The sequence below is a fragment of the Cupressus sempervirens genome, chromosome 6 (genome assembly GCF_028749045.1).
Source record: "Cupressus sempervirens isolate cs-2001-9-10 chromosome 6, ASM2874904v1, whole genome shotgun sequence".
NCBI classification, from domain to species: Eukaryota; Viridiplantae; Streptophyta; class Pinopsida; order Cupressales; family Cupressaceae; genus Cupressus; species Cupressus sempervirens.
Genome location: NC_143123.1, coordinates 581,094,960 through 581,383,317, shown reverse-complemented (window position 1 = coordinate 581,383,317; position 288,358 = coordinate 581,094,960). Strand labels below are relative to the sequence as shown.

Here is a 288,358-nt window from a genome sequence, read left to right as displayed (position 1 = left end):
CATGTTGTTATGTATAAACTTGACTTTATAGTGAAGGGTGAAAGGCATAGCATGCATCTCATGCAACTGAGGTCTACCCAAAAGAAGGTTATAATTGAGAGGTCCAGGCATAACATGAATAGGTGTATTCGAGATGACCAAACCTACTTTGATAGATAAGGTATTGACTCCCAAAGTTCTCTTAGAAACATTATCAAAGCCATGTATAGGAACATTATTAGGTTGAATAGTTGAAAGATAGGTGTTAATTGCCTTGAGCATGTCCATGCTACAAACATTAAGCCCAGATCCATTATCAATCAAGGTCCTATGAATGATACTTTTATTGATAGTAATAACCACCATCATATTAATTTTGAACTTCTTTAGAAGGTAAATCATTTTGAGTAAATAAAATGTCAGTAGCACACAAGGTAGTATGCATGCATTGTAAGAAGTTATTGATATTCTCTTAATTAGGAGGTGGAGTGGGCACAGTTACTAGAGCTTTTTGCAAGGCATAATAGTAGGTCAGTGAATTTTGAAGAAGCTCCCATTAATAATACTTGGAAGGGGTATTTTTCAATTGTTCTATCAAATCATACTCTTTACTAGGAAGACAGGGTGGAGGAGGAAGACTGGGTTGAGAAGGTGGCAATGAAGTAGAAACCACCGGATTAGGTTGAAAGTTACTCCTTGTACAATATGTGTGAGCTATAGATAGTCAACAAAGGTTCTAGATAAACCATGTTAGTCATCTCAAAATTACAAACAAATTCATAAGAAGGAAGCAAAGAAGACATACTAGGACAAGATGAAGTAGAATCCTTATTCTCCATAAGATCATCACTAAGAGAGAGAGCATTAAAGGAAAAAAAATCATTCTCCACTAATGTCTCATTACTAGAAGGAATCTTAAATGTGTTAGAGTAAATAATTATTTATTCTATTTACTTAAGATTACTTAAGTAAATGCATTTATTTATTAGTTGTAGTCTAGGAGTTTGTTATAAGTTGTTGACAATATGGGAGTTTTTTCTCTCCTAAGTCATACTTATCCTCTCACCTTGTTCAAGGACTTTCCACCTCATGTGGATGTATGCTTAGTTGTCACACTTATCTCCTAGTGTCTTCTAGCTTGTTCTAGGAGATTCCTTGAGCTCTTTATATTCAGGCTCCCTCATTGTACTACAATCATAACATCTCATTCCATTGTAAATACATATTTTCTTGTGTTTGCATATTTTCTCTCTCATGTCCATTTAGGATTTTTCCTTAGCTCCATGCTCTTCCTTCCTTGGCTTCCCTTTGACAAGTTTTCACATGCAAGTGATCTTGGGCATCTTCAGAGTTGGATTACATCAACTCCAACATGGTATCAAAGCCTTCCTACTGCTGCTTCATTGAAGAATTTTTGAAGCCATGATTTGGAGTCACAAACCCTAGTTTATTTGTGCATTTTTCTTCAAATCAGGGGAACAACAAATTTTCAGAGCATATTGGACCCAAACAGATGCTGCCATTGGATCCAAAAGGCACTTTTCAACTAGGATCCATATAAAAAAAGTGATTTTGGAGATAGGGCTCCGAGAGGCAAAAAAATTCATTACAGGCCCTGCCATATGACTGTACAGACGATTTGCACATCAAAAAATAATTTTAAAAAAAAACCAGTGCCATCGAGTAGCCACCATCATGCCACTGTGGAGCCACCACCGCACCTCCCATAGCAGCCAAAGCCAGCTGTGTTGTCGCGGTAGTACCGTGGCCTGGCCTCCAATGGCGAGCCACCCCGACGCCACCCTCTGCGCCACTCAGCCAAGCACTGCGCCAGATCCTGCCGCTCCAAGATAGCTCCACTCCACCTGTGACCTATCAGCATCACTCCTCTGTCACCCAGCCAACTCAACATTGTCTATAGTTTGATCGCCACTTGGTAGATTGCAGGGGTGACACGTGGCTTGGGTGCCACGTGGACCCACCACATCACCTCTGCCACGTCAAATTTTGCCACGTGGACGTGCCATGTGGCATTTTTTTCTATGATGGACTCTGGGCCATCAATTTTAATGATGTGAATTGTTGACATCATCACTACATCACCACTTGCATTCTCTTAGGTCCTTTTTGACCTACCTTCAATTTTTTGGCCATAACTTGAGCATACGAAGGTATTTTTTCAATCTGAAAGAAGTACTAGAAAGATGGTTTCAAGACAGAGACATTAGTGCAAGTATTTTTAGGTTTTGATGCATTTTTATTGCCCTTTTTTTAGTTGAAGTCCAAAGTTTTGTTTTTGACTCTGACAAGCTTTTCTTTTGCGTCCCATGTCAATTTTTTGAAAACTTTATATTTTTGAAAAACTAGTTCTGTCACCTTTTTAGAAATGTGATCCTTTTCCTTATATTTTGGCCCATGCTCTTTCTATCATTGTTTTGGTATTTTTGGTCCATGGTGGATATCTTGGGTGTTTTAGGTCCAAGGATCATTTTCCTAGCATGGTTTCCTTTGTTTTAGGTTGTACTATGTTTTGTATCAGCTTGCTTTCAGTTTTGATCATTGTAGCTATCATTTTGAAGAAATTTTATGTATCACACTGAGATAAAGTGTCACTCTTGCATTTCGAGGGTCATGAACATTGTTTTGAGTCAGTTGTACATGCACTTTTTCATAAAGCACCATGGGGGGGATAGTTGTTTTCTATTTTAGGAATTCTCCCTTTGCCAAGTGAGTGTCCCTTCCATGACATTAACCCCATGCAACGTCAATTTGATCGTGTCTTTATGGGTGTTTGTACCTCTTTCCCTCTCTCATTGTTCTTTGTTCGTTTGCAGGAGATTTTGGCCCATCTTCTCAGTTCCCTATCATCTCACCCCATCTGCATTAAGGGGGGGTTATGTTGTTGTTCTAATGCATCCATGGTTTGATGGCTCATTAGTGTGAGCTATGTATTTAGTGGTTGATCCTATATACCAGGTGTTTGCAAGGGCAGAGCCGCCAGTGATTGGGGAGGAACGGGTGGCCCAGAACTAGGCAATGCCACGACGGTGTGCTCTGCACCCTTTTTTTTTTTAAAGCGCTTTGTGTCCATACAAAATGGAGGTAAAGCATCTATAATGTCATCTTCCTTCACTAAAATGTCTACATATGGAGAGTGTGTTTTAGAAAAAGACTTATCATCATGTATTAATATGTCATCCATTAATAAATCACCCTCTTGTATCAAAGGTTCTTCATGAGGAGGGGATAAATCAATATCTTTATCCAAGGGTTCATCCCAAAAATTAGATTCATTCACAATGGTTTCATGAGGAAGAGAGTAATAAACATCCAAATCCAAGGTTCATCCCAAATAGGAGGGTTATCATCCCTATCAATAAAGCACATTGTAGGAGTGCCATAATTTACTAAAGTCTGATCCTGAAAGGGGGAAGAAGGTAAATTATATTTTAAAGTAGGCTCATAGAAAGGACATATATTAGGAGAAGAATTAACATCAGTCCTCAACTCATGTCCATAAAGAGAAATATGATGAAGAGATAGATTAAAGTCATCTTCTTGCTCTAATATATTCTTACAAGTTAATTCAAAAGAGGACAAAGCAACATCACACACACTAGGATATATCATTTTAAGTTTATCAATATTAAAAATAATGGAACATGAAGGCAACCATGTACACACCCTAAGGTAAAAGTCAATTAGAGAGGTTGTGGAGAAGAGTAAAATAGGAATAGGATCAATGGAGATCTTATCCAAAGAATTTTCATGCTCACTACCTCATACCTCATTAGGTAATCTATCCTCTTATGTAATAAAATCCTCATCAAAGTATTTAAAACAAGAATCATACATATTGAAATACTAAAAGCATGAAATGATTTTATTTTTTTTGTATTTTTAAAGAAATGTTGCAATTTTTTTGGTATTTTTGAAATATAAATTCAAGAAATCTAATTAGCATGCAATATTTAACATAAAAGACAAATTAAACACCAACAAGATAATATGAAAGGAAATCTAACACCAAAAACAAAATAGAGCATATAATAACACAAAGGAGAGGGTGTAAGCTTGTCAAGTTCACCAAAATGTATATGAAGGTGAATGCACAAGATAATATGAAGATAAATCTAATACAAAAAATATAATAGGGCATCTAATCCCACAAAAGAGAAAGGGTAAGCTTGTCAAGTTCACCAAATGTATAGGATAAAATATGGATGATAAATAGGGTTCAAATAATGCACATGAAAGAGATCCTAAACCCATATTTTACACACACCTATAGATTATTATGATATGGGATGTAAATATAGATAACTAATATTGAAATGAAGAAATAAAAGGTACTTTCCTTCAAAAAAGAATGGGCTGAAAATGTTGTCAAGCGATCTCAAAAACTATTGATTTTCACATTCTTGAACATAAATTGTGAGATTTTCAAAACCTAGAAATATTTTCCTTTTATGAGGGTAGGTCAGCCTTGACCTAGATAGTGGGGCACAATCTTACCCTAGGGCACAATTTTGCCCCAAAAGTTGACCTTGACTTGCACTGCTCTGATGAAATTTTTGTTCACGGATCTCACCAGTTTGATGAAAAGGGTATCTAGATATGTACTTCAACTTGTTGTTCCACACCTATACCTACAAGAAATGGTTTTGTTTGTTGGATGGGGAGTTTGCCTTGGTCAAACTCCAATTTAGAAACAACCTTGAAATGCAATTGAAATTGCAATATGTATAAACAAAGTAAATGGAACTATTCACCTTGTTTATGTAGAAATCCTTGTGAAGGATTCAAATCCTTGAATCCACAAGTAGATATGCTCCAAATAAATGTAGAATTGTGTATAGGATGTCTCAAATAAATGGCATTAGCTCTTCAACACCAATATTGAATAGATCTTTTCATAGGAAGAGGCTTGGATGAATGTGGATGGAAAAATCTTCAACAAGAGGGCTCCATAGAGATTGAATCCTTAAAAAGCTAACAATGGACCTCCTTGATGAATTGTATCTTGAATGCTTGAATGCTTGATAATGGATCATCTGATATAATATCTCTTCAAAGATTCATAGTGAGTGCATGCACAAGATAATGGTTAGATAAAATGAGGGAGGAAGGCTTCCTTATATAGAGATCTAGGGCACAAACTTCTAGAGAAGGCTAACATAGGAGCATTAAATCCCAATTAACCTTAACCCCTAGAAATAAACCTAAATTAAATGTAATATAAGAGTTTACCATTTTAGAGACTGAAACAACTGACCCAAAAGTAGGAAAATAATTCTTTTTGAAACTCAACATTCATCATCCTTGACCTAGGTCATAGTCGAGGTCAATCTTGACCTAAAAATCAAGAATCTCAAGATTTCAGTCTTGAATGCTAGAAAAGTGCAAAAGAAAGTGGAAAAGGGGGCATAACAGGAGAAAAGGACAAATCCAACTCAAAGACCCATGCAAGGCACTTGACATGACCCTAACCACTCACTAGAAGGGATAAAAACTCTTAACGTGGAAGTGCTTCTATTTTAAGATGATACACTAACAATGTATTTTGTAACCTTTAACATGGCTGGCTCCTAATTGAGGTCACTTCATAAGAGTCAAAAATTGGTGACATGTTACTGGTGGTTTTTCCCAAATTGGGTTTCCATGTTAAATCATGCTGTCATACTTGTGCAGATGTCATTTGAGATGTTTTATAGTTAATGTTTTATATGCTATAATTTTGATAATGTTAAGACAGTGGACTACAAGTTTATGTTATTGATTGTTTGCTATAAAGATCAAGCTATTGAATGAGTGGATTTGAAGTATTTGAAGTTGTTAAAAGTTCAATTGGTACATCAGGATCTTGGATAACAAATTCACTCCCTCTTAGTTATTCTAAATAATTCTAACATATCGACCCTAGTTTAAATGCATTTAACTTCAGTGATGGAGACCAATTAGACAAACATTCCATACCATGCAATATCTAATAATCATGGATACATATAAAAGTCAATCCATCAATAATAACATGAATTCAAAAGGATAATAATGAAAAATGATTTATTTAACATCTAGATATCCAAATTGAGTTTCAAAGGAAAGTATCTCTATATTGCTATATGAAATAAGGAACAACACCAAAACAAAGTAGATTGCATAAATCTTGAAATTGCATCAATCATTAAAGTTCAAATTTCTTTATAATATTTCATAAAAAAGGGAAAATATATCCAAAATATCGAATTGTATCATGGATAAATTTTAATATTTGTAACTTGTCTTCTCAATTCTTTCCTGTAGCAACTCAAAAATCAATCTAGAATTGTAGATGCTCAAAAATGGTTTGCATCTACAATTTTATCACTTCTTCATACTAATTTGTCCCATTTTCTCATTCTACTAACTTTGATCTTTTGGCCAAATTGATCATACTTTATCATTGGTATCCCCTTTCATGTCAATTTCAAATCAACTCAAAATCATATCAAATCAACTTGGAATCACCCCAATTCAACTCAGAATCACTCGAAGTTAGTCCTAATCAACTTGAAACATATCAAACATCTCAAATCAATCATCATTTGTCTGACTCCTAGGTATTGTTTTGGCTTTCAGTGCCCTGGAAACCTATCAACCTATCAATCTTATCAATCTGACCTTAGTAATGTCATGGCTCTCAGTGCTAGGTCAAACTATCATTCATGTCATCCAATCTTTGACATTGTTGAGGTTTTCAATGTCAGAGCATGGCATCATCAACCATTTTAATAATATTGACAGTGTCTGTTGATGTTATTATGATCAAACCTTATCAATCAATTTCAATCCTGTAGCATTTACAATGTTGGTTAAATGTTACATATCAACCAATTCATGTCATGTGTCCTTGGCGTGTTATCAATTTCGATCTATCAATCAATTTGACCATGGCTTTGGTCTACCTTTTCATCATCTTATTCCATATCCATCATCATTACATCTTCATCAAAGGATAGGGTCACATTCATTTACTCAATTTGGCCAGTCATTTACTAATTTTCTCTAAAGGATTAAATAACCCATAATTTAATTCTATTATTAATTTTATTAATTAATTTGTTCATCATCTGCAAACCATGGAAATTCTTAATTTCATAAGTTCCATTTTCCATCATTAATTCCATTTTCTACTAATTCTTATTTTGTGGAATAAAAGGATTTTTAATTCAAATATTCCATAAAATATTGCATCATCATGACACTTGGATGTGACACCTTGTAGATTCTTCTTTGACACTTGGATAAGATATGTCATAATCAAATATTCTTATCTCTTATGTATGTCCCTATTTGGCTTATTTGTCATAGATTCTTGGATTTAAGTGGGTTGAGGTGTCTTATGACGCGTCATAGATTCTCTTCCACATTTAGCCAAGTTTGACTTTCATGTGTCATAGAATCTTACAATTGGCATATTTTGTCATACGTGTCATAGATTCTCAAAGGAATCTCTTGCCACATCACATATCTATGGGTGACAAATCCAATGCTCTCACCCTCCATGTCAATTGTAAATTGGACATTCTTTCTCTCATTTTCGGTCCATGAATCTTAATGCTCAAGTCTTGAAAATCCAAATTCTTGAGTCTTTGAGTCCCCACTTCTTTGCATTTACACTTCTTGCTCTTACATTAAAATCACACTTCTAGTATTCTCATGGCATTATCCATATCATAGGCTTTGGCTTCAATCTTGTGTGCACTATAGGCAAATTGGAGCTACAATCATTTGGAGAAGAAAGAAGGACATGGGAGCTACAAACGAAAAGGGGGTTTCTATTGTTTTCTTTATTAGTTTGGCTTTCATGGTAGACTAGTAGGTGCTAACATATGTTGATTGAGTTTTTTGTGATTTTCTCATAGTATGTTATGCATTTAACCCATTTTCTGGTCCTACAAGAATTTAACAAATTTTCTCTCCAAACAATAAAACCTCTCTAGTATGGTATGCAAATAATTTATTTATAAGATCTTATTTTCTTTGAAGTGGAAGTGGGCCATAGCCCTATGTAGAAATTTCATCATCTCACCCATCCATTCATTAAAGCTCTCAGTCTTTCCATCACTATCCTTCAAAGAAAGTATAATATAGTTCTCAATAGAGGAAATGAGCAATAACTCCTACTCAATATTTTTCTTTTCCTACTCCATATATGCTAGATTCCTCGGTATCACTTCCAACACATCATCTATATCCTTAATTTTTGAGAGACATAGGATCCCCCTTTTTTTTAATCTCATATAGCTGACCCAATTCAATTGAGAAGGCTTCCATTTTATTTCTAGCTCTAGCAATATAGCCTTGTTATCTTTGAAGAATGAAAGCATAATATTAAGACATTGGAACCCTTCATATAATTCATTGCACTTTCCTATAATCATTTTGATCCTAAAAGCCAAGATATCCTCAAGATTTTTATATCTATACTCTTTGTGTATATATTCTTCCCCAATTTCTTTAGATTGTTTCTCCTTAACTTCAATGACAGAGGCTAGTGAACAACAATGACTCTAGGTGGTAGAAAGGCTTTTAAGCTATGGAGCTAACTCTATGACCTCCTTGTCTTTGTGTGTAGTTTATTAACTATGGAATTCATATCCATCTCCCTTATCTATAAATATTTAATTATTTCTATCATATGCTTCATTTGAGCTCTATCTCATTTGCAAAAACTAGGGGTTAGTGTTGTCTATTGTTTGGACTACTAAGATTTCCTGTGTCCACTTAGAGATGTCAATAAATTTAGGCTTATTTTCTATGAAAGTGACCTAGGTAGCAAATATATATATTTTTGGATTAAATCATGACCCCTCAATGTTCTGCAATGTTTAAATCTCAACAAAAAATGTTGTATCTTCTTGTTTCCTCGCTTGATCCAACAAGAACAATTCTTTGAGTATTAAGCTAGGCACAATGAGGTTATCACTTTTGTGCATAATCTTCATGGATTCTTCTTCAATATAGGTTATATCATCAAGATGAAACTCATCAATCATCTATTGAACTACAAAAGTATTTTGTGCTTTATGAACACCTTCCAACCTTTTTTTCTCCCTTTCATCAAAATATTTCATCCTGTATTTTATCTAGAAGTCTTTGAAATCTTGTGTCCTTGTAAAGTCTTCCTACTCAATGAACTGATGACAAATAGACTCTCTTTCATCTCTAGTGTCAATAGGCTCATTATTTTCTCTTGTCAATGTATGATAGCCATGAATCTCTTCTTGAAACATTGGTGTAGGATGTGGTTCTTTAAATACATTACCTTCCTTTAAGATTTTCAAAATTTGGGAAACCTCTTTAGAACCTCCTTCTTCATCTAAATCATCATAAGTAACCAATTGAGTGCTACTTTCTTCAAACACACTAATCTTTGGTTCAAAGCCAAAACTTCTTGTCAACAATTCTATCTTCCTTTGGGCTAGTAAGGGTTGAGGTTGCTCAAATTATTTTCATTTTTTCTACTTTAAGTATTCTTGATGTAACTCATCAATGTTATGAATGCATTTGTCAACCCTAATGACCCCTAATTAAATTCCATCACAGAAGTTGGGAAGCCCTACAGTTAACCTTTGTTTCTCAATGTCTAGAAAAATACCCCACTTCTTCATCATCTTCATTAGCTCAAGAATATGATCACAATTCCTTATGACATATTTCTCAAAATTAAACTAATGTTCAAATCTTGCAACAAAAAATGTAATATGTCCCTTAGGATCACATTGTCTTGCATTTTCACTCTAAATCCCAAAACTATTCATAATGTACTTTTTCAATTCCTTTATATTTGAGTACCATATTACAAGTCCATCAAATTTCATAAAATGGGGCATGCAATTCCCATTTCTACTAGGTTATGCAATATCCTTTTCTATCCACATTAATTTCTCAATAAATTCAAGGAAATATTCCCTCTCAAACATAAATTGAGGTATCCTATATTGTTGCTACCTATATCCATATAACCTAATCAATGTAAAATTAGGCTTGCATATCTAGTCCCCAAAGTTGAACTCATACTTTCCATTAAGAAGATATAATTTTGGCCTGAACATGACCTTGAGTTGTTTATGGATCCTAGTAATTGAACCTCCCAACACTATAGTAATCCACATAAAAAATTCATCTCTAAATATCTTGCAATCCTCGTCTCTACCACATTCATTCCATGCCTTGCACCACATCTGAATGGATAATAGGTTATCTTTCTCATTAATGGTAGTAAGTTTCAAAGAATTCATAAATTGGTCAACATTTTGAAATAGTGGTAGGTGACATAATAGAGAATATTTTTTGAAAGACTTGGTGGTCCTCCACCTAGCTAATTGTGTATGGAGGGTTTTCTCAACTTTTGTAGGAAAGTCAAACTCAAGATAGGAATGAGGGTTTTGAATCCTTATGGAAATATACATGTAATCAAAGGGAATCCTTTTTTGAGAATCTTCAAAAAAAATTGAGCCCATCCATAATAAGTATTCTCAACTGGCATCAATCTATTATTATATCATGTATTCATGAAGTGTGTACTTTTAGTGAACCTTAATCTCATTGTCCTCTCATAATCAACTCTAAACTAATTTCTATCTATTTTGGTAAGAGCTCGAGTACTCAAGCTAATACTTTCCTCAATTAAAAACCTATTTAGGACCAATAGAGGTATTCCATCTAATTTCTTAACTATTCTTTTAGCTATTTCATAATGTTCAACTAGGATATTGATAAGCTCAATGCCTACATATAGAGGTGGAACTAGAATTTTACCTAGGTCTAGTTTCCAAACATTGTTTCAAAGTTCTATCTCATCTTTATTTTCATAAAAACACAAAAACAAAAACCTACCATAGACTAGCAACTTTGTATCCATACACCCACTATATTGATAAAAAAAATATGGACATGGTCCTAGTGGCAAATGAATAAGGAAATAATTCTAGGAGTGTCTGTTGGATTATTTTATCTATGCTTTCATCCTTATGCTTCTTGATAGAAACCTCTTTCTTAGCACTAACTTCTTTCTTAACATTAACCTCTTTCTTGGGTGCCATTTGAAAAGGCATATCAAATTTAGGAAGAAAACTCAACTTACAAATTTTTGAAGCTTGAAAATGCAACCTCACAGCTCACTTGCTTCTTCTCCAATTCCTTATCTAGCTTGAAAATGGTTTTTCACAGAGAATAAATTATTACATTTATTCCTATTTTATTCCTCTTTTAATTATCATTTATGATTTTAGACACTTCGCACAAGTAGCTACTTCTCCACTTTTCTTACTCATCACTTTAAACATCCTACAATTAATGCCTTGTACTTTGATATACACAAAATTTCTTACTCCACCTTTTTAAAACGTACATTAATCATTTTAAAATTTTTTCTAAGTGATTCATTAATCCCTTCCAAAATATAAAAAATCACCACTTCAAACTCCCCTCTCAAAGGTACCTCTAAAATAAATAAAAGTTGCTATTTTGTGATCACCTTGTGTCAATATGTGTGATCTCATGAAAATTGCTACTTCATAGGACTTCCATCTTTAGTCATCCAAAATAGTAATAAATTCCTACTTTATAAGGTGTCTTCCTTGTGTAACCTAAAATAACTAAATTTTTTATTTCATATGTACCCCTAATCTCTTTCTCTGAAATGGAAAAAATATACTTACCAAGGTATTTAATAAGTAGAAATTGAAAATTTACGGTGTGATTTGTCATGGAATTTTTTAAGGTCTACCAATGGCCCTTTTAGGAACATGTGCTACCCTAGAGCACAATGAGAACTTAGTTAGCTCTGGGAGAAGTAGACCAATACAACAAAAAATGTTGTCATACCTTAACTCTATCAAAAAATTTGTGTTTCTTGTGAAGGAGAATATGTATTCCAAACATAATGACTCTAATTTCTTTACTTAGTACATATTCAAATGCAAAATCATTTCTATTTAGAAGGAAACCATCATCATCTTTATGAAATCTATGACCCCAACATGCTTCATTGATTCTTAACATCTAACTACCTTATATATTAAATGGAGTTATAAAAGGATATCTTCCTTGTCACATGAAATTTTCAACAAGGTGTGTGTCTCATGTGTGTTAAGTTTCTAAGGATCACTTGTAGATGTAATTGAATTTCTTGTAAGGTATATGTGTTCCAAATGGCTATGACCTCTTTTATTTATGTTTGAAAAATGATAAAAGAGTAGACATGTCCCTTCATGGGACATGTCTATTCATAACAATGTAAATAATATAATTATAATTATAGCTATATATGTATGTATTTGATGCCAAATTTTAGTTGCCCCTTTATCTTTTGATTGAGGTCTTTGGTTTGATTGAGAATGTTTCTAAATGAAGTATGTCCAAGTCTATCTTAGGTAACTTACTTCTCATATTTCCATAGCCATCTACTTTCTTTCATTGTGGCTTTCCTGTTTATCTAGTGTGCAAGTCTAGGAGTTATTTGTTTTTACTCTGTTGTCTCCCTAATGAGAAGTAGTTTGTGTTTCACCTCATTATCAAGTACCTAGTCCTAATATTTCATTTTCCATGGCTTTGGAGATCTTGAGACACTCTTCTCTTTCAAGAAAACCACATCAAGTGTGGATCCAAGGAACATGACCATGGCAGTTGCTAAAAAGTCTCAAATGTGATTCTATCAAAATCAGAGGCTTGTGAGGTTATGGATAGAAGCAAATATGAATTTCATTAAAGATTTGGAGAAAAAGACTAAATGTATCAAGTATTATGATTTTATTGTTGATATACTATACATTGATGGAAATGAAGCCATTAGTCTCTGCTTCTAACGCTACATGAATTTTAGATTAAAGCCTAGCCCAATGACCAAGGGACTATATAATTACTTGCAATGGTTGAGAGGTAATTATAAACTTAAGCATCAAGGCCTCCACAAATAAATTAAGGAAAAAAACTTCTTACTAGATTGTAGATCAAGAAATGTAGTCATAAAGGGTATTTTCCACCTTAAGGTAACAAAGGAGCCATTTTTTTGAAGAGTGTGAAAAGAGTAAAGCAAGGATACCCTAAAGTATGAATATTCCTTAGAAACTCCCATCAGATGCTTTTGGAAATCTCAATAATAAAATTTGACCCTGATATAAAGAGAAAGTAGTGTTAAAAGCTTTCAGCAAAGAGAAGAAGAATGAAGTGTGCACGCTATCAAAGGATTACTGCCCATGTTGTATTTTTGAATAAAGGGAAAGTGACTCATGGAAAAGTTAAGTGTATCTCTCTCTCTTGCATGTCTAAGAGCTATTAAATATTTGTGCATTTTAGATTTTGATGAAAAGTAGGGCACTTTTCAATAAGATAAAACACTCAAGCAAAGTCATATGACACTAGTAAAGAAATCGCTAGCTTCCAAAAATGTTATATTTGATGTGAAAATAATGGAAAGTTTAAATAGTTGTTAATCAAATAATTAAATGCAAATCTTTCCTTTGTGAATGTTGGCCAAACTTAATTTCATTTGGGTGGTGCCAATGTTCAAATTTGTCTACCTATTTCACTAAGATTGTTGGTATTTCCCTTATTCAATTATATTTAAAATGGCTATTTATCAAAATATGTATCCTGTGTAATCATTTGGCAAATGAAAATCAAAGCTTCTAGTTATGAAAAACTTATTGGCCTAGAGAGTGAATTAAAAGAGTTTTATGACACATCCTTCAAATTTTATGATTTGGGTGATCTTCACAGAAGGCTTAATTCTCAACCTCTTCACCCAATCACTCAAAAACTCAAAGATAGTGAACTAGTTGAGGCAGCTAGATTCCCTATGGCTATACATATACCTAAGCTTGTTTGAGAGTGCATAAGATGATATGACCTAGAAACAAAGTGGATTTTGTTTGCTGAGCAGTCTATTATCCTATCTATCGGCAAAGCCTTGATGCATCTGTGTTCGACATCCTAGTCAAGGAATAGTATTGTGACATAGATTTCATCACTTCTACATCCATGTTCAATGAAAAGAAGACTCTATGATGGGAGGATATGTAGAAGATCTAGTTCTAGACTGCCCACTCAAAGAAGAGAAAGATGCCAAAAACTTTGTTTGACACAAATCTGAAGCAAGAAATTGTAGACATCCTCACACTTCCACTTAGGCTAAAGGGAAAAGAAGAGATATTGGAGTTTTTTGAGAATAATTTCTTTCTAGTGCAAGGAATTTGTGCATAAAATATGCACATAGATTGGGCATAGATCATCTGCCATGAACTCTCGGCATGGTTAAATTTAGCCAGAGGCTTTAGGCAATTCTACATGTCTTCTTATTTGATTTATGCTCTAGTGACTCACCATAGGTGGCTTGGCCTCCCTCGTATTTAGGATTATAATGAGAATACTAAAGTCTATGATTTTTACCCACATCTATAACTATAAAGTAGTTATGAGGAGTATGTGGCAGTTAATGATGCCTTCACAATGAGGTTATGCCATGAATTGCAAGGATACATAGAGAGGAAATTCTTGCCAGAGGAAATTTTTGCAATAAGTCAATTTGGATGTTCATACATCCAATTCCTAAGTTTCTCTTATTTATGGATAGGAGCTTATGATAAATTCCCTAAGAAATTACCAAGGTATTTGAGGGATAAAGCAATGCTAGTTGAGCTGTGTCAACAGATCCTATAAGTAAACACTCTCTATTTTAATGTAAAGAAGATTGCCAAACTTTCATTTCCTATAGTGGTTGGCCCATATTCTTGTGCCTCTAGATCAAACGCCCAAGATCTGGTGAAATTTTTTAAAGGCAAGATCAAGTTGCTAGATTATGAAGTGCCCAAGCCTTAGTATGATCCAATTGATTTTGTAAAGGATCATTTGAAATTAGGATATGTCTCAGACATTGAAGATTATTAGTCTAGGTGTCTCAATGAGTATCAAACTTGAGAGAGATTTTGATCACGGCTAATTTTTGATGATGAAGGCTTTATGCACCCCACATCATATGAAAAGATCAAGAATACCCCAATTCTGTCCACCCCATATACTAGCCCAATTATTGATACCATGGAGGTCCTCATGCGAGGGATCATCAAAAGAACTAATAAATGGGTTGAATAGAATTAAGGAAGGAAGAAAAGAATAGGAAGTACTAGTTCCATGGGAGGAGTTTCATCTAGAGCACATCAATTTGTTGCAACAAAAAATACTATAACTACTACTTCAAGTGTTGTAGGTCCTACTCAATCCATTGAACAAAGAGGAGATGAATCTTAGGAGAAGAATGTGGTAATTACTCCTATGTGCGGAAGTGACTCTCTTCCAAACACTAGAAATGTTGGAGAAAAGCATGATGACAAAGATAAAGGGAAGGAGTAAGCAAGATCAATGGCTAAGCCTTCTTCCCCCATTCAAGTCATCAATTTGTATGGTGACACTAATCCTATGGATGGTTAAGAGAAAGATGTATCCTGATAAAAAGATACCTTCACCCTTTTAGTAACTAAGGTACCTACTTTCCCCATTGCCTCCCAGGACAAGACAACTCCTATAATGCCAAGGAAGTTGTTTCACCCCACTTCTTTATAGTCGATTGTCAATATACTATCTATGGAGTCATGACTGAAGGAGACTATTGACAAGAAGAAGAGGAGATATAAGGATGCTACTCCATTAAAGGACTTGGTTGCACAAGTCACCTCTTCTCAGCCATCCAAAAAGTCAAAGAAACAAAAGGCAATTGTGGTGTTGTCTATAGATTCCCCCACTAGTCACATGTTGATCAAAATTGTTGAGCCAGAAAAGGACAGGATATTTTACGAGCTTTCAAAAGATGATTTCCAAATTAGAACATTGGATCTTGGTATATGTATTCATGATTCTATGGTAAGCCGGAAGAGCTTAGAGTAGAGAAAGAAGTATTGAAGGCTTCAAACAAGGAGGTGGTGGAATGCATCAAGTCTACCCTTGGAAGCATGTCCCTAGGTCAATTTGACCCAAAGGAAAAAGAAAAAAAGAACTTTCTGACAAAGTTGCAACATGAAATCCAGTTTGGGCAAGTTGGAAGGGCATGGATAGACCAATTAAAGATTCAAGGTAACCCACTGGTGGAAAATTTGGGAAACTTGGTGTTGGATGCACACAAGCTCAAAGAAGTAACTTTAGACAGTGCAATTAGCCGTTCTACAAGTGGTAATTGATATGAAGACTAATGTGGCAATTACTCATGGGATCCTTAAGATAGGCACAAAGCCATTGTTTTATTGGAAACAATCTTTATAATTTTTCATAGAAAGCTTTGCGAGGTCCACAAATAAGCTAGGAGATGTATGCGAGTTGGTGCAAAAGTCATTGACAAATGCTTTTACAACTTGAAAATATTGCACATAGATTCTTTTATATCCACCAAAGGTAAGCTTGTGGATAATGAGAGAATGAGGTCAAAATTCTTGAAATTTGTTCATAAGGCCATTGACCCTCTCAATTTCCAAGTGTCTAAAATCCAAGAGCTCTCAATAGTAGATGTGGTCATCATTAGAGAAACAGAGAATTTTAAATCCATACTAGCCAAAATGGATGAGTTAACAAACATGCATGAATACGAGATGGTCTGGGCTAACAACATTATCATTCCAAATTCCAAAGAGCTTAACAACATAATAGATACTATGAAAGAATATAAAGCTAAATCAGTTACCCCAAAGAAGACATAATTATTTTTGACATCTGTCATTCTTCACTCTTCTCTTTATTTTTGTAGCCACTCTTGGCATTTTGTTAAATCTCTATAACAGGCAAAAGATTGGAGTTGGTTCTATTAATAGTATTTCTATTCAGAGATTCTCTATAAGGAAATCATCTAATGTAATTGACCATTTTGAGAAGGCCTATATATGTAATCTTTTAAGAAGTTAATAAGATCGACAAAATTTACTTTGGTCAAACCCTTGTAGCTATGACTACTATGTGAGACACTAAGTTATTAGATTTTGTTGTTCATTTAGTTTAAGAAGAATTGGTGGAATGAATGTGTTAGTACTAAATATTGAATGAATGTGAATGAACTTGGTTTTATTCCCTTTATTTGATGAATGATGTTCTTTACCCTATTCAGCATAAATATGTCTTCTATTATTTCCATTGATCCATGTCTTTAGTCATTTCTTTACATTTGGAAGTTGGAAACTAATCATTGGAGTGGTTGCAGAACTGATAGTATGGGTATTATCAAAGCATCAACTAAATTTTGTAATTTGAGAATTACCTATTTCATGGTCTCTTCCTCTCTTCCTTTAGTTTTAGTTATTGCTGCATGTTTCTCAACTTCAAGCATTGTCATTTTAAGTAGAGTGCATTTAGTGAATTCTTCTCCTTCTCTTGCCTAAGTTGTTTAAAGTTTTAAGCAACTTGGTTTTTACCTCTTCTTCTCTTGGGTTAAGAGCATAACACCCCCCACCCAACCATAAACCACATAAAAAAATTCATTGCATTTCTTACACTTATAAGGGAGTTGTATCTTTCAATTCAGGGGTCTTTGAATAGATTACTATATTGACCCGTTCTATTGCTAACTTTGTGTTTTCCATAAGCCATAGGGCAAGTAAAGAGTCAAGGTAAAAACCAATATATTAAGGAAGACAAACTATTAACCAATAATATTATATTAATTTTTCTCATATAAAAATAGATTTATATCTCAAATATATATAAATTACATCTCATATATATATATATATATATATATATATATATATATATATATATATATATATATATATATATATATATATATATATATATATATATATATATATATATATATATATTCATAGGCTTATCCAATTGAAGCTACCAAACTTCAACGCTCCCTCTTAGCTGGGGGGTAAACACACTTGACATATATTACACCATTGGTAATATTAGGCATCACAAATATTAAGGATATCTTTGTTAGAAGATATGCACCATTTTGATATCAAATTGATATCATGAGTATTGGCCTTCAAAATATATGATATTCACCAAATACTCTAAGTAATGGTCTCCAAAATATCAACACTTGATACTCACCATGTACTCAATAAGGTAATGGTCTACATAATATCAACATATGATATTCACCATTTTGATATCATATTTGAGTATTAATCTAAAAACTATCAACATATGATATTCACCAAATACTCTTTGAGTAATGGTCCCAAGAATGAGATGGAAGAAGTTCACCAAGTACTGTGAGTAATGGCCTCCAAAACATCAAGTCGTATGATATTCACCATATACTCTATGTAATGGCCTCTAGAACATCAATTTACATAATATTCACCATATACTCAAAAGGTTTTACAAGGTATGTGCACACACATTATCATAATGATCACTATATCAACATCCACCATCCAAGGTATAATCTATCATGATCTACATAAACATTCTAAGATATCTATCATAATATAAAATTAATTTAATGTAAGATCGTCACCTTTCAATAAATTTTGCAAATATAAGTGACATCATTTGGAAGTTATCACTTCCTAATGATGTTTACAAGGGGTAGTCCCAAATAGCCATAAAGTATATTCAAAAATCATTGTCCTCTTAGCTGCTACTATTTATTGATCAATGGACAATTCATCTCAACATGGTCTACTCCCTCTTAATTAATAAGATTGAGATCACCAAAGATTGACTGAACCATATATTCTATCTCCTCCCTCTCTTTCAAGGTTTCCTCTAATGAAATGCCAAATGTTAGGCTCTCTTTGAATTTGAATCAACCTCTTCCTGCAATAACATTCTTGAAGAGAAAGATCAAGACAAATAACTCATATAGTACATATAGAATTCCAAAATAAAAGGTTGACCACAAAAGTAATAACAACACTATTATTTTTACTACTTTCCATCTAACTTATCATCATCTCCTTATATTAATATATATGTTTCCATGTTCAAATTAAATACTTAACATATATCTACTCATATATTAGTAATTTAGGGAAGTTAAAGAAGAATTAAAATAATACATAGATACAATTTACCTTAATGGGATTGGAACTCAAAACCTATAATGGACCCTTGTATATATTATTTCAATGCTTGTATATATAAATGTGAGTTAGTGGCTCATATTTATAATCACAAAATAATAATAATAAAATGGTTTTAAATGTCTATATTACCTATTTGGTTAAATAATATTCTATTCTTCTTATGTATATCATATTTATTATTTTAACCAACATAAAGAAATTATACTTACCACCCATGTAAACCACAACCAATAATATTTGATGTCCTTTTAAGAACCTTGTAGTTTCTTTAATATATCTTCCAATACTTATAAATACTTATTATTTGTGCCTTTTGTATTGTTCAACATATGATTTTTTGTCTCACATTTTTTATTAAAGTTGTCAATGTTGATCCTTGACTTCTTTTTTGCAAGAATGAAATTAATCTTTTAAATTCTCACTGTTTAATCTTCCTCAATAATCACCATTAGACTTGAAGCAATATATGTTAATTCTCCTACAAAATCTATAATTTACTATAAGTCTATTCTCCTAAACTTGGACTTGCATGTCAGATATATTTAGATGTTGAAGATCAATGATATCCCTATTGCTGGAGTATACCAATTTATCCCTACATTCATGACTCAACATTGTTATCAAATTTATTATTTAGTTAATTCAACACACAATTGACTTTGCAATCTTCCTTGGAAAATTCCTTAGATATCTGCTACCTATCTTCTTCTTGATAATGATTCCATGAAAGTTATTTACCTTAGTTTATTCATATGTTAATGTGAAAGCATAGCCATTTCTCTGACATCACAAGTTGGCTATATATCCTTTGGTTCCATGGATTTGGAAATCCCATTCAACATGAGAAAGATAAATGTGCATATCATGGCCTAGTTGGGTTAAATTTTCTTTTGAAAATTTCTAAATATCCACTTGTTCATAGAAAGAAATCACATCATTCAATGATAATGAATTGAAAGAGAAAGTTGGCAGAGGGCATCCATAGGCACTCAACACATTATTCCAAAGTAGGTTATCTTCTAAGTCCATAGTGAACACAAAAGGTACACTGAGTTTGGTCTTGATCTCCTTAAAGAGAATCTTGGTGTCTTCTTATACTATTCAAACTACTTCAACATAGTTCCAACTCAACCAACAAGCATAGAGGGTGAACATACACCATGGAGTAATGAGTACAAGGGCTTGCTAAGATGTCTAGCCAAATGACTCTCCCCATCAACACATGCTCAAGAACCATCATGGATGCAAGCACAAATATACTGGTAACCTAAAAATTAATAGACATTGCAGAAGTTTAGAATATTTGCAAATTGATAAAAGTCTTAAAATATGAGCTCTCCATAGTCAATAAATTCATTATTGTGGCATGGTCCCTAACTATAGGAAAATGGTGTGAGTGTGATTACATACTCCAATATCTATTTTGATACATATAATTGAAACATCCATATTGTCGTGAGATATCTTCCTATTTTCTCATTCTCCATGGATGTTTAAAAGCTCCAAATCCTCTTGTATAATCTTATCACTTTGTTGAATATTTATATTAATTTATTAATTTATAAATGAATTCTTTATATTGTGTGTTTAATCACTTTCTTACATTTGCTAACTAGGCTCTGGTACCATGTTAAGTTTCTAAGGATCACTTGTAGATGTAATTGCTTGTAAGGTATATGTGTTCCAAATGGTAGTGACCTCTTTTACTTATATTTGAAAAATGAACCAAGAGTAGACATGTCACTTCATAGGACATGTCTATTCATAATAATCTAATTAATATAACTATAATTATAGATATATATGTATGTATGTATCTATTATATTATTTTTTATCATATAATAATAAATTTCTACCTCATATAATAAATATATATAAATCTTATCTCATATATATATATATATATATATATATATATATATATATATATATATATATATATATATTCATAGGCTTATCCAACTGAAGCTACCAAACATCAACAATGTGTTGTGGAGGCTTTTTGGTATTGCATTGGCCATCTTTCTTTGTATACATCAAGGGCGAACCTCTACCCTTGTTATCTTTCTTTGTTTCTTTTCCATAAAAAGTTTGTTCTTCTTTTCTTTTACAAGGTTTATGTTGGCCAAATTTTTCCCTCTTGCCAAATGGAGATATTTAAATTCAAACAATTAAATTTATATATTTGAAAATTCAAATAATGGGGCACGAAATATATCTTTTATAACCTTCAATTATTCCATACTTCCTAAGTACTACACATTTTAATATTTCCACAAGCCCGTGTTTTATCCACCAATAGATCAAGAAGGATTGAGGGTTGTTTCTTTGTCGCTGTCAAAATTTTTAGAGATTTTTGTCATATCGACAAAGTGACATATTGTCATGTAACTCCATGGGTCCCTTTCCTTGGTCAACATAGTCATCAATTGGTTCAACTTCTATGTTGTTAGATTGAGATCATCTAAGGGTTGTCACTTTCTCATTTTCTCAAGATGTGAGGACTTTAAATTATGCAAGAAAGTGAGTGATTGACATGTGGCAGGTGGGTCCTATTTCTTTTGTGGGCTACGGGTGAAGTGGACAAAGTGTTAGATGAGATGGCATGGGGCCATGTTTCCTATTGGTTGTTGTGCTAACAAGATCAATAAATTTTTGGAACCATCAAATGGAGGTAGATCCATGGTTGTCACTTTTCAAAGATGCAAGGTAGTTATTTCATGTAGCAAAGTGAGAGGCTACCATGTGCATAGATGGCCCACAATTCAAAAGATGTTAGTCGTAAATAGTTAGGAGTGAGACGTCAATGATGACACTTAAATATTTTTTTATCATTGGTTAAGTTAGAAAAGGTGGAAAGGGTTATATGATGAAGTGGTCTACACATGAAGAGCTCACTAGCTAGTAGACTAAAATAAGACTATTGATCCACATGGTGTTTTTTGGTTGCTAGACCCATTTGACTATTGATTTTGATATTTTAGCAAGCCAAAAACAAGGAAAAGGGTAGTTTTCTTGTGCAATCTAATCTTCACAATCTACCCCAATCACTCTGAATGAATGTTGGATTATTAACAATGTAGAGACATCCCTTCCACCATCTAATCATCCATTTTGGGGATTTTTACATTGATTGGTGTCATTTTGGTCATTTTAATGATTATGTTACATCTAGGATTGTTCCATGATTAGATTTCTTCTAGATTTGTAGTAATTGTAGAGTGTAGTGGTTGGGTTTGGCTTTTAGGGTAAGGTATCTTAGTTATGCTTGAGCTATAAAGGTAGTTTTTGTAAATTTTGTTAAGGTCAAACCTTCTCTATTGCTTTGGCATTTCTCTGGCATGCTACTATAAATCCCCTTTTCCTTAGGATTTTATGACACTATATCTTATCATTTTCAGCCATTAATGTGTTGTACAAGACCTATTTTCCTCTCATTAGTGTATTGAGGCTATTTTCAATCTCGTATGACTATATCTCTTTGACATATGAATGATATAAGTGAATCTCATTTTCGTTGTTTCATTTATTTTGGTTTTCTGATTTGCATGTGATTTTTTGGTTAAAGAAAGTTTGCATTTGTATATCTTTGGTGTCATGATGGTTTAGAAGTGCATATGTGGCTAGAGATTTGTTTGAAGACTCTATTTTGGTGCACCACCCCCTTAGATTAGAGTAGGTGGATTTTCTTTCATGCATTCCTTCTCTGTTTTCCTCTCTAAGAGTAGTTAGGTGCATCTTAATAGTAAAGGAAGCCAACCTTCTCTGGAGACTCAACCTCATAGTTCAAGTCCCATAGCTTGGATGTTGTTTCCATGTTTCACAAGGTTGTGCTTAGGTAAAAAAATTGGACAAGGGTGCAAGCTTTTGTGACAATAGTTTTTGGCATGCTCAGTGGGACATTCATATCAGAAGTTTTCAAATCTATGTGTCAACAAAGAAGAATTTCAAGATTGATGTTGAGGAAACAATGTTTCTCTTAGTGTTTTAGGCCTTAAGAGGCTCATATCCAAGCACTTGGCAGCTCTACTCCACTTTCACATCTCATTTCAGACCATGATTGTTGAGATTTATGCCCAAAGCTGAAACAAGGGCATCTTCTAGAGGTAAGTTTCAATACCAAGAGATTTCATTTTCCAATCCTAGAAGAAGAAAGACTACAATATCTTCATCACTAGGAGTGAAATAGTAACACATAGACCTATAAGATCTATTTTCACTCCCCCTGTTGTTAGATCTCAACCTTGAATACCATCTACTCATATCAATAGATCACTTGCTTATATGTCTAGAGCTCATGCTTTTGCCACCTTTAATGGTGGAAGTCCTCTCCTATTAGCCCAAAGACATGACATACCAGTATCATCTCTTAAAAGTATACCTCAGTTTACTAGTGAAACTTCTATTTCCCCCTTAGAACATATCCAAGAGGTTGCACATGTGTGCAATATACATGGAATATCTAAAGATGATGTTGCAGTTAGACTTCTAGCCTCATCCTTAAAAGGAAAATCACTACAATGGTATAGAGGATTGCCTCATAATTCTATAGTAGATTGGTATGGGTTAGGAGTAACTGTATGCAAAAATTTTGAGGATAAGAGCAACTATCTTTCACTCTTAGAGCAGTTGACTACTATAAAAAGAGCCCCCCATGAATGTATGGAAGATTTCAATTATAGATTTCAAAAAATATGGGAAAGAATACTTATTACAGTGAAGCTACCCCTAGTAATGCATTCTTGCATTACCTCAGAGTCCTCAACAGTGATATTTCCACTACAATACAAACCATAGGAGGGGATACATTACTTGATGCTTATGTAATAACAATAAGGGTAGAAAACATATTGATATAATGAGGTAAGTTAGCTCCAAGGCTTTCTATGGTCTTCTTCCCTGATGTTCCAAATCACCAACCAACAATAGCCCCTATTCCCACACCTTCCACATCACAACCCCTTTCTCTAACCCCTCAAGCTTCCACATCTTCAAATAGAATGGATGAAATTAAGGAGATGATGCAATCTATAATGTTGAAAATAGATAAGAGATTACAAGGTCAAGAGAAGGAGTTGGAAGATAGCTTCTCTGTGATGCAAAAAGTGAGCAATAAAGTGGTGACTTTAGAAAGACAACAAGCTTAGGGTAATAAGGCTCCTCAACTACAATATCAAACTCCAAACAATGGTAGGCCTCTAAATCATAACCATGGGAATACTTATTTTAATCAGAGTAGGTAGAATAGTCATGCTTCTACTTCAAATGCAAATAAAATTAGGACCATAGTCCCTCAAAAAAATATGCCTCGAGATCAAGATTTTTATCCCTCCTACAATTACTCTGATGCTTATTGTATGTGTCAAAAGGCTAAATCTTATTTAGCTTTAACCACTCAATAGCCTATAGTAGGACAATCATACATGGAGAGGCAATCTAAAGATGTCTCAAATTTGCAACAACAAGGTGATTGCTCCTTCATGAATCACCAGGAGGAGGAACATTGTAACATAAACCAGGATTCCATTGCTCACAATACTAGGAGAAAAAGAAGAGCTATTGAAGAGGCTATCCCTCGTCCTCCCAATTAGGCCTCAATATCAAATGAAATACCTCATATACAAGTAGTGAATGATCAAATCAATGCTCCTCAACAACAAAGACAAAGTAGTAGCAGAGGATATGTGAATAGTCCTCAAGTTATTCCATCTCAACCTCATATACATGCAGCTCCCAAAAATTCTACCAAAGCACCTAATGAATCATTGAGTGTGGTAGAGAAGATGAAGAAGATTAATGCAAATGTTTCCATGTGGGATGTTGTTTCTACTATACCCATGCAAAAGAGGTTGATGCAGTAGGAATTGGAGAGCATTGAACCAAATGATTAGCCATCAAGCATGGAGAGTGCCACAAGTCTAGTACAACCATCAACAAAGGTAGAAACAAGCAAAAAGGTTAGACCTCCTCCATCTTTGATTTCTCTAATTATAGGGGATAAACTAATCCACAATTTTATGATTGATTCAAGGGCTAGTAGTTCAGTGATGCCTAAGTGTGTAGCTGATGTCCTAGAAATGGAATATGAGCCCATTGTTAGGGATGTATTGAAGTTGGATGGTAGTGCTATCAAGACTATAAGAATCCTGAGGAATGTTGAAATGGACTTACATGCATGTGTTGGTTGTACTATAGTCCAAGATATATCAGTTGTTGAAGTCAAACCACATTTTTCCATCTATCTCTCAAGAGATTTTACTACCCAAATAGGTGGTTACATATCTTCTAATTGGTCATATATATTTTTTAGAACAAGATATGGAACCAAAGCTTCAATTAAAGTGGAGCCTCTAGCCCTCAATCATATTGAGCCCTACACTCCTAATCTCATCAATATGAATTGTACCATCTTAGAGATAGATGAAAATGATATAGTAAACGAGCCTGCTACTTCCCTATGATTTTCTCTTAGATGAATGGGCTAATGCATACTAGTTTGATCCTATATCAGAAAGCCTAGAGAGAGGCCTTGGTACATATTGTATATCAGAAAAGGATGCTCTTGTCCCTAACCATAAGAAAACCAAAGAAGATACATGTGGAATAAGTATGTATTTTGATGGATCAAGGAATAAGAATTGATCAGGGGCTGGTGTAATGTTGGTTTCTCCTACATTAGAAAAATACTACTTCTCCTTTAGGCTTTAATTCGGTTGTACCAATAATGCGGCCAAGTATAAATCCTTGATTCAAGGTCTTCTAATTTCTCAAAAAAGAGGATTAAAGCATTAAGTGTATATGGAGATAGTGAGTATGTCATTTGGGCTAACCAATGCAGGTGCCACATTTCATAAGAATGGAGATGGCCTTCAAGAACATGATTAAAAGTTTTGTGTTGGTATACCTTGATGATATCATAGTGTATTCAAAGAATGTAGTAGATCATTTGGGCCATTTCATACTAGTGTTCATAAGATGTAGAGAGTATGGAGTATCCCTAAATCCAAGCAAGTGTGTCTTTGCTACTAATCAAGGAAAATTGTTAGGAAACATTGTATCTAAGGATGGTCTAACCATTGATCCAGAGAGAAAAAAGGCAATACTTTCTCTCTCTTTCCAATCACAAGAAAGGGCTGCAAATTTTCCTTGGTAGGATAAATTTTGTGAGGAGATTCATTCCTAATTTAGCTACCATGGTGAAACCTCTTACAACTATGCTCAAGAAGAACATGGTCTTTTCATGGACCAAGGAAGGGGAAGAAAGTTTTGAAGAGATCAAAGTAGCCATAGCCTCAACTCCTACTCTCATAAATATAAATTTTGATAAGGATTTTATTCTTTATACCTTAGGAGGTGAGTCAAGAATTTTTGCTATCTTGACTCAATCAAATGAAAAGAATGAAGAAAAACCTATTGCTTTCTTCCATGAAGGGCTTAAAGAATATGAGGATAACTATAGCTATGTGGAGAAGCAATCCCTTGTAGTCATAAGATCTCTAAAGAAGTTTAGATAACTTCTCTCACACAACAAGATCCATTTATTGATGCTTCATGCCAGTGTGAAGGATTTCATTTTAAGAAAGGATATTAGTGAGAAAAGAGTAGGTTAGATCACTAAGGTGATGGAGTATGATGTGGATATTTAGATTACCAAGTTGGTAAGAGGGAAAGCATTATGCAAGCAGATGGTCTCATCTCAAGAATTAGATCAAGAAATTGCCTTGGTGTTGACAGAACATCAGGAAGTAGGAAATGAGAATCAAAGGATTTGGATAGATGGCATGATTGCCTTCTTGTCATGTAATGGATATCCTTAGGGATTAGATAGGGCTAAAAGAAGATAGCTCAGATTGTAGTCTATTCCCTATGTCATTATTGATGGTGTTCTTTTCAGGAAGGACTTTAATGGAGCTTTGTTAAGGTGCATTGATAAAGATCAAGATGATAGAATGATTAAGGAGCTTCATGATGGTCCTAATGGTGACCACTTTTCAAAAAGAAGAATTATCATGAAGATAATGAGGGCAAGATATTATTGGCCATCCTTGTTCAATTATTCCCATAGGTATGTTAGAAAATGTGAAAAATGTGCTTTATTTTTAGGCAAGCAAAGGCTTGTAGCCCTCCCACTTCATCCTATTTAGGATGACCAACCTTTTTCACAATGGGGATCAGATTGCATAAGCCCCATCAATCCTCCTTCTAGCTTTGGTCATAAATGGATCCTAGTTACTACAAATTACTTTACTAGGTGGACAGAAGCAATTGCATTAAAGGATGCTACAGAGAATTTAGTTGTTGAGTTCTTAGATGGTATTATTACAAGGTTTGGTGCTCCTTCTACCATCATTTTAGATAATACAAAATCATTTGTTGGAGATCAAATTTTTGCATGGGAAATCGATCATAATATCTACTTGAGCACATCCTCAAATTACTATCCTCAAGGTAATGGATTGTCTGAGTCATCTAACAAGAATTTAATTAGGATTATGAAAATAAGGTTTGATGCTCCTTCTACCATCATTTTAGATAATGCAAAATTATTTGTTGGATATTAGATATGTGCATAGGCAATTGATCATAATATATACTTGAGAACATCCTCAAACTACTATCCTCAGGGCATTGGATTGGTTGAGTCATCTATCAAGAACCTAATTATGATTATAAAAAGGACTATAGAGGGTAACTAGAGGTGTTGGCATTAAAGTTTGAAGACAAAACTAAGGGCTAATAGAATAACACCTAAGAGGAAAATTGGAAATTCACCCTTTATGTTGGTATATGGTAAGGAAGCAAGGCTTCCAATTTCATTAGAATTCCCATCTCTAGAACTGGCTCATCAATTGGAGCTAATGGAAAGTGATGCCATGTGAGTAAGAATGGAATAACTGATGGAACTAGAGGAGAAAAGAGATCAAGGCATACAAACTTTGGAAACACATCAACAATAAGTCAAGAAAAGTTTTGATAGGAAGGCTAAGGTAAAAAAATTTATTGAAGGTGATCTTGTGATAAAGTGGGATGCGGATAGGGAAAAACTAGGAAGGCACTCAAAATTTGATGCACTATGGAGTGGTCCCTATGTGATTATCAGTTGCAAGCAGACTAATGCTTTCCAATTAAGCAGGCCTAATGGTGAAATCTTCCCTATTCCAGTCAATGAAATATTTATTGAACCTTGTTTCTAATTGGATGATGTTTCATGTATATAGTTAGTTAGTTTTCTTACTGTGCTTTCCTATTTTCCAAGAAGTGGATGAGCACATGTTTTGTGGTAGAGAGTTTGGTTCCTATTTTGTAGTTACAGAGAGTAGTTTTAAGTTTTTTACTAGGCATGTTCTCCTACAATTTTAGGGTTTTTACTGGGAAGATTTTCATGATTTCTATGAATCTATTTCACAATAGATGTGTAGGCTACTGGTCCATGCATAGTGGGCTTGAATCCCCCCTGAGTCACTAGAATTGTTGGCTAAATGTTTCCCTCCAGCCAAATGGAGATATTTGAATTTAAAAAGTAAAATTCATATATTTGAAAATTTAACTATTGGTGCACAAAATATATCTTTTATAACCTTGGTTTATTCCTTATTTCCTAAGTACTACACATTTTAATATTTCTGTGGTCCAATTTTTTATCCACTGTCAGATAAAAAAGGATCAAGGGTTGTTACTTTATTGCTATCAAAATTTGTGGAGCTTTTTGTCATAGAGAAAAAGTGAGATATTTCCACATAACTCAATGGGTCCCTCTCCTTGGTCAATGTAGTCATTAGTTGGTTCAACTTCTTTGTCATTAGATTAAGATCATTTCAGGGTTGTTTCTTTCTTACTTTCTCAAGATGCGAGGACTTTAAATTATGTGAGAAAGTGAGTGATTGACATGTGGTAGGTGGGTCCTATTTCTTTTGTGGACTATGAGTGAAGTGGAAAAGTGTTAAATGAGTTGGTGTGGGGCCATGTTTCCTACTAGTTGTTGTGCTGATAGGATCAATGAATTTTTGGAGCCATCAGATGGAGGTAGATCCATGGTAGTTTCTTTATCACTTTGTGGAGATGCAAGGTAGTTATTTCATGTGACAAATCAAGGGGTTGCCATGTGTATAGATGGCCCATAGTTCACAAGAGTTAGCCACAAATAGTTAGGAGTGAGATGTCAGCCATGACAGTTAAATATTTTTTGGTTAGTGGTTAAGTTAGAAAAATAGCAAGGGTTATATGATGAAGCAATCAACACATGAAGACCTAGCCAGATGGTAGAATGAAATAAGACTATTGCTCCATGTGGTGCTTTTTGGTTGCTAGACCCATTTGACTACTGATTTTGATATTTTGGCAAGCTAGAAATAAGGAAAGTGTTAGTTTTCTTATGTGATCGAATCTCCATGATCTACCTCAACCACTCCAAATGAATTTTGGTTTATTAATGATGTAGAGACATCCCTTCCACATTTGATCATCCATATTGGGGAGTTTTGCATTGATCACCATTGTTTCTGTCATTTCCAAGGTCCTTCCATGTAGGGTTTTAATGATTATGTTGCATCTCATATTGTTCCATGAACAAATTTCTTTCGAATTTGAAGTAATTGTTGACTGTAGTGGTTGATTTTTGTTTCCAGGACAAGGCATCTCAGTTATGCCTGAACTATAAAGGTAGATTTTGTAAATTTTGTTAAGGTTGAACCCTCTCAATTTCTTTGTCATTACTCTGGCATGCTACTATAAATCCCCTTTGCCTTAGGACTCTATGAAATTTTGTCTTATTATTTCCATCCATTAATGTGTTGTGCAAGACCTTTTTGCCTCTCATTGGTGTATTGTCTATATCTACAATCTTGCCTGATTGTATCTCTGTGACCTATGAACTAATATACTTTCTTTATCTTAAAACTATCTACTAACTTTATTATGTACTTACTAATCCTACTTAATTAATAATAAACATCATTAATTTAATCCTAAATAACTAACATCGACCCCTAACTTTATTATGCTAACTAACCCCAATTACCTCCTAATCATCTTCTAAACCATAATTATCTCCTAACCTACCCTATATCCTACCTACCCCCTTATCCTATATCCTAAATAGCTAACATCAACTCCTTTTTCAATTTAATACCCATGTATGACTTTATGCAAGACAAATCACCTTTCCACATACTCTTTGTCGTCCAAACTCACATGGGGAACTTAGGAAGGAAGAGGGGAATGGGTGGTGTTGTCTCCAATGTATGGGGATTGGAGCAATACTTATGTTTAAAATATTTATAGGTGGATTTGTGGGTAGGGGTAATTAGAATAGAAGACTTGCATATATATATATATATATAATTATTATTATTTTTTTTTTTTTTTGTTTTTTTTTTTTTAAAACAAGTGTTTATGTTGACTTTATGGGGAATCTCATAGAGAATATTCTCTATTACCATTTTGGAAATTAAAAGGTTCCCATGTATTTGACATCATCCTCTGAATACCCTTTTCCCATTTTTTTTTCAATGCAATTTTTTTTAGAGCTTAGGACAAAGGCTTAATGGGTATTTATTCTAACTTTATAAAGTGATATTAGAGATAATTTAAAGGTGATTAGGAGTATGTTAGTGGGTGATATCATGTTCCCAGTCAATTTTGAATAAATATTGATTATTCTATTTTTCTTATTTAACAATTTTGAGAATGCAACTACAAAACTATATCACTTGAACATAAACTTTGATTTTTTAATAACATAGATATATCTATCTTTGATCTAATTTTGAATTACTTCATAAGAAAACTTATTTACATTATAATCTATCATCTTGTATTGAAAATTTAAATCCATGGTTACCAAAGCTTGAATTGTGAATCAACTAGATTTAAATATATTTGACATCATCTCTTTCCTACTACCCAATTTATACATAAGGATCATAGTTCTTCATATTACAATAACATCTACATCATGAAACTAAAAACTAATAGGTATCAATAGTGATACAAATTTCCTTTTATACAAAAGAAATAAGAAACACTGAAAATTATCATGAGGAGAAGTCTCCAAAAAGATTGAAGGAACACTAACAAGGCTCCAATTTTTGGGATGCTCCATAATAAGGAACTATCCAAGCAATCTAAAATTACAAAAAGAACAACCATGGAGAGCTCACTTCCCATCCTAGGCCTCAAAATGCCATCCACTGAGATAGGAGAACTAGTAACTAATTGGATGACATTCAGAATCCAAACACAAGGACATAACTCAACATACAATTCCCATCCTAGGTATGCACAACAAGTTTCATAATGAACCTCTGATTAGGGAGAAGGTGGATTTTTCTAGGTAGGATAAGTCAATGAGGAACTCAAATCATATGCCTCTTCCAAGACTATCAAATCACATAAACTTACATTTCTTTCTCTCCTTATTTCCCCAAAACAAACCTAGTTTTGCATTGACAAGCCAGGGCCCATAACACCTTGCTTCCTCCCTCTTCTCAACATGAGAAGACACTTTGTACAGACTTGGAGTCCAACCAACCCTTCTCCCATACATGGCCACTTCTTCCCTATTCAAGGGTGAGTAATTACTATTAAGAATAAAGTGTTTCAACCTTGGATAATTCTTATTATTATTATTTTTTTTATAAATGTATATTTTGTGAATAATGTAATTAAGTGTGAGTGTACATGTCTAGTTCACATGTTGGTGTGTCACTCCACTTGTATGTGTCGGCATCTTGAATTGTGTAAGTAGATCATGGCTGAAATGGTTATGATGGATTCCTATGATGTGTAAGAGCTATCTCTAGAAGATTCAATGATGGGTGAAGACATGAAGACATGTGGCAATTGATCATTGAGTACTATACACATACATTCAAATTACAATATAGTTGTTATTTGGAAATTTTTGTAAAAGGGAAAGAACATGATATAAGTGTTTTCAGGGTTGTAGATTGAAAAGTGAGAAAGTGTATTGTTGGTATGGTATGTTGCTACTAGATTGGTATTTTCTATCATTGTTCTCCTGAAAGAACTTGCATTGCAAGTGTGTTGTAACCTTCTATGTTGAAGATAATACATTGTGCAGATTTTGGAAGGGTGGGATTATTTTACCAAAGGGTTTTTCCCCACTGGCATATCTTTGAGTTTATGTGTTTTCTTTCTCTATCTATTTTCTATATCCATGGTTGACTCCAATATTATTGTTTGCATAATATCGAATCTAAAATAGTGAGAATTTAATAGGAATTTGCACAGTACTTTCCTTAAGGGATTAGTGTAGGAAGTTGTTTCCACACCTGAGTTTCCTTACAATTACAACACTCCCTTCATAGTTTTCCCAACAAAAAAAGAGAAGAAAAATGAAACAAAACAATTAAAAACCCACAATATCCATCCCTCACACGATATAAAATACAAACATGCTACAATATGCAATAAATTTATACATACAAGAAATGAACATAAACATAACCATGGCAATGGAGAACCTACCTTCACAAAGGTTATGGCAAGATTGAGTTTTGAGATGAGCTAAATCCTTTACTTCTTGCAATTCTAAGCTTGAATTCTCTAAATGTAGAGAATGGGTGGACAACTCTCAACTCTTCAAAGGAACTCTAAATAGCCTCTAAACTCACCCACCCAAAATAGTAATAACTCCAATCTTGATTCTAAGCCTCCTTTGGTCTATCCACTTGACCCTATCATCAAGACAATACTTTTTCAAGAGTGTAAACTTGGTTATCCTCTGGAGATGATCCATTTTATCACAAAAGGGAAATTGGAATATTTTAGGGGTCATAAATGTTGCTAGGAAGTTCTAGAAAGGTGGAAAAGGTTCCTAACCCATACACATACCACTTGGAAACTTGAATTACATTAAATTCGGCTTCTAGGATCAATTTATGACCTATACAAGTGGCTTGAAATATTTAATCTCCAAAACCCTAAGGATGTAACCTTTCCACTAAACCCTAATTAAGGGAAACTAATCTAGGTTACTAACTAAATTAGTCTTAGGTTAATGAGTTACATTGTTAACCATAATTGACATTTTGGTACACATATCCTTATAACGGGTGTCAAGTGGCATCATAAGATTTTCTTTTACATAACATTCAACATGGAAAAAAATATAGAATGATACACATACATTCAAATTATGATACAAATTAAACACTTGACAATGAGGTTCAAATCACTTTATTGGATTCAACCTGTCTCACAATTTGCACATAAGGTCAATTACTAATTCTCTAATTAATTCCATGGTTAATTATCTTGCACACTCAATTCAAATATCAATAGTTTGATAACATCAAATTCATATATTTAAACCAAATTTGCATAGTCATATTGATCAAAATATTAAATCTTTCATTTAAATAACCTTTATCATTTTTGCACACATATTTAATCATCTCTAATTGCATAATTAAAGTATTGGCATATTCATAATTTTGAATCATTTACTAAAATACACCATCATAATGCATTCCTATACATAAAACAACAAATCACATAATTAAGCATTTTAAAGAAAAGCATCACACACCATAAATAATATAGATAATTTCCAATCATTAAATAATATCTCAAACATATCAACTCATAATGTGTCACAATAAAATGTACCAAATGTGCTATAATGGATTGGGACGAGGCCTCACATTTAGCTCCAGATTCCCGTTAACAATGTCAAAAACAAATTTCAAATATGAACACCCTTTTGTAAATACTTCAAGATTTTTTGGGTCTCAGGTCCTCAACCTATTCGTACACCCCTTTGCTATTTTTTATGCCTAAAACCAAGGGTTTCAATCATTTCCAATCAACATTCACTAGGGTCTAATGAAATACATAACAAAACTTGTCTTGGGAACTTCTCCTTCCACACGTAGTTTTCTCACACATCCCTCCTCCTTTTTCAATTCTCAAATTGAACTATCTAATACATTCAATCCTTCAAAATCCTCTTGTAAGCACTATGATCGCCTAGCCTTGCAATGAAAGCTTGCCTGGTGTATTACTTGGAAAATAGCAAACTAGTTTGTCTAGGCCTCTCTTTTTTTGCATACACTATAAAAGGACTCCACTTCCATTACCCTCAAGGCCATCATGATTCCATGGTGATGGTTCATGGGGGAGCCATTTTTACCCAGAATTGTCAAAAAAAGAACAACTGACTGTCTATGTACAAAAGATTTTGTAACTATGAAAAAATGAGCTCCTATGAACTTTAAATATAAATCAAAACATACTATAAGAGAATGAACTATAAGGATAAAATTAAAACTAAAGTAATTCAATCCATCAAAGAACTTGAGCAATTAAAAATATGAAAATTTTCCAAAACTAAACACTAGTTTGTGCCTTTAAATTTGTAAAATTCACTTATTACCAACTCCAACCCTTGGAATGAGTATCCTTTGTGGTTTTAAAGGGTTCCCAAGAGGTTTTAGATAATTACCATAACTATCACCTCCATTTCCAAGACATGCAACTTTTTCCATAATCTTGTCATGCAACCTTTAAAAGTTGTTGACAACATTTTGCATATCCTAGGAACTTTTGCATCTGACCCTTGGAAACTTCCAAATAGGCCCATTAAGGTCTCTTTAGGATTTCTAGGCATGATTTAGCCTTTAGAGCATCCATTCACATGATTTAGTCAATTTTTTCCCAATTGACAACTTTTTACAACTTTTTCCAGTTTTCCTGAAATGACAAAAATGACCTCCAACTTGTGTAAAAATATGTGAAAAAATCATAGAGTACCAATTAGAGTTAAAAATAACCTTTCCCTAGACTTCTAGGGTATAAGACCCATACCCCTAATCTTGTTTCCTAACAACCTAACCACAAGGTAAGCAAAACCACTTAAAAAACAACTAGAATGGATTGAGCTAGGTCAAATTCATCTAGGAGAAAACACACTTGAACTTCTAAGGTCCAAACATGACCAAATGACTTGGATAAGGTTAGTACAAACTATCCAGTTAGCTTATTACTTTAATAACAAAGGATTGGACATCCTTTCATAGTGATTCCATGGTCCCACAACATTGTATGCTTTACTTAAAATAGTACACTCACTTCATTTAATTTTTCAACCCAGAAGCGTAAAATTGAGAGAATGACTACAATGTCTATGGACTAATTCTCCTTCAATTCATTTCAACTAATGTGAAGGAAATGTTGAAGGAATTCTATACAAGCAATTGAGCAACAACTTAACTTAAAACTTGAAAGTAATGATGCAACAATAAACCTATCTATTTGCATATGTTGCAAGAACAATTCATTAATTCTATCATCAATGGCTATTGGGGAAAAATGATTCTATCTTGCAAGGAAACAAACAAGGAAATGAAATTTATTCTAATGGAACAATTCACTCACCAAGTGGCCCCCCTTGGATGAGTGAATAGAAAAGACAATCAAGATAAGAGGAACAAACTTGAACTTCACATTATATTCATTCATGGTGAAGGAATTACACTTGACTAAAAACTGAATCACACTTGACTACTATGAAAATAAACTTATCTTTTTCTTTCCAAAAACTGCCCTTAAAGCTACAACAAATGTTATTTAAAATGAAACTACAACTACTCCCTAACTCTACAATCACACTATTAATAAGGATCAATTACAAACTCATAAAGTTTGAAACAAAATCACCATTAACCATGAGTAAATCCTCCAAAAATATAGCAAGTTTTGGAAACTACATTCATGTATTTTTCCAACAGAAAGTGTACAATGACTTGCTCCACTCATGATGATTCAGCAATTTGGTTGGCTTTGACTTTAACATTGAGGTGTTAACTCTTGAATATCTTTGAAAAGTACTTAAAAAGAATTTAAAGCACACACCACTTCCATATACATATATTTATTTTATCATCAATATTAGAAAAGGCATAAGTTCAATTTACCACTCTTGAAAATCCTATGGCTGGATGAGGAAAACTACCCTAGGCATAGCATAAATGAGGAAACACTTATCAGCATGCAACATCCCTTCATTATAGCATTTTTTTCCATAGATTCAAGCAATTATAGCATATTTGAACTATCCATACCTCTACTTAATGTCTCACCATATATAGAGAATATACATGAAAACATAAGTTCATTTTCTTAAAACCATAAAGTCATGATTGTTTCTACAAGATAACTGCTTAAAAATAAGATAAAAAGATCTTAAAACAATGGTCTTTTAGAGACCCATCACAAGCCAAAAATAAAAAATGTGGAACTAGGACTACAAGTTAGCTTAGGTGCTCCTACACCATACTCCCCCAAACACAAAAGTTTAATCCATCCTTGGATTGAGGAAGCTGGAGTCTATGCCCAACTTTTTAAAGATTTCTTAATTGACCCAAGTAGCCTCTACATCTTCTTTATCATGCCACTTGACAAGATGTTCCCAATAAGTTGTTGTCCTAGTCTTCTTATAAACCCTTGAGTCAAGTACCTTTTTAGCTACCTTAGATGGTGGAGGAGTTAAGTTTAGGTCTTCTACATCTTGAATGACGTCCTTAAGTATTTGATTAGCATCTAGAATAGGGCCTTTGTACCTAACTAGATCAACCATATTGAAAATTGATGATAACTCAATGTCTTTAGGAAGTTCCACCTTGTATGCATTGTTGCCAAGAAAGGTCCCAAACTTCTCATCTAAAGCTTATGAGAAACTCCCTTCTAAAACCTTTCTTTGTTTAGATGAATCATCACAAGATCTCCAACTTAGAACTACACATATATTTTACTATCATCCACCTTATGCTTGAGTTTCTCATCTGTTTCAATTAGTGTCTTCCTCACTATTTCATGGACTTCCCTCATGGAGTGGGAAAAGTCCTAAACATATCCATTACCTTTGGCACCATCTTTCAACTCCCTTAGTTCAAGAACCCCTCTAGAATGCAACCCATAGACAATCTCAAATGGACTTTTACTAGTTAACCTATTGACTATATCATTGTATGCATATTCATCCTGTCTAATGAGGTGATCCCAAACCTGTCCATATTCCTTTGTAAGGAACCTTAGCAATTTTCCAAGAATCCTATTGATGAACTCAATCTAACTATATATGTCTAAGGATGGAAGATAGATCCAAAAGATAGATTTCCACCTAGCTTTGCCACAAGGTCTTCCAAAAATGGTTCTTGAACTTTGTATGCCTATCTAAAACAATTCTCAAAGGTAAGCCATAGATTTTTACCACCTCCTTGAAGAACAAATGAGAAATTTGACAAGCATCATGGACTATTTTACAAGAAATAACATGTGCCATTTTGCTAAATTTGTCCACTACAACATAAATACTATCAAACTCATATTCAGTCCTTGGTAACCCTACCACAAAGTCCATACTCAAGAACTCCCATGGCCTACTAGGAATTGGAAGGGGATTATAAAGACCTATATTGGAAGATGTGCCTTTTTCTTTTTGACATACCACACAACATTCCACATATTTTTCGATATCCATATTCATTTTAGGCCAAAAATAGAATCTAGTGACTAACTCCTAAGTCTTATTGACTCCAAAAAGACCACTAAGTGCCCTATTGTATATTCTTGAATCAAATTTTCCCTCATTGATCCCCTAGGGACACATAGTTGACTATCCTTAAACAAAAAATCATTTTACAAAGTCTAATTAGAAAATTCACCTTGAAAATTGTTCTTATACTCCTTACATACCTTGTAGATGTCTACAAAATCTTCATCATCAGCATATAGGTCCTTGAAGCTATCAATACAAATTCTTTGTAATTGAACATCTTGTACTATGAGGAGTATCCTTCTTATGGAATCAACTACCTTATTTTGCACTCCTTTCTTATGTTTGATGTTAAAGGTGTAGGCTTATAGGTATTTCACCCACTTCATGTGATTGCTACTGAGCTTGTCTTGGGAATTAAAGAAACTGGGGGCTCAATTATTAGAAAATACCACAGCTACCTTTGGAAGCAAGTAATGACTCCACTTTTTCAAAGCTTGGACTAGAGCATATAACTCTAAGTCATAGGAAGAGTACTTCCTCTTTGCATCATTTATCTTTTCACCATGAAAAGCCACTAGTCTCCCTTGTTGACTTAGGATGTCCCAATAGCCACATTACTATCATCACACTCCATTGTGATGAGCTTTTCAAAACTGGGTATCACAAGAATGGTTTGAGTAGCTATCCTTTTCTTGAGTGTCTCAAAGCCATCATTTGCTTGAGGAGTCCAATGAAATCTTTTCTTCATCCCACCTTTGATGGTTTCTAACATAGCAACATAAATAGCATTGAAATTTTTAATAAACTTCCTATAATATTGGGCCAACCCATGAAAGCTTCTCACCTCTATTTCAACTTTGGGAGTAGGCCAATTTAGGATGAAACCTGCCTTACTTTGATCCATCTTGAGATTCCCTTAAGACAAAACAAACCCAAGGTACATTAGCTCCTACTTCATGAAGTCACACTTCTTCAAATTTATCATTAACTTTTCCTTGTATAATTTATTGAAAATAATTTGCAAATTTTTAATATGCTCCTCTTTAGTTTTACTCAAAATTAATATGTCATCTAAATAGACAACAAGAAATTTACTAATGTAATCCTTCAATATCTTGTTCAAAAGCCTCATAAAAGTAGATGGAGCATTTGATAATACAATTGTCATTACAATTTATTCATACAAACCTTCTATGATCTTGAAGGTTATTTTCCATTCATTTACTTCCCTTATCCTAATTTGGTGATAGAAACTTTTTAGATCTATCTTGATAAAGTACCTTTCTTCTCCTAAATAGTTCATTAGGTCTTTAATCCTAGGTATTAGGAACCCATACCTAATGGTGATCCTATTTATGGCCCTTGAATTAGTACAAATTTTCCAAGTTACCCCCTTTTAAGGTGCTAAAATAGTAGGCACGACACAAGGGCTTATACTTTTCCTAATTAGGACTTGGTCTAAGAGTTCTTGGATTTGCTTGGCAATTTATTCATTTTGTTGAGGGGTCATTTTATAAGCATTTTTTTGGGAAGGCTGACTCCTAGAATAAAGTCAATTTGATGGCTAATAGGTCTCTTGGTAGGTAGAGTAGTAGGTTGTCCATCACTAACAATGTCCTTGTACTCTTTAAGCACTTCTTGAACTTCCTTGGGAAACTCTTCTTCTTTTCTTGTCTTATCAGCAACTTCTTGCTTAGGTTTCAATACTAAGGCAAACCCTACTCCTCCTTCTTCCAAGGTCTTTAAGAACTCTCTCTCACCCATCATGAGAACATTAGGACTTGGAGATTTCACATCTCCTTCTTCTATTACGGATTGAATCTTGAAGGCCACACCATCTTTCTTGAAGGAATATGCATTTTTGGTTCTATCATCCATTGCTTGTCTATCAAACTACCATGGGTGACATGCATCCATATGTTGAAAGTCACATAGCACCTTGTCCTTATACCTTCCTATTGAGAATTAAAACCATGCTTGTTCACTTGCAAGAACATGTTGCCCCTTTTTGAGCCATGTAACCTTATAGGGATTTCTATGTGGAATTCTTTTCATATTTAGTTTGCTAGTTGCCTTCTTTGATATGATAATATCTATGGAACTTGAGTCTATGATGACCTTATCCACTTTTCCCATCATCTTACACTTCACCCTAAATAATGTTATTCTTTGGCTTGGTACTTCCTTTATGGGTTCCTTAATAAATGTTCTTATCATTAGATTTTCCCCTTCTTCTAATTTTAAGTCTACTTTAGGTGGTTTACTAATGTTACTAGACTCTTCTTGCACATAATTGACTCATTTTACACTCCCTTGGGAAGTAGAACCTTTCTCAGGGCACATATATACAAGGTATCCCATCTAGTTACAATTATAACACTTCATGGTTGCAAAGTAGGATCCTCTACCTTGGTTGCTACTCCTTCATCTTGCACCATTGTTAAAGTTTCTTCCCCTACTAAAACTCCCTTTATTTGAGTTCCCTTCTTTTTGTTTAGTCTACTTAGTTTCCCCTTGGTTCTTTAAATCTGAACCCCTACCACCATAACCATTTTGGTTCCTACCATCTCTTCTTTAACCTCTAACTTTAAAGTTGGCATCAAATTTATTCTTGTTCTTTTCTTCCACTTTCAATGCCAATTGGAAACATATATGGATTATTGTATGTTTCCATAGGTTGATTTCTTCTTGTATGTTCCACTTCAACACACCTAGATACCTAGCCACCTTAATAGGCTCATCTTCTTGAGTCCTTGATCCCAAAAATAACTTCTAAAATTCTTCAGTATATGTTGCCACATCCATATCATTTTGTTTCAAACTTTTCTTTTTCGTATGTATTTGAATTCCATAATATTTTTTAGGTATTGTTCCTTTACCTTAGTCACCATGGCTTTCTAATTTGCAATTGGTTTATTTCCCATCTTCTCCCTCTCTTCTTGAGATACTTCCACCAGGTTAGTGTTGATCCTCTTAGCCTATATGTGGACCATGGTTTTCTAATTTGCAATTGGTTTATTTCCCATCTTCTCCCTCTCTTCTTGAGATACTTCCACCAGGTTAGTGTTGATCCTCTTAGCCTATATTTGGCTACCTTGACATTTTGTGTTTCAATGACACCTTCACATTCAAAGTGATTTTTCATCCCTTCAATCCATTCCATCACAATTTTAGGGTCCATCTGCCCACTAAACAAAGGGACTCCCTCTAGGGCCTTTCCACCCAATGCCTTGATGGCTTTTAGGAATGGCTTCTCAGTTAATTAAGGGTCTGGTTCAAGAATGATGTCTTCATCATCAACCTTTCCCTTACCTTTATCACTAGTTTCTCCTTCTTGATATGTCTTCTTGGTTGCCTCAGCAACTTTCGCCAATTTTGTCATAATCTCCTCTAATGCTTCCTCTAGGAGCCTATTCCTCTCCTTTTTCTCCTTCATCTCCTTGGAAAGTTCTAAATTGGTCACCAAATTTGCTTGCCTTACTAACTCTTTAGTCTAGGGTTTCCATTTTTTCACCCTAACCTCAAGAAGATTTCTCTCTTATCCTCCACTCTTCCCTATCCAATTACACCAATATTTTTACAACTTTCTTCCTTCCTAGAGACACTACCACTTATCCTTCAAACTCTCAATTTCATCAAACTTGGTCATTCTATATTCAATATAGAGTGAGAAATTAAAAAGTAGGGTTTTTAGACCTCCCCTATCCTTTTGGACTCAAAATTCATAGGTCTCCTTATCGATTCCTTCAAACTTGACAAAACTACCTTAATGAGACCTAGTAGAATTAGGCCTCCAAACTTGGTTTTGGACTTTAGATCCAAATTTCCCTTAACAAGGTGGAAAAATAACTTCAAATATGAATACCCTTTTGGAAATACTTCAATATTTTGTGGATCTCAGGTCCTTAACTTGTCCATACACCCCTTTTCTATTTTTATGCCTAAAACCAAGTGTTTCAAGCATTTTCAATCAGCATCCACTAGGGTCTAATGAAATACATAACAAAAATTATCTTGGTAACTTATCCTTCCACATGTAGTTCCCTCAAACATCCCTCCTCCTTCTATAACTCTCAAATTAAATTATCTAATACATTCAATCCATCAAAATCCTCTTGAAAGCATTGCGATCACCTAGCCATGCAATGAAAGCTTGCCTAGGGCATCAGTTGGAAAATAGAAAACTAGTTTGTCCAGGCCTCTCCTTTTCTATTTACATTGTAAAAGGATTCCACTTCCATTACCCTCAATTCCATGATGATTTCACAGTGAGGGTTCATGCAAGAGCCATTTTTCCCAGAATTGTAAAATCAAGAACAAAAAACTATCCATGTACAAAAGATTGTCTAACTATGAACAAATGAGCTCCTATGAACTTGAAATATATAAAAAGGTATTTTAAGAGAATTAAATATAAGGATAAAATGAAAACAAAAGTCATTCAATCCATCAAAGCACTTGAGCAATTAAAAACATGAAAATTTGCCAAAACTAAAAACTAATTCACGCCTTTAGCTTCAAAAATTTCACTTATTACCAACTCCAACCCTTGCAATGGGTATTCTTTGTCATTTTAAAGGTCTCACAAGAGGTTTTATATGGTTACCATAACTACCAACTCCATTTCCACAATATACAACTTTTGCCAAAATCTTGTCATGCAACTTTTCAAAGTTACTGACAACTTTTTACATATCCTAGCAACTTTTGCATTTGACTCTTGAAAAATTCCAAATAGGCCTATTAAGGTCTCTTTAGGATGTCTAGGCATTATTTATCCTTTATGTTATTCATTTACATGATTTAGACCAATTTTTCCCAATTGACAACTTTTGGAACAATTTACAACTTTTTCCACTTTGCCTCAAATGATAGAAAATAATCTCCAACTTGTGTAAAAAGATGTGAAAACACCATAGAGGACCAATTAGAGTAAAAACTAACATTTCCCAAGACTTCTAGAGCATAAAATCCATACCCCTAATATTGTTTCCTAACAACCTAACCACAAGGTAAGCAAAACCACTTCAAAACAACTACAATGGATTGAGCCTAGTCAAATCCATCTAAGAGAAAACACATCTAAACTTCTAAGATCCAAACATGACCAAATAACTTGGCTAAGGTTAGTACAAGCCAAAAGTAAAAAAATGTGGAACTATGGCTAGGAGTTAGCCTAGGTGCTCCTGCACCACTTAACAATAGCTAAACTATGTTGTCAACAAATTCTAAACACTACCAACAATACCAATTAGTATTTGAAAGGTTGCATGACGGTTGAGTCAACCCTTTGGAATATATATGTATATTGTCCTTGAACTATGAAGGATCATCATTGTACTCATGATTTCATACTCTACTTATATGAATAAAGTATTAAATTTTTCTATGTAATACTCTAGTCTCTTAATGCAATAACTATTTGTTTACCTTGTATGGTAAACATTTGGTGATAATACCTATCAAACCTGGTATCAAAGATGTGTTCCAAAAGTTAATGCCAAACTTGCTCAATAAAGATAAAAATTAAATTAAATAAAAGGATGATGTATGCACAACACATGAAGCATTAATCCTCACACAATAGGCATAATGAAGGCAAAAAAATTAATAGCTCACCAATGGGCACCAAGGTGGTGTCCTCGAAGGTAAACATGATGCCATAGGAGCATTGACCAAGAGTTCATTCACCTAACTGATCGAGAAGTATCGAGGACTTTCTTGAGGAGAAATGGAAAAGGTTTAATTTTGTTGAAGAGATGAGGAATGAGTTTTTAAACTTGTATATGCCAATGATAGAGAATCTAGATGGAAGAGAAGGAACTAGCACAACTCAAGGTGCCAAAGGAGCATGAGCACAAGGTGAACTCTTCATCCCTATAACATCAAACCAATGGATACAACTTGGTAATCAAAAAACCTTCCTTGTAAAAGAGCCCTTCACAATACATAGTAATGCAATTATCTAGAGTAACATAATTGTCTAGAGTAGCATGGTTATGCATAACAACATGGGTGCACAGAACAATGTTGGTGTGCAGAACAATATATGTGCACAACAAGCATGGAAGTGTGAAACCAAGTAGAACCTAATGATGATAGGGCCCAAGGAGAAACTACCTAAATTTATAGGTGAGGAGATGGTTGACCTAGTTAGACATTGTAAAATGTGTGAAATGATATGGACTACAAATGGCATAATGGACAAAGATGATTAGATTCATCAGTTCTGAGCTACCCTAAGAGGCATAGCAATTGATTGGTTTTTGAACATCAACTAGAGGAAGCTAGCCACATGGTTGGAACTCAAGAAAGAATTTATAATAGAATTCATATTACTTAGGGATGATAATGAGAAAGTAGTGGAAATCAATTTTACAAAGAAAGGGAAGAATGAGATAGTTTCTGGATACCCAAGGAGATTAAAGGAGCTGGTGGGAAAGATGAAAAGCCCACCAACTAATGGGTTAAAGAAACAATGGTTGTCAAAGGGCTACAACCAAAACTATGGAAAGAGATGAAAAATAGTACCTCTAATAATGTACATTGATGCATATAACCATGCAATGGACATAGAGAGAAAACACAAAATTGGGAAAAAATAAGAAAGACAAATCTTTGAATTCAAAAGATTCATCCTTTGGATGTAGTGATGAGGAATTGATTAAAAAGGTTTGGGCATTACAGAAAGATATCATGTGTATAGTGAAAGAACTTAAAAATACAAAAAAGAAACCTGGCCAAAATAGAGAAGTGGAACTATGGTGTATGGACTACAAGGAGGAGGGCCACACAAAGGCCTCTTACCCCAAGAACCATTTTTGTGATATCTACTAGATTGCCAAACATTCCACCAAAGAATGTGTGTTCAATATGAAACTCACCGACAAGTGCTACTAACGCAAGAAGTGTCCACCTCAGGAGCTATGGGGAACAAATACAAATAATGACATGACAACTTTAGGAGGGTATCAAAATAACAACCAACATGGAAGAGGAGGAAATAACAATAACAACAATAATAATGGGAGTTTTAGCCAAATACAATATGATCTAACTAGATAACCAATGATACAATGTCATGTGTGCAACCTTTGGGGCCACTTCACTAGATATTGTACTATGAAGGGAACACCTCAAATATTGTGCAGATGGTGTGGTCCTAGAGAACATGATGACTTGAAATGCCTTAATGGTAGGGTGAACATGTTGACTATAGAAAGATGTGAGGAAGAAACATTAGCAATCACTCATGCACAAGCAGAAAAGGAAACATACCTAGATCCTGAAGATGAAAAGAAAAGGGTGTAATAGGAAAAAATAGAAACATAAAAAGAGATGGTAGCCAAGAAAACATAAATAAAGGACACTATGGGTATCTCAAGGAGGAATTAGGCAAAAAAAAATGTTATATGATAGGTAATGCAAGTTGAGGTTACTATGAAACTAAATGACCTTCTCCTTGCAATGCCTCATTTATGGACAACAATATTAAACATGAAACCATCCCCAAAGATGATGGACGAGTCAAGGAAGAACACCCATAGTAGAAGCAAAGCTTGTATGATAGATCCAATGGTACTTGCTCTAAACATAGGAAGAGATCCTATGGTAGTTGAGATGGGTATCCCCAAAACCATCCTAATGGACACCATTGTAGATGGAGGGATGGGTGTAAATGTATTACTTGAGGAAACGTGGAAGAAGTTGGGACAAACCACTCTATGGTTGCCTACATTTCAACTACTAAGTGTTGACCAACATAGAATCAGACCCCTTGGGACTTTAATGTTGTAGACTATAATAATTAGGACACAACCCTTCCTACTCAAATTTGTGGTCATTCTGCTCAAAAGGAAAGGTTACAATGCCATCCTTAGAAGGGGCTAGCTAATACAAACAAAGGGGAAAATTGACTAGAAAAGGAAAAATCTTTCCATGGAAAGAGGGGATCATAGGTTCATAATTGACTTGCACACCTAGATGGTGGGAGAATATGTGTCATTGTCTAACTCTGAAGGCAAAGAGGGAGATGATGAAGGAAAGAAAAGAATGGAACCTGTTGACACAAAAGTCTATACCCTTGCTTGAGGTATGACCCTCAAGTGACCTTGTGTAACATGGAAGCAACCTCCAAGTGTGGGACTTGCACTCTTAGGTTGAATCTCTGGAGAAGCCCGACTTCCTCACTATCAGCATGCACCCACACTACCACTTTGAGGGAAAAGGGAGAAGGAGAACATGGAAGAAATTGTAGAATTGAAAGGAGGGTGATGCACTAGATAGAAATATGGTTACAACTCTGCCTATGACTACACTAAACATCAATGAAAATCTAAAATAAGCTAGTCTTGACTCTATTGTATCTCCAAGGAACCACATACATGTTTGGAATTGATTGAAGTGTTGAAAGGAAAGAGATTTCACTATGCAACAACTGCTAACAGATTTAACACAACATATGAATCAAGAAAACATAGAGGAAAAATTCACTACAAGAAAAATACATGCACTAGACAACCAAATGACAATAATAGGTAAGAAAATGAGAAGTTTCATTAATGGAAGGAAAGGTTGTAGAGCATAATACTACTGCAAAAAAACAAATAGAGGAGAACCCAAAAAACATATTTACAACTACATTTTAAAGAGATCGAGCATAATTCTAATTTAACATTGAGTTCAAACTCCAACCAGGTGGAGTTGAGTTGCAGATAAGAGTAATAACTAAGAATTAGAAATAAATTTGATCATAGAGTGCAATCTAATGTTGGAAGTGATAGGAAGAAACCAAAACTTGTGCACCCAGCTGCAAGAAATCAAATCACTGAAATCTAATCATTATACACATTAAAGAGGCATGGAGTACATTAGCATTGTCCCAATCAAGGCCCAAGAAGTAGCTAGACATTAGAGAATTGGTCTTGATGGCATGAAATGGTCAAAAAGAATGGGGAGGGATAACAAGACATGTTATCCACCTACAACATGCAAGGTTGACTGCAGGGAATATATTTAATTTTCCCAAAATTGAATTATGCCCATCAACAAAGGTCTCCTCTTTGAAATGGGTGGTCTAGATGCCATAGGAAATCTCCCCAATGAGGTATTAAAATGCAGTCATCAATGTAGATCTTCTTTATTTCTAGAGGACAACTAATTTGAAGTGAAGAGACCCCAAGATGCACTAGATCCAATGACTGTCATGTCATTTCTAGCATTGAGGCCTCACAAAGACTCTGCAACATGAAAAAAAGTCATAATGACAACACATGGCAACATCACTTTCATTGTCTAACAAATTGGACAACAATCTTTTAATCTTTTGATAAATCTTCGCCATCAATATGAGCATGCATGTTAGGTGAACTTAAGTTGGAGATGAGACCCTCTACCACATGGTGCAATTTTGAACCTCAAAACCTCATGAAGACTTTGTGATATGAAGAAATACTGGGATGAAGACACATGGTAGCATCCTATGTGATTTTGTGCATCTAGGTCTCATAGAGGCATTACGGTAGGAGTAAGTTTTAGAAAGGCAATGTGTGGAAGCATCTAGTACTTTTAGAAAGATGGATAGATAGCTCACAAAAAGATGAGAGCCATCAAACCTCACAGCAAAAGTCACCTGACCAAGAACAAAACAAGCTATCATGAAATATTAGTTGCCAACTTTAACACAATATTATCCCCTACAAGGAACCTAGCCCATTGATGTTTTATCTGATTAAATATTAGTGATGGGGTAAATGAGGCAAAAATGTCCAACATTCTTGGTGACTTAGAGGGGATGCTTTCCTGCTAAACATAGATCAATGACCAAAAGCAATCTATAGGGCACAGAGTCAGCAAGGAGAATGACACATTGTCACACCTACAACTTCACTAAATTTTGCAACCAACAAAAAACAAAACAACTCTGGGGAGTTCAAAAAAGCGAACAAAAGTTCTTGTGCACTTCTTGGAAAGCAGAAAAGTCCTACTCTACTATGTACAAATATTTACAATTACAAAAATCAAACAAAATCATTGACTAGCTTGTTTAGGTAGCTTCCCTTCCTCACAAGTTGATTCCTTTTCCCATGCACATGGGCAATTGAAAATGACAACAAGCATAACAAACATGTTTTTGTATGTAATTCCTTCCCAATGTTGAAAATAAAGAAGCTCTCTAGTACTAGGATTCTTTGATCTCAAGAAAGACATACTTGCTCCTCCTTTTGGTCTTCACCCTCATTCTCTAGAATGAGCATGACTAGGGGCAACATATATTATTGTAGAACTAAATGCCTGATAGGGCATCCTCTGGATGACACTTGGTCTAGGAAATTAGCCTTGACCACATTGTTGTGCTCTAAAACACTTGCATCCTTATCGTCAACAAGGGATATCTCTAATGGTGTGGTTGGTGGTGTTTGTGTTTCTTCATGTCATGGTTGCAACAAATGTTCCTCCTCAAGCCCATGTCAATCCTTGCAAACAAGAGGTTGCACCTCCTACACTTGTGCATGCTCTTGTGATGTGGAAGAAAGAGCTAGATGTACCTCCTTTGGTGTCTGTGTTGTAGCAGACAACATGCTCATCAACTTTTGTTATAGTTCTTTCTCACATATTTCCTTTTGTACAACAAACTCCCTTGCAAGAATTGTTTCATATTCTTTTCATTGGGCCTCCAACTACTTTGAAAGCTTTGCCTCAAACTACCTTTGTTGTGTTTCTAGCTACTGCAACAATATTTCTCCCTCTAGAGTATGTGTTGGCTCATGAGTAGCAATTTGTACCTCTTGTACTTGGGGAAACCTAGGAAATGTTTCTTTATCCACCATATCATGGGAGACCTCCTATTGCAACACATGGTCTAGATTTTCTTCTTCTTGTAGTAAGCCCTCAGGTTCCACCATAGGTTCAAATCCAAATTTTGTTCCTCAAGTATAGGAACAACCTCATTCTTCTTTTCCTCATTGACCCCTTGCTGGAACACATGTTTTTCTATTGGTAGCTTCTCTCCTAGTATCTTTGATGTGGGAAAAGCTATATCCACTTCTTCATTAACAATAAAGAAGGGACAATAGTTAATTGTAGTCTCACCATCATCAACATGTGGAGGCATCTGAAGTGTAGGCTAAGGTTCAAGATAGACTGAAGTGGAAATCTAAGGAGGGTTTCTTTGTCTAAAGCTAGAAAATTTCCTATTTGGAGGGTCTTGCACTTCAACTCTCTATATTTGGGAAAGCTTGAGCCTTACCTCCACTTCAAATTTCTTCTTTCTTAATTCTTTCTCTTGTTACAAATGGAGGAGAGCCTCTTGAGCCTCTCTAAAAAAAATTTCCATCTCAAATACCACCTAACAAGCATAAGGTTTAGCTATCCATAACTCCTTGTCACTACACATCACATCAATCCAAGAACTCATGTGGAGCATCACAAAAGAAAATCTCCTGCTATTTGAACACTCATAAGGATTATGAATTTCCTCAAAAGTCCTTCCCAAATTAGAAAACCCAAGGATCAAGCCATCTATTTGGTCATAAATCTCTTCTAACTTGGCCTTGGGATCATTATAAGGTTCAAAGGAAAACTGAGAAAGCTAATCATTTGATATTGTAGGGGAGATCCGACCTAAGGAGCAATCAACACATGGGCTTGATTTTTTCTTCCTCTCTTGTTGCTCCTAAAACTCATGGACTAAAATGCACTTGAAGGGGGAAATCTCAACACATTCATGGCCAAAAATTATATGAAGGTTGGGTTAAAACTAGCCTCTTCATTATATGGGGGAAAATGGGAGGAATTCTATGAGGTGGGCCCATGATAAGGCATCTAAGAAAACAACTACACAAAAATCCTAAGGAAACATAAAAATTGAAAATCATACCAATACTTGGTCTGTTAAAATTGGTAGATGCATAGAGTCACCATGGTGTTGAATGAGTGCCTCCAAAGGCTTATGACACCAAGAAAAGCATCCAATTTCTCAGTGAATGAGTCTTCAAACTGGCTAACCAATAGACTTATGAATTTGAATATGTCCCACTAGGTATGCCAAAAACTATGGTATGATCGGTGGAGGCTCTGAGAACTAATTTGAAGCTTTAAATGTTTGTCCCACCAGGTGTGCCAGAAACTATTGACACAAAATTATGTACCCTTTCTTGAGGTATGACCCTCAAGTGACCTTGTGTAACATGGAAATAACCTCCAACTATGGGACTTGTGCTCTGAAGTTGAATCTCTGAAGAAGGTTGACTTCCTCACTATCATGATGCACCTACACTATCACTTTGAGGGAAAAGGGAGAAGGACATCATGAAATAAATAATAGAAATGAAAGGGGGGTGATGCACTAGATAGAAATATGGTTACAACTCTACCTATGACTACACTACACTTCAATAAAAATATGGAATACACTAGTCTTGACTCTATTCTATCTCCAAGGAACCACATACATGTTTGGAACTAATTGAAGTGTTGAAAGGAAATAGATTTCACTATGCAACAACTACTAATAGATTTAACACAACATATGAATCAAGAAAACATAAAAGAAACATATAGTACAAGGAACATACATGCACTAGATAATAGAATGGCAAGAATAGGTAAGAAAATGAAATGTTTCATTAATCAAAGGAAAGGTTGCAGAGCATAATGTTGTTGTTGCTACTACTACAAAAAAAAAGAACCTAGAAAACATATTTACAACTAACTTTTAAAGAGTTCAAGCATAACTTTGATTTAACATTGAGTTCAAACCCCAACTAGGTGGAGTTGAGTTGTAGACAAGGGTAATAACTAAGAATCAAAAAGAAATCTAATCATGGAGTACAATCTAATGTTGGAAGTGATAGGAAGAGACCAAAACCTATGCACCTAGCCGCAAGAGATCAAATCACTAAAATATGATCATTATATGCATTAAAGAGGCATGGAGTGCATTGGTGTTGCACCAATCAAGGCTTAGGATGTAGCTGGGCATTAAAGAACTGGTCCTAATGGCATGAAATGGCCAAAAAATGTGGAGAGGGATAACAAGACATGTTATCTGCGCACAACATACAAGGTTGACCATGCAAAATAAATCTACTTTTCCCAAAGTTGAACATTGACCATCAATGAAGGTCTCCTCTTTGAAACATATGGTCCAAATGCCACAAGAAGTCTACCCAATGAGATATTCAAATGTAGCCATTGATGTACATCTACTTTATTTCTAGTGAAGGACTAAGATACAGTGAAGAGACCTCAAGATGTGTTAGATCCAAAGACTATCATGCCATTATAGGCTTTGGAGCCACATGGAGACTCCACAATGTGAAGAAAATTATGAATGATGACACATGGAAGCATCTTGTCCTTTCGTTGTTTAAAAAATTAGATGATCTTTTTATCTTCCATTAAATCTTTCATCAATTTGTGGGTGCATGTTGGGCAAACTTATGTCAGAGATGGGACCCTCCACCATGTGGCACAATTTCAAACCTTGAAACCTTGCAAAGACTCCATGGTATGAAGAAATATCAGGATGAAGATACATGATAGCATCTTATGCAATTTTGGGCTTCTACATCCCACAAAGGCATTGCCGTAGGAGGAAGAACTCAAAAGGCGATGTGTGGAAGTTGGGAAGATGGGCAAATAGCTCACAAAAACACAAGAGTCATTAGATCTCATAGCCAAAGTCACCCAACCAAGAATAAAATGAGCTATCATGAAATGTCATCCACCAACTTTAGTGTGATATTATCCCTTGCAAGGAACCTAGCCCATTGAAGGTTTCTTTGATCATATAACAATAATGGGCTAAATGAGGGCAATAATGGCCAAAAAAACCCAACGAATAATTAATCTTGAAACTAGAAGGAGGATCCAACGATGACAACTTAAACTATTTAAATGGCCTAGTTCATTGGAAAATAGAGGACTACGAACTCTTCTCAAGTTGTCACATGTTTGGGGTGGAATAACAAAGTAAGAAAGATGAAACCATTTTTTTTTTATGAAATACATAGATTTCAAGGAAGGAGACACACAGAAAGATGGAACAACTACACACACATCTAGTGAAGAGAAACCTATTACATATGAAGAACCTTCATTGAAGACTATGAATTTAGGAGATGAGACTAACCTAGAAAATATTTTTTTGGGAGATGATTGGAATCCCATACTAAAAATAGTAGCATTCAAAATATTCAAGGAATACAAGGATGTTTTTGCATGGACATAAAAATACCTAAAGGGAGTGCCACCAAAATTATGTGTCCACCAAATCATACTAATACAAGGAGTTGTGCATGTACAACAAAAAGCATATCGATTGAATAAAAACTATGTCACACGGGTCATGGATGAGATTACCTAAATGCTCAATGTAGACATTATCTTTTGAGTACAAACAAGTGAGTGGGTGTCTCCACTCGTAATCTCACTAAAAAGAGATACAACTCAAATAAGAATATGGATGGATTTCCATTTTTTTAACATAGTAACAATTAAGGATTCATTCCTAATACCATTTATTGATAGAAATTTGGAGGAAGTTGTTGAGCACAAAATATACTCATTAATGGATGGATTTTGTAGCTACAAGCAGATATCCATCACTGAGGAAGATAAGATGAAACCAACCTTTGTAGTGGAAGATGGAGTTTACACCTACAACCAGATGTTTTTTGGTCAGTGCAACACCCCAATAATGTTTCAAAGGATCATTTTGCACATCTTTGACAAGATGTTAGTAGGAAACTTCAAAGCTTTCTTGGATGATTGGTCAATTTTTAGCATAGAGTACAATCATCTAACTGCACTCAAGGAGTGTATGGAGAGATGCAAATGGGGAAAACTAGCACTAAACACTAAGAAGTGTAGATTCATGGTATCCTTGGAAAAACTATTGGGACACATCACATGCGAGCAAGGCTTGAAAATGGACCTAGAAAATGTTCAAGTGATACTGGAAATTCCACCTTCGATATGTGTGACCAAAGTAAAATCATTTTTAGGACACATTGGATACTACAAAAGGTTCATTAATAATTTTACCAAAATATCTTACCGTCATAATAAACTAACTTATAAAGGAGAACCCTACAAGTGGGAAACAAAGCAGGATGAAGCCTTCTAGGGGTTGAAAATATGATTAGCCACAACACCTATGTTGGCTTACCCTAACTAGGACAAAGAGTTCCATGTACATGTTGGTGCATCAAATTTCTCCATTAGAGAAATACTAGCACAAATAGGTGATCATGGATTAGACCACTTGGTTTACTTTGCAAGTAGATTCTTTTTGAAAGTAGAAAGGAACTATAACACAAATGAGAGGGAAGCTCTCAAGATGATATATGTTGTACAAAAGTTTAGGTACTACTTACTGGAAACCCTATTCATATTTTACATAGACCCTTAGGATTTTCTCTATTTGGTGAATAAACCAATCATTCACAGATAGATAAGTAGATGGTTACTTCACCTACAAGAATTTACATTTAAGATTATAGTACAACCTAGAAAAAGTCATGTGAGCATAGACCACCTCTCTAGAGTCAAGTCAGAGGAACCACCTAAGGGAGTCAATGATGACTTTTTGGATGCATAGTTGTTTCATATCATCGTACTTCCATCATGGTATGAAAGTATTGTTAGAAATAGATAATATTGAAAAAAGGGGGGGAGGGGGAGGACGTGAATCAGTATTCTACAAACTTTTTCCCACAACTAAATATTGTTAATTACTTTTTAATTTGCATATGAAAGTAAACCAACAATGTTGAATAGTAAATATAATCATGCACATAGATAACTCATAACACCATTAATTGTTAACTAGGGAAACCCTGGTCAAGGGAAAAGCCTAGTGGAGATGATACCCACTAGATGATTCACTAAATAATAGGATCATGTTAAGGATATTGACCCTTTTAGGAGTTTATAAAGTACATATAGTGTCTTGAGTCCCTCTTAGGAGACTAGGTCTTTTTAGAAGCCTCAACCCTATTAGGAGTTGCTTCAACCCTATTAGGAGTTGGTAGAACAAATATAATGTATGTAAGAAGAGCCCACTGCCCTAACATACAATTATACAATTTAATTCTTCACAAGAATAGATATACATACAATACTTGTTGTTTGTTGTACTTCACACTTATTTTGATCATACATCAAAATTCACATCACATAAGGCTTATAATTATTTCAAGATCTTTGTACAATAGTTCACATCACATAGCACTTTCTTTTCTATCACAAATAGCACACTTATCTTCGCAAGATAAGATCTTTACTTATACCTTGCATATTTACAAAACTATGCTCAGTTGGCCTTCATGTGTTCACACACTTGACATAATATAAAATAAATTTTGGATTAATATCTACATAGTTGGATCATCATAAATTAGTAATTATTTTGTAACCAAAATAATTCCTAAGGTCATACAATCCAATTCTTTGCTATGCTCTATTTTGCACTATCAAATACCCTCACTAGTATTTTAACCATATCTCATGCCATATTGTATGTATGTGCTTGTACACTGGTACATTTCATCATGATATTTTGATGAAGCTTCCCTCAATTGTGCATGAGCTAACTCTCAATGAGTCATCTATACACTTAGCATTTGTTTACTATGTTGCTGCAAACTATCTAACACTTGGACAATTTTCTAACTCTAAATGTATAAATGAAATGTTGAATATATGTTGCCATAAATAAAAACCATCAAGACATCTATCTAACCATATTTCCAATAATCTCCCCCTTTGTAATTGATGGCAACATTTGGAAAAAATGGCTTAAGTTCCAAAAAGATGTTATAAATAACAAAACCAAAATAAAAGTAACTACACACAATTGCTTTCAAAACGTAACAATTTTATTCCTGTTTTGATGGATCATTAAAATCTTTATCACTCCTTTACATTGATACATACATAAGCTCCCCCTTACATATACATATACATCTATACAATTTTCCTTCTACATAATACTCCCCCTTTGACATCAATGGCAAAGATATCAAAAATTGTATACAAAAATTTGGGTCTACTATTGATCAAGTTGTTAATCTAGAGAAATAATTTGCATACACAACCTTTAGTCATTGTATCTCTTGCTTTTAATTTTTATCTACTATCTTTGAGATATTTATTAATGCACAAAGTGCATAGGATGCCACTTCAACAGCACTCAAGTTAGTGTAGGAAAAATTGTCATAGGGTGCCTTAGCTGTGAGACATTCCTCAAGTTGCCTATGCAAAATGCTAACTTTTGACAAAAAAATTGTTCTAACACTAGAGAATCTCCTTGCTTCTCTCTCTTTATTAGATTCCAAGTTTCTAATCATATCATGTATCTTCTCCACTTCTACTCATTCTTCAATTCTGGATTCTGGGAGTTTCAAGTTGATAGAAAGTATTTCAAGCTCACTGAACTTACCTTTAATCTGACTCTCAAAGTCTATAAGGTACTTATATGACTTCACACATTGTCCATATAGTCTTTTCCCTTAATAAATATACTTTCTCAATCCTTTGATGTTTCCATCAAGTTCCTTTAGACCATTTCACACATTAGTGCACATTGTGTTAAATTGTGTTGCATCATGTTTTACTTAAGGTTGCACTGAAGCTACTTCTGCTAAAGTTGTGAATTCCTTATTAAAGGTTTTAACCAACTCCATGGCCTTTGGCTACAAGTCTAGAATAGCTAGATTTGTAGTGACTATCATATGCATTCTATCCAAGACTTTAGTTTATGTCTTCTCCAAAGACTTTACTGATTTGTTTTTCTCAAACAATTTACTCAATGTTCTCATCAAGCCTTTCTCATCTTCATCATCTGATGTTACTACTACTTCCATTGATGGACTGGCTATTGATTTTGCTACTATTGTAATTGGAGACTCTGCATGAAAGAGTATAACTACTTTTAGTTATGTGCTTTTCTTCTCTTCCTTAGCTTTCTTCTCTACAAATAACCTCTCTGCTTTTTTCCTCACTTCCTCCTTAGCCATTTTCTTACCATCTTCTTCTTCTCTCTTTTCCAATTCCTCTTCTACTTTCTTCTTCTTTCTTCTTTTCCTCCACTTATTTCATTTTCCTATCAACCTTTTCTCTTTGTATCCTTTCCTTCTTTTTGTTTCCTTTGCATCTTTATTATTTAGTTCTTCCTCATCATTAAAGCTAGAATAAGCAGTAATATTGCCATTAATAGATTGGCCAAATGCTGCAAAAGGATTCTCCTTTTTATCTGCATTTATGTGTGTACTATCCACTTGCATGGAATCAATATCCATAACAATATGAGGTGGTGAGGGTGTCTATTTTGTTTTATCCACTTCTTCCTCTTCCCTGGAAGGTGTATGTACTTGTACATATGCTAGACTCTCAGGTTTAGACTATGCACTCACCTTAGGCACTGTAGTCATATAATTCACAATTGCCTCCGAAGTTTCTTTTCCTAACATCTTCATAGTTGCCTCTCATTAGAAGAATTTATCTTCTTTTGTTCCTCAACAAGGGCTCAATACACTTCAATATTCTATCTGATTCCACCTTAGAGTCAACATCACATAGTTTATTGATCATTGTGATCCTCATATTCACATCTTCCTCTGATATCCTTCTTTTCCTATTTACAAGCCTATTATATAGATCGTCTAGTATTTTATTCTTTATATTCTCAAATCTTTTGTTCCTCAAAATCATGTTTCTTACAATGGCATTTTCTAACTGCCTTCTATCAATATTACTATACAAATCATAATATTTATTCAACTACACAAAATTGTCATCATTAATAATTTGCAGGTTAAGGTTTTCTACCTTTGGCTTCCTTGCTTTCTTCCTAGCTATTGTTATTCCTTCTTGTGCATCCATGACTATTGGTCTATCTTTAGGTTCATCCTCCAATTACTAAGAATCACTTATTTGTGTTTTTCTTCTTCTCTTTCCATGTCAGTTGGTGGTCTCCTTGACCCTTTTCTTAGTTGTTGATGTAGGTTCCTTCTTCAACTTCACCAATCCCTCTAATTTCCTTTGTACAATAGACAACTCAACCTCTAGCTGACTTCTAGGTTGATCACTCCTTGATTTGACTAGTTACACTCGTGCAACTACTACATATGGTGCAATTGGGGCTTGCACACAAGGTTGTGCTACTGTCACACCCTATGAAGTTCCTACAACTACAATGGGATTTTTTGTCAAACTTTAGTTTGTCCATTGGCCTTCATCTCTAGCACAACACCTTTAATTTCATTAAATTATTCCCTTGTCATGCCCGACTCCTTAAGAACAGAATCTATCTCCTTCTCAACCTTTTTCTTGCTTTCTTTTCTATAAAGTTTAGAATGATCTTTGCATATACCCTCTGTGTCTTTCTCAAATTCAAGAATAATCTGTGTATACCTTCTATGAGCTCTATGCTCATCTCATATCCCATATGTTCTATAAATTTAACTCTAGGAATTACTACTTTCATGTAGGTGTTATCAGTTTCCACCATGAAGCATATCTCTTCCTTGTACTTCTCTACCATAGAGGGAGGTATCTTATACCTCTATTTCATCTCATACTAGAAGTTCTTCATTATTCTATCAATGTCATCATCTCTGACATTTTCTCATTTAGACCTATAGCATTGAGTAACCAACTACATTGCGCGCTCATTGCTATCCAACTTATCAATCTAGGTAACTTCCTTGAAGCATAAAGAAATATGTGAGTAAACAAGGACTGAAATCTAAAAACTACATTCTTTATCTTCTTAATCTTTGCAATGTTGTCTAATAGTTGTAATCTGATAATCTCACACAAATTTACCTTTATTTCTTGCATCACCATTACATAAGCTACATGCAAAAATCTAGCTAGTACTGAGTTGACCCTTGATCCATGGTTCAACTTGTACCCTAATATCTTGGTTAACAATTTTACACCTCTATCTTGAATGGAGTCTACCCTCATGTTTCTTCTATCAAACTTCATATTAAGGTTTCTCTCAACCATCTTCCTAACATTATTTACATTAACAGGATTGCATCTTCATTACTCAATCCTATGACCTTGTGAATTAGGTCATTGTCAATAACAATCTTCTCATCTCCTATCCAAAACATATCATCATGTACCCTACTCAAAATGATTTGCATCCAATTGTGATTATTGAACTCTGTATAAAACATATACTTCACTAGATTCAAATTCTCTAGGTGCGCATACTCAGACTTCAAGGATAGGTCACTATTAAACATCTTTCCCAAGTCCTCATGAATCTCTTCATCACCTATTCTCTCAATCTTATAGTGAATATAACTTCTAATATCCTCAACATGTAACACATTTTCTAGAACTTGAAAAAATGTGCCCAACTAATCATCCAACAAATAAATAAATGGATGTTTCTTAATCTCATATCGTGGTCTTTCACTTACATCATACACATTCTAACTTGCTATTTGAACTATAAACACTAAATTACTAGATTCAAGCTTCACAAAATACCTTAAAATCACGATTTAGGGATTTTGCTACTTTCTACTTCTCAAACTTCACATTGCACAACAATTCACGATCAAATTTCTCTTCAATTCTCTTAAGAAACTTTGCAAAAAACAAAGGGTACATACAATCTTGCTTGAAATCCTTAAATCATTTCAAATTGCATTGTGCTTTAAATACATATCTACCGAAGATTCAAAAACTATTTTTGTATACCAATAAGCTTGATTTATCAATTCTTGTTCACTATGAACATATCAAGACTTGTGCAATTAACCATAGCCTTCTCTCTATGTCCTTAACCTCCTATTAACTGCACAACTTCCAACTCTCTCTCTAACATTAGTTCTAGCCAAATAATGCCCTGCCACAACTAAAATTTCTTAATTCACGTAGGATGAGCCACAAACAATTTGTGACTTCAATGTCTTATTAGGTGCATCGAAAAACTATTCCTCCAAAACTGTATAAGAGCTTTCTGAATCTTTAGCTATCACAAATGCTTCTTTGAATTCATCAACATGTTCCTTAATTTCTTCCTTCTAACTATTGTCATTTCCATTAACATTCCTTCTATCATTTATGTTTTTGTTCCTTCTGTTATTCATTCTTTTTTAATGTATCTTATGCCCATTCTACAATATTTTGTTATTTGTCTAAAGTTATTACACAACTAACATATTGGTAGAAATAATATTTCACCAAAATAATTGAGAGGAGGGGTGGGTGAATTAGTTATCCAATAATCAAAATATTTATCCACCTTAAATAATATTAACCATTCAACCAAAGTAAACAAAAACCATACAAAGATGCACATACATAATTACACCAGATATGTTAACTACGGAAACCTTTGATCATAGGGAAAACCCCAAGGAGTGATGCCCACAAGATTATGTGCTAATATAAATATTCTTTGTTAGAGGATGGACCCTGTTAGGAGTCTATTACAACATTTGTACATATGAGTCCCTATTAGGAGACGTTGAATCCTTGTTAGAAGATTCCAACCCTATTAGGAGTTGTAGAAGACAAAAGGACCCACTATCCAAATAGCTTCTAAGGCAAGACCATTGAAATCATTGTCCAATTGATCTCTCAACTATTCCTTGCATAATAATTGTATGTACTAAACATTAAATTATTTACTCTATCCTATCAACTGGACCAATCACTATCTAACCTTGTAGACCAGGTCACAAACCTTAAATCCAAGTATCAAACTTTGGATCACACAATAAAACTTTGGCAACAAAGTTTCCTTCACATTCTCTCTGCCCTACTTATCTTCACATTCTACTCTTTGCAATCTCTTCATGTATCATACACACATCATAATGATAAAGGAAAATTTCCTTTCTTTATACTAAATCCATAAAAAAATCCCTAAGTTGGCTATTACACTTCATCAATTAATTATTATAGGACCTCATTAAGAACATGTTACACTTAGCGATAACATTAATCTTTTGCCTTGTAACTTGAATAACTTTTTATACATGAAATATTATGACGAGAAAGCTTAGCTATGTCATCTCAAAATCTCTTCTTCACATCTTTAACTTCATCTTCACAGAATAACAACTCTGGTAAGAGATATAATAAGTTTACCAAAACATGCCTCTGTAAACTCTATCTGAGAACAATCTTCACTAAAACTTGCATAACTTCTTCTAGACTTATATCTTTTTCTTCTGAGGTTAGCTACATATATTATACACTTATTAGTATCTCCCTTTAACCTTTCTTAGTGAAAATGCTCAACTATATATCCATACCAACTTGATTTTTTTGATGTTCTTCTGTCAGATACCACAGAAAACTACTATATTGACATCAATGACAAACATAGTCATGAATGTAACATATCATCATAATAATGATCTAATCATATTTCTACAATACTCCCCCATAGGAATAACATTAGCATTCATGCTTCCAACAATCTCTGACTTTGGCATTAATGGCAACATAGATGAAAAACATCTAGTTCCAAAAATACCAACTACAAAAGATTGCTAACCTTCTTTTCAAATCCTTTTCATTAATCATTCTTCCATGCTATACTTCTCCCAAACTATTACTTCTCTCAAACTATTTTTCATGTTGTACTTCTCCCCCATTGACATCAATGTCTAAGGTTTTAGCAATCAACAATCTTTGTGACAATTGTCTCTGACCTGCTCAAGTGTCCAAAGATGTTGTTAAAAACAACATCCAATAAGAGCCCTAGATGACTCAATCCATCACAAATACTCTCCCATATAGGAAGCATCAGCTTTCAATCTAGACAAATAATAGTGCTTTGTTACACTAGACTAATGCACTCTTGCATCATCTACTCTAATGTAGGAAGGAGCATAAATCCTAACATAGCTCACAAATACTCAAAAGTCTCTTTGGGAAGAGGCTTAGTGAAAATATCTACAATCTACTCTTTAGTTCTTACATACTCCAATCTAGTTTCCTTTTCTGCAACTTTGTCTCTCAACATGTGATACTTGATAGAAATGTGCTTACTCTTAGAATGCAATACTGGATTCTTAGACATATTCACTATGCTTGTGTTGTCACAATGTATGACAATAGGTTCACTAAATTATAGCCTTATATCATTCAACATCTGCTTCATCCAAACAACTTGATTACAATTGTTTTTTGCTAAAACATATTCTACTTTTGTTGTACTTTGTGAGGTATAGTCCACTTCTTTCTTAACCAAGAAACCAATCTACCTTCAAGAGAGAAGGTTCCACCACTAGTTATCTTTCTGTCATCCATACTACCTACCCAATCAACATTAGTATAAGCATATAAAGTAAAATCATTAGATCTTTCATACCACAATCCAAACTTTGGTGTTCCTTTTAGGTATCTAAATATCCTTTTAACTATTGCATAATGTGCTACTCTAGGGTCAACTTGAAATATCACAACAATTACAACTACATTTTCTATATCTAGCCTTGTGTGAGTTAGATATTGTAATCCTCTGATCATAGATTTGTACTTCTTCTACTCAATAGTAGGTTTCTAATCCTTTGTAGATAAATTGTGTCCAGTTACCATAGGTGCTCCAACAGGTTTACATGTTTCCAAACCAAACCTTTTCAGTAGATCTTTCAAATACTTAATCTTTGAAATAAAGATTCCTTAGTTATCCCACACAATATATAATCCTAGAAAATATTTCATTTCTCCTATCATGCTCATTTCAAATTCCTTCTTCATTTCCTCTATAAACGTCACTTTCATCAGCATTTCCTTCAAACATGATATCATCAAAAAATATTACAAAGATAATTAATCCTGTTGGAAATGATTGAAATGATCATAAGAACAATTGTTGGAATAATATATGGAACTCGTAAAGAATGTCCTCAATCATTGTTTTGTCATTGATGTCAAAATTGCTACTTGCGAGGATGACAATTGCTTTAGTGATCCAAATACTATTAATTAGTTGATTGTCAAGGTGGAGGCAATCAATAAGATGTAACTAGAACACCTAGAGAAAGGTTGAAGTTATGATGTTGTAATGAAGTACAAGGATCAGTCAAGCCATTAATGAAACAGTGTATTGGATGACATACTAAAAGATACAAAGAATGAGCACACCGAAACATATCAAAGATCTAAGGTTTTAGCTAAGTCTTTTGTAAAGCTCAAACTAAGTTTATTAGAGAGAAGGTGCGGAGCAAGCTAGTAAGTGCCAAGAAAGTTCAAGTGCTGAGCAGAACCAAGTGCCGAGCAGGTATAGGTGTCGAGCAACATAGAGGTGTCGAGCACCAGTAACTCAATGATGTCAAGTAACACAGAGGTGCTGAGAACCAGTAACTCAATGATGCCAAGTAACACAGAGGTGTCGAGCACCAGTAACTCAATAATGCCAAGTTGCTGCATTATTTAGAAAATCGAAGATTCGCCAGATCTAAGCCAACAAAGTTGTTATCTAGAAATCTGTAAATTAAAAGGAAGATAAGAATGATGAGCTGGTGGCACAGAACACCATGTAGAATGTTTTCAAGATACAGTTGGTGAAGAAAAGAAGATATGGGGTAGATACATTGTATCCTACCTAATCCATTTTGAAACCATAAAATTAGAGAGGGAGAATTGAGTGGCAAAGGCAAATCAGACTTATATATAAGAAGACATAAGTTAATGGAAAATAGAGTGGAAGAGAGTGGAATAGAGGAGATAGTGAGAGAGAGAGCTGTGGTTAAGCATAAAAGCATGAAATGCTAAAGAATGAGCTAAGGAAAAGATAACACAAGAACTCTGTTTGGATAGACAACCACAAGGATGATTGCATTGGCAGAATGAGTAAGAAGACTCAAGGAGATGAAGCTTGAGAGGGAGACAAGCAAGTCAGAGCTGAAGTGATTGAAGCCAAGCATAAGGATTGAACTGAAAGAGTGATCTAAAATCTGCAAAGTATGTTGTAAGTTATGTCAGATCAAAAGACCATTATCGTTACTTTCTAGCAATTGTAACAATAAGATAAATCCTATGGACTTAGGTTAGTTTAACAACCATTAGATAAATCCTTTAACAGGGTGACATTCCAAGTGGATGTTCTAAAGACCTTTAACCAAGCCCATTCCTAACAGTTTGGTGAAATCCTCTAACAAGGTCACATTTAACAGTGTGTTGTAAGCCTTTAACAGGGAAGGCTCTTAACAGGGCATCACTTTAGAAGAGTGAGAATCAAGTAGCATGTTACTAGTGATTTTTTACAAATTAGATTTCCACGTAAATCATTGTGTCATGTGTTGATCTTGAATGTTTTATCTTTGCATGTTGATTTATAGTAATTTGCTTATATGAATGATTTAAGTTTGAGCAGATGAAAAGGGTATGGATTTATTAAAAAGGTATTAATAGGGCATTTTGGACCTTGAATAACTGATTCACCCCTCCCCCCCCCCCCCCCTCTCAGTTATTCTAAATAATTCTAACAATTGGTATCAGAGCCTGACTGTTGATTCAGTTTAAAGGGACTATTAGCATAAAAGATCAAAATGTCAAAGAGAGAAGTTCCCAAGCTCAAAAAAGACAACTTTGTTGCATGGAAAAGTTTGATGAAGCTACATCTTGGATCCATAGGAGACTATGGCCAAAATTCAATTGTCACTGAACATGTAGATCCAACAGGTGCTCCTACTACCGAAGACATGAAAAATAAGCAAGAACACAACCAGAAAATGCTGGAAATTGCCTCTGCACTCAGCTATGCTAAATTTGATGATATCAAAGGATGTGACACTGCATTCAAAATGTGGAAAGCCCTATCAGACATCTATGGAGGAGATCAGAATGTAGAAAGAGCAAAAAGAGAAAGTCTCAGAGGAAAATTTGATGACATGAAAATGGAAGAAAATGAGAATGTTGCTCAGTATGGTGCAAGAATAAAGGAAGTGGTAAGTACAATAAGATGCTTGAATGGTCAACTAGATGAAGATACTATTAATAGTAAGTTCTTAAGAACCTTTCTTCCTATCTATGTTATTAGAGTATCAGCAATACAAGAGCTAAGATGTATACCAGGAAACAACCTAAGCTTTGAAGGTATAATAGGTAGACTCACTGCATTTGAGTTATCTAACTTTGACAACTACAAACCTGAAAATGGTGAATCTACTTTTAAGGCCAAGCTATCACTAAAAGATGTTGAACAGGTGAAGTCAAGGAAAGGAAGAAAAATGAAGTATGTATCTAGTGACAGTAGCACTGATGAGGAAGATGTGGAACAATTGGAAGCATTTCTCGCTAGAAGATTTCACAGGGGAAAAGGAAAATTCAAAGGTAAGATGCATATCATTTTTTTCAATTGCAATGAAGTAGGTCATATTGCTGCAAGATGTCCACAGAAAAAGGATTCCAAGGAAGGCAACAAATACAAGCATAGAAGAGATGATGACAAGAGAGATTACAAAGAAAAAGGTAAGAAGTGTTATATTGTTGAAGAAAATTTTGATGACAATGATGATGAAGTTGTTTATGTAGCCATGAAGGACCAATCTTATGAAGAAGAAGCCACAGCACTGGTGACATGTATAAACAAGAATGACAGATGGATCATAGATAGTGGATGCCCAAATCACATGACAGGAGACAAAAGTAAGTTTGTTAACTTTACTCAGTATGATGGAAATAGTGTTAGATTTGGTAATGATGCTCCATGTCAAATCAGAGGAAAAGGTTCCATTAAGCTCATAGACCAAATTTCATGGGACAATGCATACTATGTTGAAGGATTAAACTACAATTTACTGAGTGTCTCATAATTAGGTAATATAGGTTGCAAAGTGGAATTTGAAAACAAAACTGCAAAAATCTATGACAATGATGGTAAACTAATAGGAAAAGGAGATCAAACAAAGAGTAATTTTTTTTACTTTGATATGGATGATGCTTCTTGTCTATTTGCAAAATTTGATGATGAATGGTTATGGCATAGAAGATTATGTCATGTCAACTTTGACAATCTGATCAAAATCAGTAAAATGAAGAAAGTCAGAGGTCTATCAAAATTGAAGAAGCCTGATAATGTCATGTGTAAACAATGTCAGCTAGGAAAGATGACAAAGTCAAGTTTCAAAAGCAAAAACTATACATCTAAAGAGATACTTGAGTTAGTTCACACTGACTTATGTGGTCCAATGGAAATACAAAGCTATAGAGGAGATACATACATAATGTTATTTGTTGATGACTATTCCAGGATGATGACTATTATGTTCTTAAAACAAAAATCTAATGCTTTTCAAATGTTTAAGTGGTATGTGGCCAGAGTTGAAAAGGAAACTGGAAAAAGCTTGAAATGTCTAAGATCAGATAGAGGTGGTGAATTTACATCAAATGAATTCGAGATATTCTGTAATGACAATGGAATCAAAAGACAGACATCAGCTCCTAGAACTCCCCCACAGAATGGAATTGCTGAAAGAAGAAACAAATCTGTAATTGACTGTGCCAGAACATTAATGATGGAAAAGAATGTTGCTCTAAAATACTGGAGAGAAGCTGTAAGTGTAGCTGTTCATACATTGAACCGAGTACAAGTCAAGAAAGGTACAAATACAACACCTTTTGAATTATGGTATGGTTACTCACCAAATGTAAAACATTTCAAAGTGTTTGGATGCAAATGTTTTATCCTTAAAGATGTTAGAAATGGAAAATTTGATGCAAAAAGTGATAAAGGTATATTTCTTGGTTACTCCACAAGAAGTAAGGCATATAAGTGTTTGAATATTAACACTAACAAAATTGTGGAAAGTGCAAATGTAAATTTTGATGAGCACACAGAAGTCCAAGCTAAAGAACCTAAGAAAATAGAAGAATACAGAACCTTTGTATATTCTTATGAAGGAATGACTGCTGATGAGGATGACAACAATCAAATTGAAAGTCAACAACAAGTGTCAATTTCAGCCGATTCACAACCAGTGAATGTCGAGTTGCATTCAGAAGTCGAGTTACAGAATGACAAAAATGCACAATCCGATTCTAAAGACAACATACATGATGAAGAACAACCTGACAATGAAGAGCATAGTGATCTTGAATTCGAAAAATCAAACATGGAAACAAGGACAGAGCCAAGATTATCCAAATATGTAAAAAGACATCACCCTGCTGAACAAATAATTGGTGACAAAGATGCAAGACCAATGACAAGGAACAGACTAAGACATGAATCATGTCTGATCAGAAAATCTAAACCCAAGACAGTATATGGTGCATTACAAGATGGCGACTGGTATAAAGCTATGGAAGAAGAAATTAATCAAATAAGAAAAATAAAACCTAGAGTTTGGTTCCCAGACCAACTGACAAGAATGTGATTGGCACCAAATGGGTATTCAGAAATAAACTAGATGAGAATGGTGAGATTACTAGAAATAAAGCCAAATTAGTATGCAAGGGTTATGCTCAAGAAGAAGGAATAGACTATGGAGAAATATTCACTCCTGTTGCAAGAATGGAAGGAGTAAGAACTTTACTTGCATATGCTGCCTACAAAGATTTTAAAGTCTATCAAATGGATGTAAAATCTGCCTTCTTAAATGGTATACTAGAAGAAGTCTACATTGAACAACCAGAAGGATTTTTTGATGAAAACAATAGGGATATGGTGTGTAAGTTACATAAAGCACTCTATGGTTTGAAACAAGCACCTAGAGCATGGTATGAGAGACTTCACAAGTATCTAGTGCAAATTGGATTTGAAAGAACTGATGATAATGATAATAACAACATGTACATCAAAGCTAAAGAAGGTAAAGACATTATTGTATCTAAAATTTTTGTGGATGACATAGTATTTGGTGGTAAGAAAGTACTTTGCAAAGGCTTTGCTGACAAAATGAAACATGAATTTGAAATGTCTATGTTTGGATCAAATTTTTTGTTGGATTGCAAGTTCATCAACTCAAACATGGAATATTTATTACACAATCAAAATACATCAAAGAAATTCTTAAAACATTTGGATTGGAGGAATCCAAACCAGTCAACACACCAATGGCCACAGAAAATAAGCTATCCAAAAATGATGAGTCAGTTGAAGTCAATCAAACAATGTATAGATCCATGATTGGAAAACTACAATATGTTGTAAATAGTAGACCAGACATAGCATTAGTAGTTGGAATAGTGGCTAGGTTCTCTGCTAATCCTAAAGAAAATCATCTCATAGTAGTAAAAAGAATAATGAGATATCTCAAAGGGACTGACGATTTTGGTCTATACTACAAAAAGAATGGAAAATTTGAACTCAATGCATATACAGATGCAGACTGGGGAGGAAACATTAATGACAGAAAAAGCACAAGTGGAGGTGCATTATTTTTAGGCAAAAGGCTGGTTACCTGGACTAGCAAGAAACAAACATGTATATCCCAGTCCACTGCAGAATCAGAATATGTGGCAGCTGCAGTTAATTGTACAAATATTGTATGGCTCACACATCTATTGAATGGAATAAAAGAAGAAGTAACAAAACCGGTGATATTGTATTGTGATAATACAAGTGTTATAAACATATCCAAAAATCCAGTGATGCATGCTAAACCAAGCATATTGCAATCAAGTATCATTATGTCAAAGAATTGGTAGAAGACAAACAAGTGAAGTTGGAATACATTCAGGCAAAGGAAAAAACTACAGATATCTTCACCAAACCATTGCCCAAGGATGCCTATGAATATCTTAGAGGCAAGCTGGGGGTTATACCCCTAAGTCAAGCAGTTTAAGGCAATAAGGAAGCTACCTTGCATCAACGGGAATAAATCATTGAAATATTAACAGGTTGATGCAAAGGATGACAGTAGGAACAGAAACTCCAAATCAGTCACAAGCATGGTGATAGAGGGAGAAAGACAACAAGAAGCCAAAGCTTATATTTTGCATGATAAAGATGCTACATCTTTGGCATTTATGTCAAAGAGGGAGAAATATGCTAGAAACTGATCAATGAAAATAAAGAGGGAGATATATATGAAAGAGGGAGATATATGTGATCAATAGTAAAAATGCAGAAAATGAATACAATCTTGGTGGTAACTAAATTGATTACTTGATCAGTTTGGTTTGCCATCAATGCCAAAGAGGGAGATTGTTGAAAATGATTGAAATGATCATAAGAACAATTGTTGGAATAATATATGGAACTGGTAAAGAATGTCCTCAATTATTGTTTTGTCATTGATGTCAAACTTGCTACTTGCAGGGATGACAATTGCTTTAGTGATCCAAATACTATTAATTAGTTGATTTTCAAGGTGGAGGCAATCAATAATATGTAACTAGAACACCTAGAGAAAGGTTGAAGTTATGATGTTGTAATGAAGTACAAGGATCAGTCAAGCCATTAATGAAACAGTGTATTGGATGACATACTAAAAGATACAAAGAATGAGCACACTGAAACATATCAAAGATCTAAGGTTTTAGCTAAGTCTTTTGTAAAGCTCAAACTAAGTTTATTAGAGAGAAGGTGCCGAGCAAGCTAGTAAGTGCCGAGCAAGTTCAAGTGCCGAGCAGAACCAAGTGTCGAGCAACACAGAGGTGCTGAGCACCAGTAACTCAATGATGCCAAGTAACATAGAGATGCTGAGCACCAGTAACTCAATGATGTCGAGTAACACAGAGGTGCCGAGCACCAGTAACTCAATAATGTCGAGTTGTTGCATTATTTAGAAAATTAAAGATTTGCCAGATCTAAGCAGACAAAGTTGTTATCTAGAAATCTATAAATTAAAAGGAAGATAAGAATGATGAGCTAGTGGCACAGAACACCATGTAGAACGTTTTCAAGATACAGTTGGCGAAGAAAACAAGATATGGGGTAGATACATTGTATCCTACCTAATCCATTTTGAAACCCTAAAATTAGAGAGGGAGAATTGAGCGGCAAAGGCAAATTAGACTTGTATATAAGAAGACATAAGTTAATGGAAAATAGAGTGGAAGAGAGTGGAATAGAGGGGATAGTGTGAGAGAGAGCCATGGTTAAGCATAAAAGCATGAAATGCTAAAGAATGAGCTAAGGAAAAGATAACACAAGAACTCTGTTTGGATAAACGACCACAAGGATGATTGCATTGGCAAAATGAGTAAGAAGACTCAAGGAGACGAAGCTTGAGAGGGAGACAAGCAAGTCAGAGCTGAAGTGATTGAAGCCAAGCATAAGGATTGAACTGAAAGAGTGATCTAAAAATTGTAAAGTATGTTGTAAGTTATGTCAAATCAAAAGACCATTATCATTACTTTCTAGCAATTGTAACAGTAAGATAAATCCTATGGACTTAGGTTGGTTTAACAGCCATTAGATAAATCCTTTAACAGGGTGACATTCCAAGTGGATGTTCTAAAGACCTTTAACCAGGCCCATTCCTAACAGTTTGGTGAAATCCTCTAACAAGGTCACATTTAACAGTGTGTTGTAAGCCTTTAACAGGGCAGGCTCTTAACAGGGCATCACTTCAGAAGAGTGAGAATCAAGTAGCATGTTACTGGTGGTTTTTCCCAAATTGGGTTTCCATGTAAATCATTGTGTCATGTGTTGATCTTGAATGTTTTATCTTTGCATGTTGATTTATAGTAATTTTCTTATATGAATGATTTAAGTTTGAACAGATGAAAAGGGTATGGATTTATTAAAAAGGTATTAATAGGGCATTTTGGACCTTGAATAACTAATTCACCACCCCCCCCCCCCCCCTCTTAGTTATTCTAAAGAATTCTAACAAATCCATCATCAATTTATTTCTAATATAGATTACTATCTTCCATACCTTTATTATATCCAGCCTTAGTCAAATTCTTGTCCAACCTTGCATACCAAGTTCTGGGTGCTTGCGTCAAGCTATACGATGCTTTCTTTAATCTGCATACTATGTCCTTGTCATCTGTGAAAGGACAACCTTCAAGATATTCTATGTATACCTCTTCTTCAAGTTCTCCATTTTGAAATGTTGACTTGACATCCATCTGATATACTTTGAATTTCTTATATGCTGCATATGCTAAGAATAACCTTAATGCTTCTATTCTTGCCACAAGAGCATAGGTTTCATCATAGTCTATTATTTCTTGTTGTGAGTAACCTTTACATACAAATATTTATTTATTTCTTACAACTTCACCTTGTTCATTCATCTTGTTCCTAAATACCCATGTTGTTCCTATCATATTCTTGTCTATTGGTTTGGGGACCAATTCTCATGTCTCATTCTTCACTATCTAATCCAAATCATCTTTCATAGCTTGCTTCCAATAGTCACCTTTACATGCTTCATCTACATTCTTTGGTTCAATTTGAGATATCAAACATAGTTCTTCATTAATTCTACTTCTTGTCATTACACCTTTATCTTTGCTTTTGATGATTTGCTTGGGTGGATGATTCTTTATCATATTCTTACCCAAAGTAGGAGTTGTTATCTCAACTCTTAGCTCTATTGAAGGTTTCGAGCTTTGTTCCTACCTTAGCTCTCCTTCATTCTACAAATCATTTTTAGTCTCAAAGAATACTTCATTATTCCTTGTTTTAGTAACAACATTCTCATCATCTTAATTGTAGTCAACTAATCTTTCTTGTAGCTTGAATTTCTCATCAACTCTCACATTTGCACTTTCCATAATAATCTTAGTTCCTAGATTATAACATATATAAGCCTTACTTTTCAATGAATAACTAAGAAATGTACCTTCATCACTTCTACCATAAAATTTACCAATATCATCATCTCTTTTGATATAACATTTACTACCAAAAATTCTAAAATACTTAACTATGGGTGAGTGACCAAACCATAGTTCATAAGGGGTCTTGTTTGTCTCTTTTCTGACTTGCACTCTATTCATAGTGTAGACTATTGTATTCATAGCTTCTCTCCAAAACATCTTGGATACATCATTCTCAGCTTACATAGCTCTTGTTGCTTCTATTACTGGCCAATTTCTTCTTTCTGCAATTCCATTTTGTTCAAGGGTTCTCAAAGCTGATAACTATATTTTGATTCCATTAGCTTCATAAAAGATGTTAAACTCATTTGAAGTAAATTCTCCTTCTCTATCTGATCTTAAACATTTAATCTTCATACCTAGTTCATTCTCAACTCTATTCTTGAATATCTTGAACTTATCAAATGCCTCATATTTTTCTTTAAGAAATGCAACCCATATCATTCTAGAAAAGTCATCAACTAAAATTATGAAATACCTTTCACCATAGAATCATTTAGTCTTCGTAGGACCACTAAGATTTGTATGTATAATCTCCAATTTTTCTATCATAGTAAACTTCTTGCTAGGAAATGAAGTTTTGTTATGCTTTTCCAATACACACTCCTTGCAAATTGTGTTAGTAGGCTTTACAATCTTATGAAAATATCCAACTACAAACATACTACCAGTCTTCACAATGTTGTCAAAGTTTATATGACAAAATCTCTTATGCCATAACCAATTGGCATCTACCTTTGAAACCAAATATGTCATTTTAGTAGGATTCAATGGAAATATATTACCTCTAGATCAGGTTTTTGTTTCGATTACCTTTCCATCTTTGTCTATGATCATGCATGTCTTCTCTATGAACTATAACCGATAACCTTTATCCACTAATTGTCCAACACTCAAAAGATTGTGCATCAAACCATTAACAAAATATACATCCCCAGTGTTATTCTTACCATCAAGAGTTATAGATCCAATACCTTTAACTTGACATGTTGCATTGTTTCCAACTCAGACAATGCCTTCATCATGACTTTAAAAGTCACAAAAATTGTTCATATCACTAGTCATATGATGTGAACAACCACTGTCAATTATCCAATCAGATTTATTTTCAACTTGTGATACCAAAGCCATTTTCTCTGGACTTTCTTCTTTAATAGCTACAAATCCAATTTCATCATTACTAGCACTTACTTCCTGTTCATATCTTCTTCATTTGCATACAAACACTCTCTATATCTTATAGATTTGAAATTTCCTCTATACTTTATTTCTCTTTTATAACACTTAGATGCATAATGACCAAATTCATAACAAGTCCAACATTTAAAGATTTTTTTACCATCCTTTTTCTCTTCTTACCACAAGGGCTAATCCTCCTTCTATCTTTCTATCCTCATCTAATCTACTACTACTAGCAAAGTCTCCTCTAGCACTTGTGCTCCTCAATAAACTAGGTCAAATATTTAGGGCACTAAAAGTTGTTTCTATTATGGTCAATTCTCCAAACTATCTAAGCTCATTCTCAACTTCTTCAAGTCTCCCAAGTAATGTTTCCTTTGTGAAATACTTGGTACAAGAGATCAACAACTGTATCATTTGAATTGTTGGCTTAAATGGTGGTGTTAAGCTCTTCAATATCTTGAATATCACCTCATCATCTTGCTTGTTCCTCCTTGAGATCTAATACCTATAATAATTTTTGATATCCTACCTACAAATGTTCTTATAGATTCATCTTCCATCATCTGAGCACCTTGAAATGCACAAATCTAGATTTGTAACCTCAATTTCTTAGAATGTTCAACTCCTTCAATACTATTTTTCAAAGCTTTCCAAATCATATGAGAAGTAATAAGTGACTTTACTTGGTTGTACTAAATTTCAAGAAGTGCAAACAATAGTGCTTCTCTAGCTCTCATGTCACACATGAAAAGTTCCCTTTCTTCCTCTATACAAGTTTCCAAATCTTTTTCAGCAATGATTGTCTTTTCTAATTTTGTCAAAATCTAGTATCCTAGACCCATACATAGTAGATGTGTCTTCATCTTTTCCTTCTAGCTGTCATAATTTGCTCCATCAAAGTTCAAAATATCCTTTTTTGAATATGTTCACCATGGATCTCTCAAAGTTGTTAAACTTTATCTTCAAGGACTTGATGCTCTGATACCAATTATTAGAAATAATAGTCCACTAAGATAACTAAGAGATGGGGGTGGTTGAATCAGTTATCCAATAATTAAAATATTTATTCACCTTAAATAATCTTAACCATTCAACCAAAATAAACAACCATACAAAGATGTACATACACAATTACACTAGATATGTTAACTAGGGAAACGCTTGATCAGAGGGAAAACCCTGGTGGGAGTGATGCCCACAAGATAATGTACTAATATAAATAATCCTTGTTAGAGGATGGACCCTATTAGGAGTCTATTACAACATTTAGTACATATGAGTTCCTGTTAGGAGACTTTGAATCCTTGTTAGAAGATTCCAACCCTAGTAGGAGTTATAGAAGATAGAAGGACCCACTGTCCAAACAGCTTATAGGGAAAGTCACCAAACTCACTATCCAACTAATCTCTCAACTATTCCTTGCAAAATAATTATATGTACTAAACTTTAAATTCTTTCCTTTGTCCTACCAACCAAACCAATCATTGTCTAACCTTGTAGACTAGGTCAGAAACCTCAGATCCAAGTATCAAACTTTGGATCACATAACAAAACTTTGGCAATAAATTTTCCTTCACATTCATTCTTCTCTTCTTATCTTTGTATTCCACTCTCTGAAATCTCTTCATATATCATACACACATCATCATGATAAAGGAAAATGTCCTTCCTTTATACTAAATCCATAAAATAATTCCCTGAGTCAGCTATTACACCTTCTCAATTAATTATTATAGGACCTCATTAAGAACATGTTACACTTAGCGATAACATTAATCTTCTACCTTGTAACTTGAATAACTTTTTGTACATGCAATGCTATGACAAGCAAGCTTAGCTATGTCATCTCCAAAATGTCTTCTTTACATCTTTAACTTTGGCTTCATAGATTAACAATTCTGCTAAGAGATATAATAAGTTTACCAGAACACGCCTCTATAAACTCTATCTCAGAGTAGTCTTCACCGAAACTTGCATAACTTCTTCTAGACTTAATATCTTGTGCTTTCAAGGTTATCTACATACACTAGACACTTAGTAGTATCTCTCTTTAACCTCAGTGAAAATTCTCAACTGTCTATTTGTACCAACTTGATCTTTTTGTTGTTCTTCTATCAGATACCACAAAAAACTACCATGTTGACATCAATGACAAACATATTCATGAATGTAACATATCATCATGATAATGATCTAATTATGTTTCTAAAATACTCCCCCATAGGAATATCATTATCATTCATGCTTCCAACACATACATGTGCATTTCTTCTCTAATCAAATCCATTTTGATTCTTAGGTACTTTGCAATTTTTTGCAATGTGTCCAGGGTTATTACACTTGTAACACAAAAAATGGTTCTTCTCTCCATTAGATGTCTCTCCATCATAGGCTCTATTTTGTGCTCTTCCTTTTTCATTACCTACAAGTTTAGTATTCCTAGACATTCTACTATTTTCATTATTACCATCAAACTTATGTTTCTTACAATCTACTGCCTTATGTCCATAACCATGATAATTATAACAATAGAAATTAGTAATGGGTTTAAAAAGCTTACCTGTGCAATCTCTTTTCATGTGTCCAACTTCATTACATATGAAGCATCTATCTCTGAACTCATGTCATACTGCCTTGAGTGGTTCATCTTGCTTAGGTTTATCAACTTGCTCTATTTTCTTAGGTTCATCAAGTTTAGCTAACAAATCAATTAACTCAAGTTCCTTTCATACTTTAGTAGATGTGTTTGATTCTACCTTACTTAGATTAGATTCCTTAGGGGATTCAATAACTGGATCTAGTTCTCTTCTGATTTCAACTTTGTTGGCTAATTTTTCTCCAATCAAATATCCAAGACCTATCTTGTCATAAGGTCTTTGATGAAATATCTATTGATCTATCTTTTCACTACTAGAATAAATTTTCTCTAACTCTTTCTTAGCTTGTGTCAATTCTCCTTTCACAATAATGTTGTACTTCTCTAACTTATCATGTTCAATCTTGATAGTATCAAGTTCAAATGTAACTTGACTTAATTAGGATCTAAGATTTGCATTTTTAGTTTTCAGTTTTGGTTCATTCTTGCTACCATTTCTCCTAAGACTCAACTTAAATTCAATGATTTTTACTTCATGTTTCAAGATCTCATTTTCCTTTCGAAGATATCCTACTTCATCCTTATCACTAGTCTATCAATTTTTTTCTTGCCAGATTTTAAATCATCAATCTTATCTTTTAACTTGTCAATGAAAACTTTTGCATCTTTATATCTATCTTTTAGGTTATCTCTTTCTTCAGTAAGAAGGTCAATCTTCTCAAGAGATTCTTCAAGGTTTTTCTTCAATTGTTCCATTTCTTCATGGATCTTACTTAAGTTGTTAAACTTCTTCAAAGTAAGTGGGCTCTGATAACAATTTTTAGAAATAGATAATACTGGGAGGGGTGAATCAGTATTCTACAAACTTTTTCCCCCAACTGAATATTGTTAATTACTTTATAACTTGCTTATAAAAGTAAACCAACAATGCTAAACAATAAATATAACCATGCACATAGATAACTCATAACAACATTATTTGTTAACTAGGGAAACCCTGGCCAAGGATAAACCCTAGTGGTGATGATACCCACTAGGTGATTCACTAACAATAGGATCTTGTAAAGGATATTGACCCTATTAGGAGTCTATGAAGTACATATAGTGTCTTGAGTCCCTATTAGGAGACTAGACCTTTTTAGAAGCTTCAACCCTATTAAGAGTTGGTAGAACAAATACAATGTATGCAAGAAGAGTCCACTACACTAACATGCAATTATACAATTCAGTTCTTCACAAGAATAGATATACATACAATACTTGTTGGTTGTTGTACTTTTCACTTGTTCTGATCATACATCAAAATTCACATCGCATAAGACTCACAATTACTTCAAGCTCTTTGTATAATAGTTCACATCACATAGAACTTTCTTGTCTATCATAGATAGCACAATTATCTTCGCAAGATAAGATCTTTACTTATACCTCACATATTTACAAAAATATGCTCAGTCGATCTTCATGTGTTCACACACTTGACTTAATATAAAATAACTTATGGATTAATATCCACATAGTTGGCTCATCATAACTTAGTAATTATTTTTTAACAAAAATAATTCCTAAGGTCATACAATCCAATTCTCTGCTATGCTCTATTTTGCACTATCAAATACTTGCACTAGTATTTTAACCATATCTCATGTTGTACTTTCCATATGCACATGCACACTAGTACATGTCATCATGATGTTGTGATGAAGGTTTCCTCAACCACGCATAAGCTAACTCTCAATGAGTCATTCGTACACTCAACATTTGTTCATTGTGCTACTGCAAACTATCTAACACTTAGAAATTTTTCTAACTCTAAATGCATAAATAAAATGTTGAATGTATGTTGCCATAAATGATAACCATCAAGACATCTATCTAACCATATTTCCAATTGTGTGCTAAAATTTTGTCACACTTCTATGAATCATTACATGTAAGAAAACTCAAGAATGAGCCCTCACAAATCGATCCATAGCTCTCTACTCATAGAGTGCAAGGGTTTGCAATGGAGGCCCTCAGTTTGACCTATTTTTGTGCCCATGCAAGTACACCATGAGATGAGAGATTCAAAGAGGAAAAGCAAGAATGCTAGTCTCCATGATCTTCAAATATGCATGAAAATAAGATCTAATCTATGAAATCAAAATCTAATCTATAAATGCAAGATCTAAGCTAAAAGCCCATGATGGGTGCAAGAGAGAAAAAGAGAAGAAAATAGAAGTTCTCCACAAAAAGCTTTTGTATTCTAACTCCTTCAAAAATTGGTCTTCAAACCTGCAGCATAATGATAGCATAATCATGGGTGTCTAACATGAGGAGAGGGCTCTCCCTTATAAAGGAAATTATGGAGGTGAGAGGCTTCTCACAACCAATATGGGATAATAGAGCTTGATCCATGTGAGACAAAATTTCACCAATGAGAAAAGAGGAGTGGTTGAGAAGAAAGTGGTGATCCATGTGAGACAAGATTCCACCAATTAGAAAAGAGGAGTGGTTGAGGAGAAAGTGGAAAGATAAATCCCACTTAGATCACATTTTTAAGTGTAAAGAAATTAAATAAAAAGCATTTATTTTATTTCCTTTTTTCATCAAAAGAGATATTTAAGTGAGATTTTTATTTAATTAAAAGGGAGCAAGTTCTTTTTAATTAAATAGAAGATATTTAATTAAATTAAAAGAGAGGTTTTTCTCTTAATTAATTAAATGTGGATGAATTGTTTAATTAAAAGAGAGGTTTTCTTTTAATTAAATGGGGATTTTATTTTATTTAATTAAAAGAGAATATTTTCTTTTAATTAAATAAGACTTGGAATAAAATGATCAATCTTAGAAATGAAATAAATCAAATTTGATCAAAGAAATTGATTTGAATTGATTTAATAAAATATTACAAACCATTGATTCAGAAAATTTGATAAAATGATAAATGGGGGCCCATAGTCTAGGCGACCATTTTTGGGTGCATACATTTGCCCCTCTTTGACTAATGTGTGATCGATTCGGGAACACATGTAGTCAAAGAAAGAAATTGAAGTGTGAGGTCAATTTGGGATCACAAAACAACCCAGATGTGTGGTCGACTCGGGAACACATCAGGACAAAGAATACAAATAAATTTTAACTTGAAAAAGTCGAGGATAAAATTGATAAAACTGAATCAAGGATTGAAATTGATAATTACTGCCCCCTCGTGATCGAAATCGAAATGAGATAGAGGAGAAACAACAAATTGATAAATTTGGTCAAATCAAACAAAAGATAAGTTTCTTGATGTAAGATGAAAGATATAAGAATCATAGAACCAAGGTAGATCATTAAGCATGAAATATCATGCCCCAAATGTGATTTAGAAGAAAAGAAGATAGAAGTTTGAAAGATATGGAAAGAAATAGAAATAAGAAAAGAAAATGCTCCAAAAATCAATCAACTGTTTAAGATAGAAATTTCGATTGAGATCACAAAAGAAAATAAGGAAATGAAGATCAAAATATGACCACAATTGATTAAATTTCCACAATAAAGATGAAAGGAGAACCCTCTCAAACTCATAATGCAGCCTAAAAATGCAAACTAACATGAAGTCTAATAATGCAAGCTACATGAAATGCAATGGTGTACTTGCAAAAGAGCAACTGTAACATAGGATTTTGTGTTCATCATTCATTAGAGAATGTAAAAGAACTTATTTTCATCATTGGGCCATTATTAACGGACATTGAAAAATCACACAATCATCACTAGTTACAAATGCAACTATGAAGATATGAATGTGATTTATATTGGATTGGAATGTGAAAAGATTCTAACATAAGCATCAAAGACATAAAGATCAAGATGACTTCGATGTTAGCTTACCCAATTTAATGTAGCAAAACCATGCTCGCATCAAGGCATAGATGCCAAGATGACCATAAGAATGGTTGTGCAAAAATAATCAAGGATGATACCTCAAATCTCCTAAGTGTTTCAAGGGGACAACAAGAGACACTCTAGAGTTTCAAGACCACACCCACAAGAAAACAACAAATAAAAACATGTCCCATGCCCCAAGTCCTCTAGCAATGCATCATGGAGAGACTCATTAGACAAGGAGACTCAATAAAAATCAATAATAGTTAGCACACAAAGAAAAAATCATGACATAAGTCAAGCATTAAGTGTTGTGTTTAAAATTTAAGTGTGTTAATTGATACTGAGTTCCGAGGACAAGGATCAAATGCTTGCAGGAAGGTAAGATCACATGATGATACTGGGTAAGACCAAACCAATAAGTGTTGAAAAACACTCGATGTCAATGGGTGTTTAAAAATGCCATTTGTGAGGTGTCCTAAAGACTCACACATCTAAGAAACCAAAGCTAACATAGTTATGCCCCCTAGACAAAGACCAATTCCAAACCAAGGTAACAAGGACAAGGCATGGTGGAGAAAGGCTAAGTGTCGAGGACATGTGCTAAGAAACAGGGGTGCAAAGGCCTCAAGTAGCGCCCGTTTCCAGGTTTTCACCACTTGGATTTTTTATTTTTTATTTTTTAATTTTTTTCAAGACTTTTTATAATTTTTAATTTTTTTTTTGTATTTTTGGAATATATAATTTTTTTGAAGATACATCAAAGTGCCTTTTGCTAGGTTGTCACTAAGATGATCATTTTTTTCAGGACATTTTTCAATTTTTAAAATTTTTACAATATATCATTTTTTTGGATTTTTTAAAATATATCAATTTTTTTTGGATTTTTTAAAATATATCAATTTTTTTTGGATTTTTTCAGGATCAATAAATATGTACAAATATGCCCCCAAACAAAAACAAGGACCAAACTCTCAAGCAGGATCATATCGTGCAGTCCCAATGTTTAGCAAGGTAGAGGACATGATGGAACAACAAGCTAGTGGATATGATGGATAAGAAAGGAGTGTATGAAGCAAGTGAAAGTGATCTTCAAGGACTGACTCCTCAAGAGTACCCAAGCTAGGGAAAATTTGTCATGTAAAGAACATTTGGACAAGAAATGAAAGGCCAGTATAGGATAATTCAAGAAAGCATAATGTAAAAGTGGGAAAGATGCAATCCAAAGAAGTAGACATGTCAAGAGACTTTATAGCATCATATTTTACTCTATTTTATTAGATCAAGACCAAAGGGGTAAATGGGAAAAGGGTAGCAAAAGACTAGAATGAATGGAGGAAAATAGATATGAAGGCTAAACATGAAAGGAATGAAAACAAGATCATCATAAGATATCTCACAAGATAGCAAAATTGTTGTCTATAGGTCAACATTGTCAAGATCAAAGAGAGAAGACAAAATGAATGAAAGATGTAGAAGAACTATGCATGATGCCTATTTGTTAGGTTTTCGTCATGTTACTTATCCAGGACACCACAAGGGATTGGTTTTCACCATAGGATGAATTTATTTCTCTTTACTTTTGCTACCAAGGTGCCTGATTACCAGGTTTTCACCAAGGCACATTTTCAAATTTTTCATTTTTTTTTCTTTCTTTTTTTTTTCAATCTTTTTCAAATTTTTTTTTTTTTTGGAAGAAGTCAAGCTTTTGAGATAATGCTCTTTGAATGTTTAAGCCATGATATACAAAGGAATTCAAATGATATGCTCAAAGATGCTAATAGGGAAAGGAAGATGGGAGACAAAAATGGAGGATATGGCTTTATGCGAAGTGAGTGAGATTGAAAAATGGAAATGAAGGCAAGATCAACGTCAACACACACCTTGAAGGGTGGCGAAAGGATGGAGAAAATGTGAATGAAAGAATATGTGAAGGAATATGGTGAGTGGATAGAAAAGGTTGTAGTTTAGGCACATGGAATGGAAGAATGCTTTTGGAAGAAGATGAAGTGGAATTCTTTGGAAGCTTGAATGTCAAATTTAATTGTTGTTCAACATTAGACTCTCTCAAGAGAGATTTTGGAATCCATATAGCCTTAGGCTTCTTTTCATTTCGTTTTGATGATTTATAGATAATATCTTCAATGATGGATTTTGGAACCCATACTTGTCTTGTAATTTTTTTCTTAGATATCTCTTTTGACTTAATGCCCCCATGTCGATTAGAAGAGACATGGTGGTCTTCTTTTTTATATGGATTCTTGAATTGCTTCTTTTTCTTGTATTGAACATTCAAGTTACTTCCAAAAGACTTGGGACTTGTGGAAGAAGAAGGATGATATGATTGGTTTAGGTGAGTGGGTGGATGAAAAGGATTCAAGGATATGCATCTATGTTGATCTTGAGGAAAGATAGGAGAGGGAGGGACATAAGGACCCAAAATGGATGAAGAACTAGGAGAATTGGGAGGGGAAAGTGAAGGGACATAAGGACCCAAGATGGAAGGAAAATGTGAAGGATTTAGTATTGGTGGGGGAGGTCCAAAGATGGATGCGAAAGATGCAAAAGGATAATCAATAAGTTCATTAACATCTATATGACAATCAAGGACATCAGCATCTTTAGAGTGAGCATCAAGATTTTCAATAGGAACATAAACATCTTTAATAGGAGCAACTTCGTTGATAGGAGAACTTATAGCTTGAGAAGACTTAGGAAGAGTAGAAAGTGGAAGGGAACATGGAGTGGTAGAACAAGAAGATGGAATACTTTGATCTTGACAAGGATCTTTGGATAGCATAAGCATAGAATTGTTCTCTTGATTTTCAATAGGCTCAACATTGGAAGTGGCAACATCATTTTTAATAACCTTAATGGAAGTATCATCTTTGGAAGGAGTAAGTGTACTAAGGTCATTTTTATTGTCAATAAGCTTAGTGCTGCAAGCAGTATCTTGATCTTGCTTAGGAGAAGACTTAAGACATGGTGGAATGAATGAGAAAGGGTGTAAGGGATCAAAAGAACCATGAAATGTATCAGAAACATTGTGAAAAGGATTGGATGACATGGAAGGTTCTTGATCTTGATCTTTTTTTATATTCTTTTCTTTATCATTTTTAGAGTCCTCTTGACATGAAGCCAGTCCTAAGGAGAAGGAAGCATGTTGGAATTGTATGGAAGACTTTGGAGGAGATTGTGAAGGACTAGCTAAAGTGGGCATTATAGTGCATGAAGGCTTAGGCACTTTAGGTTTAGCATTGTCAAAGGTATTTGTAGCCAAGTGAAGGTTAGCTTGAGTTTCTTTAAGAGGTAGCCCTTGAGGATAACTATAGGGAACTGCATGAAAAGCATTAGGATCTTTGTTGGACAAATGATTGGTAGAAGATTTGAGAGTCTCATAATCTTTAGGGAATGTATGGATAGTGGAGGAAGTAGAAGATGGAAGGGGAGCATCAGAAGACAAAGGTTCAACATTAACATGATCTTGCTCAAGAGTGTAATCTTTATTTTCAGCATAAGGGTTCTTAGAAGAGGAAATCTTATCCCATTGATGTTGTATTTCAGCACAAAAAAATGCTTTCTCTTCATCAAAAAATGCAGATTTATTATTTAGGTATTGTTCACAAAATTTATCAATGTTGTTTTCAAGATTTGATTCATGTGAATTACCATCAATATCTATCTGTGACTCATCCCCTTTAAGCACAAGCATAGGAGTAGGATGACTTTTAGGAATCGTAGGAATTTAATAGTCATCATCATCATAATCATTGTCATTACAGGAAATATAGATAGGCATATCACAAGACTTTTCATGTTGTTCATTATCATATGTCTCAATAAGAGGAATAAGACTCTTGGTAGAAGTAGAAGAAGAATGATATTGTGAGGAAGAGGTAGGTGAAGACCTACATGAATAATATTTAGAAGAATCATCATAAGACTTAGAATATGAAGAATGAGAATGATATTTAGAAGAACCATGATAAGACTTAGAAGATGAAGAATTTGAATGATATTTAGAAGAATCATGATAAGACTTAGAAGATGAAGAATGTGAAGGATATTTAGAAGAATCATGATAAGACTTAGAAGATGAAGAATGTGAAGGATATTTAGAAGAATCATGATAAGACTTAGAAGATGGAAAATATTTGGAAGAAGGATATTGTGATTTAATCTTGCACATGATCCTAGCAAAAGTGTCTGATTTATCCATTTTTTTTATCATTTTTGTTGCAATGTTAGCATCCATGCATCTATTGGAGTGACAACACTTTTCAAATTCAAGAAGGAGGTGGATTTCATCTGAGCTCAAATGAGGATCCCTAAAAAGATATCCAAGATCCATGGTTCTAGAAGAAGAAGAATCAAGTATGGAAGAAAAAAAAGAATGAATAGAAGAAGGTAGACTATATGATAATAGGAGGAAAAGAATCAAGAAGACATGAAGAAGAGGAATAATGGAAATGAGAGACTAGAAAGACATGGAAGATGAAGAAGAAAGAAGACCAAGAGTCATTTTGGAAAATTTGATACCATTTGAGATCATTTGAATGTTGAGCAACATGTAATAGAACTTGTAATCAACATGAAAGAAAAGGCACTAGTTGATAGGATAACCCTAAGAAATGTTGGTACCAAACTAGGATAGTAAAAGCTCTCACTTGCCCAAAATAGATGTGATAAGATAGAATTTTGCAATAGGTGTAAACCAACACTGCCACAGAGGTGCTCAAAACTTTGGGTGAATACCCTAGCACATATGGACCAGGAGGATGATTAACCCAAATTTTAATTAATTAAAATTGAATTTTGATGAAAGTGAATGGACAAGAGATTACTAAGACTCTCCAAGTGTAATATCAAAAGATCCAAGTGTATATCTTTCTCAATAAGGACGGTTTCTAACTTACCAACTCCAAATAAGGTCTCTTGTGAAATCAATGATTACTAATTCAAGAGGTCAAAGCACAATAACCCATGGTGTAAAAAGGCTTTTAACAATGAGAAAAGTAGCCTAATCCAAATAGGACCAACCTAGGGAGACTACAAATAATGGGATGACAAAGTTATTCGATCGTAAAGTCTCAACTCAGGAACCCATATTTGTTTTAAAATATCAAGTAAGCACATCAATAGGTTTTCATCATTGAATAGGCACATAAGACAGCAATCAAGGAGTTCAAGCAAGCAGTCTTCAAACAATGAGCAAGGGCTAAAGCAACCTTGCGCATGAGCAATCAAGTGACTTAGTTTATGCTAATCCCTAGGAGAGCTAATCATGTATGTTCTCAAAGAGTTTCACAATCATTGCATACATCCCTAGAAAATAAAAATTGGCCTCTCTAAGGTTTTTAGTAATGGTTTGACTCTGCAACTTTTATGATTCACAAGGGTGACCTCTAATCCCGGCGCACCGAGGTTTTGACACAGTCTAAGAACTTAATCTTCAAGAGCTGCTAGGGAGATCTGACAACCCACAATGAACCATACCCCATGGAGATTTCTTCCACGAGGACATTTATATAGCAATTTTTGCAACCACGGCAGAAGTGGCCATTACCGCTTGAGGTTTCGTTCGCAGTTTTTCCTGTATAGGGATTGTCTGCTATGGTTAACCCTCTCTAAAGGTGACCGACTCACAATAGTGGACCACAAGGGGACTTAGCTTTCAGATCCAAGGTTTTGACACCTTTTCACTTTTAGCCCAATCAAAGCAAGCAGATTAATCTGACACACTAACTAAGATTATCTCAAGATCTATGATATCAACCCCTAGTGATATATCAACCTCTCCAGAGAAAGGATGCCTCAATCACCAAGTTGAAGATCCATCTATCTAAGAGATTCTCAAAGTATCCTCCCCACCCACAAGGAATCCGTCTTTGAGAGGAGTTTCACTACGAACTCACTCCCTCAAGATCCACGAATAGTATTCATGGGGCCTAATTACTATGTGTGTACAGATGTTAATTCCCCAAAAGCAAATCTATCCAAGAATAATCAAAAAGCACAAGGTGGTACACTTAACGCTTTAACTAATGCAAGGTGAGTCCAAAGATGTGGAACACTTAACCCCTCACACAAGCCAAAACGAGTCCACAACTCAAAGATTAGTGAGTTTTAGAAAGAACAAGAGGGTTGCCAAGTGGAGCATTTAACGCTTCTATCCTATAGACCCCTCCCCTTTAATGTGGCACTGATCTTGCAACCACAGGGTGGAATGAGGGGCCGACGGATTCAGTGAGTCCAATAACCCAATATAGCTATCTAAATCTATCACTAATAATCAAGCTTGCTAAATAAAAATTGAAAACTAAAAGCATAAGCAAAACACACAAGCTAGACACATGAGAGGTTCATTTTAAGGTTCTAAATCAAAGTGTTATCAGCCAAAGAAGAATACCTGAAGTCCTCGCAACGCGCTTAGTAGATCTTACCTATTTTTAACAACTTTAGCACTTTTTTCCAATGAAATCATAACTTGCTGCTATGCTATTCCAAAAAAATCAGAAAACACAGAAAAATCCAAAACAGTGAGCAGTTAGCAGAAAAAACCAGAAAAACACGAAAATCCCTGCAAAAAAAATATGAATAACCTAGTCAACATGATTAGACCTTTTTTTTGCTATGATTTTGAACCCAAAAATAGAAATGAAAAGAAGAGACCCCTACAAAAAACTAAAAATCTTTCCAAAAATGTAAGAAATTCAAAAAAATTTCTTCATTTGTGCCCTAGGGACCCAATTTTTCAAAATAGGCTAGATTCATCAAATCGAGTTTTTGATCTTTAATACGGCCTCAAAATTAAAAACACAAAGAAAGAACCCCCCTTAGAATTCAAAAAAAAATTTGAAAATGTAATTTTTTCCAAAAAATATGCTGATTTGCGATCAGAAACGACTTTTTATGAAAAATAAAGAGAAATTTATAACTCACGCAAATCATGTCAAAATGCTCTGAAAATCGAACTGGGACATTTTGGGCACATACCCAACCCACAAAAAAAAATTTGGAACCAAAATCTAAGTGGTTTAAAAGATATGATTGAATCTTTAAACCAACTAGATTTTTGCTTGCAAATCAATCTATATATGGGTTGGCCTTAAAACCAAAGTGAAAATTTTACAAAAGCACTTGATTAGATCCAAAAATGTGTGCTAAAATGTTGTCACACTTCTATGAATCATTACATGTAAGAAAACTCAAGAATGAGCCCTCACAAATCGATCCATAGCTCTCTACTCATAGAGTGCAAGGGTTTGCAATGGAGGCCCTCAGTTTGACCTATTTTTGTGCCCATGCAAGTACACCATGAGATGAGAGATTCAAAGAGGAAAAGAAAGAATGCTAGTCTCCATGATCTTCAAATATGCATGAAAATAAGATCTAATCTATGAAAAAAAAATCTAATCTATAAATGCAAGATCTAAGCTAAAAGCCCATGATGGGTGCAAGAGAGAAAAAGAGAAGAAAATAGAAGTTCTCCACAAAAAGCTTTTGTATTCAAACTCTTTCAAAAATTGGTCTTCAAACCTTCAGCATAACAATAGCATAATCATGGGTGTCTAACATGAAGAGAGGGCTCTCCCTTATAAAAGAAATTATGGAGGTGAGAGGCTTCTCACAACCAATATGGGATAATAGAGCTTGATCCATGTGAGACAAAATTCCACCAATGAGAAAAGAGGAGTGGTTGAGAAGAAAGTGGTGATCCATGTGAGACAAGATTCCACCAATTAGAAAAGAGGAGTGGTTGAGGAGAAAGTGGAAAGATAAATCCCACTTAGATCACATTTTTAAGTGTAAAGAAATTAAATAAAAAGCATTTATTTTATTTCCTTTTTTCATCAAAAGAGATATTTAAGTGAGATTTTTATTTAATTAAAAGGGAGCAAGTTCTTTTTAATTAAATAGAAGATATTTAATTAAATTAAAAGAGAGGTTTTTCTCTTAATTAATTAAATGTAGATGAATTGTTTAATTAAAAGAGAGGTTTTCTTTTAATTAAATGGGGATTTTATTTTATTTAATTAAAAGAGAAGATTTTCTTTTAATTAAATAAGACTTGGAATAAAATGATCAATCTTAGAAATGAAATAAATTGAATTTGATCAAGGAAATTGATTTGAATTGATTTAATAAAATATTACAAACCATTGATTCAGAAAATTTGATAAATTGATAAATGGGGGCCCATAGTCTAGGCGACCATTTTTGGGTGCATACACCAACAAGTATTGGAGAGTATCTTTCAATTGGTTAGTTCCTTGGGGAAATAAAACCAAACAAAAGATGGAAACTCATACTGAGGAGCCAAACATTACAATTGATCAATGAGATACTATACAAGATGAGACCTTACCAAGTCCTCTGACGATGTGTTCTCGAGGAAATACTAAGAGTATTAAAGGAAGCACATGAAGGACCTCTAGGTAGACATATGGAGTTAGACACAACTATACAAAAGATACTTCTTGTAGGATTCTGGTGGCCTACTGTTGTGCACAATGATGCTAGAGAGTAGGTCATTGGATGTGACAAGTGTCATAGAGCCAAAAAACCACTAAAAAGGGATTTTATGCCCCTAAACCCCTCACATGTGCACAAAATGTTTGAACGGTAGGGAATGGACTTTTTTACACCCTTGAAACTAAGGAAATCCCATAGATATTGATACATCATCGTAGCAACCTAGTACCTTACAAAATGGGTGGAGGCACAAGCCCTACTAGAGAACTCTGCACTTAGTACGATGAGATTAATCTATGAACAAATTATTACAAGATATGACATACCAATTTGGATAAAAAGAGATTGTGGAGGGAACTATGTCAACCATGTCATCAGACTACTTATGATGGAATTTAAAATCTACCATTTTCTTTCAAACCCGTACTACCCAAGAGTGAATGGACAAGAAGAATAAACAACCAAAATCTTGGTTTTAGTAATTTATAAATTGTGCTATTTTTAAGGTGAAGATTGGGAAGAGAAGTTTCCATCAGCAATATGGGCTTGTTGTACCTCCTACAAGGTCACCATGAGACACGCTCCATTTTAGTTAATGTATGGTCAGGAGACCATAGTACCAACAAAGTTTATAGTACCAAGCTTATGAATAGAAATTTAAAACAAGTTGGGAGACATGGAGAGTCTTAAGAAAAGGTTATCCAACCTAAATAATCTTGATGGATAGAGACTACAAGAAAAATGGGATATAGAAATTTCACAACTTAGGCACAAGATCTAGCATGCCAAGCATTTGAAACTAAACAAATTCCAACTAGGCCAAGTATTGAAATATAACAAGCATAATGAGATCAAACTTGATAAATTCAAAGTGAAGTGAGTGGGACTATATAAGATCTATGAAGTTGGTGATAATAGAGTGATCAAACTCTGCACATTGGACAAGAAGGAAGTGGTCGACCTAGTAAATGGTTCGAAGTTAAAAATCTAACATCAGAGGAATGAAGAAGGTTGAGAAGATAACAACATCTAAAAAAATGATTCGAGTGGAATTTAAAATGAAAAAATAAAAAATTATATATATATATATATAAGAAAGATAGAATTATATCAAGTTATAGATGAAGAGAATGAGAAAAAGATGGACGAATCAGAAGGGAGTATAAAAGAATCAAATTGTTAAATGATGATATATCAAAACAATATAAAGAGTTAGGTAGAAGGAAAAAAGTATATACCATACAGCCTAGGAAAGACACTATACACGCCTTCCAGTTACCATCCCATATGACTCTTTCAAATATTGTATGGGCTTCCATGACATTGTACAACCAGAACACTATCACTGTATGGACTTGGAGAGGAAGTCACTACATGGTTGTAATGTACGGAAGAATATTACTGTATGACCAACAAAGAGAATAACCACTATATGACCCCAACAAAGAAATTAAGGGAGAAACATTTGATAAAGTAAAAGTAAAAGTAATCAAATTGAATCGATTAAAAGAAAACCATAAGTGAAGTGTTGGATCTGTATTCATGGGAGAGAACCATATGACATTCATTGGAGAACCCCCATAAACACCACCATACATTTGTATGACCAATTGAGGAAGGAGGGTATCAAACCATCATACAAATTCAAAGAAGACCATACAACATCATGGAAGATTCCAAAGGGGCAAGTTAGGAGCAGCGACGAGTGAGATGGAAGCTAGTACATAGTTTTGGCACATAGTCAAGGAAGAGACTACATGGTCCTAAGAATAGCAAAGGTGATTAGATATCATAGGACCATACATAATAGGAGGCCTACACATATATTGAATAAAGCATTGTATAGTTTCGAGAGAAAAGAATGTAGTATCACAATAAAGCACTATATAGAATCAGGAGCACACAGACCATGCACCTCAATAAGCTTAGATAGCCACCTTAACATGGAAAGATAATGTCATACGACCATTCCAACATCATTATATCATTACTACTCTTCCATCATTTAGTGCCAAATAGATGTAGTAAAGCAAGAAGCCACCATACTGATAAAAAGGGATATGTATTTCACAACAGCATCTCAAAAGGGAACACCGTACAAATTGTGCAAGAGAAACTAAAGGGAGCCATAAAAGTGGTAATTTTCATACCTTTCATCCATAAAGAGTTGTATGGAGTTGTGGAGTTCTATTCCAAGGTTGAAACAAAAAAACCTAATTTTTTTGATATTGCAACAAAAAGACAAAAGAGGAGATAGTTATGGAGTCAGATAGGAAGAGAGCTAGCAAGAGAAAGTTGGAAGAGAATTCAACTACCAGTAAGAGGATGAATCAAAATGTGAAGACATTTCTTTTAGAAATCCACATCGCAAGAGGCACAAGCATGAGAAAAAATAAAGGCAAACAACCAACATAGGTATCAACTACAATAGTATAGCTCACACCTCAAAACATACCCTTTGAAGATGTGAATGGGTTAGAGTGCAAGAAATGGTGGTAGGATACACCTGATAATCACGCGATAAAGGATAGCATAAGAAAGGCACAAGTAGAATGGGAAATTCAAATGCCAGTATTTTGCATTCACAAATATGAGGGTTTTCTATGCACTGTGATCGAAAGCTATGATAGGTTTCCCCAAACCAACTCATTTTCCTACCTAAGGAAAGACTTGGTAATTTCCTTCAGAGAAACATACTTCACTAGGGTATTTGGCATATCTTTCCATGCACAAGGAGGTAGGAATATTGATGGAAAATCGAAGAATTTTTGCTAAGAGGAAAGGCATTCCTAATAGAACTTGTGTGTGGTAAACTCTTCGGCACTTCGAAAGGAAGAGGAATGAAAAGGTTTAACATTCAGAAAGAATATTACTGTATGACCAGGAATGAAGAGGAAGAATATTACTGTATGACCAACAAAGAGAATAACCACTATATGACCCCAACAAAGAAATTAAGGGAGAAACATTTGATAAAGTAAAATTAAAAGTAATCAAATTGAATCGATTAAAACAAAACCATAAGTGAAGTGTTGGATCCGTATTCATGGGAGAGAACCATATGACATTCATTGGAGAACCCCCATAAACACCACCATACATTTGTATGACCAATTGAGGAAGGAGGGTATCAAACCATCGTACAAATTTTAAAGAAGACCATACAACATCATGGAAGATTCCAAAGGGGCAAGTCAGGAGCAGCGACGAGTGAGATGGAAGCTAGTACATAGTTTTGGCACATAGTCAAGGAAGAGATTGCAAGGTCCTAAGAATAGCAAAGGTGATTAGATATCATAGGACCATACATAATAGGAGGCCTACACATATATTGAATAAAGCATTGTATAGTTTCAAGAGAAAAGAATGTAGTATCACAATAAAGCACTATATAGAATCAGGAGCACACAGACCATGCACCTCAATAAGCTTAGATAGCCACCTTAACATGGAAAGATAATGTCATATGACCATTCCAATATCATTATATCATTACTACTCTTCCATCATTTAGTGCCAAATAGATGTAGTAAAGCAAGAAGCCACCATACTGAGAAAAAGGGATATGTATTTCACAACAGCATCTCAAAAGGGAACACCGTACAAATTGTGCAAGAGGAACTAAAGGGAGCCATAAAAGTGGCAATTTTCATACCTTTCATCCATAAAGAGTTGTATGGAGTTGTGGAGTTCTATTCCAAGGTTGAAACAAAAAACCCTAATTGTTTTGATATTGCAAGAAAAAGACAAAAGAGGAGATAGTTATGGAGTCAGATAGGAAGAGAGCTAGCAAGAGAAAGTTGGAAGAGAATTCAACTACCAGTAAGAGGATGAATCAAAATGTGAAGACATTTCTTTTAGAAATCCACATCACAAGAGGCACAAGCATGAGAAAAAATAAAGGCAAACAACCAACATAGGTATCAACTACAATAGTATAGCTCACACCTCAAAACATACCCTTTGAAGATGTGAATGGGTTAGAGTGCAAGAAATGGTGGCAGGATACACTTGATAATCACGCGATAAAGGATAGCATAAGAAAGACACAAGTAGAATGGGAAATTCAAATGCCAGTATTTTGCATTCACAAATATGAGGGTTTTCTATGCACTGTGATCGAAAGCTATGATAGGTTTCCCCAAACCAACTCATTTTCCTACCTAAGGAAAGACTTGGTAATTTCCTTCAGAGAAACATACTTCACTAGGGTATTTGGCATATCTTTCCATGCACAAGGAGGTAGGAATATTGATGGAAAATCGAAGAATTTTTGCTAAGAGGAAAGGCATTCCTAATAGAACTTGTGTGTGGTAAACTCTTCGGCACTTCGAAAGGAAGAGGAATGAAAAGGTTTAACATTCAGAAAGAATATTACTGTATGACCAGGAATGAAGAGGAAGAATATTACTGTATGACCAACAAAGAGAATAACCACTATATGACCCCAACAAAGAAATTAAGGGAGAAACATTTGATAAAGTAAAATTAAAAGTAATCAAATTGAATTGATTAAAACAAAACCATAAGTGAAGTGTTGGATCCGTATTCATGGGAGAGAACCATATGACATTCATTGGAGAACCCCCATAAACACCACCATACATTTGTATGACCAATTGAGGAAGGAGGGTATCAAACCATCGTACAAATTTTAAAGAAGACCATACAACATCATGGAAGATTCCAAAGGGGCAAGTCAGGAGCAGCGACAAGTGAGATGGAAGCTAGTACATAGTTTTGGCACATAGTCAAGGAAGAGATTGCAAGGTCCTAAGAATAGCAAAGGTGATTAGATATCATAGGACCATACATAATAGGAGGCCTACACATATATTGAATAAAGCATTGTATAGTTTCAAGAGAAAAGAATGTAGTATCACAATAAAGCACTATATAGAATCAGGAGCACACAGACCATGCACCTCAATAAGCTTAGATAGCCACCTTAACATGGAAAGATAATGTCATATGACCATTCCAATATCATTATATCATTACTACTCTTCCATCATTTAGTGCCAAATAGATGTAGTAAAGCAAGAAGCCACCATACTGAGAAAAAGGGATATGTATTTCACAACAGCATCTCAAAAGGGAACACCGTACAAATTGTGCAAGAGGAACTAAAGGGAGCCATAAAAGTGGCAATTTTCATACCTTTCATCCATAAAGAGTTGTATGGAGTTGTGGAGTTCTATTCCAAGGTTGAAACAAAAAACCCTAATTGTTTTGATATTGCAAGAAAAAGACAAAAGAGGAGATAGTTATGGAGTCATATAGGAAGAGAGCTAGCAAGAGAAAGTTGGAAGAGAATTCAACTACCAGTAAGAGGATGAATCAAAATGTGAAGACATTTCTTTTAGAAATCCACATCACAAGAGGCACAAGCATGAGAAAAAATAAAGGCAAACAACCAACATAGGTATCAACTACAATAGTATAGCTCACACCTCAAAACATACCCTTTGAAGATGTGAATGGGTTAGAGTGCAAGAAATGGTGGCAGGATACACTTGATAATCACGCGATAAAGGATAGCATAAGAAAGACACAAGTAGAATGGGAAATTCAAATGCCAGTATTTTGCATTCACAAATATGAGGGTTTTCTATGCACTGTGATCGAAAGCTATGATAGGTTTCCCCAAACCAACTCATTTTCCTACCTAAGGAAAGACTTGGTAATTTCCTTCAGAGAAACATACTTCACTAGGGTATTTGGCATATCTTTCCATGCACAAGGAGGTAGGAATATTGATGGAAAATCGAAGAATTTTTGCTAAGAGGAAAAGGCATTCCTAATAGAACTTGTGTGTGGTAAACTCTCCCAGCTAGAAAAACAAGCATTGATAGGCACTTCGAAAGGAAGAGAAATGAAAAGGTTTAACATTCAGAAAGAAAAATAATGTTGCCTCATGGACTTGGTTAAGATTAGGCTCACGGGATCGAGCTGGGTGTCTAATATTTCCTTCCCATAGGTAGTAATGATGAATGGGATCATGAATGCAAAGGTGTATGACTAGAAAGAGTTACTGTCAGAATGCATACAACTTGTAAGTTAATGATGCTACAACATAGGACATTTTATATGCCCCATTACACCATTAGATTGTTCCTTGATGCTACGACATAGATTATCCCCCTGTTAGTAATTTTTTTAGCACTCCCTTATGGATTTGTGCAAGGGATTAATTGCCTCTTGTGTACTATAAGTTGAGTGGTTGTATCAGGCATTGATAGATCAGTCTTTTAGTGTAATGACAACCCCACTCTAACAACTAGTATGAGAGCTTGGTCACAAGTTTGAATCCTCAAACCCTCAGGTAACACTAAGGGGGAGATTGTTAAAAATTTGTTCAATGCTCTCCTCAGGATTCATGACAAGGGCTTAACTACCTCTTGTGTACTGTAAGTTGAGTGGTTATATCGAGCATTGATAGATCAATCTTTTGGTGCAACAACAACCCCAGTCTAACACCCCCTTAATAGGTTGGAGGTCAAGCTTGGACCACTCACTCTAGGTGAGCCCCCCATCATGTAGTGGAAACATTTAGACACACTAGGTTGACAGAAGGCCATGGTTAGGAAGAAGTGACCTAGGTAGGAGTTGGATGTAGGCTTAGAACATGGGAATATAGATAGTGATTGATAGGAGATGTCATCTGATGATATGAGTGAACTAGACAAAGAGGAAGAGGACATGGAGGATGATGAAAAGGTCAAAGTCATTACCGTGACATTGCTACTATTCCCATGGCCTACCCTCTTAGAAACATCTCATTTGGCACTTGTAGGTATGCATATTTTGAGTTTTTGACAATTCAAGAAGCCAATAGTGATGACCTCTATCATAGTAGCAGCTCAGCCAGTACCCACAGGGATCCTAATAATTTTAGAGGTAGTGGCTGCATTATAGACATAGTCTCACCCATCACCACCTACAACCTTATCAGATGAGGTGAGGGAGATACCAATGTAGGAGGTACCTAAGAGTTTGAGGGTTCCTTAGGTTCAATTGGAGGTAGTTGGTTTAGATGTTGTGGTCACTACAAATGTTGTGTTATTGGCTACCAGTAAGGTCACTAGTAGGGTGAATATAACATAGGACTTGAATAAGTAGGACTTGAGTGCCTATCTAAGTTAGATTTTTAGCATTAGACCAGTAGCGCCAACATATAGCATACTCTCACCTATGGGAGAACTATCCCAGGAGATGGATCCTATAGCTCCACAAGAGGAGAAGAGTCACCCCATTGGTACAGTTGAGCTACCACCTCCACCTCTAATGGTTTTATCAAGCCAAGAAGGAAAGAACACTAATGGGAGGAATCGATTGGATGCTACATATATTTACTTCATTCTTTCTTTGAGGTGTTTTATGATGCAGTGAATGATTTAAATAGGTTATTTTAATGTAATTAAATAAATGATTAATTACACGATTTAATGCATTTATCGCTTTGGTATATTATTATATGCCATTGCATTTTCTTGTGTTGTTAAATGTGCAAGATTTATATCCCCAACAGTGGCACATGGATTTAGTGATTTGGTTGTTTATACCTAGCAAATGGCATCCTTGTTTATACCTAGCAAATGTCGTAGTTGTTAATTAAACCATCCGTTGATTTAATAAATCCAAATTTATTTGCATTTGTTAAATCAACGGATTTATTTGGATTTATTAAATATTATGATTAATTGGATATTATGTTGTATGATATTTATCTTAATTAATATGATATTTATGTTGTATGATATTTATCTTAATTTATTTGCATTTGTTAAACCATCTGTTGATTTAATAAATCCAAATAAATTTATTTGCATTTGTTAAATCCGTTAATCAATAAATGGCCGAAGCCTTGATCATATTAATTAAGATAAATATCATACAACATAATATCTCCATTCAAATGGGCACTAGTAGGAAAGAACAGAGAAGAAAACCTCCAGTCTTGCTCGAGACTGTGGTCCTTTATTATTACTACATGAAAGGGGCATACCCCAGTAGAATTATTACATATCTGTTATTGTTACAATATAATGGACATAATTCATAATATCACTAGATCTATTGCCTCTTATGTCATATGAAAATCTATTGCCTGAGGACCATACCAACCGATATTGTATGCTCCATCCATCACTGAGTGATAAAATCACAAATTCCTTACTAACTTGATCATTAGAATGGTTAGTAATAACATATTCATTAGCTTCCTGATTAGATAAACAATCAAATGACCTAGGAGGGATAAAAATAGACAGTTTCTTCTTTATCCAACCAAAATTACTCAAAACCATCCCCCTCATTCATTGTTAAAAGCTTTTCCATATACCACTTAATAAATTCATAGAGCATATTGTCAATATAAATCAGCATTGACATATATGGGAAATTAATTCCTTGTATGGCCACGTCAATACATTAAAACCATTATTAAATTCAAAACTAGCTAAATGCTTTCATAGAAAACTGAGAGGTTTCTAATTTTCCTCTTAATACATATAACTCTACCACCAATCAAAAACAAAAATAAGAAACCAGTTATACACTTAAGAAAACCATATGCTGATAACATCCTCCATCGATACCAAAAAGACTAAAGTCAAATTCAGTAGGCAAGAGTTCTAAAAGGCCCGTCAGAGCATGCTGAAATCAAGATCAGTAGCAGGAGAATAGAGTAATACTTGAATAGATAATCTATGAGAAATTACATTAACGAGATCAATCAAAGAATTATGCATACATGCTAAGAGAATTACCAGACTTGATACTCTAGATTCATAAAGATCAATCAATCTACATAAACTAAACAAGGACTACCACATAGCAAACTTACTTGGGAACAGAGTTCCTTGTTGAACCACTCATGATTGTTAAGAAATTTGAATCAAATAATTTAACTACTCTACTATAATACCAAATGATACTCTTAATTTTTCAATACAAATCCAATCATTCATAACTAAGCATCTTCCCATACTACAATCGGAAAGAAATAGGCTACATGAAAACCATTAAACTAGCTATAAAAAGATGCAAAAACCATGTTGCATAACATTAACTCAAGGGTGCCACAAATACTAATAATATCCACTTATACATTAAGATTAGAGTTATATACATATTTTTAGAATCTTCTATACAGCATAAGGCCACTACTCTAACCCTCCTCTTTTTACAATACGAAGAACATACTATAGAGCCATCCTACTAAAACAAAATCCCTAAAGGGTAGGTAGATAACTAATATAAACTATATGAGCTACTGACCATATGATACTAAAAGCTAGAATCCCAATATTATAAAAAGATACCATCAAAATTCCCTATCAAAGAGGCATCAATAGGCCAATATTCGACCAGCAACACAGGACGAAGCAGACAGATGTACCCACCAAAAACCAAAGCTATCTTACTATAAACTAGGCACACCTTATTTCTTCCAAAACACCATAATAATTTCTACAACATCATTGGGGTTTTCTAACCTAAGACAAGGGGGGAATTCAAAGGTGGACTTCTCCCTACTAGACTTCTCAATATTGGGTGTACAAAAGTCCAATGCCTCCAAGTTACCAAATCTAACCCCTGGATGGATGTATGCATTAAACAAACCAAGATAGTTGTCGAGCTAGTCAATTCCATTATCCATCCTAATTTTTCTCCATCTAAGAAGGAATTGAAAACAAGATTCCATTTTTGGCCATGCCTCATTGAAGGCTACCAGGCCCCTTACTACTAGTGTAGGCCACCTCAATATATTTTCCATGATAAGGCTCCCTGGTGGTTGATTCATGTACATTTTAGGAAGGGGCACTCTTAACATCTCGTCCAAGCTCATAACTGCTTCTATCAAGCCATGGCACCAAATGGGATCAAAGATATTCAAACATAGTTTCACTATGTCCCATTTGTTTATCCTAGCTCTCGCCATAAACCCAATGAAGATCCCTATAATGTTGCAATTCGTCCTCCAGGTAAAATTGTATTTGAAGAAACCCTCTCCTATTGCCCTATTGACTGCAATATGCGTCATTCCATCAACTAACCTCAGCACCTTGTTCCATCTTTCTAGTTTAATATTGCCTCAGAAGGGCATGGTGCAAACTTCTGAGGTATGGAAAACACATATGAATGTATCCATTTTACGAAGACAACATACGCAGTGAGAAAGACATAACAAGACCAAAACAAAAGGAACAAAACAAAATCTCATCGAAGACTCTAGAAACACCTTGATACTTTCTCCAATGTCTTAGTGGCTTGATGTCACTTAAATGTAATCATACCAAAGATAGCCCTTCAAAAGGAACCATAACACCAAGAGTAATAAAGAGACCACATTTATACTATTAATGATGACGAACTAGTCTAAAAAATAAACATAACATGCACTACAAAGCCGGGATCAGATTAAAAGATTCCATAGTATATGTTAAGGAAATATATCTAAGGGCTACAAAACTTAAACTTATACTTGCTAGCCTACCATTGATGGTGACTAAATATGCTCAATATGTTAGGCCACTCTTCCCTTTGCTATATTTATTATTGGATAGAAGTATTACCATTTACTATCCATTATTTTAAAAGGACCACACCTTATGAAAAAGAAACTAAAAAAAAATAAAAACTATAATTGGAAGTGTTTATAACATATCTTTGATAACCAAGGAGTTAACACCATTAGCTCCCTCGTTTGCTAAATAATCTACCTTCTGATTACCTTCTCGATAAATGTGACATATCCAAATTTTTGCAAACAAATCTAGGAGCCCAAGAACTTCTTCTAAATTAAAATTAAGGACCCAGTTGGGGGTTGCTCTCCTTATCACATTTAAGACAATTTGTGAGTCACCTTCAATGACAATATTTGATAATCCTAACTTTTGACATAGTTGTAGACCTTTTTCTAGTGCTTTGATTTTTGCCAAGTTATTGGAAGTAGGATGAATAGACATGGCTTTTTTGGCAATCCATTTACCTATATCATCATTAATGATACAACTAATACCTGTTGTTCCTAGGTTGCCCCTAGCTGCCCTATCAAAATTAAGTTTCACCCATCCCTTCGAATGGGGGGACCATTTACATGTTTCCCTTGCCTCCTTACTTTTCTTAAAATAGACAAGTGGAGGATAAATCAAGTTCAGCCATTTCTTCTTCATGTGACCATCCCAAATAGAAAAGGAGCCCTCTTCTTTTCTAGAATTCTTGAGATGGGAGTTAGCTATTTCAACTATGCTAGCTTCTATTTTTAGTATTAATTCTTTTGGATTTAACTATGAATCACAAAAAATTCTTTATTCCTTTCTTTCCAAACTTCCCACACCAGAATAGAAGGACTAATGTTCCAAAGTTTACTATAAATGCCTTTACACAAGTTGGTGGGCCATCCTTTAAGGAGATCCCTAAATGATTTAGGCAATGGTGTAGACCAACCTAACATATATCTAAGCCATTCCCAACATGTTTGGGAAAATGGACAGTTTTATAATAGGTGATCAAAGTCCTCACTTTTTTTCTTACATAAAACACACCTAGAAGGGCCTTCAAAGCCTAATTTACGAAATCTATCTGCTGACAAAATCTTATTTTGGAATGCCAGCCATAAGAAAAATCCTGCCTTTGGAAAACAAGTAGGTTCCCAATAGAGTTTAAGTGGAATTTCCATTTCATCCCATCTTTGTGAGTGTATCAATGCTTTATATCCATTTTTCACACTATATTGGCCATCATTTGAAGCCGCCCAAATAAGCTTATCATTTCTCTCAAGCTACTTAACTTTCCTAACTTGTGTTATCTCTTCATATGTCTTTATTGCAGCAAGGTCCAACTCTATGTCCTCCAAAGTTTTCCATATCCATCTTGAAGATCCTTCCTTCATGATCTTTTTCTTGTAACTACTGACTTTGCTACCCCACAAATTGACTAATTTTTCTTTGAGTTCCACGGGGATGAGACTATTGTCTAATGGAGGATGCCCATCCCAAGAGTCCTCCCAGAATAGGGCCTCATCACCCTTATCGACATCCCAAGTTAGATATTTTCCAATGAGATGATGACACTTAATCATGAAGTTCTAGCTCTCTGACCCTTTAGGAAGGGTCTTCATTCTAAAAATTGATAGAGGATCATCAACATTAAGATACTTATTATACATAATCTTTGCCCACTTACATTCTCTTTCCTCAAAGAGGCACTAAATTAATTTAGCCCCTAATGATTCATTTTGCCATTGTAAATTATTAATACCTAACCCTCCTATATCCTTAGGTTTGCATATGTTTTCCCATTTTATTAGAGTCAATTTTTTGTGTTCCTCACAATCGTTTCAAAGAAAAGTTTTGAGTTTTGCCTCGAATTTATGAAGAAGACATGTGGATAATGGTAAATAGGAAAGAGGGTAAGTTAGGATGCCTGACAAAATAGAACTTATCTTAATGCTCTTACCAGCTTTTGAGAGCCATTTATCTTTCCAACTGCCAATCCTAGCATCCATTTTCTCCAAAGTACTATTCCATACCTTACTGGACTTCACACCTTTCTCTAACTCAATGCCTAGGTACTTGCATGGGAAAAAACCTTTTTTGTATCCCATGATATGGCAGATCTAGTTTTCTATCTTTGGATCCGTATTCAAAAAATAAATCTCAAATTTCAAATCATTAACTTTCTGTCCGGAAGCTTTCATGTATAGCTCTATTATGGATTTTAACGCAAGCGGCTCTTTTACTGAGCTTTTTCCAGGCAGAATTGTATCATCTATGTATTGTTGATGTTTAATATTAGGAATATTCCTTATGATGGTAATGTCTTTAATCTTTTGTATATTGTATGCCTCGGTGAGTGCTCCCCCAAAGGCTTCAGCCATAATTATATAGAGGGAAGGAGAAAGAGGGTCTCCTTGTCTAATACCTCTAGAAGTTTCAAAAAAACCTTCAGGGGTCCCATTAATAAGAACTAAAATTTTAGTAGATGATATACTTTAAAAATAAGGTTAATCCATTGATGAGAAAAATTGAAAGCTTCTAGGGTCTTACAAAGAAATCGCCAATTGACCTTATCGTAGCCATTTTGGATGTCAAGCTTCATGGACATGCATGCCTCTTTATTCTTGTAAGTAGAATGAATTGTTTCTTAGATGGTGAGAATGCCATCAAGAATGGATCTACCTAGAACAAAGCCTGTTTGTTCCTCCAATATAATTTTTGGAAGGATGCTTTTTAATCTATTTGCTAATATCTTGGAAGAAAATTTGTAAATAGTATTATATAGCGTGATAGGTCTAAAATATCCTGGACTCTCAGGCTCAGCCCTTTTGGGGATCAGAGTGAGAAAGGAATAATTGATTTCTGATAACAGAGTTCCACCATTCCTTGATGCTTCAATGGATTTCTAGAGGTTTGGACCAATGATATCCCAACATTTCTAGAAAAAGAAGGCCTGACAACCGTCTAGACCTGGTGATTTATCAGGGTTCATATTAAATACCACTGATCTAACTTCTTCCAATGTAACAGGGTTATTTAGAACTTTATTATCTTTTGTTGTGAAAATTTTGGGGATTACTTTGAGCAGATTAGATTGGGCTTCTCTGTTTGACCCCTCAAAATTGTTTAATATTGTATGGAAATGATCTACAAAAGTTTCTGCAATTTTGTTTGGTTCTTCAATTGAGATACTCATATGGTTTTTAATGTTGGATATTTTACTCTTAGCTCTATTATAGAGGGTAGGGTTGTGGGAAAAAAATTGTTATGATCCCCCTCATCTAGCCATCTCTCTCATGATTTTTGTCTCCAGAAAATTTCCTCTTTGGATAATGTATCCTCTTTTTTGGTGAGTAATTCTTTTTCTAATAAGTAGCTATCATTATTCATATTGTTTTTAATTACTTCTAAATTTAATTCCTTTAATCTTTCTTCAATGTTGATTTTTTCTTTAAAAATGTTATTAAAATGTTCTTTATTCCATTTGAGAATCTTCTCCTTAAGCATCTTCATTTTGGAGACAAAAATAAACATCTTAGATCCTTCAAAATTACCTTGCAACCATCATACTTTAATATTTCCTAAGAAACTAGGATCTAAATACCACATTTTTTCGCATTTAAATGGGTTCCTAGGAGATTTATGGGGCTTAGAGAATTCAATTCTAACTAGGAAATGATCTGACCCAGCAATCGGTAGTATAGAAGATTGGATATTCAAATTATTTACATCCAAATCTCCTTTAATGAAAAACCTATCTAATTTCTTAGCAATATAAGCAAAATCCTTATGTCTGTTATTCCATGTAAAATTCTCATTAATGAGTGAAATATGAATCAAGTTATGAAAGTCACACCATTTTTTAAATTCTTTAGATGATTGTGAGATCTGTTGAACTCCACCTATTTTTTCATCTAATTTTAGGATAGTGAAGTCTCCACCTAGTAAGATCAGACTATTCTTATATTCATTCATAAATGTGTTGATTTCTTCCCAAACTAATTTTTTCTCTCGATTACTTATTGGACCATAAATGTTGACTATAATAAATTTGAGATTGGATTTCAAACTTTGGACTATACCACTAATCTAATTATTATTTATGTTTAAAATATCTAATGCTACTTTCCTAGGATTCCAAATGAATCCTAAACCCCCTTATGCACCTAAAGACTCTTGAAGAGTGGTACTCCAAATGCCTAACTTCTTGCCTAATTTAGTTCCTTCTAGCTTATTTAATTTTGTTTCCTATATTAAAATAATCTCATATTCAAATAATTTTAGGTTTTGTTTTAGTAGTCTTTTCTTGCTAGGGCCATTTAAACCCCTAGCATTCCATGTTGTAATCTTCATGAATCCTTCGGAAGGCACTTCCCATTGTTAAATATCAAATCTATCTTTTGTTGTTCTCTATTCTGATTGTCCACTTCTCTGAGTTCTTTCAAAGATTTCCTTCTTCTTTTAGCTTTCAATTTGCCACACTTAGGTGAGTTTAAACCTTCCTGATTCATCTGAATCCCAAGTTGCTCCATGTTCTTTTGCACATTTTGAGTAGCTGTCAACTTGCTGCTATTCTTTTCTTTCGTATCTTCATTTTCCAATTCCCTTAAAATTTGATTTATTATGCTTGATTGATTATTCATTTATGAATCTTCACATTTTATGTTGTCATTTCCCATAGCCTTCTCCCTTTTCTCTATATATGTTCTATTTTCACTTATTTGAGATTGACTCTTATCTTTATCCTCATTTTCAATGTTCAATAGATCTCTTTTTAAGTCTTCACATGTATACTTGTCTCCTAATTTGAGTACTTTCTGAATTAAAACTTTTCTCTGAGCTTCAGTGCTTTTATCAATATTCTCAAAACTAAACACTTGGATTAGTTCCTCGATTAACAGATCAAGGTTATCTTCTTCGGTCTTTGATATACTCATGTTCTCCATTTCTTTTTCCCATGTAGTGTCCCTATTTAAGAAATCATGAAATTCTTTTGAAAGAGGTTTTTCAACTCCATTCAGTTCATTGTTCTTATCCTTTTGATTGTTGACTGGGGTAAATGGTGAGCTAATTGAAGATGATGGAGTCTACCAAAAGTTGAATAACCTATTGGTTTCCTCTTTGATGAGTGTTACTATTCTGTCCTCTATAGCATGCGAGTGGTATTGATCAAATTTAATATCCTCAACTAGGGTTTTTGATTCCCCTTCACCTCCTACTTTCAATTCAAATAAAAGCAAGTTCTCTAAATCCTCTAAAATGTCCTTTTTAGAACCGATTAATGCCTCTATTTGTTGTACTACTAAGATGTCTCTACCTTTGGCTTCTTTGCATGTTAGGCTTAAATTTTTATCCATAGTATCTTTGCTATTGTTTATTTTTAATCCCTGGTACTTTATACCAATGATGCTAGACTTTTCCTTTCCCATATCTTTTGATTTCGACAGTCCATCAAAGTGTTGCAATTTTGTGCCCCTCACTAATCTCTATGCCTTTGCCTTCTTCTGCAATCATACTCTTTCCTTTATAGCTATTTCATTTTCTCTGTTTCTTTTTAGTAAACCTTTGCTTTCCAATTGACTTGTCTTCTTGTTTAGACCTTGAGTTCTTCTTATGATCAACCTCTACCCCTAAGCTATGATTCAATCTTTCTACTGATACAAACTACATCTTCCCTTTATTGTCTATGTTTTCTATTCATGTAGGTTCTAAGGGAATCTCCATCTTCTGATAAGAATGTGCAGACTTCTTATTATTTGAGATCATTTAACGCATTTTAATTTTCCTGATTTTCATCATCGAAAACTCACTGTTGAAATCTGAAGTAAGTGGCAATGTCTTGAATCTGATCTTCCTATTATCATCTAATCTTATTATTTCTGATATTTACCATCAAAGCCATGCAAATTTAGGTTAAATGTTACTCTGTTTGTAATTACTTTTCTTTGCATAGAAACTAATTGATTAATCTTACTTTTGATAAGCATTTTCACATTGATATAGCACTGAAAAGAGGAGTCTATACCTATTAGATCTCTCATAGAAGATCCTAATTTCCTAAGTATCTCTATTTGAAGCAGCTCTGAGGGAAAAGATTGTATAATAAACCATGTTGGTAACATGAAATCTAACACTTCTTCCCTACAATCCAGGAACCATTCTACAAATTTAACAGTGTTTCCTTTGAAAAAATACTCAGAAACAAAAATAAAGTCTTTTTTAACGTATTCATCCTTACAATAAAAATAAATTATTGTATCTAAAAGTGAGAAATACTTACCTGCTCCTCACAATTTTCCTTTAGCTAGTTAGTGAGAATGAGTAATTCTCTCTTAGGACCAATCCAAAAGGTGAATACTCTGACCTTTTTACATTCATGCCATCTGTCTTCACTTTCCTAGTTGCTGATAATAGTGATATTTTCTTTAGGAATTGGAGGAGTCGGGGTAACGGAAGGTCTACTAGGCTTCGATGGATCATGAAAATTCATAGTCGCAGATCTCCAGTGCGAGGGAATATATGATCTAGGGGAAGTGCCTAAAGATAAGGAAGCCCTAGCCTATTGGGACAATTCAAAGGATAATGGATCTTATCTATAGCCTCATTCATGCAAAACCCTATTTGTTTACAGAATAATTCATTGATGTTTGAACAGGCATACTTAGTGAGATTAAAAACCCTAATCTAGTTGTCCAGGCTAGCAACAGAAAAAAATAATTGATTGTGATCTTAGTAACCCCAACGAACCTAAAGATATGCGAGGAGATTCGAGCTTGGAGCGGCTATACTGAGGTGGGTTGTCCACTGACCTTCTTCTCTCCTCCTATTGGGAGATATTGGATTTGTGAACACTAGGATGTTGTCCTTGATGTTCCTTATCCTCAAATTTCTCTAGAGTGGAGAATTTATTTGGAGTTTTGACCACATAATCTAGCCTCACCGTGTCTTTTTGGGCAGGGAGACACTATGCTCTAATCCTAGATTTCAAATTCATCTTGGGTTTGTTAACCTTCCAAAGCTATGAATTAGGGTTTTTGAATTATTTCTATGATAGATCGACCAACCTGCTTTTTTTGCATTTTTGAGTGAATTTACCATTTTTATTTTTATTTTAATATTTCACATTATTTTCATGGAAATTATTAGGAAATATTGTGATTTAATATTTTAAGGGTATTTTGGGATTTGATCCAATTTATTTATTTATCGACATCTTTTTCATAGTTGAATTCCATTTAATTGGAATTACCTAATTATGTTAGGTTGAGCAGGGGTTTAATCTAGTAAGCTAGTTATTTTCCTAAATTTATATTGCACTTTTAAAGTGAACATATATCCCAAAATGTGAATTATTTCTCACTTCTCACTTTTAAATTGGAAATTGAGAGCAAAAATCCAAGAACCCTCTGAAGCAGGATTGTTGTTTTATTTTTTATGGGAGCTATGGGCATGGGATTGGTGCAGGATTGATCTCATTGGATCCAGCTTGGGGAGACCTTAGTTTGCCAAGACTTTTAGTAGTTTGAGCAGAATGTTTATTTTATCATGAACGCTCCCGTTTTTACCATTTTGTCTGCCAGGTAGAGCTCTTCCATTTTTATGCCTTAGCTCCATTTTTTAGATTTTTTTTGGTACTAGTTTGTTAGGAGGCAAAGAACTAGTTTTCCCCTTCGTTCATGTATGTTGGCTCTACCCAATTGGGTAGGTACGAGCATTTGTTTGCCTTTTGGTTTGGGGCTTGGAGATTTCAGACTGTTATGCTGGTTGTTTTCGCGTACGGATTCCAAATCCAAATTTTATTTGATATATGGGGTTTTTATACCCAATTGTGAAAAGGGTTTTAATTACATTGTTTTTCGTCAACATTGGTTTTTGGGCATTTTTTACTTCGCCTCAATTTACATGTCACCTAGTTTTCTTGGGTGTTTCTTGGCACTGATGATGGGTGTGGACTTGGATTATCTGTGAGGAATCCAATCTGACCCTAGATTTATTCCTCTTATATTGGGATTCATGTCGAATCTGTACTCCTGGCTATGCGCTTGGTTAAGTGATTTTATACTTGGTATTTTAATTGTTTCTCATCATGCCCTTGTTGTTTATGATATTCATGTAGTTGGTGTGCCCACACACGAGCACGTGAGCGTGTACTTGTCAAGCTCTTGCAAGACCCAAAATTTCAATTGGCTTCGATTGAGTTATGTTCATTGGGGTTGGGTTGGGAAACTTCATTGCCTACAGGCACTCATCATGTGATGAGCATGGTTTTGTAGGGTAGACAAGTGGAGGGGCTTCTCACGTGACCCTGGGCCATGTTCCCAACAAGGTAAATGTGAAGAAGTTGCTAATAAGTGATAACTACATGAATTCATGGGTAATAAAACTAAGATAATAAAATGTGAAATACCTGTACAATATATTTGAGGGTATGTGTCTGTATGGTCTATCCAAGGGGAGGTGTTTGTACGGTTCATTTGAAGACACAGTGTGAAGGCCTCCTGAGGAATAGTTTCCACATGATGTTAGCTTGGGCTCCACGATGCCAAGTGATCTACTCTCCATTAGAGTCCCTACATAGTAGACCCATAGAGCGTCTAACCAAGACCTATTCTGTTGCATTGGTGCATGATCATGGTTTCAGTTCTCTGCACTATTTGGCATGAGTGTTAGCCATGGATGATTGTATTGTGTGTGTTTGTGGTCAGATCACTATCTCCATCAACATGGCGAGAGTAGGCCTACAAGTTCCATGTGGTTGGGAGGCGTAGTTACCTATACCACTATTGGGGACTAACGTACAGAGTTGGCCTTTGTCTAGTTTAGTTCTGGAGTTGGATGTTCACATGGTTCTACGTGTTGTTTCGGAGTATGTTTCCCTTGTGATTTTGTTATTTCTGTTTATTGAGATAGTTGATTTATGCACATGTATGTTCACTGTGATGTTGCTTTCCATGATTACATTAGATGCTACAATTAAGATTTTAGAGTTATTTGATCTTCCTTATGCTTTTGAGTGTTTACTCCTTGACCATGGTGATTTTGATACTCCCCACTGTGGAGCTTCTAACTCTATTTTCCTTCTAAATTGGTTGTTTGGTGTTTCTTTGCAAACTTGGATGACATTGGTTTAGTATTGGGCGAAACTTGTAAATTATCACATGGTAATAGTAAAGAGTATTGTGCGATATTGGAAAGTATCACACAATAGTAGCAAAGAGTATTGTGTGATACTAGTAAAGTAGCAAAGAGTATTGTGTGATACTAGTAAAGTATCACACAATAATAGTAAAAAGTATCATGGGATACTAGAAACTATCACACGGTAGTAGTAAGCAACATCGTGCTATACGAGTAAAGTATCGCATGGTAGTAGTAAAGAGTATCATACAATACTAGTGGAAAGTATCACATGGGGTTTGTGAGAAAACCTCCTCAAGCATATAGCAAGTACTTTCTGACTTGGTGGTGTGTTTCAAAAGGTGTTTTGGGTACCCTTTTGGGAGTTGTTGCCTCCTATAGTGAAGATATATATATATATATATATATATATATATATATATATATATATATATATATATATATAAGGCTTATTCAACTTCCAAGATATATGGTCAGGTTTCATTGTATGTTCATTATAAATGGAAATGGACATCGTATGTTTAATCCACATAGTTGGTTAACGAATGTGCTAGTAAGAAGTGACATTTGGAGATCGTTGGTTGATTAGACAATTTGGTTGAGTCTTCTGCTATGATCTTGTGATCAGTTGCATGTTGATGTTGTATGTAGCCATGCTTTATCCCTTAAAAAAATGTTTGGGCTTTTATTTATCTTTGTTCCAAGGATCTCTAGGAAGGGCATTGCACATTCTATTTTTTAGATTCTTCTCTAGGCACATCCCATTTAGTTATTTTGCTTGTTTTTTCATTTTAGTAGATATATTGGTTATTTCAAGTCTAAAGATCGATTTTGTTGCTTCAGATGATTTTTCATTGGTTGTACTAACTCTTATATCAGCCTAATGTCTCTTTTGATCTTTGTTGACATCACTTTGTAGTATTTTTTGCAAACACACTGAGATAAAGTGTCACTATTGCATTTCAAGATCTTGCACATCTTTGTGTTTTGTTGTACTCACACTACATTATAAAGTGCCTTGGAGAGTTTCATGGTGGTCATATTCACCATCTTCCTTTGTCAAGTGAGTGTTCCTTCCACAACATTAGCCTCATGATGTGTCAATGACAAATGTCATTATAGGTGTTTGTACTTCTTTTTTACTCTCGATGTTCATGGTTCTTTTTCTAGGAGATATTGCATTTAGTTTCAGTGTTCATGTCTTACCTCTTAGCATTATAGGGGGTTATGTTGGTTCTATTGCTTTCTTGGTTCAATGGAGTGAGTTATGTATTTAGTATTTGATTGTATGTGCTAGGCAATTGTAGTGGCTGGATACCTATGCATTTCGGTGAGATAGATCATTTACCATATATACATTCTTCCATTCCTATTTTTGGAGGCAATGAAGATACCTTCCATCTTTGATTGATCAGCTCTTCAGACTTAGTCTTCTCTACTGGGTCCTATTCTATACGGTGGAGGTTTTTCAGATCAACAGTTTGGTAGTGTTTGCAGCTTCATGCTTTAGTGGTGTTCTTCATGATCATCTTTTGTTCCTATCTTCTGGAGCATTCCCTAGTTTGGAGGCTTCTTCAGTCCTTCACTAGTTCTTTTCAGCATTATTTCCATCTCTTTTTGGAGTAGGGTTTTTTCCATGTGATTTTCTCTATTTCTCCTCTTCTCAGAGATTTGGTTGTGCTTGGGTACCTCATTGAGCCTTGTTGCTGGGACCCAGATTTAATTTCAGTAGTAGTTTTTAGGTTTTTAGCTACTCCCTAAGTTTATCTTAAGGGGGTGTGTTAGAGTAATAAAGTATTTTCTTATTAGTTAAATCATATTGATTTAATTATTAAGTCACTTATTATCTCTAGTTTAATTAAGTTAAACTTTGTGCATATAATAATTAATTATTTTATTAATTATTATCATGCAACCTAGATTTTACTTGTTAGGGTTTTGATATCCTTTTATAAGGATTGATCTCTTTGTAATTTATTCATTCACTATTGATAATAGCAATCTCTTTTTTGCTCATGAAGAATGTCTCATCGATGGATCTAGGAATTTCAGCCTCCATAGCTTTTGATTCTCTCTTTCTGTGATAGGTGTTTGTATGCAAGTGATTCTTGGGAGCTATGGGGTTGATCTTTCATCAACTTCAACAATAGTCACTACTATTGTGCAAAATAATCCTCAATTAACTATGGTGACTATTGTTTCAGCTAATACATCTTCTTTCAGTCTTCCTCCATGGTTGAGCACTATCACACAAAAGAGAAAGAAGGAAGAAATCCCACATGAAGAGGTTGACAATCAAGTTAGTAAATCAAGGGTTACTGAATTTAAAAATGAAGGTAGTTTCTCGAGTGATGATTGATGAAAATCACATCAAATTTGCTAAGGTCGTTGAACCACTTGTGGAGAAATCTACTGAAGACGTGCAACCTACTAATTATAGAATCACAAGGGTTGAGCTTGGTAAACAGACAAGGTTGGGTTATCAACAAGATGCACATGAGGCAATAAATTTTCTTTCTCGAAAGAATGATGAAATATAGGAAAAGAAAGAGAAACTGAAAGAAGAGAATGCACACTTGTTGAGAATCATTGAAGAGATGAAGAGGTCATCTGTTGCATGTGAATCTATTTTAGTTGAATACACATAGAGGGAGAAGCAGAAGACACATATTGTTGATGAGTGGGGCAACAATAATGAGGGAACTCAAGTGTTTCTCGAAGTGTACCAACAGTTGAAGAAAGAAGGTGAAATCTTTGCTAAACTCAATGACATGTTGAAATCACTTAATTATCAATTTGAATTGATAGATGGTGATTTTGGTGCTTGAAGCAACATGATGGAAGTCAATTTAGACTTCTTGTGAGTATAATGTTATTACATTTGTTAAAATGTATCATGACTGCATGCATGTTATGGAAAGCAAGAAACAAGTTCTCCAAAAGTTTGTTGAAGAGGTAAAGGCAGTGATACTCATAATGTCTACTCGGGAAGATAAGATTAAAGGAGCTTTGAAAGAATTGTCATGTGAACTTATTGATGAAAACAACAAAATAAAGAATCAACAAGAAGTTTTCATTGAGTTTGCAGGGGCCATTAACCTCCAACTTCAGTCAGATGATTTTAAGATCCATGTGTTTGACATGCTTGCAAATTGGAAGTTTTCACTGAAGAATTTGTATAATCAGGTGGAAGATTCAAGCAAGGAAACATCTAGGGCAGCAAGCGCACTCTAAAAGGTCATGATTTTACAACATATTGGTGAACCAGATGCTACAATTGTATGAGAATCCCTATGTAAATTTGGAGAATTCGCTGATATCATGTGAAATCTCCAAATTACATTTTGATGCTTTTAATGAATTTGTTGTAAGTATAGGATAACATGTACCTGTACAAGTAGCTCATGTAGTTTAATTGCAATTGAATTAGGCATGCAATTTTGAATAAACTCAAAGTAGTTGATAGGATAAGGATGAGTGGTTAAGGTTGTTCCACTTTTCCCTCCACTTTTATCTCTTTGGTTTTCCTATATAAAGGAGAGAGTTCATTGTAAATAATCATCTTTTGCTATAGAGGGGAAGGTTGAGCTTGTGACTAGAAGGCTTTGTATTTCTTGATGCAAATTTTTGAAATGAATAAAGAAGCAAGTTTTTCCCAAACTTTGTGTTGAGATACTTGGAATTGATCTTTGTTTCTTACGTTACATTGATTCATTTGTCTTTATTACCTCTCTTTGAAAGCATTTGAGAATTTGGGTGTTGTTTTTGAAAGACTTTGAGCTTTCATTAATGAGATTGATGTAGTTAAATAATGGTGGCAAGTGCTAAGAATTTCAAACTTTGAGGTTAACTTCTTAGTATATTATTTCATACTTGGATAGTTGAATAGAGACTTTGAGCTTTGTTAATTATTCGCTCTTTAGTAACAAAATATTGTTCATAGGAGACTTTGAGTTCTTGCTATCAATCACCCAAGGCCAAATATAACTATTGTTTTTATAAGGTTCTTACGTCAACCCTTAAGTCACCAGCATTACCACAACAATTAATTTCTTTTGTTTAATTGCAAATAGTAGTTGGTAATATAAAATCATTCATGAAGAAAGAGGGAGTGATCCAACGAACCATCATGTTGTTAATTCCAGTTAGGTCTTTGTTGTAGCCACCTACGATAAGAAGGGAGCCTCCCCTATTGCTGAGAGGAGAGATTTATCTCACTACAACATTGCCTAAAAATCTCATTTTGTAAGTTGTGGTCATAGTGGCTTACAAAATATTTAGCCAACAGATAATAAAAAGTAATTGTACATATTATTATTGTTCCCTTCTTTTTATTATTTGGAATTAGAGTTTTGAGTTATTGATAAAGGAGCTTTTGATTTTCAAAAGGAAGCCTTTAGATTATAGAAGCTAATTAATTTTATGGTTAGGGCTTGGTTTAAAGGGGGGTATTATTTAAACATTGAGGATTAAATAATGGTAAATTAACTTATAAAATTTTAAAATCTACTTATTTAACCAATTTATTTTAATGATTTTTTTTATTGAAAGGAAAGTTAACATTTTAAGGTTTATAAAAATACTAAGTGAGGTTAAAATAACGTAGCATTAAAATGATATCATATTGTGGTAATTAAAGTTATAGAGATAGTGAAATACTGTAAACAAATTGTTCTTATGTGTTTTCTAATACGATTAAACTTTTAGGTTATAATATTAAAATTATCTTATCGTATATTTCAATAAGAGAATTGATATTTAAGTAATGCAATTGTAATGTTATAAATTAATTTTAAAAATAGGGCATAATAATGACTTTAATATAAGATTAATAATGTTAATTTTGATGAATACACAAAACAACAAATTAAAGTAAATGATAGTTATGAATATGGTTCCATTTAGGTTTTAGAATTAAAATTAAAAATAGCTAAGGGATTATAACAACGTATTAGTTCAAAAATTCACTTTATAAGTAGAGCATTAAAGTGATCTATTAAAATGTTAGATTTCATTTTATATAATTTTTAAAATTTAAAATAATGTGATTTATGAAATTAATACATAATAAATTTAGGCTTGGAAATTTAAATGATTAGGTACAACTTTGAGGTTATTAGGGAACTATTGAAGGGGGAGTAGACCATATATTTTAATTAATCCTCGCAAAACATTAACAACTTTAATAAAAATATTATTTAATTAGGGCTTCGTTCAACCCTCTTAGTTTGGCATTTACATTCAATTGAATTTTAATCATTCAAACTTAAGAAAACTAAACCCTATCAATTTTCTCGAATCAATTGTGAACATTGAACCTAATCAAGAATGTAATATTAGTTGTAAAATTGGAGTTTAAACTGTCTAATTATGACCTTTAGAAGAAAAACATTTGTTGGTGTGCTTTTGCCCCTTAAATTTTGCACATTATAGTTAGGAAAATGCAAAAATTGTGTGGGTCATGTGTGAAGGTGAAATTGTGTAGAAAAAGGTAGAAATTAGGTCAATATTGTCAAATTAGGCAAGAAACCCACTACAACAAATTAGGAGATTTCATTCTATTTATTGCTAGAAGAAAAGAGTTTCTCTTCAACATCTATATTTGTTCTTCTATTGAGGATTAGTAAAATCTTTGGCAATATACCTAAATTGATAAGGACAGTGAGTTCCTTGGCTTTCAATTTGAACTTTTGCAGTAAAATATTTGCATATAGTAAGCAACTTTGCATCATGGTTTTTCCTTGGGTTTTCATGTAAATCTAGTGTTGATGTGCTTGTGTTATCATTTATCTATATTGTGTTCATAATTAGTTGGATTAATGAGTGATTAATGAGAATTGTGACAAAATTGCTAATGTTGATTCCCTTGATTGCTCTCAAAAACTTAGTTGTCTTCAACGATTGGTATTAGAGAAGGGTTCCTCTAGAGAATTAATTACTACAGGTAGATGCAAATGAACAAAGCGCTAAAGTATCCAAGTTTTATCGAACCAACTATACCTTTTAGTAGAAAAGAATGGAAGTCCCATTTGGACTCTATGCCATATGGCATTCTTGCTGCTATAAAAAGAATGTTATGTTCATCTAAATCAAGTAGTCTTAGAACTCAAGAAGTATCAAAGCACATAAAAACAATGTAAAGGAAAGAAATGCAATTTGTAGTTTGAGCGATTCAGAATTGCTGAAGGTTATGGATTGCAATCTACATTTAACGTTTGGAAAGTTGGAAGAACATAAATTTAATTTTGGAAATAGGGATTTAATATCAAAATGCTTGATTGCTTCTCTTTGAACCCCGATGCCCTTTTTAAAAATCATAGATCATTTATCGTTGAACATGAAATCACTTTAAAAATCATAGATGCTTGATTGCTTCTCTTTGAACCCTGAGGCCCTTTTTAAATACACTTTTGACTTATTCAATTTAAAAATCATAGATCATTTATCGTTGAACATGAAATCACTTATGAACTCGTTGAAGGAGCTTGGGTTTTAATTTCAAGAGGGTTGATTGCTTCTCTTTGTTAATGTTATGGTAATGCTCATTAACCACAACCATAGATAATATGCTCTTATCACCACCCCTAAGCACACCACATATGTTGTACATTGCAAAACACGTTTTCTATTGGCATGAATAGTCTTACATATATATATGAATCAACGTCTCTTAATAGACCTACAATCAACCTTGTAGTTTTGGTGCCAAGAATAGGATCCAATCTCTTAATTACAAGTTACATTCATATAGGTCTTGCCCAATTATAATTCCAGGTTACATGAATCACCCAAATAGTGTTAGATCTAATGAAGGACTAAAATGACAAAGTTCATTATGAACATGGCTAAGATAGGCAAGTCAATTGGCCATTAGGTGTACTATGATGATCCTAGAAGGGATCTGACCTAGCTACACATCAACACCCCCTCTTAGCTAGGGAGGGTTCCTTCAAAATCCAAGTTACATAGTGATAACCATCATGGATACTCCCATGAAAATGCAAGTGAACATAACCACCATGGCTACTCCCAAAGGATGGATCCATCTCGAGTACTTCAATGAATGGAAACACAAGTGCTCATCATAGAAATGTGACGGCGTTTACCATGGGTAGTCCTAGAAGACGAATAAACAAGAGTGTTAAATCATGGAATTTTCACATGACATCCACCATGTGTATTCGCAGAGAGTGGATTAACTACACCTACTCGTTGAGGGTGGAACAAGGGCTTTCACTTCATACTTCACCCAAACAAGAATGCATCTCCACCATGCCTACTCACAAAGGGTGGATCCAGCATAACTTCTAGAGGGTGGAATAAGGGCTTTCATCTCACACGTCTCTAGAGAAAAATACATCTCCACCATGCCTACTTGTGAAGTTTGATCCACCATAGCCACTCGCATAGGGTGGAATGGGAGCTTTCACCTCAGATTTCTCCCAGAGAATAGTGCATCTCCACCATGCCTACTTGCATAGTGTGAATCCACTATACCACTCACAGAGGGTGGAACAAGGACTTTCACGTCAACCTTCTCCCAAAAAGAATACATTATTGAGGGCTTGCACCTCAAGCTTCTGATAGACAAAAAATGCATTATCAAGGGCTTGCACCTCAAAGTTCTCTCACATAGAAGAATGCATTAACAAGGGATTGCACCTTGAACTTCTCCCTCTCGAAGAAGAGCTCATTAACAAGGGATTGCACCTTGAACTTCTCCCTCATGAAGAACTCATTAATAAGGGTTGCACCGCAAACTTCTCCCTCATGGAGAAGAACTCATTAATTAGGGATTGCACCTCAAACTTCTCCCTCGCAAAGAAGAACTCATTAAAAACACATACAAGATCATCTAAAAGTTGAGCCTCCCTATCAATAAGGGCATCATTCTTATAGCTTTGATTAACACAATACTAGGAAATTGGCTCCAATATTTGTCCAACAATGAGCTCTCGCAATCACATTACTGCACGAGCATGTTGGTCCTCTACAACGGACTTGGCATTCTACATCTACCACTTAAGCTCCCTTTGAATTTGATTTATGCAACTGAATAGTCTCCCTTTGTCATTTCATCCTCTTCGAAGAAATTAATCACAATGGCAATCTATATAGGTTCTTTCACTTTAATTAAGTTGTGTCACCAATTCAGTTCCTTTACCGCAATCAACATCCCCATGTTCATTTTTATAGCCTGCATGACTTCGCATGTAATCTCTCATCGTCATAATGCTTCTCAATCTATCTTGGAAGCATTTTCAAAGAGATTAGCAAGGGTTCATAAACTCAAACTTTTATGAAGAGACATATACGAAGCAATGCTACAAGCATATATTGTTCCTAGCGTTATAACATGAATTAATATTAACTACATAAAATTCATGATCAATACTCAATCATAAAATATTCATCTCTTTATTGCCTAAATTTTCTCACAGCCTACCAAAGATCTTTTGCCATCACAAAATTATAGTGCAAGGAGAGAGTGACAAATTTGATCCAACAAACCCTTCGAGGCTCTTCAACTACATATTCTTATAAGAATCTCTCATTTCTTGCAACTCTTAAATTCCATGTTTTGTATCCTAATTGATGATCTTTACTAGGCTCACTCTAATACCAAGTTGATTTTATGGTAGTGCTCATAAACCATAGACAAATCACCATATTTGTTGCCTCACCAACCATAGATGATAAGCTCTTACCGTCACCCTCGAGCACACTACACATTATGTACACCACATAACTCTTTTTCTTCAGCCACAATTTATTTTAGAAGTGTCTCGAAAGGTCTTTTAATTAAACATTACTTTTGATCCTCTTGCCTAGCGACACTTGATTTCAACCACTACTTAACATTATATTGAAGGGTTTTTTTTTTGAAATACAATAATATTGTCTCTTTTATAAACTAAACTATTTCGGTTAACAAGCTTAAGATATTATTTTAATTTAAATTATTTGATTAGCCTCAAAAGGAAAGGGTCACGACAACTTTACATTCTCCTAATGCTTACATCTGGGATGTCCAATCTTTCTGTCCGTGTCTCAGAATGCTTTTAGGTTTATAATTCTTATATACAGTTGCCTCAGTTGATTACATTTATGGTAGGTGAGCAATTAAGCTTAATTTTTTTACCTACCACCTATTTTTCAGAAATTAAAACCTATAAATTATGACAGGCTCGTGAAAATGAAAAAACTAACATCGTATAAGATCAAACTTGGAAGATATTTAACATTGTTAAAATAACAGACTTGCGGTAATTGTCACGATCTGGGACCAATTCCAACATGATCAATCTTGAATTCAATCCCTAATACAAATCTCTCGAGTCAGAATATGTCAGATTTTATTGGTTATAATCAAGAGAGAAAAACAAATAATGGAATGATAAACAATTCCATTCAATAAGAAAACTCGAGGCATTACTAATACATGGATGTGGGCTCTAGTAAATTAAATCATAACATATTTTACAATAGAAGCGTTTCAGCAAGTTCTTAAGCATCCCTGCGACATTTGACACTGGATGCTTAGACAACTACTTATTTTGAATATGAAAATTCAGGTTGAACAATACCAGTTACAAAGAAAGGATCTATGATACAAAATATTCTCATGATGGAAATCAGATATATAGATAAATGAGTATTTTTGTCTAATGATACCTAGAATGTATAATCAGTTATGTTCAGATAGTAGGAGAAAGAGTTCATCATCAGGAATTGCACCCATCTCCATTGCTCTCTGTAATGGAGTTTTGCCTCTTCCATCAACTATCATTGCACTTGCTCCCCTGAGAAAGAAATATTAAGTTAATATTTAGGGAAATATATTTGTATTAGAGCAGATATGCAAATTTTCTCGAGAGGCAAGTACAATAATAAGGGTTTGTCTGACTTGTAAAATAAAAGATTTAGGTACCTTCTAATAAGCAGTTTTGCATATTGATTATTCCCTTTGGAAATACAGTGATGTAGAGGTGTTCTCCCATGATAATCTTGAGCATTGACATCTGCACCGTACTGTAATAATAACTCTAACATAGCCAGATCACCAGTATGGCATACCAGATGTAGTAATGAGCATCCTTTCAATCCACCCTCTAACTCAATGAAATCATCTGTGTGTGTTTCTATGCTAGGTCTTGATGGTACTGAATCTGAGTGCTCCATGCTTTCCCTACAGCTGCTTTCAGATATATCATGATCAACAGAATTCCCTTTACTCCCTGACTTAGCCTGCTCGTAATTTGTAGTGATATTTGCATTGGACATGACAAGAAGACGGTAAGCCATTTGCTTGTCATTTCTATGAACAGCTTCCCACATTCGAAAATCCACTGATGGTAGCTCCAGATCAGAACTTTCCTTCGATACTAATTGCTTCTCAGAATACTACAGAAAAATGAATTTTTGAAAAGTACTCCATCAGCTTTATTGTAAATCTAAAAGTACTTCACACACACACACAAGACCAACCATTAACACACTGAAAGTGCAGAGCATAACATATTTGGTGTAAGGTTAGTGGTAGGGTATTTTAAATTTTCTGTAGGTCTTACTTTTTAATAGATTTCCTTTGTAAGTTAAACTTTGTATCACAATGAGAATTTCTCCTTTAATTTATACCCTGATAAGGGTTTAAGTAAAAACCACAGAGCTGATCCTGAAATAGCATTCCAACTCCCTCCTCCATAAAAGAGTGAACATTATATTTTAGGGCCATCCATATGTTTTTTTTACATAAACACTCTTTAACTGTTACAACAAACTCTGAAGATAGTTTTTTTAACCCCTTCCATTGTTTTATTTTTTAACCCCTTCCATTGTTTTATTCTTAGCATTTATATAATGCATAACATCTATTTTTAGTTATAAGAAATATAATTGACACAAAGCAAAAAAATAGATTCATGCTCTGTTTTTCCAACTAAGACATTGTTATTCAGTTCCCAATTTTCTGGTGAGTTTTGCCAGTCTAAACCCAGGTAATTGAATTCCATTTATAATTTTACAATACCATGTAAATAGAATATTATATGCATATAATCCTAATTAGTTGATAGACTATATTCAGAGAGATGCATCCTTCTATTCACATCCCCTTCCTTGTGTGTTTCCTTGTGTGTGAGTGTGTATTTGTTTATTCACCCATCTCAAATCAACTATACATAAAATCAATCTATATACTTGTATATTTTCCAAACCTCAGTTTCAAGACTAGGAGAAATTTCTGCTTTACAAAAAATCAACTGAGACACTAATTGCAGAACTAGATTGTAATAAATGGCACAAACAGTTATAGCCACAAATTGCAGTCCCCAATTTCTTCATAAACTGTTTGTTTTTATTCAATTTTGAGTTACACTAACAGATCTAGTAGTGATTACGGTGGCACATTAAAGGGACCTTCTATAAGGTTGCTACCCCTAAGATTCCTCAAGGTGGGGAAAACTTGCTAATGCCCAGCCGCTAAATGCTAATGAAAAAAACAGACAAAATTCAAAAGCTAATAATGAACATAGAACCTCAAATATGCATATAAGTTTTTAAAAATGACCAATTTGGATCTTCCATTTAGTGGTACTAAACTAGAGAAGCTGTTGAGCACCGATATCAAGAAACTTAAAAGGTCAATCCAGTTAAAAGTTAAGTCTGACTTCTCTGCATTTGCAAGAACAGCATTCAAATGGTTTACAGGAGGCTATATTAAAACAAAAGGGTTTGGGTACCTCACATGGATTTCTCAATGATTTGCCAAAAACATGGCCCATCTGAAACTAACTCTTTGATAAACTAATACAGGTTCATCAATATTCAATAGAGCAGAAGATGACTACATATCACAATGGAAGATGATATCAGACACAATTCAAATACTACTGGAGTACAATCAATTTAATCCTGCACTGGAGTTCAAATAAAATATTTGAGAAGAAATACACGTACTGCATATCCTCATAATTCAAGATGGACTCCAAAAATGTGAAAATTGGAACATAAAAATTTGGAACCAAGAAGAGTTCTGTGGTTTTGACTTTCATATCAGAATGATATCACAAATGAATCTAAAGAGGACTCGGCAAGACATATTCATCCACATCATCATCAGATTACTCATGAAGAGGACGAGATAACTAAGGAATAGTTCTTTGGAAAGAACAAACTCATGAGAAATAGTAGACTTGTTATGACACAAATCTTGAGGCTAGCAACTCAGATGGTTAAAGTGGCTCCAAGTCTGCTACTTGGCAATGATCAAACTAGTATCGAATTTCAGCAGTAACAAAAACATCACAAACTTTTACCTTGAAAATTCAACAATTAATAACAAAAAAAATCTCATGGTCCTGTTGTACTCTTGAAGCAGCACAACATTGCAGAGTTACCTAATGAAATTCAGGTGAGTATGTGGTGATTAGTATTTCAAGAAAATGTAAACTTGATGTGAAATGGATATTGAGGATTAATAGCACACATCCATGCCCTTGATCAGAACCAGAAGTATGCATAATTTTGTAGATGTGCCCAACAAACTGTAAGTGTATTTGTGTCATGGTGCCAACTATTTCAAGATTGATGACCACACCAAATATCATTCATGAAAATTTATCTAAGAGGACATTTTCTGGTTCAATAACTGTGCATCTCATATTGAATTTGTTCAAGGTTAAGGCTTTAAGTTGTCAGGCTATATACATTCAGAACAAGTAAAACCTGTTGACTGCAAAGAAACTAAGAAACTATTACAGGTTATACAAATTCATCTAAGTTGAGTTACAGTTGTTCTTTCAGTGTCCCAATGACCTGTTTTAATTCTTTGTAAACATTAACATTGTTTCTTTCGTTCTCTCCAGGATTGGTAAAAGTTATCATAAAAATCTCTTTTTCTCTATGGAGTGCAATACAAGATATCAAATAGCGGACATGCTGTGCTATTTCTTAGGAGACTTCCTGAAGATTCAGAATTGCAACAGTCAAAGGCATAGACTTTGGGTATGACAATCAAAGTGTAATTAGATTGATAAGGCATGCAGTTTTCGATGCAAGAACCACACATGTGAGACATTAGCATTCTATAAAAATAAGGTGCACAATGGGGAAGTTGACTTGATATACAATGCTACTTGGCACAAGAAGAAGACATTTTCACTATTTCCTTAAACAAAGATAATTTTAATATGTATATTAAACCACAAGTGATGACCATTAGTGCGGGTAGATGGGGGTCGCAGTGGTAGAGGGAAGGAGCATAGAAATGAAAGGAAATAAATGGCCACAATCTACATTTTGTTAATTCTATAACTTTAAATCATACTGACCTGATTACAGATCGGACTGATCTGTTCTTGCATAAAATCCCTTCTAAGGTCTATATACTTGTCTTCCCTTCTTGATAGGTATCGGCATCTCTCTTAGATAACTTGTTTTTTCATCTAACTAATCTATTTGGTTAGTTTAGGCATTAAACTAATATTGTTCTTTGGAAAGTCACCGGTTTTATTCAGAGGTATAGGATCCAGGGGCAAAGGATTAGACCTAGGATGAACTGGATTAACGAAGGTGATAAGGGGTCGGGATATCTTTTTAACATCATTAAAGCAAAACAGAAAAGGGAGAGAATTAGCGGTATTCTTATTGGGGATAGAATTTCTAATGACCCTGAGGAGATTCAGGGAGCCTTCTCTAGCTTTTACAAAAAGCTATTCTCTTCAGAAAAGTCCTTTGATAGTAGAATTGCGATGAGTGAGTGCTTTAAGAACATTCCTTCCAAGATTTCTGAGGAGGAAAAGGTTAACTTAAGTAAGGATATATCAGTGAAGGAAATTGAAGCTGTTGTTGACTCCCTTCCACATGGGAAGGCACCTGGATTGGATGGGTTCCCTGCCGAATTTTATAAGAAAAACAAAAGCTGGATCTGTAGTGAATTGTTGGAGGGAAGCATACAAGAAAGGGTCATTAGGGGGCAGTACAAACCAAGGAGTTATTAAGTTGTTATCTAAAGAGGGAGATAGTTCTCTAGTCAAGAACTGGAGACCGGTCCCTCTTTTGAACTTGTCATACAAGATTCTGGCTAAAGCTCTAGCCAACAGGATTGCGGGGTTGTTAAACAAATTTATTTCCCAGACTCGGACAGGGTTTATCCAAGGCGGTATATTTTGGAAAATCTAATCACTAGTTGGGAAGCCTTGAATTGGGCTAAGGAGGATGGACAAGATGTTGCTATGGTGCTTTTAGACTTTGAGAAAGCATATGATAGGATTGAGTGGGATTTTGTGATTGGAATGCTGGAAGCTTTTGGCTTCCCCGAAATATATTGCAACTGGGTGAAAGTCCTATTCAAAGAGGCAAGTACTGTTATAGATGTTAACGGTTGCATATTGGAACCAATTGTGCTAGAAAGATCAATCAGACAAGGGTGCCCGATTGCCCCCCTGTTATTTGTTATTGCAGCAGATGCACTCTTCTACATATTGAGGGATAAGGAACTGGGGGCGCCACTCAAAGGTATTTCCTTGCCTAATGGAGAGGAATTGCTAAATGCTCAATTTGTTGATGACACTTCTCTATTCTTAGGATTGTCAGAAGAAAATTTTGAAAATGCTTGTAAAAGGGTAGACTTCTTTTGTATGGCATCTGGATCTAAGATCTCTCCAGCCAAGTCTAAAGTGTTGGGATGGACTGTTGAGCTGCTGGATTGGGTAAGCAGAAAGGGGTGGCAGTGGTCTGGCCCTAACCAGATTGTTAGGTACTTGGGAATTCCTTTTTCAGTTGATCCGAATCTCCAAAAGATGTGGGAATGGGTGCATGGAAAGATTAATAAGAAGCACCTGAAATGGCAATCTCATTCCCTGTCCCTCGCAGGTAGACTGCAAGTTGTTCAGAAAGTTCTAGCATCTCATCATATATATTTTGCCTCAGCTTGGATGTTTTTGAACTCTCACATGGGCTTGTTAGATAAGATTCTTAGAGACTTCCTGTGGTCAGATGGGAAAGGTAATAAGAAAAGGCATTGTGTAAAGTGGGAATGGTGCTGCCAACCTAAGTCACAGGGAGGCCTGGGGTTAAAGGATCTCAAAAGTCAAGGAATGGCATTAGCATCCAAATGGGTGATAAAGGCCCTATGGGGGAATGAACCTTGGAAAGTGTTTGGTTAGAAATAATATTTTGAAATCAGTCATCAGGAAAGGTAAGGATTGGGAGGAGATACCAGTGATTGATATTGTGTTAGAGGAATTCAAGATGAGACTATTTGGGTCAAAAATCTTTCAAACATTTTGGAAGGCTTGGACGCAGGTGAGGAAGTCTATTCAAGGGAGGGATGCAGCAGGGGGGCCTCCTTATTTCCTTGTGATGGACAGATCCATTTGGTGGGGTCTCTCATATAATAATAAACCACTGGCACTTACACAGAGCTGTTCAGCAAAAACTTGGAATTCGAAGGGGATTTCATGGATACAAGATATCTTGGTAGGGGGGAAGTTAGGGGAGTGGGAGGAGTTAAAAGGCAAATATAATATTGCAGAGACTCAGAAGAGAACTTACACGATGATTAAAAAAGCTATCAAATTTAAATGCTCTTGTGACATCATTGATTCTAAAGCTTTTATTGACAAAGTCAAATGGGTGGATGGTACACTGGTGAAGGAGACCACTTCTAAAGGGCTGTATTTGTGTATGAAAAATGATTCTGCTCTCATTGCTAGGGTGATCCAGTGCTGGGGGCAAATTAACCCTTTCTCAGATTGGTCTTTCTTTTTTGAATTTTTTTGGAAAGGTTTAGCTGAACCTAAAAAGATTTGTTTTAGATGGCTGTTGTTGCTTAAGAAGCTAGCAGTGGGTCAAGTCCTGTCATCTTGTGGTTGTGCATCTGTGACTTGTAGTTTGTGCAGTGTAACTGAGTCTTTTGAGATAGTATTACCTGGAGTGAAATTCTTGCTGGTTATGTTAAGAAATTTGATTCTAAGCTTAACTCTTTTTGGTTTCCTTTGTCTACTGAAATCCTGTGGACTATTTGGAAGGACAGGAATAAAGAAATCTTTCAGGAGGAGAGGAGAAGGCTTACTGAGTTTAATTTTAAACTCACATATTTTTACATCATGTCACAGGTGGCAGTGGTGTTGCACATTTTCAGAAGTGACTTCATGATTCTCATGCGTGAAGGTAACTTGCTGATAAATAAAGATAATGTACATGCAGCTAACTATATAGATGAGTATCAAAGTATGTTGGCACCCTCAGAGGCAGCTGTACTGAGCAATGTTAGAGATGAACTTCGTGAAGGTAGCCCAGGCAGACAGGAGGCTTCAGTCCCAGTTATGACCCAGACCAGTGAAGAAGTCCCAGTGATTAACCAGGAGCAAGACTTTCATTTTGCTACATATCTGTATATGTAAATGTAAATGATGAATTTTAAAATTCACAGAAAGCTGCTAATGTAAAATCTCTCCCCCAATTTTGTGAGTGTACATGTAATGGGGGTGTGATAAGATATCTTATACAGACTGCTCTATACTTGGAAAGTTTTTAAACTATCCTAATAGAAAAAAAAGTCACCGGTTTTGAGAAGAGCAGTTCAAGCCGACTTTTGGAAGGGACATGTCCTTTGTAAGGACATGCCCCTTGATCTCTATATTTAATGAGGGTATGGTTGAAGTTTAAGGACACACAAGAATCACAAGTCTGCTTCATTAATCAATACTGTCCTAAGACAACTTGAAGAAGTTAAAAGCATTTCCAGAATTATATTTCTCCATTTATTCAAGACTGTATATTGAAGATCATCTACAGCAAGCATAGAAAAGGTACAATCTAAGTCTGATTCATAACAGAATTTTGCAGAAATTGGTACAAGGTGATATGTTTGTACAGAAAGTTAATGAGTCACGACTTCAATTGTTTTTCAACAACAAATTTGTAAGCATGTAATCATGATATACTGTAACATATATAACGATACTCTTCGGAATACAAAACGTCATCTATGTGCATTACTAAGAATCTAAGATGATTTAATTAATAAAAATGTTTAATGCAGTTGAAGAAATGTAATTAATACACCCACTACATTGTATGACTAAGTAAAATCACGTAGAAGTCTTCCACACATTCCCAAGAAACAATAAAGTACACAAATGCAGGCCAGGTAGAGAAAGAATGGACAGAAACAGAAGTTGAAGAATGAGCCGAGCACCCTAATCATACTTTTCTAGGCCCCTCTGCAGACAAACTTATCAAGCATGTTTGGCATATGACAAGTACATGATTTACAGAATAGGCTGGTGAAAATGGGTTGTTTGTACCTGCCAAACCCATCTCACATAAGACAAATTTGCAGATATCAACAGATTCCCAAGAATATGCATCATTTGAAATTCTGTCGTTTCGAGCTCAATCATTTTGGATCTCTGCTCAGTCCAATTTCTGAGAGTGTAAATAATAAATAATAAATATAGCTCCCTTGCACATCATATAAATCATCCAGGTTAGAGGTTTAATTTTGTTGCATGTAATATACAACTGAGTTGAATAATAGGATGAACAAGTCACAGCAGAAGGTTAACATATAGGTGCAGTTCATAGAGATAAACTTGGTTTTAGTACTTTGATTGTAACTGACTGATAATTATTTTTGAGCCTGTAAGTAGATGCTAGGATTTGGTTGTAAGTATTTGCTGACAGTTGTACTCTATTTGGCAACTGCCAAGTAATTTATATATGCTTCACATAGTCAAGGAAGTTAGTTTGGCCCTGATAGATCAAGATGGTTTTAATTTTGGTGCATGTAACATGCAACTGAGTTGAATAATACGACGAAGAAGTCACAGAGGAAGGTTAATATATAGGTGAAGTTCATAGAGATAAACTTTTTATGTTTTAGTACTTTGTTTGTAACGGACTGATAATTATTTTTCAGCTTGTAAGTAGTTGCTAGGATTTGGTTGTAAGTATTTGCTGACAGTTGTACTCTATTTGGCAACTGCCAAGTACTTTGCATATGCTTCTCAATAGTCAAGGAAGGTAGTTTGACCCTGATAGATCAAGATGCTTCTCAGTCCACATATTGCACAAGGACTAACCTGAATGGGTAAAACAATCAATGATATTGGTTCCCAATCTCTTGGTATGTTCCAGTATATTCTGTTTACTTTGCAGTAGGTAGTGTTCTTATCTGGCAGTACACAAGAAGTTCTACAATATTTTGAGAGCCTCAATAAACTCAACTGGCTTGTAATTCTTGCATGGAGATGTGGCATGAAGAGCACATCCCCACTCTTTGGTAGTTTTCCTAAATTAGGTTGTTTACCGTATGGATTAATTAAGCAACGCACACAGGAAATAGACACGAACACCGAACAGCAAACAGCAGAATTATTATTATTCGCATATACCAACAGTACATTGTGCTTTTATGATATCATGATAATGATAATTACAATGCTTCCCGAAGGGGTTATAAATACTTTCCGACGAACCTTCCCGAAGGTATCCGTCGGCCAGATACATCATGTCCGCTACAAACTATTTACCGTCGGCTACATAACAATAACTTTCCCGAAGGGACCCGTCGGCTGATACACAATTTCCTTTCCGAAGGGACCCGTCGGTCGATACACAATTTCCTTTCCGAAGGTACCCGTCGGCTGATATACAATTTCCTTCCCGAAGGGACCCGTTGGCTGATACACAATTTCCTTCCCGAAGGGACCCGTCGGCCGATACACAATTTCTACCGACGACATAGGTTCACTAGGGGAATCACTTATGTTAGTCCTGTTTTCTTGCATGCATTGGTTTTTCACTTGCTTCTCAATCTAGTTTGACAACTACAATAATAATTTCACCACATAAACATTGAAATACTGAGATAGATTACTATTTTCTCACATAACTTCAGAGGACATAAAGCATAATTCTGGCAACAAATTCAAATAAGTTTTAGAATTAAGATCCTGGGTGGGTTATCTATGCTAATAAAGGATCAAATACACTATTGTAATTTTTCCTCTTCTGTTCACTGCACTGAATCTTTGCAACTTTCTGAATGTATGTGTTCCGGTTGATATTGACTCAAAAAACTTGGATCTTTCAAGCTCTTTAGGCTATTCCTAGCAAGTGTCCCATTTCGCACCTATTTACTTGTTAGATGATAGCTTAATTAAGATGAATCATATTTTTCCTAAGCTAATCTAAAGCTACAACGGTTCAGATTCATTCTTCTGAATTCTTGGTGAGGCAAAAGTCTTAAGACCAGGGGTCAAAGGGTTTTTGAGATTATTGAACTGTGGGCCACATCTTTACTCTCCAAACTATCGATATGAAATCTGGGCAGAGGTCATCAAAGGTGTGTTCTGCTTTGTTTATTTTATAACTCTTTTTAATTCAGTAGCCAACCAGTTTTGTTTTTGTTTTTTTTATGAAAAGGCTAAGATTCCATGTAGCTTTCGAGTTTTTTAAAGTCATTATTATGAGATTATGAAGGATAGTTCCGGGACATTTTCCGATTGTCCAGATGATCTTGATTTTATTAGAAGCAGTATTTCACTGAGGCAGAATTGCCCTTTCTTCCATATATTTGGTATCTACATCAATAACCTAGAGAAAGTTTTAAAGAAACCCATAAGGATAACATATTTGTATACCTTGTTATAACCTCAAACCACCAATTCACTGATGATATGGCTTGTCATCTGCATCTCCTAAGAGATCTGAAGACAGATTATACTGTAAGGACATTTGATCATGAAACTTGGCCAAATTGAGGTCATGAACTAGGTTCCCCTTCTGTTTCTCCCTTTTAAAGGGCAGCTTGTCAAAATCAACTCCTATTCTAACCTATGAACTCATTTTATTACACTATACATCATTGCTCTACTTTGAAATCGACTTTTCCAAAAGTGTGCTAGGAGAATGCTTCATTACCAAAGCTTCCATACTGTCATTGTCAACTCCATCATTACAAATGCAACCAACATTGCAGCCTTTTAAAACAATTATTAATTTTAAAAATCTAGGGACCAAACCTTGGTCATATTACATGGGCAGACCTGGAGGAGAAAATGTTGTGGTTACATATGATCCAATCAATGTGGACCACCATCAATTCATTGTGTGGGCAGAATTTGGGGTGCAGCACATTGATTTGAGTGGATCTCCATATTGAACTGTTGGTCTCCCACTCTCTTTATAGGGAAAACATTTTAGATATAATGACAGCCAAATTTGTGTGCATTCTCTACAGCCTCAGGGTTTTACAGGGGTTCCTAAGGACTACCAGATTACTCAACTCCTTCAAGCCTAGTCCATTGGTTGGCATTGAGTGTCCTTCAGAATCTTAGGTACTGTAAGTACATACCATTATTGTGATAGATCAGTAAAGTTGTGTCCAACTTCACATGCAACTGTTGGAATTCTCCATCTTCTTCTTTCCCTCACTCCAAAAAGGTGCATCCTGTATTCCCCATTTTAAATAGTCAGTTTCTAAGCCTTGTCATCTACATTCTAGGAGATCCAACCCAAAATGTGTGTTACCAGATTCCTTTTATGACTCATGGATCATCAATCATGGATGTTAGGAGAGTTTGATGGGAAACATCCTTTTCAAGAGGCACTCTTTGTACTCCACAAGATCACCCAGCCAAGCGACATTCTCCCACAGTCCCACAGACATCATCAGATCTAGTATTAGCTCTTTCATGATAGTTGATGCTAACATGATCAATCTTCTATCACAAGGTTTGACCAGGGGCAGCCATTGCCTCCACTTATGGTCTCATCAGGCCTATCTTCTTTGAGGACAGGCTTTCCTTTTGCATGGATATCTATCATTTTTGTAATGTATGACATTATTTCTTTTACACATATAGCATCAATCTTCTTTGAGTTCACACCTCATGTGAGTTAGAGTACTTTATTGGTATGCTTCTAGTTTTATCCTTGGAGGTTGATTTCACTCCTGCAAGTTATTATAGTCATTGCTTGTAACTAGTATAATTTATTTTCTTCCCAAGGCTTCTTTGTAATTATTCAGTCTATGACAACATACTGCCTTACACCATTGCATCTATCTATGGATCCTATTTCCGTATTCTATTAACAAAAAGATTAAAGAGGACAAATTCTTGGCCAATGATCTTATAGATCAGATATGCATTTCAAAAAAATGAATAGTTGAACATGCAAGTGTTCAAAAACAAGCATACACATGGACTTTTCAAATGGAAAGCATCAAATTGAACATTATAAATACAATCAGATAATAAAATATATAAGCATTTCAGCACCCATAAATGCTGGGAATTTCAAACAATTTGAATTAGACATTTCACTTTAGACGCCAACATGAAGCATTCCTAACACAAAACTACAATCCAAGAGACCCTCTAGCCTTCCTAAACTGAAAAGTATGTATTTCAATCAATACATGATCACATATAAAACCATATTGACTTTACAAAATGGCAATGGCACAGAAAAATTCACTGAAAAGCTATAAGAGAGAATCTCTTAAGAAGAGGATGCAATACCTTCGCCTGGATAAACTTCTCCTTAACCGAAAGAGCATCCCTAGGCTTTGGTTTGTTGATAGACATGACATCCTCAATTTGTTGGTGGTTATCCAGTCTGCACGAAAGAATCATTTAACATGAACAAAGATTTATCTTCAGTGGATCGAATCCAGGTCCAGCACTTTACTCCTGTTCTCCACCAGAAGAAGGTGATGTTATAAAAGAAAATTACTTGGGATGCTTGGGAAGGATTCTTGCCATCTTCTGCATTTACTCACCTGCTATGGGCATCATTGTTATGCTTTCCACTTTCTAGAAGTTCCTCCCATATTGAATTGGCATACATATTACCAAGGGACTGGAACAAACTGATAACAGAAAGTTCCCAAACCCTTACATCCAGTGTCAAAGATCTAACCTGCACAAGGAAAAAATGAACTTTCAGAAGTTGGTATTGATTCCTCAATCTATCCTGTTCAAAGTGAATATTTCCATTTCTCTGTTCAATGAACATTGAAAACCATAGAAGCATCCCATTGGCTTGGCAAACTGAAAAGAGTAAATGGAGAACTATTAACTGGTTTTAAAACAGGATAAACATGGGGAAAAATTTCGGCAAGTTAAAAAAAGACAATTTTTTTTGTAAAGATTAACCAAAAAACTGTCATTGTTACTTCACAGGTACAAAGAAATGGAATTCAAACTTAAAACATAAAATAATATTGAATGTTTCAAATCATTCTCAAATTCTTGATAAATATCATAAGTGTCAATCAAGTAGTAGTGTACACATTACAAATCAAGTGTTAAAAGAACAATAAATGCTGCTTCCAAGTGATACAGCCCAAAACAATTTTACTTTGTTCTTTCTAAAACCAGAGGGGCCCCTGCATGTGCAGGATAGCACCCTTAGAAGCTACCTAATTAAATCATTTGAGGCCACAGGGATTAGGGTTCGTTATACTTTTTGGAAAACTACTAAAAACCAGTTCATTGAAAAAGCCCCATGCTTTTTGTCTTCTTCCAAAAAAAGTAAGTTTTTGACTAATAAGTCCAATCAATAGAAAAGAAAACAGACAGCTGATTCCACCGACCAAAGTTAACCGTGATTTTTTCCCAATTATTGCTTCTATGATGAAGACTAATTCATAATCACCAATTTATCTTTCTTCCAAGGATCCACACTTCAGAGCTATATGCAACAAAAGTTGTAATATTTCAAACCATTTTCGGTTGTTGAAGTTTGTTTTGTATTAAATAAGTTTGTCCCTCTGACTTGTGTAGGTTTTAAACAGTTAGTTCCAACCTTCTAGTTAGTTTCTTTTATCTTTTATTGTTTTTGTCTTGTTAAATTTTTGGTTATTTCTGTTCCTTTCATCACTCTCAGTATCGTCACTTGTACATTTTAGTCTCATTAATCTCACTAACTTAGTGCTCGTTTGTTGCCACCACTATAATTTATTTCTTTAATTCCAATCTTTAATAAATGTATTGCATTGCTTAGGCCAGAGGCTATAATTTTCAAGATTTAAATGCGCCAATAGCACAATGAACTCTTGCAGTCCTCTTCACTGGAAAGTGCACAGAACACTGCACATTTTAAACTTAGCAGTTCCCCACAATCCACAAGTATTGTGTATAGTTGTCTCTGGAAATGACTGTGTGTTCTTTTATAGCATCAACATTTTGGATCATAATTTGTGATACATCATCAGGATGAAATAGGAGGAGAAATTAGATAGATTGCAAACAAGGGTTGAATAGAAATGAGTTTAGGAGAAAGGAGGGAAAAGAACCAAGTCAAGAAAAAAATAAGATAAATTAAAAACAAAGAAAAATGAAAAACCAGGGACAAAAAAAACTAAAACTGACAAGAAATAAACATGAAAAAGCATGTAAAAAACTATTCATGTGTGTCTATATATAGTATATACATACATACACACCCACACTCACTCACTTTACTTATGCATGTGACTAAATGTATGTAGACAAGTAAAAATAAGAAAAGAATAGCAAAATACAACAAATAAATAAGACAAACTAACTAAACCCACACCTAGATATATTAAAAAGAGCTCCAAATATATGGAGAAGAAAAAACTAAAATAAAACAAATAAATATAGAGAAATTTAAATGAAAACAAGAATATAAAAAAACATAAAGCAAAAGAAACAAGTCACCCAATAGGCAGAAAAGATAACAATGAGAATGAGAACAAAAGATAAAAAATTAAAACCTAAGAATTGAAAATAAAAACAGAACTAAACAAGTCAGAAAATTAACTAAATTAAGAACAAAATAATAAGGAACAAGCCAAAATAGACAATTCAACAACAAGATAAACACTAAACTAGAAAACCAATAAAACAACTACAAACTACAAACATATATATATAAAGAAAAAGAAAAAGCAAACGCATATATATATATATATGAAACAAAACAGGAGAGAAAATGATACCTGAAAGAACCAACACAAAAATAAAGGAACAAAGACAAAAGAAAGATAAATTAAATAAACAATAAAGAAATGAAACTATATAAATGAAATTTGAATGAACATCTAAATTAAATAGATATGTAACAAACTAATAAACACACAAACAGTAATACATAGATGTACCTATAAGTGGACATATATACACATATGAAATAACATACATATATATATATCAAGAAGAGAGAAAAAAGCCTAACATAAACATCAATCGAAAAGGACGAAAAACTTAAAACTAAAAAGTGGAGAACAAGACAACAAGTGCAAGGAGAAACCACCAAATGCCAATGCACCAAACGAGCCAAGAGATAACAAAACAAGGAGAATCAAACTGCATGGAGTGGGATCAACCAAGGAGGGCAGAAAGACTATAAGAAACCCAAGAAGGAAAGAAAGGGGCAGGAGGGTGGGGGAATAAGGAAACAGGACGACAAATCAAGAATGACGGGCCTGATTTCTCAGAAAGGATAATAAGGGTTGCCAAGAATGACTAAGGATCCATCCTTCATTGCGATTAAGGTTGGAGGGGTGGTTAACAGTTTCAATGGCTTCTTTGAGTCTATGCTTGAAGCTCTCTTCTTTAGACAAGATTTGAGTGCTCCAAGAAAATGTGGTGTTTGGTGGCAAAGAAGTGGTCAACAAGGGCTGACTTAAAAGGATTTTGTCACACTTAATGTCAGCACTATGCTCTTTTATCCTAGTTTTGACAGAGGTCAGTTTATCCTATTGTATGGAACAGTACATGAACACTCAATCTTGTAAATCCAGACTCACGAAAGAAATTTCTAGAGTCTTTAGAAGGGGTATGATGCTTCAAGGTAGAGAAGGGTTTGAAGGTGCATTGTAAGCCTTTTTTCACTAAGATCCTAGAGATTTTATGGGAGATGCGATTGATGAAGGGCAAAGTGGCACTAGATGGGCTTGGAATCATAGTAGAAGAGGAGCTTGGTTTCCTTGAAGGCCCTTGAGATTTTTGGCTAGAGTACCCATTCATTTTTAAAACATTGTGTAAATGGGAAAGCTCTCGTCTTAAGTGCTCTTCATCACAGATGCGAAAGGCTCTCATGGGTAGAGTCTCAAGGACACCAAATTTTTGACAGGAGTGGTGGTGAGGAAAGGAATGGAGGTACAAGACAATGTGGGTAGATTTACGAAAGATGTGACAACTACAACTTTTGGATGAGCAAGATATCAAGGGAGCTAGTTGTCGGACTCATTTTCTTTGGAGAGGGAAATATAGGGAGTAATGCTATTGAGGTGTGTATGGAAGTCTTCTAGCTTGTCCCAATTGTGGGGCCAACAAACATTGGTATTGTCTACAAATCATTTCCACCATTTTGGCTTGGGAGGAAAAGAATTGAGAGCGATATCCTCGAAGTGCTCCATATATAAGTTGGCAATTATGGGAGACAACAAGGATTCTGTGGCCACATTGTCAACTTGCTTGTAGATAATGCTTTGGAATGAAAAAAATGTGGATCTAAGGCACAATTCAACAAAGGAAGCAATATCCTCATTAGTTTTCCTCTTAACAATCTCAATGGAACAAAGAAAAAGAAATTTAATGAATAGGGAAACAACATCAAAGCTCGCTAAAGGTCAGAATTATCAGGATTTTTGTTCTTGGTAAATTGAACAAAGTGGAACGAGAGTTTGATGAAAGAGATAGAATTACCCAGCAAAGGAGCAATGCATTTGGCAAGGAAAGAAGCCAATTGGTAAGTAGGGGAGCCAATTGTCATGCATGAGCAACTCTTGGAAGCGAGGTGTATTCTCCATGTTGAAGCACAATTTCAAGATTCCTTTAAGGTGAAGCAGTCACATGACCCCTTGGAGTTTGAATCTCTGAGTTCAATAAAATCTTGACAATTGGCAAGAGTTAAGGAAGTTGCAATGAAGTGAATGAATGCAGCTTGCAATGGATCACCAAAAGCATAGATTCAAGATATGTATAATTGTAGAGATTGAGTTTTCAATTTCGATTTAAGATTAGAGCATAGAAAAAGTAACGAGCATTCCTTCAAAATAATTAATAATTTAAATTATTTTGAGGAATTAATGGACAATGTAACATGGGGACTCACACCCTCCTCGCAAACCTTGAAGTACACGTCCCCGAGACATCCCTGCACCAGGTACTTGAGTACCCAAGTAACCCCACCTCCGCCATTTCCCAACCATGTCACCATTGGGATAGGTACTTGAATTTTTATTTGAATTTCTACTTTTGAATGTTACTATTGGGTATGCAATATGTTACTATGTTAAATGTTCAATGATTCTAGTTCATGTTGCAATTTTGCTATGTTCAAATACTTTAATTTGGTATGTTCTACTGAAATATCATTTCATAACTAGTATTTCATGTTCTATATGTATACCATACTGACATAATGTGTTTGCAAGAAGTTGAGAGTTAGGATTTTTTATGTCAATAGCAAGCCTACTTTAAACAGAAATGTGAGACGTGGTCCATAGAGGAATGCAATATGAAAGAGTAAAAGATTGATCACCAAGAACTGTAGATATGTTAATTTTATTTGAGCCATACAAGCCAAACTAGAACTGTGGACACAACCACTAAAAAGGATTTTCCATAGAAATCAGTGAAGAAAGTGATCTAGAAGAACATGAAGTCTAGCAATGAGAAGCTAAAGAGACAAGACCTCAAGAAAATATCATATAACATACAAAATGAGCACATATATAACAGTCCTAGCTGGTTAAAATTATTAACTATCAACTGACCAACCACTCTCACTGGGAGCTAGCAACCCAATTACAAACATAATTTATTCGGAATATTCGGTTGACTACAACCTAGGTCTAGGAGAGTTGAGCATATAGGATTTTGCCAAGGAATAATATTACTTATTATTAATAATCCCTAGAGCAGGTTATGTACAAGATGATGAAGAAAACAAAGTGTCAAATTTGCATATGCCCTTAGAAGTTCTATGCAACATAATTTCAGTATGGTTAAGCTGCATTCTATAGAAGAATCTTACATATGGTTTTTAAGGGAGAATAATGGAAGATGAAAAAGCTTAAGAGGAAGAGAATGAAGAGATTAAACTGAATAAGTTGGAAGAAGTGAAGAGTTGAGAAAACAAAAATATGATATAGAAAAATCGAGATCCTCCAATACAGTCAAAGAAGTTATTACCTGTGTTCTCAACCAAAAAGGGCTCATGGAAGGAGCTTTGTAGGTATTTGTCTTAGATTTGGGTAGCATGAACATAGGTTGTATGAATATCTAGATATTGAAAAGGATAAACGAGGCAAGAGCTAGTATATCTCAAGCACAAGATGAAGCAAAAGAAGAATAGTTTCATAGAAGTAGAGGCAAGAGAGAACTTGATGTTACTAGTATATCTCAAGCACAAGATGAAGCAAAAGAAGAATAGTTTCATAGAAGTAGAGGCAAGAGAGAACTTGATGTTATACATTGTAATTGAATCCAAAAAGAATGAATGTCAATTGCAGAGAAAAAGTTCTTCCGGGTTAGTGTTTCAAGTTGATTATTGATTGTTTCAATGCTAATAATTGGTATCTATAGAGATGGTGTGGATATTGGATCCAAATCCATACCCTAATCCATATATGGTAGCATGGTTTTAGAAGGGACATGAATCAATGTTGATTAAGGAATTTGCAGTTAATTTCCATATTAAGAACCGTTGTGGTGTAGTGGGTTACGATGCATGAAATGAGAGAATGTGGCAAAGTTCATATTAATTTTGATTAAGAAATCCTTGGATGAAGTTCAAAGGTTAGACATCATTTGCAGGAAATAGCCATTTAGAGTGCAGGACAAAACTCCAGCAGAATGGATCATTTTATGAGACTTATCTGCACTTTCTAGATAGAAGTGTATCTTGTGCGGTCCAAAACACATCAATGCCATCTTGGAAATGATCAATTATTGCAGAAGCGCAATAGGATGCACTTAATGAAATAACCACTACAGTTGTGGTGCATCAAGAAGAGAAATGCAGAAGTTGTAATGTCAACAAAGTGCATGGTAGAGGTGTTTAGAGGTGCATAAACAAGTGCAGGAACACAAGCAAGATAAAAAAACACTAGCAAGAAAATGAGTGAAAGGGATTTTTTGTTGAGTCTAGAAAGAGCTCAGTTTCACCACTAAATAACAACTTACAGTACACCTTAAAAGTTGAGCCTTGCAAAGAGAAGGTTACCAAAGTTGAGCCTTGTAAGTGTCAGCAAAGTGCATGGTAGAGGTGTTTAGAGGTCCATAAACAAGTGCAGGAACACAAGCAAGATAAGAAAGCACTAGCAAGAAAATGAGTGAAGGGATTTTCTGTTGAGTCTAGAAAGAGCTCAGTTTCACCAAAAAATAACAAGTTACAGTACATAAAAGTTGAGCCTTGCAAAGAGAGTTACCAAGGTTGATGTTGACCAACAAAACAATTACAAAATAACTCTAAGAAAGCAGTAGGACATGGAAAGGAGGTTGTATAGAGAACTTGGTAGGAGAGAACAATAAATGGGAAATATAAGTTGCAAAAGTTTGACGTAGGCAACATGGCTGGCCTATTTTGATTGCATAAATTCACAATTGTGAGGACCAAGCATGGGGAGTTCGATGAAAGAGTATTGATGTACATGCAATTTCATCATTTTTAAATATGAATTGTTATTCTTCAATCATTACATCTATCCAAGGTTGACATAATAATGCTTCTTCAACACTTGAAGGTTCTGATTTAATGAGTTCAGATACTAGAGCAACATAGCATGAGTGGTTTCTCGTTCTTTTGCTTTCTCTGAAAATGACATCAGGTTCTACTCGATTTTCTTCAATCATCTTTCTTGCGCAAAGTGGCCTCTTTTTATTGTTAGGGTTTTCAGTATTTTCTGTAATAGCACAAGGTGATTCATTTCCTTCAAAGCTATTCTCCCTCTAATTTTCAGTTATCAGATACTCATCTAATTCACTAGTTGATTCTATGTTTGATTTATCAATATTCTTCAAGAGGTTAAAAGCAATGTCTTCTTCAAATTTTACATCTCTATTGATTTCAATGGTTCTCTGTCCAGGAATATATACCCTGTAACCTTTGGATGATTCACTGTATCCTATAAATATACCTTTCTTTCCGGATGGTTCAAGTTTAGTTCTCTTTTCTTTGGGAATGTGAATATACACAGAACATCCCTGACCCTTCTTGGGCTCCCTCATCAGAACCAATGTGCCAAAATCCTAAAGAGTTGAAGTAGTTTGTTGAAATGATACCAGCTCTTTGGCTTGTTCTTGGATTTTCACTTATAACGCATATCAGATTTCCATGCTTGATTTCAATACTTACAAATACTTGTTGAGAGTTTGATGTTTGTTGCACAAGTGTGGAGATCAGATTGAATTGCTTGAATGTTTGGCGATTTCATGGACAACAACCTCACCACACCTCTTCCAAAAGTCCCTTTATTGCTTGGAAGTCAAATTTTAACTCACCTTTACAGACTTGGGCCCCAATTGTAAGGTGGGAATTACCATGCCTTTGGGCTTCCAGCCCAGTAGAGGTCAGATTTCCAACCTTGGTGAGGCTCTTGCCTTAAGATCAACTTCTAAATTTTACTGAGTGTTGTAAATCCAAAATGGAGCGTCAGTCTTTCACCTTTTTTTCTCTTGATTTCTATCAACATTGAGGTCACATTCCATTGCTTGCTTGCACAAATTTCCTTGAGTTGAACTGGACTTTTACATTGTTTGGGGTTTTTCTCAAAACTCAATCTGATTTCATCATGTATAAATCAGAATTTTGGGGCTTGCTTGGCAAAATGTTCCAGCCACATTGAAACCCCATGTATAAGATCATTTCAATGATTTCACTAGGTTCATGGATCAAGTCTTGACAATTGAAACTTCTAACCCACTACAAGGACTGGACTTGCAACTAGGCATCGACTTGCACCTCAACCTTACAAAAAATTTACTCTCGTGTCAACATCTGAGACTTCATAAGTGTCGCCAAACTAAGACTAAGTCACTAAAAGAAACAAACCACTAAACTACCAAGTGAAAAAGTGGGGGTTGCCATTTGCAATGTGGCATGTGTGTTTTCAACACAACAGACTGCATGTGTGAAAGCTCACAAATCAATTTGGCAATAACTCAGAATGAAAAGCATCAACAAAGCTTTGCGTAATTGCTGTTGTACTTCCTTTATGATTCTGAATTTCTTATACTGTTTACTCTGCAATAATCATATTCAAGTAGAGCGGGGCAGTAAAATGAAGACTTTACGATAACAATGATAAGATTAACCAGAAAACTGAAAAGAGAGAGAGTATAAAAGAAGGCCTTTGAACCAAGAACAGATCCAAGTAACAACAGTTTCTGAAAACATTTAACTCTTGCACATGGCTTTCAATAAATGAAATGAAGGCTTTAAACAATCGCTTTGAGATATACATCAAGAAAGCTTTAGGAGGATGGAGATACATAAATGTCCCAAGAAATTCGAAACATGGCAACAGGGAGAAGTTGGAGAGTAATGAATTTGTTCAGTATCAACAAAGCTACAGCTACAATGACTCATCTGGGATTCTCAAGAATCCAGAAACGGCAGTCACAGATGGGAAATGGATTAAAAAAATGCATAACAAACAAAATGGTTGGATCATAAGGTCATCCTCATTAGCAGACAGAATCCTGCAAATCAAATTGATACTGCTAGGCACACAAGTAATACCCAGTCACACTACTAGTACCATCTATTGGAGAGGAGTATATAATCAACTGAAATAACCAGTAATGTGTTCGCAAAAGACCACAATGTTTATCCATCAGAGAGAATAAACATACGATATATGGCTATCAAGGGCCCACTAGAAGAATGAAATTGAAAATGCATTGGATTCTTTTTTAGGAATGGAGTATATTCTATTGAACAAAATATTTACTAGGAGCAAACAAGGACATTTTCATGGTGGATGTGGCATTTAGGACCTTTGATATGAAAAAACTAATATTAAAAATCTAAGTTGCCGGTTCAGATTCTGGTGCAGATGCGGGTTCAATGTTTGGGTTCGAAATTCACTAAAAAAAATTTTGGGCTAGGTTCAGGTTCGTTTTGGGTTCATCCATACAAGAATTTTTTTTATTTTTGTGTCTACGTAAACATATGCTGCAGCAAATAAATTCATACACCACTATGCTAATAACTTAAAATATGATGTCATTTTAGGTCTGCTGCTGCATAAAAGCCCAAAATGATGTCATTTTTGTTCGAACAAAACAAAAAAGTACATAATTAAACCATTAAAAAGTCAACAAAAAAGTTGTCGTTTCCCAAGTTCGATGTAAAGTTGTTGAAATTCTACTCAGGCTCATTTGACCCAAACAAAATTCGATCTAAATTCCTGCAAAGTCGACCAGGGTTCGAAATTACGAATCTGCAGGGCATTTACCCAGAAAATAATGAATTTGACACAAATGCAAAACCGACTATGAATTTGGGTGGATCGAATTTCGACTTTTCTGGAGCGAATATGGTAACTTAGTAAAAAATGGAATATTTATGTCAAACTCATAACTATTTCCTGACATAAAGGATGGAAGAAATAAAGATTTTTGATTAAAAAAATTGTATTAATAGTGAATTTAGAGTAAATCCAGTAGCCATGCCACTGCAAAGACATATGGAAATAACAGGATCACCAACAGTAAGATCCATGCCACTACAAAATATTCAACTTCTGATCAGTCCAATCAACCTGAAGACAAATGGAATTTTGAGTAAGGAAGACAGATCCATAACATAGCTCCTTAGCAATAGAACCATCAAAGGAACATAATAGAAGATGAAGAAAACAGCTGTTACACTGGTTGCACATAGGTCTGAGTGATGGAGGAAAATGAAAAGAAGTATGGCAAAACTTCTGGCTCAGCAAAGTCTACCCAAAAGCTAAAGCTTTTGTGCGAATGCCTTTATTGTTTACAACTTAGACAGTAAACTCCAACAGCAGATGTACTACAAAGAGAATGATACAAGCTGGCAAAATAACAATATCTCATTAATCATGACATTTTGTGACAAAAATTCATTTTCAACTAAGATACCGATGCGCTCAGGAAAACCTTGGATGCAGATGCGGAAGCTTTTGGATGCTCGGATGCAGTTGGGTCCTGCACTGATGCTGGCAGGAAGCTGTTTCAGCGCCTGTGGATGCGTGCAGAATGTGTCCAAGAGCATGCAGAGAGAATCCAGACAGCATCCGGGTGCACCTGGAGAGCATTCGGACTTTTTGAACGCCCAGTGACTTAAGTGACTTCAAAAAACATGTGTTTCATTAATTGATCAACATTGAACCATGAACTATGTTTTGATTTTGTAATTCAAATTGCATAGGAATCTTGAACTTGAGTAATTGACTAATTAGACTATTACTGTTATTTCAATTTGAACTATCAATGGTGAAGTATCATGCCATAGAATGATTTATTTTTGTATCATATATATTTATATATGGACGCATCCAAAATCCCCAAAAAAAAATCTGCGCACCAGCACCCTGCACCCGCATCAGCATCAGAACCAGCATTGGTAACTTCAATTTTCAAGAATAACCTATTTAAGACTAGAGTCTAAGGACAAACAGCCTCAGATCAATTATGGCTACCTTGCATTACTATTTCCTGAAAACAACCAAACATTTTTAAAGCATCCTTTCCAACCCTGAAAGAGTTTTATAAAGAGTGGGAGCCAGCTTTGATGTTTGGATTGATCAGATATGAATCATCAATTGTTAGAGTTTTACCTTTGAAATATGAACACCAAGGTTTCTGTGAACACCGGAGCATTCAATGCATAGCAAAATGCCTAGATTTAATGAAGCCCAGTCTGGATCATGGCAACCACAGTCTGCGCATACATCATTTCCAGGAACTTTTCTCAGTGCATCAAGGGGCCTCTCTTGCTGTTCAGCTGCCACATGTCCCTGCATACCTCTAACAGTATCCTGAAAGGATGGAACAGAACCCCTCACAGATGCATATTCATTAGCCAGTGATTGCTCCAAATTGGAAGAGCTACTCCATAAATTTGTATCACCAAATTTGCCTTGATGTCCACTAACTCTTGGACTACGAGGAACCCTCTGGCTAAAACCCACCTGAACAGTTCAAAGGTTCAAAAAGAACTAATTACAAATTGGGCATAAGAAGATCTAAGAATCCAACATTAAACCTAGTATTAATTGCTTAATCTATTCTAAGTCATGCTATTATAAAAATTCTATTTAATTCGCAATTGTGGTCAAGTCACCCACTGCAAAGAAATATATATAACTCGTGGGAAAACAGCTTCACCACGTTGACAATAAATTATTATAGATTTAATCGATTAGCCATAGCAATATTATTGCTCTTACCTGTTCTGGCAACTGAGAATTCAGTAGTGAGGCAATTACTGCAGTGATTTTGTCAATCCAGTCCATTCGATCTACGGCATTCTCTGCCTGTAAAAGAGAATTAAAAGAGGAATAGCATCTGTTAGATCAATGGGCTCCATCTCTTGATGTGAAGATATAGATTCAGAAAACTATTAGAATAGTAAAAATTAAATATATTGAAAAACATATATATATGATCGAGTATCACATTATTATAACGTCAGTTTTGAGATATTATATATCTATATATATATATATATAATATTTTTAACTTATAGCAATTCTGTTTATACACTGATTGACCTAAGTATGTTGACCAACTGAATTAGTCGATTGGTTATCAGTGAGTATTGTTTGTTAATCCACGTAACTTTAAAAAGTCATGTTCCCGATGGAAGTGACTCATCAAAGGAGTCACTCCATTGGGGACATGACTCCTCATATATGTATTTGTATACAATCGAATCGTAGTAGATTAACGGTGAACACATCATTATTCAGTCTTCAAGTTATCTGCTGCATTCAAACTAAATTCACTTTCAATTCAATCTTTTTCAATCAAATCGATAGCCATCAATCTTGATTACTGATTATTATTATTATAAACTGTCTTCTGCAAATCAGATATATACTGACAGATAGATATCTGTCACAAACTGTTATAAGGAATTAGTGAAAGGATCAAAGACAAAGATCATCTATACCAGTAAGTCTGATAAAACTTAACAATAAGAACACAGTATCCATCAGTGCTTGGTTATCTAACAAAGTAAGTGCATTCCTGCAGAAACACTAAGATTCAAATGTGGCAGATTTTGCCTCCATCACTTACATACAAAGAAAGATCCAAACAAATTGCTATCTTCCTCATGTAAGTCTGAATACATAACAGAAGTGGACATATTAAGAATTAGTTCAAGCAGGGATTAAATCCAGGATTGTACCTGTAAGGTGTAGTTCTTCGTTGGAGAAATTATTCTAAAACAGAATCGTAAATCTGTCTGCTCTGCATCCACCTTTATGGTAGATGTAAGAAGATTTACCGTATGATGTGTCACACTCTTCTCCTCCTGTGGTATTCCGTGATGAGAAGAAAGAAACCGACCTAACAAACCAGCAACATGCTCAGATGAAGAGGGTGCCCTCTGAATAGACTGCTGATTTGTAGGTCCCTGAGAAACGAATGGCACAATTAACTCACAATATGAAACCTCACCTTAAGCAGACTGCTCACAGTTTTTTAAGTATATTGAGAAACTCTAAGAGCATACAAACAACATTGAAAACCTACTGCTGGCCTGCTCCATTGTTTGCGGTAATAATACAACATTCCACGACTATCAAGGACAAAAAACCTTCTCTTCCAATCACCCCTCAAGTTTGAAGACCGCTTCAACAAGTAACCTTGTTTGATTGTTTGAACCTGAAACATTAAGCAAATGGGATCTCCAGTACGGTCAGATGTTTGAATTTCTCGACCAGATGTTCCAAGGCCAGAAAGCATATATGGTCTAATGGCTTCAATTGATCAAAAGATGTGCCAGAAATGGTCATGCACAAGGTTATAGCCATCCAACATCCTTGGTCCGTTACTAAGAAAGTTATACGACCCCTAAAACAACATGAATAAAGAAATAACATTGGCAAAGGTCCAACACAGATACCTTTCCTTTCATGCTGGATTGCATAACTGCCTCGATCATTTTATGAGAACTCCTGCCAACAGCTTGGATACCATCCCCAGAAGGAGAAGTTTCAACATCACTAAAAGAGCGCTGGTTTTCATGTTCAATCTGCTTCCTAAACTCCTGTATCCTTTCTGCAAGAGCAGATTGCTCATAGTTTGTTCTTTCCCTTGACTGTTGTGCATATGTTAATACCTGGACGGCAATGACAGAGAAGCTATCAGAATATGGTGAAGTGGAGAGAAGTAATCTGTTTGCAGCTATGACTGCAGGAAACTCATATATCTGGCTGTATTTTTTATAAAAATGAAATTGTAATTTAAACATGAGAATATAAATAACTCTTGAACAACATTCCTACACATTTCAGATTTACTTATCATAAAGTACAGATATAAAAGCAATAGATGGTGGTGTAAGGCCAGTAAATTTTTTCTTTATTTCTTGCTTCAAAGTTCAGAGAGTGGATGTAATTTGTTGTAAACATTTTTGTCAAAGCAGAGTTGAATCTACAAGAGATGTCTGTCGATGGGGATTTGCAGTACTTTTCACGAAAAATGAGTGCATCAAGCTTCCATTTCTATCAAACAAATATTTTGCATACTGAAGTATATTTTGTAGGAACAAAGCACTCAATTCCAATTTTTATTTTAATGCACATATATTGGGGTTGTGAATTTTCTGACAATAAGATTTATGTACTCTAATATTATAACAAACTTTTATACATATTCAAGCAAAACGAATAACCTGGTGTATGTATGGTTCCATTTGATGCAGTAATTCATATCCCTAGATACATGTCAGACAAGGAAGTTCATCAGCTGAAGCATTCAACGGAAGAAACCATAATCTGGTAATTCCAATCTCTTAAGTTAAACCTTAATAATCCTTTTCACTGCAGTGTTTATATCAGGATACCTGTTTAAAGTAGCGCAGGTGTGCATCCATGGTTCCACTGACAGCTTCCAAAAACTCAAACTTTTTTTTAGCTTCAATATTTGAGAGAGCAGTCACCTGGATTTTTCATATGCGGTACCATTGTATGAATGGCTGTCTACGTGAATGAAACTCAATGCACAACATTTTCTATAGCAGCACCTAAAATTGGAGCCAAATAAAATAGATCATGTGGCAATTATATGGAAGTTAACTAACTGCATACATACTAGATTGAAGCGAGCTTGCTCAAATGCTGATCTTGCATTACGCAAATCCTGCAATCAAGATAAATGGAAATGATGACCTAGAGAACAGACCAAAAGTTGATAAGCATTTGCAAACTTGCACATATTTGCCATCTCAATACATGATACCTCTTCTGTCTCTGTAACTATGTCAATTCTTGTAGTTTTCTTCAATGACATAAACTTTTCACGGACCTGTAGAAGCATATATTACAAATCTTAAAAACCGTGAATGAGTTTGAACTATACAATCCTACGCAAAGCAATCAATTGTATTTGTAAATGTACTGTGCTTTTTATGTTATCAGGATTTTTGGATATACACTCCTGGTAAATCCCTACAATTTAGATCTTTATGCAGCTTGATTGAGGAGAAACTTAAGGTACTTAATGCTTTTTGTTATATATATAGGCTATGTTGACTGCATTTTTGAGATCCACTGAAATTCGTTGGTCATTTCTGTAATCTGCTAACTATCTTGCATGAGATAGTATCCCTGATTAACCAAAGGCATACATACTACATCTTTTTCTAGACCTAATAAAGTTTGTCTGAAGAAATTTTTTCATTAATCAAAACCAATCATAACAACATCCAATAAAAGCATAACTTAAAGATTGGAAGATCAAATATCTGGATGCTGGTTTTCAGTCAATAAATGTAATATATAGCCTGGTTCTGGTCTGATTTTTCTCTTTTATATTTTAATTGTATTTTGACTTGACTTTGGCAATATAAAACATAGATGCAATACTCACCAGTAATCATAGATCTATAACTTCTGAAGAGAAATTGGATGCAACAAGTAATCATCATATTTACTAGCCAAAACTTCTCACCAAGTTCTAAGAAAATAGCCCATTTTTTTGCAACTTCTCACCAATTTCTCAGTGAGTCCGTTATTATTTATTGGCTGCAGATTCATAATATGTTCTGCCATCAAACTGTATAAAAATGTCTCAGAAGGAATAAAACTGGTTTACTGGTTTTGATCTATGTCAACATAATCTTGAACATTTGTCCCCTCTTTACAAGGTGTAAGAATTTTTATTTTATTTTCTCTTAGTTTGCCTTTTGAAACTTTTGTCAGGATACAGATCAGATCATGTAACAGTTGCATCCGATGCATGAATCCAACACAGATACATAGATGAGCTAATATGCATTTTCCATTGGGACAGATCCCCAATATCAGAGATTTGAATTTAGATATCAGTGCCAGTACATTTATTCATTGACAATGGTCATGTATTGTTGTTATGAATATCCATGTAATTTTACTTCTCATATAGAAATTTTAAATAAAGCTTTTGGCAAAAGGATTGGATAAGGAATTGAACAATTATCTTGTAACTAGTATATGGAATTAATTGATATATCATTCTTATTTTAATCTCAATTGCACATTCATCCTATAAAGAGTATTAGAATTTTATCTTTATTATTTATTATTTAATGGTCAATATTGTAACTTATGTAAGTATTAGATAGTTTCTAATTTAGAATTGTTTCTTCATAGAAGCATCACTTTTGTAGTCATTTAAATCATAGTTGAAAATCTTGTGATAATATATCCTGTAGCACAATATATCGCGAATCAAACTCAAAGAAGTTATAATTGCTGTTAATATCACTAGCGATTTTTTTCATTTTTTGAGTCCCAACATTATCAGAAAAATTACAAAAATAGTGTGCTATATTAGAGTTTAAATCAGCAGTAAAGTCAATAGATACATGAAAAATTGTTTTAGGGTTTTCATGGTTAAAAAAGCGACAAAAATCCCATTTTTTAATTCTCATTTTTGGTGTTGTTTTTTGGAGACAAAAATAACAGGCACCATTCTCAAACACCTCCAGACATAAATTAGTGAAAAAGACATCAAATGTAATTCATAAGACATTTCCACCCTTAGATAAAAACAAATCAAAAGAAAATGCATCAATATCCATAAGTGAAAAAATCAGTCAATTTGATTGGAAGTTACATCAAGAAAACTTGAAAAGGGATAAAGCAATTGCAAACTATTTTAATTCTAGGCAATCACACTTAATACTAAGAACTATATATTTAACTCAAAACTTTGAATAATATATGGTCGGTATCTCAAATCAGTATATGTTCTACAAATTTGGTGTATATGTGTGTGTTTTAAAGAATATTTTAAGAAATTGTCTAATTTCAAATATACTTTTGGTGATTCCGAGTTTTTAAATATTTTTGGGCCAGTCAAGATATTGTGGAGTTTGAGTTATTCAACCTTGTTTTAAATGATTGATTGGTCATTCCATTTTATTCATTCTGCCATTTTACCAAAACATGGTATCAAAGCCGGAGAAATAAATTTTGTTTTCCACTATTTTACTGTTGCTTTGTAGACTTCCGTAAGGCTTTTAATCCCGTCCCCTAGATGGCCCTCTTCCAGCGACTTAGAGACATTGGGATTTTAGAGATTTTACTAACAGTTATTATAAGGTTGTATGCGAGCATGGTGGGCAGATTCAAGACTTTTTTTGTTCCTATCTAGAGCACTATTGGGGTGAAGCAGAGTTGCCCTCTTTCCCCCACCCTGTTGGGTAATTTTGTTGATGAGCTTAAGGCCTTTATCAAGGACTCTTTGCTCCCCACTGATGGGTGTTACTTGCATCAAGTACTAATCTCTATTCTCCTTTTTGTTGATGATGTGACTTTGTTGGCCTCCTCCCTGAACTTTGCAAAGGCTTCTCAATAACTTAGTTTCCTTTTGTGATCTGCGATAGCTTACGATGAATTTGGGCAAAACTCAAGTCGTGGTCTTTACCTATTTGAAGACCTCACATCTGCACTTCTACTTTCAGAGCTAGGTGATTGAGATTACCTCTTCTTACACACATCTCGAGGTCAAGTTCTTTTGACCTAGCTTCAACTTGAGACCTGCCTTGACCTCACTTCAACTTGAGACCTGCCATCCAACCTAAAGTTGGTAAGGATATGGAATCCTTCTCTTCTTGACTTGGATTGGACCTCTATTTAACATGTTCAGACTTTGTTCCTTTGACGCATCATCAAATGTCATCGTACACCCCACATAGCATTATTTTGGTCGAGTTTGGGGCTCATCCCTTCAAGCTTGGTGACATTTTGGACCTGATTTGGTTTCTTCACTGTCTCCATGGCTTTGCAGAGTCCACAAATGGCCAACACAGATATTCTTACTTAGCCTATTGTTCCTCTGATGTAGTTGCGGACTCGAACCCTACCTCTAGAGCCTGTTGTTGGTTTTCTTAGGCCACTTCCCTATTGGGTTCGATCGAGATCGACATTGACCATCTTCCACCCTTCCAATTCTCATTGGATGCTCCCGCTCACTTTCTCCCGTCATGGCAGGAGTTGAAAAGACATGTTAGACTTGATATATACAAGCGGTACATCACTACGATGTGGTGTAACCCTACTGGGCCATTATGCCCTAGGATGACCTTTTATACTAAGCATTTTCTAGGTATTCGGGATGGGATTATTGTGCGCCCTAGTTACTTGTCTCAGCACTACTGTCATGCCTTGTGTATCTCTCTAGGGTCCTTCAAAATTGGCTCCCACCGACTTCAAATCCAAACAGATCAGCACTTCAACAGAGAGGATCAGACCTATCGGGTGTGTACCTTGGCTAAGATTGAGTCTAAGACCCACTTCATCTTTCCTTGCCCCGCATACTATGACATCAAAGGGAGATTTTATTGGTTATTCAAGGAATGCAGGCCCATATCTGTGCTCTTTCCCAGACATCATTTTGTGCTCCTCTTGTATGTTGTTTCCTTTGTTGTGCACTTTTAGTCCCCTAGACCCTTTTGGTGGTATCTTGTTGAACAATGATAAATTTATCTTATCTTATCCAAAAAAATAATCAATGAAACTTTTTCAATTTTGTTGAGAAAAAAAACTAAACTTTTCAATCTTTTAGCTTTTTGTCTAAAATTACTATATGGAATTGATTGATGCATCATTATTAATTTAATCTCAATTATGTATTCATCATTAAAAGACTATTAGAATAGTATCTTTATTATTTATTATTTAATGGTCAATATTGTAACTTACATAAATATTAGATAGTTTCTACTCTACGGTTGTTTCTTTATAGAAACATCATCTTTGTAATCCTTTAGATGATCATTTGATCATTCAATTTAATTCAATCACCTATTTTACCAAAACATGGAACCAGAAAAAATAAAAAATAAATTCTCAAAAAAATTGAATGAATTTTTTCAGTTTTTGTTTATAAAAAAATAATTTTCAGTCTTTGAGCTTCTTGTCTAAAACTTGTGGGTCATTTTCCAGACATGCATTTGTTCCCTCCTGCCTGTCCTAAGTCATTTACTCTCTACGAAATCACTGTTTTCTCATTCTTCTACATTTTTTCCTGCGATTTTTGCAAGGTCCCGTCATGTTTACTAGGTGTTGTTGTTTTTGGGTTCCTTTCTTTGTGTGATGGCCCTTCTTTGATTGATGGATTCCTATTTTCTGCAGGTTGCGACAACATTTTTTTCATCTACAGTCTAAAAAAGCAACGGCTTCTTTCTCTACGACGAGATGTTTTGCTGGCCAAGTTCAAACACGAGTCAAAATAAGTTTTTTCAAGGTAAACAACCCTTTTGTGAGCCATTACTTATGGCTAGGACTTTCAAGTTCGATTTCCAGTCCTTTTGAACTCAAACTATGGCACAATTTCTCTGAAAAACATCCATTTGTTGGTGCTTTTTCTACTTGACATGATTTTTCCAAATCGCTTGTTCTTTCTTGTTGGCTACGGTTTGTAGAGCTCTGCCTATTTTAAGACAAATTTCTAGGATCTATGCCTTTTTCGATAAATAGGATGTTTGAAAAATCCTCTTAACTTTTTTGTCAAATTAAAAGTTTACCTGCAAATGATGTGGGCTTTTTGGGAAGATTTTTGGTTCTTCATTAGAAATTTCAAGGTCTGAAAAAACTGTACATTAGGATTTCTACTAGTTTTACTTCATATTTCTTGAAGTTTGTACCAGCATTTGACTTAGTGTGTTTGTGCATTTGGATATGTGCCTCAAATTCCACAATCTATTTTCCGCCTCTCTTCTCACTTTGTGCCTCAAGAAGCGTGCAAGATGAAATCTTTGACCAACACAATGTTAGAAGCCAGTCAACAATCCAACAACAAAAAATACAACACATGGAAGCAGTGGATGATTACTATCTTTAAGTATCATTGTCTATGTAAGTTTGTTTTGGGTAAAGAATCTCGTCCTACCAGACCTAGACAACATCAGGATACATTTGATGAGCAAAACCGAGAAGCAGTCGTTGTAGTAACCCTTGTTGGTTCTAGCTTGGACACACACTAATTTTCTTATTTAGGTAGCTGTTTGACATTTCAGAAAACACTCTGCAAGCAAGCTCAATAAGACTGAGATGAATCAGAATTAACTCTACTGCCTATGCGCAAATGCATATATCTTCCCTTTCATTTGTATTCAATACTTGTGTTCAATACATTTTGAGTTCTTGAATATGAAAATAATAGAAATGTAAAGATATACAAGAAATGACATTCTTTTTTAGAACAACTTGATTTCATTCATAGGTTTAATACTTCGGCTGGAAGTACAAAATCTTAATGGTAATATCAAATGGCACCTGGTCTTTGGTGCAACAGCAATTTTTCCAAGTTTGGGCAGCAGCCTAAAGCACTATCTACCACTTCTAACGAAATAGAGCTTCATTGGTGCTGCCCAGACCCCCGAACAGGAAACGTGGCCACTGAAATGTCACATGTTGGCCCCTTACAAGAATCGCAGGTTCCCAGGTTGAGGACCAGCCTCAAGAGAATGAACGCAGACCTCTCACAAGTAATCACAGGCCTTTATCAGGTGAATGCAGGCATCTGCAAGAGATTGCAGGCCCTAAACAAGTAAATGCGGGCCTCTAGAAAGCAATCGCAGGTCAGCAAAATCAACGCTACCCCCTTATAAATGCTAACAGCTGCCAGAATTGAATCCTCAGGTTTGGATGTCTGTAATGCTAACATTCTGCAATGCCAAATTTAGGTTTTCTGTGCCAATGTGAGGGTTGGAACTCCTCAATTTTGCAAGTACTTTAGCAATTGAATTTCCAAACAACGTAGCCTTCCAGCAACAGAGGAAATAGTAGTAAGACCCAATAATCTTAGACTTGACGGTTCCCAAAATTTCATCCACCACAAACTCTCGGCACAACGAAATCTTCCAAGAAACAGAGATACAGAAATGGAAGACTCAACAACCCAGAATTCAAACCCTTATACCTCAATAAAGAGATTGAAATTACCACACTCAGAAATCCTCACCAAATCAACAAAACCAAATTAGACAATTGGATGCCTTTTCCTTCACAATGGGCTCATATTGATAACATCAAATGGCACTTAGCTTTTTCATCACATCTTTCACTTAAGAAGCTTCATCAACACAACACCATTTTATAAAATTAAATATAATAAAGGGCCATTATAATAATAAAACCTTAATAATTAATTAATAAATATGAACTCATGCAATAAATAGCCTCATCCAATACAAGTGATGACCAACTACTAGCACCACCAACTACACTCCCAAATATTGGGACTGCCTAAAATAGACTTACTAAAAATAGTAAGTCCACAATTGAGACCCTCAAATCCCATTGTCACCTCATGAGAGTCGCTATGATGAATTGACTCAATCAACAACAAACTCGCCAAAAATGGAGAAATTACAGTCATGCTTATGAAACTTTCAGTTATTGATGATACGCTACCACAAGTGCCATTCAACAAGACAACTACAAAGATCTAGAATATTTAAAAGGATCTCCATGAGACATCACATAAGAGTCGTGTATTCTTCCTAAACAAAAGGCTATTCATGATGGATGAGTGTATGTCCTTACAGGAGCATCGAACAAAGATTAACGACATTCAAGATCAGCTAATGTCCATTGGTTGGAAATTGGAGGAAGAGGATATGGTAGTCATAACCATGAAGATTCTACCTCAATCCAATGAACACTTCATCAAAATGCTCAACATTACTATAACTAATGTTGCTTAAGTTTTTAGAATTGTGCACCAAACTTCTACATCAGGACCATTAGAAACAACAATTTGGTAGTAGTGCCACTTCGTCCTCCTCAAAACATGCCTTTATAGCCAAATCCTATTACAAGGATAAAGTCAAATCTCCATCCTCTCAACAGAAGTGTCCTAGCCAATTTCAAGATAGCTCAAAGAAGAAAGTTGAATAATTGCTACCACAAATTTGGCCACTTGATAAAGGACTATCAGAATCGGAGTTCTTCTAAACAACAAAAGCAAGGAGGATCTCATCTTAAGGCTAATTTTGCAGAGCACTTAGAGAAGAAAGAATCTGCATTTTATGCTTTCATAGCAAAAAGCTTTACGGATCGTGTTAAGTCTTCTTCTTGGTACATAGACTCGAGCGCATCTTAACACTTCACTCAACAACGTGATTGGTTCACATACTTCTCACCTTCCACCGATTCGGTCATTTTTGGAGAAGAGTATACTATTGTCAGCCAAGGTGGCATGTCAATACAGTCTAGTGGGATATCGATATCTCATATTTCTCAATGTATACTACATTCCTAGCATGGAACTCAATCTTCTCTCCAAATCAAGTTATGCAGCATTCTCCTTATCTTGATGCGGTCTTCAGTTTACATAAGTGCTCGATTGTTGATCATGCAACTCCTACTATGGTGACTGTCAGAATCAACAATCATGGTTTGTACAAACTTGTGGATACAGGTGATTCTCTTGAGCATGCCCTTATAGCTATATCATCTTTCATTAACAGTTTTTGGCATCAACCATATGGTCATTTGAATATTCACTATATTTCTTACCTTGTTTGAGAGGATCTAGTTCTTAGCTTACCTAAAATTTAGACTCAGCATCATTGAGTGTGTGGAGCTTTCCAAACTAGGAAGTAGCATAGGACACCATTTAAGGATGGTAAAACATGGTGAGCCACAAAGGTATTGTAGTTGGTTCATATCAACATATGTGGTCCAATGAATGCATCTTTTGTTATTGGTGCCAAGTATTTCTTTCTTTTTGTTGATGGTTTCATATGGGTGTACTTTCTTAGATAGAAATCATGTGTTTGTTGTATTTTGGAAGTTTAAAGCCTTAGTAGAAAAAGAGACAGGTTTTTCATAGTCACTCTTAGGTCAAATAATAGAGTGGGGTGTTCTATTGCTTTCTCCAACTTCTATGATACTCATGCATCAAATGTCCATTAACCACACCTTATACACCTTAGCAGAACGATGTTGTTGAACACTAAAACCACACTATAACTAAAATGTCAAGGTCAATGATGGACCCCAAGAATGTTCCAAATAAATTTTGGGTAGAAGCAGTATTCACTATAGTCTATCTCCCTAATTGGTCTCCCACACAAGTTATTAAGGGGAAAACTCCTAAGAAAGCTTGGACTGCTCGCAAACCTAGGATAAGTCCTCTAAAAGTCTTTGGCTCTTTAGTATATGTTTGGATTTCAGATGCTCAGTGCTCCAAGTTGGATTCCAAGAGTCAAATACTTATGCTCACAGGGTACAATGATAGCCATAAGGCTTACTAACTAATTGATGTAGTCACTAATCATCTTATCTTCAATCGTGATGTTGTCTTCGATGAAGAATGTATACCTTTTCAACTTCCCTTTTCTATGCAAAATTTTGAGGATCAACCTTTATGGTAGATTTGGGTGCCTATCCTCCATTTGGTCCACGATGGGAGGGATTATGTAGACTCTAAATTTGCTGGTGCACTACCTGAATTTCCTTGGATGATGATGCTCCTATTAAACCTGTTCCAAATAATATTCCACTTATCCCTTTTGCTTATGATGTTGGTTCCTCTACTCTTTGACCTACATTGGGGGTAAAACCATCAATGATCTTCGTCCCGATGAGCTCATCAAGGGTCGATCTTTGAGAAACAAGAAGTAAAAAAATACAATCAACTTTGCTCTCATTGCCAACATTTATAGTCATTTTGAGCATCAAACATATAATGAGGCTAAAGGGATTCTTGAGTGGGAGAAGGCTATGGAAGGCGAACATTATAGTCTTTTAAAGAAGTAACACTTTGATGCTCTTTTATCTCCCTCTAGGGAAAAAGCCCATTAACTGCAACTAGGTGTATAAATTCAAGTAGAAAGCTCACGAAACCCTTGACAAGTACAAAGCTAGTCTTGTTGCTATAGGGATCTCACAAAATGAAGGCATTGACTATGAGAAGACCTTTGCTCCTACAACCAAAATGAGTACCATACAGCTCGACCTTGCCCTAATAACTTAGTTTGGTTGGAGAGTCCATTAGATGAATGCTAATAGTGCCTTCCTCAAGGGCGTGTTGCAAAAAAAAAGGTCTACATGGTGCAACGTCCTATTTTCAAGGTTTTTGGAAAGGAACATCATGTGTGAAGACTGGTGAAATCATTCTATGGCCTGAAACAGGCTCCTCAAGCTTGGTAAATCGAATCTGTTAAGTACCTTATAGATAAAGGTTTTCAGAGGAGTCCATATGATTCTAGTTTGTATGCCAAAAACACCACTAGTGATATTCTTCTTCATATTGTCTACATTAATTATTTGATTATCACTAGTAGTTTGGCACTTTTGATTGATCAGATCAAACAACGTTTGTGTCAATCCTTTGACATGACAGACTTGGGACTTCTACACTATTGCTTAGGTGTTGAATTTTGGCAGACTAAAGGTAGTATATTCTTATCTTAGTCTAACTATGTCTGCAGTTTGCTATGGAGAAAGGGATAAGCTGACAGCCAAATCAGATTTAGCTATGGTAAATGAATAAGCATTGAGGCAGTTGGTGAGCAGTATCATCTACCTTACTGCTACTAGGCTTGATCTCAGTTTTGCAAGGAGCTACATTTCATGCTTCATGACAGCCCCCAAGGCCTATCATTAGGTAGCAAGCATGTGCTACATTATGTGAAGAACACTTCTCACTCTAGTCTTTTGTACAACAAAAGTATAATCCTAGGCTTATTGATTCTATAGGCTCAGATTGGGTAGCTTTCGTCATGGCAGAAAATCAACATTTGTGTATGTTTTTAGTCTGGGGTTTGGTGCAGTCACATGGACTAGCAAGAAGCAATAGTCAGTGGCTCTTTCTTCGATAGAAGTCCAGTATCAAGGAATAGCTAAGGCAACTTTTCAAGCAATTTGGCTTTAGAAGATGTTCTCAAGCATGCATATGTCCCACGCAGATCTTAGTCCCCTTTACTTTGACAATCAAGGGGTGCTCAAACTAGCCAAGAATCCAGTCTCCCACAAAAGGACCAAGCATGTTGACCTTTGTTGTCATTTCATTCAGCAGCTGGTTGAAAATAGATCAATTCAATTGTTGTATGATCCAACTGCAGATCAAATAGAAGATATTCTTACCAAGCCTCTACGCCCAGACAAATTTGTAAACAACAGAGGGAAACTTGGTATAGTTGATAGATTGACCATTAAGGTGTTAAGATTTGAGCCCAAAAAATAAACATAAACAACAATAAGGAAAACATAACCAGAACAAAAACAACTAGAAGATACCCTAGGAAAACCATTATAAACTTAAGGGGAAAACCCAACCACACAACAAAATATCATTTTATTGATAATAAAATGTTCAAGTGTACAATGCCTTTAGCTTGAAGCAATATATGTAACTCATAGAGAGGTTCTTCACATTACAACTGAAGGTCTCTTGAGTTTCCCATAAAAAGACTCTTTATTTTCAAATACAACTCTTCGTATTCCATGCATCAATGCATGTTGAATGACACGACTTAATATTTAATATTACAATTTATCATTAATGTCTTTTTCAGTTAAAGGTCACTATAACGGTATTAATGCCCAGAGATAAAGATCTCTATCACAGCTACAAACTCCAACATAAGGGAGGGTACTAGAATATTATCTATATATTATTATTTAATGGTTAATGTTGTAACATATGTATATATTAGATAGTTTCTAATTTACGATTGTTTCATTATAAAAGCATCATCTTTCTAATCCTTTGAATGATCATTTGATCATTCCATTCAATTCATTCAATTATTTTAGCAAAGCAAAGACATCTATTGTTTAACTTGAAGAATTTAGAAAAATACTTTTGCAATGTTGTACCCATAAAACCATGTGAACTTAAATAATAGTTGACTAAATATCAAGCAAAAAAGTTATTCCATTCAGCTCCAAGGTGACAGACATTCTGAAACATCTCAGAATGAGAACAGGGAAACACATTGTTAGCAGACCTGATCATAGTGGAGTGAAGCTTTATCAAAACGCCTCCGAACCTCCTGCACATTATTGTAGAGTTCTGTCAGGTATATCTCAAGCCATATATCATCAATACAAATTTAAAGATTTAAAAAATCATGCATTCACTGAACTATTTACAAAAACTGTAACAGACTTCAAATTAGAGAATTTTCAGAAAGCCTAATTTGAACAACTTATGTCCATCTCAAAGCTGAATCTGATTTCTGAATAGAAGAAACATTAAGCATGTTCAAAGTTAAAAGACATTTTTGTGAATCACCTTGCTTTGTAACCTTCTGCATTTCCTCTTTTACTGCCCATGTACAACTCTATCCCAGGTAAAGTAATGAGATCTAGAATTAATGTTAGTGAACTATGGTTTTCTATACATATGAACAAAATGTATGGTTTCCCAACTCTTTTCAAATTACTCCACCATACAATGTACAGACTTTCTAATTACCCGAAGAAAATGATTGAGGTGAATCACAAGTGTGCACTGCAGCTGGCGCAGCACAAATGAATAATGCACCTTAGTCAACTCAGTATTTTTCAACTTATATCAATTTTAAATTTAATGAATTATCCTGTTAAAAAAGTTAGGACATGCTGTAAAGTTTTGCAAGGATACTCGTGTTGAAACATTATCTTTCATATTTTCTTCAAATCATGTTCTCGGGTCAGAACTGAATCCTGGATTCCATGTTTAGCAGGGAAGTAATTGCGTAAAAATGAGGGCTCAAATTGACAAGTGGAATTCTAAGAACAGAAAGACCATACAGCCACTGCATTGGCACTCTAGCTAGTTAAGCTGGTGTAAGGTTGAAACATAAGGCATTACCACCCTATAAACAACATTTAGTAGGACAGATACGATGGGAATTGTATGTGCCATGACAATTAGTAATATCAATAAATTTAGCATAAATGCTAGCTGTATAAGATAGACATCAGATGTTTAAAAAGGAGAATATCCTGGAGTCCTGAATATTTGAGTAAAGATAAGGCCATCTACAGTTGCAATTGAAGATTTTTTGTGATGACAAGCACTATATGAAATTTGCAAGGAAATTAATTACAATGGTTTGTATTAAGTACCTATATTTAGTATCTATCATGCACATTTAAGTAACAGTATGTCTTTTATTTTGTTTTGTCTAAGGTTGCTCTATACCCAATCCCTAAATTATTCTGAAAGCAACTTCTGAGAACTAACGACTGTTTAGGTCTTTGTTAGTTCCTACATACCCCTAATTGCTTTCTTAATGCCTTAATTCACTAGGGTTTGAGTAGATATTATTGGTCAAATCTAAGTTTTCAAATTTGGTAAAAGATAGGTTATGAACATGAGGTTTTGAGATGCCAACATGTCAAAAAAATGTCTTGGGTACATTGCGTATGTCTTATTCCCTTAATTCCCAAGGGTTTGAGTAGATATTTATTGGTTAAATCTAAGTTGCCAAATTTGGTTAGAGATTGGTTATGGATATGAGGTTTTGATACACCAACATGTCAAAACAATATCTTGGGTACACTGTGTATGGTTCAATGTGTGTGTGTATGAAAAAAGAAATTGAAGCACACAGAATTGTAAATACATTTGATAGGATGATACCAATTGTACTATGCAGCCCTGCTCTAGTATAATTTTTTTTTCCTAAGTTCATTGTTTTTGGAATGTTTGAAGAGAGAAGATTGAATAGACAGGTGTTAGGATAATATCTTCAAAGATAAAATATTTCTTTAATGGTCATCTAGTTGTCTTTAGTCTCTATAGGAAAGTTTCCTATTCTATCTTCTGTCAATATATATTTCTTTTTTGAAATATACTGTTTGCACATTCTATAAGAACGTTTCCGTTCTTTGTTAATAAACATCCCATTATTCTATCATCTGGCTTGTGTAACATGGTATCAGAGCTTAGGGAATTTTTTTCAAAAAATTAAGAATTTCATTATGAAATCTCATGTTCTTTAATTTTTTCAAAATAAATCCATTTATTCATTGACCCATCAAGGGTGTCTGTTGAAATTCAATTTGCAGCACTTTTGTGGGTTTGCTTGCTTTGCCTTTATTCAATCAACCTATGGTTTGTCTGCAACTTGTGCGGCCATATTTGGGATTGTATTTGTCTTAGACAACATTTTTTCTCTTCAACTCATTCCTGGTGTATGTTTGCGGAAGCCTCTCTTCATTTTGAGGACTTCTCTCCAGTACCATGACTCTTTTCTATGCAATGTCTAGGACTACAGCTGCCAGTGTTTCCTAATCGTTTTGTGCCCTTTCCTGATCATAGAAGCCATTGTTTCTCTAAAACTTGTGCGCCCCATTTATGCAACCTATGGTCTCTTTGTGGAATTTTCTTCTACTAATCCACCATTTTCGACCTCTTTCAAGGTTGAATTTGAAAAAAAAGGCACCCATTTCCACCTGTAGCTTGTCTGCAATTTTTTTGTGGTTTTCCCAGCTAAATAGGGTTTCCTACAAAACTCCATGTTCTCTTACTGATTCAAAAATCTACTTGCAAATCCTTCATCATTTTTTCACAATTTCAATTGGGTCATCGTTAGAATTTTTTGGGTGCATCAGTTTTCATGCCTCAAATTCTGTACCAGCCGAAATTTTATTCTAATTTCATATTCCTTCTGGGCTTTTTGAGATCTCTTATGGGCCTTTGTGGGATTTTCTAGGTCCATTGGAACATTTTCTCGAATTCATGCATGTTCAATTTTGATCAATTTTTTCCTCAAAAATCATAACATATCATTGTAATCCGTATTGTTCATGTGACATTTTCTTTTTTCGGTTTGTCAAATTTTTCCTTAAAAATCGTTCAGTTCTATAATACACAAATTGTGTGGGATTCAAAGTTTTACTATTTTTTCCAAAAATAATGCTTTGTAAAACTTCTGTATCTAGGTTTTTTGGCTTTTTTCAAAAAAAATAAAAACATGGCTTCTTGTAGTCTATAATGAGTCAAAGTACGCTTCTGCAAAAGTTCTCTGTCTCTAACATTTTGCAAATCTAGGGGGCGTCTTAGTCACTGCAGAATGTTTTGACATTCATACAATGACCATTTAGGGAAAGTATTAGGATAATATCTTCTAAGATTGAATGTTCCTTTAGTGGTCATCTAGTCGTCTTTAGTCTATATAAGAAAGTTTCCTATTCTGACTTTTGTTAATGCATGTTTCTTTTTAGAAACATATTGTCTGTACATTCTATAAGAATGTTTCCATTCTTTGTTACCCTTGTTGGGTGGATATTTTGCAACCGACAGTTTTGAGTAAAAATCCAATTGCAAAATAGAATGACTAGCCACAGCATGTGAGACAGAGTCTTTCCTACCTTAAAGGGAAGGCTCCCCCTTCTCACCGTTCTTTGGATCAACTCAAGGTAAGCAAGAAGTCAAGAGATTTTGTAAAAAAGGTGTTACCAATATTCTTTCTTCTTAACTTTCAAGAAAAAATCCACTTACTCGTTGTGCAAGTAATGGGCAGAGTGAATCTCTAACTACACTTCTATCTAAAGCTGAAATTGGTGATACCAATAAACTAACATTAACTCAAAGGCTAGTTGAAAGTGTAACAATTTGGCTCTAAGTCTAGTCATACTTCTATATGGAAAAGCTTTACAGTTAGGGCACAAAGGCTCCGAAAAGTAAGAATAACTTAACTATTTTGTGAATTAAGAAAGATGTATAAACTACAAACAAAGCTTCCAGCTATATATTTCCACAATTGCTCCTAGTCAAAGCTCTAGCTCCAATTGCTTCTTAAATCACTATGCTCTTCTATTGAAAACACAATAATAACATGAATCAAGAAAATAAGCACAAATTACAGTCAAAGCTTCTAATTTTCTCTATCACAATTGCTTCCAGTCAAAGCTTTGAATCCAATTGCTTCTTTTATTCACTTTTCTCCCAAATTTGTATTACACAATCAAAGTTATACTTGCACAAATGTGGCAGAGCTTTCTTGCATACAACAACAGATGATTTTTACAATGAGGGGGCACTCCCTTATATAGGCATAGAAGTTGAGGAAAAGATGGAGGAAAAAGTGGGAGCAACTCAACCAACTTTGACCTAGTCTAACTAAAAGAGAAATTATAGTGCAACTCGCATTACATCTTTTCATGTGCATGCAACTCGCATTACATGTAATTACACATGTAAGTCGTATTAAATGTAATTACACATTTTCATATAATACATTCTCTCCAATTACAAACATGAAAGAAGAAGAAAGAAGACGGAAGAGAATTGAAACAATCCTAGGGATTGTCTTGAAAGGCCTTGTACTTGACGATGCAATCCCGGATGATCACAGGATTGGGAGTTCTTGTATTTTGTGCCACTACAATCACCTTGATAACCATGGTCTTGAATCTTTTGATAATCTCTGACTGTATTTGATGAATTGTTCATTGTCATGTGGAATCTTGATGTGATTCAGTTTTTCTTGCTCAAGTTGTCACGAATTTTCCTTTGTAGATTGACACATTATGGATTCTTTGACACTTTGAAAACCTTCTTGACGATGTCCGGATGTAAACTCAGAACAACTTTCCATTAGCACCTTTACCTCTCTTTTTTTTCGAAGTAAAGTGCTTGGTGCATGGGAATGTGTGCAAATGAGAGCTTTTGAATTTAAAAGTGTCTTGAGCTTTCAAAATGTCATTGCACAGAAAATGGATTACATGTATATACAACATGTAATGAAGAATGAAAAGTGAGATGACATACAAATGTGGATGTAGGATGCGCTTTACATGTAAGTGCGGGTGTTGGGATGAGGTGCAAAGCATGTAAAGATGTGGAAATATGTACTTGTTCATGGAGGTGTGAATGCATATGGAGAGATGGAAATGGAAAATGGAAGAGGGATAATGAGCTTTATAGTCATCTATGATGAAAGGAGAAGTCAAAGTACATGGAAGATGAAAATGACATCTTTTGACTTCTTAACAAGTGACTTTTAATCAAAATCGGACCTTTTGGATGCTATTATACGTAAGCCATTTCATGTAATCGTGTCATGCGAATGGATGCAAAAAGTGAGATGAGTGAAAATGGGATTACATGCATGTGCAAATGGTAAATGAGATGGAAAACATGTAATCGCATTTGTCGGATGAATGTGAAGTGTTGTGACATGGAAGATGGAAGTGGGACATGATGATGTTTTCGCATGAAGTCAAACAAGAACAAGTTCTTGGGAAAGAACTTGTAGTTTCTCCAAAGTGGAGAAAACCGACAAGCAAGTACAAAACACAGAGACACAAAGAAAAACATACCTTTGGAAAGTGACTCAAACATGTCAACATGGAATTTCGAATTTGGAGTTTGGGAAAATTCCAAAAGTGTGTAAATGACAGTCTTCATCATTTTTAAAGGCAAAATGCACTTTTCATGGCATATATATGGACAAGTGTGCAATAACAAGCCATAATATGCATGGAAATAGCAACATAAGCATGAATTGATGAGCAAATTTGAAAATGTCCACTTAGTTGGAGGTTAAAGAGCCAAAATAGAAAGTTTTATAGACTTGAAGACTAATTCTCCCTCAAATTTGGATTTTCAATTAACTTTTTGAATTTTTCCGTACTTGCATGTAACGGACATTTAATGGTCGAATTTGACATGAGAAGGCCAAAAAAGTGGTCTCCAAAGACAAGGGCACGCATTAAAACTCAAAAACATCCCTCTTGATCCAAATGTATGTGACTTTTTTATGCAAAAATCTGGGCCGCTTTTGCAAAAACGTGGCCAAAAAATGCATGTTTTTGAGTCATTTTTGACTTGTGAATGCAAAAGCAACTTCCCCAAATGTATATAAATGGATCAAAATGCAAAAACGTAACTCCAAAATGCAAAAAAGTGGATAAAAACCCCAATTTTTCTGGGCGGTTTTAGCAAAAATGTATTCATAAAAGGCATGAAATGAATTCGTTTTTGGCTTCCCAGTGCAAAAAAGTGAGCCAAGATGTATTGCAAATGATTGATGATGCCAAAACCTAAGTTGCCGGATTCATCCCCCGTTGCTTGGATTCGGATCCGAGTCCGCATGGGTCTACATTTGCCCACGGGTTCGAGTTGGGTCCTTAGTTTGGACTGTGGGTTCGCTTGGGTCTTTGTTGGAGCAAGCCCAGACAAACCCACAGCAAACCCAAGAGGACCTGGGGCTAAAACAACTTTAAAGAGTGTTTTTTTTGTTTTTTTTCTTATGTACCTCTAAAAGGAACTTAATAAAAGATATTTCACTCATCTAATCTCTTACGTTGAGGAGAAGGAGGATGATATAGCAGCATATGGGACTAGTGGAACCAGTTTGGGTTCCAATGATGAGGATCTAGATATAGTTGCAGTTGGGGATGAAGCCATTGATCCCTCATTTTATGATGATCCATTTGACCCTTGAAGGGCATTTGATATGATGATTATTGATCAACTACTAAACACTTGTCATCTATAATGATGTTTCAAACTTTATTATTTGATGAACTAGTCTATGTTTTGCAATTTAGTAATTCAATGTATAATTTTCTTTACAATCATGAAGATCGATTAATGAGTGGGTATTTATTGTTTATCGTTGACATTTGGCATTGATCAATGATCAAGCAGCAATTATTCATATTGTGAAATGACTTTGTTTTGCAACTACGCATGTTTCTCGTGTTTGCAAAACAAAGTAATTTCACAAAACATGCGTAGTTGCAAAACAAAGTCATTTCACAATATGAATAATTGCTGCTTATATATATATATATATATATATATATATATATATATATATATATATATATATATATATATATATATATATATATATATATATATATATATATATATATATACACACACTCACGAACCCACCCACGAACCCAAATGGGAAAAAAAAAATTTGCCCGAACCCACAAACCCGAACTTTGAACCCGAATCCATACTTAGGCCAAAACGCCTCTTTTCTTTGCAAAAACGTGATTTAAATCACTCTAAATAGATTTATTTAAAGATTTTTTCAAAAACGTGCCTTTGGGAGGAGTTTGAGAAAACATTTTTCAGTAAGATAAATCCATTTTTGATGTTAAAAAATCCATTGCCTAGCAAAAACGACCCTATTGGAGAAGATCTCATGCAAACCCATCAAGTAAATCTCTCACAATATTCAAAATAGGGTTCTTGGAGAGCAAATGCATGTGTTCTTCCAAAATCAGACTTTTTGGAGGCCAATACACATTTTAAAACATGCTTTAGTTTAAAATTGGACCTTTTAGAGTCAATAACATATTTTAAAATGTGCAAACAAGGCAAATCGGACCTTTTTGGGTCAGTAGCATATTTTAAAATGTGCAAGCAATCAAAATTGGACCTTTTAGAAGGGAATGCACATTTTAAGTTACATCTAACATTTTGGATGCAAAGACATAAAAACTTACCTTTTGATGTAATGACATCAAAAAGGTCCACTTTTGATAACCTTTGGATGTAATGACATCAAAAAAGGTCCACCAAGTTAAACCTTATATGCAGTGACATGTAAAATGTGCACTTTTGATAACTTAAAGTCATTTAATCCGCTTAAATTTATAAAAATGTTATTAAATGGGTCATAAACAATATTTATCTATCATATTTAAAAATATAACATATAAACATCATTTAAACAGTAACATTTAAATAAGTATTTGATTTAAAAATAAAACATTAAACTGAAAACTATATAGTTATAAAGTCACTTTAAATGAAAAATCAAAAAGTAACTCAACTTAAAATTATAACATAAAGTGTTCTATAGTCACTTTAAGTGAAAAATTTAAAGTTAAAGTAACTTAAAAACATAACAAAAAGTGAATTTAAGTTATATTTTTCAAAAAATGAAAGTCAAATTAAAAAAATAACATGACATTTTTAATTCGTGTTGTTGCACCAAAAAGGTCCACTTTTGAGGCACTAAAACGGGCATATCTCTTGACTAACAACTCTGATTGAGCTCTAGGTTAGACTGAATCGAAAGAAAAAGCGAAAGGCATGACATGAACAAAACCAAAAGACTAAAAACCAACAAACGCAAACTCAAAAGCAAAAAATGGATGATGAAGGCTTAAAAAATCAAGCAAAGGCTCAACAGAAAGCAAAATGAAAAATACTTGACGAAGGTCTTCAGTTAAAGAATTTGATAAACGAATTGAAGTTGATTGATCAATCAACATTAAGCAATTAACTATCAAATTCAACTTAGAGAGACACGAAACTAGCTTGAAAAAGTTTCATACTGTTACCAACATTTTGTGGTGACAAAATGCAGGACAACAATCTTGACATTTCATCATCTAGCTTGTGAAAAAGAAGGCAGATTTGTATCGCAAAGAAATTTAAATTTCTTTAAACTTATGACCCTAATCTAATACAAATTGGGAAATGACATAATGTTGCAAAATGTGGATACCCTAATGATTAAATCAGACTATTATAATTCATTTGTTGGAATTGAATATAAACAACTGCAGCAATTGTGATCAGAAAATTGAAGGGATTCAAACCCTATCTTACATCAATACACTACCAAAATGTCACAGCTGCCACAAGAGTTCCACCTGACACTGTTTTATCATATCGTTCCCATATTAGTTTTTTATTAAGTTGCAAATTCGTAGCCTATGCCTCGTCGTTTCTAGGCACAGACTGTACTGGAAACGAAAACCACTGAAATATAGGTGTGATTCGCATATGCTCTATTTTTGGTTATGCTGAAATGTTTTTTTTAATTTCTCACAAAATCTCGTCGAATCCAACTTCTGTGGGAAATTTCTAAAACGAATCTCAGTGAAAAGCAACATTTACTGAAAGTTTCTTTCAATTGCCTAATTTCCCATTTTGTTCGGCTGTTAAAAAACAGAAACCTCTAAGAATAAATAGGATACGGATGGATACATTTTCAACCCACAACTTTGTAGGTCAGTTTTTTGCAGGTCGTTTTTTGCAGGCCCATTTTTGTAGGGGCTTTCATTGTGACTGTGTCTCAATCTGTGCAAATCGACTTGCATCTGCAAACGCGGGTCTTCCTCCAGGCGTATATCTTCCTCCGTGAATAATTTTTTTCCCTCCGCAGACTGTAATGTCGCTTATTAATAAAAAATTTAGATTATTCAATGTTTTATTTAATATGATATAAATTTCTTAAAGTTGTATTATTTTTTATCAAATGACATATAAAATAGATTTATTTTATTTAAAGTTGTATAATTTTTTATCAAATGGCGTATAAAATAGATTTATTTTATTTTTTCTTTTTATTTTGAATTATAAAGTTCAAACTTTTATTAAATATTTATTCTATATTTAATATTTATTTTTATTTTTAATTTTAAAGTGTACAAAGTTCAAACTTTTCTTTAATATTTATTGTATGTTTAATAGTTTTATGGTTGGTAAGAGGTATAAATGTATTTTAAAATTCTTGTCTTCATATAGGAAAATTTAAGTTAATCAAATTAAATTTTATTAAATTAATAAAAATGTTGTGAAATTAATTGATATTCATATATTATAATTTAACAATATCAAATTTATAATATATAGTAATAGGAAAATAAACTAATTCTAATATTGAGTTGGAATTTTAAAAAAATGTAATTTAAATTAATATTGTGTATATTAATGTATTAATTAAATAACAAAAATATTAAATAATCAATAATAGAAGTTTTAAGTATTAAATAAATAATAATATAAAATTGTTATTAAAATATAACTTATAAATTTATGATTATAATTATATTAATTCATTGTTTTTATAGTTGATCAATTTTTTCATCTATATTATTTAATAATTGGATTTTAATTTTTTGTTAACAAGATAATAAAAAGTTCAACTAATGCTAGCTCTCAATCTCCCACCTTCAAGATCGATCCAAGTTCACCTTTGTGAAAATATGTCCAAATGATAGAACAAGTTAAAGGGGGTGGAACGTTTGTTTGGATATGCAATTTTTGTAATGTGAGGTACAAAAGTTCATATAGTCGTGTGAAAGCCCATCTTTGTGAAATTCCCCAATAGGGTATCAAAGCATGTCCAGGAGAGGATGGCAATGGATTACCGCCTCAAGAAATAGCAGGCTATATTAGAAAGCAAGAGGAAGCAGATGCAAGAGTTTCTCGTGGCACAAACCATCCTTTAAAGAAAGGGAAGAGATCAAGTAAGCCTCCTCCATCTCATAATGACTTTCCTAATGTTGTAGTAGAGAGCCACCCATTTCTAGGTAGAACTGAAGAACCTATTAATGTGAAGAGAAGCAAGGGGCCATTAGAGAGTGTGTTTAAGAATGATGCTAGGGAGATTGTAGATCAAAGTGTTGCAAGATGTTTATATGCAAATGGTTCGTCATTTAATGTTGTGAGATCACCATATTGGCAAGATATGTTGAGAAAAGTAAATGAGGCTCCAAAAGGGTACATGGGGCCAGGATATGAGAAAGTGCGTAAAACTTTACTAGCAAGGGAGGTAAAAAGCATAGACACTGCATTGGCTCCAATTAGGAATTCATGGAAACAAACAGGGGTGTCAATTATTTCTGATGGGTGGAAGGATGCCAAAAATCGTCCATTAATCAATGTGATTGCAGTGTGCCCCAAAGGGGCAATGTTTCTTAAAGTTGTGGATTGTGAAGGGCAGGTAAAGGATGGACAATTTATTGCTAACATCCTTATACAATGCATTCAGGATGTGGGCCCTCAAAACGTTGTCCAAGTAATGACAGACAATGCAAAGAATTGTAAAGTTGCAGGCATGTTGATTGAGACACGATTTGAGCATATATTTTGGACCCCTTGTGTAGTGCACTCTCTCAATCTTATGCTACAAAAGTTGGGTAGGAAAATAAATTGGATCAAAGATATCTATGCAGAAGCTGAAGAGATCTAAATGTTCATCACAAACCATCACATGTCACAGGTCATTTTTAGATCATTTTCGCAATTGGAGTTGCTAAAGGTAATTGAAATACTTTTAAGTTTAGTTCTTAACTTTTGAATTTTGTATTTCACTTTAATAATTATGAATTCAGTTTTTAAACTTAGCACATCTTTAGTTTGTAAGTCAAACTTTATATTTTATTTTTTAATAAGTTGTTGAGACTCGATTTGCATCCAACACAATTGTGTTGAGGAGACTTGTGAAGGTGCGAGAGCCACTTGCTAGTATGGTTATTAGTCAAAGCTGGTCACTATGGAGGCAATCCAACACTAAAAGGGCTACAAATGTAAAATGAATGATATTGGATGACACTTGGTGGGAACACGTGGAATATCTTCTTAGTTTCACTAAGCCTATCATGAGTATGATCCGTTATACCAACACGGATCATCCATGTTTGGGAGAGGTATATGACGGAATTGATTCAATGCTTAAGAAAATGAAGCATGTCATCAATGAAAAGGAGCAAGATCCTGAAGAAACCTTCTTCAAAGAGGTGCAAACAATTTGTGTTGAGCGGTGGAATAAAATGACCACCCCACTCCGTCTTCTTGCACTTGCATTGACTCCCAAATTTTATAGTGATGAAATTCTTGCTATGCCATCAAGGGTACCACCATATAGAGATGCAGAAGTCAGTGAAGGGTGTAGGAAAGCACTTGCAAAACTCTTCCCTGATCGTGAAATGGAGAATATAGTTACAAGTGAGTTTGCTGATTTTGTAGCTTTCAATGGTCAAAGTGCTTCTGCTCTTTGTGACAAGTATAAAAAGGATGCTCATGCTTGGTGGTACCTTAATGGTCATACATCACCGCACCTCCAAACTCTTGCAATCGAACTTTTATCACAAGTAAGTTTTTCCATTTCTATTGCACTCTCTAACTTTATATTATTTACAATTTATAAAAATAACAAATATTCTTAACTTTAAAATTTGAATGACATTTTTTATGCTCCTCACTTTGTCTCAATAGGTTGCTAGTTCCTCTTCATCCGAGCAAAATTGGAGTACATACTCCTTTATTCACTCAATGAAACGCAATTGATTGGCTGCAAGTAAGGCAAAAGAGCTGGTTTATGTGCATTCCAACTTGCGCCTTCTTACTCATAGTCAAAATGAGTACAAGGAAGGGGGCATAAAGTTTTGGGATGTAGATCCGGAGCGAACTGATTTGGATTTTTCAGCTGGTGCACAATCTTTATTGGATGTGCAGTCAGGTAGCCACCATCCTCCTAGTGCAAGTAGTAGTGGGGTTGCATGTGATTCTAATCTATTTGCATCATCTAATGTCATTGTCACTAATGATGTTGATGTTGATGATCTTATATGATGCTGCATCATATATCATTGAAGCGTAATTAGTAATTATTAAGCGTGTTCTTTTAATGTTGAACCAATAAACAATGAGTTGAACAAGTTGTCATAAAACTCATGTTATGACATATTTTGAATTTTTAGGATTAATGGCAGTATTGAGTTTGTTTAACATGTATAATCTGTTCTATTCTGATGTTGATGATCTTATATGATGCCTATATCATTGATACGTACTTAATAATTACTAAGTGGGCTATTTTAATATTGAACCAATGAATGCATTGAAATTTTGAATAATCTGTCATAAAATTCATGTTTTGAGATATTTTGAATTTTTAAAATTAATGGCAGTTTTGAGTTTGTTTACCATGTATAATCTGTGGTATTCTGAATTTTGATCTTGTTTTTACTTTTAAGCCTGCAAATATTTATATAGTTTTTATTTTTATGTTTTTCTTTATGGTCGTACCCAAACGTACCCAAACTGCCCTCAAAAAATTGTCGTACCAGCATATCGTATCAACGTCCCCATACCCGTATCCGTACCCGTACCGGCAACTTAGGTTTTTTAAAAAACTAATATACATGTTTTGCACCACATATATCAATCTTTCTCTAACAAACATAGTGTATATTGCTAAAGACTGATAATCATTTCTTATTTCAGAACTGTGTGTTTCTTCTCTAGCAAGAAAAAATGCTTTCCATTCCTAAGGTTGTTGCCATCTTTAGACCATTATCCACGTTGAGAAATAAGAAAAAAATATTAACCATTTCCTGTAAACCATTCCTCTTATTTTGTCCTAATAGTTTGATACTTCTGCAAGATTTCTCTTAGACCGTCATCACTCCAAAAATGCACTACTCTTGTCGTTTTTCATCCTTCTTTTTAGCATATATCTATGCATCAAAAAGAAAAAAACTCCCAGGAGATTTTGTATGCATTTTTTAAAAGGAGGTTCATTAATTAACAATCATGCCTTAGCTTCAATACCACATACCTGCCCAATATTACCAAACAAAGAAATATGATCATTGATCGACAAGTAAGACAGAAGTTTTAGACTATTCTTTTCAACCATTATAGAAAAGGCTTACGAATGGAAGAATAAGGAAAATACGAGCTTGTTCATAATGATAATCCTCAAATTATCATATTCACCAAAATTAACAAGTCATCCTCTGCAAACAGTATGGCATATATAGGTATGCAGTAATGTTAAAAGACTCCCACTCAATGTATGCAGAAAGCTTTTCTAGAGCAATTAATTTCAAGGAGAACTCATTATAGACACACAGTAAGGGAAGCCAGTTGGGAAAATCAGAAAGAAGACATTACACACTCTAAATAGTGACTGCAGAAACAGGGGACTGACAGCCCAATGCCAAAATTAGCATGAAAGTAATTGCCCAGTCAAGTGTAGATGGTGGCATCAGCACAGATGAGAACTACCAGTTGTCTAACTCAAATAAAGTTTGTTATTGATCATTGTCAGCAATCTATAAATGTCAACATGGTTACAGATTGACACTAGTCATTTACAAACAATGCCATGGAAGCTGCTAGTGCACGGAAGCATACATCAAGGAAAAATACTAATAGTCACTTTTATCTAATTTTGCTATTAGCTCATTTTGGGATTCTTGATTCTAATTGGCAAATGGGGTGGCAACCCTAATTAGGGTTTGTAGGATTCAATCAAGGTCATTGGTTCTAATTTACTCTTAGTAATTCATTGTACTTGAGATCTATATAAGGATTGCTCCTCTCGTTTGTAGACAGAGATGTTGGAATATTGTTGTTAAGACAATACCAAATTTGTTTTACTTATTGTTATCTCTAAAAGTTGCACCCTGACTGAGTTCCAAAAACTCAATTACTTTGAGAAACGTGGAAATACTCCTAATTTGTGGGTTGCCCAAAATTGGAGTAAATCTTCAAACTCTAAACATGTTCCTATATGATACTTCACCTTAAGTCTCTAAACTAAATTTTTTTGAGGAAAAGGAATAGAAGGATAACATAATTGAAATCTAAAACTATGGTGATGCACCAAAACATATCATTGAGCCTTAGAAAATAACCAACACACAACATACACTGGAAATACAAGAACCTTAGTGCACAACCCAACAACATGATCTTGCATAAACAATTTATACAATGATTGAATAAGATCCAAACTTAAGAGGAGAATGCTCCTCTCTCCTAAAATAAGACCAATTTAGGACTAACACAACTTCTAACCTACAAAGAACTATATCTTTCTGCATAAAGGTACCAACATGCAATACAACTCCAAGGACAAAGATCATCTCAAGAACTTGTATTAACAACGAAGACACATGACATCAAAAAAAATGAGGCACAAACTATGTATTACTGTCCAAAGGTGTTACAAAACTGTATATCTCAAAATGAGTTACAAGAGGTATACCAAAAATGAGAAAAATGAATAAAAAGATCACAAGTCCCAAATCTACATAAAACCAAAACCCCTTCCAAATGAGCCCTCAGCTCATACTTATATTTTTTCACATCCAACTGCATCATTAATGCAAGCAAAAACTCCTTGGTCGAATTCAACTTTCAAGGCCAATCTTGAGCCCCTAAAAAGTCTTCAGAAAGGTGTAGTAGTGGCCCAAAAGTCATGGCCCCAATATGTCATTATAAAGACCCATCTTAAATGCAGTCTTATCCCTCAAAAAGCTCCTAAAAGTCTCTGAAAAGTAATAACTCCTTATCCCTCTCAATCCCATCCTTATGACTTTAAAAAATTTGCCATTACTCTACAAAATATCTCCTTTTACAGCTCAAAGCAAAAACAATCACTTTTATCTGATTATCCATCCAAATAACATGCCTTGTCATAGTTTTGCAAAGTATCCTTATTTGACTTTTAGAAGTAAAATAAATATCTGATTATTTTATCACAACTGATACTTATGTCAAATTAATAATATTTATTTTAAAATTCATAATTTTTTAATATATGTTAAGAACATTTATTAATTGATGAGATAATCCACCTAATAATGTTATTAATCTAATTGATATATATTAAAATAGAAAATTATGAATTATATATTAAATTTTAATTACTCATAAAAATAAAAATATTTATTATAATGTTTTATATTTCAATATTATTTTTAATAAATATAAATTAGATTAATAATAATCTTAAATGGACTAACAAATTATTTAATAATATTATTAATATAATATTTAAACTCATAATATTATATAAATATTATAATAAATATAAAAGTGATAAAAACAAAATACTTATTTTACTTTTTGAAAGCCTAGGATCCTAAGGCACTGAAAAGGTATTCAAACTTTGGCATTTTGAAAAGTTAGATAAGCCGTCCTCCAAGGTAGGATATGTGTTCACTTGCTTGCTTACATAGTGCCACACTTGGTAAATATCATGGTGCTCGCATGGATACTAAGGATATGAATATTTTACTTGAATAAAACAAAAAGCAAAGCCATTTTTATTCTAATGTTGAGATATAGGGTATCCTAAACCCTAAAATGCTTCATCGTATTGCAGTTTAAATTTGAACTTATGAGAAAACCATTTGCTGTTGCCGCTATGAAAAGGGAGAGTTTTACTATAATGTCCCCATTTTTGCCAGTATCAACGTTTAGCCTATTATTGTGATCCTCATAGATAGTGGATAGAGGATCTTCTGAGGCAGTGGCTTGGCTTGGCTTGGCTTGGGAGGGTCTTATCATCTCCACAATTCAGTAAGTTACAAGTTGGTCTTTATTTGGCTCAGATCGGACTTCATTTGGGCTTAGTTTTGTGTAATTACTATTTGTGGTAAGTTGGGTGTTGATTGAGATGGACCCTTTCTATTTTTTAAAAGTGCATTTGGTCACATGGAGAAATAATAGGTATGACTCTTATTTCAAACGACATATATAAATGATGAGTATTTTTGGAGTTATAATATTTTTAATGGCCAAGTTATTATTAAATCATTAAATGATTTATTATAAAGTTGTAATTTTACTTTATAATATCACTTAAGTTGAGGGTTGAGTCATCATTGGAAGGGGCCATTTATTTCATTAATATTATGCCTAAGCCAAGTATTAAATGTTGCCAAAAGAGTTAAGTTGGAAAGTTTCAAGAATTGAGTTCTTTTGGGAAACTTTCACAATTTCAAAAGTTTAGTTCTTTTGAAAACTTTTGTCAACAAAGGCATTATAAATATGAACTCATTTCATTGGGAAAAGCGTGCTTGAATATTTATTTGTTGTTGTTGTCTTTCTATCTTTTATGAGGTTCTGATATTTGATGCCCTTACTGAAGCAAAAAGGTTGAGTTTGAGATTCTAAGAAGTGAATTTGAATCCACAGCTGAGGTATTTTGGACTTCTAAAATTTATCATAGTCTTTCAAAGTTGTACTTACTGTGATTCAAAGACATTGTTGGCTATCGAATTGGTGGTTGAATTTATAATTGGGCAATTGCAAGAGCTAGTGGGTGGAGTTGTTGTTTGGCATTGGATTTCCTGTTCACGCCAGCACTTACTTTTATTTGCCTTGTGTGGCTAGTGCTGGAGATATCTGTCTTTCGCTCCAGACCCGATGTTCAAATATGTGAGGTATGTTGTTAGTAGTTAAAGGTCTGCTGGTAATAATTAGATGCCTGCAATTGTTTGGAAGGAACCTATGACCTCTCTTGGAGGGTTGCATCTAATATTGAGAGCCAACATTTCGTATTTTGGGTAACAATAAAGTAAATTGCAGGGCTGCGGCTTGAATCTGGGCCTGCAATCATCATTGGAGTCTTCATTCTGGGCATATTTCATATTATCAGGCTGCACCAGTCTATGAGGGAGGTCTACAACTTGTGATGGCAGCCTTGAGAGGCTTTGGGAAGGCAACTCATGTAACTACAACAGCTTGCATTTGGTCAGCATTATAGGTTCTTAGAAATTTAATAATTTGGATGTCCAATTGAATTTGTAAGGGTTTGTTGTATGTCTGATTATAATTTCAGAGTTAGTGAGTTTTGATAATTGGTTCAAACTTTGCAAAGTATATTTTCAGTGGATAAGGAATTGTAATAGAGGCTTTGAAATAATGCAATAAGCGTAATTTGTTGTCAAAGAGTTATTTTTCTATTATTGCATTTCAAGCTATCTTTCATAAGAGGAAACAAGTACACCCTATATAGTAAAACAAAGTTGTGCACCAAGTGTTTGGTGAAATCTCAAAAATTTGAATTGTGGAAGAAATAGAGTTTTGAATAAGCTATAACCGGTAGGGGTTACTACAGTGGTATCAAAGCAGTTTCTTGCCATCCTGTGGGGTACGAAAATATTTATTATTTCAGATCTGTTGTTGTAATTAAAGTGATCAGCACTCTTGCTGTTTCTAGCTATGGACAAATACATGAGACCTAGTAGTTCCAAGAGCTGGCAGAGTAGTGAGGAAGATAGCAAGAAATTAAATTCCTCAAGAGAGTATAGAAAAACTTAAGCTTCATCAGCAAAGGATTGCAGAGAGCTTGTCGAATCCAGAGACAGTTGAGAGGGCAACGAGGTATATGGTTTCCGCCTTTAGAAGGTCGGCAGGAAGGAAGCTTGAGTTTTCTCCGATAGGTGTCCGTAATGCAGATGTACCTATATTTAGTACAACACCAGCTAGTCCTATCTACAGTATTGATGATGGACTCATTTCACAGAGATCAATAGATGTGTCTGTATCCTTGGTGGATAGCAGCATTGAGCTTCAACACGTTGAGGCTCCCAGAGTTGTTGCAGTTAGTTCAGAGACACTTGATGCAGCTGTTACTACTGATACTTCGGGCTCTCTTGAGGGGATTGTTATTGGAGACTTATATGTTAGCTATCACAGTGTTGCTCCAATCCGGGAGGCAGTTTCTTCCTTAGGTGGGACCGAGGCACATATTGAGTCACCCAGTTGTGATGTTGGTGATCTGGGTGTTATAGCAGAGTCAATAGATGTGGGTTCATACTCTAGTATTATTGATTCACAACCTGACATTAAGTCATGTGTGCAGAGTGAGGTGTCAATAGTTGAGGCTTTATTGGGAGATGTGCATGCAAGTAGTATGGACACATCTAATGATCCATTTGATGATGCTATGAATTGTACTGGGTATGACACCCCTTGTCAGATATTGGGTGATGACTCTGAGGAGGTTTTGGATGGGTCCCAAGATCAATGTTTACAATATCTTACTATTAAGGTAGAAGTTGAGACATGCGCGGGGATTGATACTGTGAGGGCTTCCATTTCTTTGGATAAGGAGTTGGTTGAGGTACCTAGTAGTTGTATCTCGAATGTAGAGGTGTGCGAGGACAATAGCACATGGGTGGTGAGCGATCTTGTGGTGGGAAATTCTAATTCGGTTTCCCATCACAGTGCAGTTAGTGAGACAAAGAGCTTGCATAGGAGGCAAGGGTTACAGAGGCATCATGTGACCAATCAACTCAAGGTGAGTGAAAGTGACATCTCTTCAGCATTTGAGCATTATGATGTGATCCATCAAATGCTAGCTAAATCTAGTTGGGGTGCTCTTATGTTTGATGAGCACGGTGATAGTACTCTTTCTCTAGCGGAGGTTCATGCGCTTCGAGAGGTTGTCAAGATCTTGGAGCTGTTGATGTGAGTTTTATATCACTTACATAACATATTAGGATTTGAATATTTGATACAGGATATCAAACATACAACTCCTCTCTTGGAAAGTTATTACTCATGAAGACATAAGCAATAGCTCCAATGTTCCTTACACCGTTGGATACTCGCTCAGTTTTATCGGTGTGATTTGCTGGTAATCACGTAGGCGGCCTTACGCTATTCATTCAAGGATGACTTGGACTTTGGTGGAATGAAAGTGATGGTGATTCGGTTTGTGAAATGTGTGGAGGCAGATAATGTTGATGGTCACGATGATGGAGGGTGTGTCTGTCGATGATGATGTTGATGGGAAAGCGATGGTTGTGGAAGGTGAATGGATGAGTTCTATCACTTGATCTACTCTAACTTGTTTCTCTAAGCTTCGACTACCCAGCTACTTACTATTCTACTCCTACTTCTATGAATGGAAGGTTAGCAAATGGACGGGGATCGAACCTAATGAGAGCTGACCAGCGGCTTCACTTCCACAGGTGCAATGATTCAAAAGAATAATAGACTAGTTTACCACACAAAGCTTCCCAACCAGCCGCTAGGATGCTAGTGGCCTGGTATTGATCCCTATCAAACATTTACCAATGCTACCATACAACTATCCATCTACTTTAACTTCACTTAAACAACTTCAAATGTAACCAACTTAAAACAACTTGAAAGAAAATCTAACTAAGTGGAAGTAGAAAACATGCAATAACACCCAATGTTCTTGATCAACATGCCAATCGCAACAATGAAAAAGAAAGCAATTTGGTATTATCTTCGCAACAATTTCTCCGACCACTTTACAAATGAGAGCAAATGGCCTTTTATAGGGGCCAGAAATACAATGGACAGTGGAGATCAAAACAAGATCAACGATCCAGATTGGATCCTCAAAACCCTAATTAGGGTTGCCACACCATCGGCCAATAAGAAGCTGCCACCTCATCAATGGACCAATGAAAAAAGTGCAAAAAGTGGCAACCAATGAGAAGGCACCAAAATGGTGGCCAATCAGAAATAAACACTTGTACTATTCTAGAAGAAAGGGAAATTGCCACTTGGGCTTACATCAAATGATCTTCTAATATAAATCTTCCCTTTTCTTTCATTTTCTTAGCTAAGGAAATGAACTTAGCTAGCCTTTCGTTAACTTCTTCAATAGGAGGACAAGGTGTGTGTGCTTCGCCTTGAGTTCCGCTGTCTTTGCCACGCTGTTCGCTGCTTGTAGTATTTTTTTCATGATCCTTCTCATATTCTTTTGCAAATCCAATAAAAGCGCTAAGAGAGGGAAGGGTGCCCGAATGCTTTTTCTTGATAGCAACCTTTCCTAACTCATCCAACCTCGATCCAAAATTTGTCTCATTGACATTCTCTTCTCTGATATCTTCGGAATTAAGGGCTACGCCGTTGTCGCTCATCATGGTCACAGTGGAAGTGTCGATGCCTAGGCCGTGATGTGCAACTGCCTTTTGTATATCCTTTTATTGTACCACCATTGGTATTGGTTATTCGCCTCATTTTCGAGAAGAAGGGAGTTTTGGGCATCATATCCTTTTTGTCTTTCTTAGTGTTCACCCGCTTAGGATTCTTACTTGCACTATCATCCTCCATGCTCGTCGCCCTATTACAGGATGGTAGAGTGGTGGACCAAAAGGCAAGAAGAACCAAGCGGAGCAATCCTTAGCCTAGAGCGGAAGATGGATATCTCAGCTTAAGCACTCCTCGCAACTCTAAATGATTTGAAATTACCTCTACTTATAGCCAAGGGGGATTGTCCTTCCTTCAGTCTGTCCCTCATCCGTATCATGTCCACTGTACAGATATTGGTGTCAGTTATTCACTTCATTTTCGAGAAGAAGTATTGGGCGTCATATCCTCTTTGTCTTTCTTAGTGTTCGCCCGCTTGGGATTCTTACTTGCACTATCATCCTCCATGCCCGTCGCCCTATTACGAGATGGTAGAGTGGTGGACCAAAAGGTAAGAAGAACCAAGCGGAGTAATCCTTAGCCTAGAAAGAAAGATGGATATCTCAGCTTAAGCACTCCTTGCAACTCTAGATGATGAAAATTCACCTTAACCGATAAACTTGCAGTGAATTTTCGGAACCTAGGATATGACTTTCAAGAAGTTCAAATCCCTTTGCAAATCAGGAATTTACCATGCAATTCACCTCCAAATAAAATTAGCCAACCTAGGGCTCTTGAAAAAAAAATCAGAATTTTATCTTCCACAAATTTCGGCTCCCACAAAATTTGGCCCCCACAAATTTCGCCTTCCACAAAATTCGGCTCCCACAAATTTCGCCCAAATCTGGAAAAAATCTGCTCCTCCACAAAATTCGCCCATATGGAGAGGAAGAAATGATTTGTGAAAATGAAATGGGGAGGAGACTCCCTTTATAGCCAATTTTCTTTCTCCATAAAGCTGGCCTACATGCTCTAGGAGAAAACAAAAAACAAAAATTAAATTCAAGTTAAGGCCCACAATTAAATACTTAGCTTAAAAAAAATTAATTTTGCCAAAGAGAAAATTGCACTTTTAAATTTAACAATTAGCTCCAATTGCAAAACGAAATTAAATGGTGCCTTGAAGGTGTTAAATATTTCCATTTAATGAGGATTTAGTAATTAATACGTCATTAAAATTGTATTTTGGCTAACCAAAAGTTATTTTTCAATAATAAATTACTAAATTCATTAAAAACTTAAAAGTTTTCAAGGCAAATTAATCCAATTAAAGTCAATTTTTTGCAATTTTCTACCAAATCGATTTTGCCAAGCTAAAAATTAAAAAATTAAAATTGCATTTAGAACCAAAAGTCGCTTTTTTGCATTTTTCCTCATTTCAACAAAATTTAAAAAATTTCACCAAAGAAAAATTTGAGATTTTCCAAATACTTAAGTCTAATTAAAATTTCTCTTTTGAGAATTATCCAAATTTACAGATTTAAGACCAAATTTTCAAAAGAAAACGCCCAAGTACAAAATTCACAACTTTATCCTGCCAAGTTGAAGTTAACTTCGAAAATTATTCGGCCTAGGGATAAAATTGATAACTCTGGAAAATCAAGTTAAGAAAACCGGGTGAAAATAAGCTAAGCCTCCCCATATCTGTCCTGAAGGTGCCAAGGCGTGAAATTTTTAAAAACTCAAAATTGTTGGACAATCCAAAAATTTGCCAAAGGCGATTAGAAAAAAGGGGGTCCCCAAAAATTTTGGGGTGATGGTGTGAAAACCTCACAACAGGAGCATAACTATTTGCAGCTAGTTGTTGATAGAGATTACCTTCTGAAGTAGGGTAGTACTTGTTATGCGACATTGTTAGAGAAAGAGAAGATGGTTGAGCTCACCCAAGAGCTTGAGGTGACTGTGGACTCTCTTCAGTCTACTCAGTTGGCTCTTTAGAAGTCACAGTCATGATTAGATGAGGTGACCGTAGAGTTAGAGCATATTCGGTCCACACCAGCCCCAAATTTAGTTCAGCTACATATTGTGCTGGTTGGTGATGAGTTTGCTTCTACGAGTGGGGATGAGGGTCGTGATGATGGGGTAGACACATCCGTACAGGATATGGGTGTACTAGGTACAAAGGAGATGAGAGCATCAATGGAGACGAGCTCTTATTGTGATTTGCTTCTTTCTGCTGGAAGCGAATCTATTTCTTCATTTCATACAACCAGTATCATTGGCCAGTTGGCAGTACCACGTTTTTAGAAAAATTAGTTGTAAGTCGCAGGGGAACAGGTTGATGCTTCCACATATAATTTCTACTGCACAGAGTTTTTCATGGAGTATCTTTTGGAGACTTCAAATGTACGAAAAGATTCATAGAGTGTCTGAGGGAACTCTCATCCAAGGCTCCCATGCTATTCGAAGGACGGTGGGAAAGATTGTAGAGACTTTGTCTACAATGCTTTCCCATAGGGATTTTGAGGTTGGACTTACTGAGAGGGTTGTCTAGGATACTGCCTAACTGGCAATTCAAAGTCAAAGATTGGAGCCAATTTCTTATTCCCAGTTTGACACTAATGAGCCCTTGACAAAGATTGGGAGTTTTTACCGACATTACACCGTGAGGAGTGCTCATCACTTCTCTTTCAACCCACAGATAGAGCATTTGGTTTCACGTAGGTGTGGATTGGCTCCAATTTCATACCATCCGTTATGGGATGGGATGGCACCATCTTCTGCAAATGGGATCGACATTAGCAAGTTAGATCACTTGCAATATCCGCACACCCAAAACAGTTTATCAGAGATTGGAATTGGTGATAGTAATTCAGGTACATATGGTTGTTGTCATCTCCACAGTGTGGTTGGGTGTGAGTGTCAGTTTGATGGGACTCAGGTTTGGACAGAGCTAGTATTTCAATAGGGTTGAGTTTTGATGTGTTGTTGCCTTTCTTAGTACCTAGAGTCAATTTTCAAATGATTCTAACGTTGATCTCACTTATTTGGGTACTGGTCCTACAAGAGTTCCTTGTACACAATAAGGATAGTACACAGTTCTACCCTTGGGATCTAGGTGGTCTGTGATGTTCATTTTGCTCCAGCATTGCTTGGGGACAAGCAATCTTAAGAGAGAGGACTGTAAAGTCCCCATTTTTGCCAGTATCAAAGTTTGAGAGATTAGCCTATTATTGTGATCCTCATAGGCTAATTATAGTGGATAGAGGACTTTCTGAGGCATTGGCTTGGCTTGGGAGGGTCTTATCATCTCCACAATTCAATAAGTTACAGGTTGGTCTTCGTTTTGCTCAGAGCGGACTTCATTTAGACTTAATTTTGTGTACTTACTATTTGTGGTAAGTTGGGTGTTGATTAAGATAAACCCTTTCTATTTTTGAAAAGTGCATTTGGTCACATGGAGAATTAATAGGTGCGACTCTTATTTTAGATGACATATTTAAATGATGAGTATTTTGGAAGTTATAATATTTTTAGTAGCCAGATTATTATTAAATCATTAAATGATTTAGTACAAAGTTAAAATTTAACTTTATAGTATCACTTAAGTTGAGGGTTGAGTCATCATTGGAAGGGGCCACTTATTTCATTAATATTATGCCTAAGCCAAGTATTAAATATTGCCAAAAAAATTAAGTTGGAAAGTTTCAAGAGTACTAACTTTCACAATTTTAGAAGTTGAGTTCTTTTGGTAACTTTTGTCAACAAAGGCATTATAAATATGAACTCATTTCATTGGGAAAAGCATGCTTGAATATTTTTTTGCTTTTGTTGCCTTAGTGGCTTTTCTGAGGTACTGATATTTGATGCCCTTGCTGAAGTAAAAAGGTTGTGTTTAAGGTTCTGAGAAGTGAATTTGAATCCACAGCTGAGGTATTGTGGACTTCTAAGATTTATCATATTATTTCAAAGCTGTACTTACTGTGGTTGAAAGACATTGTTGGCTGTCGAATTGGTGGTTGAATTTATAATTGGGCAATTGCAAGAGCTGGTGGGTGGAGTTGTTGTTTGGCATTGGATTTCCTGTTCACACCAGCACTTAACTTTATTTGCCTTGTGTGGCTAGTACTGGAGATTTCTGTGTTTTGCTCCAGACCTGAAGTTCGAATCTGTGAGGCCTCCTGTTAATAGTTAAAGGGCTGCTGCTAATAATTAGAGGCCTGCAATTGTTTGGAAGAAACCCGTGACCTCTCTTGGAGGGCTGCATCTAATATTGAGAGCCAACGTTTCATATTTTGGGTAACAGTAAAGTAAATTGCAGGCCTGCGGCTTGAATCTGAGCCTCCAATCATCATTGGAATCTTCATTCTGGGCATATTTCAGATTATCAGGCCGCACCAGTCTACGGGGGAGGCCTACAACTTGTAATGGCAGCCTTGAGAGGCTTTGGGAAGGCAGCTCATGTAACTACAACAGCTTGCATTTGGTTAGCATTATCAGGTTCTTGAAAATTTAATAATTTGGATGTCCAAATGAATTTGTAAGGGTTTGTTGTATGTCTGATTATAATTTCAGAGTTAGTGAGTATTGATAATTGGTTCAAACTTTGTAAAGTATATTTTCAGTGGATAAGGAATTGTAATAGAGGCTTTGAAATAATGCAATAAGCGTAATTTGTTGTCAAAGAGTTATTTTTCTATTATTATTGCATTTCAAGCTATCTTTCATAAGAGGAAACAAATACACCCTATACAGTAAAACAAAGTTGTGTGCCAAGTGTTTGGCAAAATGTCAAACCTTTGAATTTTGGAAAAAATGGAGGTTTGAATAAGCTATAACTAGTAGGGGTTATTACATTTTCTGAAGCTCATTAGGCACTTTCTGTGGCTCAAACTTGTATATTTCTAGGCATTTTTCTGAGATTTCTCTGCTGGTGTGACTGATTTGTGATTATCATCACTCATTTCTCTGTCATTTTTACCTACTCGGCTGCTACCATGGAAGAAAATGAGGGTTTGGGAGGAAATCCAAAGCTTTCACTGTGATTCTTTAATTGATCTTCATCATTGTTGTACTGTGTTTCCAAACTTTCATGCTGGTACTGCCGCCATTGAAGAAGAATTCTTTTTGCTGAAAAGTAATGAACTTTTGCTGGCTCAACCTTGGATACTTTTGTGCATCTTTTGGCCTTTCTCTGGAGATCATTGCTGTTACAAATTCTTTCTGCTATGACTGGAAAAGAAAAGGCTTGCTGAAGGAAAAGATAGGGACATTTTTGGGCTTGAAACACATCATTTCTATAGTTTTTTTATTTTGTGGAGATCACCAGCTTGGTAAGTTTGAACAAAGGGATCTTGCATCATTTTTTTTTAATCTTTTCATCTCTGAATGTTGGAAAGTAAGCATTTTTCATGCTTTGGTTGATCTCTTTTCACTGTAAATTTTAATGCAGAAATTTGGAAAAAATATAAAATAATATTTCCTTTCAAAGCCTGCAGTCTTGAAGCTTTTCCCTCTTTATCTGATAAATGCACCTGCATTTTACAGCTAGCTACCAGTTATAACAATGTCCTTCATTTTTTGTGTACATATAAAAGAGGGATTCTGTAGGAATGCAGCTCTATGAATGATCACTCAAAAACATCATTGTTTTTCTGAATTGGAAATCTGCTCCTAACCACGAATTCATTGTTCTCCTCATGTGTTTGTGCTGTCCATTTTTATTTGCATCTAAGAAAAAGTGGAAGCTCCTGTTTCACCTCCAGCTATTGTTTTCCATTATGCTTTTGGGCTGAACCTGCTCTTGCAGCCTATTATGGCTCTGCTTCTAGAGCTATTTCCATATAAATATTGCATTTCTCTGTTATTCCTGATATTGACAGTGCTCATATTTTGGTTCTGTGTTATTGGATTCTTATGTTTATGGATTTTGGCTCAATTCATGTGATTCTGAGCGTTGTAAAGCTGCATTCTGGTGCACTTATATTGCTTGCATTTATTCTGCTGCTTTGAAATGATAACATTCTAACATTTGAAAACACTTGACACTTCCATCATGATGGCTCAATTTAGAAATAATATGCCATTACGGTTTTGGCAAACCTTAATTACCTTCCTGCATTCCTTTGAGTTTGAAACTGCTGCTCTACTTTGACTGCTCTTTGTCATGGCCGAATGCTATCTTTTGTCCAGTTGATTGCATCTTATTGCATTATGGCTTCAAGCTGATAGTAATGATGCCCCTAGGTATTTTGATTCAAGATAGATGCTCTGATGCTTTAAACATATGAGATGCTCTCATGCTTTAAACATATGAAATCCTTTGTCATCATGGCATTGCTTTGATATGGCTAAAACTGCTGGTATACACTTGCCATTTGGTATTATGCAACTATTGTTTACTTGCTGATTGGTGCTAAATACACTGATTATTTCTCAATGCACTTTTGATTCTTTGTCTCTTATTAACAAGCTGAGCTCGAACCCTTGTGGGAGCTACATTTACATTCACTTGTTAATCAGAGACACTTGTTACTGCACACGAAACAAACTAATTAGGAGTAAAAATGCATTTTGAATTCTTGAAGTATGTATACATGTGTAGGGTATAAGTATGAAGTAAGATTGGTCATTTCTTAGATTCATTGGATCTAGCCCCCTGCTTTTTTCACTTTTCAGGTTGCAAGGCAATGAGGAAACAAGGATGCAGGAGCGACGGCAAAGCGGAAGCTATCAAAGCCGTCAGCACAACAGCCAGTCATTCAAGCAATGACTGGCCCTACTTTTTATTTATATTTTTTTTAGATTGCGCGCATGTGTACATGCTTTAAATTTAAAGAGCATAAATGTACTCCTAGCTAATTTCACGGCTTGTGTGGAGCATTTGAACAATATTTGATCAATAAACATATTAGATTTTCAGAAAGGAAAATACAGCATATGTTCTTTTTCATTGTACTCTTTCCTTCATAAAATGCAATAGTTACTTCTGCAAATAATAGTTCATAATTTTGCATAGCACATAAAATTGCATAGATAAAAATGTACCTTTTGATTTGAAACACGAGGTTCTACCTAATTGAGCTAGTAGGTGAAAATTAGGTAACTCTTATAATCGTTGTGTCTTGCATGGTGATTAGTTGTGATCAAGTTTGAGTTATTGCATGGTTATCTCCATCCTAAGAATAGATTTAATTTCAAGTTATTGAGAAACAATAGAATAGAATTCACTTCAACTTGTTTAGTTGAATGAAAGAAATTGTGAATGTTTACTTGACTAAATTTAAACTAGGTCACTGGCCTCTTGTTGATTGTAAGTGTGCCTTGTGTGGTTAGCTAGTCATTAAATGTACTTAATTGATATTCAATCTTTAGTTTGCATCCATTTCATGGCATTGAAGAAGAAATATTGATTTGAAAATCATTTTACACCTTAGAAGCTTGCATTAGGTAAATGAAGTCAGTAACAATATTGCCCTTAGTAGAGTCCAAGTTCATCCATGCTTCCTTGCATTCAAAGTTAGAAGTAGAAGTAGGAGTTCAATTCAAGTAAGTTCAAAGTTGAAAAATCAAAAAACTATATTTTCATTGCACATTGTGAAGTCAAATCTCTAGAAGCAGGTTGACAAGTCTTCAGAAACAGCATAAGTCCCCTTGGTGATTCTAGCCAATCACATTATTTCCAATTGAAGGGAACCTTGATGCCACTTCATGATCTTACTTTGCAAGCTTAGCATGAGAAGTGATCTTATTCAAGAGAGGATTGAGTATTTACAGCTTCACTTCAAAACATTGAGTGTTTGATCTTGCATGTTGTAATGGACTAAACTCACATCAACATGATCCATTATTGCTTACAAACCCATTTCCTTCAATTCCAAATTTTAGTGACATAAAAGAGTCTTTGAAATAATGAAAGAATGCAGTTAATAAGGAAACTATGGGGTTCAACCCCTACTTTTCATCACAGTTATTAACATTCTTGTACAGTTCACTTAAGATTAACTCTATCATCATTATGAAGAGGAGAAATCTAAATACCTTTACATCTTGTAAATCACCATTCACAAAATTGGCCAACCTGTCATTTAACATATGCTCCACCTGAAAAGAACAAAACAAATAAACAGGTCAACAAATTAATTGATAAGCCATAAAACTTTCCATTCATAATATTCTCTTTCACCACAAAAATGTAACCTCTTCAGACTAGATAAGAATATATAGTAAAAGGGGAAAGTGAATGCTTGCTCCCAATGGGGAGTTAATCAGCAAACCAAAAGTATAATTATTTACAAAACTCAGATTTTTTAAAAAAGGTTAAAACTTTGTAGAAAAAGAGACACTTCTTTCTTAACTTAGGAGCATCTGTGTAGCATAGAGATATAGAGGGAAAATAGAATAGAATTTAACTATTGCATTGCAGACAATAGATTTTGTTGTTTGTATTCATGTTATTGATTGCACAGAAACATATTTAGTTAACTATTTAATAGGATTGTTGTCATGCATTTTGTCACCACAAAATGTTGGTGACAGCACGAAACTTTTTCAAGATAGTTTCACATATCTCTAAGCTGGAATTTGATATTCAATTATTTAATGTTGATCAATCGATCAATTTCAATTCGTATATCAAATCATTTTACTGAAGGCCTTCACTCAAGTCTTTTTCGTTTTGTTTTCTCTCGAGCCTTTGTCTGATTTTTGAAGCCTTCATCGTCATTTTTTTTGCTTTTGAGTTTGCATTTGTTGGTTTTTAGTCATTTGGTTTTGCTCATGTCATGCCTTTCGGTTTTCCCTTTGATTTGGTCTAACCTAGAGCTCAATCGGAGTTGTTAGTCAAGAGATATGCCCGTTTTAGTGCCTCAAAAGTGAACCTTTTTAGTGCAACAACACGAATTAAAAATATGATGTTATATTTTTAATTTGACTTTCACTTTTTGATAAATATCAATTAAATTCACTTTTTGTTATGTTTTTAAGTTACTTTAACTTTAAATTCTTTACTTAAAGTGACTATAATGCACTTTATGTTATAATTTTAAGTTGAGTTACTTTTTGATTTTTCACTTAAAGTGACTATATAACTATATAGTTCCAATTTAATTTTTTATTTTTAAATCAAATGCTCATTTAAATGTTACTTTTTAAATGATGTTTATATGTTATATTTTTAAATATGATAGATAAATATTATTTATGAGCCATTTAATAACATTTTTATAAATTTAAGTGAATTAAATGGCTTTTAGTTATCAAAAGTGGACATTTTATATGCAATTACATGTAAAATCCATTAAAAGTGGACATTTTACATGTTACTGCATATAAAGTTCAACTTGGTGGACCTTTTTGATGTCATTAAATCAAAAGGCTATCAAAAATAGACTTTTTTTATGTCATTGCATAAAAAGGTAAGTTTTTATGTCTTTGCATCCAAAATGTGAGATGTAACTTAAAATATGCATTGCCCTCCAAAAGGTGTGATTTTGATCACTTGCGCATTTTAAAACATGTTATTGCCTCCAAAAGGTCTGATTTGCCTTGTTGAAAGATTTTAAAACATGTTATGCACCCAAAAAGGTCTGATTTTAACTAAAAGCATGTTTTAAAATGTGTCTTGACCTCCAAAAAGTCTGATTTTGAAGAAATACATGCATTTGGCCTCTAAAAACCCATTTTTTGAGATTGTGAGAGATTTACTTGATAGTTTTTCATGAGATCTTCTTCAATTGGGTCGTTTTTGCTTGGCAATGGATTTTCTAACATCAAAAATGGATTTATCTTGCTAAAAAATGTTTTTTCAAACTCCTTCCAAGGGCACTTTTTGGTAAAATTTCAAATAAACCCATTTAGAGGTGATTTAAATCACATTTTTGCAAGGAAAAGAGGCATTTTGGCATCTTCAATCATTTGCAATACATCTTAGCTCACATTTTTGCACTTAGAAGCCAAAAACGAATTCATTTCATGCCTTTTATGAATCATGTTTTTGCTAAAAACACCCAGAAAATTGGGTTTTTTATCTACTTTTTTGCATGTTGGAGTCACATTTTTGCATTTTGATCCACGTATATGAATTTGGGGAAGTCATTTTTTGCATTCACAAGTCAAAAATGAATCAAAAACATGCATTTTTTTGCCACGTTTTTGCAAAAACGGCCCATATTTTTGCATTAAAATGTCATGTTTTTGTTCAAAAAACTCAAAAAAATGCAATTCCAACCTATACCTTTAATCAAGGGGGATTGTTTTTGAGTTTTAAATGCATGATATTGTCTTTGGAAACCATGTATTTGGCACTTTCATGTCAAATTCCACCCTTCATTGCTCACTAATATTTGTTGAATGCAAAAATGGAAAAAGTCAAATTATTGTTTGAGAATCCGGATTTTGAGGAGAATTGATTTTCACACACTATGATTCTTGCTATTTTGGCTCTTTAATCTCCAAGTAAGTGGACATTTTCAAACTTGCTCATTAATTCATGCTTATCTTGCTATTTCCATGCATATTATGGCTTGTTATTGCACACTTGTCCATATATATGCCATGAAAAGTGCTTTTTTCCTTTAAAATGAAGATTTTGTTCATTTTCATGTTTTTGGTTATTTCTCAAGTTCAAATTTTGAATTTTTGTATTGAAGTGCTTTGCATCTTGGCATGTTTGAGTCACTTTCCAAAGGTACGTTTTTCTTTGTGTTTTTGTATTTTGTGCTTGCTTGTTGGTTTTCTCCACTTTGGAGAAGTCACAAATTCTTTCCCAAGAACTTGTTGCTTCACTTCATGCAAAAGCATTATCACGTTCCACATTCCATTTCCATGTCACAACACCTCACCTCTCATTCCATGAGCAAATACATGCTTTTCCATTTTTCGCATCTTTCCATGCTTTGTACCTCATCCGTCATTCGCACTTGCATGTAAAGTGCACCTTCCATCCGCCTTCACATCACATCTCACTTTTCATCGCTTGTCACATGTTGCACTTACATGTAATCATTTTTCATGCAATAACATTTTGAAAATCCTAAGTCACATTTGAAAATCAGCAATATCCATTTGCACGCAATTTCCATGTGCCAAACACATTAGCTTAATAAAAAGAAAATTTTAAAAAGTGCTAAAGGTGCTGATGGAAAGTTATTTTGAGTTTACATCCGAACATTGTCAAGAAGGTTTTCAAAGTGTCAGAGAATCCAGAATGTGTCAATCTACAAAGGAGAATTCACAACAACTTGAGCAAGAAAAGCTTGATCAAATCAAGTTTTCAAATAACAATGGACAATTCAGCAAAGAGAATCAAGCTATCAAAAGACATAACACCATGATTATCAAGGTGAATGCAGTGGCACAAAGTACAGGAACTTTCTGTCATGCCCAGACTACGGGGCAAAAACACACAAAAAAAAATTTTAAAACAATAATTAAAACTCATTAAGTAGATATGTTTGCGATCACAGTTTAAGTAAAGGTTCTCTACATTTCATCTTAAGTTTATAATCTTCCCGCATGAATTAATCATTAATTTATCTTTCATCATTAACTCGGTTAATTATTTTAACAATCAAATTTCTAATTTAAAAGTTTTATCGCACTAGTAATTTTATATACTTGTATACAATATCTTTAAATTATTAATTAGTCTACTAAAATAAAATACATGGGACTAACCATCTTTAATTAAATCAATTAATATTTACATCTAATGCTAACTATTTTTAAACTAAGTTAATTTAATAAAACAATTTACTAAAACCAAATTAACAAGATACTATTTAATACTAACATTTCTAAAATCTAAAACTTAACTTAAATCTAAACAAAATTTAACTTAAATTAAATACGAAATTCAATTTTACATATATCTGAATTGAAACTAATTAATATTCCAAAATTAATTAGTATTCTACACTAATACTAACTCAAGCTTTTAATAAATTCTAAAGAAGAAATTTCATTAATCTTATCATTAAGTCTAAAACTTTAACTTAACTAATTTATATATTTAAAATAAAACTAAGTTACAAGACATAATAATTACTTAAAATTAAAACTAACTATAACAAAATTAAACTACAACTAATTATACTACATAACTTATATTTAGACGAAAACATATTTCTTAACTTTCATAAGCAATTAGACTAACTAATTTAAGAACTTAATTTAAAACATACAAACTTACTCTAACTCAACAAGTTAAATCAAAGCCTATATTAACAATTATTAACATAACTAAATTAATACTATAACATTTAATCCTTCTTATCTAAAAACTAATCTTGAATTAAAGAAACTTTAAATGATACAAACAAATGATAACCAATAATAATAAGAATAACATATAATATAACAAAATTTAACTAACCTAAACTACACACTAACAATACTATTAACAAAATCAAAATACAATATAAAAAAACTAACTAAACTTATTATAACTTTAACGCAGACATCTAACACTAACTTAAAACTTTAATTAAAAACTATGACTCAACTACACTAAACTAGCCTGTACTAACATCTAACCTACTAATAACAACTTATACTTTAAATACTTAACTAAAATAAATCTTAAACTAAACTAATCTAACTAATATAAAACAACTAAACTAACCATGCATAAATCAAATACCCCAAACCCCCTAAACTCTAATCCTCTACCTAAACTCTCCTTGCCCCACACCCTACCACCCTATTACCCACATGCTTGGGCGAATCCCCAAGCAGGGTGCGCTGCCCCATGTCTGCAAGCGCAGACCTGTCCCCTTCTACGCATGGAACAGAGCCCCAAGTTGGGCGGTCAACAAGGCTTGGTGGAGGGTTTACAATTGTTTTGTTTAACACTTGATTGCCTTGACTTTAAAACTTTATTACCCCAACTTCCTTCCATCCACTAACATGTCTAATCTCCTCTCACGCAGCCCAAGGGTGATGCAGGAGAGTACACTGGTCAGGAGGGATGAAGCAAGGCTTGTCTAATGACAAGTCTCTTCTATTTAATATAGTAGAAGCATAAAGTTAGTTTGGTGGTAACATAGGATATTTAGAATATTAATAATATTTTTAGAATATTTAGTTCATTTAGGATATTTGTATGTATCTACTTTTGTTTCTTTCTTTCTTTTTTTAACTCCTTATTTTAGGTAAATAATATTTTATAAGTTTCAATAAAGAATATTAGAAGAATCTTTTAGATTCTCTGTTACCAAAATGGTAACAATTCTTTTTCTCATACAAAAGACAGAGAGTTTCTACTCATGAAACTTTTTTTTTTTCAAAAATTTTCTAAGATAGATTTACAAGGTAATGTATTTTTTTTTTCAAGGTGTATTTTTTTTTGATGGATTTAATACATAGATTTAATATTTAAACAACTTGAATCAACCAAAACCATTTTTCTTTCCTCAACATAGTTTTCATATTTAACATATAAGGAAAACTTAAAAATTTTGCTTAATTAATCCATCATCATAACATCTTATTTCTGATGTGCATCCATCTAATTTTAAATTACGATTGAATCACATGATAAACAATTATACTCAATCACCATTTTTATTGGCAAACCTGATTCAAAGGCTCAGCCGGGAAAGAACCAGGAAGAAAACCCGGCTTCATTACCATTACAACATAGTTTTTGAAAGAATAGTTACATAGGATTTCAATCCCAAATTACAACAATTTAATTGAATTTTCTTCATGACCCTCATCAAGGGATTCATAACAATTTCTGCAACACATTTCTAGAACCATGGAGGGAACAGAATCTGATCAGGTGACAACAAGCATGACCAAGAAACAATTCAACCATGCATATTCATACAAAGTTTTCACAATAGGATTCACAATAAATCAAAACTAGGGAAAGGTGGATTTTTCCAACAGGAGATGTCAGACACAACACCAAACCAGGTGCCCAATCGGGGCTATAAATCAAGAACTTCCGTTCTTCCATTCTTACATGCCAAAACTCATGCGTGGTTTGTGCTGACAAGTAGGGGCCCATAACACCCTACCCTCTCTCCCTCTTCTCGTCCTGAGAAGAGACTCTACACTGTTGGAGTCCAACTAAAAGGACCTTTCCCGAAATTGGTCACTTTTGCCCTCTCCAAGGGTGAGTAATGCCAAAACACCCATACGAGAAAATCTCAAAATTCAAACATAAACAAGAAAAGAAAACATTCAAAAAAAACATGGTTTTCAAATCTTCCCAACATACCCACAAACATACAAGCATTCAAACATCAACAAGGTAGCATAAGCATGAAACAAACATGAAAATCTGAACAAGGGAGATGAAAATTCCTACCTGCACAAAGAGATAATGGCAAATGAACAAGTTTGAGTAGAGCTTTTCCCTTCCTTTCTTCACTCTTCCAAGACTCCTCTCTAAAAGTAGAGATTGGGTAACAACCTAAACTACTCAAAGAAGGGCCTCTAAATAAGCCTCAAACTCAACCACCAAAAGGATCAATAACTTCTCCCACCCACTTACAATTCTAGAAACTCCTAACTCAACCCACACTATGGTTAAACACTAAGTGGAAGTGGGGTGATGAAACTCATGGTAGCCATAGTCAATTTTCGCACAAAGGCAAAAAGAGACTTTTTGAGTGATCTCAAAAGTCAATAGAAGGGGCTTAGGGGTTGGAAAAGACCCCCAACCCATACCCATACCCCTTGGGTATAAATATTTCATGTTTTAAAGCCTTAGGAATAGGTTTAGAGCCAAACAAAAGCTAGGAATTAAATAGGACCAACTAACAACTCTAAAATGCAAACTAAGCACTAAACCTGATTAAGGATGAATAAACTCGATTAAGAACCAAATTAGCAAAAAGACATTAACTTAATCCGACTTAGGTCCAGAGGTTACACAGCTAACCCTAATCAGCACGCTGAAGAGCATAAACAATTCACAAGTGTCAAGCGACACTAAAAGAACATAGTTACGAATATTAACATTTACTGATCACATAAGGATACATACATACATCTCAATTTAATTACGAACAACAAGGTTTCCAAAATTAGCACATAGAGATCAGTTCTATTCCTCCGTCGGTTTTCTCGGCTAAAATATCTACACACTCATTGCACACATCAGTAGTCCCGTAAAATCACATGTACATATATATATATATATATATATATATATATATATATATATATATATATATACGTATCAAAAATTCACATAAATTGAAACATACATCAATCAGAGTTTCTTTCATCCTACTTAATTCTTAGCCATAAAGATTCCAAAATCAATGTGTTAATCCTACATTTTACTTAATTCATCAACATACATATACCTAAAACCTTAAATGACGAACATCAAATATCTGGAAGTAACATCACACAGCATGAAATAATATAATATGTTCTAAGCAACAGATAATGTCTCGACATCTCAAGTCGTGAGTATCAAAATAATAGTGTAGCTACGAAGGGTCGGGGCGAGGCCTCACACTTTCAATCCTGTGATCATCCAAGATTGCATCGTCAAAGTACAAGGCCCTTCAGAACAATCCCTAGGATTGTTTTCTTCTTTCTCTTCCATCTTTATTCTTCTTCTTTCATGTTTATAATTGAAGAGGATGTATTACATGAAGATGTGCAATTACATGTAATATGAGTTACATGTATGTAAAAGGATGTAATATGAGTTGCATGTGCAGTTGCATGTAACCCTATATTTTCTTTTTTAGTTAAACTAGGTCAAAGTTGGTTGAGTTGCTCCCACGTTTTCCTCCATCTTTTTCTCAACTCCTGTGCCTATATAAAGTAATGCCCCCTCATTGTAAAAATCATCTTTTTTTGTATGCAAGAAAGCTCTGCCACATTTGTGCAAGCATAACTTTGATTGTGTAGTATGAATTTGGGAGAAAAGTGAATAAAATAAGCAATTGAATTTGAAGCTTTGACTAGAAGCAATTGTGATAGAGCAAATTAGAAGCTTTCACTGTAATTTGTGCCTATTTTCTTGATTCATGTTATTATTGTGTGTTCAATAATAGAACATAGTGATTTAAGAAGCAATCGGAGCCGAAGCTTTGACTAGGAGCGGTTGTGGAAATATATAGCTAGAAGCTTTGCCTGTAGCTTATACTTCTTTCTTAATTCGCCAAATAGTTAAGTTATTTTTACTTTTAGAAGTCTTTGTGCCCTAATTGTAAAGCTTTTCCATATAGAAGCACGACCGGACTTAGAGCCAAACCGGTATATTTTCAGCTAGCCTTTGAATTAATGAAGGTTTATCAGTATCACTATTTCAAGCTCTTGATAGAAGTGTAGTTAGAGATTAACCCTACCCATTACTCACTCCACGAGTAAGTGGATTCTTTCTTGAAAGATAAGAAGAAAGGATATTGGTAACACCCATTTTATAAAATCTCTCGACTTCTTGCTTATCTTGAGTTAATCCAAGGAACGGTGAGAAGGGGGAGTCTTCCCTTTAAGGTAAGAGAGACTCTATCTCACATGCTGTGGCTGGTCATCCTATTTTGCGACTGAATTTTTACCCAAAACTGTCAATTGAAAAATATCCACCCAAAAAGGATTATTACCAAATAGTTGTCCAACTGTGATATCAAATATAAGCCAAGTTTGTTAGGTACTTAAGATCAAAATGAATTGTAGAAAACATATTTTTTCGTTTATGTTCATATTGCTGATAACATAGGCAAATATTCAGATAACTTTTTTTTAAATGGCAATCACCAAAGAACTGTTCAAGTCTAAGATCAAATATTAGCTAACTCTGTGAAGTTACTGAAATCAAATCTTATCATACTTTTAAAGAGGGCAATCACCAAATAGTTGTCTAAGCTTGAGATCAAATATTAGCCAAGTCTATGACGTAACTAAGATCAAAATTTATGAGACAGAGATCTAGCTAGGAATTTATCAAAAGTGCAATTTATTCAAAGTACAAACAAGGAGTTTGTAGGCATAGTTCAATATTTTAAAAAACTTATCAAGTCATATTCCACAATTGCAATGCTTTATATTCCATTATGGTAATTGGCTCCTTTATATGGGGTACAATTCCACAAAAGACATTTGTTTAGTTGAAGTAAAAGATTAGCACACCACTAGTTTTGGCCACTACAATTTCAATTGGAGGCCAATGTTAATAATTAGACAGAGATCTAGCTATTGTTAGGAATTTATCAGAAGAGTAATTTATTCGAAGTGCAAACCATTTTTAAGTGATCCAAAACTTTCATTGTGATTGAGACAAGGAGTTTTATAGGCATATTCAATATTTGAGAAAGCATATAAAATCATATTCCACAATTGTAATGCTTTATATTCCATAATGGCAGTTGGCAATCCTTTATATGGGCTAGAATTCCCTATAAGACATTCATAAGTTGAAGTAAAATATTAGCACACCTCTAGTTTTGGCAACTACAATTTCACGTGGAGGCCAATGTTAATGATTAGACAGAGATCTTGCTATTGTTAGGAATTTATCAGAAGTGCAATTTATTCAAAGTGCAAACTATTTTGAAGTGATCAAAGACTCTCATTGTGATTGAGACAAGGAATTTTATAGGCATATTCAATATTTGCGAAAGCTTATCAAATCACATTCCACAATTGCAATGCTTTATATTCCATAATCACAATTGGCAGTCCTTTATATGGAGTAGAGTTCCACAAAAAGACATTCATTTAGTTGAAGTTAAATATTAGCACACCTCTAGTTTTGGCAACTACAATTTCAAGTGGAGGCTAATGTTAATGATTAAACTAAATATACTAACTATAATTTAAAACTCATCATAGTTTAAATTTTGAAGCTACTTTATAATATTAACAATAACTATAGGGGTCCATTGCTTCCTCATTAAAGGGTCATCTATAATAGTGCATAATACTAATAATTTTAAAATTAGTGTATAATATTAATTATACATTCGATCACATCCAAATCCATGGGGTGAGGCGTGAAAAGAGCTCGGGTCATATTAAAACTACAATTTAGAGCAAATTCATTAGTTGCTTTGACAATATCTACATTCATCTTACAATTCAGGATGATTGAGGCCCCTTCAAATTCGATTGATGATCGACATTGCTCCTCTTGTTCCTCTATTTAGGGGTTTCTAGAGGTCAAAAAGAAAACTGAGGGGGCAGATTAACAAATTGTTCACATGCCAATTCCACATTGAATTCACTTTCATCCTAGAATCAATCCTATTTATGAGTTATTCGTCAATATCATGAGTTTTTTGCAGCGTTTCATAGGTTTTTGCAATAATCATTATTTATGGATTTTTATATGATTTTAGTTGTGCTTTAAATTCAAAGAGGTTGTTGGAATTTGAGTTAATTTTTTCATGAATCACAATTTTTTCAGGGAATAAATTGTAAAGGTTTGTAGGATCTCTGATAAAGATAAACTAAATCTCTTTTGATGCAATATCAATATACTGATATAGATATTATCAGAACTGTATATACAACTGAATCTGCTTCTAATTAATAATAACGATGTGCTCTTTATATGGTAAGTATATCAATAATGTTTCTGATCACAGTCCAAATGATATCTGTCTTTAATAGGTTTGAGTGTGGCAACAATATTACTTGATTGTTATCTCTGGTTAAGAGTACATCATTGTCGTGTAATTGATGATCTGATTCATCCAACGATCAGTGATTATATATGAGAAGTAGAGGTGCATGTCCCATAGGGACATGACTACGACTATACATGGCCAATGGCCGTGTAGAGTCATGGCCCTACAGGGTCATGCACTTCTAATAAACTAAGGCCCTATAGGGTCATGCACTTCTAATAAACTAAGCCCTATAGGGTCATGCACTTCTAATAAACTAACTGTTCCAATAACAAACTAACAATAATCAAACACTGATTATGATTAAGTATATGACAATTAGTAAACATATGTTAGGGATTTTATATATATATATATATATATATATATATATATATATATATATATATATATATATATATATATATATATATATATATATATATATATATATATATATATATATTTGTGTGAGGAGATCACAAATCATATACTTGACATATCTGCGAACTTCACTTCTTCTGAAGCTACATATTAACACTCCCTCTTAGCAAGGGAGAAGTGAAATATCAATCATATATCATGAACCTTAACAAGATATCAATATTAATGATATCCACACACATAACAGATTCTCTGACTTTCACACCCTGAAATAGTGACTTGTCAAATAATTATAATCACAATGTTATGAACACTATCATAACATGTATTATGATCTCCGACATTCTAGGTCAACAATAAGAGTGATCATAATATGTTTGTTATCAATGACTTTCCACATATCCAAAAACAATAACATAATTTATCATGATAACAGGCCTATCATTTGTAAGCTCGTCACCTTACAATGATTACCTTTTGAATATATGTCTATGAAAGATCATCATCTTTCATTACATATCTCATGCAACTATTCATTAGAAGCATAAACACATAAAATTGAAACTCAAATTCAATATTCAAAATTACAATTTGATCATACCAAGTTTTCCTCTGAAATATTTCAATTTAACCTTGGCAAGAGATTTGGTAAGAACATCCGTTGTTTGCTCATTTGTACTTATGTACTCTAGTTTGATAACACCTCGATCTACCATATCCCTAATATAATGATAAGATATCTTAATATGCTTAGATTGATTGTGGAAAAATGAATTTGTTGAAAGCTTGATACAACTTTGATTATTGCAGTAAATGATAGTTGGCTTCAAAGCTTTCTTGAACAACCCAACCAGCAACTTTTGCAACTATACAGCTTCTTTGGCTCTCATGGACAAGGCTATATATTCCGCTTCAGTGGAGCTTAAGGCAACTGAAGATTGTTTCCTGCTAAACCAAGAAATCATTGTAGATCCGAGATTGAAACAACATCCTGTAGTACTCTTACATTCAATAGAGTTGTCGGCCCAGTCAAAATCTGAATATCCATGAAGATTGATTCCAAGTTGATCATATTTGAGTCCCATACTAACTCAACCTCTTAGGAATGTAAGATGTGCTTAGCTTCCATAAGATGTATCTTCTTTGGTTCACACATGAATTGACTTAATGTATTAGTTGCATAATAGATATTAGGACAAGTATTAACCAAGTACATTAGTGATCCGATGATCTATCTGTAGTAAGTAGGATCAGTAGGCTCAAATTCAAATCCGTCACTCTTCAATTTATGAAAGTTAGCTTCCATAGGAGTAGTAACTAAGTTTACAATCCATCATTCCAAACTTAGTCAAAATATCAACAATTTATTTTCCTTGATTTAAGAAAATGTAGTCCTCCTTTTGCCAAACTTCTAGACCTAGGAAGTAATGAAGAAGTCCTAGGTCTTTCATATCAAATTCTATTGTTAGTTCTTGTTTGCATTTAGCTATAAGATCTTCAAACTCTATTGTTAGTTCTTGTTTGCATTTAGCTATAAGATCTTCTTCACCTGTTATAAGTAAGTCATCAACATATAATACAAAATTAATCATATCATCTCCATTTATTTTGAGGTATATATTAGGATCAACTTCATTCTTGGAATACCCTAATTTTGTGAGATAGTTGTCTATTCTTTCATATCATGCCCTGGGTGCTTGTTTAAGGCCATATAGTGTTTTTTTTAATTTACACACGAGTATTTTTGTCATGAGTATGAATCTTTTTGGTTGCTCAATATATACTTCTTCAATTTCACCATTTAGGAATGTTGTTTTGACATCCATTTGATGTATCTTCCACCCTTTGGATGCTGCAATTGCTATGATGGTTCTAACAAATGTGTACTGGGCAAGTGAAGCACATGTTTCTTCATAATCAATTCCTTCCTTCTGCAAGAATCTACAAGCTACAAATTTGGCTTTGTATTTTTTAATATTGTCGTCAGGTGCATGCTTGATTTTGTATACCCATTTAGAAGAGACAACTGATTATTTATTTGGTCTGAGTACACCATCCCACACATCATTTTTTAGTATTGATTAATATTCTTCAATGATTGCTTCTTTCCAAGATTTGTTTGATAAGGCTTCTTCGACATTTGAAGGCTTTGTTTTGATGAGTTCAGAGAGTAGTGCTATGTAGCATGATTGGTTTCTTGTTTTCTTGTTTTCTCTGACTACTTCATCAAGTTCTATATGATTTTTTTCTATCATCTTTCTAGCCCAAAGTGGTCTCTTTTTGTTAGGATTTTCAGTATTCTCTGAATTTGGAATAATAGGTGTAATATGTTCTGTATCATTCTCCCTCTCATTCTCTACTAAATGATCCTCATCTAGTTCAGTGGTAGGTTTCGTGAATGATTCATCAATGTTCTTTGAAAGATTAAAAGCAATGTCTTCTTCAAATTTTACATCTTTACTGACTTCGAGGGTTCTTTGACCAGGGACATAGATCTTGTAACCTTTGGTTGATTCACTATATCTGATGAGTATACCCTTCTTTCCAGATGGTTCTAATTTTGTTCTCTTTTCTTTAAGAATATGAATATAAATAGGACAACCAAATATTCTTAAGTGGCTTAAAAGTCTGGTTTGATGCCTGTAAATACTTCTTTAGGAGTTGTCTTTTCCAATATTGAGTGAGACATCTATTTTGAATATAAACTACAGTATTAAAAGCTTCAGCCCAAAAAGAGGAATGAAGATTTTGGTCATGCATCATAGCTCTAGCTGATTCAATAATGGATCTGTTTTTTCATTTTGTGACTCCATTCTGTTGAGAATTATATGGTAGAAAAAACTCCCTCTTAATCCCAACAGTAATGCAAAAAATCTTTAAAGATTTCTAAGATGCATTCACCTCCATCATTTGATCTTAGGGTTTTGATTTTTTGTCCAAACTGATTTTCAACTAGGGCTTTGAATTCTTTGAATTTAGATAATACTTCATTTGATTTCTTTTGTTTAAGGAAGTAGATCCAAGTTCTCCTAGAATAGTCATCTATAAAGATCACATAATAGAGACATCCATTTAGGGAAGATACAAACATAGGACCACATAGATCAATATGAATGAGTTCAAGTACAAAATTTGATTTGTGTACACTTTTGGGAAAGGATTTTTGTGTTTCTACGTAGGGCACATCCTTTGCAAATGCCTCAATGATCGGGTATGAGGCTAGGTAACCCTATTACAATTTTTCCTATCAATGATAAGGCACGGAAATGAAGGTGACCTAGTCTTCTATGCCATATTTCATTTGTGTTTGCTGTTTCATGATTTAGAGCTAAATTTTGCTGGTTATAAAGTTTATATAAACTTCCATCTCTAAATCCAATGGATATAGCTTTCTTGATATTTGAATTCTTTGGCCAAGATAGAACTTTATCTTCTTGGAAGGTGATTCGATATCCTTGATCAGCAAGACCAGAGATAGAGACCAAATTTCTTTTTATACCAAGTACAAATAAAACATTCTTAAGTTGGAGAGTAATACCTGAATTTAGTTGAATTGAACATAATCCAATACCTTTAACCGAGTGTGTAGAGTTGTCTCCAATGGTTACTTATTCAGAGGAGTATCTTTCGAAGCTTTCAAATTTATCTCTAAAGCCTGCAATATGACATGATGCTCCACTGTCTATAATCCAAGTATTCTTCTTGTATTTTAATTCACTTGAGAGTGCTAGATAAAATGCGAAGTTTTCTTCTTTTTCATCTTTTTCCTCTTTAATTTCTACTAGAGCTGCTTGAATTTTCTTTCGTTCCGGACAAAAGTTATATGTGTGAGCAAATTTGTCACAATTGTAACATTGTACTTTTGACCAATCTAGTTTCTTGTATGATTTGTTGAATTCCTTCCTATTTCTTTTGAATTTACCTTTCTTTTCTTTATTGTTGGTATTAGCTTGAAGAACTTGAATGTCTCCCACTTGATTTAGGTTGATTCCTGAAACTAATCTTGACTCTTCTTGAGTGCATTCATTTTTAAGTAGTTCAAATTTAGGAAGATCAAGTTGAAAGCTTAGGCCATGAATAAAAGTTTCCCAAGATATTGGTAGTCCTTTTAAGGCTATAATGCTAAGTTCTTTATCATCTACTTGACTCCAATAGTCGCAAGTTGATCTTTCAACTTAGAAATTCTTAAGAAGTAGGACGTAATTGATTCTCCATTGTTCATTTTGATATATAGAAGATCTTGCTTTAGTTTTAGCAATCTACTAAAGTTGTTAATTTCGAAAGTATTCTTAATTGTAGAAGACATCTCAAAAGTTGTTTTGAGATTAGATATAGAGGGGAGAATGTGATACTTCACAGAATCTATAATAATCTTCATGGTTTTGTTGTTGTGCCTCTTCCAAGTTATTTTATCTGGATCATTTTCTGGTATTGGTTTATTTGATTCCAAATATTCTTCTAATTCCATCTCTCATAGTACAATCATAACTCAAATTTTCCATGATGTAAAATTAGAAGCTCCTTCAAATCTATCATCTAGCCTGACGTGATTCACCATTTTGATTTGAAAAATCTGATATTAATAAATCTGAAATTTAAAATTCTGAGATCGAGTTTCTCTATCACGATGGCTCTAATACCATGTAAAGGTTTGTAGGATCTCTGATAAAGATAAACTAAATCTCTTTTGATGCAATATCAATATACTGATATAGATATTATCAGAACTGTATATACAAGTGAATCTGGTTCTGATTAATAATAACGATGTGCTCTTGATATGGTAAGTATATCAATAATGTTTCTGATCACAGTCCGAACGATATATGACTTTAACAGGTTTGAGTGTGGCAACAATATTACTTGATTGTTATCGCCGGTGAAGAGCAGATCATTGTTGTGTAATTGATGATCTGATTCATCCAGTAATCGGTGATTATATATGAGAAGTAGAGGTGCATGTCCCGTAGGGACATGACTATACGTGGCCAATGGCCACGTAGACTCATGGCCCTATGGGGTCATGCACTTCTAATAAACTAAATGTTCCAATAACAAACTAACAATAATCAGACACCGATTATGATTAAGTATATGAAGATTAGTAAACATATGTTAGGGATTATGTGTGTGTGTGTGTGTGTGGAAATCACAGATCATATACTTACCATATCTGTGAACTTCACTTCTTCTAAAGCTACACATTAACAAAAATCAGCTAGCTTTAAGATTTAGGATTAATCAAGTATAATCGGTATTTTTTTTCGCAGATTACTGTCTATGCTTTCTACAACCGGCCACCCTACCACCCAAACAAATATTAGTTTTGTAATTTAATATTCAACCTCATGCTCGGACTATGATGAGATTATACCTTTTTCAAGAAAAGTTGGACAAACATGGTCCTATAACTACAAGTGAGCTAAATTTCTGGTAAGAAGTAAACACTCTTGAATAAATTCTATGAAATTATGAATCAGTTGAAATCAATAATTCTCATCAATCTTCTAAAATGAACAAACAGATAGAAATATGGTGATAGCATAATGCACAAATAGAAGTCAACATAAGTCATTACCAATCAGAAATCTCACCAAATACACACATGCAATAAATCATACCCCTGGTAATAAGATTAGGTTATCCAAGATAATGCTTACAATATTTCTATATATTCTTACAAATGAGTGCTGGAATAACATCAGAAACAGCAGCATTGTTGACTCTGTTGTATATACATGTAAATGTCATTGCTGATTTAAATGTCACTAAAAGCTTAATTTACAGAGGTTGAGCTTTAGAAGCTACCAGTGTAATGAGCCATGCTGGCCCTCAAAGCTCTCAAATAATCAATGTTGAAGATGTTGCAATAATAATTTCAACTCAAATATTTGAAAATTACATAGGGAATATACAGCTGAAATTTTCAAATTTTAATATCAATTTAGATACTGAGTATTTTCACAAAATACCAACAAACCAGTTGATAAAATACCCAATATCATCTAAATCAACAATACCCAGAAAAATTATTAGTTACAATCCATGAACTTACAACTAGGACATGCCTTGAAACCCTCTAAAATGAAGACTAGCAGTAGCAAAAGAATTCTTCAACAAACAAATGCAACTGTAGATATGGAAAAAGCTGCTCCCAAAGTGTAGATAGAATAAAACGCCTACCAACAAATATAAGTGGGTGCTCAACCAACTCCAAATTAACCAGCACACAACCACTTCTCAACAATAGTAATAACAGTATGAGAAGACGCCAAAATCCAAATTTCCCAACACCACAGTGTATACAACAATGGAGATAAAGAACAATTCTTTGAAAACTAATTCACAATACCTTGGTTGTGAATTACTATAAACTTCTTAAGAACAAACCCTTATACAGCAAGGGCACAAAATCAAAACCTCAAAAGTGACAACAAAGAAAATAAGATAATCATATAACCAGATGCTTTTCTCATCAAATAGGCTCATATTTATAATCTTCAAATGGCATAAGTTTCCCAAATGAACTCCACTTAAGAAGCTTCCTCCACGCAACATTAAAATATAGTAAAATACCATTATAATATAACTTATAAATTGCTTTTCGCTCCCAAAAATGACCTTTCCCACCATAACATAATACTCTGACACACAAGGCCACTATTTCTTATGCCCACGATTTAAAACTTTTTGACCCGGTTCCAACAAACTATGATACTAAGGTGACCAACATACAACACCAACAAAAATAGCAACCTCGGCATATTTAGATGAATAATAATAATTCACCCATCTTGCGAAAACAACTGAAGAAGCATCAAAATCGGTATCTAAGAACACTAGAGTGATCCTAATGATGAAAGACAATGAATGAACCTAACGAGTGACTTACTATAAATAGACACTCCCTCTAGGATTCTTGAAGTCCAAACCAAAAACCTGAAATAAAAACTGAGAGCATCACTCAACTCCTCTAAATCAACTGAGCTCATTGAAACCAATAGTTTGACTTACCATAAATAGTAAGTCCCTCAAACGAAGCCAAAACAAATTGTAGACTACTGGAAAGCCTATAACCCCACAACTACGACCCTCAAACACCAATGTCAGCTCACAAGGTCACGATGGTGAACTGATCGAGCCAACAGCAAGAACTTGCTAAAAATGGGGACATTACAAGGAAGCATATGATTGAACTTTGTCCCTAGGTTTTGCATTAATCTTGTTTGATGTCAATGCCAGCCCTAATCAAACTTCAGCTCAAAGGTTTGTATCAATTGTGGCCACTAAGCATGATTTGCCCAAAGAATCCCTCTATGGTGAGTCAAAACTAGAAAATATTAAAACAAAGGTTCAAGCTGGCCATATCCTGATAAAATTCAAGAATAGAGAATAGTTGGAAGAAAAATGCTTATGATTCTTTACAATCCAAGAAGGGAAATTGTTCAAGATGAATTTCGAGTCTAACTTGTTCAAGGCGCTAAGGAAGAGATTGGTGAATCACTCACATTTAACAGAGCAGATACACTAAATTTCGCCACAAATAAGTATTGGAGTATTGGAGACACCAAATGTGCAGTGCGCATTGTTACTATAAAACTTATATTTGCCTCCCTAAAGCCCATTGTAGAAATGAAACTCCACTTGACAAAATAGTCTTAACATATAATACAAAGGTGAAAATTCTCCAAGATCAAACTAATTATTCAGTAAAACCTAAGAGCATTCTAATTTATAAATCTCCTCTCATTAAATTATCTATGCTATGCAGGCCCGTGTTAATTAGGGGTTAAATTCCCTAGCTATGCTGGAGAGATAGTGCTACAAGTATCACTTTCAGGACACCGGGTCCAAGGTGTTCCTCTCGAACTCCTTAGTTAGGATTGTTAAGTATAGTGGATCTCTGATAGATAAACAATTACAAAAGAATGCTTGTAGATGAGTTCTGAATTAAATTATGCAAAATATAAGTACTTATCTCTAACTGTGACTTGCAGCAAAATCTTTGATAGTCTTCCTCCTTCAGCAATGGTTAATGTACTGGATCGTTGTATAACAACAGAGGTGAAGGTGATAACAATAATATTAAATAATACTGATATTTCTCTGTAGGTACTCAGATGCCTTGGATTGATACTTTTCCCTACGGCAGTAAGCAAGTATATATATAGGCAGTGAAGGACATGACTCCAAAGAGTCATGTCCCTACGTGGCCCAAGAGCCATGTAGGGACATGCCTCTTCGGAGGCATGTTAGTTACTAATAACTGCCCAAAACAAGTTTATAATCCACCGCCCGATAATACATCAAGGGCTCGATAGTAATCAACACATGATAAAGGCAAAGCACGCGGTATGAAACCTAATACAAGCAAGACATTAAAGTCGTTGATAACATTAAGCCCGACCAATATAAGTTGGTCAACAATATGCTTTCTTTACTGTCAATAATCATGATGCATGATAGAGGTGTAAGCATACGTATATGTATGCATACATTAATATGGATATATGTACGTATACTTATATCTCTGTGGTGCATAGCAGACAGTGATAGCATAATTCTGATGCTTATATCTCTGTGATGCATAGTAGATAGCAGTAACATAATTCAGATGCTTATATCTCTATGATGCATAGCAAGCAGTGGTAACATAAAAGATTCGTGTTTTGCTTCTTCTGACGCTAAACATTAACACTCCCTCGTTAGCTAGGGAGAAGTAAAACATTAATTAAATCAGAGTCATCATATAAGCAACACAATATGAACAATAAACGATCTCTACTTGCACTTAAGCAATGTCTAGAGATAGCATATAAAATCTCTACTTGCACTTAAGCAATGTCTAGAGATAGCACACATAGTCTCTACTTGCACTTAAGCAGTGTCTAGAGACAACACATATAATCTATACTTGCACTTAAGCAATGTCTAGAGATGGCTCATATAATCTCTACTTGCACTTAAGCAATGTCTATAGAAGCCCAGAAATAATCTCTACTTGCACTTAAGCAATGTTTAGAGAAGCCCAAAAATAATCATACTTTGTTTCGTTATTCATGACTTTTGATAACACAGTCATAATAATAGGCCTATCACTTGTAAGATCGTCACCTTACAAAGATTACCTTCTATTTGTTTGTTATCATGGTGTCCGGCAAATTCCGGCCCAAAGAACCATGATAACATGCCTATCATATTTAAGATCGTCACGTTACAATGATTACCTTCTATTTATACATGCCAATGAAAGATCGTCACCTTTCATTACATATCTGAAGCAATAATTATATAATCACATATAAATTGAAATTAAGTTCAACATTACAATTTGATCATATCAAGTTTACCTAAAATATTCCAATATAACATTGACAAGAGGTTCAATAAGAATATCTTGTTGTTTGCTCATTTGTAAATCAATCTTAATATACCATATCTCTGATTGAAAAAACTGAATCAACATTTCATATGTCACTTATGTATTTGGAAATGTATTATTCTCCCTCTGATTCCTCACTTTGGGATCTAATCTCTGTTTAACAACTTAAAATGCATGATTTTCATCCTTTTCATACTCAACTTCTGCTAGGGCTGCTTGTATTTTCTCTCGTTTTGGACAGAAGTTATGAGTTTGACCGAATTTGTCACATTTGAAGCATTGTACTTTGGACCAATCCCTTTTCTTGTATGATTTGTCGATTTCCTTGTTGCCTTGATGAATTCCCTTTCTTTTTCTTTTATTATTGGTACTGACTTGAAGAGCTTGAAATTCTCCCTTGATTTGAAATGATTCCTCTCATAATTAATCTTGATTCTTCTTGAGTACATTCGTTTTTAAGAGACTCAAACTTGGGTAGCTCAGGTCAAGAGCTTAAACCTCGAATAAAAGTTTCCCACGAAAGAGGAAGACCTCTTAGAGCGATCATGCTTAGCTCCTTGTCATCAACTTGATTTTTCATAGATGCAAGTTGATCCTTCAGTTCAGTAATCCTCAAGAAATACGAGGTTATGGATTCTCCATTTTTCATTTTTATGTAAAGTTGATCTTGTTTTAGAGTTAATAATTTACTAGTATTGTTAATTTCAAATGTATTTTGAATGGTGGAAAACATTTCAAATGCAGTTTTAAGATTGGCTATAGATGGAAGTATATGATCCTTTACTAAGTCTATGATGATTTTCATCACTTTATTATTATGCCTTTTCCATGTTACTTTCTAGAATTCATTTTCAGGCATGGGAAAATTTGATTCAATGTAATTTTTTAATTCCATCTCCCTTAGTACTATTAATAATCTGATTTTCCAAGATGAGAAGTTTGATGCTCCATCTAGCCTATCTTCTATTCTTACGTGATTCACCATTTTAATACTTGATTTAAAACTTTCTTCCTTTAACTTTTGAAATCAGTTTAGACTGGATATTTTGTAGAAGTTTTCTTATCAGTACAGCTCTAATACCATGTTAACTATAGTGGATCTCCGATAGATAAACAATTACAAAAGAATGCTTGTAGATAAGTTCTGAATTAAATTATGAAAAATATAAGTACTTATCTCTAAATGTGACTTGCAGCAAAATCTTTGACAGTCTTCCTCCTTCAGCAATGGTTAATGTACTAGATCACTGTATAACAACAGAGGTGAAGGTGATAACAATAATATTAAATAATACTGATATTTCTCTGCAGGTACTCAGATGCCTTGGATTGATGCTTTTCCCTGCGGCAGTGAGCAAGTATATATATAGGCAGCAATGTTACGAGACTCGCCAAGTCATGCCAGGACTCTGCGAGTCCGAGGCAAGAGTCCATGTTTCCGAGGCAATCTGCCTCTGGACTCGGACTCGGCCGAGTCCTGGCAGAGTCCACGTGGGCGAGTCCAAAGCCCAGGACTATTTTTTTTTTTTTTTTAATTTTTTAAAATTCTTTTTTATTTAAATTTAGAAAGATATAGATTTCTGGAAGATGTTTTTTACAATGTATATGAATTCTGAAAATGATGTGGCATGTCAAGAATCTATTAAGGATTGAATCTTAAATCTTCAACTTTATATTATGTTATTCAATTTTTTCCTTCAAAAGTTCGTTATTATACTTGTATGATTTTCCGAGTCCTTGCCTAGTCCTAGCCGAGTCCGGTCGCCGAGTCCAAGTCCGAGTCGGATTTTGACTTTCCGAGTCAGAGGCGAGTCCGAGTCCCGTAACACTGATAGGCAGTAAAGGACATGACCTCCGAAGAGTCATGTCCCTACGTGGCCCAAGAGCCATGTAGGGACATGCCTCTTCGGAGGCATGTTAGTTACTAATAACTGCCCAAAACAAGTTTATAATCCACCGCTCTATAATACATCAAGGGTTCCATAGTAATCAACACGTGATAAGGCAAAGCACGAGGTATGAAATCCGATACAAGCAAGACATTAAAGTCGCTAATAACATGAAGCTCGACCAATATAAGTTGGTCAACAATATGCTTTCTTTACTGTCAATAATCATGATGCATGACAGAGGTGTAAGCATACGTATATGTATGCATACATTAATATGGATATATGTACGTATACTTATATCTCTGTGGTGCATAGCAGACAGTGATAGCATAATTCTGATGCTTATATCTCTGTGATGCATAGCAGATAGCAATAACATAATTCAGATGTTTATATCTCTATGATGCATAGCAAACAATGGTAAATAAAAGATTCATGTTTTGCTTCTTCTAATCGTGCTCTTTGGCTTTGTTGTGTGCATGCCCTCTCTGCTAGAATCTAACTGAGCTTCAGTTGAGAGATTCCAGACCCTTCTTCCTTGACACATCATTAGGTGTCACCAATCCACTCCTCACAGCATCATTTTGGCCAAGTTTGCCCATCCTTTTAGGCTCAAGGTCATCTTTGATCTAGTTTGGTTCCTTCATCGACTTTTGGCTTTTGCGGATTTGGACGAAGGTCGTCACAAATACTGTTACCTAACCTATTACTCTTCTGAGGCAATGATGAGTAGCAACCTCATTATCAAGGCATGTTGCTAATATTACTAGGCCTTTGCTTTGTTGGGTTTGGTGGGAATTGAGATGGGTATTCTCCCCCCTTTCAGTTTTCTCTGGATGCCCTTGCTCACCTCCTTCCTTCTAAGTAGGAGCAGAATGACCGCATCACACTTACATCCATAGATAGTATATTATCATGACATAGAGTAACCTCCCAAAGGGGATCTATCTTAGAATGGCCATTTATGTTGAGCACTATATAGATATTCAGGATGGGATTATTGTGCACCCTCTACGCCTTGCTCATCGCTAGACTCATGCCCTTCACATTTCTTTGGGTTCTTTTAATGTGGGCTCCCATCGGCTTCGCATACAAAGGGACTGTCAAATTGACAAAGAGGACCAGATCTACCACCCTTGTACTTTGGTGGAGATGGAAATGAAGACACTCTATTTTTCATTGCCCCTTACACTCCGAGATCAAGGGTGTTTATTGCCTTTTCAGAGACTGCAAGTCCCTTTCTTCATTTTTTAGATACACCGATCAGCTATGTCTTGCACTTTATCTCTAGGAGGCCACACAACTTCATGATCATACTTTGCAGCTTAAGTTCCCGTTGAGACACACTTCAGATCAGCTTATCACCTCTACATAATTTTCTCCAAATCAGGGCACAAAGAAACCACTCGACCCTCCCAAATTTGGAAACACTAGATTTGTGAGATCTTGTAAAGGTTACACTCAGTAGCAACACTCAACCTCTAACGGTTCCCCAAGACAACATGATGCTCACTCTTGCCCCATACTGCATCCTTCAATCCAAACTAGTTCTCATCAGAGAAGAGTTTTTAGTGTCTCTCTTTCTAGTTCTTTTTCTTTCTTGATCATTTCCTAAGCATTGTTTGGCACTCCAACTACTGGTTGTCACCTTCTTATATGCTTTTAGTTCCTTGGACCCTCTTTGTGGTCTCTTGTTGGGCATTAATGAGTTTATCTTATCTTCTCTCAAATAAAATATAAAATATAAAAAATCAAATAAAAATACTTCAAGACTGTGATTTAGAGCCACTTGAGTTTGGGAATTTCCTTTCAAAAAAAGAAAGATAACATAGTACTTGCCAACTAGTTTTTCCAAGGACACCTACTCCCTACTCCCTAAAGTGTGCTGATTTGGGTTACAGTGCGAATATGGCTACAGGGTTTGGGCATGTAGTTATGGTACAAAAATAATTCCCTTAGGTACAGGTTCAAGTTCGTCCGTGCATGCATTCATGTATATGTGGGTGGGTGGGTGTTTGTGAGCAAATGTTCAAAGATCTAAGTTATAAAAATAAAAAGAGTGATTTTCATAAATCCATAATTGCGTATATAATTATAAATAAACAGCCTCATATATCATATTTATAATTTGCAAAAATGAAGATACTCAAATCTCAAAATGTCACTAGAAAATTAAAATTATAATTAAAATTGGCATTTACCATTGATAGTTTCTTCACCACAAGCATCTACACAATTTTGGATACTTCATATTTTTCTTCTGAATATTTATAGGTTTAATCCAAAGACTCACTTGGTATAATGATACAAAGATTTTGTTTTCCCTACTGGGTAACAGAACTAATGCATATAGAATGGAAAAGTACTCAACACAGAAAGTAGAGAACAATCATATTATATTCCTTCCTTAGTCACCATCTACAATAGTATTCAATACCAACATACCTTTATGAAAGGAAATAAAGGTTACAATAGCATATGAGGTGTCGCGAGGTGAACCGTCTCAACTATGTAACGCCCTCGGATATACCAACCGTCTAACTACCCATTTTCCCAGCAACATCATCCCCTCCAAAAGAAATATCATCTCCTGGTGACTCAAAACTGACAAAATTAGGAGACAACATACAAATATAGAAGCAAACATAGACTAGGGAGGAGGTTGCATCCCTGGAGTGTTCAACAGCTGGCGCAACTCGTACACTTGATCGGTGTGGATACGTAAGTCCTTCAATGTCCATGTGTTGACCAACACAGCCTCCTTTACTAAAGTGTTGCCTGCATAGCCTGAGCCTAAAAAAATGCAATCCTTTTTCAGCCTTTTCCTTGTCTTGCAAGAGCGTTGCCCGCACTGATACACATGATGCCTGCTGACTAGCCAACTCAATGGCTAGCTCCTCTCGAGCCTTTGCCTCGACTACCCTAGACCTCGTAGCTGCAACCCTCTCTGCTTCTCTATTCACCTTTGCACGTCACTGAGCATAGTAGGCATCTTTATACACCCCTATGTTCTCATGTGCAAACTTTTCCATAGCAGTGTTGCACGGTCCCAACTCAGGTTCTATAGTCCAATCAGCCAACATCTCTAGCGGTTCCACGGCTGGCCATCCCCTGGCTTCAAAGCAAGAGCGAAAACACTCAGGACAGCCCCTCTAAATATAGGCTTGGATCAACTGCAACTCTCTTTTGTGGGTCAAAGCATGTTGTCCAATGATTCAACCTCTCTCCAACACATCCTCCATGGCCCTAATGTATGCCATGGTTCTCTCCTCATTCGACCCATAGTTCAGCCTGTCCTCAATATCGACATCCTGCTCTATATCCATCTCTGCCCCTTTTATGACAACCACGTCCACCTCTGGCGTGACCCCCTCATCTCTGGGCGCATCCTCGAACTGTGGTACTCTCAACTCTTGTGATGCTAGAATGGCAAATACTCCTGTCACGACCTCTCCCCGCCTCGGGGACTAGATGGAGGGACCGACATCTACAAGGGTAAGTCAGAACTGTTGTCTTAAGAACACACTAGCTCAATCCATCACTTGAACACCCTCAACCTCTGGCTGTGTTGGCTCAACTGGCTGGGCCATTCCAACATTCTCAACCTCTAGTTGTGTTGGCTAGGATGAAGCTATAGTAACAACCTCTGCGTCAATCACGTCTAGTCGAACTTGAGACTCTAGTAATCCACTCTCAGCTGGCTCTAGTGCCTGGTGCATTTCCACGAGCCCCATAATTGGAACTACAACAACTAGATCTGGGGCAACTAAATCCACAGGAACGTCCACAATTGGAGTTCCCTCAAGGGTGGCTAGCTAGGATGGCTCCTCAACAACCTCCATCTGGGTCGATACAACTGTGGTCTCCGCCATGGCCGTGGGTGGAGTCATAACAATGAGAGCATGCCTCTGGCCGAATGGAGGAATAAGCGGCATGGGAGTGGTGGCTATCAAGTGTGCTGAAGTTGGCAACTGAGGAGTGAAAAGTGTCTTAGGTGGGGAACCCGCATCTGCCTTGTCGTTCCCAACATCTACCGAAGTACTATCTCCCTCTGAAACAGTCTCACCACTCTCCGTGGTATCCTCCTGTCCACTATCAATGTCACCGTAGGCGTCTAAGCCCTGCATTACCCTCTTTTGACTGGCCATCATGCCACCCGTGTCCAACTGCCTCCAGTAGCATACTGGAGGTTTTCTTGGCACCAATCTTCCTCTCAGTGGAACTTCAAACTCATCTGCTTCTAGAAACAACCCAATAGCATGGTGTAACATATAGAATGTGCGATTCTGCAGTGTCATGAGTTCCTCCATTCTATCAGCGAGGAAAATCGCCCAATCATATACCATACCATTCATAATGTCATTCATGAGGGTAATCTGCGGCAAGGCGATATCTGAAGCCCTACTCGCCCCAGTTAACCTACTCTTTATCACGTTCATGATACACCGCCAATGGCCTTCTCGAATGAAGTCCCACCGCAGTCCTAGACTCCTAGTACCCTTTATGACTAACTCAAATTCCTCTGGCGTGAGGTCGCATCCCACCAACTTCACCCAGTACTCCTTTCGTTCTTGCAGAAGTTTGTGGTTCGTGGTTACCATTTTGCGGCCTCCTTGGCCAGGAATGCCAAGAACCCTAGTGAAGTTGTGAGCTTTGAACAAGACCATGAGACGATGCTTCTAGTATGCAAATGTACTTGTTCTGCTATGTTTGTTGTATGTTTCAATCATAGCTCTTAATATCAACTCAAATAGTCGTATGGAAAACACCAGAAGTTAAATCGCCCAGTGTACTTGCACACGAACTAGTATTTGTTTGATGAGGTCTGTGTCAGTCGTTTCTTGCCACCATCTACGGCACTCATTGCCATTCAGCCCTTCGAATTGTACTGGGAGATGAGAAATGTTGGCCTTCTGTGCGGATGGATGCACTTTAGGATGCACCTTCTACTTCTTGCTACTCGATGCTGTTGGCCCTGCAACATGAACTCTTGAGGCCAATACTCTCACATTCTTGTCCATCTTGGCAGTATTCTCCTTCAATTGATCCTTCCATTGTCTCCTTTTCCCTGCAGACTGCATACTCCAACTGATTAACGATCTCTTGTTTTGTCTTTATGCAACAAAAATGGTTACATTTTTACTCTATGGTTGCTTTCCCTTTCACTTCTCCATGGCACATCTTGCTTCAGCCCCCGTGGTACATCTGTCTTCTGCACTCCGGACACCTTGTTCTTTCAAGCATCCACAGCACCTTGCTATTTCTAGCACTCGTGGCACCCCTTTTCTCTTCCCTCTATAGTATGTTTTCCTCTTCCCCCAGCACCCACAGAATGCTTTGCGGACAGCAATGTTTTTTTTCTTTTTGAGTCATCAACATCCCACGGAATAGTCTTTCCCTTTTCTTTCCATGCACCATGCTATGTTCGCAGGACATTTGTGTCTGTGGTCACTCTCTCTGTTTTTTCTTTCTTTTACTTTTTTTTTTCTTTTTTTTTTGTTGTTCAATTTCGACTTTGTACTATATGACCTTGTCTATTTGCTTGGCTCCCTTCATGTCGTTCGTGATAGATTTTCAACTTCAATCTGTTTACCAAGTTGACTATCACCTGCCTATCAAGGGTCCACAGCTTGATAGCCCGTTGTCACCAACTTCTCGTACTTTGTAGAATCCCAACCATTTTACCTTCAACTTCCCTAGCTTAATCTCACTATGTCCATTGTATTTTAGTACCAATTGTCCCGCTAAAACCTTGTCTGCTTCAGGTGCTTATCATGCCAGGCCTTACGACAAGTTTGAGCCACCTTTGTAGCCCATTGTGCCATTAGTCTTTGTCCGTCCAATTTGTTTAGTCTATCCAACCATTCCCAAAGACTTTCCATATCACCCAACCTAAGGCTTGGAACCATGAATTCTATGGGTACCACCGCTTCTTGTCTAAACATTAATTGGAACAGTGTTTTTCCGGTTGTCACTTTGTACATTGTACAGTACACCCAAAGTGCTCATGTTAGTTTCTCTTCCCAATCAGCTTGCTCGACCCCACAAGACTTATACATGACCGACACAAGGATCTTATTTGTTGCCTCCACCTGGTCATTGGCCCTCGGGTAGTATGGATTCAACAGGGAGTGAAAAAATTTAACTTCATCGTGAGCAAATGAATCACATGGTTGACAAAGTGACCTCCTCTATCACTCGTCAACTAAATAGGAATGTCGTAGCATATGATGATATGCTCATAGATGAACTTTGTTGTGCTGACGGTCAAGTTGTCTAGCAATGCCCGTGCCTCGACCCACTTTGTCAAATATTTCGTTGCCACCATGATGTACCAACACCTGCGAGTCCTAGTTGGCTTAAGGGCCCCCACAAAATCTAAACCCCACCATTCAAACAATTCCTGGGCATGTGATGGATTTAGTGGCATAAAATCTTGTTTCAAGGGTTTACCCACACACTAGCAATTGTCACAGCTTATCACTCACTCCCTGGTGTCATTGTATAATGTAGGCCACCATAGTCCTACGAGTACCTTCCTTGCCATCGTTTCTGGTCCCATATGCCCTCCTATCAAGCATTCGTGGGCTTTCCGAAGGACACTCGGTACCTCCTCCTCCATGACATGTCTCAATATTTGGGCCGGCCCCATTTTGTACAACAAACCATTGATTAAAGAAAACTCGTTCTCCTGGTAGCATCTCCCTTGGAAGTTGTGAAGTGGAGAGGTAGTCGTCGATGCTTTTGTACCACGCTGGAAGGATGGCTATACGGAATAGATGTGCATCTGGGAAGTCATCATTGACTCCTTTGGGCGGCTCCCTTGATCTGATTCGAGAGAGTTGATCAGCTATGATAGGGCTCTACCTAGGTCTTAACACAATTGTAAATGTAAATTCCTGAAGTAGTAATAGCCATCAACTCACCCGCCCTTGGATAATGGGTTTGTTTACTATGTACATCAATGCCTGGTGATCCACATAGAATATGAAGGGCGTTGCTAACAAATGATGTCTGAATTTTTGCACGGTGTAAACCATTCCTAGGGCCTCTTGCTCTGTTGTGCTATAGTTTCTTTCTACCCTTGATAACAATCTGCTGGCAAAATAGATAGGATGATCCAGGCCATGATCACCTATCTGTGCAACTATCGCGCCAATTGCAAAGTTAGAGGCATCCACATGCACATGGAACTCTTTATCCCAATTTGGGTATGCCAAGATCGGTGCTCCTAGCAGCCACGTTTTTAACTCTTGAAAGGAGGTTTCTTGCTCTAACCCCAAAACATAGGGTTCTCCTTTTCTTGTCAGTCTGTCGAGCGGGCATGATACTTGGGCAAAGTTCTTTATAAACCTGCGATAGTACCCAATGTGTCCCAAAAAGAATTTTACCCCAAAGACATCCGCCGGCACTTCCATCTCTACTATCACATGTACCTTGTTAGGATCAGTTTTAAGTCTAGTCTTGCATACAATGTAGCCTAGCAACTTACCTTGAGGTACCATAAATCTACACTTTTTGAGTTCAAGGCTAGCCTGATCTGACGACACCTTTCCATACATTCTCTAAGCATTGCTAAATGTGTGTCTTGTCTGCTAAAGATAGATCAAACATCCGAAAATGCACGGAAGTTTCCCACTAATATTTTATCAAAGATATGAAGAATTATTCTCTACAAGGTTACCAGTGCGTTGCACAAAAGGGCATCCGGTTATAAGCATACACATCGTCTTCCACTACAAAGGTGGTCTTCAGCTTATCCTCGTCAACAATTGATATCTAGTTATAGCCAAAGAATCCGTCCATAAAGGAATATATTTCAAGTTGAGCAGCCTCTTCCAATATTGTGTCTGTGAATGGTATAGGAAAAGGGTCCTTTATAGTTACTGCATTCAAGCAGCGGAAATCAACACAAATCCTAATCTGTTTCGCTTCCTTTCTCAACGAGATCACAATCGGTGTGACCCATTCACTCGTTTCCACCCGAAAGATGATTCCTACCTCTACCATACATTGTATTTCTTCCTCCACCCTTGCTACGTAATTCTTATTCATCCTGTACGATCTCTTTCGCACAAGTACAGCTCCCTGTACTAAGGGTATACAATTCCGGTGGGACACCCTTCATATCCTTATAACTCAAGCCAAACACATCTTTATATTCCATGAAAATTTTAAATGTTGTTGTCTTCAACACAAGATCCCAGTCATCACCAAACAATATGTTGCACGGGTCTTCTTCATCCCAAAGGTTCCTAACCCGTACTAATGGCTCTTCATATTTTATCGGTTCCCTGTGTCAAAGTTGTGGGCCAGTCTTTCATTCATCTTGGCTTCCCCTTCCTTGTATTCCCCATAATCTGATGGAAACACCTCTTTTTCTTCTTCATCTATTGCCTCTATTCCTTACATATTGCAACTTGGAGATATCTCATAATCTTCCATCTGCCAAAGGAATAGTCCATTCAAAGAATCTAAGTCATCATCCGTGCATCTTTGTAGTTCCAACACTCCTTCATCGTTAGGCTCCACGTTGTTTCTTCCCTCATCCTTTCCACCGAATTCTCCATCGGAGTCTGACTACGAAGCCATCTCCTCGCTTACCATCTGGGTACAAAGATCAACAACAAATTTCCCCCCACCATTCTCCAATGAGAGCGTGTTTTTCTTCCAATTATGGTAGCCCTTGCTGCTACTAACCATCCCCTTCCGAATATGGCATCATACACACCTTTTTCAATGGAATTACAATAAAATCCAACACAAAAGGTTGGATTCCAATAATGATGGGTTGGGCCATCAATGTTCCGATGGGCTTAATTCCATGTCGGTCTGCACCAAGTAGGTTGAAGTTGGGAGGCCATAGGGTAGGCTTTCCAAGTTTCTTCCATGTTTCTTCTAAAAGCACATTTACGCCCGAACCCCCATCAATGATGGTCTCAGTGAGAATTGTCCCAAGGATACCCATCTAGACGACAATGGATATCCATTGTTCAACGAGAGTATCATAGGGTCTATGGCTGAGCCTCCGGCAACGTTTGGTTGTTGTATACTTGGTGGAACCGTGTGCGTATTCAACAATGTTGTTTTTTACTAAGGCATCGTGTGGAGGAGGTCTTGTATCTTGATTAGGACCTCCATTTGCAATACCTATCTGAGTATGTTGTTATCGACCTCTGTTCGTTTTGATGTACTTGTAGCCCCGCGGAAATTCCCCTTGGCTTTCATCACCTTCTCTGTTTCCTCCTTCGCTTCTCGTACTCTTTGCTTTTCTATGTGAGGATCCGGGTAGGTGGCTTTCTTTTCTTGGTTACGAGTGACTACCAATATGTCTTCCTCTTCAATGTTAAGTAAATTCATCCGTAGTTTCAAACAATTGGCCTCCTCGTGATCCCCAGGGCCACACCATCAACACAATTACTGTGTTGTGTCATTCTTCTCACAGTATCGGGCAAAGTGGCCCCACTGGCTGCACGCCCGACATTGAATCATCAGTCGGCCCTTCGAGTCATAATGTATCTGGCTTCTATTGTCATTACCTCCTCTTCCTCCACGTCGGTTGTTTCGAAACTTGCCAAATGATGCATTATTTGTTTGTTGATTGGTTGTGGCTACCCCGGAGATAGATGGTTGCTCATGAGTGAAGAGTACATGGGACCCTCTTGTCCATAAGTTATATGGGCAGTGTTTGGTAAAGTGGCCCATTACCTGGCAAATGTCACATATTCTTCTTAGGACATGCTCCTTTTCTGTGGTCATTTCCTTTGCACTCCGTGTACCAAAATTCTCCATTTAACTCCATCCAGCGCCTCCTTTCATTGTTTTGAATTCCCGCATCATACGCTCCATATCTTTTTGTAGTGCTAGCACTTTTTTATTGGGTTCTTCCTCGATGCTACTATCCTCATCAAATGATTTGTCGCTTCCAAACAATGACTTGCTTTTCTTCTTTTTCTATAGCATTTTGTTTTCACTTTCTAGATTCATGGCCCTGTCATACACATCTTCATACGACGTCAGTGGTACTATCCTCATTTTTCTTCTAAGAGATGCATTTAGTCCATTAGCGTGTTGGTTCCCAAAACCGCAGATTGGAAATCCAAGAGCCTGCTACTTCTCTGATAGGACTTCTCAATCAGTTATGGCCAATGAACGAGAATACTTCTCGATTCCCCTGCACTTCAGGCTCTGCTACACCTGGGCAGGTAGACCTTCTCCTTGAACCTGATTACTTGGTTCAGAGCTTTTCTAAAGCGAATTTAAACTTTGAGAGTTCTCCGGCTGGCAAAGTCCTCGAACTAGATCAAAATGAAAACTGGATGCTGGATAATGGTTGAATGTTTTGAATAATTGAATAATAATAAATTTGATGCTTGTAGAAGGAATACATAGATTTTCTCACTTCAATAGTAAAAAGACTAGTGCCTCTGCTCATCCGGGCAATAGAGTCAACATCAGTGAATTTTCACGTACAACTTTATAATGCTTTACACACTTTGCTACCAACAATTAAATAATCGAGATGCGACAGATCAAATATTTATGCAATCTTAAATTAGTCCAGATTGAATTTTAACTCCTCTTGTAGGGAGACAAACTGGACACAGATGCGGAAACAATTAAATATTTCACACTATTTGTGATGCTCGAATTAAAATGCTAGATAACCATGTCCACTTATCCGATATTTAAATTGTATGCAGAATTCTAGAAGATAATTACAAAGGACGATTTGCTTGTAGTTTAAATCTCCACGCCACTTAAAAATAAACAAAAGACATTTTATTTTATTTTAAAAATAAAATAATGGAATTTATATTACAAAGCCATATTGAGCCCTTATTCCTCCTTACAAAAATATATAAATATAAAAATCCTTCTTTCGTCTTTTTACTCCTAGATTTTTTCATCTTATATATCTTTATACATAAAGGGATATCACCTTTCATAATGAAAAGTCATATCTTTCTTAAAACATAATTTATTCCTTTCTTTAAATAGTCGCACTTTAATTTGTCTAATTCAATACTATTAACATTTTGTTATCGGCGTAGTCCATATGCTTCCCGATAATAAATATCATTTTCAAATGTTGTTTGTGAATGATCCTTCCAGATATTATATTCTTTGAAATATTCCTTTGCTTTGTGGAAATCATGTTGGGCATGTATGGATTTCTTCATCGAACTTCAATCTTTTAACTTTCTTCTTTTAACACCGTGCCCTATGCAATTTGTCAATCACATCCCTCGCAAAATCCATGTTGCAATAGTGAGCTAAGCCACGAGAGGAACCTGTACAAAGAACACCATTGCCTTCCTCCTCAAGAGAAGCCTCAACTCTCATCCTGACTTCCAATTTTAATCAATATGGTATGAGGGCACATCATGGTGTGCTCCATAACAGCACAGGCTTATTCCTTTTAATTGCTCACAATATTTAACTTCTCCATGAATGATATTCCCGTGTAGTGCATGCCTTCTACAAATATCAAATACCTGCAAATTATTTTGAATTTGAATTGCCATATGGACGGACAAAGGAATGTTTTGAGGGACTATTGTTGCCGCTTAAATTGATAGTAATATCTGGTCACGCACACATAGGTTCTTCTGAACTTGTAATCTAATCTTTTTGTATCCCAAATTGACCTTCCATATGCTGACTGGTTTTCATTCAAGCTGGAGTTTACGGACAGTACCATATCATTCGCAAAAGACCTTCCTTCTTCCGAAGCGTCTCAAAAAACATCTTTATCATTTCAGTGATGTGCCTTGATTCTTTCCGGCAATTATTCTTGGACCATTCAATATGTATTGACAAAAGATGGTCTGCAGATGTGCGCTTATTTAGTAATCGTTCAGATAAGACTTTGCATGTCTTCATTGCATGAATATATCATTTATAATCATTAGAAAATATCTTTTAGGTGTTATTTGATGGTAAGGCTCGTTTCTTCCTAGTGGGCACACAGAGACCTCCTTGTTGGCTTTTAGATTATGTTCCTTCAGCATGGTAGAGTGTGTGGAGTATTTGACAGTGAGCATCCAGCTCCTCTTTGATTCCTTCATCAATTGGAATTCCTTCCCAAGAATCTGAGTATATCTTCTGGAGAGAAATAGGCTGTTTATTTATTTTCATCCCTCCTGCTCACAGCGATTCAAGCTAAAACTGTAGCTTCTCATTGAGAAATACATTCTGAAAAATATAGTCAGCTTTCAAACAAATGATGCTGTTACAACAGGTCTCCAGTAACTTAAATCCTCTATTGGTCTTCAGTGAGCTATAGACTTTTCAGGCTTTAGTTTAGTCAGCATGTTAACGATAAAAAGATGAAATATGATATAACGATGGGTAAAAAAGGGATATAAATGGAGTCCTTAATTCTGGAAATTTGGGCTCCGTCAGAACAAACCATCTCTTCTTAAATTCATCAGCAGGTTGGGTTTCCATTTTCCCAAGCAACTCCTTCAACCTTCTATTAAAGGCTTGAACAATTTCCTTTCTCCCTTGTTTGGCACTGTAGATCTTTGTGATGATCTCATTATCGTCACGAAGCAATTTGAATTCCCATGGAATGCCTTCTTAAGGCCAGCCCATGAACCTACTTTTGTTTTGTCTATGTCGGCGTACCAGTCAATGGCAACGCCCCGTAGGGTTGCAGGAAATTGGTTAAGCCATTCGTCATGATCAGTCACCCCGTTTGTCACCCAAATAGTTTCACACGTACAAGAGTGTCTTATCGGATCTTCCTTCCCATCGCCAATAAGCTTGGGAAGTTTTTTTTCTTTGACAAGTTTCGTCACGGTGCTTCTCCCACTTGTGTTCCCGAACTGCTACCACTAGGATTGGATCATGGAGGGTTTCCCTGACCACCATGCAGTGTCCTTCCGACACTTCTTGTTGCCTCGATGTCTTCTGCCTCCCTTGCTTCCTCTTCTTGTTCAGTGTTTCTGCCTCGGTTTCCTTCTACCAGAGGTGTGATGGATAGATTTAACAATTGTTCACGCGTCTATTCTATCAAATCCAATCTCTATCGTGTCTCTGCCAACAGTTCCTCAATACTTCTCACTCGCCAACGTTCTGGCGAACCTAACCATTCTTCTTCGCTTACTATTCCTCCCGCAGTACCCTCTTGGTCACCCTTTGTGACCCCTTCATGGTTCCCTTTGGCGAGTTGTTTTAACCTTCGTCGTCACTCAGTTTGTTGTGCAAGAATTAAGGCTTGATGTTTGGCTTGTACAACATCGATTTGACCCTTCTTATTTCTATCCTTATTTAGTATGTTTGGCATATATACTTTTCATGGGTGATTTTGAAAACAACACATAAAAAAACACTTATTTATATGGAGTCTCTGTACATCATTGTGGTCATCCGTGGGACGATTACAAAGGTCAGTGTTCTTTACTTTCACACTTTTACTCACATTCCCACGGCCTCGAACTCATGGGTGGGGACAGCGATGGCTTGCATCACGTTCTTCCACTTCTTGTCGGATGCATTCCCGGAAGTTCCGAAGGGTTTGTTGCCTTCGTTGTTTCTGTTTAATCGCCTCACGCTAATGTTGTGCCAGAAAGTCTTATGCAAATAGTCTGGGAAACTGATGCAACAGTCGGTTGGCAGTGGGGCTCACGTTGAGGGAGTCCCATACTGTGTCCTCTGGAACCTCTTCCCATACGGCTTCTCTCCATACAAAGGTTTCAATGCTCAAGCGGAATAAAATATGGAAATTCTCTGTCAGTTCGTGCTATCCCTCAAACAACTCGGGAATTCCCTTTTCATTCACTCTCACGTTCTCCTCCAAAGGCATTCCCATTGACTCTATGTGCCATATGCCATCGGTCGCTTTCCCAGATTCGAAACGGCAATGTTGCCAAATCTTTTCCCTACTGGGTAACAAAACTAATGCATACAGAATGGAAAAGTACTTAACACAGAAAGTAGAGAACACTCATATTATATTCCTTCCTTGGTCACCATCTACAATAGTATTAAATACCAACATACCTTTATGAAAGGAAATAAAGGTTATATATATTATCTGAGGGGTTGCGAGGTGAACCGTCGCGACCGTGTAATGCCCTCGAATATGCCAACCGTCTAACTACATGTTTTCTCGACAACAAATTTGAACAAAATTTAAAAGCAATGCATATTTTATTTCATGTGCTTGCACATATTTTGGCATATTTTCTTGTATGCCACCCTCTAAATTCTTCTCGGATTCCCAGGTTCACAGTGGCTCCTTCAAAAAAGGACCCACAATGAAAACAAGAAAAACCAATACACAATTCTTAGCAATACCATAACTCAAGCCTAAATTGTAATTGAGCCTAATCTCAATCCTTGAGGATTAGAATAATTTTTTAAATTGAATTTAAAATTTTAAAAAAGGTTCCAAAAAACACACATCCCCTAGTAAACATCCAAAATGAATAAACAAAACATGCAATGTATTGCTTTTTTTTTTAATAAGTAATCGGCCGAAGCCTAGATTATTTATTATTCATTGTATTATTGTTAGATAAATTTTTATTATGTATTGATCTCGACTAGATTCAAACCCAAGACTTCTCCGATGAGAGGCTCGCAATTTACCGATTCGTTGTCGGCTCTTGCCTACATGCAATGTATTGCTTTGTAGAGAGAAATATCTCATAATAAATCTTCAATAGATCCAATCATCAATGAAAAAATTGTCAATTATCGGTGAAGAGTAAACTAATCATTATAAGTTTTGGTCAGCAAGTAATTCTACATTTACTTGCTAGAACTTATCGCTAATAAGTTGACAAAAAATTAAAGATCTTCCTTGATGCGGAATGGGCATGGTCTCCACAATCTTGTCTTCAACCCAAAGGATTAACAACTTACCTTCAATACAAGACTCTTCCAATGTAATAATCCTAGCTGGTTATAACTTCAAAATACATCAATTACTCAGATGTTTGACAATTTGTCAAACACTTGGCAAGTGAACTCGAAACTCAAGCAAATGAACTAGAGATGGATAGATGCACATAAATATATATAATACCAATATGAGAATTGTTTCTCCACTCTTTAAATAATTCCATACATTAACAAATTGACTGGAAATTGATATCAAAATATTAGGAAACAATTAATGAGCAACTCCCCACTTTATTAAATGCCTTAGCACAATTTCATTTATTGGACATTACACAACAGTGTTGCAGGTAGACACAATAAATCAGGAAATGAAATATACAATAACTAACCAGCTTCCTCATTAAGCGCAACTTGGAAGGTAATGCTAGGATGGATGCCAATCTCTTCAAATTCTAATCCTAGCACAACCGAATGAATCACAGCCTCCCAATTCTACAAATCTGAAACTCATCTAACCAAACACTGCCTATAGACTTCAATAATCAGCCAATCCCTTTGAACAGAAAATTTAGGTACAAATTTAATAATTTTTCCCAGTGCCAGTGAAATTCTTCAACACAGAACTCTCCTTAGCTATAGTAAAACAGTAGGGAAAATGGCTAATTGTATAGCGCAACACAATTGCCAATGCAAACTAAGAACAAAATCTCAAATTTGAATCTACAATATTTCAACTGTAGATCCAATTTAACAACTCATAATTAAGACCCTTATACTTCAGCAAGGGCAAAAAATCAGAACTCAAAAAAAGCCATGAAGACAACAAAAACAAATAAATATTCAAGCATGCTTTTTTCAACAAATGGGCTTGAATTTATAACCTCTAGATTCTTTTTTGTTGCCAAAATGTAACTTCACTCAGGAAGCTTCACCACACAACATTAATTAGAAGCTTCCATTAGATTCTCTCAATTGACTTTGCTTAACTAATTAATAAATGACACTTTCCACTAATAACTCAACCTTCAACTTAAGTGAAATTATAAAGTGAAATTATAACTTTATAATAAGCCATTTAATTATTTAATAATAACTTGGCCACTAAAAATATAATAACTCCCAAAATACTCATCATTTAAATATGCTCTTTGAAATAGGAGCCATACCTATTATTTCTCCATGTGACCAAATGCACTATCTAAAAATAGAAAGGGTCCATCTCAATCAATACCAACTTACCACAAATAGTAAGTACACAAAACTAAGCTCAAACAAAGTCCAATATGAGCCAAACGAAGACTAACTTGTAGCTTAGCTTACTGATTTGTGAAGAAGATAAGACCCTTCCAAGCCAAGCCACTGCCTCAAAAGACCCTCTATCCACAATAATTAACCTACGAGGATCATAATAATAGGCTAATCCCTAAAACTATGATACTGACAAAAATGGGGACATTACAGTCCTCCCTCCCCAAATTGCTTGTCCTCAAGCAATCCAAAAATACAGTGAACTCCAACCTCCTCCTAGATCCCAAATGAAGAAGTTCATGACATCCCTGTCAACATTGAACCAACTACAAACCAACATCATCAAGACCAACCACATGTCCTGTAGCATAGCACCCAAAACTTGTGCTGATGATGTAGAAGTCAGAATGTCACCAAAAGGCATCTCCATAGAAGATATATGCATCCTCTTCTTCCCTGTATCCACCCACATAATATATATTGGACTGGAATCCTGATCATCACCAACAATCCCTGAAAAAGATGTAGCTACAGTAGAAACATATGCACTCATGCCAATTGTATCAACAATAGGTGTAGCCACATCAAAATATGTTGTCACAAGAACATCACCAACTGCCGCAACAGAAAACTGAACTGAATCTACTGATGGTAAAAATTGAGTCCAACTCTAGTCAGGTGAGTGATCAACATCAACCTCAAACAACAGATTGCCATAAGACAATGTTGCATCCATGTCAAACATAGGATTGTCTACGAAGTTGATGTGGGGGCATCTGAGGGTCAAGGTTGTTGACTCCAATGTGTGTTTTGGTCAAGATTTACTTCCGGGGGTCATAACTTTTGACTTGGATGTGGGTTTTGGCTGAAATTTTAAAGGTAGTTGCACTACGAGTTATTTGGATTGCCGATTGAGCTCAGCTTGATAGGTGGTCATTTCAACATTTTTCCAGGAGCCTCAAAACTCATCTTGACCTCCGAAATTGGCTTTTAGTATTTTTTCCATTTTTTTAGAATTTTGTTTTTCTAATAAATCTCAAATCGTATCTTTGATTTTGTTGATTAGTTGGCAATTCGTCTTGCCTTAGTTGGGGGCTATTCCTAGGAAAAATCAGGATTCATAGGATGAGTTTTTAAAATTACAAAAAATGGAAATTTCCATTTTTTTTTTTAAATCTGCCAAATATGGTAATTTTCGGATTTGTAATAAGTAGGTGTTTGTTTTCATTGTAGAGGCAGAGTAGAGTTGCAGAATTTTTAATTAAGAGTTATGGCATTCTGAAACATTTGTTTTGTGTCAAAATTCGAATTATTCTTTAATGATATTGGGGTTACATCATTTGGTATCAAAGCAGTAAGATGGCTGGGAGAGAAAGAGGAAGAGGAAGAGGAGGCGTCATGCCAATGCAAAGATTGGTACTAGATATGCAAAGGGAGATTGAACGACTCAATGAGCAGCTAGATAATCAAGAAATACAAAGAGGAAATGATACTGATGAAGAGGGAGAAAATGAAGACGAGAGACTGGGGGAAATGAGCTACGAAGATAGAGTTCTCAGGGCTTTAGAAGGAAGGAGTGAAGCAATAAAAATTGATGTTTCAAACTATGCTGGTAGTCTTAAGCCAGAAGAACTAATAGATTGGCTGAATGAGATGGGAAAATTTTTTGAATGGAAGCCCATGACAGAAGAAAAGAAGATGAAGTTTGCATGCACAAAGCTAAAAGGACATGCAATGATATGGTGGGATCACCTCCAAAAGGAACGAGTTAGAAATGGCAAGGAGAAGATTAAGACATGGCTCAAGATGGAGAAAAAGCTGAGAGAAAAATTCTTACCCATGGATTATTCACAAACCCTCTTTCGCAGATTCCAGAATTTGAAGCACAACTTGTCTTCAGTGCAAGACTATACAAATGAGTTCTACAAGCTATCCATGCGCATAGAGCATCAAGAAAATAATGAGCAGATGGCTGCTAGATATGTTAATGGCTTGAAATTCTCTATTCAAGATGAACTGAGCATGCATCGTGTTAACAGTATGGAGAAAGCCTACCACTTAGCTCTAAAGGCTGAAGAAAAGCAAAATAGGCAATATAACCAGAGGAATAGAGGTGGTCGAAGGGGTACATCAACTCCAATTCGAAGAGGTTTTAATAATGGTCGGGGAGAGAGTTTTCAAAGCTCTGAAAAATTTATGGATGCTAGGCAGGATCCTCCGAATCAAGAAAAAGGAAGGGGGTTTTAGCGAGGTCGAGGCTATGGAAGCGGAAGAGGCTGGGAAAAACAGAGAAGGCCTTTCACTTGTTTTAGGTGTAGAGAAGGTGGCCATAGGGCTTTTGAGTGTTCCAATTTCAACATGCAAGATAGAAATCAAGGAGGGCCATCCAGAGTGAACCTAGCCCAGGCTGACAATGAACCTAAACAAGAAGTATCTCCAGATATGGGAGAAAGTCTCATGATGAGAAGGGCAATGATTATTCCAGCCAAGGAGGATGTAGAGGAGAAAGGCATTGATGATTCATGGCTTAGGACCAACATATTTCGGACAAGGTGCACCTCAGGGGGAAAGGTATGTCAAGTAATTGTTGATGGAGATAGTTGTGAGAATATGGTTTCTAAAGAAATGGTAGACAAACTAAATCTCCAATGTGAGAAGCACCCTCGTCCTTATCGGATTGCATGGTTTAAAAAGGGAAGTGAAGTCACAATAGATAAGAGATGCCTTGTTAAATTTTCCATAGGGAAGGTCTACAAGGATGAGCTATGGTGTGATGTGATTCCAATGGATGCATGTCATGTACTCTTGGGTCGTCCCTAGCAGTATGACAGAAAGGTTATTCATAATGGGGAAAAGAATACTTACACCTTCTGGAAGGATGGATCTCAGGTAGTCTTATTACCTCTCAAGGGTGATGGAAAAACTAAAAGTATGCTGTCTGAAAAGGAACTTGTCAAGGAGATGAAAGTGACAGGGTGTTGTTATGCATTGGTAGTACAAAAGGGGAAAGAAGAAGACTTGGCTATACCACCAGAAGCAGTTGCAATGTTGGAAGAATATTCAGATGTCATTCCAAAGGAGCTACCTGTTGGACTTCCCCCAAAACGAGATATCCAACATCATATTGATCTTATTCCAGGAGCAAGTCTCCCCAATCAAGAGGCATATAGAATGAGTCCAACACAGCATGCAGAACTGGACAAACAGGTGACTGAGCTAATACAAAAGGGCTTAGTACAAGAGAGCATGAACCCCTATGCCGTCCCAGCATTATTAACTCCAAAGAAAGATGGAACGTGAAGGATGTGCACAGACAGTTGAGCCATCAATAGGGTAACCATCAGGTATCGTTTTCCTATCCCATGTTTGGATGACATGTTGGATGTTCTTGTTGGAGCGAAGTATTTCTCTAAGATTGATCTACGAAGTGGGTACCATCAGATCCGCATCCAAGAGGGGGATGAGTGAAAAACAGCTTTCAAAACTAGAGATGGTTTGTATGAATGGAAGGTTATGTCTTTTGGTTTATCCAATGCACCTAGTACTTTTATGAGACTCATGACCACTGTGTTGCGTCCCTACGTTGATAAGTTTGTAGTAGTTTATTTTGATGATATACTGATTTTTAGTAAGGGATGGGAAGGACATCTGCAAGACTTGAGGATAATATTGGGGGTATTGAGGAGAGAAAAGCTCTATGCTAATTTTAAAAAGTGTAGGTTCATGCAAGAAAGCTTGGTTTTTCTAGGATTTGTCATTTTTGCAGATGGTGTCAAGATGGATCCAGAGAAAGTTCGAGCCATTCTTGAATGGCCTAGTCCACATAGTATCACCGAGGTGAGAAGTTTCCATGGCTTGGCTACTTTCTATAGAAAGTTCATTCGTAATTTCAGTAGCATAGTAGCACCTGTGACAGATTGCACTAAGGGTCAAGAGTTCTCATGGGCCAAAGAGGCTGAAGATAGTTTCCAATACCTAAAGAAGAAGGTCACTAAAGCTCCAATACTAGCACTACTAGATTTTGACAAAGTGTTTGAAGTGGACTGTGATGCCTCACATGTGGGCATTGGTGCTATACTTAGCCAAGAAGGTAAGCCCATTGCCTTTTTTAGTGAAAAATTGAATGATGTGCGGAAGAAATATTCTACATATGATATAGAATTCTATGCAATTGTGCAAGCTTTGAGGCACTGGAAGCATTATCTAGTACCCAAAGAATTTGTGTTGTTTACAAACCATATTGCTCTGAAATACTTGAACACACAAAAGAAATTGAACACTAGACATGCAAAGTGGGTCTCTTTCCTACAAGGGTATACCTTTGTTCTAAAGCATAAATTTGGGAAACAGAATCAAGTTGCAGATGCCTTAAGCAGGCGAGTTGTTCTTCTAAATATCATGGAAACAGAGGTGGTTGGCTTTGATGCAATCAAAGACTTGTATGAGTCTAATAGTGACTTTTGGGAAGTTGTTGATCAGTTGAAGAATCCAGTACCTGGACATGCAGACACTATTCAAGGTGATTATCTAATGCAAGATGGTTACTTATTCAAGGGAAAGCAGCTATGTGTTCCTGTAGGCTCAATGCAAGAAAATATTATTCGAGAATTTCATAGTAGTGGTATGGCTGGGCGTTTCGGGAAGGATAAAACAATAGCTTTGGTGGCAGATAAGTACTATTGGCCATAGATGAAGTGAGATATCACTAGGTTTGTGGAGGTGTCGAGTTTTTCAAGTAGCCAAAGGGCACTCCCAGAACACTAGATTATACATGCCATTACCAGTACCAGTTAGACCGTGGACAAATTTGAGTATAGATTTTGTATTAGGATTGCCACATACACAGCGAGGTAATGACTCTATTTTTGTAGTTGTGGACAGATTCTCCAAAATGGCTCATTTCATTGCTTGTAAGAAAACTAGTGATGCTACTAGGGTGGCTGAGTTATTCTTTTCTGAGATAGTCAGATTGCACGGGGTTCCAAAAACAATCACCTCTAACCGAGATACCAAGTTCTTGAGTCATTTTTGGCGGACGTTATGGAAGAAAATGGGAACAAAATTATAGTTTAGTAGTGCTAACCATCCACAAACAGATGGACAAACAGAAGTTGTCAATCGTAGTTAGGGTAATCTGTTGTGATGTATTGTTGGAGAGAACCTCAAACAATGGGATTTGGCATTGCCTCAAGCAAAATTTGCTTATAACAGTTCAGTGAACAGGTCAACTGGTAAGTCACCATTTCAGATTGTTTATGGACATAACACTCAAGGTGTTCTCCATTTGGCACAGCTTCCTTTGGGTGATCGAGTCAATGATGATGGGGAAGCATTTGCAGAGCAGCTCCACCAATTGCAAGAAAATGTAAGACAAAAGTTGTGGGAAAGCAATGAGCGGTACAAAGCTTTTACAGATGCTACTCGAAGGCATTAGGTTTTTAATGCAGAGGATCTAGTGATGGTTTACCTCAGAAAGGAGAGGTTTCCTACTGGGACTTATCATAAATTGAAATATACGAAAATTGGTCCCTGCAAGATTTTGAAAAAGATTAATGATAATGCGTATGAGGTAGAGCTCCCAAGTGGTCTTGATATATCCCCTGTGTTTAATATTTCTAATTTGTATACTTTCCATGGTGATGATACCTCTGTTTAAAAAGAGGATGAGGTAGACTAGACACACACCATACCCATCAAAAAGAGAGAAAAGGTTGCACAAATTCTAGACAAGAAGACTGTTAAGATTCGTCAGGGTGACTACAACAGATATCTTGTGTAGTGGGAAGGGTTGGCACCGATAGATAGCACTTGGATTACCGAATGGGAGTTGCAAAAGCTGGATGAGCCTAAAAAGAAGCAATTTGAGGACCAGAACTCGCAGGAGCTTCATTCTTTTCAAGCAGGGGAGAATGATGTAGGGGCATCCGAGGGTCAAGGCAACACTCGGATGTGGGTTTTAGACTTACTTCTGAGGGTCATAACTTTTGACTCGGATGTGGGTTTTGGCTAAAATTTTACAGGTAGTTGCACTAAAAGGAGTTATTTGGATTGCTGATCGAGCTCAACTCGATAGGTGGCTGTTTCGACATTTTTCCAAGAGCCTGAAAACTCATCTTGACCTCCGAAATTGGCTTTTAGTGTTTTTTCCAGTTTTTTTAGAATTTTGTTTTTGTAATAAAAACGAAATCATATCTTTGATTTCGTTGATTAGTTGCCAATTCATCTTGCCTTAGTTGGGGGCTTTTCCTGGGAAAAATCAAGATTCATAGGATGAGTTTTAAAAATTACCAAATATGGTAATTTTCAGATTTGTAATAAGTAGATGTTTGTTTTCATTGTAGAGGCAAAGTAGAGTTGTAGAATATTTAATGAAGAGTTATGGCATTCTAAAACATTTGTTTTGTGTCAGAATTCGAATTATTTTTTAATAATATTGGGGTTACATCAGAAGTGAACCTCACAATTGTGCTGATCTGAACTATAAAATGACTCTTCCTCGCCACCACTCACCTCATCATCAATAACATGTGTACTATTATCAAAGCACACATCTACGACCGCATGTATACCACTAAACTCCTCAGTAGATGGCTCAACCGACACATGGGTGGCTATTGATATGATGGTATCCTCACATTCTCCTACCTCCACTATCTCTACATCGCCATCAAATGCACAATCCTAGTGGGTCATGTCAACAACTTGATCAGCTGACTCAACCTAACATGAATTCTCATCACATTCCACCACAACTGTGCCCAACTCATGCGGTGTCTCATAAGAAATGTCTCGCGCATTTGTAGCCACAACTATATCATTAAATTTCACTCTTCGAAAAAGCGATATCATGCTCTACTCAAATCTCAGATTTGAAATCAGTTGGGTCATCTGTTTGTGATTTTGATTCAGCTCATTCGTACCAACTGTTTCACAATACCCCATCTCAGATTCTCCATCCCTAGGCGGAGAAGTACGCCCTTCGCAAGTATAATGAATACCAAACCCCCTGTCACCATCCATAACACTAAAAACTAAATCACAAAATCAATCTGACAATCTATGAAGTAAGCACTGATCAAAATAATAACTGAGTCCAATTCCTGCAGGCTGGCAGGAAACCGCTCTAATACCACTATAATAACCCTAGCTAGTTATAACTTCAAAATACATCAATTATTCAGATGTTTGACAATTCGTCAAACACTTGGCAAGTGAACTCGAAACTCAAGCAAATGAACTGGAGATGGATAGATGCACATAACTATATATAATACCAATATGAGAATTGATTCTCCACTCTTTCAATAATTTGATACATTCACAAAGTGACTGGAAATTGATATCAGAATATTGGCAAACAATTAATGAGCAACTCCCCACTTTATTAAATCCTTAGCACAATTTCACCAACAGCAAGTACATACTGCCTTCCTCTGATACCAATATGATGCAGAGGGATTAGTCCAATAACCTTTCAATGAGGTAACACTCAAGCTCTTTCTAACTATAACCCAAAACCCACAAGGTCTATCTATCTCCTTTCTTACAACACTTCACTCAAATCAAGTTTCCAACTCCTCAAGGCTTAATAAACCCCTTCATTCAAATACTTGAAGTAAATCGCTATATTGCAAGGATGCAAATAGACAGGTTGCAAAACAACATAACTATCACTGTTTCACAAGGATGGAATCAAGTATGTTGCGAAACACCTTCAAGTAATCTTGCATGACTGGTTTTTCCAACCTTGTTCCAGAATCTTCGAAATCAACCCTCAAATAAATGACTGATTCAAAATCCTTGAATGCCTCTAGCATTTCCCTCTCTGACCTTGTCAAAGCCATCTTGTGCCTATCCTAGGCTTCTCTCCTCAACTATGTGGATTGCCTCCTTGGCGTTGTACCCACACACATATCCCATGCCTTCTTGTTCTGATACCACTATGATGCAGAGCATAGCTGGCCTAATCACAGGTCCTATTTCATTCAAGGACGAATTCTTCTAACTCTTAGTGAGATACAACTTCTCACATCAATTGTCTTCTAAGACACTATCGTAGTTCACCAACTTGGGACAATACAAGGTTCCCTAAAATAGGTCACCCAATCCTCACACTTCCAAAGACCTATTAATGGTCAAGACCACACATTGGCCAACTCTCCCAGACCTCTAAACTTCCACTCTTCAAACAAAACTCACAACTCGCTGATCACACTCTTCAAACTTTGATTGTCTTCATAAGAATCCATGTCCCTCTGCTCTGTCCTCATACCCTTGACTACATGTACACCTTCTAGCATCCCATGACAACATCCATTCCCATTAACAAAACTAGGATCACACTTCATCCTCCTTGATCCTTCAAGACATTCTTTCATTCCTTCATGAGACTCTTACCATACTCAAGCTCCTCTAACAGATGCCACTTGTCCTATTCACTATAACCCTTGCAAATAAGACTCTTCCTTTTATGACTTTTCCCATACCATAATCAGAGGACTTTTCCCATACCATACTCAATGCCTATCAATCCATTGAATCTCAAATTTCCCCACACATAATAGTGTTCAAATTTCTTTACTGATGAAACACAAATTTACTGGTTTTACATAGACCCTACTCAGAAAACAATAACTTTTGAGCCCAATAACATTTCTTCAATAGATCCAGTGACATTGTGGTAAACTTGCTTCCCAACAACATATCCAAAATTTAGCAAAATCCAGTGGTTAACATTTAAGATATGGGCCCCGCACTGAGACTGTATTTTCTGAAGCAGACATTCATTCCATTCAGCAACTATCAGTTTTCTCCATCCAACCTTTGCGCCACATTGTGCATATCGTCCTGCCACTTTCAAGACATGTAGTGTACATCGAGCCCCATCTCCATGCCCAATTTGGGGTCTTAACACGTGTTGATATTAAAGTTATTACATCTTATTTGCTCTCGGGTTTCCCTAAACAAGGTTTTCAAACAGTTATACTCAAACAGCAATATATTCTTTGCTTTCAATGAAAACATATGCCACAAAAACCAAGACAAGGCCTGATTAAATACCTTAACAGGTCCAAACAATGGATCTTCAGATTGGTAAAATTTAGACCATGAAATGAGCGCTGTAAACAGACTGAAATAACTGTCGAGATAAAAAGAATATGCAGGAAACTCCACTTTATTAATAACAGAACTTCATACACCCAATTCTATCTGCCATTCTCAGCTTTTGCATTTGTTATAGGCACTTTTCAACCTCTAAAACTTATAACTTCCTTTTGAACTACCTTGAATTTTTTATTGGTCTATTGCATGAGTTTATGTTGTTTTCTATTTTTTAACCATCAAGGTAGTTAATTGCCAATAGTTCAAAGGGAACTTGTAACTTTAAAACTAGTTCCCAGGGAAGTTAGAAGTTTATGTATAATTTTAAACATCAATTTTTTTAGTGTGCAATTAACATCAATTTAGCTTGTTTTCTAAATTTTTATTTAAATAATAATATATTGATTTCTGGTTTCAATTTGCAAATACCTCAATAGATGTATGTTCATCTGGATATGTGTGCACACATCCTAAAGGGGATGCTAAAAAGGCTTGGAAGTATGCCTTTGAAGGACCTAAAATTAATTCCATAATTTGCATTGTGAAAAACAATTAGTAGAGGCATACATCGCTTGAAATACCACCTTGCACATATAATGATGCATGATACAAGGGCTTGTGAGGGAGCCACGGAAGAAATTAAAAAGAGAGATAAATGCCTTGTTCGCTGCCCAAAAAGAGAAAATTCGAAAAGGGAAAGGGCAAAACTAGCCATGAGGGCAGCCATTGTTGATTTCAAGTGTTCTAGTCAATCTTGAAGAGAAGTTATTTCTTTCATATCTAGCTTACACAAAGCACTTAGTGGGCTCTCCTTGCGGCCCATGTATGCACAAATCTAGCATCCCCCTCTCCACCACTTTTGGTACTTCTAGTTAAGCACCACCATAGGTGTCATCGTCATCCTTTATAGATAGATTTCTGGGCACAACAACACATCTGGAACACAACCATCATTGAGGGGAACTAGGTGGAAAGGGATGTGCAGCATCAAGTAAACATTGCTTATGCAGATTTATGGCACATCAACGACATCCCTTTCAATGTTGCAGAAAATCCATATTGACTAAATTTGGTTATCGCAATGACTGTGGTGGAAAAAGGCTACTAGGCACCTTTTCATGCAGACTTGAGAAGGAGGTTAGTTCACTTGTTTTAGTTTTTAAATATTTTAAGTTAGTTTTGAATCTTGATAGCTTATGTTGAGTTTTGATCTTTACAATGAAGTAAATTTATTTATTTATATTTTTGGTTATTAATTAATTTTGTTGAATGTAAGTTGTTTTTTACACCAAAATTGTCCATTTAATGTTAAACTTCGTACTTGTAGGTTGCTCATAGATGTAATTTCTAGTGCAAAAGAAGTGGTGGAAGAGCAAAATGTACAATGGAGACAACGCAGCTGCACTATTCTTTCAAATGGATTAGTAGATGGCAAAAACCACATCATTGATTTTTGGTTTCTTGCAAGGATGATGTGTTTTTGAGATTTTTGGATGCCTCCAACAAGGTGAAGATTGCCAAAACTTTGACTCTAATGTTACAGCAAGTTGTAACAGAGATGGGAATAAATAATGTGGTGCAAATTGTAACCGATAATGCAGTGACATATGTGGAAATGGGTAGGCCCCTTAAGATAGATATGCTACACTTTTCTAGACTCCTTGTGCAGTGCATGTCCTTAACATTCTTTTGGAGGACATAGGAAAACTAAATTGGTTGAGACTGACTGTAGAGGGCGCGAGAAAATTCACAAAATAAATCTATGGTCACCCCTGGGTTCTTTACTTGAATAGAGTACACACCCAAGGGAAGGAATTGGTAAGAGCAAAAGTCGCAAGTTTTGTGATGATTTTCTTAACGTTGCGAAGTATTCTTTACTTCTTTGACATTTTTGAAGCAAATGTTTGTGAGTCAAGCAAGGCAAGACTCAAGTTATTCGAAGAAGATGTCTTTGACAACCAATTTGCACAAAGAGCTATAGAGATATTGAACGTAACTTGGAAACTTCAAAACTTCAGTATTTTAATTTTGTGTATTTAAGTAATTCATCATTAATTTGTAACGTAAGCATTGATCATTGGAGAATGGTCATCCATGTTTTTTGTTTCCTAAACAAATCTATAGAAAAACCTTTGAAAGGTTGAATTGTACTTAATATGGCAAGGCTAAAGGACTTTTACCCAACTTTGTCGTCTCAGTGCCTCACGAGTTGGGTTTGTATTTATGTTCCAACTTAATTAATGGCTTAGGCCTTTTCCACTTTTCAATTGTAGGTATTGGAGACCGTGGTTAGAGGTGTCCACTTGGTAGATGGGGATCAAACCTCGATGGGGTATCTTTATGAGGTTGTGGATAAAGCTGAGGACAGCCCCAAATTTAATCCTGTAAGGGAAAAAGATGGAACAATCAATTCCACCAACCCATTGATGTAGCAAGGTACTTCCTCAACCATTGTTTTTACTCCTCGCCATCCTACTCGGATCCCTATGGAGAGGTCATGCAAAGCATCACAGAATGCATTAAAAGAATGATACCTAAGGTTGAAGTGAGAAACCTCATTTATCATGAATTAGTCATGTACAAGGGTGCAAGGGGCAAGCTATTCTCCTCAAACGTGGTCAAGAGAGGAAGAAACACTCAAACTCCAAGTGTGATATATAGAATTTTGGAGTCTTCCACATTAATGATAAGTAGATGAAAATTAAAATATGTTACACCTTGCTTTCTAACTCTTCAAACTATTGTCTTCCACATAAATGAGAAGTAGTTCATCCAATTCTAAGTGTAATTGGAGTTTGTTCAAGGTCATTCACACAAAGAAGGGGAACAAGTTAGTGCACAAACACCTCAATGACCTTGTCTTTGTGCAATATAACCTTCGAGTGTACACAAGGAAGGTAGAGGAAACAGTAGCAGGTCCATTTGATTGACATAGATCCTTACTTTGGACATCATACAAGCAACATCTATAGTTGATAGAGGATGAGATCTACGATTTGGACAGAAAAGCTATGGAGGAGGGTAGGTTTGCAACAGGATAGGGTGACATTAAGGAGGAGAATGATGGGAAGGAGTCATTCTCAGTGCTAGCACCAATCTATATCCAAGAATAGAGGTCAAGTCATAGCCAACTATGGAAAGGGAGTTGTTGCAGCTACAATAGACTTCTAGGACTATACCACCTACCCCTCCCATATTTTTACTAGAGATCGTGAGAATGGGAAGAGGAAGATGAAGACTATTTTGATGTTGTATTTACTTATAGTTTTACAAAGACATTTTGCTATTTTACTTTTGCTTCAAACTATCAGGCTACTTGTCATCAACATTCCACATGAGGATGTCATTTTGTTATATCCAGATTGGGCTAATTTCTTTTGTTTACTCATTTACTAACTCATTAGGTACATCTCCTTGCTGAATTTTGCAAAAAAAAAGCATTTCTAATTAAATTTAAGCAATTTTTTAAGTAGTTGAGAATTTGCCAAGTAATCAATGATTTGTTTTTTGGCCCTTGGCAATAAGTTGTTGTGTACGCATTTTTCAACTATGGATTCAATAACAATAAAGATAAATATTTTGAGACAACTCACAATTATAAGAAACACACTATTGGTCATTTATTTTGGAAAGTATCTACTTCAACTACAACACACATCAAATGAAGACAACTAAAGGCAATGCCCATTTGAACAACTGGTTTTATTGCTAAAAAAGTTAATAATTCGTTTTAAATGATAAAAAATTAGGGTTCGAAGAGTGACAATCACTAGCTCACATGAAGTACAGACCAATAACCAAAAAGTTAGCTATATTAGATTTCTCCACATTTACACTTACAAGTTAGAAGACCATTACACAAAAATGTTATACATGTCAGAATCTACCTGAGATCGAAGCACTTCTTTATATGTCCCTATTTCACGCAAAGCAATAGTGAATTTCGTCATCACAGGTCCTGTCACAAAGATAAATAGAGGAACCACAATCATAAACAATATTTACATTGCTAAAACACAACCCTTCTAATGCTATATGTTTTACATCTCTTAGACCAACCATCAACACACCGTAGTCATATCCTCAATACTTCAAAGTTAGAATGAATACAAAAGAAATGGTTTTATTGTGAACCAAGTTTTAAAATGTAGTGATATGCCTCGTGTATATAAATTTGCACTTTCTCATTATAAACATCAAAGAGCAAAGAAAATTACATTCACATTGGACTCAAATGAAACCTTAAGCAAATTTAGAAGGATGAAAGGCCAAAAGTATAAAATGAAAAGTAAAAATCATCTTCCACTAATATGCTAATGAGAGTAGTGATGAGAATAAAATATTTCCACAAACTTTCTTTTAGAAAATTTTACACAAGAGAAAATGCAATCGTTGGGAAATTAAATGTTAAGTATATAACAAATACAATAATTTGAAGTAGTTCGAAAGCTTAGTCATAAATCCCTTCATCTACTAAGAAGCCAATTTTGAATATCAATTGCAAATATCCCATGGACAATTGTATAAAAGAATGTTTCATACCTTGTACTTTATTACAAAGTTAGACAAATTATCGTTATAATTCCTGGTCACAAACATCACACAAGTAACTACACTCTAGTTCAATTAAGCTTTTGCATTTCTCCATAAGACTCCTATTTCATTACTAAAAATTTTGTAGTAAATAAAAATCACAATAATCTTAAATCTCTACTTAATATAGAAACAATGTATAACTAGAAGTGTCCAAACTTGCACCCATATGAAGTTATCATAGTGTCATGCTTCTAAACTAAGTCTATCATTTTCCCAAATAGTCTATAACTAGTGTACAATGCCTACTATTACATTTTGATAATATGGTTTAATCAACAAATGGACACATTATTGTCCCAACTAGTACACCATCGATCAACCCTGTTGTCTCAAGGACTTCACAGCATATGGTCTCTTTCTTGCTAAACATGACAATATGAATTTTACCTTTCCCTTTCTCATCTTCCTGCAAATAAGTTGGTTTAAATGCCTTTCCATCCTCTTAATAAGATAGGTGGTCTCTTTAGCATCATACATTGACTACCTATCAAATTGTCATGGTCTCCCCAATAGTAAATGGCAACACTCCATTGGTATCACACCACATATGACCCTATCCCTGTACTCACTAATCTTTAAATCCACATATGATAGTCCATTCACTAAAAGAGATTTACTATAATTTACCCCAAGAGATTTTATATGAGGCTACATGAGGGATTTTCTCTATATTCAACTTATCTACCATCTCCCTAGACACCATGTTATCTTGTGAACTTGAACCAATGACAACTTTACATTCTTCACACTTCAAAAAGTTTTGAATGAACTCCTTTGACTCATGACTATCTCCTTGGCAGAAACAAAGGTTTTTTCGGTATCAATTCCTCTCCTACTTCTGCATCACACTCAAAATTAGGGGACACTCCCTTCTTCATCTCCTTGAGCCATTTGAACCCTTCTTTCATTCATCATTTAACCTCCACTTGATGCAAACCCCTTTTTATCAGGGTACTTGAATGTTGGATGCCTACACTCGTCACAATGATACAATCTTCTTAAAGAATGTATTTGATCCTCTTCCTCCACCAGAAATGCCTCTTTCTCCTCTACCCCTAAAAGTAGCACCTCGTCCTTCCTCTTGGCTTGCATCATCTTGATTTTAATTTGCTTGGCTTGTAGAAAAAAGATTCTCTTCTTCTTGTGTACCATTACATATACCTCTACGGACTTTGTCTTCTCTTTACTTTTCCTTCCACCCTTATTGCCAACTGGTAACACTTTTCCATGGTTCTTGGGTTTGCCAAAGTAAGTTCATCGGATCTTAAATCTCAATACCCCAAGTTATCTTAGCAACCTTTTCTACGTCACTCTCATTATGACGAGATCTAATATACAATTTTGAGAAATCCTCGGTACATGAATTCACATCCATTTCTTTTTGCTTCAAACTTTTGACATTTCTTGAACATTTGTACTTAATAATCCCATTAAGTAATGTTGGATTTACCTCATTTCCTCCTCTCTAATTGTTCATAATCTCACCACAATAGTGCAAAACCTTTTAGTTTGGCTTTGCAATCTTCACCCTTGTCTTCAAGTGCATCTTCACTTTCAAAATAGTTATCCAAGAGTGCAATCCCATCCAACTTCCTCCTCATCATCTACACTATCTCCATACTTGGCACAGCAATCCTCACATTTTGTCCATTACTCTTGATTGCTTATATCAACTTACCCATCCTCTAATCCCCAGGATCCCTTTTCTTCTACTTCTTGGAACTCCTCCTGAGCTCCTCCTTCCTCAAACTCAATCTCTTCCTCCAGAACTACTCCTCTTCTCTGATTGGATTCAAGGGTAGCCAACCTTGCCAAGAAGGCATTATGAGACTCTAACAACTTGACATGTTTCTCCTTTAACTCTTGCATCTCCCTGGCAGTGTCACTATTCTTAGGAGGTATTTGTCTTCAACCTCTTACTCACCCTTCTACCAACTTTCAACTATCTCCTTCAAGGACATACTTCCTTGCTTTGATACCACTATGATGCAGAGGGCCAAGAGATGCTAAAACAAATCAGAGAAACACTTTCAATAGATCAAACAAAAGGGGAACATGGTGGAGTTTGAAAACAAGTCTTCAAGGCAACAAGAAGGTTTCTCAACAAGGTTACATAAGCCATCAACAAGAAAAAGATCCATCCAAGTATGGGGCAGTGATCTTAGAGTCCTTGCAACATTAAAAGACCCAAAACAACTAACATCAACTATTGGTACATATCCACAAGTTACAAAGACACTTCCTTCCTCAAGCCACCAAAGCCATCATCAAGAAAAAGAAATCATCCAAGTATGGGGCAATGATCTTAGAGTCCTTGCAACGTTAAAAGACCCAAAACAACTCACATCAACTATTGGTACATATCCACAAGTTACCAAGACACTTACATTAAGCCACCACTAAGCCCACTAGCCCTATTCAGGGAGTTTTTGGTTAGTAAATTTTGAAAATGGTTTGGGATACGCTTTTGGAAATAATACAACATACCAAAAGTTGCCTACAGATCACTTTGTAACACAGGGACTTAACAGTGACTGATGTGCAAAATTAAGGCCTGATTAGGCCACTTTATTAAAGGAAGTGCCTCAAAAACACTTGACCAACCCCAACGAACTGCTTGAACAGTTGTAACCCATTACAAAACTAAGGATTCACACTTCTTTAAATTCACACAGCCACATCAATTTGCACTCATAAACAAGGCAAATGGTTTGTCACGTAGTGGATGCCATGCCTAGGACATCAGATTTCTCCCAACTGCTACAACCTCCAGTCTTGCCACCTGTGCCATTTGAAAGAGAACACATAACACTAACATTCCACCAGTTATGGATTTTTCCACAGTGGAATATGAGGATATATGCATATTAGTGAACGAGCCCTAGCTATGGAGGGTTTACGGGTTGTCCACAGTAAAACAAGGAAATCTTGCCACAAACTCAATCAAATGAGGTCAAACCTTCACCAATAGAAAGAAGACAACCTCCTTTTTCTAGCCATGTGCACCAAAGATCATTTCTAATCCATACAGAGTCGCACTAAACACAAGAACAGCGAGTTTGCAGGAAAAACAAACCCAAAATTCTAGACCTGTAGTAACTAAAAATGCTATAACTCCCTCAAATCTTAATTAAAAACCGTGAAACCAAAAGAAAATGAAAGCAATCCTTCCTCTCTCAATTCATATGACTTTTGTGCACGTAAAGTATGAAATTTCTTCTAATAAATGTGCAAGATCCCAGATTTAACTGTAGTAGGCTACCCCTATGTAACTCTCAGTTTAAACTCCTTCCTCACCAATTCAATAGTAAGGCATTATGTCAAACAGTTTGTTAAATGCTTCTAGAGTAGCTTTTTTGCAAGAGAAAGCTCGGTGTTTGTTGAGTTCAGACCAATTATGATTTGATACTCAAAATAGAAAATGAACAACACTATATTGAACGCTAAATACATATACTATTCTAGCTGCTTACTCAATATTAATTCTAAACACCAAGAAATTTTCAGTTAGCAGAATCAAAAATGGATGATTACATTTAATGAACAAGAGAAGTTTGAACAACAAATTTGGATATTCCATACATACTCCAGAAATATTATCATCTCTCTGGCATAGTCTGCTCAGATGGCTACTCACAGCAGTATGTTTAATGACAAACTCCAATCTCCCCTGCTCCACTAATAATGTTGTATACAAAACTCCCACATATCATAGTGTCACTATTGTTCACAGGGGACTCATGCCAGCTCTCAGAAGAAACATTGCTAGGAATAGCTGATATACTCAGTGCTACTTACTCAGAAACTTAATAGATCAGTTTAGAAGCAAAGAATTTTACATGGTAGCCAGCAGCTTACCTAGTCGTATCTGTCCTGGAATGAAAAAGGGAAACTCCATTCTGCAAGAGATAGCTCACCTGTATGTGAAGACCGCACTGCCCAACCTATATTTTTGGAGATAAATGCTCAAAACGCCTCTCAAACCATGCTTCTCCTAATCACTACATTCAAAACTACGACGAAATAAAATTATCCTCCCTTTAGGGACTCCCATACAGTCACGACATGTACACAAATATATAATGTTGTGTTCACATCCATGGTGACACCCCACTCTTAACCTCAAAGCTTTAAAAGAGTTTCACTCTGTTTGCAACAACAATAAGCTCAGCTCCAAAAAAACCTTCACCGTAGTAATACAACCTTGCCGTCCTCAGTGCATCCATTTGCAAGGTCCAACCCAGTAGTGAGCTTCTGTTTTACTTTTTTGCTTCAAAGAGTTCCACAGCTATTTCAATAGTTGCGGCCAAGTTTGGTTTGCATTGACTGGATTGCAAACCACCACTTCCTCTATTTTCCATGCGCTCTTGTATTCCTTTGTTACTGCAACTAGAAACCAAAGAGCAAAAGCCCTATGAAGTTCGCATTTTACCTATCTCTAAGACGGATCTGTCATTTGGAAACAACACTCTAAATTTGGAATGACTAACGAATGGTAGCCTCCAGGTGACTGGTGTCAAAAATAGTCACACGGATCTTATTCCTCTATCAGCGCATTTCTAAACATGACATTCCAAATGTTTTCCACGTCTCCTCATTCATGGCAACACCAAAATAATAAAACTAAAGAACCAAATATAGTCCACTCCAAGAATATTTGAGTTTATTTTCAAAACTTAAAAGCATAGGCCAAAATCTTCTTTTTCTCTAACTGGAATCAACCCTTAATCAATTCGCATTTTGTTCCACCACTTTTAGTTATAATCATTGCCAATGAAATGTGCACAAGCTTTCTCAAAGGGATTAACTCGAACCGCCTCAGATTCAATTGACACATGACAATAACCTTATGCATAAGGATTTACGCCCAAGATTTACAAATTTCTAATATTTTGAAATTTAATCAAATCTTATTTTTCAAAGTAGCCATCCGAAAACCGAACTGGTGAACCAAGCTACCCTTCTTTATTATTCATAAAACCTCACAGGCCTAGTAGTCTATGGGAAACTCAGTCAAGAGTATCCTAGCTAAGGACTTGATTAAAAATTTGTGATTTTTGTTTCAGTTTTTTGTGTGTATCAGCTTGCTGTTAATCAAGCTTGCTTCAATATGTAATGACTACTCAGTTTGAAACTTTAATATAATGATTGTATGACATTTTAAATTGTTTACTTAATATTCAATACTAATGTTTGCAGTAAACTCTATCACTATTCTTGTTCTGAAAACTCAATGTCATTATATTTTCAGATTTTCTATAACATATTAGATTATATAAAAAAGTCTGTCCACAGTACTAAAGTAACCCCGTCTTTGTACAACCTTGCCTATATTCCAACCGATTTATTTTAATCCAACAGATTACGCTGAAAATCACGCAGTATCTTACTCAACAAGATGTCTAAATTAAATATGAAGATAAATCATTACAACCTTATTTTTTAAACAGATATGAAATAGCTTTGATACTACATGTTGGTCTTCAAATTATGATTACACAAATTTACCCCAACTAAGAACTCCACCGTGAATCTACTATGAACTCCATCGTGAATCTGCCTTCAAAGATGAATTAGGTTCCTTCTAATCCATTGAGAAATATTAACAGTTTCCATCCTCAAGTATCCAAAATTGAAAGTCAAGGGTTCCCAAAATTCTCCAAGAGAAGACAATAACCAAGCATCTTGAGAATGAGCCTCCCAGTGTCTTTTATAGCATATTCTTATGACTCTTTGTTTTCCCTTTGCATGTCTCTTCATATTCCTTTTCTTTGTCCCTTTATTTCCCCCCTTCCAAATTAAAATGACTTCATTAATTTTCACAAAGCTGCATTAAAGTCATTTTAAATTTAATATTTTATTAAATTATTAAATTATGTTGTCAATAATTTTGACAACTCAAAACTTAATTAATTAATTGACTTAATGTCCCAAAAAGGGGACATTACATGGTTGGTTACTTCTTCAAAAGAGTTTACCAGCCAATATAAGAGAGGGCTTAAATATACTTCTTATGTTACAAGCCAGCAAGACAAAACAGTGCTACCTTTCAGCATTGCAAAACAGCTAGAATCTTTTGGTAGAAGACCACATATAATGTGACAAACTTTAGGTGAGACCTCTACAGCTGAAGGTGCTCTATCAGAGATATTTGAATGGTCAAGGATCATGTTTAAAAATAAGGAAAACTTATGGCTTCTCAAAATTAATTTTCTTCAGAGAAAAAAAACCGCATCCACTTCTCAGGGAGGTTACTATTCCTTAAAGCTAAAAAGATCAACTTATTTTGCATCAATCAGAAGACTGTGGTAGGTCTGCATGTTGAGTCTTTGCAGGTTTGTCCGAAAGCAGAGGTCCCTGCTTGATGTTCAAAAATTGTCCATTGAGAAACTTTTCTGCCATGAATGATGCAATGGTTTCAAAAATCCATTTCAACCACAACAAGGATTCTTTAGAGAACAAGGAAAGGATCTCAGCATTTCAAAAGGGAATTTGCTGACCGTAAATGATCCGATCAGTATATCAATTCAGTCTCAAGTATAAATCAGGAAAAGAAAGCAAACATGAATGACTATCTTAGCAGGAACTAAAGACATACAAAGTATTCTGTTATTGCAATCCAAATGCATTCAACACTAATAAAAACCATACTTAAAAAACAAGATCATTCAGTACGTGATTACAGAAAAGATATAAATAAGCCAGAGTAGAAAAGTACAGATGAAGCACCTCCAACAGCTATGCTAATAGGATCATCATGTCCCCCTCCAAATGTTTCTAAAGAACTTGCAAAAGCAATGTCTCCATCGTATGCTTCTCCAAGTCCTTCACTACAGCCAAAATAAACATGACAGCAAACATAAATGTGGAAGCCTTTTGAAGTAAATAATAGGTTGAAGGGACTGACCATCAAGCATTTTATTCAGGTATTTTTGTTAAAAGAAAAACGCAAAATTTACAACCCCCTATAAAAGGAAACGCAGCTAAAATAGTTCTGCTTTTCTACATTTCAGTGTGCATAGGAGCATTATTTAACTAGAATACATATATTTAGAGAATTCTATGTAAAAATCACCAAGAGATATCAATTTGTAGGTGTATATTTAATTGAGAAAATATCTAATAAAGATAAACACGTACATCATATCCTCGAGATATTATCATTTAGATATTAATATATGTGAATAGCAATATTTATTAAGCCTTTTTCATACACACAGAAGTGATTACTTCACAATGATAATATTGAATTTTAAGAAAAACAATTTAGAGGAAAAATTGAGAAATTTTTGACTGATAAGAATTCATAAATATACGATAGACATAAATGCTCTTTTGCACGAGTACTTTGTTTTGTTCACCACTATATGTTTTTGGTCCATGTAAGCATGTTATTATGTGATATGAATATCAGGATTTAACTGTGTGATTTTTGAGTCAAACTCATTGACCCATGTTTCATGAGTAGTGATTCAACATGAATCCATCTCTCATGAGAATAAATGGAACACTTAGCACTCATTGGATCTAGGTGATGCTCACAGGGGCGAAGCACCAGGACTTCCCCGGAGGTCACCCATCCCAATACTATTTGACTCAAAAATCACACAGTTAAATCCTGATATTCATATCACAATTTGACTTGCTGTGGAAATTATCTCCTACTTATCGTGTTATTATGTTTTCTTAGCATGTATGTGATATTTGAATTTTAAGTTGGCACAATATCAAAATTGGCATAAAGCAGTAGCAACATTGATATAAAGCAGTAGCCAAGATAGCTGATCTACTTATATAGACTCTTCAACACTGCCATTGATACAAGTGAAAATTGTCTGGGAACAATAGGATCCTATGCCGTCGAGTCATACTATTCAGCAGAGAACTGGCAAACCTCCATGCACCACACATGGGCAGCTTTTGGGAAACTTTACAGTGTTTTCAGATGAGTAACATTGAAGTGGCATCAGAGATGGAAACAGTTCAAACACCTGTAAATACCAGCACTCTCAGTATGCTGAGTCCTGACAGATACTGCAGTAGGAAGCAAACTATAGGAAGACTTTTAAAGACAATTCATTAAGACAACTTGGTTATACTCTCTTCAGCAATTCAGTCTGAAGGTGACATTAACTATAGAATGTTTCTTCCAGATCTCCTGATGGCCTTATGTACAGAAGCACTATCACATTAACTTAAATTCCACTTAACCAAATGAAAATGTTTTGCTACCAGCTTTGTCTTTGTACTAACCACCATAATATTCAGGAGAACAGGATTTTAAAACTTCACATTCCATGGAAAGTAAGCACTAAGGAATACTTCATTTTCATAGTTTGCTTCATCATGGTAGCTTGGGAAGTAACAATGTGCACTCAAAGATATTGGGAACTAAACTGTTTGTCTTATGCCAATATTTCAAATAGAGATGCTTGTTCCTGTTGATTAGATTGGTTGCGATCTTTAGCCACTAGGTGTCAGGCATTGCAAGGTCTTCCAGACCTATGCATCAATCGCATTAGCTGTCTGCTCAATGTTTTCCAAGTTAGGAATCAAGCATCTCAAAGCTTCTGCTAGTGCCAACACATATCAAAAGACTAGTTGGGAAATGTTCTCTCAAAAAGCTACTATCCTTACCAGACACAGTCAACATTGTTCAAATATTTCAATGTATGGAATGAAAGAATTGCAATGAATATATAGACCTTTATAAGAGCTTAAATCTGTAGCAGAAGTCTTCTAAAACTATATATTAAAAAAAAAGTTTAAACAGCATCCAAAACACCTTGTCACTTTGAAAAACAGCCAACCCTCAATACTTATACAAAATTGGAGGGAGGAGTTGCCCAACTAAAGGCTTTAAATAGAGTTTCTAATATGAACAACCAGGACCATCTATGATATACCACTATTTCTTAGAGACAATACATGAACTGTAGATTTATACATTCTAAGACACATGCTCTGGCTGATCAGTCTCATAAATATGTGCTGAAGAAGTTCCAACACATGTCATTATCTCTTTATCAGCATCCAGATGACACTTTTCCATGAGTTTGCTCAGATCTTCAATTTCTGCCTGTGTAAGAAAACTTCAATATCTTTCAATGTAATAAGCAGCTTTAACTTCATCTTTGTAAACCAGCAGCATCCCATCATGCATCAGCTTCATGAATCTGGGCTTTGTAGTCTCCAAGCAAAGAGAAACCTGTGACATGATGTAAAAATGTGTGAGTTTAAGATTAAACTCAGTAGGGGCCCTTCTCACATTTTGAAATATCTCCTTGTTCCTTTCCTTCCAAAGAAACCATAGCACTTCACCAGTAAGAGCAAACCAAAATCTATTAAGAGATGAGTCAAAAGATCTCACATAACCAGCCAAGATTTCGCACCAAGAAAAACCATTGTTCTTATTCCAATCAATAGGATATCCAAAAAAAATGGCCCAAACTTTAGAAGCAAAAATACATTCAAAGAAAACATGTTCAAAGCTCTCGGGTTTATTACACAAATTGCAAATCACAGGCCCAACTTTAATGGAAGACAAAACTGACCCTATAGCAAGCTTCTTAAGCAACAACAACCATCTAAAATGAATAACCTTAGGCTCACATGGACCCTTCCAAAAGTAATCAAAGAAAAAATGCTAATTTGAGAAAGGACAGTTAAGACCCCAACAATTAACTATACGCTGTAACACAGATTGATCTTTTTTAAACATATCATAAATCTGCTTAATAGAGGTATTACCAATACTAGTACCATCATTCCATTTTGTATTTCTGATAAAAGAATTGCTGTCCATAAACTTCCCACCTTTCTCCTTGCATAAAGCTTTGTTCAGAAGAGTATATGTCTTCCTTTGAGAGTTTGGAATATCAAACTTCCTAGAAATCTCATCCCATGACCCAATCATGTCATTAACCATCAAATCACTGATAAGAGAGATACCTTTCTCATTCCATTTTTTAGCTGAACAACTCTGGGTAAGAGCAAGAGGCTTATTATTCAAATACAATCCCCACCAGATTGACCTGTCAGTAACAATGTAGTTAGGAGGACCCCTAGTGGCATTCCTACAAGATATAAGCTCCCTCACTTGTGTCCATGCAGACCACAGAGAGGAGAATACTTTAGATCCAAACACTTTCATCTTAAAATCTCCCATAATAATATCCCAAAAAGGAATGTTATCCCACTGTTTAACTTTTTTAATAACTGACCTTTCCACATTATTTATCACCAGAACTTTCCAAGGTTCATTTCCCCAAAATGCTTTGAAGATCCACTTGGTTGCAAGAGCAATACCTTGAATTGTAATATCCTTAATCCCCAGACCCCCCAATTGTTTGTGCAGACAGCACCAATCCCACTTAACACAATGTCTCTTTTTGGACCCCAAGCCATCCGACCATAAGAAATCTCTGAGCATTTTTTCAAGCATCCCAAACTGAGTCTTAGTAAACAACTAGGCTGAAGCAAAAAAAAATATGATGAGAAGAACCACCTGAACCCTCCCTACCAATGAAAGGGAGTGAGTCTGCCATCTCATATGTTTACCATTAATCTTATTACACATCCACTCCCACATGTCTACAAATGAAGGATCCAGGGAGAAAGGAATACCCAGATACCTAGTAATAGTTTTAGGTCCAGTCCAGTTCCACCCCAAGTTAGATAACCAAATAGGAGGAGCTTCCTTCCAACCCATAACAAAAGAGTTGTGGGGGGGCACTTTGGCTCCAAAGAGAGCAGAAAAAGCTAAGTCTATGAAAGGCCATAGACAAATTATCTTCAGAGAGATGCAAAAAAAGAGCAGTGTCATCTACAAATTGAGCATTGATCAATTCATCTTTATTAGGGAGGGTGATGCCCTTAACAAGATGCCCTAAAGAAGCATCCCTCAGAATATAGAACAGAGCATCAGTAGCAATCACAAATAAGGAGGGTGCAATAGGGCAACCTTGCCTAATAGATCTCTGAAGAGTAATAGATTTCGAAAATTCTCCATTAATCTCAATAACTGTAGAAGCATCTTTAAACAGAATTTCAATCCATTTGCAAAAGTCGTATGGAAAGCCAAAAGCTTTCAACATACCAAGAACAAAAGGCCACTCCACCCTGTCATAAGCCTTCTCAAAATCAAGAAGTATCATAGCCAAATCCTGCCTACTATCCTTAGCCCAATTCATAGCTTTCCAACTGGTGATAAGATTTTCCAAAATATATCTACCTTTGATAAAACCTGTTTGAGTGACTGAAACAATGTTCTTAGTAATGTCTACAATCCTTCTAGCCAACAACTTAGCAATAATTTTATATGACAAATTGAGTAGGGTGATGGGTCTCCAATTCTTGACTAAGGATCTATCTCCTTTTTTAGGAAGTAGTTTAATGATTCCTCTATTCACATTGCTTATTCTTCCCCAATCCAATCTAGATTATCCTTATAAAATTCAATAGGCAATCCATCCATACCTGGAGATTTGTCATTAGCCATAGCCTTGATAGCCTCTTGAATCTCTTCTAGAGAAATTTTTCTACTCAACTTATCACTTTCACTACCAGAAACCTTCTTAGGGATCATCTTCAGACATTCACTCAATTGCTCATGCTGATCATGGTCAAATTCCGAGGAGAACAATTCAGAGTAGAAACTGTAAAAAGCTTCCTTAATAGCCTTTGGGTCATTAGTTTTACCATCTTCAATCTGAATATTCTCAATCTTTTTTGCCTTGTGTTTAGCCCTAATAATGTTGAAATAATATTTAGACCCTATATCACCATCTCTAAGCCAATTCATTCTTGCCCTAATCCCTTGCCCTTGGATCTTGTATCTATGAAGAAAGCCAAGTTTATGCTTGATGGAAATCAAATTATTTAACAGCACTGGGTCATCTGGACAATTTTGAAGATCAAATTCAGCCTTCGTAAGATTGCATTGAAGATCATTCTCTTCTTCATTTTTATTTTTGGCAACTTTTTTTCCAATAATCTGATAAATCTTTTTCCAATATTCTACTAAATGGCACAACTGCTTAACAGGCCTAATAGACTGGTTACAAAATTTGGATAAAAAAGTCACCATTCTAATAGCCTCTTTATTATCAGGATCTTTTAGCAAAGATGTATTTAACTTAAAACTCTTAATTTTGCTGCTATCTTTCTTAACATTATCAACCTTGTTAATCAACATCTTTGCAGAAATAGGAGAATGATCTGAGATTGCAGCAGGAGACACGGTAATAGGAGAATGGCCCTCTTCAGATTGGAATAAAAAAAAAGAAGAATCACAATAAATTCTGTTCAATCTACAATAAACTCTATTCTGCCCCTCTTGATTATTGCACCAAGTGAACCAGATGTCATTAAAGTTTTCCCTATTATTTTCCAATGGATCAAACAAATTAAAACATCTTCTAAGCTTACACTAAAAAAAATGCTCATTACCTTTCCATTGATGCTTCAGTCCTCCTTGTTTATCACAACCGGCTTCTATCATGTTAAAATCACCAACAAATATCCAGGATGCTTTCGGCAAGTTAGAAGAACACCACTCCCATAACATAATTCTATCCTTATAATCATTTGGGGCATAAATATTACATATCCCAATAATATCCTCCCCAACTTTAAGAGTCACCCAAAGTGCCCTTTGACATCTTGAGCATCCATGTTGTAATATGGAATCAGCCCACTTGGGTCCAACTAACAATGCCACTTCCCCTTTGCCTTTCTCATGTTCAAAATGAAACCGTAGAGCTTTATCCCATAAAAATTTATTAATACAAGATGCTTGAAAACTGACAACTTTAATTTCTTGCAAACAAACAATGTCTTTATCTTTTAACTTATTGCACCATTTCCTAACAATATATTTCCTATCAGTCATTTCCAGACCTCTAACATTCCAACTATGAATGTTTAACATCATGAAGGGGGTTGTAAAGAAGGAGTCTTAGGAACCTTATTGAATCTATTGAAACAGTTCGGGATGACATTCTTGCCACCAGAACTCCCTGAAATCGACTGCTTCTCATATGTTTTCCTTTTCTTTTTCACAACCTCAGTAAACTACCCCCTTGTCTCTACATCCAGAGTTTTTTGGATCACAAGTGAGGGAGGACATATCTCTTTAGGAATACCACCCCTATTATTAATATCCTTTGCCTTCTCATTAATGGATCTAAGAGCAAGCTGCTGAGCATTCAATCTGGTGGGGATCTCATCAATCCTAACCTCAGCCACCTTTGCTATTAAAACAATTCGGACCATGGGATTAGTCTCACCAGGAATCTGTCTGGCTTGACCAGCCAGAATCACCTCAAACTCTTAATCATATAAAGGATTATCTAAAGTGACAAACCCACCACATTCCAAGGAATTGGCTTCAGAAGGGCTTTTGGTCGGCATGGACTGATTAGACATACCACCATCCAACTTTCCTTTTGGAGTAGATGGTATACCATCCTTATCCAAAACTTCAACCACATTAACCTTCTCTAGAATTGTTTCCTTGGTATTATCAACTTTCACCTTGGCTTTTTCAAAATGCAGATTATAGGTCAGACAATTCTTCTTAATGTGACCATTAAACTTACAATGAAAACATGCATGTAAATTACCCAACAGAGAAACTTCCCAAGAAAAACTTTCTCCCTCTAGATTTAAGGAAATAATATCAGGAAAAATCACATCTAGCTCCAGAGCCACAAGAACACGCACATTTAAATGTTGAAGAGTAACCCTAGACTCTTCTATTTGCAAAACCGACCCGAGGGGTTTCAAAATATGGGATACAAAAGGCCAAAATTTGGCATGAAGATTTTTAATTTCCACCCAATTCGGCGTGGATTTTTTAATAACGTCATCAAAGTTACCATTAGCAACCCAAGGATAAGCTCTGAATAAAGAATGACCAACATTCCAAAAACCCTTCTTTAATATTCTTTCCTGCATATTATGGGTTTTTAAAAAAATAACGAAAAGCCCTTTTTGAATCATTCTGTAGAAATTAACATGTAAACCAATTTTTTTCCCCACACAACATTTAACCAGTCATCAAGAAATTTATGAGAAGGCAAAGCATTAGCATCTAAACAAACAAAGAATATGGCAATGTTTCTTAACCTACTTTGCTCTACTCTAACAGCTTTAACCATATCATCATTGGGAGACAAAGTTAGGGTTTTCAAACCATCAGAAGGGCTCCTACCATCTCCTTGTTCATGTTCCTGCGCAACTCTGCCATCTTTATCTGCATCTCATCTATCTCCATGGGTTGCAGTCCTCCCATCTCCATTTTGAGCACTCACCAACTTGAATCCTTTCAAACCTACTCTCAAAGCAAGCTGTTTCAGGGCAAATTGGCACCGAAGTCTCCGTAAGGATTGCCTTATACGAAGGCTTCTCACACTTGTTTTCAGAACCACCATTATCCATGATATCAACACAAACACCATCCTTTCCATCATTATCAGATATCTCTGGTTTATCATTACTTGAACCATTATCATCCCTCAATTTTTCATCATCTTCACCCACAGGATCACCCAGCGGCTCACTTGCCGCGGCCACATCATTTCCTTCCATCAGCCCTTGTCACAAACATAAGCCAACGTTGGGGCCGAACGACCAACTCAAATTGGCACAAAAAAAACCAAGCAAAATCCACACAAAATCCAAGCCAGGGCACACAGGGAAGAAAAAAAATGGGTTAAAGCACACCAAAGCACAATAAAACATGAAAAACCACAAAAGCAAGAAAAAATGGACACGACAGCAAACACATGCAATGGGGCGGGCTAGCAATGTCGCACAAGCCAGAAGTACGGAGTTGCAAACCACCCAAGCATTACATTTAGTCAATAAAATTCCAGTCCTCTAAAACTATAAGTTTAAAATAAAGTAATAAATAAAACACCTAAAAGACCATTAATAGAAGATTCTACAAAGCTAGCTAAAAATAGCAAACTAAAAATAATGAAATAGTTCTAATACCCTCCCTTAATGGTCATTCTATCAAGTTTCAACTACCCTATAGAAGGAAATTTGCAGGTCTTCTAGTCACAAATGCATAGAAGGTTACCCCCTTCTAATCATGAATGCACAAAACACTTTGCAAAATGAACCTACTGCTGAAGCCCTGCTTGATTCTACAAAACTTCAAGAAATGACCAAGATAACAAAAATATGGGAACCTAATGTTCTCAAACAAAATTGTCCCTCCCTATAGGCAGAGACACCAAGAAAAACTTCTCAAACTTAAAAAAAGAGTTTGAGGAGAAAAACTTTTCCCTTGTGCAAACCCTTGCCCTAGCAACTCTGGGTGCAATCTAGAACAGTTGCAAGAAACCATGATTTTGTAGAAAAAAATCCAAACCCTTAAATTGGGGTCTACAAAGCATCATTTTTTTGGAAGAAAAAGTAGAAACCTTAAAACGAAAAATGCCTAAAATATACTTTGTGAAAAAATTTAGAAAACCCTCTAAACAAGAACCCATGATTTTTGAGAAAATAAATGGTGCAAAACCTAGACATCAAAACAAATAAATTTTTCTTTTAAAGATATTATAAATAATAAAACCTTACAATATTTTTCTCAAGGAAATTTGTAAAACGCCAGAATAATATTTTTGGTGGGAAAAAATTATAAAATCCCAACAAACAAGACCCCACAAAAACGAGCAATTTCACAATTATAGAACCCAAAAACAATCTTTATGGAGAAAAGTCAGAAAAAATGGACACAAAATCCAACATGCAGAACAAAATTCAAAAATCCACTTTTGAGAAAAACCCTTTTATAAAACAATTTTTATGGGAAAAATTGCATAAGCCCGTAATAACGTTTTAAGGAGAAAAATAATAGAACACTCCCAGAAAAGTTTTGGAAAATATTATCAAAATCCAAATATAATTTTTAAACAATTACTAAAAACACTAACTTTTTAGGGGACAAAAATATAAACCCACCAATTTTTTTAAGGGGGAAAAATTATTAAAAAGCTGAAACCAAAGAATTCACCTAAAGTGTGAAAACCCTATTTTGGGCAAATAGAAGCAAACCCTTCAAATAAAAATAACAAATCCAAAAAACATTAGTTGTGGGTATCGAAAAATCCTCCATTGTATGCTTGGAAATAAGAACTATCACATTGCATGCCAAAAAACTCAAATGAATGAGTTGCCAAAAACCCTTCATGGGCACTCGCGAGAGAAAACTAACGAAAAAGAAAATCTATGGTTGCATATGAGAGAAATAACATGATCTTGAAAAACACCTAAAACCTATTCATGCAGGTAGGAATAAACACAATCATTAATAACTTCCATCCACCAAAGAGAGTTGTGGGACAGAACACTAGTCGCACAAATCCAACCACGAAAAACTCCAAAAATGTAGCTACAATTCTCAGAGCTTTTACCTTAAAAACTCACAAGTCTCCTTCAAAATGCATGAATTTCCTTTACTAAGGAAAACACACAAAAGCCCTCGAATTTTCAAACGTATTTTTCAAGGAGAAGGCCTCGATTTTTATTAAAAAAAATTGCAAAAGCTTATGGATCCCCATGGTTTAACATTATGTTCAAGTATTTTGATGTATTGAATAAATGAAATACAACGAATATATAGACCTCTTCAAGAGATTCGAACTGAAGCAGAAGTCTTCTAAAATTAGAAATCTAAAACAAAGTAATAAATAGAAGTCTACACTTTCATCTGCCAAAGACAAAGTCACCAAAGAAAACACTAGTTGCACAAACCCAACCACGTAAACAACCAGAAATGCAAACACAATTCTCAAATCTTTTGCCTTAATAACTCACAAATCTCCTAAAAAACTCACAAACCCCTTCAAAAATACATGATATTCCTTACCGAGGAAAACACACAATAGCCCTTGAACTCGCAAATGTTTTTTTCATTTAAAAACGATCTAAAAATATGATAAAAAAATCAAAGGAGAAGGCCTCAATTTTATTAAAATGTGTGCCAAACGTTTGAAATTCTCATGCTCTAATACCATGTTCAAATTTTTTGATGTATTGAATGAATGAATTACGAATATATAGACCTCTACAAGAGCTTCAAACTGAAGCAAGAGTAGTCTAAAACTAGAAGTTTAAACTTTCTTCCACCATAGAGAAAGTTGCAGGAGAGAACACTAGTTGCACAAACTCGACCAAGAAAAACTACTAGAAGTGCAGCCACAAATCGAAGATCTTCTTATAAACTTACGAATCTCCTAGAAAAAAAAAATTTTGAATTTTCCTTTACTGGGGAAAACCCATAAAAACCCTCAAACTTGCAAATGATTTTATCATTGAAAAACAATCCAGGGAGAAGGCCTCAATTTTCATTAAAACAATTCCAAACTTTATAAATCTCCATGCTCTGATACCATGTTCAAATATTTTGATGTATTGAATGAATAAATTACAATCAGTGTAACACCGGTGCGGGGGGTGGGGGGGCATTTGTAAGAGTTTCCAGGATGGTAAAAAAAGGTCTCAATATAGGGAACGTCGAGGAACGCAAGAGGATGGTGAGGAGGGAGGGGGATGGGGGGTGGGGGTGGGGGTATTGCCTACTATACATTTAGAACATGAAATGCTAGTTATGAAATGATGTTTCAGTGTAACTTGTCAAATTGAAATCCTTGCACATAGGGAAATTGCACGCAAACCAAAACCATTGAACATTCAACATAGTAACATAGCAAATACCAAATAGTAACATTCATAAATCAAAATTCAAATAGAAATCCAAATCATCAGAACATAGAATATATATTAGTTCTATCAAATATCAATTGTATCATAAAGATGATTACAATGAGCAGCATCACAGATGATAGGAATCATGATTAATATCAAAATGAGCACAAAATCATGACAAAATGTAGTGATGGGAAGCCTCTAATCATCCCCAAAGCCAAAGTCCTCATCACTGGAACTATTGGACTCCTCACACTCAAGTTCCGCAAAAGGAACACCAACCAATCCTACATATGTTTCTGCTGCAATCAACATGAGATGGATCCTCCGGCTCTACATCCCATCATGCTACTAGGCTCTCTTTGTACATGTCTTGCGATCTTCGATATGCAAGACACTGTGCACAACAACTAGATTCTTCGCTCTCTTAGAGGTAAATTTGTTCCTCTTAGCAGAGTGGATGAAGCACCCAAGTACCCCTAACATCCCCATGGACCCAAGCACCCAAGCAGTGTGGCGGTGGGGGCAGCCATCATGCGACGATGCTTGGCAGGCAGTGGGGGCACTTGGGTAATCCAAGCACCCATCCCAGGGATGTTCCAGCACCGGGTACTTCTGTGTTTTGGGTCGGCTGTGTGTCCTTGGGTTTTACTTATTACAATGAATATATAGACCTCTACGAGAGCGTCAGACTGAAGCAAAAGTCTTCTAAAAATAGATATTTAAAACAAAGTAATAAATAGAACTCCTAGATGGGTATTAATAAAAATTCTAACAAGCTAGCTAAAAACAGCAAACTAAAAATAACGAAATATTCTAATAATCAGTGTTTACTTCTATATCATTACACTTCCAATTGCAACAATATACAGATGCCAACAGAATGTTACTATATAACAAATTGATTGTACAAATTCATAACAGATTAGCTGTTCCATCAAAGTTATTGCTTACTTACAATGACTGCAAATCAGGAAAGGCAGTTCACAGATCACACAGCTTCCTCAACAACAACTGTTGTCTTTAAAGGGCCCATGCTTTTCGGTCAGACCATCATGGTTGGTAACTGCTTGTTACCATTCATTCACAACTTCTAGCTGGCTAAACAGGTACTAAAAAAATATAACAAATTCTAATTGCTATCTATAATCAAAAAGTGATAAACAGTCCTCCTTTCACTTAATTCAAATCTTCCAGCATTCCCTATCAGCCAAGGCCACTCTCTGGGCAATTTTATCAATTTCAATACCGGCAAATATACACTGGTTAATTAATGGGTCTACCATACCCGTCTTGGATAATAAAGAAGGTTAGAAATGTTATTGTATCTCCAAAGGACTCCATATTAGAAATATAGCTACTATTACGTCTTTCTATAATTTCATGGGGTTATTGAATTTTCAGTTTGCATTATGTGATTGACACACTTCGCAGTGATATTGCGTGGTCTTCTGCTATACCTTTTTCCTGTGCTTTGAAATCCCTTTACTATTTGAAGATTTTATTAACAGTTCGTCTCATTTCACATCTAGACTTTACAGTGGGCCAAAGATAATGCACATTCATTGCTATATTTACAACTTGATCTGACTTTCGCCCTTATTTATGCCTTTGATCAATGTGGGCATGGGCATTTGTTCGTTTTTCATTGTTTAAGTGATAGAACCACCTTTTATCCAAAAGATGAAACATAAATTTATTTTACTTAAAATTTAAACTTCTAAACCCAAGCATCATAGGTATTTTGCTGACCTCACAAACAATTAGGAGAAGGACCAAGCTATCCTGCTGTTAAACATGAAATTGAGTAACACACAAGTAAATTATAGATATTATTGTTTATATTCAGAGAGTGTTGCATGCTAAAAATAAATTGTATTATGTTCTCTTCCACGGGTTGTAAAGATATCTGCATGCCCAACAATAAAGATATCCTTGTAAACAAAGCTTGGACAGATTTATACTTGTTGAATTTTCAGATTGATAATAATTTTGGAGCAAAGTTGACCATCGCATATCTGATTTAGGAGCATCCAGGCTTCCCAACAAATCTTGCTTAACAGTTTTTGCTTGTTTGATTTTTGTGTGTTTTCTAGTACTTTTAGTTTAGTTTGCAAGTCCTTTTATTAGAGTTAATCTTGTTCTTTAGATGTTTTCTTCTGTGGAGTCCACCAGCATCTTTTAACGATTCTGAACTCTTCTTATTTGCTGATGACATGTCTAGGCCCAGACCCACATTTTTTGTCTTGTACTGGGTTATTTTCTTTCTGCTGGGTCTCGACTTCCTAATCAAATCTCTCTAATAATTGACTATTCTTGGATATTGCTGACGGGGCTCGCATCTCTCCCCCTTTTTAACTGGGCATGATCCTCTATGACACAACAATTCTATGTCATAGCTGGGGGCAGTTTCAATTTACAATATCACAACCTGTGAACTGACTAATGGGATTTGCATGACAAGTAATTACTGGTGGCCCCATTTGGGAATAAATGAGAGGATTGTGTGATCCTCTATGACACAATAATTCTATGTCATAGCTGGGGGCAGTTTCAATTTACAATATCACAACCTGCAAACTGACTAATGGGGTCTGCATGACAAGTAATTACTGGTGGCCTCATTTGGGAATAAACGAGAGGATTGTGTGAGGATGGAGTCTTAAACACTCTAACAGGCAGTTAGCTACTGGCCTCCTTTCATTCGCAATTACAGGCAAGCCAATTTGCTGCAGATTTCTGGCTTGCAGTTACTTCTTACAACTATTGTTGGCTAGCACCGACACTACAATTCCAGGCAGTTTACAAGAAGTTACAGATCACTATTACCAACAAAACAGACTCTATTGGCAGAGCATTTTTTGTGGCCTTTATCTCGAATGGCCACTGGATAAAGGGACTTATGAAGTAATATACAAGGAAGACAAGGACAGTGATAGAGGGTCTGCACATCATTCATACCAGTCAATGAATTTGGGATGAATTCTAAGTTAATATTATGTATTTTCCATGTAGGCTATATGTCTGTATCAGCAATAAGCTGTTATTGGGAGCTGGTAAGGCTGGTGCCTAGGGAAAGGTACCTATAAGTGAAGATGTGATAAAAAGTTATAGCATTTTAACTTTCCTGAAATTTTGATCACTTGTTTCTGAAGTTAGGGTAAGGAAATATTGAATTACAGTTGTTTTCTGTCAAAAAATTTAAGTTACGTCTGTTTCTGCTGTTGATAACTTGTGTGCGTGTGGCTGCTTGGACTGCTTGAATACCTTAGGCCGCAGACCCTGTCAGCATTGATATTCAAGCTGCCATAGTTCTTACATGACAAAACTGGTGAACATTAATGATAATGGAAGATTATTTGATTGAATTAATTCAGAACATATTTGTCTTCATCAATCTCAATGTAATCCAAGATAACTATAGCAAAAAGTTTAGAACATTATTAGTTCTTCTGAGTATGTGCACATGCCATTGACAACCAACAATATGCCCTTACAAAAAAGTTAAAATGAACATTTATCCATGAGAATGAACAAATAGGAGGATACAATGAGATTTATCAGAAACACACGTATACTTCCGACATCCTTTGTAAAATTTCTGGCAGCGCTCCCGTAATGCTTCTGCATTTTCTTCTGATGCTTGTACCTAGAGCAGAAATAGAACAAGAAATGTAAATTAATGAACAGCCGAGTTTTGCAATTGAAAGTACCTCAAGAATTTGCAAAAGCTAGTGCAAACAGAACTCTCATTCTGAACCTTGAAAAGATGTGTTTCATTGAGACACCTTATCTTACTACAATTATATTCATATAGACATCATGTGTATGTCTAAGTCTCTAAACTGGCAACCGATTAGGCTTAGTAATATGTCCATTTCGCAACATCCCTTCACCCACGTAGGAACTTCAGCTTTATTCTTTTCACATTTGATATACCCATAAGAATCTCGATAGAGATGTGAGATGGTAGCAATAATGCACAAATGCACCATCCCAAATTTTTGAGACCCCATGTATAATTTTGTACAATCCTTTTGGTCACACTAAGAAACAGGGAATATAACTGAGACTTGGAAAAATCTTGGACGAAACTTGAGATGTCACAAACAAGACAAGAGGCTGAACAGATTGATTCTTTGACTCATTTTGAACAAAAAATGGAAAAGGGAAATCAGCAACATATTAAATACTGTCATTTACTTTTCCACTTTTAATTTACGTACACATCTGTCAAAGTTGCCAATCCTAGTTCTAATTCAGATTCAGTTTTGGTTTCAGGTTCCCAGATTCGGCAAAAAACAAATTTGGGCTGGTTCCGGTACCGTGGGTGTATATATAGATATTTTCAAATATATGTATGTATGTATATATGTAGATTCATAATTTCATAGATCTAACATATTCAATGTTCATTCATCATTGGTTCAAAACTTCAAACATAGAATAAAAAGAAAACCCGGCATCCCATTTTCTTTTATTTGATAAAGAACATGCCGAAGCATGATTATTCCTATTGCTCCATACCACAAGATGATGAAACCCTAGCTCAAGCCATGCAATGAATGAAGAAGGAAAGGGTCAGATGGACTCCTGCCAGGAAGGCAATACTAAAGGACAAACTTATCAAAACATGGAATGCCCAACAGACTGATCCTCTCGTGATCTTTAATAAAACTTGGATAGTGCGAGATAAGCACAAAATTGAAACTGAACCAAAGACCCTGGAATAGAATATATGAGCATTCAATTAGTATTTCTTTGTAGTATCCTCAGAAGAGGAGATTTTTGTAGATAAAAACTCTTACAAATGTAACTAGGAAATTGGTGAAATCAATAAAAGAAGCAATTAGTAATATCTTGTTTTCTTGTACTTTCTTTTGAACAAACACATTTAAAAGTATGAACATGAAATTGATTGAAGAAAACTAATTTATTTTTGAGGAGCATATAAAATAGGAAACATGAAAAGCAATGTGAATACAGTAGATAATGAAGTGACCAATGAAGTCAACCCACAGATTCCCTCGCATTTGTTGCTTCAGGTTTTGCAAGACACGCAAACAAAGTTGGAAACCATGGAAAAGAAAATGAACAACCTAGCAGCCCAGATAGGGCAAGGTCAAGAGGAGATGCAATCCTCGGCCCCACCTAAAACTGAACATAACAATTATGGCCACACCGAACGAAACACTCAAGTCTCACCCATGCAAACTGAGAAACAAAAGAAACTTAAAATAGTTAGCGACTTGTCCTTCGATATTAAAAAGATCAAGCCACCCAGATTCTTTGGCTCTGAAACTGGAGAGGATGCAAAGGCCTAGTTAACTGAGATGGAACAATACTTTGAAATTAGGAGTTTTTCTTAAACATCAAAGGCAATATGGGGAATATACCACCTTTCAGGTGAAGTGGCTACTTGTTGGAGAAACATCAAAATAGAATTCAACATTAAAATAATTGAGGTTACCTAGGATAAATCCATATCCATTTTTAAAAACCAATGGTTACCCAGACTTTCTACAATCAGAAACTGTTGGACTTTTAGAATCTTAGACAAGGGGATATGACTGTACACAAGTATTAGGAGAAGTTCAATCGATTGTTGAAGTATGTACCCCCAAATCAACAAGACAAGAACGCAAAGGTTAGGAAATTCATTATGGGGTTGAACAATACGATCAAGGGAGCAGTAGATGTCCTCGCCCCCCAAACTATGGAAGAAGCCCTTGCGAGAACAGTCTGACATGAATAGAAGATAAAGAGGGATGACTCTATCCGAGATAAGAAAAGGGAAACCCACTAGAACACTGAAGGGTCATATTCCAGATCCCATAAAAAGCATTTTAAAAGTTTCAAGCCCAATAAACTGAGCCAAGGGAAAATGGAGGTAGGGAATTCAAGGGTAATTCAGGAGGAGGAAATAAAGGAAATGAGAAGAAGGGACCGCCATCAAGATGTTACCCCTGTGGTGGGGATCATTACACCAACAAGTGCCCTAATAAGTCAAGTACAAGTCAGCCACCTCAACCCCTGTTACCACCACAGCAAACTGTCTACAAGCAAAGGATTCATGCAGCACTAGACAATCGGCAAGCTGAACAACAATTGGGGCAAACTTGGTCAAAGGCCCCTAAATCGTCCAATCAAACCCATCTAAGGAAAACCGAAAGATTGTGACTTACCTCCTTATCAGTTGTATCATCCAAATCAACAAAAAAATCTTTTGAAAATATCGAAATCTATCTATCCATAGGCTTAGTCATCCTTTGCAGCTCTAGTCCCTTCTAGGCAAGCCTTTGGGGTTGCTTTCCCACACACCCAGTACAAGAGGAACCTCTCAATGAACATCAATCTCTATCCACTTGCATGGAACCATGTTTAGGGCCTTCACCATCCATCTACTGAGTATCATTTCTCGACATAAAGTTTGTGAAGGGCCTCGTGAGTGGAAGGCCCCCCAAAAACACAGTCCTTCCCTCCTTAGACAACCCGACACCGCAAAAACTTGCACCTCCACCAGCGAGCAACTGTGGCCAGAGGAGCTGCCAGGTGTTTACCGCATAGATTAATTGAGAAATGCACACACATAATGAACACGAACAGCAACAACAGTACTCTTTTATTCGCATATGCCAACAGGTTACATACAAAGCATAAGACAAGATAAGATCCCATAAGATGATTTACAATGAACCCAGACAAGGTATAAATACTTTCCACCGAACCTTCCCGAAGGGATCCGTCGGCTACATAACAATACTAATCTACCCATTGACTACAAAATCTTTACCGACAACAACACCCTATTGGGCACAGTTTCTACCGACAACATCATCCCCCCCCAAAAGAAAAAGTTGTCTCCGGACAACAATTACAAAATACAATTACAACATATCCAGGACAAATTAACAAAACAAAATACACTAACTGGTCTCCAAAATGTGTTGCATTTACAGCCTCTGGGAACACAATACTATCTCCTTAATCAAGCTGACCTTGGTAGCCACCCATGCCGCTTTCTCTGCTTCCAACTTCTGGGTACCCTGAGGCAAGCGTTGTTGAACTGCCATCAACTGGATGATCAACTCCTCCCGAGCTCTCTATGCATCCACCAAGACAGCTTCATGTTCAACACCTACTCCAAGTGCCTCTGGTACACAGACATCCATGCCTGTAGCAGCTCTAAGTCTCATCAACTGGTCACACTTCCCACGACTAATAACCACAAAGACTGGGGCTCTAGGGGGCATCGCCCCCAGCGGAGTCGAGGGGCTGCCAAGACCAAATTAGCAATCCAAAACCCACACAAAACTACATGGAACACACCATTTTTGTGATTTTCTTCCGATTCCACACTCTTTCTGGCAACCACTAATGCTTCCCCTTACCTTTGGCATCATCCGTTACTCATTTTGAACTGCCTCAATCTGTCGTCGTTTTTTTTTTTAAAGAAAACCCCTGACACCCATCTTCTGTGTCTACAAATTTTGCCCCTCACCAACAGCAACCGACGTAAGCCCGAAAACAAGTAGAGTGTTGATGGAAAACTTGGAGAAACTGTTGCAACCCGCTCAATATAGCGTCATACATTATAGGCTTGCATCCCCCGACTTGCTGTTAACTCATCCCATGAACTTCTATTGGCGATCGCTCAAAAACCAATGAAGAGCAGACTGGAGCCATGACGTTTGGAAAATCAAATGCTGCAACCCGCAGAAGAGGAAGAAGATGCGCGGAACAGAAGAATAGAGAAAACCCGCGGAGAGCAAAAAAACACTCGGAAAAATGAAGTCATCCGCCCTCGGAGGTTAGAGAAGACGCACGGAAGATGAAAGAAGTCGTGCGGAAGAACAAAGAAAACCCGCGGAGAGCAAAAAAACACACGGAAAAATGAAGAAGTCTGCGACAAAAATAGACTCCACGCGCGGAAAAGAAGAAAGTCCACGGGAGAAAGTAGAATGGGAGGTCCGCAAAAACAAGGGACTCCACAGTTGCTGCCTACGGGAAAGGGAAAAGTTTGCGGGGCATCAATCCGTGAGAATGAAATACCCACGGGGCTACCAGCGAATCACGTCTGCGGATAGGTGTCCGCAGGACAGCCTGTCCGCGGGGGGTTGCCAGTGGGCACAGTTTTTTTTTTTTTTTTTTTTGGTGATAAAAAAATACAACTCAATTTTGCCTCCAAACTTCGCCATTTTGCAACAACGAGGGAGTTGTTCGAACTTTCTGCGACGACGACGCAGTCTTCCTCACATGGTACATCTTCAACATCGACCTGTTGACTGCCCGAGGCACTTCTTGCCCGTCCAAGGTCCACAATTTTATTGCTCCATTATTGCCAACCTCCCGGATCTGGTATTGCCCAACCCATCTGACCTTAAACTTCCCTAGTTTAATTTCATTCCGACCCTCGTACTTGAGTACCAACTGCCCCGGCTGAAACCTGTTGAGTTTGAGATGCTTGTCATGCCACGCCTTACTTCTGTTCTGTGTCACCTCCATCGCCCACTGTGCCTGCAATCGTCGCGCATCTAGATTATTTCCTTGCTGTCAGCACCCTTCAACTAATTTTATGGTGCGATGCATTCTTTTCTTTCTATGCGGTCTGTTCACCGTGTACTGGACGGTGGGATCTTTCTTTTTTCTAAGTTTGTATTGTATGTTCTTCCCCTCGGCTTCAACAGTAACCGCCTTTCCTTCTTCCACTTCTCTGTATTCCTTCAGACATTCATTTTCCTCTGTTTTCTCACCTTCATCGACCCTTAACATATTACAACTCGAAAACAGTTCGTAGTCTTCTATCTGCCAATAGAAAAGGCCATTCACCGAGTCTAGGTCGTCGTCATTCGATCCTCCTCCTAGTCTCAATACTCCTTCATCCGGTTCCATTCTCCTCTTTCCTTCGTCGTCACTTTCGCCTTCACCTTCTGAATCTGACGATGCTGCCTCCTCACCTACCATTTGTGTGTGTAGGTCAATTATGAATCTTTTGCCTTCGCGCCTCATTGATAGGGTATTTCGTTTCCAATCATGTTTTACTTTTGCTTGCACCAACCAATTCCATCCCAGAATAGCATCATATCCTTTTCTTTTCAATGGAATGACCACGAAGTCCAATAAAAATGGTTGCATTCCAATAGTTACCGGTCGCGCACTCAAGGTTCCCAACGGTTTGATCCCATGCTGGTCTACCGTGAGCAACTGGAATGTAGGTGGCCACAACGTCGGCTTTCCCAACTTCTTCTAGGTACCCTCCGATAACACATTCACGTCGGACCCTGCGTTGACAATTGTCTGTCAAAACATTTCCCAAAATTCCATCTCGACAACCGCCAGATGCCTTCTCGTTGTGAGTGCCAGAAGCATTGGGTCTATTGCTGTCGCTTCACTGTTGTCCCTTCTTGTGTCCTCCGTTGCTTTCGAAAATGGTGTATAATTCAGAATGACCATCCATAACTAGGGCATTGTGAGAAGAAGGTCACTTATCTTGACCGGTACCTCCATTTGTAAAATCTGTCGTACAATGTTTTGTTCCGCGGAGTTCCTTGCCAGAGTGCCGGTGGTGTCCGTCAACTGAGATGTCCCCACCTACGATGCCTTTTCGATTTCTGCCCTCGCTTCCCCCAATTTCCTCTTTTCTTCTATCAGGTCGAGGTACACCTTTGCTTGCCTCCGTGTAATTGCCAAAACCTCCTCTTCGTCTGTTCCAACAGTGATCAAATTTACTCCAGATTTTGGGCACTTGGCATCTTCATGGTCGCCAGGTCCACACCATCTGCATAATAATTTCGGTGTGTTTGCCGTTGTACAATCCCGCGCAAAATGACCCCACAAATTACATGCTCGACATTGAACGATCAGCCGTCCGTTTGCATCATACTGGATTCGACTTCGGTTGCCATTATTATTGTTATTGTTCGCATTATTGTTGTTTTGCCCTCTACTATTATTCCTGTACCCACCCGAAGTAGCACCATCAATGTTTGCATTTCCGTTCCCTCCTGATGTGGAAGCTGCCTGTGCCAGAAACACCTGTTGAGGTCCTCTTGTTTTCATGTTGAAGGGACATTCTTTTATGGAATGTCCCATGATTTGGCAAATCTCGCAAAATTGGTTCTTTGGACAGGACCCTTTAGTATGACCTTTCGTCTTACATTCCGTGCACCACAACTCGCTTCCCTTTGTCTCCTTCTGCATGTTTTTAAATTCCTTCATCATACAGATCATGTCCTTTTGTAGGGCGCGGACCTTCTTGCTACTATTTTCATCATCACTGCTATCCTCTCCCGAGGATGCGTCATCATCTAAGTTGGAGGAACTATTCTTCTTCTTTTTCGTCCTCTGCTCGCTTTCCAAGTTCATCGCTCTGTTGTATGCTTCAGTGTATGCAAAGGCGGCACAATTTTCATCTTCTTCTGCAACTTCGGACGTAGGCCTTCCACGAACCATCTTTTCTACAGTCCGTCCGCCAGCTTATTTTCCATTTTACTTATCAAATCTTTTAATTTTCTCGCATAGACGTGGACAGTTTCCTTCTTCCCTTGCTTCGTATTGTTTATCTCTACGACAATTTCGTTGTCGTCGCGCAACAATTGAAATTCAGCAGTAAACTCCTTAAGGTTGTCCCAAGTGGTTAAGTTCTTGGGATCTGAATCGGCAAACCAATCAATTGCAACACCCCGTAGGGTTGCCAGAAACTATCGGACCCATTCGTTTGTATCTATTATGCCATTTGCCCTCCAGATTGTTTCGCATGTTTTACAGTGTCGGCTCGGATTGGCCATACCATCACCATCAAATTTCGGCAACTTTTCTTTTGGTCCTGCCATCACTACTGGATGTTGTGCACTAGCGTTGTTCAGTCCTGCAACACTGGCACTGTTCACTCCCACAACATGCCTTTGCACTCCCACACCGGCGATCTGCAATCCCACACCGGCAGACTGTACTCCCACACCAGCGGACTGCACTCCCACACCGGCGAACTATTCTCCCACACCGGCGGTCTGCTCTCCCACACCGGCGGTCTCAACAACGGAAAACTTTGGTGAAGAAGGATCTTCTGAAGTTGTCCCTTGCAGAAGTGTATCGCAGACGAAGAGATCACTCCACACTCGTGCTCCCTCGGCACTCCGAGCCGTGCGAATCAATTCTCTTCCGTCTGAACTCTCTTCCCTCGGCGAATACAAATTCAAAAACTCCTCCCTTGCTTCTTCCACCAACTCCACCCGCTGTCGAGTCTCCTGCAACAATTCTTCTGCGCTTCTATATCCGTCGGCAATCTTTTGGAACCTCCTTCTATGGTCGGCTTGCTGTGCCAAAATTAAATTTTCTTGCGTAATACGTATGCCATATTTTCCCTTTACCTTATTTCGATCTTTGTTAAGCTGATTTGACATTAATCTTCATTCCTCCCTCCCTCCAGATTCATAGGGCAACGGCGCCAAATGTTTACCGCATAGATTAATTGAGAAATGCACACAGATAATGAACACGAACAGCAACAAGAGTACTCTTTTATTCGCATATGCCAACAAGTTACAAGTTACATACAAAGCATAAGATAAGATAAGATCCCATAAGATGATTTACAATGAACCCAGACGGGGTATAAATAGTTTCCGCCGAACCTTCCCGAAGGGGTCCATCGGCTACATAACAATACTAACTACCCGTCGGCTACAAAATCTTTACCGATGACAACACCCTGTCGGCCACAGTTTCTACCGACGACACCAAGTTCAAAAAGAAACTCCTTTCGCTAAATTCGCTCCACAAGAATGGAGCCGTTTTGTTCCAAACTTCTACTTCAAATAGATGGGCCTGGTTGAACAGCCAAGGAAGGACAAGAAAAATGGAGAAAAGAAGGAAACCGTAACGCCCGAAGACTTCGTAGCTTCCCACAAAGCCATCATAGAAAGCTAACAAAACTAGAATATTTACTTGCTCTAATCTTTTAAAGCAAAACATAAAAACTATATTGGGTTGCACCAAGAGGAAATCAGTCTTTTTCCCTTCATTTGACTTGTACAAGTAAATGATATTTTGTTCTTATTTGTATATTCTTGTTTTATTGAATCAATCTCAATCTCGAGCATTCATTGATAATATGATCAACATAGAGTTATCTAAATTCATTATTTGTGCTTCTCATGCATTGATCTCTATTCTATGTGCAATTATGTTTATTTTGCCAAGACCTAACTCCAAATCAAAATTTAAAATTGTCACGTCCAAGTTTTCCAACTACAGTACAAATTTATGAAGTATTTAGAATGTGCTCCTATTAAAGAAAAATGACTCTGAAGCTATACGAAAAGAGGCACAGCAGACCTCACACTCAATGAGATAGAAGAAGAATTTCGATGGTGCATCTAAACTTTAAAGGCACCTGTGGCAAAGCTGTTGTCAAGTGTATCATCAAAAAAATTCTTAGGGACTTATTGTAGGAGCAACAAAAAGTATTCTTTCAATTACAAACAAAAAGGCTAGAGGTATGGGAATGGTGGAAGGATTAAGACTGGTAAAAGAGACAGGTTTTAAAAGATCGATGATCAAGGTAACAAATCGCAATTCCAAATACAGCTGGATGACAAAGATATTTCTTGAGTGAGCCAAAATTTGGAATTGTACTTATCATTTTTGCACACATACCATCAATCACATATGTGCATGCATACCATTAACCCACCCAAGCAGCTAATCATATTTCTTGTATAGGTGTATCAATGGATATAATCAAATATTTCCAGAGCTCAGGTATTGATGATTACAATGTATTCAGAAAAATTATGTCATGAGATGCATGCAAAGGTTGCATTGATGGTGAAGAGTTAAATCATGATTTAAGTAGAGCATATCAAATAGACCAACATTAGCATGATGGAAAAAGTTTCCAAAAGCAGAAATGTCAGTACATGATGGTAAATTGGTATTGATGAGATGGATTGAGTATTGGAAATCGTTACATAAGAGTACTACTAATCAGGATCATGCCCCAGCAAGCCTGTTTGTCTATGCAATTGAGCCATCTTCTGCTATTGCTTGCATTTGTAGACGGACAGGAAGACAGGAAGTGGTAAGCATGTATGTGGAAGGTGGCACAGTACCGAAGGAGTTTCTTCTGGTCACTTTTAAGTTTTAACATCTGGTGTGAGGAGGTGTCAGGTTCCCGGTAACAAGAAGTTGCATTTTCCTGTTTAGCTTGTACATGTGCTGTTCAGATAGAATATCGAATGCCAATGTGCAGAAATTTATATAAACAATTACTTTGATAAAAATTGCATCCATACTGTTAGATAGACATTAGTGTTAGCCAATTATATCGCAGATCTTAGTTTGCTGATGTGGCAAATGTGCAAATGGTGGGATGTTGTTGTGATTCAATTACAAGGTCCACATTCAAATATAAAACTGAATGGAAGAGAAAGCATAAATAGAGCAGCGAAAAACTATAAACAGACAAAAGCTCATAAATCTGTAGAAGCTACAAGCAGATCTCCTCCATTATAAAGATCCCATAGATCTAACTCAATCATTTCTACAAAAGAAATTCAGAGCGAACGCCATAAGCGAAAATACAAAAAAAAAGCACAATAAAGTGCAAGTACAGCTGACCTGTTTCCGAAACATAGGCGAGTCATCCAGCTTCCCCAAATTCATGATGAAAATCTAATCAGCTCTGTCGATGTCCTTCCCTAGGCCTTTCTTTTTATCATTCCCTTAATTTAAAGGCATGTCATTTCACTCCATTGCCCGCTCTGAATGCCCTAAAACTATAGTCAAAGGTGGACCTGCAAATGTAAACCCTACTAGCTGTCTCACAACATATAGACCCACTATTTCAACAAGCTCAGAAAATGCCTGAAACACGTTAACTATATTGGCCAGCTCAACCTGAGGACGGAAGAATCTCTCCAAACTAGACAATTGAGGGTTGCCACATAGACATTTGTCGTGAGCAGTGTTCGATAGACTTCGGGGCCGGTTTCTCTGACTTGTCGACGTGGCATGTAAATGCATTTCCACGTTGCCTGACAATCTGACTGTTAGGCGAGACAAATTTACTAGCGTATACCATTATTTGCTTTTTTTAATTTTTAACACTCTTTTCTTTTTTTGTGTACACTATGCCACGCGTGAGCGTTGCGGACAGTGTAAAACTTAAATGCCTAACTACGTTTTCTAAGTGGAACATTGACTACCAAGAGTGGGTGGAAAAAAAATTTGAAATAAAAAAAATGGGTGACTTAAGAAATCAGAACTACCATGTGAGCAAACCATTTAGGTAGGGAAAAAACTTATTATGTGAAAGAATTTAATTCCACATGCGAACATGACAACAAAGAGTAATTAGAAGCCGAGATCAAAGGAAAGGCAAAAATTTTAATCACTCAATTGAGATTTGGTTCACACCGTTTGAGATATGAAACTGATAGATGGAAGGTCTCTAAGGAAGAGTGAGAGGACATAATTTGTAGATTTTGCGATGAGGGTGTGGTGGAAATGGAGTGGCACTATCTGAAGGATTGATATGATATGATAGATTTTAATGACGTCCACAAGGCTAAATTAGCCTATAAGACCCACACGATCACCTCCCAAGGCAGGAGCAGAACTAATCTAGCTGCAAAGTTTTGGTTAACTTGTCTCTCCTTCTCTGAAGTTTGATAATCAAAGGCGTTGTTCTCTTCATTTGATCTCCCTCGAATAAGTAGTTGAAGTTATTGTTCTGCAATATCTCTATATAATTAGACCTGATGTCATTGTATGCCAAGCAATACTTGACAAAGTGTTGCTCCATCTCTACTGCTCCCATATTACAAAATAAACAAGTTTTGTCTGCCCACTCTTCCTTTGGAACTTTTCATCTACCTGTTTCACATTGCAGCTGGTGTAAACTAATTTCAAGTTGTGCCATCAACATTTTTGCTTTCCAATTAATAGGTGCTCTTATATAAACCTTTTCATCATGACTAGAAGTGGGGTTAAATTCTTTTATGTAATAAGATTTTTTCCGCCCTATGTGCCTTATCCATAAAATATTGCAAAATTTTTCCATTACAAACTTCTTTATTTCTTTAATGTTATCCAAGCAAGTATGGATGTTGATATCCCACTTTTGCATCCATTTGTCATTTTGCTTCATTCATGTGCTTTTCCATTTGACAAGTTTTTTCTCTATGACTAGCTTGGGCCAGCAATGTGTTTCTAGACTTTGGGTTTTCTTTAAATAGCTTAGCATTTGAACCAATGTGATGGCTTCTAACGGAAAGGAACCCACCTCCGCCAATAAGATCTCATATGGCACCATAGTCTTGAATTTAAGATTGCATGTGATGATTGCATAGCATATGAGGAAATTCACAACAAGCACAAAGAAACTTTAAAAGTGAACAACATAAAATACCTTTTCGAAGGACCAAGACTCTTCAAGGGGGCCATTTTACTTATGCAAATTCACAGCAAAAGAGACAGTCTAGAGAAATCACATCAAACTGACTAAGAGTTTTGTATGGGTCCCTTAGGCTTATGGCCTCGTGGATGTCATTAAAAATCTTTCATTCATTCATTCAAAGGAGACCCAATTCCCCTAACAATTTTTCCAATACAATAAGTGTATTAAATATAATTTAATAAAGATAAAAATGGATAAATTTATTAAAAGATAATAATTTAAATATTAATTGAAAGGTTTACTAAACCAGATCTATTAGATTTCCACAATCCAAGTAATGAGAATTATAATTTTGAATTTGATTGTGTAAATTGTTTTTATCATCAACTCATGCTACATAATAGTTAATAGACATTTGTTGCACGATTTATTGATAAATATTTTAAGTTTAATCATTTGATTTTTTTAAAAAATTCTTAGATTGTAATATTTTTATTCTTATTTGTTGTAAAGTCTTTTATTATATTTTTTGATAAAATAACACTTCTAGAAAGAGGCATGATGTAAAATCACCATTACTCCAAAGATTTATTGTAATTTTCTTTTTTTCCACATTTAATGTTTATTTATTGTATATTTAAAAAACTATATGCAATTTAAGCTCTACCTATAAAGTTTAAATTATAAATTTAGTTTCACTTAATAGAGTCAACTCATGCATTTCTATTAAAATATTAGAAATAAATATTTGTCTCTTCAATATGCTCTGAATAGGTTTCCAACATACTCTTCTCTATCAAGTTGTGCTAAACATGGTGATTTTTTCAACTTAAATATTTGTTAAAATAATGCTTCATAATTTGATTGATCTTAGTGTGATGAGTTAGATGAAATTTCATGAGATCATTATTTAGGTTATAAGGTACAAAAACTATTAATAGATGTGACAAAATGATCAAGACATAAACATTTATAAATTGATAATCTATAGTTTTTTTTGGAATGCATTTTTATGTAAGTTTCAAATAATAGTTAAATTATGTTAAAGAACTTGTTTAGGGTTCATAATATAGAACTTGGCAATTTCTATTATTTTGATAACTTTACACTTATATAATACATTATTTTTATTAGATTTTATTATTTTTGAAACTGAGATTTTTATTGCTATTACAATTTACTAAACGTCAAGTACATGCCACTATGTGGCACTTGTTTTATATATATATAATAAAAGCTAGTAGTAATCATGATGCGAGAATGAAAGACATTATTATAGTTAATCTATAAGAGTAAATTATGATTATTAAAAATATGATATTTTATGATATATTAGATATTTTATATGTTCATCTCATAAATATGTTTAATGCAATAATTTCCCATTGAAAATGAAAAAATTAAAAAAAGTGTCACCATATATATGATGATTAATATGATCAAAATATATGTTTTATATTCAAGTAATAAGAATTAAATTTAAGATTGAAATTAGAGTATTGGTCTACATTAGCATAAGTTTTATCCATGAGATTATACTATAATTTGAAATAGAGAAAAGGTCATAGTGGGGCTTTTCTATATTCTAAAATATATAGAGAAGTCAAGAGTTAGAGAATTATCAAGCCTTTGATTTTTTATAATATATAGTTTATTTATCAATTATAAAGTTAAAACCTCTCTCTCTCTCTCTCTCTCTCTCTCTCTCTCTCTCTCCAAAGCATATTTATTCATCTAGACATGATACTTGCTATTACCCCTTAAGGGAGTGGTCACATTGAATGATTTTTGGTATGACATTGTTTGATGGCACTTGACATGCTTTTTGTTACAGATTGGCTTGATCTAATGCAAGTACTTTGATGAAGATCATCATCAAAGGGGAAATTTTCATTATAAGAAAAAGATCAGTTAGTTATGTTGATATTTGGCATATTGGTACCTTTGTCATTGATGCCAAAGGGCAAGATTATCAACGAAAAAATAATACAAACCCTATGTGGGAGAACATTAATGCAAGGAACTATTAGAGTTGATTGGTGAAGTTGTATGAATAGATGAAGATTGTATGTTTTGAGGATATTCAAAAAATTGTATTAAGTAATCAACATGGTACAAGTTACTTTTGGATTGATGGTTTTTCACCAAATATTGCCATCAATGCAAAAGGGGAAATTGTTAGGAATTGAGGTCTTTTTTGGCACTTGGATGAGTTGCTAAGATGTTGTATTGATGACTACTTTTGTCATTGCTAACAACATATATTTGTATGTTAATGACAAACACATATTTTGTATATCATAGGTTGATTACCAATTCAACAAGTTTAGTTGATGATAATATTATGTATGTGAGCTTACATGTGTGACACAAAATGAGTATAGATATAATATCTATGTTCTCTATGCTTTATGTGTCATGTCCCCTTTTCAAATAATTAAAAATAATAATCTTTGCTAAGGCAGGCAAGCCCAAAAAGGTGAAGTTTTGGAAAAAGGGGATAATCTTTTGAAGCTAATGGACTAATAAATGAAGATTATTATTAAAATATGTTTTATTAACCCCTCTTGGACGTGAGTTAGGGTTATGCCCTCTTTTAAGGGGTTTGGAGGCATTTTGGGAGGATTCCAGAACTTGATTTTTGCTCATTTCTTTGTTATTCTTCAGAGGTTGCCAAACCTGTGGAGAAGGAGACCCAAGAACAAGAGTTTGCAGGTTTTCAGGAAGGCTAAGGATGGTAGTTTGAAGCAATTCCATGTGCATGCTCATACAGAGTTTGCCTTTGTGCTGAACAGTACAGATTTGTGGGTTTTCGAGTGTGTTTTTTGTATGAGTTTGGTGTTTTCAGTTGAGTATTTCATATCAGTTTGGGTTGCTACTGTATTTCAGACTTTAAGATGTTAAAATAGAGCTGAATATATGTATTAGGACGTGATTAAACTTTTGAGATAGATTATTAGTGTTTTTGTGGTGTTTTCGGGCATTTTTTTTGTTAATTTCGGGAGCCCGATGAGCATAGTTTTTGTCCTACATTTGTGAACTATTGTGTAAAGGCTATACAGATCTAGAAATGTCATTTTGTAGGCCGTAATGCTGCTGAAATTTCTATAAAAATGTTCATTTTCAGATTTATTAATAATTTGTGAAGTTGTGAAGTTTTTTGGCACTATTTCGGACATACCCGATTTGAGTTTTACTGAGAAATTGGTGGATCTTTGAAAGATTGGTTGTTTGATCTTAAAGATCTGATTAGAGGCTTGAAATATCATATAAAATTAGAGAAAGGGACATTTCAGTGGTATCAAAGCTATGATCTTGCCAGCTTGAGGGTTTGTAAAAGTTTGCATGTCAGTTTTGACAACTACCCAAATCTTGCATGACATAATTTATGGTTGCATGTTGCTTCTAATCAGCTGCATGTCAAAATTTATAGTTGCATGCTACTTCTAACCATTTGCATGTTAGTTCTTGGTGAATTTGGTGGTTGCATGTTGCTTCTAATCAGCTGCATGTCAAAGTCTATGGTTGCATGCTACTTCTAATCAATTGCATGTTAGTTCTTGGTGTTTGAAGAAGTTATAACCTATTGGGGTTACACTCTACTTTATCCAGAATGGACAGGTATAGTACAGAGTCTTAGAGGACACGATCTTGGACAATTGATATCCAGAGTCAGAACAGTAGAAAGGATGGTTATTTAGACATTCGAGATAAACTTAGGAAAATAAGCCATGACATGTCTGAACAGTTGGTTGAGCACAACTGTATGATGAATGACATGTTGTTTGACCCAGCTAAGGTGGATAAGTTGACTAGATTTCTATTTGGCAGATTTTCTCACAGGGTAGATGACACAATTACCAAGAACTTGCATGAGGAGTTTGAGAAACTAGCTTATAGCCAGGCAGAGGTCTCAGATTCTACTCTGCCACAGGAGGTAGTGGGTTTAGATGATGATTATGAGGATGTTGTTGTGCATGATGGTGAGATACTTGGTAGAGATGAGCAGACATTGAGCATTCATGACTTTGTTGAGAAAGAGTACTAGACACAGTTAGATGCTTCATCACATGAGGTTGAGGCGAGTAGTACTTCACATGATTTGTCCAACCAGCTAAAGGTGAACAAAGATAGTATTGTGACTTCATTATCTCATCATGACAGGATGCGGGATATGATAGAGGATCACATTCAGATGATTCTGTTACAGGGTAGACATAAGGGAGTTCAGGCAAAGTCTCCTTGTGTTGACTTACAAGCGATTAGGGAAGGAATGGGAACGATGAAGTTGAGTTATTTACATCTTCTATCATATCGTGACCATCTTCTTAGCCTTGTCGGAGACTATTCAGATGCCTTGAGGAGGAAGGAGGAGGAAGTTGGCAGGCTTTCTCACAAGCTTGAGGACACTCAAGCTTCTTTGGTGAATACTCCATTGGCATTACAAGACTGGGAGAGACATGGGGATAAGCATGGCATGGAATTGATTTTAGTTTCATCTTGCACTCCTAATACTCAGCTTTCTGCAAATGGTAGATCATATGTGGACACTGATAATGTTGCGAGTTCATCTTGCATTCACATCCAAGATATAGGGACAATTTCAGACAGGTATGTGGAATTAGTTGGTATTGATCATATTACTCGGGTGAGGAGTTTGCTTGAGTTACCAGCTGATTATAGTTTACGGATATTGACTTGAGATTGTTATATTGGCATTTGGGATTTAGTTGATTGGAAATATTTAACACTTTTTGGTAGCAGTGATTGTTTGGGTGCTATCATGGATTTGATTAGCAAATTGCACAGTGTTGTCTTTTCTTGTGCCAAGAGCTTATCTGATGTTGGTATTAGTTTTTATACACCGGTGTTGGGCTTTGTTCATATATCCAGTCGACCATTTTTGTTGGAATGTGTTGATGATCTTTCATATTTGGTAGTGTGTACAGATGAGTCTCAGGATCATATTGGCATTGATGACATCCAAGAGGATTTAGTGGGCAGTTTTGAAGACTTAGTTTCCTTGGTGGTTTCTTTTGGTATAGAGGAGTTGGATAACAGTGCTACAGTTTTTGATACTTTGTATGTTGATATGAGCTTTGGAGTTGATTTGCATGATATGGATGGTAATACTCTAGAGACCAGTAACCTTGAGGATACTCCTTTAGATAGTGCATCAGAGGAGGTTTGTAGGATACAGTCTAGCCAGTGCCATCATGTGTCTAGTCAGTTGAGAGTTAGTGAGTGAGACATTGCTATTGCTTGCCAACATTTCGATGCTGCTCATCAATTATTAGCAGTTTATGGATGGGGTTCTCCTACTAGTGATGAGTAGGGAGGTAGTTATCTTTCCTTGACAGAGTTCCACTCTTTATGGGAGGCTATCCAGATTCTGAGATAGGATTATATGCAGTTGGTAGCCGACAGAGATTATCTTATGGAGTGGGGAAGTACAACATACGATGCATTGTTGGCCAAGGAGGATGAGGTGAGTGAGCTTACTCAGCAACTTGAGGTGACTTCTGAGATTCTTGAGAGTACACAGTTGGCTTTCAAGGAGTCATAGTTTCATTTGGCTAAGGTGACCATGGAGCTAGAGCAACTACAATCTTTACCAGATTTTTTACAGTCAAAAGCTATGGTGTCTGGTGATCTGAGGATATCCATGGTCAAGATTGTCAAAGACAGTGGAGATGGGGATGCATCCATCCTTGATACTAACATTGGCATATTGAGTTCATCCCCACTAGAGTCAGGATTAGTTGAGTTGGGTGTTGCAGCAGATTGTTGTGGTATGCCTGACATGGTGGTGACCTCTAGTACTAATGGCATGAAGACTAGAGATGTTGTATCAAAGACCATGTGTGATGTTGGTGAGCTGACAGTTGGCATGGTTCCTACTAGTAATACTACTCCCTTGGCGATGTCTTCAGAGGTAGTAGTCAGTTCCAACTTGATTAGTGATCGATTGCAGTTAGTTACATCTCGATTGCAGTTAGTTACATCTCGATTGCAGTTAGTTACATCTCGATTGCAGTTAGTTAGTCTGAGCCACTAATTGAGATTGGCACATTCTATCGACATTACATTGTGAGGTATGCTCATCAATTTACTTTTGATGACCATGTTGGTGAGATGATGATACAGAGATGTACTTTGGTTCCTAGTGCTTATCTTTAGATATGGGATAGTTTGACATCTCAGGATGAGAGTTGTGATGGGCACGACATGGCGATAGGTTCTGCAGTTGATAGCTTGATAATACATGACTTAGAGCAGGAGTTTTGGAGTGATGCTTAAGTGGGTGTTGTTATTGATTCTACTCCTTTGGCTATGACATCTCCTCACTTAGCTCATGATCAGTCACAGTGGGTTGTATCACTTGTTCATGGCAAATTTGGTTTGGGTTCCATTTCTTGTTATTTATCTTGTGATGGCTTTTCACCATCAGGAGTGTATGGGAGTTATGGTCATGAGACAGTATTCAATGATTTGTAGAGTTGTGTTGAGTATAGGAGTTGTATAGTGTGTGGATTCTCCATACTAGGTACAGTTTCATTCGGGAGCATTCACCATTATTGTAGAGTTGGATTGTACATTCTATATAGGCCAGTGGGATGCATTGATGGTATTTACTGTGTTGGCAGTTTGATTTGTCCACATTACTTGGTTTTTGATGTTCTAAGAGTTTGTGTCTCATGGGTTTCTGATTGTGAAAGTTGTGACCTTGGAGTTTGGTTGAGCTGTAATTGTCAGTTTGATTATAGATTCCTCTTGGTTATATTGCAGAGGATATTGCAGGAGCCTGTGTTAATTGACAATAGTATAGTTCATGACTACATTTGGGATCCAGGTGGATTGATTGGTTTATTGTTTAGCCATTTTTTGAGGACAAGAAATATTTGGAAGGGGAGGACTTGTCATGTCCCCTTTTCAAATAATTAAAAATAATAATCTTTGCTAAGGCAGGCAAGCCCAAAAAGGTGAAGTTTTGGAAAAAGGGGATTATCTTTGGAAGCTAATGGACTAATAAATGAAGATTATTATTAAAATATATTTTATTAACCCCTCTTGGACATGAGTTAGGGTTATGCCCTCTTTTAAGGGGTTTGGAGGCATTTTGGGGGGATTCCAAAACTTGATTTTTGCTCATTTCTTTGTTATTCTTTAGAGGCTGCCAAACCTGTGGAGAAGGAGACCCAAGAACGGGAGTTTGCAAGTTTTCAGGAAGGCTAAGGATGGGATTTTGAAGCCATTCCATGTGCATGCTCATACAGAGTTTGTCTTTGTGCTGAACAGTGGAGATTTTTGGGTTTTCGGGTGTGTTTTTTTGTATGAGTTTGGTGTTTTCAGTTGAGTATTTCATATCAGTTTGGGTTGCTGCTGTATTTCAGACTTTAAGATGTTAAAATAGAGCTGAATATATGTATTAGGATGTGATTAAACTTCTGAGATAGATTATTAGTGTTTTTGTGGTGTTTCCGGGCATTTTTGTGTTAATTTCGAGAGCCCGATGAGCATAGTTTTTGTCCTACATTTGTGAACTATTTTGTAAATGCTATACAGATCTGGAAATTTCATTTTGTAGGCTGTTATGCTGCTGAAATTTCTATAAACATGTCTATTTTCAGATTTATTAATAATTTGTGAAGTTGTGAAGTTTTTTGGCACTATTTCAAACATACCCGATTTGGGTTTTATTGAGAAATTGGTGGATCTTTGAAAGATTGGTTGTTTGATCTTAAAGATTTGATTAGAGGCTTGAAATATCATATAAAATCAGAGAAAGGGACATTTCATTATGTGAAGATTTGGTGAAGTTACACTTTTTTTGGTCAAGATTGGTAGCGGACCAATGTGCAAGAAGTGACATAGATAGTTGTTGGTATTTTGGTTTTTTTTTGGAGAGTAGGAATTAAACATGGTGAGCTTAAAAGATGGTAGAAGACTTATTTGTGCATGTGTTCATGATGAGAAGTGTTTGGACTATTATGGAAAGGTCGCTAATGATTAGCATGTGGTATACTTTACTAGAAATTGATTATGATGAGGAAACATGTAATTCATAATTGCAAAATGTAATATCTTTATTTCAATGTATGGGAATCTTATTTTAATGTTTGCAATAATGTTTATGAAGGTGTGTATGCCTTAGCATGGACCTTTGTAATTAAATGTAGATTGGGAAAGCTCTAATAAACTGACCTAATTAATTATTTGTAAAGGGTATAAAAGAAAGATGTTTTCCTTGTTTATATGTACATGTATGAGAAATTAGTTGATATCGATGTGAGTTTCTATGTTGGATGATTAGAGAAGAGTAGAAATGGTGTTGGTTGATTGAGGTGAGCTTCAAAGGAACTATTTTGACAAGTAAGTTACAAATTAGTTAGTTCACACTTTTGGATATGTTATCCCAAAGGATTTTCTTTCATACTTGCTTGAGCATTTTGACAGTGGGTCTACCTTTTTCCTTTCAACCTCTAGTAGGGTTGTAACCTTCTAACAAGGGTTCAAAGGTCTCCTAGCAAAGATTTATCCTCTAACAAGGATTTGTGTACTAAATGCATATCATTTGACTCCTCATAGGGTCACATCCTCTCAAAAGGAACTTATATATTGGTACATTATCTTGCAGGTACCATCTCTACTAGGGTTCTCACTCTTATCAAGGGTTTCCAAAGTCAACAAATTATTGAATTATGGTGTATGGTTTCTTTTTCTTGTGCATCATTATACTAATTATTATAGATCAGACTTATAAGCTTGGTTTTAATTGTATTTGGTCACACTAATTCACACCCTGTCCCTCTCAATTGTGTGAGGACTTTATTTCGTAACATATGTGAGTGTGTGTGTTGTGTTTTTTTCTTTAATTAAATTTTTTTTATATTTTAATCTTAATTATAATAACATATTTTCTAATTCCAAATAAATCTTATTATCTAAACAATCAAACAAATAAAATTCTTATGTTTAAAAAATATGAAAAGCTTCATATGTGTGTGTAATCATTCTTTTGTAAGAAAGAAGACAATATGTAAATTTACACAAATATCTACTAAAAGAAATATAATATTTTCAACTTAGGCATGTAAATTCACAAATCATTTTCCCATTCAAAAATACCCCTAACCTTCTTCTTTTTTTGAAACACGCTTTAATCTAAGTAACTTGTGTGCAATCTTACAATTCTTACCACACCCTTGTTGATGGGCTAATGTAATAACCCTTTAACCCCTACCATGTCATTGATATGTGTGTTGGAAGTTATGGAATGTTATAGGGACTTGTATACATATAATGACTAAAGGGTTAATTGTGATACCCACTCTAATGATACTACTTGTTATACTTGAGACTGGACAAGATTGTAATATTTTTTCATTTTTAGATTGTGTGTTCCTCTTACTAGATATCGATGATAAAACATTACTACTAGATTATGGATTTTTTTTTAATAATATGTTCATTATCATTATCTTTTATGTTTACTTATACATAATCCTAGACGTTCCTTTGATTAATTATGAGATTCTTCCTACTGAAAAATGATTTATAAATATTTCTTATATCTTTAACTATGTTTACATTTCCATCTTGCATTATCATAGATGATGATTTGCCTTCTTTTATTGTATTTTCATAGTTATGATTATCTATGTACTAAAACTATGAATAAATCATGTTTCATTATGAATTTTGTTTGATGTACCTATTAGTCATAGACACTTCTATAGGAGATCTACATGATGTAACACTCCCCTCTTTGTCTCCTATTATTTTCCTATGTATATATATATATATATATATTGCCATCTCTAGTGTTGGAAAACTGTATTTCCTTCGACAAATATGAGTTTATTGCTTTCATATCAAAGGAAAGAAGGTTACTTAAAGTGCCAACTGTTGAGTTCCTATAAAAAGAAACTCTCTAGTAATTTTTACTTTTAGGTGTAGCTACCCTTTTGAAAGATATTCAACAACTTCTCATTACAAGAGAGAATGTCTCTTGCAGGTATTTTTTACATAAAATACAAAAGGTTAAAAACACTCAATTTATCAAAATGAAAAGAATGTGTAATATGAAAAACCATTCAAACTTTATAACAATAATCAACCACATGATTGTTATTATTATCAAATCAGAATTGTAACTTCAATTATTCTTCCCTTTGTTTCTTCATATTAAAATAAGAGTTTATCTATGATAAAATATGAGCACCTTCATATATGATCTATCTCCACAAGAAAACAAATCACACATAGTAATGGACAACAATATCAACATTCAGAAACTAAGATTATAAAATTGACATAATTTTATATCTTTCATCATAAAGTTCTTACTTTAATTAAAGTGTAGATATCAAACAAAAAATAGTTTTCTTTGTATCTATTGAAAGTCAACTTTAAATTAGTATTGAGTGCTTACAAATATAGCCATGTAGGGCTGAAATTAACCATAGTCAAAATTACTCCACCAAGAGTGAATAGTTTTCAGTTACCCTAGCTACTCATACTGCTAAAGCACAACATGAAATAAAACTAAACTATGACAATCATCGCATTCTTGAAATCTCCAGGTGTCTCAAAAACCTAGGGTTTCTTTGCTGAAGTAGAAGTCATTCAGCCAATTTTCCAATTTTCATAAGTCTAAGTAAAAGAAGAGATGATCTATTGATGTGGCAAGCTGAGATACGCAATCCTCTATTTACATACTTCTTTGTCTTTGTAAATTTACTTGGCCTTTGTCTCATACATTTCCAAATGCTTCTGATTGATTATCAACATGGCCTCTATGTGAGTAGCCTTTGAAAAGTCTTGCATTGTTGGTGCTTTCATCTCTTTTAGCTTTTGGAACCTTTTCTGCACATCTTTGGTATTTTCTTCAATGGATTCAATCGAATTCTCCTCCATATTAGTGCATTGTTTATTAATCCATTTCAAATCCCCCTGAATGATATCATATATGAATTCAAATCCATTGAGCAATTCCTTTATCTCAGAAACACCTTGTATGATAGCTTCATTCCTCCATTCAATGCAATCTTTAATCACATAGAGAGTTTTATCATCAAGCCTCGGTGATTGACGTTCTGTAAGGAATTTTTGTAAATTGTATTCTTGCACTTCTTCCATCTAGGAGACTTCTTTGACCCAATTATTTGTTGGAAATAGAATAGGGAAAGTAAACTCTGAGAGGGGGGTGAATCAATACTTCAAAACTTTAACCACAAAATCATTCACCACACATCCATCTCACAATTTGCATGTAAATTGAAATACCAAACTAAACATATTCATCCATAGCATGAAAACAAATAACATTCAACACATATGACACAAGATATTTGGTTACCCAGAAACCCTCTAATGAGAAGGTAAAACTAGGGTGGGGATGACACCCACAAATCTTCACTACTACAGTTTTAAAGTGTATCCAATGAAGGTTACAATATTTGATCATAAATTATGATCTACCTTATGAAAGGTTTTCCATGTTAAAGTCTTACAAATATTATTAGATCTTATCTTGTTAAAGGATTTCAACACCCTATTAGAAGTCTATCTCATTAAAGGACTTCAACTTACAATGAAGTAAGCACCCTATTAAAGGATTTACAAAAGTCTACTAGAACTACTCGGTTAAGATATTTTATTGATTCACCTATTAGAATGTCTCAACCTTGATCATTCGGTTAGCACCTCTCTACTAGATATCATATCACATCTTTCCTAATGTACACTTGATCCTCTCTAATTAGGTATATCAGTTCTATCCTCTCTCTTCTTTCCTTTGTTCTTTCTAACTAATTATGCAATTTAATCCTTTGTCACAACTCCTTAGTCATCACGAATGCTCTATCTACGCATGTAAATTTCTCTCTTTGCACATAAACTCTTTAGGGTTTTCCTTCCTTAAGAAGACCTAGGTGAGTAAGGTTAGGTAGGAATCAATGATTGTGATTCACCTATTTTACCACTTAGAATATCCCTCAATCTGATGGTTGCATGTACTACATAGGGATTCTCAATATAGATTCATTTGTATCATCTAGAATCACAAAACAATCCTTAAGTGAACCCAAAAATGGTTTAGATAAGAGTTTGTGCAAAACAACTATGTCCAAAACTATTTACTTGACACTTGAAGCCTCTGATGCTCAGCATCCACTATGTCTTCAATGATGTAACATGACCTTTGAATGACTCGACATCCATTGTTCACTTGACATGTATTAACTTGCTTATCATTGGAGTGACTCGACACTAACTATCTACTCGATACATACTGGTGCTCAACACATACTATATATCTTGCTTGCTATGCATTATCTGAGAACTTATGCTCGGCATACACTACTTACTCAGCATGCACTAAGTACTATAAAGTAATGACTTAAGTGTATTGTCACTCATATGTCAAAACCAAAATAAGATTAACAATCTCCCCCTTTGACATGAGTGGCAAAAGCACTTTGTCATGCATATATAACCTTAACTTGAGCATTACTCAAATAATCTATATTCTATACTCAGCTCACATACAAATTTTCAAAATATCAAAATTTTGCAAAAATGATGACTTACCAGTCATACCTCAAAACTTCATAACTCCCCCTGAGTTTATTATTTTGTGTTGAATTTGAATCTGATACTCCCGTTGAGTAGATTTGGCTTGAACTATTGGCTTACTTTGTTTCTGCATTTACTCCCCTTTTGTTTCTATCTCAATTCTCCTATTCTTATCCAATATCCCCCTTATTACTCAATATCCTCCTTTTTTTTACACTTATGTCATTGGTGGCACACAAATAGCGTGTTTGTCCAAAAATGTTTTATGGACCTCCATTAATCTTGAGTGTTGCATCCCAATTTTTGCACGCTACCTCTAGATATTGAATTTGAAAATCGAGCAGCAGCAAGGTCTACTAGGTCCTCATGAATAGAAAGATGAGAATCTTTCTTCATCAATGTTTCTACAAAGGCTAGTTCCTTGTGCAACACCTCCATGTGTGGGGTCAACATGGCTTGAATATTTATCAAGATAGCCCAAATATTTGCATCTTGTGCTTGTAATACAGCTAGTTATCCTTGAGTAGATAACAACCTTTGAAAATGAGTCTAGCTTTGACTAGGAGACAACTTAAGAATATTACCTATTGTCTTTAAATCTCCCTATAATCGTCAATAGCCCTTTGTGCTTCTTGTGTGAATAAATTCGCATCACAAAGCTTTGTGTATAGAGAAAATATTTTCTCTAACACCTTCTTTACATATTCCATCTTGGTTGCTAAGTCAACCTATCTTAGTACAATGAGACTAGAAATATTTTCATCAACCTTTCTTTGAAACCTCTTCTCAGACCATTCTAGAAGTTTGGTGTTTGTATCTAGGTCTGCATCACTGATCTTATCCACTATGTTCACTAGTTGCTCAATAATAGGTTTTTCTTCATTAGGTGCTAGGAGGATAAATGCATCAAGAAATATTTCTTTGATGTTATATAGAACTTGTCTTTGCTTGTGCTCCCTTCTGAGTAACACTTAGTTCTTCTTCCTTGCTAGATCTTCTTGCAATATGCTCATATCTTCTATGGTGATTGTTGCTAGATCAAAATTTGGAAGTTTAATCACCTCATCTAAGTTGACATCTCCATAAGATGTGTCTTCTCCAATGTTAGATGTATCAGGACTAGGCCTTGATGATTGCAATGGTGTAGCATCTACACTTGGCCTATGAAGAGTTTGACTAGGAATAGGAGATGTAAAGATTGGTAGGGTAACTAATCTTTGAATTGCTATTTGTTCCTCTAGTTTTGTAGCCAGAACTAACTCTTTAGTCCTATCCTTCTCCTTCTCTATTTTGTCTTTTTCACCTTGTACTTGTTAGTTAGGTGCAGGACTTACTTCCTGACCTATGTGGACTTGTGTCCCATCCTTCTCAATTGTCAATATTGCTTGCACTAAAGCATTTGCACTAATGTGATGACATTTTATGTCACTGTGTCCTTTATTTGATATACCACAATGGGCATTGAAACATGAGCATCAGTGGTGATACCTTGCAGTGCTTCTAGACCTCTTGTCTCTGTAGATGAAAGGGGTACACTAGATGTGTCAGTGTTTTGTTTCTCCCTTGTTGATGCCTTGTCAATTTCATCTATACTGATTAATATAGGATTAATGCATAGTTTAGTAGCTAAACTATAATATCCTTTTCAAATCATCCTCTGTCAAAGGATTGATGTTCTACACTATGTTATCAAAAAAATCCATTATCTTGATAGTTTCTTGTTGACTTCCTTAGTCCACATGAGGGGGACTAGCACTCAACATATGCACCTTAGGTACATTCTAATCTTGTTGCTTCTTTTCTTCAGTTATAGCCTCTACATCTGCTTCCTTTTCTATGCCTCGCTCATGTCCATCTTTGACATATCCATCCTTAGTAATCTTTACTACCTCTTGTTCATCTTTGTCCTCACCTATCTCCTTAGGTGCTTGTTTAATTGCTTTTTTTGTTGTCAACCCATAGATAACTTTCCATATTTGGGTGCTTTTTTTTGACAAACTCGTCAATATTATTCTGCAAAATATTAAAGGCTCTATATTTGGGAGAAAATCTCCCCTTATATTTGTTTATGGCCTTAGTCATAGATGACTTATCCAAATCTGGCATTACTCTGGCTAGAGTAGTCTCCCTTATATTCCTTTCAGTTGTTAAACTGCATTTCCATCTTTGCTCAACTCTGTCATATAGACTTTTGGCTAAAGAGTTGGCAAGCTCAATAGGTGTGTTCTTAAATGTGGCCATCATATTATATATAGATTCCTCAACCTTATTCATTTCTACCTTTTCAATTTTATCAAACTCAACATGTGTAAACCTTGACAAATCTACATTATTCTTGATATTATCACACAAGTTGTCTAAATTAGAAGAGGGACTATGGCTTACCATTTGGAATTAATTGGTGTTATCTAATTTGGTCCTCTCCTTATTTGATTAATCTAGAGTTACATATTTTATCCTTTGTTTCTTCTTAGGCTCATCCTCCTTGGTAGCCGCACTAGCTCTTTTTCCTTTAGGCTTCTCAACTTCTTGAGTCTTCTTTGTAGTAGCCCTTGTGCTAGCCCTAGTAATAGGTACTATTGGCTTTGTTGTGTTGGCTTCACAACCTTCTTTGGTTTCCTCACTATAGGCTCCTTAGTTTTCCTCTTCTTCTTGTCTATAGGTTTAGGTGCTTCATTAGCTTCTTCTTCCTTGACAGCCTTCATCACGTTCCACTTCTTCTTCTTGGTCCTCTCCTTGACCTTATGTAAGTGAAAGAGGAGCTTGATATGGTTGCTCATCATCATCATCATCATCATCTTCTTCTTCCTCTTCTCCCCCTTCATCAAATCTTTCCTTTAGCTTCTTCACAACTTTGTTTTTTCTTTCTGACCACAAAATTTGTCTTCAAATCTACTGTAATTCTTGATTTGGCTTCCCCATAATTGGAAAATGAGGTTACACTTTTGTCTACTTCCTCTACAAGTAAAGTTGTGATGGCTACTAATGTCTCATCCTCATTGATTTCATAGGGCAATGACCTGATCCATCTGACCCTAGGAACAAATTCTTGTACATAAGTATGACCATCATCAACTAGAAAAAAAACATCATCATAATATTTCTCCACTAATGATATTAGTATCCTTAGTCTCTGCTTCATAGACTTCTTAAAGTCTTCAAAATAGCTTGTCATGACTGACTCAAAGTTGTCCCCAAGTTGCTCTATGAATTCTCCAATTTGAACTACAGTAGACTTGTTGGTCTTCTAAGCAACTTTTTCAAATGAAGGAAATGTGTTCTACACATTAAAGAATATGCAAACTAGTAATGAACCAAATTTGCACTGTGCACTCGTTATCTTTCTTATGGCTCCCAAGTTTTTTGATAATTGCTGGAGTTGTAACTCGACAAGGTCATAAGAGTGATCCCTCTTCATTATCTTGTAGACTTAATCCACAACCATACAACACACACCATTCAATGTACTAGATTAAAAGAACTTGTGAGTAATTATTCTCACTACAAATGCAATTAGGGGATCTATAATTGTGTTTATTATCATTAATCTTTTGTTCCATACAACCCCTATATTCTTCTCAATCACCTCCTTAGCATCACTTAGCATGGTCTTGGGTCTATCTAGGGTAGGATACCTTGTTACTCATTGAATGATACTTTTAGTGATCTTGGTAGGGCCATTTTCCAACCATATAGAGTGATCATGTATTTTGCTTAGTACTATCTTAATCCATTCCATTTTGAATACATTTGAAAAATCTAGGGCACAAGTTAACCCTTTTTTGCCAACAATTTTATCTTCCTCCTTCAACACTCCATCAACACATAGTTTTCCATACAAATCTCTGATTTCCATGTCTCCAATACTTCCAACCTTACAAGTGTAACATCTTACATCTTGTATCATCAAAACCTATGGTGGTATCATCGATAACGCACTAGTTGGATCTCCTTTGTATGTTATCTCAGGAATAGCTCAGAAGGGTGGTTGTTTAATCTCATTGTTTATCAATTGAACATTCAAAACCTCTTTTCCTTCCTTCTTAACAGTAGTAGAAGAACTAGATTCCATTTAAAATAACTAGGGTTTGCGATAATTCAAACAACGTAGCTCAACACACGATAAATACCTTGTGAATCTAATGATTGGTGATGAGTAGTAGTTGAAGCCAGTTCACAAATGCATGAATCCTTTTCCTTGGTTCTCCTTATGCTCTTTGTGCTCTCTTTAATCTCAAATGAATGCAAATGAGTCAAAAATTGACCATATAACCTTTAAAACTTGGCAATAAATGCTGAGTGCTTACACAGTTGTAAGCTCGACTATCATAGCAATTTCAACTCACTTGCTTACACATGATTTCTACTATGCTCAACCACAACGAGCTCGACCAATACTATCACCTTTAATAGCTTGGCATCAACTAAAATTTCATTTTCACTCGACAACAACATGAAAAGTAACAAAACTTATAGATTTTTTCCAGGTTCTAACCAATACTTTGAATCTTAATCCATGCATATATAATCTTTTCATAACTTAGATTCTTGGAACTAATGTAAATTATAACATTGAAATATTAGTCCCACATACCTTTTGATTGCCCAGTTGGGGGTGATGTGATCATCTAATCCATTGGATGAAGTGATCTCATCTAAACTTGATGTGCTCCAATCTTCCTTTTTCTTCCATGTCTTGTTCATCTACACTTTGACTTTCTCAACATCAACCTTCTCTTTTCCTTTGTTGAATTCATTGCTTGGTGCTTTTGTTGGACAATTTCTACTAATGTGGCTAATCTTTAAACAACTAAAATATGTAGTTTGACTCAACCACCTACTGTAATCTCTTATGAAATGTGTTCTAATGCAATTCTCAAAAACATGTCCATACTCTTGACAACAGTGACAACTATACCTTGTATTATAATCCCAATTGTAGGATTTTCCATTGTGTTGTACCTTTGTCTACTTGTTTGATGTCCACTTGACATTAGATCTATATTCATATGCTTTATGTCCATACTTCTTACAATTATGGCAATATGCTTCAAATCTTTGTGTACTTAAAGTCTTGGTCTATCATTCATGTGCTTGATGTCCTTTCTTGTTGCACTTATGATAGTAACCCATGAACTTCTGCTTAGGGTTCTAATTTGTATTGTTGCTCCTACAAACATTTGTTGCATGACCTAACTTTCCATAATTATGACAAGTGGGTTTGTAGTTCTTAGCTTTGATGCTTCTTTGTTCACCACTTTTAGATGATTTTAGTACTTGTATATCCCAATCTACTAGTATCATTGTTAGATCTAGGTGATCTCATCAATTTCTCAAAGTACTTGATGGCTCCACTTGGTTTGTTGAAACTTTCAACAAACTCTTTTTCTCCTCTTAGATGATTTCTTAGTTTTTCTTTCTATAATTTTAGGGTTGTGATCTTAATGTCCTTACCATTTAATTCATGATTGGAAATCATTACTTGATTCATTATTTCTAGTTGTATGTTAGCAATCCTTTGTACCTCTGATATATTATCTTCTAGTCTATTGGTCAGTATCCTTTTGTCATCTTCAATCATGACTTTGTCTTCCTCAACTTTCTTTTTCTGCTCAGTCACCTCACATAGCAATACTAATTGAACTTCTTGTTCTATCTTGAGATTTTTGACCTCTTTAGTTAGGGCACCATTCTTTTCCATCATATCTGCAATAGCTACATCAAATTCACTTGAGTTTCCATCTGCAGACAATTCAGTAGTACCTTCCTCTTGGTAATGTGCACCATTCTCCTTAATACTGATCTCTTTCCTTTTCTTTCATGAGTGCTTCAACTCATCTCTTTCTTCATTTAGCTAATGTAGGGCAAGATAGATTTCAATCTTTTAGTTCTCAATGACTTTTCCCAACTTGTAGACTTCCATCTTCAAGATCTTTCCTCAACGCTGCAAAGCTTTCCTTTTCAAAGAACAAGGCTCTGATACTGATTGTTGGAAATACAATAGGGAAAGTAAAATTTTAGGGGGGTGGGGGGGTGGGGTGGGTTAATTAGTACTTCAAAACTTTAACCACAAAATCATTCACCACACATCCATCTCACAATTTGCATGTAAATTAAAATACCAAACTAAACATATTCATCCATAGCATGAAAACAAATAACATTCAACACGTATGACACAAGATATTTGGTTATCCAAAAACCCTCCAATGAGAAGGTAAAATTGGGGTGGGGATGATATCCACAAATCCTCACTACTGCAGTTGTAAAGTGTATCCAATGAAGGTTACAATTTTTTATCATAAACTATCATCTACCTAGTGAAAGGTCTAGCCTATTAAAGGCTTACAAAGATTGTTAGATCTTACCCTGTTAAAGGATTTTAATACCCTATTAGAAGTGTTCCTGGTTAAAGGACTTCAACCTACAATGAAGTAAGCACCCTATTAAAGGATTTACAAAAGGTTGCTAGGACTACTTAGTTAAAAGATTTTACATATTCACCTGTTAGAATGTCTCAGCCTTGATCCTTCAGTTAGCACCTCTTTGCTGGATATCAAATCACCTCTTTTCGGATGCATACTTGATCCTCTCTAATCAGATGTATCACTTCTATCCTCTCTCTTCTTTCCTCTATTTTCTCTAACTAATTATGCAATTCAATCCTTTGTCACAAGTCCTTAGTCATAATGAATTCTCTATTTGTGCATGCAAACTTCTCTCTTTGCACATCAACTCTTTAGGGTTTTTCTTCCTTAAGAAGACCTAGGTGACCTAAGGTTAAGTAGGAATCAATGATTGTGATTCACCCATTTTTTTGCTTAGAACATCCCTCAATTTGATTGATTGCATGTACTACAAAGGGATTCTCAATATAGATTCATTCTTATCATATAGAATCATAAAACAATCCTTAAGTCAACCCAAAAATGGTTTACATAGGAGTTTTTGCCATTACAAACAACTACGTCCAAAACTATTTACTCGACACTTGAAGGCTCTAATGCTTGGCATCCACTATATCTTCAATGTTGTAACACGACCTCTGAATGACTCAACAACCATTATTCACTTGGCATGTATTAACTTGCTTGTCACTAGAGTGACTTGGTACTAACTACCTAGTTAGCACATACTAGTGCTTGGCACATACTATATATCTTGCTCAACATGCATTATCTGACAACTTATACTTGACATACACTACTTACTTGGCATGCACTAAATACTATAAAATAATGACTTAAGTGTATTGTCATTCATATGTCAAAATCAAAATGAGATCAACATTATTCTTCTCTTTCTCATGAGACTCAGTGCTTGATTATATTTTCTTAATCACATTGCCAATTTCTTTTTGAGCTTCACTAAGAAAACGAACCTTTTTGATTGATTTTGTCTTGACAAATTCAACCCAACCCTCAAATGATTTAGTATCTCAATTTCTTCTATGTAGATGATCTAAAATAATTTGATTAATTGGGGACTTGATATCTATAGTAGTAGGCATTTCATTGATTGGTATCGGTTCAAGGTGTTGATTAACATTGATATATTGAGCCATGCTTTTCATTGTTTCATTCATATCTTGTTTATCCTTGGTATCATTCCAGACTCATTCAACAATCTTCTTATTGGATACTTCAAGAATCTTCATATCGGCTACCCTACTTCCTTTCTGAAGGTCCACCTTTGATATTTGATAGTCTTGAGTAGTTATTTCACTATTTTCTTTATCCTAGATTGGTTTTGCAATCTCTGCCATCTAGCCCCTTGTAGTCTCATTGAACTCAAGCTTGGATTTTTTTTTGGCTTTTTCCTCTTAGATGTCTTGCTTAGACACTACTCACTAGGTCATCAATAGGCAAGGATAGAGGCACTATACTTCACTTCTTGGAAATAGAAGTTTCCAACCATTTGGGTGTTATGGGAGTCTTCTTTGGTATTGCAAAGTTGTTGGTCAAGGAAAGAGAATCCATTTAAATGCTTCCTTCTCCACTCAGTGGTTGTTAGTTTTCTACCATACTAGAAATGTCATAGTCGAGAACCTATTCCATTTCTAGTTTCACTTCCAGAGAATCTAAATCTAGAGAATCTAAATCTACTAGTGTCTCATAGACCTTCTTAGAATTACTGTCCTTTTTTTTCTTCTTAGTTCTTGAGTGAGTTATCCTTTTGATAGGATCCATTCTAATTTGAACTTGAACCTTAGCTGGAGTTGGTTCAACTTCAAGTTTTTGATTACCAACAATAGAATTATTAACAACATGGTTAGTAAGAGTAATCAATCTTTTTGTACATTTATGTTTCTTTGATTGTGCATGTTTTTTTGATGGTTGTGTGATAGTTTCATGGGTCCTCTTTTTCAAAATCCATTCCTCCATTCTTTTGATCACATCAACAGTTCTAGATTATAGATCATCTTCTTCTCTTTTACTCCAATCTAGCTCAGGGATTGGGAAATATGCAATATATTCTAGATACCATGGGTTTGATACAT

The 288,358-nt window shown here is 35.4% G+C and overlaps 1 protein-coding gene across 4 annotated transcripts; it reads right to left on the bottom strand.

The window, feature by feature from the left end:
- Nucleotides 1–115,516: 115,516 nt before the first annotated feature.
- On the bottom strand, nucleotides 115,517–265,797 carry LOC149553579 (ADP-ribosylation factor GTPase-activating protein AGD3-like). 4 transcript variants are annotated; one of them, XM_089788979.1, is made up of 19 exons: nucleotides 265,500–265,797; nucleotides 255,452–255,528; nucleotides 240,888–240,988; nucleotides 233,450–233,520; nucleotides 182,158–182,220; nucleotides 153,731–153,775; nucleotides 142,522–142,587; nucleotides 142,375–142,422; nucleotides 142,127–142,222; nucleotides 141,956–141,997; nucleotides 141,185–141,400; nucleotides 140,812–140,943; nucleotides 140,465–140,692; nucleotides 139,500–139,586; nucleotides 138,888–139,241; nucleotides 127,881–128,020; nucleotides 127,621–127,717; nucleotides 116,016–116,488; nucleotides 115,517–115,887 (listed from the first exon to the last, which is right to left on the bottom strand). In XM_089788979.1, exons 1-19 carry the CDS (start codon nucleotides 265,542–265,544, stop codon nucleotides 115,773–115,775), a joined length of 2,496 nt encoding a protein of 831 aa, XP_089645105.1. In that variant the 5' UTR covers nucleotides 265,545–265,797; the 3' UTR covers nucleotides 115,517–115,772. The 4 variants fall into 4 exon arrangements, with proteins under 4 accessions (XP_089645105.1, XP_089645106.1, XP_089645107.1 ...); XM_089788980.1 differs by having other exon boundaries at nucleotides 240,888–240,983; nucleotides 265,500–265,780; XM_089788981.1 differs by lacking the exon at nucleotides 240,888–240,988 and having other exon boundaries at nucleotides 265,500–265,780.
- Nucleotides 265,798–288,358: the final 22,561 nt, after the last annotated feature.

Excerpts from the sequence above, each read along its gene's own strand:
- LOC149553579 (XM_089788979.1), bottom strand. The coding sequence starts at position 265,544 with ATGAATTTGGGGAAGCTGGATGACTCGCCTATGTTTCGGAAACAG. Across the intron at positions 140,693-140,811 it reads AACAATGGAGCAGGCCAGCA|GGACCTACAAATCAGCAGTC; the intron begins GTAGGTTTTCAA and ends TTCGTTTCTCAG. Across the intron at positions 127,718-127,880 it reads AACAATGATGCCCATAGCAG|ACTGGATAACCACCAACAAA; the intron begins GTGAGTAAATGC and ends TCTTTCGTGCAG.